General features: G+C 37.5%; 1 long non-coding RNA gene across 1 annotated transcript; it reads right to left on the bottom strand.

Moving 5' to 3' along the window:
- Positions 1–102623: 102623 nt before the first annotated feature.
- Positions 102624–196145, bottom strand: LOC104678470. Its single transcript, XR_750189.1, has 3 exons — positions 196072–196145; positions 192676–192802; positions 102624–103012 (listed from the first exon to the last, which is right to left on the bottom strand). It is a non-coding gene; the product is annotated as an uncharacterized LOC104678470 (long non-coding RNA).
- Between the last annotated feature and the right edge of the window lie 92213 nt (positions 196146–288358).

Raw genomic sequence — 288358 nt, 5'->3', positions numbered from 1 at the left:
ATTCATGTTTATTCATACCACCAACTCACCAAATTCTCCAAGGCATTCTACATTATGTGTTTAGATTTCTTGGTTCTAAAAACTCTGATACATTTGGATTCTTCTGCAAATTATTTTTATGATTGTATTAGTTGGGGTTCGCCAGATAAACAGAACCAACATGACACATGTATGTATCTATAAAGCAAGAGAGATTTATTTTAAGGAATTCATTCATGCGATTGGAGGGTCTTGGAACATCTAAAATCTGCAGAGTGGGCCAACTGGCTGGAGACCCAGAGAAGAATCGCACTTTGAGTCCAAAGACAGTATGTGGGCAGAATTGATTCTTAACTCGGGGGCGGTCAACCTTTTTCTATTAAGGTCTCCAACTGACTGGATGAGGCACACTTCTGTTATAGAAGGTCATCTGTTTCACTCAAACCCACTGATTTAAATGTTGATCTCATCCAAAAACATCCACGATCATGTTTTACCAAATATCTGGGCACAGTGGTCCAGGCAAGTTGGTACATAAAATTATCCATTAAACTGGCCTTCAAAAAAAATTTAATAATTTAAAAATATTGCTACCAATACATTCTATATAAATATAGAAAAGATCTCCCTTGTTTTTTTTTTCTTTCTAAAACAGAGGGACTAGTTATGTATTATCAAAAAATACTTTTATTCACTACCAATTTTATCTTTTCCTTAGATATAAATTGATGCATGTGTGTTTCAAGTAAGTGAAATATTATTTGACTTAAATAAAAAATAATAGATACAAAATGTTATATATTAAAGATATATAAATATATGCTTCGACACTTTCTCAGTATGACTACAAATTTATCTCTCACTAAATTTTTTATACTACTGTGGAAAGAAGTTTTAGGTGGTTAAAATTATACTCGGAAGAAAAATATATTTTCAAAAGTAAAAACTATTGAACAAAGTGAAAACTATTGTGTCATTTGCTATCCTAACACTGAATTCTGTATATAGGTATAGCAGATAAAAAGTCAGCTTGGGCATCAGACAGGCCTGGGTTGAAATCCAGACCTCACTATTTATTAGTTGTGAATTTAAAATGATATTTTAAGGAGACTTTTAGCCGTCTCAGAACAGACACATTCAAAGTTCTTTCTTTCGTCATGGGAACTTTTGGATACCACACCTTTCAAAGGGAAGCTTGATTGTGTCCCTGGATAAATGATCGATGACACCGTGTGGACCTCTACTTAGTGGCAACAAAGAACTGTAATCCAGGTATGTGTATTCATGGCCATTTTGAGCTCTTATATTTTTATTAATTTCTGAGCCAGAATTTTTTTTAGAGATTTTTCTTAAAGGGCCTTTAGCCTATGTACTGTAAAATATGATCAAATCTACCTCTTAAACAATGTGGGGAGCTGTATAACACACCCATTTTAGTGCATCCTCCCATATGACTATAGTTACTTGGTGCCTTTCAGTATTTTTGAGGGATGTTATGAAACACATCAACTCATTATGGACTCTTACATTAAGATGACATCATGTTTTAATCAACCACTGTCTTCATTCCCTTGAATAGTGGGAGAAATTTCAGTGTAGTCTTAGGGTCAAGAATACTTCTATGCTTTTCAAGAGTAATTATTGATTTTACTATATGACAGCAATTTAAAAAGTTTGAGTTACTAAATTTATCTCTTTGCACTGCCTATTTGAAAGCCCTGAGATGTCTGTGGCATCCATACATAGTAATAATAATAATAATCTTCATAACTAAAACATTAATATAATCAATATATTAAACATCTTTTATAAAACATTGTTATATACTAGGTATTATACAAAGTATATGACATGTAACTTTATTTGATTCTTCCTAAAAACCCTAGAAATAATACAGATTTAGGATGAAATTATTTTTTAGTTTTATTCCTAGCTTCTCGCGAAATCCAGGTTTTTCTTTTGTGCTATTTTTTATTTAAGTTGTTTGGTGGTAGTTTACATGGCTTTATATTATTTAAATACTTTTATGAATTTGACTCCCCATAAAATGTAAATTCCAATAAGGACAAGTACTTTGTCTGTTTTGTTACCACTGTATCCCCAATATTTAACCCAGATGCTCAAAAAATATTTACTAAATAATTAATTGAGTAAAAACGCAGATATTAATGAATATGCCTTTTCCTCCATGCACAGCTAACTGAAAGAGATTGAATTATGTAATTTATGTGACATTCAAGTAAGGACATAGAAACAGTAGAGCTATCTAGCTGTGTTTCAGGAGTTAAAGGTATAGTTGGAGGCTGACATACAGCAGGTACTCATTAAAAGATTATTACAATGTGTCAATAATTCAGATAGGCTACCTTATGTATTAACAGTACCTTCAGTACAAGCTGTTGTTCAGCAGTACACTGCCAATCAGAAAGTGGCAATCGAGGGCCTAAAATGGAATTTTTGCTAAATTATAAAAACATTGGTAGCAATATCAGGAATGCAAAAAAGTAATAAAAATACTGAAGTAGCAAACACAGAAACAGAATATGATAGGGTATGGGGAACACACTTTGTTTTCCTAAAACTTCTCAAATTTATCATTAGTAAAAAGCTTTTTAAAAAAGTGAAGAATAGTGAAGTGAGGCAGATATTATTTTTCCCGGTATCATGGTGTAGTTTTGCTTGACGTGCAATTATACCTGTAGCTCTTTGTTTTCATGTTGGCTGGTTCTAGATGTAAAAATTGCTATTTATGAATGATGTCCATACACTTGGAAACCCACTGATACTGCTTTGTTGAGAAAAACAAGTAAAACTGTTTAGAGAACTGGAGCAGCTTCCTACATTATTTTTTTCTGCAAGTAATATCCTCAAGATAATCCTGGCAAGGCAGGGTTCCTCTGCCTCTTAGGAGGAATGTATCCCCCCAAAAATGATATTGAATTAACTATGATCTTAGTCACCCAGGCATGAGACAAACACCTGACCCCCGATCTCCCCTGAGCAGCCTCATAATTTAGATGTCTTCTTAAGCAGATCACTGGCCTAAGCAACAGATATATTCAGCAAGAAGAAAATAAATCACTCAGATTGAAAGTCATGTTTCTAAAAGAAATGGAATTAAGATAGCGGAATTCAACCAGACTCGTAAAAACAAGACTTTACAACAGACAGTACATTTGAAGGATGGGAGGCGATCTCATGTTAATGTGGATTTGGTATAATCGGTTGCCAGCAGAACGAGGATTATTTAGGGAACAGTGCCCTCTGTGTGTGCAGTCTCTCATGTGACAGCATCAGGCCCTCTCAGGAAACAGAGATATGGACAAAGGGAAATTCAAACAAATTAGTTTATATTTGCTAAGCATTTTTATGAAGGAAAAATATATCTGCCAGTAAAAGACACACAGTAATTAGTCTCTCTAATGGAAACGTAGGGTCTGATTAAGAATCTTCTGCTAATGCACTGTAGAGTTAGTTATAACCAAATTACTGAAAATCTTCAAAAAGCCCTTCTATTATTACTTGACTTGCTTTGTCTCATTTGTCAAAGGGCTTCTGCAACCTTTCTTGCTGAGCAAATGTCCTTTTCGCAGCCTTGCGTTTCTGTGTGGGCCTGAATGCCTCTGCCAGTTGTGCCTGATCACCCAGCAGGCACAATTAAGGGAGTGCATTAGTACTTCAGTAGATAATAGAAGCTCTTAAAGAGCTTTCTATAAGAGTCTGCGTGGCGTATTTTTATATTTTTAAGTCGGCTGGATTCACTGTTTAATAACCTGAACAGTTTGAATAATTTAAAATCACAGAAATAAAAAAAGAGAGAGAGAAAGAAAAAGAAGTCGGGTATTTTTCTTCAGCTTCTTCTATACATTATCCTTTCTGTAGATCTAAGACAAATGGGAAGATTACATCCAAATACCAACAGTACATGCTTATTTACATAATGTGACTGTGGACTAGCTAACAATGGTTCTCTTTATAAGCACAGCTCAGTTTGATCACATTGACTAAAGTAATGAGATTGATAAGCAATAGGATGAATGAGGTGCAGCAGCAATAAATCAATACTGAAAAAAATTGTTTTTCAACGTGACGGCAAACAACATTTTAATTGCAATAAGGAGTGTAGTTTGAAAAAATGGCTTTCAGTGCATAAAACAACAGAGAATCTAATTTTTCTAACACTACGTGCTTAGAGGGTTATATTACCGGAATGTAGGCCATCACAGAAAACCTAAGATATTTCTCAGGGTTTTGTTTTTTCAATGACTGCTCTACCACAAACACTGCATTATAATCTTAGGGTGGGGTTGGGGAGATTTGTGTTTTAACAAGAACCACAGATGACAATTCCTGTCCATAATAAAATTGGGAAGTGAGAACTATTGATCAGTATGTTAGCTAATTATTTGGTTAAACATAGTTAGATGTATGGGCATGGCTTAACATGCCAAAGGGTTTGGAATTTCTAGATCACTGATACCAATCTGTTTGACAAAATGAGCAGAAACTCTAATGAATTTTTGTAGTCACAATTTACTTTTTAAAATGTACATATTTCAATATACACTTTTTGAGTTCCAGTTACTCTGAAACACTATGCAAAGCCCTGGAGATACAAAGACAAATGCCACTTGTTTTCTCCCAATAAGGAACCTGGAGTCTAGTGTCAGAAGCGAGGAGTAACAGAATATGATAATGTCCTGGCGTGGTGATAATCAGCACAGACTGCTCTGGGAAAATAGCTGATAGGCCTTCCAGAAATGCAGTGCAGATAACCCTTGAACAATATGGAGGTTAGGGGTGATGACCCCCCCATGTATAAATCCATCGATAATTTTGACTCCCCCAGAACTTAACTACTAATAGCCTACTGTTGACTGGAAATCTTACTAAACATAAATAGATTAACACATATTTTGTATGTTATATGTATTATATACCGTAATCTTAGAATAACATAAGCTAGAAAAGAAAGCATTAAGAAAATCATAAGTGAGAGAAAATGCATTACTTTTCACTAGGTGGGAGTGGATCACCATAAAGGTCCTCATCTGCATCATCCTCACTTTGAGCAACTGGGAGAGGAAGAGGAGGGGTTGGTCTTGCTGTTTCGGGGTGGTGGAGGTGGGAGAGGTGGAGCAGGTAAGAAGGAAGGCAGAAGAGGCAGGCACACTTGGTGTAACTTTCTGGAAATGCACTGTAATTTCTGCTCTTTCATTTCTCTAAAAATATTTTTATATGGTTCCAATCCTCCTTCTACCATTTGCATTAGTTTCATTGCCCATGTCATAGAAAGTTCCACGTCATAAAATAAGTTAAAAGCAGTCTTGAATAATCAGAAGCCTTCTGCCAGATTGTCTAGTGTCAATTTGTTTTCTGGCACAGCTGCTTCTACATCGTCGACTTCGTTGTCTGGCACTAGTTTGGAAACACTTACCTTCATCAAGTCATTGTTAATTCTTCTGGTGTGGTGTCCATGAGCTCTTGAATTTCTGTAAGATCCATGTCTTGAAACTCTTTTTAACCCCCCAACCTACTGCCATTTTTTTAACCACATTCACAGTCTTTGACATGATTTTCTTGATTGGCTCTGTCGTAAATCTTGTAAAATCATGCACAACATCTGAACACAGTTTTCTCCAGCAGAAATGAATTGTTGTCAGCTTGATGACTTTTATGGCTTTTTCCATAATAATGGTGGCATCTTCAGTAGTGTAATTCTCCCAGATTTCTATGGCATACTCTTTTGGGGTTCTCTTCCATAGGACTGGCAGTCCTTCCCGTAGAATACTGTTGTGTAATGAGCCTTGAAGCTCCTTATGTCCCCAATCTAGAGGCCGATTTAGAACTATTGGGGGCAAGTAGACCACTTCAGCCCTTTCCAGGCTGAACTCATAGTGCTCTGTGTGACTAGGGGCATTTTCCAATATCAAAAGAATTTTAAAATGTAGTCCTTTATGGGCAAGATACTCCTGACTTTGGGGACAAAGCACTGATGGAACTAATCCAGAAAAAGTGTTCTCATTGCTCAGGCCTTCTTGCTGCACAACCAAAGGACTGGCAGCTGGGGTTTATCTTCTTCCTTCAAGGGTTGGGGTTAGCAGGTTTATAGATAAGGGCAGTCCTGATCATTAACCTGACTGCATCTGCATAAAACAGTAGAGTTAGCCTACCTTTCCCTGCCTAAAATCCTGTGCTCACTTCTCCTCTTTACCGATAAACGTCCTTTGTGGCCTTTTTTTTGTTCTCCAGAATAGGGCACTTTCATCTGTATTAAAAACCTGTTCAGGCAGATCTCCTTTCTTGTAGGGGATTTTCTTAACGGCACGTGGAAACCTCTCTGTTGCTTGGTAGTCAGCAGAAGTTGCTTCTCCTGTTATCCTGACATTTTTAAAGCCTCTTTCTGAAAGTATCAAACCATACTTTGCCAGCATTAACATCTCTAGCTTCAGATCCTTCACCTTCCTTTTGCTTTACATTGTCATCTAATGATTTTGCTTTTTTGTCAATCATATTATAATCCGTAGGTGTGTCTTTCTTATGGCAATCCTGTACCCAGCTAAAAGCTGCATTTTCAATATGAGACAAAAAGGTATTTCACAAAAAGTGCAAGGTTTCTACGACTGCTGGTGTAGTTGCAGCTATGGCTTCCCAGGTTCCATTGCTTTATGTACCATGGTCCTTAACACCAGCTTCATTTATCTTGAGATGGTGGCAACCTAAGCTGCAGACTTCAATCTACAGTACACATCAAAGCAATTCAATGTTTTCTTGTAATGTCATGACTTGACTTCTTGGGAGCACTCCCAGCATCACTAGGGGCACTTTGTATGGGTTCCATGGGGTTACTCAAGCTTAACAATATTTCTCTAAACATGATAAAAATACAAGAGAACCATGAGAGATCACTTTTGACCCTGATCCATAATTTACTGGAGAGGGTACTGGCTGATGCAGAGATGATTAACATCTCAAGGCACGTCAAGCGAATACTTGCAACACTTGAGCTCACCGCAGCAGCAAGAGGAGATGGCTGGGAAGTGATGATGGTAGTACAGTATGGACTACAGTTAATGTTATGCAGTTATGATTTAATACTGTATCTTTGGAGTTTGTTTACATTTCCTTCAACTGCAAGGGGCACTACATATGACCTATAAGTGTTTGTGTAAGTTTTGGTAAATGTTACCTTTTTATAATATTTGTGTATATTTGATGGTAGTAAATGATAAAATAGACTAATATCTACGTACCTTTTATGCATTCATGACATACTTTTTAAAATTTTTTTCTCAATATTTCTAGGCCATGCAATTCATTAGTTTTTTCAAATGGTTGCAAGTCTCCAAAGTATATAGCAATATATTTATTGAAAAAAATTCACATATAAATGGAACTGTGCCGTTAAGAGCCATGTTGTTCAAGGGTCAACTGTATTGCTAGATTGAGGGGAAGGAGTACAGGGAGATAAAGATGTGTCCAACAGTTTAGGTGTGAGGGACATTGTAAAGAGACTGTGGATTGTACTCAATGGGCAATAACGCAACCCTGGAACTTTTAAAATATAAGAGTGACACGGATAGACCTGCATTGTAGAAAGATCGTTTGGGTTAGTGTGTGGAAATATATTAGAGGACTTGAAACTGAAAGCCATGCCTGTACATTCTCACTTGTCTGGATACTTTGCAGGTATCAGAATGAGTGAAGTGCATGATCAGAAATACCTGTCTGCAGCATACACGTTTCAAATGAAGACTATTAGAAAATCTTTAACTATACTTTGTCTAGAATTGTTTATTACGGGAATGAAGCTCAAATATTAGTTAAGATGATCTAAAGACAATAAAATGTTTGGTCCAAAATGTAATGTATTGTGTTCATATTCATAGCATTTTCCAACGAAGATCAAAGTTCTGTTCTCTGTTCTTGTTCTTTTGCTGTAACAGAGATACAGCAACACAGGGAACACATAAAATAAAACCCAAGGCACGTGCACTGTTCACGTTCCAGGTGTCTAGCTATATAATTTCTTTGCAATAAGTATGTTAATTCCATATTAAGCTCTGACAGTAAAAAGGTAAAAATTGCAAGACTATCAGGGATTTCCCTACTATAAGTGTCAATAAAAGCTGCCTACCTTTACACAGTTACTGCTGTATCTGAGGTTTAGCTACTTCAACTCTAAAAATCTCTCTTGGAAATGGTGGCATCAAAGTTATATTTAGTTCTTTAATTTTAAGAGAGTTTAGACAATTAATTGTGCCTACAGATACTACATTCGTGTATAGGATTTAGTTATCCCAAGACCAGAGATAGAAAAGTATGAGGTTGCCCACATTTTTCAATTATACCTTTCTCTCAAAATGGAGATGTCTATCAATTTGAAGTAAAATGTCAGTGATAAAAACACTCACACCATCTTTCTCGACTAGATGTCCAACACGTGGATGCATGCATGGGTCCTAAGGCAGTTTTTAAATTTATCTTTGGCATGAAGTATGGTATGGGCATTTTGAGAGCCATGTGAAGCTCCAGCTGAAAATAGAGCACAACAAATCTTCACATAATTTTTTTTTGGTAATAAAATATTCAGATCTTACCTAATAAATCCACAGTTTTTGCTAAAATCATTGCAATATTTAGATTCCTTATTAAAAGAGGAAAAGTGTACGTGGTTTGAGGAAAGTTTGTGAATGAATGTTTGAGTACTGCTCCATATCTAATGACTAATGCTCAGCAGAGACTCCGAACAAGGAAATGGCTCTGCTCTGGCATAAAATATTGCAAAATTATTAATAGCTAAAATAACCTGGAGATATTCCATTTTTTACAGTGTAATTCTGACAGTTCTCCATAAGCCCTTGATTCAAGTGATGATTAAAAATAAAAGTTAATAGCATTACTAGATTATATTGGAACACTTTTGAAAGTAGTTTAATTTCGTGGTATGACTAATCATTTTTCTAATACATCACATTTTATATATAAATAATACAGAAAGAAGATTACCAATCCTTTGATTAGTCTCCAAAATATTAACTCAATCTTTGTAGTACAATTGAAGCAACGATTTTGGGCGTTGTATTCAGGGGAAATTATAATCAACAAAAAATCTGTACACACACAAAGAATTGAACCATTCTTTAAATATTACATGTTGTGTGATTGCCACAGAAATTTGGTAAATAATTTGCAGGTGATAGATCAATTCACTCATAATCCCACTACGCAGGTATAACACTCTTCCATATATTTCTTTTGTGCTTTTTTGTTCATCAAACATATATACACGCATCCATGTTTTTAAAGCAAACATAGACCCTATACTGTGCATCATTTTAATAACCTGCCTTTGTTTATTAACCAATATATTTTCCATTCATTACACATTTTGCTACTATGACACATTAAATACCGTTGCAGATTCCCACTATGTGTATAGACTCACCATAATTAACTTAAGCAATAATCTATTATGCATTCAGTTTTATTTCTATTTTTTGCCACATTCTTCCACAAACATATGTATAGTTAGTTCCTTGCACATGGTCATAATTTCCTTAGAAGAAAATCCTAAGGAAAAAGTTTGCATCCTAAAATAGAGTGATTATTTTACTCGTTTACATCCTCATCAGCAACCAATGGACATGCACACCTGTCCCTCATGCCCTTGAGAACAATGGATACTATCTTCAACAGCCTGTCCCAAGCTATGTTTGGAGGAAACCTAGCATATAACAGATGTTATAATAATTGTTCTTAAATAAAAAAGTGAAATGATCAATAAAATTTGGGAACTACATACTGAAATCTCTTTTTTGGTGATTCACAGTGCACATTAAATTATTAAAGACTGTGAGAAGTACTGATATAAATATACCAGATTAAGTTTTGTTAGCTCGGGATTTCCTGAACCTCAGTGATCATGGAGTCCTTTATTGATGGAACACCTATTAAGGTACTTTAAGACATCAGTGTTCCTTATAATGCAGTTTGTAAAACACCAGTTGTCTATTTTGAGGCCATGTAACTGGTATTTATGGAAGAGGCTGTAAATTGACTGTGCCATATCCATTCTCCTCCTTTCTTACAAAGAGTTATTCAGCAGAACAATGTGCCCAGCTAAAATCGCTTTTTTGTAACTGCTACCACAAACAAGATACCGAATGATTCCAACGCCCAAGGAATTCTCTTGTGCTGATTGACCCTCCGTCATCAGCTCCTCCCTTCACTCTTACTTCCTCATTTTTGGAGTATTTGTCTCTTGGATTACTGTCACCATACCTTCTCTAGTCATAATTATTGGTGATTTCATATCAATCTAGACAATTTTTTAAAACTCCTGAATCTTTCAGTGCCTTAATCACATGTTAGTCACATTCATACCTTGACTTTGTTGTTATCAAAGTGAGAATTAGTCAGTTGTCTCAATTAAAATTATGCCACCCAACCGTGACTTCCTGTGGTCCAGTAATGCTTTCACTCTCGGGGAGTTCACAATCTTTAATTCTTACACCTTTCACTCTTCCTTGATCCTTTTTTTTTTTTTTTTTCTTCCTACCTGGCTTAAAGGAATCATCTCATCACTGTCATCACTCTAATGCTTGCACTATCGACTCCTTCACCCCCTACACACTTCCTGGAATCTGCGAGGCCAAATGTTAAGGTTAAGTTCAACTTGACCTATGCCTTCACCCATGCAGCCGACACAAGGCTATGCTAATTGGATTTTTCAAAAAAAAAATTCAAGATTGGCTGGGCACAGTAGCTCATGCCTGTAATCCCAGCACTTTGGGAGGCCGAGATGGGCGGATTACCTGAGGTCAGGAGTTCGAGACCAACCTGGCCAACACCGTGAAACCCCATCTCTACTAAAAATACAAAAATTAGCTGGATGTAGTGTCACAAGCCTGTAATCCCAGCTACTAGGGAGGCTGAGGTAGGAGAATTGCTTGAGCCCGGGAGATGGAGGTTGCAGTGAGCTGAAATCATGCCACTGCACTCCAGCCTGGCTGACAGAGTGAGACTCTGTCTTAAAAAAAAAAAAAAAAAAAAATTCAAGATCATTACACCAAATGGGTACGCGGTGCTCTGCCAAAATCACACTACATTTCTGTTCATGAATTTTCCACATTCTTAGATGACTATATAAGGTAACAAACCAAACTCCCTTCTTTCCAAACCTCTAGCCACCTTCTCCCTAATTTCCATTCTCAATTGAGAACATTGTGGCTTATTGAGAAATAGGATCAATTAGAAGCAGTTCTCATCACCACATTTATCCATGTACGAGCACATGGCTTAAGCCAATTATCTCTCCCACAGATTATTGCAGTAGTGTTCTAAATGGTTTCCTTGCTTCTGTTCCTGCTCAGGGATTAAACTCATTCCAGGAACACAGATGCATCACCTAGAGGGACACCACTCAAGGTGAAGCCATGAGGATCAAACCTCATACTAATAAAGACAGAGGTAGTAACAGTGGAAGCTTTAGACTGAGTGCTAGAGAGAAGTGAATTATTTTGCAATAAAGTAATTATATACTTATTCATTGAACACGAGGTTTCATATTTACAGTGTGCTTGACTGTATCTGTGAACAAAGGAGACAAAAATATATGCCTTTGGGGAGCTTCTGTTCTAGTGGGGAGAGAGATGACAAAAAATAAATAAGTAAAATAGGTGCTGTGTGAAATTGTAATAAGTGCTATTGAAAAAAATAAGCAGGAGAAGGAAGTTGGGAGTATTGGAATGAATACTGGAAGAAACTGATGGGCCTGAACCACATGGACGTCTATGGGAAGAGCTTTTCCACTAAAGGAAGTAGCAGTGATGAGAATAATGTGGTTAGGGTCAAAGATGTGATAGGGGCCAAAGTCATGTAGGGCCTGAGTGAGATGAGAAGCCTTTGGAGAATTTAAAGAAGGAGTAAAATAATCAAAGTTGCAATTTTACCAGAAATTATTCTGTTCTTACCTGGAGAATAGATAGAAGGAGTAAGGTAATTACAGCCTGGCTTTTTAATTTTGTTTAATATTTATTTATTTTGGAGACGGGGTCTTGATCTATCACCCAGGCTGGAGTGCAGTGTTAAGATCATAGCTCACTGCAGACTCGACCTCCTTGAGCTCAAGTGATCCTCCTGCCTCAGCCTCCTGAGTAGCTGAGGCTGCAAATGTGCACCACCATGCCCAGCTAGTGTTTTACAAACTTTTTAAAAGATGGCATCTCACTATGTTGCCCAGGCTGGTCTTGAACTCCTGGGCTCAAGCAATCCTCCTGCCTCAGCCTCCTGAGTAGCTGCAATTACAGGTGAGAGCCACCCCACCTAGAGATCGTGGCTTTTGTAGAATCCCACATCAAAGAGCCCTCTTCTTTCTGCTGCTACTTCAGAGATGGCTGATAAACAGAAAGCTTTACCATTCTCTATTTATACAAATATACACTAATCTGAAAATATCACTTTCACTGAGGACTTGTTTTCATCTTTTGGTTGGTTGTTTGCTTTGTCTGGCATATATGTTAAACAAGAGATTAATCTTAAACTTATCTCAGTCAATGGGAAAAGTGTTTCTGCTACCAAATCCAGAAGGCCAGGTGTAAAACTAAAACCAGGCTCACTGAGATTTGGGGACTGTTTCTGGAAAATAACACATGCATCTATTACTCTCATAGCACACAGCACAGAGTCTGATAGAGGAGACATGCTTAACAATTGACCTGTATACACTCACTATACTAATTAAGGAGAAATTAGAGGCACCTAAGCAGAAGCAACCGTCATCCTGATTTATTTAGATCAGGGTGAGGCTTGAACTCAGCCAAAGGTCCTACTTCTATAGTTCAGGGGCAATGGGGAAGAACATTGAGAAATGCTAGCTTGACTCTTCAGTGAGGGATAGGTAGACTGTGACTCCCAACAGGCTTGTGTCTACACATGCCAGGGCCACTGCCCTGGAAGATACTCAGAAAGGTTCAGATAAGAAAGAGAACATTGGGTAAATCACAATTTATCATTGGGTAAATGAATTGAAAGTTGGCTCAGGTTAAGAACTTGTTGTGGCCAGGTGCGGTGGCTCAGCTTGTAATCCCAGCACTTTGGGAGGCCGAGGTGGGCGGATCACCTGAGGTTGAGAGTTTGAGACCAGCCTGACCAACATGGAGAAACCCCGTCTTCATTAAAAATACAGAATTAACTGGGTGTGGTGGCGCATGCCTATAATCCTAGATACTGGGGAGGCTGAGGCAGGAGAATTGCTTGAACCCGGGAGGCGGAGGTTGCGGTGAGCCGAGATTGTGCCATTGCACTCCAGCCTGGGCAATGAGAACGAAACTCCATCTCAAAAACAAAAAAAAAAAAATTATTGCAAGATTCACAGGTTTCTCGGGATTATTGCTTCTCTTGGTATTTGACATGAGGCTACAATTATTAAATAAATTCACACTACTAGCAAGGCAATAACAAACTTTCTTAACAATTCATAGAAACTGGAGGCATGTGACCCCTGGATCCTAAGGCCCTAAACTGGCAGGTATTAGGTTGATGCTGCTCCGAATCATTTGTCATCCTTTGTTTTGACAGTCAACAAATCCATTAGCCTATCTCAATGTAGGTAGTAAATTGATAATTAAATTCCTTATTAGATTTCTTTGTCTAGGTTCCAACGAGAAGGACTGTAAGGGGGTTGACTGTCTTCTTCTCCCACTAAAATGCAATTTCTGGAGATTCTCTAACCCACTCCTTAGAAGAGTTCCTGGATCAAAAAAGGCATTTTGCAAATGTTTAAATTGCACATCATGATAAAATATTTTGCTGAAGTCATTCTTTAAAATCATTTGACAGGATATACTAACCAATGAATTGGTTACTATTGTCATGGTGCACCAACTGAGTCCTGAGAACAACATTGTTTTAAATAATCAGTTGATTGCTTCAGTTTCAAAAATATTCAGTCCATAGGGTGTTCATCAGTATATTCAATAAATATATAATCTCTGGGAAACTTAGTAAGGAAATGAATTAAAACATTTGAAATATTTGAAATAATAGCTTAGTATGAGGAATTATTTCTTAAATTGTGTAAGATAAAAGCATTTCTTTTCTAACAGTTTGACTGAATTTAGATAACTATGAGTAAAATGTTAGATTTATTACATCATCTTCCTTGGCAGAGAGTACATTTAGAAGAGAAACTGGCCAACCAAAGGCAACAGTTTATTCTTTTCCAAATATCCACAGGATGTGTAGATCTTGGAAGAAACATTTATTGCCAGCAGTATTAGAACTACATAGACTTGCCTTTCTTATGTAAATATCTGTAAGAATTAGTGCATGATATTTTGATTTTTTTTGTTAATTGAACAAGCTTTCATGTTTTTTTATTTTATAAATGAATACAAAGATTTTGTTTGATTTGTGTTTTGAGCAAACAATACAAAATATTCTTTTTGGAGAGTTGTAGAATGAATTCACAGCTATGTTGAAATACCACTTACCTCAACATAAATGAGACTAACAAATAACAAAAAAAATAATTTCACTGTAAAAAAGTCCTACTATATTATTTAAATAGGTATCAAGGAAATAAATTTTCCTATGGGGTTTTAAAAAGAAGCTTTTCAAAGGGTAATATAAGAGAGTATAATTCCAAAGAAATTTAATCAGAAGTCTCATTATATTTACACAGACCATAAAAAAAATTAAAGGGTAGTACGGTAGGTGCATATATTATTTACAGCAAATCCCAGGATGGTTTAGAAAAACCCTGTTCTCTATAAACCTGCCAGCTAGTCTTTTTCCCAGGTAGCAACGTTTACTGGAGAAGAACATGATTTTCTTAAAACCTTTTCGATTAATTTCTTTGTGTTAAACTACACTGTGTAATTTAAATCCTGCAGCTAATATATTGCCAACTATTTGATTCCTTGGAGGCTCTACATAAAAGGAAGGATCTAAAGTTGGTGAGATAACCCAAATCATTCCATCTGGAACTAAAAAATGTCTTAGATATGTGTTGTATGAATATATATGTGTTATGATCAAAAGGAAAGTCATAACACATATATACTCATGTAACACATATATACTCATAGCTTTAAAAATATTTGCTTCTGTTGAAATACTCTATACTTTCTATAGTCATATCAAAATATTGTATAGTAGTTAAAAGTTCATGCTCTAGAGTCAACTGACTGCATTTTAATCCAAGCTGTTCCACCAGAGTAAATTTATCAAATTTCTCTTTGCTGGTACCTGCCTTTTAAAGTTATTGAGAAAATTAAATGAATGCAGTAAAGTGCTTAAACCTATACCCGGTACATAATTAGAAATCAGTAAGTGTTGGGCAGTATTTTGAGATACAAGTGCTATGTGATGCAAGAGATACGAAGATATGTATATCATGCACTTACAGTCTAGTAGGGGCTGACTTGGATCATTGTTTTTTCACTAATTCATTTAGCAAATAGGGGGTGCCTACTTTCTACCAAGGATGGAAAGACATGATGTAATAAGACCGATAGTTGAGATGACATATGAATATGAATGATGACAATCTAATGAAATAAAGACTGAAACTGAGGTTGTGCAAGGTAGGATGGGAACATAGTGGAGAAGTAATTCTGCTATCTCAGGAAAAATATCAGAAAGGAAACACATGTGAGCTGAATCTTACAAGGGTTACTAGAAATTTTCTAGCTGGACAAGCAGAAGCTAAGTGAAGAGGGAAGAACAGATGTGAAAAAAACAAAAACAAAAAACAAAAAAGTAGCCTGAGAGAATGCATGGCTTTCAGCAATTGATCATGAGGCCTATGGAGGTCAAACAGGACAAGATCCTAGGAAAGGAGTCGTGAAGGACCAGGGGTTGAAAGTTGAGGAGCATTTACCTAACCCATTAGGCACTGTGGGGCCCATGGGAAATTCCATGTAAGCAAGTGATGTGATAAAATTTGTGTTGAGAACGATGTCTAGCTACAGTGTGAAGCCAGGATTGGACAGGACAGGAGAGTGGAGGCAGGGGCCAGTTAGGAAACCATTGTTTTACTCTAGACGAAATTTTTTAAAAACCTGTTCTAACTGAAAATAAAATATACTTGCTGATTTCTATTAAGTTCTGAACAATGTTTTATATCCCTTTCAAACACCATCTCATTTCACCCTCATCAGGATCTTATGTAGTTGATGTCATTATGTCCAGTTAGAGACAAAACTGAGGCTCAGAAAGGACAAGTATCTGCACTAAGATCCTGTGCCAGCGTAGATTGGAGCCAGATTTAATGAGAGTCAGCCCAAATCCCAATCTTTTGCTCTTTTTGCCTTATCATCTGCCTCCCTTAGTGGCAATATTAGGAATGGAGAACCAAAAATGGGTTTTAAAGGTATCAGGAGTTCTATTTTATAAGATTCAGTGATGTTCATTGTGTAATTAAATACATAGATCGGATTAAGAAAAGAGATCTGTAATATCAGCTTAAAGATAAAACTGAGAGGCTATGTAAAATTGAAAAGAAAAATAAGTTACAGAGAATTTTGAAAATATTAAATTTAAGTATGAGGAGAAAGAGAGCCAAGTAAATGAGATGGGAAGAGAAAAACAGGACAGCCATGATGTCATGGAAACTGAGAAGCAAGCATTATAAAAAGAAGAATGTGGTTAAGCCACGTTACATGTAACGAGGTTCACTATGATAAAGAACAAGAAATGCCCATCAAATATGAACAGCTAAGACATGATGGGTTCTTCCCTGAGCAACTTTGGGAGATGGCTGGAGAGGACGTCAAACCCTGGTGGCTCAGGGGGAATGAAAAGGAAAGAAGTGGAGGAGGAAAGTATAGATTCTTGTTCTATTTCAAGAACCCCGGCTGTAGAGAGATGGAAAGAAGTAATTTACTCTCCTCTAAGTTATTTCTTTTCTTTTAAAATAAGGTTTCATTTCATTTATTTTAAAATAAGGTTGAAGAGAAAATGTAAAGGAAGTACTAGAAAGACTAGTAGAGGACTTTCTCCTCTGTGATGGGAGAAAGAGAGGGATATAAAGTCCCTTAGTAGTTTGAGAGGAATGTGGTGAGAAGTTAAGAAGGTTTCTGTCCCAAAGGCCCCCATTTTCTCTGGAACACTGAAGAAACCTGGGTGACCTACTGAGACTGAGGGATTAGAGGAAAATTGAAGGGGCTTGAGAATGGAACAGTTTTAAGATAGCTTCGTAGAAAATGGTATAGTAATAGTGTTAGTAGTGGAAGCTGTAGTAGCAGCTGCTAATATGTGATGCTTTTCCTGTGCTGATGACTCTTCTAAATCTTCGTATATGTTCACTCTCACGCAGCTATATGAGATAGTTTCCAGTGTAAATCTTATTGAACAGGGCAGGATACTGAGACACGGACTTGAAGTGATCTACCTGCCAAGATCACACAGCTTATAATAAAGGAGCACATGTCTGAACCCCCTGCAGAGTCCAGATCCCGAATTCCAGTAGGAAAACTAGTGTAGGAAAATAAAATGTTAGTTAGTGTACAAGTAGCTCTGATACAAGTTAGAACAGGATAGCTAACAACATTTTTTTAAAAAAATGGTCTTGGGTTAAAAGAGTTCTGGAATCATTAGCTAATACTGTAGTCAGGGGCATAAAAGTGCTACAGGAGGCTGGGCGTGGTGGCTCACACCTGTAATCCCAGCACTTTGGGAGGCCGAGGTGAGTAGATCGCCTGAGGTCAGGAGTTCGAGACCAGACTGACCAACATTGTGAAACCCTGTCTCTACTAAAAAAAATTAAAAATTAGCTGGATGGGGTGGCAGGTGCCTGTAGTCCCAGCTACTCAGGAGACTGAGGCAGGAGAATTGCTTGAACCTGGGAGGCAGAGGTTGCAGTGAGCCGGGATTGTGCCACTACACTCCAGCCTGGGTGACAGTGAGACTCTGTCTCAAAAAAAAAAAAAAAAAAAAAAAAATTGCTACAGGAATACAATAAATAATAACCACATACATAGAAATCTCTGTGGGACTGTCCGTTACATCTAATTCTGATGAAATCCTTAGTAGACTCATTATTCTTTTGGACTTCAGAATAAAAAATAAATACAGTATATTTGGAAGAATTCACAAAAAAGTTATAAGTGAATTTAAGTGTATCAAAATCTCTTACACAGCTATGACTATCCACTAAAAATATAATAGAAAATAAATGTATGCTGAGGTACTTAAGTTTAATACAGAAGGAAATACTTTCTCAGTTTGCTGTTTGGAATATAATATACTTTTTTTTTTTTAAAAAGGAAAGGTCTAGAATTCTAGATAAAGGTCTAGAAAATTCTACGTATCTTTAGGGAGGCCATAGTCATGGTAGTTAAGAATTTCTCTTCCATTTGCTAGCTCTTTGAATGTTTCCTTCAGATGTTGTATCTCCATTTCCTCATTGGGAAATGGGGATAAGAGAGTATTTGATATTCTAGGACTAAATCAGTTAAACCATTTAATGTGCTCAGCATGGTAGTTGGCTGGCAGCTTTCCTCTCCCTTCTTTTCTTTATTATTGTCATTATATTATGAATATTTATTTTCAATAAATCTTTATGCTTATAATGAATATTTAATTAGTCTAAAGAAAATAAGTATGTCTACATTTAAGATAAGAACTTTCATCAATATGTTCTTCAGCAGTGGTGAGGACTGATGAATCGATTAGTCTCTACGTAAAGAAGATTTGAATTTGAATGTGGAGAAATATATTCACTGAAACCAAATGGACCATTTTTCAAATGCTAGAATTAACTAATTATTTGCACTTATTTTGATTGTTGTATTGTATTTTATGATTTGCATTATCATCTTATTACCATACAACCGCTGTTACGGTGGAAAAAATATATTTTATATGATTCATAAGGAACAGTTGGAGAAAATTGCCCTTCATTTGCAAATCTCCGTTGACACTTTGCAACAGTTAGCAAAGTAAAGTTGAAGCATCAAAGGGATGTATAAAGATCATGCAAGCTGTATACAGTGGGCTCTGATTTGTTGTGACTGTTAGGAAAAAAAAAAACTCACTGTAATTTAAGAATCATGATGAGAATAGGGAGCAGGGAATATACCATTCCTCAATGTTGGCACCTGTATTTATGAATAGAATGCAAATTATTTGGCATATTACACATATTTTAAAAAAAGAATTCTTCATTATTGAATAATCCAGTATTTAATAAGTCCCTGCTATGCACTTAGCATCTGCCAAACCCCACATTTTACAAAAGAACTACAGGCCATATGAGTGCAAAGTAAAGGGAACAAATGTAGTAGAAAAATTAAGATTATGGAAGCTTCCAAGGTATTGTCTGACAGATATTGGAAAATTCCCAAATCCATTAATATCAAAATAACAAGATAGCCATCTCTCTTTAAAAGATAGTAAAGTGAAACTGGAAACTTTCTGGTATTCCCTTTGGAACCTTAATGTGTTACTTATATTTAGTGATCTGAAGAAGCTTCTTAAATTTAGTTAACACATTCCAGGTGGTAGAGGCCCAATCTCAATCTTGAGATTAATGATTGTTCTTATACCCTACCCTCATAACACTAATTACATTTATGTAATATTAAAAATGATAGCGTGTTATTGATCTTCAGGGTCAGTCTCACCAATTGATGCTGGAGGAAGTCAAGATTCACACGATTTGCTCCTTTTTAATTAAAATACTAAATATGTAGTATTTATTTAACAAATGAGTTAGAGAAAAGTGTGAGCACAATAGACTGACTTTTGGGAGAGTGGCTGCAGAAAACCAGTGCCTAGCCCTAGAGCCTAAACCAGTGGCCACCTATTTCTGAATTCTGCACCTTTGGTCCATGGTTTCCCTTCCTACCTTTTAAAGCCAAATGAAGGAAATGGATCGAATTTCCCTAGTTTAAGTTGTTTTCTATACAATTTTCTTAAACCCTTGGCACTTACTCCTACTTGCCTGCGAGTGAGAGCTGGCAGATGATACAATGAATGAACAAGCAGCAAATGAATATTAACAGGAAACTCCGAAACCGCCAAGCAGCTTGTTTTCTATGTGTAGACATGTGTGCTACTGGTTGTGATTCTACACCGGATACATATAATAAAATCATATGTTCTCCTAGTTTTTACAGAATTGAATATATCAATATGCCACAGTGTTCTGCAAAGGGGATGGTGTTTTGAAAAAAAAAAAAAAAAATCATGATTGGTAGGTTCAGCATCACCTGAGGAAGCTAAGGGACAGGGCCTCTAGGCAAGAAACCGTGAGAAGAGGAGTGACATTCCAGGAGGCAGAAGCCCACCACTAATTGAGCCACTGGAGGTGGACATGCAAATGGTGTGCATGGAGAAATGGGATGCGTTTCACTGGGGAGTAATGAGACATAGGAAAACTATGATCAAGGTAAAGTATAGCATTCTACTTCTGTTATTGAATGCAGTCTTTCTCACGTACTTCTTGTTTAAAGAGGCAACATCAGGTCTATAGGATACGACTTTCAAACAATGTACAGGAGATCCATTTCTGTGTTCTGATTTTTAATGTCTCAAATTAGAAAAGATATTCCCTGTCATTCCATTTTTCAGAATTTTAATTGACATATATCCAGATGTTGAAATAAATTGATTGGATATTGTTTACTTTTGTTGTTTTTGTTCAACTCCTCTATGTCAGGAAAAATTATGTGGCTATTTAGAAGCCTAGGGTAAAAAGTTGTCACTCTGGCTCTGTGCATATTACTTTTTGCCCCTTAGGGCAACCTTAAGGCCAGATGTGACATAGTGGGTTGGTGCAATCACTTTGATGGGGGGAATTACATACAATAAATTCTGAAGAGAAGAAAGAAACATTTCCTTTGCATTGATTTTTTCCAGCTTTTTTCTTCCTGTCAGGTTGCTACATTCCTACTAAATTGTATGTTATTTATTTTGAAAGAATTTTTATTGGGGAACTTTTCTGAACCTAATGCTTTCTCTTTTATTATTAAATGTCTCTCTTATCCGTCCTCTTTTTCCTTCTCTATGCCCTCAGCCTATTCATTCTGTTTGCTTATATTTTTCTACGTGTAAGTTTTTCTGAACTGAATGGCAATTCATAAACCTTTTGTATTCAGATACCATGTTATATTTTTTGTTCTTGTTCCCCCAGTGTAAGACAGAAGACAGGAAATATGTCTTGAACAAACATATGAATCAATGAATGAATGATTCAGAATGGTACTATAAACAGGCAGCGTCACATTACTTTCTTATGAAACTTCTTCCTGGAGTCCTATTATGTATCAGAGGCACATTCAGGATTTTTTTACATTGCTGGGTAAATTAAGACCTACAGTTGACAAATAAGATAAGAAATATTTGTCAAATGGAGGTTGTAAAGTTCTTGGTTGGAATGGGTTCTGATGGTCTTATCTAGATTATTGCAATAGCCTTCTAAGTGACTCCCTCATTTCCAGATGTGATCCCTCATTCCTTAGTCCATTCTACACTTGCTAGACTGAACTTATTAAGACACCATTTTATTGCCATTCTTCTGTTCAGTAAATCTTCTATTATATTGACCATCTTATCATACTTTTATTACTTGTCTTACACTTGTCTTTCCAATACATTGTACAATTGTTGAGAGAAGAGAATGTAATCGCTTCTCTGTCTCTACTTATCAGTATACACACATAAATAAATCAGACCTCACTCAAGTAGATTCTAGTCTCTTCTTATTTCTGACAAGTGACAAGAATATTATTAATCTAAAACTATTTAGAATACACACACACAGAGAGAGAGAGAGAGAGAGAGAGAGATATTTGACACAGTATCTCACTGCATCACCCAGGCTGGAGTGCGGTGGTGCAGTCACAGCACAATGCAGCCTTGACCTCCTGGGCTTAAGTGATCCTCCTGCCTCAGCCTCTCAAGTACCTGGGACTGAAGGCATGCACTGTCACACCTGGCTAAGTTTTATACTTTTTGTAGAGGCAGGTTCTCACCATGTTTCCCAAGCACTTCTCAAACTCCTGAGCTCAAGTGATCCACCTCTCTCAGCCTCCCAACATATTGGGATTACAAGTGTGAGACACCACTGCCCAGCCATAAAAATATTCTTAATGTTTTTTATTTCTTAAAATTTCTATTCACATTAGAAATAATGCAATCTGATACTTTTGCTATCATCAGCCCATTTTGTATGTCTATATAGTTTAATTAGGAATGACCTATATATTTGAAAACTTGACTACAGTACAATAGACCACTTTTTGTTTTTCTAACAGTCCCAAAGAAATAATTTATTCAACTGCATGCTCACACTCCCTGTTTCCTCCTGACATGTTCATTTCCTCTTATTTCTTGATTTATTTGTTTATTTAATTTAATTAATTTATTTTTGAGACAGAGTCTTGTTCTGTCACCAGGCTGGAGTGCAGTGGTGCGATCTCGGCTCACTGCAACCTCCGCCTTCTGGGTTCCAGTGATTCTCCTGCCTCAGCCTCCCAAGTAGCTGGGATTATGGGCACCCTCCACCATGCCCAGCTAATTTTTATATTTTTAGTAGAGACGGGGTTTCAACGTATTGGCCAGGCTAGTCTCAAACTCCTGACCTTGTGATCTGCCCGCCTCTGCCTCATAAAGTGCTGGGATTACAGGCGTGAGACACTGATTTATTTACTGTCTTGGTAGTGAATTCAGTGTCCATCTTACTCGAAGGAGTTCTCCTTCAACCATGTTCTGAATATAATACTAACACTCCAGTACCAGCCCATGTCTACCAAGGGCCTGGTTACAGTCATTGCTTTCAAACCACCACGCCATCTTCTATGCTCATTTTTTTCTTGGAGTGGATTCTCCTGCTTCACATGACAAACTGCTGTTTGTTTTTTGGGATTCAGCTTTGTTTCCACATCTGCTGTTAAGCTTCTGGTGACTCTCCTACATGTGTTAATGTCATATACATGCCATGATTTGTCAGATTGTTTTTTTAAGTGTCTCACTAAATTTGAATTCCTTAAAGACAGAACTCTGCCTTCTCCATCTCAGCCTCTACAGATCTTTGCACAGAACTCAGCAAATTCTGTGCACTCAGTGAATGCTTATTGAATGTTTAGGTGGTTGCATATGAAACTTAATATTTAAAAATGCACTTAGGAAGATGGTGGGGAATGGATGATGAGTGAGGAGCTTCTGTGTCTAAGTTTTAGCTCTGCCACTAATTGATTGAACACTTTGGATAAATATTTTCTCTCTGAGCTTCGATTTTGTCATCTGAAAAATTGAGGTGATGGAGGAATGGAAAAAACTAGAACTTCATGCAAGCCCTGCAAGACCTACTATGGTGTTTTTCCTATTCACCTATGCTGAGTGCAGAGGCAATAATGACTTAGCCACAAGCATGAAAAATGTTATTTGAAGACAAACAAGATTAGATATGCAACAAGTCACAGAAGCTAAAAAGTTCCTCCTGAGGAACTTTTTTTTGATGGGGGGAGTTACATATAGTAAATGAGGTATTTCAGGAAGATTATATAGACCCATGGACAGCATCTGGGTCTGTGGAGGCATGTTAGATTGCTTACTCTTGAGCTTTGGACTCTAGAGAAGCACTTGGCAGAGTCTAAAGATGATGATGGGCTTTGCATTGATCAGGTATGGGTTTGAGTCCAGATTCTGGCTCTAATTATGTGACCTTGAACCTTAATCTTCCTGTGCTTTAGCTTGGTCAGCTGTAAAATTTGGGCTAAGGACTTGTCATCAGAGTTGTTTTTTAAAAAAATTATAAATTATACATACTCCATGCAGTGCTTGATGAATAGCTGACACTGAATGAATCATAGCTATTACTATTATGGAACTACAATTAATGCTGCTGAGATAATAATTCTGTCTTCATGTGTCAACTATCACTAACGGTGCAGAACAGAAAACAAAAAAGACATAATTAACCCCGTTAACCACCTGAAAAATAAAAGAATTCTATTTTCAGCCCTCTGATAAAAGGCCAATTTGCAAGTTTTGGGTGTTCAAAGATTATTTTTATTCTGTCATTGCTCTCGTTCCAGTTATGAACCCAGTTCAAAAATAGTGATTATTCACTGAATATGCCTAATGATGCCACACATGTATGAGCAGAGTTAAGGGGAGCATAGATTTACATTAAATAAGCAAATAAAAATATATCAGTCTGCCCAACTGTAGACAGGCAATATGAGTTTAACACAGCTCCCCATCCTATTAAAATACCCATGGAGTTATTGAAGATTCTAATAGATATTTACAGTGTGTCTCAGTGTGAAACATCCAGATCTGTAAAAATTATGAGATGCATTTTTCAGAATAATATTGCTAATAATTTTGGGTTGCTAAAATTAGTCACCATGAAAAGAACTTAGATATTAAGATACTTTCTGTGTAATTGAAAAAGATGATCATGGTTGGCCCTATTTTATAGTGTTCAAGCCATAAGTTATAAAGTTTACACATATTTCAAAACCACCATCAGTTAGTCCATAGGTTTTTTTTTTTCCCACCCCTCTGTGTAGTACCCATTTGAAACGCATGTTGTATAGAAAAGTATGGAAATCAAACAGAAGCAGCTCATCTCTTCTATAAAAATTTTACTTATGGCGGGGTGCGGTGGCTCACACATGTAATCCCAGCACTTTGGGAGGCCAAGGCAGGGGGATCACTTGAGGTCAGGAGTTCGAGACCAGACTGGCCAACATGGTGAAACCCTGTCTTTACTAAAAATACAAAAATTAGCCAGATGTGGTGGCATGTGCCTGTAGTCCCGGCTATTTGGGAGGCTGAGGCAGGAGAATCACTTGAACCCAGAAGGCAGAGGCTGCAGTGAGCAGAGATCACACCATTGCACTCCAGCCTGGGCAACAGAGTGAGACTCCATCTCAAAAAAAAAAAAAGTTTTATTTCTTTTTCATTATGCAAGAACCAAATGTTTTCCTGAGGAGATACTTTTTAAGACATTTGTAGACAGGTCATCTTTTTCTCTGTGTTGATAACTTTGGTTTTAAGCTTAAAATCATGAAAGAACTTTGAGAAAAATTATTGTTTTATGAATATGTTCCACAAACTGTTTCCCAAAGCCTTCTTCTATCAGGCAGGCATCTATAAAATTATTTTTAAAATGTTAATTAAAAACTTTGATTTTATCTCATGTTTTTTTCTTCTTAGTAAAACTAGATCTAATGAATATAAACATTTCAAACCACATTCTTGTTGACCGTGTCACTGCCTAAGATTTTGAATCGATGCTGCACTGTTCTCTCTTTGGAGTGCAAAGGGTGATTGTGATTGTTTCTAGTATTTGAATACCATACTTCCATGACTGCTGTCATACAGGATCTTAACTTCACTCTCTTGACTTTTTAATAGTTCCCTAATTGAGATCCCCATGTGAGTCTTTCCTTGCACCGTTTCCCCCCCTACTGTTGCTACAGTTATTGTTCTAAAATGCATCTGGCCATGTTACTTCCTGACCAAAAACTGCATGATCCACTCTTAAAAAATGCAAACTCCTATCTTGGTAGATTACCCTTCTTCCCAAGGACCCCATACTCATTTGACAACTCATCTCTTGCCTGTTTCGTGACCCTTAAACTCTATTCAGACCAAACCACTCTCCATTGAACAAATTTGCCATTGACATTAAGAGTTTCATAATTTTTCATCGGTTCTTCTCCCTCCCTGGAATCCTTCTACATCAGCGTCTTCTCCATGTGGACAGATTCTATCGACTCTTCATGAATGAACTTAAGTGTCCTCTCTGTGCAGCCCTCCTTACTCTAGTAGACTCTAGAAGACAGGGTGTGTAACTCCTTCGAGCCACTCACAACATTGATTCTCACATTTTCATAGTACTTACCATAACAAATTGTGATGCCATCACATTCTATTGTGGTTTATCTGTTTTTGTGTCTGTGTACACTAGGAGTTCTTCAGAAGGAAAGTGTTTCTTATACAAATTAGTAACTCCAGTGCTTCTGCAAATGTTTGGCATTACAGACCCTCCATGTTGAGTAACCGAGTGGACGAAAACTTGCAGTGGCTGACTCATTAACAGATATGATACCTACTTGAGGAGTACAGAATCTGTCCTATGTACTTTAAGTAAAAGTTGACTTAATTGCTGATTAAAATAAATAATTTATATAATGCTCATAGTATTTATACATATTTACTCTTATTAATTACACAATTATGATTAAACTATGAAGTACAAGCTATACATAATAATGAGGGTCTGAAGTCGGGCAGGAATGGAAGGCAGAGTCTCTCTGGCGTTCTCAGTGCTGATGTAAGCTTCAGTAGGATGCACAACTTCTCATGATCCCTTCACTTCCATTCCACTGGGCTCTCTGTTGCCAAGGCAATGTAGTTCATTCCTTATTATCCTGTTTCCACCTCAGCTTCCACTTATGGCATTATTATTGCTTTTGTGGCCACATAACTAGTGAGTATCTCTGTGTACCATTCTATGAAGTATGTAGGTACAGTGGCATCATATGTTATGCAGTCTTAACTTTCTCATGTTGCTGTAAGAAAGTACTGTGGATTGGGTGGTTTCAACAATAGAAATTTATTTTCTCACAGTTCTAGCGACTGGAAGTTCAAGATCAAGGTGCTAGGAGTGTTTGTCTGGTGAGGGCTCTCTCTTTGGAGTGCAAATGCTTGCCTTCTCAATGTGTGCTCACGTGACTTCTTTGCGCATCTGCAGAACAGGGCAGAAAAAAAAGAAATACTGTCGTGTCTCTTACATAATTCATGTCTGATCCGGGCCCCACCCTTATTAACTCACGGAACCTTAATTACTTCCTTACTCCAAATACAACCACGTTAGTTGGGTTAGGACAGAAACATATGACTCTTAGGAGGACATGTATGCTAAGTTCGTAACATGCATTATTGTAAAATGTACTTGTTAGAAGTTTTAGTGCCGTAAAAACTTCAATTGTGATGTGGAATCTAGGACTAAGACAGACATGATTCCAGCTAGCAGAATTTTCAAGGAAGCTGTGAGTATGCAGCCTTACCAAGTTTTCTGCACATAACCCTCTTTCTCCATTAAGGTGACTGTGTAATTTTTTTTCTGCTAAAATTGGAAGCAGCGCCTCCTTGCACTATTCATCTTTGTCAGAGTTCCGCAGTCTGTTCAAATGCTTTGTAGCCACTTTGATTAATTCTGGGGCTTGATGTTCAGAGTTTCACTTTGATAAAACATAGAATCATTTTGTATAAAGCATATAGACATTGCTTTTATTTAATATGGCAACAAGACTTAAAATGACCTTTTCCTGTGCCGTTCCAAATATTTATTCAAAATGGCCTTATTTGTGGTTACCTTATCCTATTGTCATTTTTGATATTATCTTATGATTACATAAAATATAAATCTCCTTTTTTTCTTGATTTCATATACCAAAACTATTCTCATTCGTCGTGAGTTGCAGGATTTTCTGATCCCGTTGCCTGAAGCCATAGAGTTAGATGGTTTCTAAAGGTGCTTGCTGAGTGCTGCTTTAAAGGTGTAGAAAGAGCAGCAGCAGTGGCCTCATGTCTCTGTGAGATATGTGAGAACCACGCTTAGTGGCTCAGCATTGTCAAAAGCACTCAGCCTGCCTGGTGGAAAAAAACATCCATATTGAATTTGGTGGTTAACTCGGATTATAATAAACATAAGAGGATATATATTACAAAAAGCAAGCTGGATAATATCTCATATTTTCTTTGAGTTAGAGTGATATAGGTCTATTTTTCCTTCGTGTTAGAATTGTGGCTTATGTAACAGATCCTGAACTTGTCAAGGTATCATCATCTGTAAACACACAAAATGCTATCTGTCAGCTGATTTTTACAAACAGTTTTAAAGCATTTGATGTGGGCCAGGGCCTTTAAACTCTGCTTTAGGAGCTGAGGAACTGTGACTGAGGTTTAATACAATGCCAGAGACTGGCTGTAATGCTGCAATTACAAGACTGACTTGCAATATTAAATATATCTGTCTTTTAAATTTTGCTAGATGTGTACCTTTAATCTGCTTTAAGTAAAACTTCCACTCCTATGATTTAAACAGAAATGGCAGAGGAGAATATGAGCTATCTGATCAAAAGAAAATCATTTTAAATGTTGAACATGGCTCATTATTACTGTTAATTGGTTACATATATTCTTAGTTTCAGAAATGTTTTTCTTCCTAGATTTTATATTGTAGCTTTCAATTTGATAAAGCCCCAGGCATAAAAAGATCGGGAGCACTTTACACATTAAGCGAAGAGAAAATGTACTTTTCATTTTGTTCTTTTTAGGAGCGAAAAGATTATTTGAATTTATAGAGATTTCACAGATTAGGTTTTCAAAAAGTTAGCCTGGCTTTAAAAGTACTGTGTATATCTAGGCTTATATATTTAAAAAGATGAGATTTTTGTAGAATTGGATGAAAAATTCTATTTAATGTTTTGAAATGATCTGACCTATTGTTGGCGTATGAATCTTTAAGGCATGTGATATTCATCATTTTCACATATTTAGGTACAAATTAAATCTTGAGTAAGCCATCAATTTAAAATAGACATATTTTTCATTAGATATAGCAGACATACAAAATTATTATAGTGGTACTTTAATATCACATGTCTTCTGAATGCTATGCACATATTTTTTAAGCTTGTCTGTGTTCTGCTAGGTAAGTTAGGAAGAAGGTATATTTGCCAGATCGGGTACCACGAATTGAAGTTCAAAACATAAGAGCATCACTTTTTTAGAATTGGTTTTTTCTTCCCCAACTCCACCCACATGAAAAAAAAACTTAAGTTTCTAAATTCATTCTCAATGTTTCTTTTTACTTTTGTGAACTAATGAGTAAGAGTAGAAGTAAATTTGAAATGGAAATATTGAGCATGCAAATAGAAATATTGAGCATGAATGCTCTTAGGTGAGGATACATGGGCAACACACATCATGGAATAATGGCGTATGCTGGGAGCCACCTGCAATGGAGTAGGCTTGGGGAAAATCTGTTGCTCTAGGAAATGTCAATGCACAGAGTTGATGCATTCCAGTCTTTGGTGTCTGAGATTGGATTATTTTCCGAGACATGCTCATAAAAAGGGCAGCTTTTTATTCACCTTTGCCATGTAATCATACTCTAAATGAGTTATGTCTTTCATAGGCCTCTGTATGCTTCTGGGACATGTTTCAGATTGTAGATCTTGTCATATGGATCTCTAGACTTCTGCCTTCTCATTGTTTTGATCCAAGGATCTACAGTTTCTTTCTGTTCTTCTTATCTGTGCTAAAGTAAAAGTCTAATAATGGATTTTGGTTATCTCCTTAGTTCAAGGGCAAAGACCTCAGCCTCAAATTACCTTCTTATTAATCAAGGCCATTTCGAGAGGACACAGAACTAACATAAATGGCATTTTACACATCAAGCTTGTGAAAGAACCAAAGGTTTGTATTTTCACATTCTAACCTTCCCATTCATCCCACTCAATCCTATACAAAATTTATTCCAGCTCTAAATGTATACTGAAATATAAATCCTGACTTACAGTTACCCAAGAGTGAAAAATTCTCTCATGTTAGAACATCTTCAGTTATGATGATCAAATACTAATTATACACACACACACACACACACACACAGAGACATTATATATAGAGAGAAATCCCCTTATATCTGTTCATGTCCTCACTTTATGAAGTACCAGTAGTTTTAGAAATGTTATAAAAATAAACTCAATGTCTAAAAAAAAGATTGAGTCCTTCAAAAACGGTAAGGCTGCGTTTGTTCTCCTCTCAGACCTGAACAGGAAATAAGTATAAGACTCAGGCACTCTCAGATCGAAAGATAAAGTACAAAGATCATGCTCCTCATCCTATTCTGCATTATGAGGCAATCTCCTTCACTATTCTGAATATTTCAGGTAAAATCAATATGTATACTGTGGAGTAGTGGTTCTCAAAGGGCTAACTAGAAAGCCTTGGGAATGAATCCCAAAGGATTCATCATGTGTCATAATAGCACTCTGATGATCAATGAAATGTGTTTGAGCATTCTATTTTCTAGAAGTTCTAAGGTGCTATATATAAATATGTACATTTTCCAAAGATTAATTTCATTTGTTCTCAGTACTTATATTGTATGCTTACTTGCTACAACCTTACTTATGTCTACCACAATGATTGGGAAACATTTTCTGTTAAAGGGCAGATGGCAAATATTTTTGGCTTTTTAGGCCATATAGTTTATCACAACTATTCAACTAAGCCATTATAGCCAGAAAGGAACCACAGACAATATGTAAACAAATGAGCGTGGCTATGCTCAAATTATCCTTTATTAATGGACACTGCAATTCGTGTCATATAGTTTGTATGTACCATGAAATATTCTTTTTTTTGATATAACCATATAAAAACATAAACACCATTCTTAGCTTGTGGGCATTTCTAGCAGGCCAGATTTGGCCACAGGCCATAGTTTTACAACCCATATCTCTAACAAAACTTTATATTTGAAACACTGAAGTTTTTCTTATAAATAAATGAAAATACAAGTAAATATACTTTGCTGTCTTAGTTTGCTATAATATTTCAACATTGTTTTTAAACACTTTTCCAAGTTAAATTTTTTCTAAAACTTATTATTACAAATTTTAATATTTTACTATCTAATAAAACACATTCAAAATAACTTATGTTTAAAAATTATAAGTACATGAACAAAAGTGATTGGTGTCTTCAGTAATTTTTAAGACTGTTAAGAGGCTGGGTCTGAATGCCAAAATGTAGAGAATCACTGCTATAGAGGATATTGCAGGGCATCCCCTCATTCCACTTACAGATGGTGGCACTCATGTCCCTAGCTGCTCTGTTGTCAAGGCTGTCTTAGACGAAATCTTCCAAGAATTGCTGCTAGACAAAATGAGCGTATTAATTTCCTGACGTTGGCTTAGCAAATGCCACAAACTAGGTGGCTTAAAACACCAGAAATGTATATTTCACATTCTGGAGGTTGGAAGTCCAAAATCAAAGTGTTGGCAGGGCCAGGCTCTTTGAGGGCTCTAGGGTAGGATGCTTCCTTGCCTCTTCCTAGCTTCTGGTGGTTGCCAGCAATCCTTGGCATCCTTTGACTTGTAGATGCATCACTCCAATCTCTGCCTCTGTCTTCGCTTGGCATTCTTCCTGTGTGTCAGTGTCCAAATGTCCCCATTTTATAAGGACATCAGTCATTGGATTAGGGCACACTCTAATCTAGTATGATCTCATCTTAACTTGATTACAACTGTAAGACCCCATTTTCAAATGAGATTAAGTTCACAAATATGGGTAGTTAGGGAATCAACATGTCTTTTGGGGAGACCTCATTTACCCATAACAGAAGCCACATCCCCGAAGGCCATGCCCCTCTGCACAGGCAGACCACACCCAAAAACTGGCATCTTTAGGAGTCTCAAGCTCCCTGTCTTACCTCAGGTTGGGACATCTCCAAAGGGCCATCCCAGGGCCAGAGCTCTCTGTCAAATCAACAGAAGCTCTCTTACTACACTATTAAGGCTCATTCCTCCCTCTGCCCAATTCTGCTCCCTTATTCCTCACAAGTGTTGCTTTCAAGAGCACTCTGCATGTAAATTTCAGTATCTCAGAGTCTGTTCCCTGGGAAACCCTACCTGTGACAAATGCAAGCAAATATATTATTAAAACTTTCTTGCTTCTTAACTTTTCTTTTATATTGAGCTTTAACCATAAAGACAGTGAAGATTTCATTTTTACAGTATTTCTTTATTATACAATTAGAGATATTAAGACAACTTAAAATGGAGTTAAGAAACAGACATACACGTGAAAGCATTTAGGATATTTTATCCTCACTTTTGCCTCACCATCTCTGTCACATGCGTCGGTGTGAAGAGACCACCAAACAGGTTTTATGTGAGCAACAAGGCTATTTCACCTGGGTGCAGGCGGGCTGAGTCTGAAAAGAGAGTCAGCAAAGGGTGGTGGGATTATCATTAGTTCTTATAGGTTTGGGGATAGGTGGTGGAGTTAGGAACAATGTTTTGCGGGCAGGGGGTGGATCTCACAAAGTATATTCTCAAGGGTGGGGAGAATTACAAAGAACCTTCTTAAGGGTGGGGGAGATTACAAAGTACATTGATCAGTTAGGGTGGGGCAGAAACCACAATGGTGGAATGTCATCAGTTAAGGCTATTTTCACTTCTTTTGTGGATCTCAATTGCTTCAGGCCATCTGGATGTATACGTGCAGGTCACAGGGGATATGATGGCTTAGTTTGGACTCAGAGGCCTGACAATCTCATATCACAATTGGTAGTTTCATCTAGTTTCTTTATTTTGAAATGTTTAATTTTGAGGGTGACTTTTATTGGAGATCAAAAAACATGGCAAAAAATAATCATAAATGTTATCTATTCAGACCTACCATTCAATGCAAGGAGGAAGTTTTCAATAATATTTTGGAGAAGATAGAATTGCCAAAATATTTCAGAGCAAACGTGACTCTTGTGAAGTGTGTTGAAGCTATGTAGTGATAGATTTCTCAGAAAATAAAAGGAAGTGTAGGAGCAAAAGATGGGGGTAGGATGTCACTTCATCATTAGAACTATAAGTAATTTTTTGAAGCCACAGAGGGGGTTTGATATTTGGTAAGAGATGAGGCTTATATTAGACCACATTCAGGGATTTAGAATTTAACTCCTGGATAATGTGGAACCACCGAAGAGTTTTTAAAAGAAGACTGACATGATCAGATTTTCTTTCAGAAGAACCATGTTGAAAGTTGTGTGTAGGGGATGCCATCAGATAAAGGAAAATCAGAGAGGAACCTAGATAATGAGCAGAACCAGGATAAGATGTCAATGTGTGAGTAGGAGGAGGAAATTGATATAATAGGTGTTCAGGTACAGAACTATCAGAAACTGGTGATTAAGGAATATGTTGGAAGTATGTCAAGGATAGCAGTGTCTTGGTGATTATGTACAAAGGCAACAATGCTATTCATTGGTGGAGGAGTCATTGAAACAGGAAAATGTTTAGAGAGGGGCATGATCAGTTTATCTTTGCACATGCTGACTTTAACATGCTAATACAACATCAACACAGACCTGCGGTAGAGACACACATGTATGGACTGGTCTGGAGCTGAAGAAGAGATAAGAGGTAGGAAACAATGGCAGTGCACTCATATATTATTCATTCAGCTATTTCAGGAGTTTTCTATCGTCCAGGTGCTATGTTAGACACTAGGGTTATTATGAGGAACAAGAGTTATGAACCCTGTCCTTACAAAGCTTACAGTGTTTTGTGGATCATCATCTACTTTCTGGTGCTACAATAAAATTGCCTTGAATTGGCTTTGGAAGACTCATTCCTCTCCCATGTTAGTCAATTTTCTCAAAACATATCACAATTGGTAGTTTCATCTAGTTTCTTTATTTTGAAATGTTTAATTTTGAGGGTGACTTTTATTGGAGATCAAAAAACATGGCAAAAAATAATCATAAATGTTATCTATTCAACATTTATCATGTTGAATAGATATTCATATCTATTCAACATGTTATCAAATGTTATCTAATGCTCAAACTGTCACTACCTAAGATGACAGGAGTAGGAATGTGACTAGTCTTTAGGTAATCAGCATGTTTCATCACCCACAGCCATAGTAATTGGTTCAAGGGCAAGCATGTAATCTAACAATTTAATCATGATTAGGGCTTTTGCTTAAGACACAAGGAAGAATAATACATTTTGGTGTTGGTCCTGGAATTATGAAGATATGGGGTGACTATATAAAGATGTGGCCATTTTAACCTGTGTGTGAATGACAGGGGAACCAGCATCAAGGAACTACTCCTAGGAACTGCGACAGACAGGATCGAGGTCCTGATTTTTCTCCTACTTCAAGTTGCACGTAAGCTAGTTCTGCCCCAGGTCTTTGCAATTACGCGAGCCAGTAAGTTTCCATTTTTGCACGAGATATGTTTGCTTGTGTTTTCAACTACTTGCACACAAAGCAGCCCTGGGCTAATACGAGGAGACTGTCCTAAACACGTAAATATGGTAACATTTTCATAAGTTGTATAAAGGAAATAAACTAGTTCTTTGGTAGGAAGCTGTGGTCTGTTGTTTAGAAGAGATCTAAGGATGTTTAGAGTTTCTACAAACATAGCCAGAATACATACATACAGGAAAGAAAGAGTCAGAGAGAAGAATCCCAGCACGGGGAAAGTAGTCAGAGGGAAGACTCCAAAGTAGAACCAAGCACACAGTAAAAGGATGAGCTCTGTCAACACTGAAAACCCCCCACTTCTGAGCCTTGAAAGAAGTATGAGATAGTGGGTATCAACGTGCTGAGTTGACTTGGCAGGTGTGAGGCCAAAAATATTAAGAGATGTTAAACTTGATGGCTTCAGTTTTTCAAATGAATTTGAAAGCTAGGATGTACATACGACAGTTTATCAATTCCCTGCTTAAAATGGGATTCCATAAGCAGAATTGAATGGTTAGAAAAATAATAGAATAATTAATTCCCTTGATCTGGATGATGTGTTTGGTTTTTCAGAGGCTGAGATAGATAGGCAAGTGATGATCCCAGCTAAAATTTAGAGTCAAAGACCTGGGAGGCTGGAGAGAGCTGGGTTAATGTCAGGAAAAAGGAAAAGTTCTCTCAAATATAGATACAAATTAGTATTTGTACTATTTATTACACAAATATCATTTTATCTTAAACTTCTGCAGTGATTTTAAAGACTCTTTCGTTGTCTAAAGTCTATGTTACTTATCCAAATGTTTAGTCTTCGCTTTTGTAATGATTTCTAAATTAATAAGGATTTTATTATATGACATTAATGTATAATCACCCTACATTAATATACAGATATATAGTGTCATGCGTGTCCATGTGAAGAGACCACTAAACAGGCTTTGTGTGAGCAACATGGCTCTTTATTTCACCTGGGTGCAGGCAGGCTGAGTCCAAAAAGAGAGTCAGCGAAGGGAGGTAAGGGTGGGGTCATTTTATAGGATTTGGGTAGGTAAAGGAAAATTACAGTCAAACGGGGGTTGTTCTCTGGTGGGCAGGAGTGGGGGTCACAAGGTGCTCAGTTGGGGAGCCTTTTGAGCCATGATGAGCCAGGAAAAGGAATTTCACAAGATAATATCATCGCTTAAGACAAGGACCGGCCATTTTCACTTCTTTTGTGGTGGAATGTCATCAGTTAAGGCAAGGCAGGGCATTTGCACTTCTTTTGTGATTCTTCAGTTACTTCAGGCCATCTGGGTGTATACGTGCAAGTCACAGGGGATGCGATGGCTTGGCTTGGGCTCAGAGGCCTGACATATAGAAACATACTGTATGTTAAGTATTAATAAGATAAAAAGGATCTTTTATATTACGTCTAGAATTTGTAACATAATGCATAACTAGTAATTATTATATCTATTTATTTAGTTAGAATATCTATTAAAACCTTAATTGTATTAACTATGAAAATAGTTTGTATTACTTATATATTTTATATATATTTGCTGAAAATCTCAAAACTTGACTTCCAAATTTTATTTTCTCTATGTTAATACTCATATTTTGTAATATAAATGTATTAGAATCTTACATGCTAGGCCTTCTCATTCTCTTCCCATGACTCATTTTATCTAATAAAACTAAAACATACTATTAAAATGTAGGCTCAAGTCTGTGATATTTAGATAGCTTTATAAAGTCTATGTCCTTTATACTGTTTTAAAACATTCATCTTAACAAACATGTTCACTCTGTAGAGTATGAAAAAACTCCTTTTCCTCTATCCATCTTGAGTTCTCTTGCTGGGGCTCTACATTACACCAACAAAAGGCAGATTAACAAGAAAAACACAAGTTTATTAGTATGTGCATCCTTCATACAGATAGGAGCACTCAGAGATGAGTAACTCAAAGAGATGGTTAGAACTTAGGCTTATAGACCATTTTAACCAAAGAACAGTAAATTTGGAGTGCAGTGCTAAGACAAACAAAAAGAACTTTGAGTTTCTAGGGCAGCAAATTGTGGAAAGGTCAATATATGGGGGAGCCAAAGGAGAAAGGGCTAGTTAGTAAAGTTCGTTACGTAGATTTCTCTGATGGCACCATCTCTTGGCTGACAAGGGTCTAGAGATGTCTGCAGTAACTTCTCTTCTTCCTGGTCAGTAGGGAGGAAGGACACCTTTACAAATTTATGTCTTGCTCTTAGGCAAATAGAAAGTTGGCAAAGGGATTTTCTTGCATCTGCTATCATCAATTACTTTCAGCTCAAAATAATCCTTATGCTAAAGTGACATGTTTTGGGGTGGTATGATCTACTACTATTCAACTGTTTATAATATGTGTGAAAAACTTAACCATAACACTATACAGCAATATTTATGATTTTTTTTAATGCCGGCCCTTTGATCCTACTGAACAAAACATTTCTCATTACAGTTTATCACTGGGCTTCATTTCCTATGGCTGCAAGCTCTCTGAATAATCAATGTATTCCCTTGAGGATGTTTGGTGAATCTCCTGGAGATGTCAGAAACTAGAAATATTTTGAACTGTAGGTTGTAAAATTTCTGATAACTAATGGCGCTTCTGTTTGTAGACTGCCTGGTTTCTTTATATGAACAATTTTGCTGCCATTTCCATTAAAGGGATCTTTGGTTCAGGTGTGAAATCTTAAGTCATACTAAACACTCTTCAGAACTGTAAGTTTAAGAATCCTCCAAGGCTGAGGCAGGAGAATCACTTGAACCCGTGAGACGGAGGTTGCAGTGAACCGAGATCGTGCCATTGCACTCCACCCTGGGCAACAAGGGTGAAAACCTGTCTCAAGAAAAAAAAAAAAAGAAAGAAAAGAATCCTCCAAAACTAAGTTAATCTTTTGTTTCTATATTCTTGCTAAAGAGGAAGAAATTAGATTTCTTTTGTTTTTCTTTTTCTTTTTCTTTTTCTTTTCTTTTCCTTTTTTTTTTAAGATGAACAGCAATGAGATTAGCCTTACCATTTTCGAAGTCAAATGTTGAGGAGACTAACACCCACTTCCTCACTTTTTCTTCCCCTATTTCTTATAAATTGTCTTCTGTGTTAAGATTTCCTTAGGTGTACTTCAAAGTCATCCTTATGGAATGGCTGCAGTTTCACTTAGCGAGATAAAGACTCGAGGACCAGTGAGGAAGGGGAATTATTTAGCTGATGTCAGAAAAGGGGGAGGATTTTTTTCATGATAATAAAATTATAAGAATTGGTTTTTGTTTTAGTCCACTTCAGCTGCCACAACAAAATACCGCAAGCCAGGTGGCTTATAAACAACAGAAATGTACTTCTCACAATTCTGGAAACTAGGATGTCCAAGATCAAGGCAAGAGCACATTCGATGTCTGGTGAGGGCCTGCTTTCTGTCTCACTGGAGGCACCTTTTTGCTATGCCCTCACCTGGTGGAGGGCGTCGGCTAGCTCTCTGGGGTATCTTTTTATAAAGACACTAATCCCATGTATGATGCTCCTCCCTCATGACCTAATCACCTCCCAAATACCCACCTCTTAATACCATCACCTGGAGGATTAGGGTTTCAGTATAGGAATTTGGGCAGGGGTGGGGTGAGTGTCACAAATATTCAGTCCATAGCAGCTATTAAGAATTTAAGAATTATATTTAAAATACTCAGGAGCACCTATTTTTGTCTCAAGGAAAAACAATATAAGAGTAACCTTGTAGAGCAAAAACACTTAAAGTATATATGAAATGCAAAGACTCTACATTTAAAGATAGGCCATTACTGGAGAGTATTCCTTGAGATCATTGAAAATTAGGACTATTTTGTAAAATCAAAGATACGCATTGCACACCTTCAATGGTTAATGCACATTAGGCACAAGATGAAGCATAAGACACGGTCCCTTCACCCAAGGCTGTCACCTACTAGTAAGGGAGGTCATACATCCAAATAATAGAAGAATCACCAACAATCCAAGATTAAGGTGCATTCTCGGATAACAATGGGAGCGCTGTTAGAAGGAAGACATCTACAAGTTTTCACAAACCGGAAGAGCTTACAAAGACAGTAAGTGTGATTAGATTTTAAAGGAAGGAGAAGCTCTGTCTTTAAAGAAAGACTCTGGATTGGGTGAGCAGGCTTTTATTAGAATGGAAAAAAGAAAATAGTGCAGAAAAGATTCAGAAGAAAGTATGAGAAATATTCAGAGCAGGCAGAGGAAACTACATTTATTGGAACAGAGGTTATTTTGTTGCCTGTATTGTTATTTTATTTTTGGTGGCCTGTAAGACATGCTAAAAAGTTTGGACATTATTCCCTAGGTCAAGATGTCACCTTTCTAAACAGAAAGTGGAAACAAGAACATGAAATGTTGTCCTAACAAACAAACAAATGACAACAACGAAAGCAATTCACAGATGCCAAAAGATTGATTATGTTGTTTACAGGGTGGAAATTTTCATGCTGCAATTTTTTGGGAAATGCTAATTAAAAAAGAAAAAATAGATGTATATACACATTCATAACATATATACTAATGAGTATATTGTATATGTATGTTATATGCAGTATATACACATAAATACATGTAATTTTACTACATGGCTTCTAGACCTTTTTAGGTCAAAAGTAAATCTTTAGGTGAACAGTAAATCTTTTTTCCCCCAACATCTCTCCATTTTTCCTTTCCAAATATATCTTTACTGAAGGAATTATTATACAAATTTTGAAAAAATTCACTACAGAATCTTCACTTTTTTTTTCAAAGCATGTATTAATACCTCCCAAAATAAGGAATTTGTTCTTTAGATATTCTCTCTAGCGTGGTAGTCATAAAAACAAATGTAGCCGTTAACATTAAACGAAAATAAATTAAGGCTTTAATGTTTCCATCACACAGGCCATTTTTCACTTGCTCAGTAGCCCCATGCACTAGTATTGAATGACAGAGATATTTCCATCCCTGCAGGAAAGTCCTATTGGACAATAGTGCTTTAGATAATGAACAATTATTATTATTAAGTAGGGAATTGAATTAAGAAACCTCAACATGTGGACATTGCACAGAAAAGATTTCAGTTTAGAGGAGGTCCTAAAGACGGAGTGTTGCAATCCAGGTAGAAACTTAAGGAACTTGAAAACACTGCATAGTTTATAAATTTGTGTAAACAGTCGGTGAAAGTATGTAAATGATATGAAATGAACATGTTACAAGCCCTGCCATCAAGACATATCTTCTAGGAAAAATGACTGCTTTGTACATAAATAATAAAACCTAAGATACACTTGTAGAAAGCCAAAAAGTGAGCATTAACAACACTTTAAACCAGTAGCAATTTTTCCCAAGGGGTTCAGGGAAGGCTTTATTGAAGAAGCGAGTGTTAGGATAGCTGGCGAGATGGAAAGTAAAGTTGACAACTAGAGATGGAAAAGGAAAGGTTAAAATAATTGTTAAGAAGTAGATGATGGCTGGGCGTGGTGACTCATGCCTGTAATCCCAGCACTTTGGGAGGCCAAGGCCTATGGATCACGAGGTCAGGAGATCGAGACCATCCTGGCTAACACAGTGAAACTCCGTCTCTACTAAAAATACAAAAATTAGCCAGGCTTGGTGGCAGACGCCTGTAGTCTCAGCTACTCTGGAGACTGAGGCAGGAGAATCGCTTGAATTTGGGCGGCAAAGGTTGCAGCAAGCAGAGATTGTGCCACTGCATTCCAGCCTGGGTGACAGAGCAAGACTCCATCTCAAAAAAAAAAAGAAAAAAAGAAATAGATGACAGTTTAATGCTCCTTTCAACTCTCTTACAAAAATTTTTCTAATTATGTCCTGTTAATATTATGACTCAGTTCATTTAATTATTAATTTTAAAGACCTTACAAATGACTCCATTTTTTTTTAAAGATTTTTATTTTTCTCAAACTCCCACTAAGCTATTTATTTTCAATTTGTGTGTGATAAATTGGAAATCGTGTGCTGAACTGTTCAACTGATGAGCAAACAATTAAATGAAGATAAGAAGCTTTAAATTTAATACTTAGAAAATATAATATTCAGATTATTAAAGGGATATTATAGTAGATTCATTTATCTAACTACAACTGTGACAGTTTATGAAGTCACCAAAACACTATTGAGGATAATATTGGGTAGATTAATCTGTCATTTTGTGAAGTAAACATTGATTTAAAAATTGTTTTCTTTATTTAATATTAAAGCTAAATTTTACATTTAAAATAGATATAGAGGAAAATTTGATTCTAAAGCTTTGGTTTGATTGATTAAATTACTATATTTCCTAGATATTAGTTAATGGATACATTTGATTTTCAAGATTTAAAAATGACAAGGTGGTCATCTTTTTAAAAAATTTTTCATGAAATACACACTGTAAAAATGCTAACTAGGTAATAAAAACCTCATTGAATGCTAAATATTCAACATCATTTTAGGTACATAATTGAAAGAGGTATTTTCTTCAGTTCTTTAGCAAAAACGCTAAATGCCTACATTTTCCCTCTGTGAGTTTTAATCTGAATCAGATATCAGAATAAATCAGAGGTGAAACTCACCACGTGTGTGTATGTATTTGTGTGCCTGTGTGTTGGGGAGTAGGATAGAGGTTTATGTGTAGTCGTAAGAGTAGATTGCAGATGTGTAGTTTGGTAAAGTATGTTCAATCTTATAACAATATCTGAAATAAAAACTAGAAACTAAATTTCCTGAGAATGTTCTTCTCAAAAGAGAGAGCAATGAATCTCAGCACAGTATGGCATGGGAGTTGGAGAGCTTAACCTTCGTTCCTAGGATGTGTCTTCCATTCTCCAGTACTGCGAGAAGTCCTTATGCTCTTCAGAAGTACATTTGCATTAGAGATGGTTGAGAAGCACTGACGTAAGTCAACTGTTATCAGTGCAGACAACTTATAAATGCAGGGGCAGGTGATAAATCACAAATATATTTACAACTTGAAGTCCATATAATGAACTAATAAAAATAAGTTGGAATAAATGATTGCCTAAATAAGAAATTAGGGTTTGTATCTCAGCTCTTACACAGACTCAACTATGTATTATTGACAAATCACTTAACTTGTTAAATTTTTCTTAATGTCCTCATTTGAGAATAGATGAGGTTGAATGAAATCTCTAAATCTTCTTCATCTTCTGAAGTTCCACAATTCTAAGTCACTAAATAAAGCTATGAATCTTGTTTCTGGGTCTAAAATAATACCACTATAAAGGTATTAGGAGAAACATTAGTATCTTTCCAAGCATAAATCTAATTAATTAGATAACTGGGGGATTTGGAGTATACAGCCAAATTGTTCTCTTAATTACTATCTAAAAGACACATTGTTTTAAGAAATGTACAAATTTCATCCACATAGAATTTAATGTGTATAACATAGTGTTTGTTTATTTCTCATTGAGTGAGGGTGGAATGAAATTGAGTAAGGGCGTGAGGGAATGGCAAACTTTCAACATTCAGATATTCCCTAGGGCTCAAACATTTTAAAATTGGCTCTGGGCCCAGGGAGCACTTAGCACAAAATGATATTGAAGGCACTATAGTGATATTATTTGACACCGGATTCGAGGCAGTTGATAGTAGCAGTAACTGAAAAATGTACTTGATAAGCTTTAGCAACAAAAGTCTATTATAATATTTGATGGTGTGGTAAACACAGAACATTGGATTCAAAACAATATTACCAAATAAATTTAAAAAATGGAATAGAACAAGGCTTTGCTATCTATCTACTTCCAGTACATGGATAAAAGGTAATACTAAAATCTTTGCTCTCTGATCTTAGTTTCTCATATTTTCAACCCAATTGTATACAATGGAAATGCAGTTAGAAATTAGGAAGAAAAATATGATATTTTCACATCACCACAATAACAGACAGGAATTTCTTTGTATTCCTCCAATAGACACTGATATCTACCAACTAACCAACATTTATACCTTACTACTGTCACTTCTAACAATGGATTCAAGGATCGTTGTCCCTTGGGCTCTGAATCCTGTCCACTCTCACTTTCTCATGAATTCACCGAACAGTTACCATATCTTTACTAAATAATTAACTTCCCCCTCTGAAACAGATCATTCCTATCTGCAATCTCTGCCCACAGTAGCCTCTGCCTCCTGGGTTCAAATGATTCTTGTGCCTCAGCCTCCAGAGTAGCTGGGATTACAGGTGTGCACCACCACACCTGGACAATTTTTATATTTTTTGTAGAGATGGGGTTTAACTGTGTTGGCCATGCTGGTCTTGAACCCCTGAGCTCAGGTGATTCACCCGCCTCAGCCTCCCAAATGTCTGGGATTATAGGCGTAAGCCACTGTGCCAGGTCTGGCGTAACATTTCAGAGGCCTTCCCTTCTCATCACTTCAGCTCCTGTCAAGGCTACTTACTTCCCATGTCTCAGAATCCATTACCTCCCCCTTAACCCATCAGTGTTTAGAAAAGTTGAGTATTTCCCCAAATTTTACTTTTTAGCTTTTATGTTCCCTGGTTTAATCAATTTTATTTTCTTCCTCCTCCTCCCCTACTCTCCTTCACCTCCAGCTTTTCTTCTTCTTTTCAGCCTCTAAATACTACAGTGCATTTGAGATGTAGTTTTAACTTTCTCCCATCTATACTCTCGTCCTAGGTGATCTTACCCAGGCTTTTGGCTGGAACTATCTCAACACAGATAAGTCCAACATTTATATCTTCAGTCTAGACCTATCGCTTAAACTCGAAACTCTAATCCAACTGTATCTCTGCAAAGATGCCTAACAGGGGTGGCAGACCTGGCTAAAAAGGACCCCCAATTCCAGCTGCTGCTTCAAACACGCTCCTCCACCAGCCTTTCCCCTGTCTGACATGGCACTAACTTTACTCATTCCCTCGAAACAGAACCTGAGGTTCATTCCGCATTCCTCAATTTTGTTCTGCCACACTTTCTTCTAATTATTAGTCCATCTCTTTTCCAAGTGCAAAACATATCCTGAATGTATCTCCACAAATACCACCCCAAACCAGCATCCTCCTCCCTTCTGGACCTCAGAGCCTCTGTACTCTTTCTGCTGCCTCAGCAACCTAAGGGATTCCCTAGATTGCAAATGCAGCTGCATGCATCCTAGTCCCCACAAAGCAGATAGTACACTGTTGTTAGGTGACTAGAATTGAATTCATATGAAGTATTTGGGCAAATGGAATAGTACAGAAAGTTACAACAAAATCCCCACATCTACCTCACAGAATTAATACATGTTACCTTTATTATAGTTACCTTATTGCTTTAATGAAAATGTAACAGTATAAAAATAGTTGAACTTTCCTATTACTTTTTGTTATTCCCATTACTCATCCTTTATCATTCCCTCTGAGTAAACAATATTTTGATCTTTTTATGAGCCATTTCTATTTTTCTTGATATAAGCTTATACATAAAAATACTTATGCAATTTGTGGTTCATCTTTTAATTGTGTATGTGTGTGTTTTCTCAAATAAGAAATTTTACTTTAGTGAAGTTGAATTCAACATTATTTCTTATAATGTTTAATTTGTTGATTTTTTTTTTTTTTTTTTTTTTTTTTTTTGAGACGGAATCTCGCTCTGTGGCCCAGGCTGGAGTGCGGTGGCGCGATCTCGGCTCACTGCAAGCTCTGCCTCCGGGGTTCATGCCATTCTCCTGCCTCAGCCTCCCGAGGCACCACGCCCGGCTAATTTCTTTTTGTATTTTTAGTAGAGATGGGGTTTCACCGTGTTAGCCAGGATGGTCTCGATCTCCTGAACTCTTGATCTGCCCGCCTCGGTCTCCCAAAGTGCTGAGATTACAGGCATGAGCCACCACGCCCGGCCAATTTGTTGATCTTATTTAATAATTTTTTGGTACCCTAAGACAGCAAAGGTATTTTTCTAGACTCCCTTCCAAAAGTTAAAAATGTTAAGTTTGCTGTTGATGTTCTTAATACATTTGGATTTCTTTTTAATATATACTTTGGTGTAGACAAGTTATTTTACCCTTCCCCCATGTAGGTAGCCAGTTGTCCTACACCATCTGCTTAACATGAAATGCTACGTGTGGCATATACCAAGTTCTCATATTTGTGTGGGCTTATATTACTAGCCTTTAAAAACATCCACTTTTGGTTTTGTCAATCTTTTACTGTGTCTTCATTTTCTATTTTACATTTTTGTTTCTATCTTGATGTTTCTTCATTTTACTTTCATTTTCTTCTCATTTTGAAAACTTCTTATAACTCGAGTCTGATGTTCTGTCCTTTGTTTTCTGACACTTAATTTCATACATGTTTTCATACATTTCATTTTATGAGTTTCTTTCTAATCTCACTTTAGTTATATTACAGTGGTGAATAATGCTTCAAAGTCATTTAATTCTGCATATTTTGTAATTTCCATGCTTTCAGTCCTCCATGAAGTTTTACAATTGTGTTTTATAATTCAAAACCCATGGGATATATCAGCTGTCTCTTTGTTTTGTCAGATGATATGGATTATGTTATTACTTCCTCTTTTGGGTCATAATTGTTTGTAAATATTTATACATTTTTAAATTGAAATTCGTATCATTTCCTTTGTGGGATAAGCTGTAGTGAATGTCTGTGGCGTCAAGGTCGTATAGGGCGTTCACGTCTCCCGTCGCCGCGCTAATGGGTTTCAGATTCATCTTTCAGTTCATGCAGGATGTTTTGGTGTCTTTGACTCTCCTGAGCTGCTGCTTCACTTTCCTTGAGCCAGTGGGTGTAAGTTTTCCAGTCTACAAGGAAGGAAATGCACTTTGAGACACTGGGCTTTAGGAGGCTCAGTTTACCTCCCTCACAGGGTCTAGTCTCCACATTTGAGAGAGCTTTCCACAGAAGTTTCAAACCTGATATGGCAAGGGCTTCTAACAATGATGAAAGCCTTGATTTCTCCCTCACCCTCTGACACTGAGGGTTTTCTCCTTTGTTTCCTTCCTGCTTGGCACTGTTTGGAAATGTTGGTGCCCATTCACATATACACTATGGAATACTATGCAGCCATAAAAAGTATGAATTCATGTTCTTTGCAGGGACATGGAGGAAGCTGGAAACCATCCTTCTCAGCAAACTAACACAGGAACAGAAAACCAAACACCACTTGTTCTCACTCATAAGTGGGAATTGAGCAGTGAGAACACATGGACACAGGGAGGGGAACATTACACACCGGGGCCTGTCTGGGAGTAGGGGAAAAGGGGAGGGATAGCATCAGGAGAAATACCTAATGTAGATGACGGGTTGATGGGTGCAGCAAACCACCATGGCACATGTATACCTGTGTAACAAACCTGCACATTCTGTACATGTATCCCAGAACTTAAAGTATAATAATAAATTTTTAAAATGTTGGTGCTTATTGTTACATTTTAGGTATCACTTCTAAGGGTTGGTACCAGGAGGGGATCCTGTGGCAGTAGTTCAGTTCTGCATTTTGCTGTATCAGGATCATCTTTTTATGACTGGTGTCCATTATGCAACTCCCCTGTCTTCAGCTTCCAATAGCTTCCCCATACAGAGAGGAGACGTCTACAAGATCTGGCCTCCACCTACCACTCTGACCTTATTTTGCACCACTTCTGTTGCTATTGGAGAGACCCTGGCCTTCATTCTGTTCTTTGAACACAATTAGCTTATTCCCACCTTCCATCATTTGTATTTATGTTTCTTTATGCCTGAAATAGGTTTCATCTCATCTTTTCATAGTTGCAATTTTTGGCATGAAGGCCTGACCTCAAATTTCGCAGTCTCAGGGCAAAGACAACTACATAATCTGTGGAGTCCAGAGCAAAATGCAAATGAATGGCCCTTGTTCAAAAGGAAGTAAAAGGGGATAATTGAAGGTACTAAAATGTAGGTCTTTCTTCTTTCTTCTGCAGTCACTCTCTCAATGTGATATGATGTTTGCTGTTTGCTATTTCATACTTTTCTAAGTAAAAAATTAAATTTTAAGTTATTAGCATAAATTATAATGCTCATCTTTATAGTATGCAATGTGAGTTTTATATGCAATATAATAGCATTTAACTCATATGCAGAATCATCAAAATTACACAGTTCATATTTTATAGCTCACATAGTAGGAAGTATTGTGTTCTTATTAGTATAATAAAAATGCTGCACAAAACTATCTCAGCTGTTCTTATTTGACTTCTTGATGTGCTAATCTACCAATACTCTGCCTTTGATTTACTGATGAGTAAGGAAGGATAGAAGGGAAATCACTTTCATTGCTAGTGGTTGACTAATACGGTGAAGTACTGTAAGAAAGGATATGGTGGGGTTCTTAGGGCATTCGCGTTTATTAGAACACCATTGCCTTTCTTCTGCATTGGAAATGGCGTTATCAGCACCCCTCTTACTCAGTCCTAGTTCTAACTTGCTTACCTGTGCCTGCTTTAAGTCTTGCTGAGCTATCACATACTGTGGGTCCACCTGAATTCCGTGCTCATGGAGCATCATGGACATTATAGATGAATGAGGCTACAAGGACCATGCATGCCGAGGCTGAGCATGCCTTTTCTGAAACAAGAGCTGTTTGGAGTGAAAAGTGTGCACTCAGTATGGCGTTGCTGTCCTCAAGGCGTCTGGCCAACATGAGGAAGGAAAGATGATACCCATTATACCCCACGACTTCCTCCTTCTCCACTGACTCCCAGTTTTCTTTCCACCTGCATCATCATTCTCTCATTTCCAGTTTTTGTTTCTTTTACGATGCTAATTAATTTAGTTCTCACTTTTCATTCGGGAACACACTGTTTCATTTCACTCCATAGCTCTTCCCAAACTTCTTGCTCTCTTCCATTCTCACAGAGGGATCTACAACCATAGCTTCACTTCCTTATCTCTACGGGTCCTCTCACTGATCATCTTTTGTCTTCTACCACTATTTTCAATTCAACCCTCAAAAATTACCTATGACATCTATGTTTCCAAGTCCTCTGGCCACCGCCAGCCTTTATTTGTTTTGCTTTCACTAGTGTTTGGGTAAGTCGTCCTGTGGCTGCTCTTTCCTCGGTCGGCCTTAACAAGGATGCCCCATCTTTCCTAGTTTTCCTTCCACTTTAATTGAAAACCATCTGTCTCCTAAACTCGATATGTTTCTTACCTATCACATGTGAACTATTTCCAGAATTGAATCCTAGACTGCCTTCGTTTCTTTTGTTATTGTCTCCTGATTGTTCTCACCTATTCCTATTGATTATTTCAAGAAAATATGTATACTGTCTCTCTTACTTCTGTCGTATATCTAACTTCCACCTTTTTCCATGTAGCCACCATCTCCTTCCAGATCCCTAGTTCTGCATTTCCACAGATTTGGTTTTTGTTTTTTTTCAAAATATCTGCTACCTCCACCCATTCCCTTCTATTATGACTCTGATTTAAACTTCCATCACCCCACATCAGACTAATCATCAGCCTCTCTAATTCGTGTCATTTGTCTGCATTTTTCATGTTTTAATCCATGGTGTGTACCATAACCAGGTTATTGCTCCTAAGACATTATTTAAGTTATGTCAATCTGCTGCTCAGAAATGTTGAGTGACTCAATAAGGTTTAAAATGTTAAAATCAAGGCCAGGCATGGTGGCTCATGCCTATAATCCCAGCACTTTGGGAGACCAAGGCAGGCAGATCCCTTGAGCCCAGAAGTTCAAGACCAGTCTGAACAGCGAGACCCTCTCTCTACAAAAAAAAAAAAAAAAAAAAAAAAGAACATAAAATAATAAAATCCTTAACATTGCATTGATAGTTCTTTATAGTCTGACCCACATTAACTTTTGTCTTTTACTTTATCTTCAACTATTCCCCTTTTCTGATAATTCTTCTCTTTCCAGAGTACTTTTGGTGCCTTACAGATCTTAGCTTACTATATTAATATCTGTAACGAATTAAATACAAATTTAATACTTTTATCAAGATATTATTAAAAGGACATTTCCTGCAAACCAGTAAGTTCATAAGGTGCAAAATAGATATCCTGCAAACTCTTGATTACATAAATCTTCTATTGTCAGGTTGTTCAACCAAAAATTTAAGGCTTTTTGTTTCTCTCTCACTTTTACAATTCTAGGTTTTCTAAAATAAGAAACAGTACACTTGTGTACAATTTTTGAGCTGTCATTTTATAAATTAACATCTGTGTACAAGGTGAGAATTTTAGGGAACATTAAGCTTTGCCTGAGAAATTGTATTTTCTCTGCTGGAATGTAGAAGAAACTACAAAGTCCTTTAGTGCCAGAAGCCACCAGAGACAAAATTATTCATAGCTATTAAAAGACAAAAGGAAATTTCTCAGGAAGCACAAGAAAAGGTTCTTTTGTAGTCTGCTTACAGAAACCAGTTAGAGGAAGTACTTAGAAAGCCTATCTCTATCATAAACAATTACTGCCCCATCAGCGTACTGATGGGAGTGTCTGTTAATATGCTGGGCTCTTTTTGTTACAATGGTTATGTTTAAATCTTTCACCTCCAATTGCTGTATGATAAAGTGAGTAGAAGAATATTAAGACTTTTATTTGTAAAATTCAATTTTGAATGACAAATTTTCCATTTGTGGATAGTGACTCGAAGTCTAAATGCGTATAGGCTTAGGAAACAGCTATACTCTCTGAAAGCAGCAGTAACTGCAAGAAAATACAAAGAGCATGTAGCTTGCATGCGAGGAAGACATTTATGAGGCAGATGAAAGTATTGTTCTGAATATCACTCAATGCAGCAATTAAATAAGGAAAAGGGAAAACGTCACAATTTAAAAAATATATACTAAGCATATCAGTATCACAACTTAACATGTTTTATAAATGTTAGAGACCTAATGAATTTGACTAAAGCAGTTTAATTAAGGTATGGTCTGCTGTGTTGCAACCCCCTTCCAGACAAAATAGCTTGGTGAACAGGTAGTACGTCCCCAGTGAACTGTGAATATCAAAGTCAGGGAAAATTCTTCATTTTAATGAGCTGCATTTTCTGAGCCCAGACCTCTCCCCTGACAGGGTGGCTGCAGGAGGCAAAAATGAAAGTAGTTGTTTTCCTTTGAGACATTCGACTGCTAAATGCTGTGAATGCCAGAAATTAAAATAGTGATGCTAAGATTTTTTATGTCTGTTCTGTCTTGCGCTTGCCCTTGGGCTGGAAACTACAGTTAAAGAAAATGTCCAACAATTGAGATTTTTTTTTTTAATATTTAGAAAACTATCACTCCTCCTCTGAGTATCAAGACATTAAAAATATCATAACCCATTTCATTCATAAAAGCTATATTCCTCATTTTAGAACCATTTTGTGTAAATACAAATATTCAAACCCCATATAGTGTTCTTTTATTAACTAATGGTTAGATTTGTAATGCAAGCACTCTTTAAAACTAGAAATCAAAAATTGCCCATTTCATTGTTTAGACAATTTACACAACATGGGCGCTTGTTATTTTCTGCATGTTTCCCATGAAATATGGTCAAAGGAGGATAATGTCTTGATATCATTTTATAGTATTTTCACTCTCTTTAAATAAGCTCAAATGTGATAATTCGAAATGAAATGTATCATTTGGGTGATTATGTAAAAAATTTTTATTTATAGTAATAATATAAAAACCAGATATTCAATCATATGATAACTGTCAATACTCAACTTCTTTGAATAGTCATCAGTTAGATGCAAATACTGGTACAAACACCACCAGTGAGTTATCCGATTGGCAAGCAAAGGAAACCTTAAATAATTATACTTGATTTCCATAAACATGTCATGAGATCCAGAAGCAAAACTAAACACAATTTCAAACAAGTACAGTCCAAAAGAAATGGTATAATTACCTCAGTTAGTTAGGGGTCATCTAGTGCTCTTGGATAAGCTCCAAGATACATGTAACTGCCCAGACCCAGGACAGCAATTCATTGGAACCATAACAGAGTCAAAAATTCTACCACGATTTATAGCTTCTAACAAAAAGAACTAAAGCTGATCGCTATTTCCTCAGAATCCTTGCCTTGAGCTGAGTTTCAACACAGAAGATTGTTTTCCTTGGAAATCTAAGTGATTTTAATTGTATTCCTCTTAAGCATAAAGTTTTCTTAATATACAATATGTATAAATCTTTGAACTTATTGTGTAAAATTAATGTGTGCAACTGTGAATTTGTACAAGGTCCCTTAACTCCTACTTCAAGTATATTCATTCTTTTTTTTCTACAATCTTCCAATAGTGTGCCCTTTCATCCCTTTCTCTTGTTTTCCAAAATCAAATGACTGGACAAATAATTGTGGTTTCATAGGTTATCATCTAATCTAGGCTACCAGAGTTTCACTGTCACAAATATCATGTTTCACGTTGTCAGAGGGTGCTGCCATATCATGTTTCACGTTGTCAGAGGGTGCTGCCATATCATGTTTCATGTTGTCAGAGGGTGCTGTCATTACCTACTCTCTACTATTGAGAATGTTTCCAAGTCACTCAGGAATCACAAGCATCTAGTTGGAATATTAACAGGGCAAACGTGGAGGTAAAAGGTGGCCACCATCTTACCACAGAAGGTCCAATAAACCCCTGTTTTGAAAAACTCATTTATCATACATGTATTTGAATTCATTCAGCCATGTATAGTTTGATTACACATGACTGTGGTTAATATGCTCTTTAAAGTTTAGACTAGCTGTATTCTGTCTATACAATCAGAATATCTATGGCTTTACAGATAATGTTTAGTCTGGTAGTGCTTTTTCTGAAAGAATGAACTTAATATTAAATCCAGATTTTATGGTAACAGCAGTGCTGAGATAACCATAATTTTTTGTAGATACCCTTATTTACGATCAAGACATGTATGTCTCTTCCTGATATGTGCTATATATTATATGATAAATCGAATAAAATGACTCATTTTATTGCTTATTAGTACTTTCAAGGAGGAAAAGTCCAGCATTAGCAGTTCCAAAGTAGCATACCGAATTAAATTAATTACTGTGATAAATAACATTAGGTCACTCTAATAATGCAGGTTTTTTTTTGCTTTGTTTTGTTTTTTGTTTAGACTGGGATGGGGAATGGTGGTTTTAGGGATTTGTACTCTATGGCATAAAACTATATCTTTTTCTTTTCATTTGTACAAAAGATGTATTTACTAAGGTATACAGGAATTTTAAAATAATCTGTTATATTTTGTATGTGACTTTCCATAAAATGAATGTTCAGAAACATACATATTTAAATAAATGCATATCTGTTTTGATTAGTGACGTAAAATATTTTATTCATTTGCACTGATACAGTTAAAATATTACTAAGTTTAATTTTTAATATAAAGTCCAAAATAAAATATTTGTAGTTTCTCATTTTATAATTATTTATTTGTACGACAGTCCTGTGAGTTACAATTATTTCTTACCTTAAGTGTTTTTCTGCTCCTATTCAAACATAATTATTTTAGATATTTGTCAATTCTTTTTTTTTTTCTCCTTTCTTCTTCTGCTTTAACTTCTCTGCATGTTTGTTTTGTACAGCAAGTATTTATCAGGTTCTCACCATCTTCAAATCTGAGCCCCTGGTGTTTCCTTAGTCAAAACAAGGTATTATCAGATGATCTTGCAAGATGTTACCCTATTCTTTTTCTGTGGCTTGATTACATCCTAATACAGATTATAGTTCCACAAATAATACAAACTGACTCAAACCAGCAAACAATAGTAATACTAATTTTAGAAGCCAAAATTCAAATGTAGAAAGTTCTTAATTTTAAGAGCATAATTTTTGCACTAAAACTGCCCACGAGAAAGAGCCACACTAAAACATCCAGGTATGTTCAGTTAAAAAAATAGTAAGCAAAAACAAAACATAAATAAATGAAAAAACATACAAAAACTTTAGGTCTTATGGAAAATATTTCTAATATCTGCTGAAACTTTGCAGTAACACATAATATATGGCTGGAATATAAAAATATCTATAATATAATATAGATTTGATAGCTAAAAGTAACAACATTCCTTCGATTTGAATTTCAGCCCTGGTAGTTATTTATTGTATAATTCTGGGCAACTTGATGCTATTTATTATTCTCAGTTTCTTCATCTGTGAAATAAAGATAATAAACTACCTAGTTCTTAGGGCCATTGTATGGATTAAGCCAATCGGGTACACAAAATGCTTAGCATATTTTCTGCTTGGCAGTTATCATTTGATTACTATTAGATATATTATAGTCACAGAATTATTTGTAGTTGAGTTCTTATATATTTAACTTTTTAATTTATATTTTATGGAAAATATTTGAAAGAGTCCCCAAAACTATATATCTTAGTTCTTGTACATATGAAAGAAAACTGGATATTAGAGTTAGTCATTATTTTATTTTGAAATAAAATTTTGATTTACTTCCTTGATAATCTGCCAGAAAGTCAGGAAAATTAAGTAGATTCATTGCACCATTCTCTTTTTTTATTTCTCCCTCAACACACACACCCCAAACTGAAAATCGTATATATAATTTAGTAATGTTTGATCAACCCTAAGATAGGAAGTAAAATTGTGTGACTCTTCAGTGGCCTTAATAAACTAGAATTGTGGTATGTATCCAGGGAAGTAGGATTTAGTCGTAGCTTTCTACTGATTTTCTTGAGGAGCTCTGTCTAGTTACTTGGTTTCTTTGTTTTCAGATTTTTCTTGTAAATTTGTTGAAGTTCTTTGTAGATTCTGGATATTAGCCCTTTGTCAGATGGATAGATTGTAAAGACTTTCTCCTATCCTATAGGTTGCCTGTTCACTCTGATGATAGTTTCTTTTGCTGAGGAGACGCTCTTTAGTTTAATTAGATCCCGTTCGTCAATTTTGGATTTTGTTGCCATCACTGTTGGTGTTTTAGTCATGAAGTGTTTGCCCATGCCTATGTCCTGAATGGTATTGCCTAGGTTTTATTCCAGGGTTTTTATGGTTTTAGGTCCTACATTTAAGTCTTTAATCCAACTTGAGTTTCAGTGTGAGTATTAGAAAGATTTTCTTGATACTTGAGTTGACGCTAGTTTGATCTGAACTTCAAGAATTAGAAAACAAACAAAAATGAAGCATCTAGTAGTGCAGTTACCCATAATTGCCTCTACATGAATGATCCTCCATTTCCTTCACTTAAGAATAGCTGGAGTGTCGTGAGAAGAACCCAGTCTGGCCACTGTGGGGTGAGAAGTGGATTTATGATAGGAAAAAACATAGCAAGTCAAGTCAATAAGTCGAGTTGTGGAAGTGTGATGTGGTGTCACATGAAGACAGAGGAACTGTCAGAGCAACAGCAGAAGAAACAAATGTGGACTTGAAAAGAACAAACCTTTTTCCTTTCTCTCATTCTGATTTGTCAATCAAAATTTTGGAGAATAGTATTAAAGAAAAAAATTTTTTAAGGTCAATATGTTAGAAAAGCAGAAAGAAAAAAACAGTGAAGACAAAATAAAAAAGGAAGCAAAGGTGGTTTATCTGTTTGATTTTATTATTAAGACTGTAAAGACAGGAGGAATGTCTACAATTTTGAAAGGAGAACTTTCTTCATGTGTGCATTGAATGGAAGAAGAAGGAAACTCAACTAGATGGTCTGTAGATAGGCATACTGCTTTAATATGCAACTAGAGTAAGAATACATCAAGAAGATGTGTAAACTTAAAAAGTGTGTGTTTGTGTGTTTCTCCTTCAGAAGGAATGAAAATAGCCTTGGAACAACATGGTCTGCGGAAGGGACTGTGATCATTAACTTGTCGAGAATTAACTAAGAAGTTATGTTGTCTTTAATTCAAATCCCATAAAAGAGGTCGCTTCAAACCAATAGATCGAGTTGAGTTTAGAAGCAATAGTTCCAAGAGAAAAAGAATACAAAGTACAAAGAGAACTGTACCATTCTATTTAGAAAATCAAAGGACTATCACAGTTATTCATTTCTTCTCTAGAAAATCAAAGGGCTATCACAGATACTCATTTCTTCTCTTCAGCAAAGCAGTGAATGTGGAAAATTTAGTGACTTTGTTTGTAATTTTTCCCCCCACTCTGTTTCTGTTAAAGAATGTAAATGGTGTCACATAAAATTCAAAGAGAGTTGGCAAAGTCAGAATGAGGTTAGTCACTTAGAGTCAATGAAGGGATTTGACTGATATAGGACTCCTCCATTTTGTACACACACACGCACGTAAGCAAACTCACAGTTGAACAAACCGTTTAACTAAAATGAATATGTGGAAAGGAACATTGTTTTAGTTAGGGAGAATAGGGGTGCAGCAGTGGTCTCTGGAAAAAGAGAATCGTATGACATCTCTGCGAGGAAAAGGGCCATACCTATGCAAATTGGTTAAGCACATGTCATCATCAATGAGAAGAGGGCACAGCTAGGATAGATTCGAGGCTCCTCCATAAAAGGGGAAGAGAAGAAAGTGGTAACACCTGCTCCGGTGAAGACAGGGAAGCCTCCGGGGAGAGGAGGGTGACACTCAGAGGGGGCTTCAGAGAGAGAAGGAGAATAAAGAGGATGGATGTCACATTATGGCAATGGACAAAAGGAAAAGAAAACCGCAACGAAGCTTGGGATGCACAGGGTGTCTGTAAGAAAACAGCGGGTAAGGCCGGGTGCGGTGGCTCAAGCCTGTAATCCCAGCACGTTGGGAGGCCGAGACGGGCGGATCACGAGGTCAGGAGATCGAGACCATCCTGGCTAACACGGTGAAACCCCGTCTCTCCTAAAAAAATACAACAACAACAAAAAAAACTAGCCGGGCGAGGTGGCGGCGCCTGTAGTCCCAGCTACTCGGGAGGCTGAGGCAGGAGAATGGCGTAAACCCGGGATGCGGAGCTTGCAGTGAGCTGAGATCCGGCCACTGCACTCCAGCCTGGGTGACAGAGCGAGACTCCGTCTCAAAAAAAAAAAAAAAAGAAGAAGAAGAAAAAAAAAAGAAAACAGCGGGTAAAAGAAAATCCTTGAAGGAAAAAAAAGTGAGAAAACACTTCCTTCAGAAGAAATCATTTTGTCTGAAATCTATAGAAGAGCTAAAAGGAGATGGAAGGGAGAATGTTGAGATTTTAATGGTGGAAATGACTACAGAAAATGAAAATAACAGGCCCGGTGTAGCTGGAACTAAAGTCTGAGAAAAAAGAATACAAGCAAGGGGAAGGAACACAGAACCTGAGATTAGGGCATGAGTTAGACCAAAAGGAATCAAAGGGACAAAGAAGAGGTATTTTTAAAATATCCTCAGAAGGATCAATAAATATGGGAAAACAGAATGGAAGGTGGTAACATAATGCCAGTAGCATGAAAAGTAGGGTGTGTGGGCTGCAGCAAGCGTTCCAATTAAAGGATGAAGAAGCAAATGATTGAACAGCCAAAAACAGTCTCTAAGAAGTACCCAGTGTGAAGGATTTTTTGAAGAAAAGATCTGACTGCTGATAGCAAAAAAAGACGTTTGAGATCTGCCTGAGGTCTGTTGTTTAAAAGGAATATGAGGGGATAGATGTTGGTCTGTGTTCACAATGGAAAAGAAAGGGTTCGCAATGACATTTTTAGAATTGGGGATACTCAGCCCTAGAGGCCACTGAGCACCTGTTGTAGGAGTTTTGTTTGGGAATCTTCTATCAAAGGATGGTAGGATGCCCTAACAACACATCCCCCTGACTGTCCAGAAAATTAAGATAAATTACAGAACTCGCTGCAGGAGGGGGCTGGCAAGGATGGTTTTCACATATGGAATGAGAATCATGTTTTAGGATGAGGCAGAAATGCAGTGTGTTGGGTAAGAGACTTGGGAAGCCATTATTTAGTCCTCTCCACTCTCAATAAGTATATGAAAAAAGGTAGCTGTGATGTCAAAGGTGACACATAAATTGCTTACTTCCTTTCACATTAAGCCCCCCTTAAATTTTGTCTCCATATCAATTAAAACATGTAAACATCAGAGCAGGGAAAGAAGAAAAAGAGTAGCCTCAAACATTAAGGTATAATTTCCATAGCAAAGCCCTTCTTCTGTATGGTCAAGGGGCCTCCTTCATAAGGGTGATATGCAAGACAAAGCCTGGAATGGCTACTGCCCAGACATCTCACCTTGGACAAGTTGTTTAGACTTTCTGCGTTTCTTGATCTGTCAAGTGGGTGTGAAAACTCGTATCACTGCCAGCTTCTTGTGAAGGTTTAGAGACCATATAGATAATACAAATTTTGTAAAACATAAGTGGTTTTGCATAAATATCATAATGCCATGCTAAAAATGTAGTTTTATTATGCATGATTAAAATACATTGCAGACTACCACATCTCAGGCTTTGAGAAAGAGAGAGAATGTACATGTATCACCATCTCCAAATATCATCACATTGGGGTTGAGAGTTTAAACATTTAAATTTTGCATGCACAGTTCAATTCATAACATCCTATCAGAGCAAACAGGGTCTGCTTTTGCTCACTGTTTTGTCTCCTAACACAGAGGAGTTGGTCAATAAATATCAACTGAATGACTAAGTGATACAGAAAGGCATGCATCATTCTCCATTAGGATGAACCAAAAGAAAGATGTTGCTCATGTATCATTGGTTGCATTGAGGAACCTATATAGGGTCTGGGGTGCCCAGAATCAGTCCATTCCTTTATATTCTAATGATTTAACTCAAAATCCAGAAATAATAAGGTCAGTCTTAAAGCTGCAGTTCTTATATGTTAAAGCATTAAGAATCCCAGGGAAAGCTTGTTAAAAATGTAGAATTCTCAAAAGATTGCTTTAGTAATTTTGAGGTAAATTCCAGGAGTCTACACTTATAAAAGAAGAGTTTTGGAGGGACTGAATTTATTTCTTTCTATGCTGCATAAATAGAAACTTAGGTTAACTGTCAAAATAGTTTCAAAGGTTGATTAATATACAAAGAACAGGATAGAAAATTTCCTTTTTGTCTCCTGTTTCAACCATACATGTGACTCCTAAGCACATACCCCTTTGCTTTTTAAAATGAATTACTAATTGGCTTATACTACTTTCCTTGACTGGAGTGTTTTGTCATTGTCTGTTTAATAATTTACTTCTGTGTAATGATCTTTAAAATTATTCTTTATCACAGGTTAGAGAATCTTCAAGGCTATGCAATAGCCTATATGTGAAACTGGATTTTGCACTACATAATGTGAGATTTTGGACATACTCTATTATCTTGAAAGAGCTTTATGGTAGTTGTGATAATATGTGATAGCTTGTGAAAACATCTTTCCATTCTATTCTTCTTCTCATGAAGTAAATGAACACGCACAACAGAAATCACAACTTGCCTTGAGTGATGAAGGCGATTGTGAGACCTCAGTTGCAGCATTCTAGGTTATATAAAAATAAAATACAGTAATATTTAGAAATATTGGCAATTTCATTGATCCAAAATGCTAGCTGTTTCTAATGAAGAAAACCTTTGGGCAGTCAATACCAATGTAGTGGTCCTTCCAGTTGATTACCTCTGTGAGTCAGGTGCTTTTCACATGCCGTGTACAATTGCATTTATTTCCTTCAACCATTCTGCCACAGCACAGGCATCTTCCCCTGCCTGCCGTGAAATTCCAGGGTAAGTGATTTGCCCACGATTAGTTCTGATACAGAGGGGTGCTGTGGGCCGGGCGCGGTGGCTCAAGCCTGTAATCCCAGCACTTTGGGAGGCCAAGACGGGCGGATCATGAGGTCAGGAGATCGAGACCATCCTGGCTAACACGGTGAAACCCCGTCTCTACTAAAAACTACAAAAAACTAGCCGGGCGTGGTGGCGGCACCTGTAGTCCCAGCTACTCGGGAGGCTGAGGCGGGAGAATGGCGGGAACCCGGGAGGCGGAGCTTGCAGTGAGCTGAGATCCGGCCACAGCACTCCAGCCTGGGCGACAGAGCGAGACTCCGTCTCAAAAAAAAAAAAAAAAAAAAGAGGGGTGCTGTGTCTGGAGATTATCTCCCTTCCCTCAACACGGTTAGAAAAATAATCAGAAGAATATATTTATAAAAGAATGAAGGGCAGCTAACAGCTCAATAGTAAATAGAAGAGTGAATGACAAAAGCCGAAAACTTCAGGCACGTGAACACAAGAAAGGAAGGAGCTCTCAGACACCTGGAGGGCAGGGCTGGCTCGGCAGTCAGCTCCACACTCTGTAGCCCATGGCTCCTGAATCCATCCTCACACCACCTTAGGATGGAAAATATGTTGCTAGATATGACAGTTCTGAGGTTCCAAAAGAAATGCAATTATGATTATTTTACTATTTAATAAAGAATATAAGTTCTGACGTTAATAAGTTTTTTTAAAAAATATTAAAATTATAATATTTTGTCATTTAAATTTGTATATTAAGTACAATCACTTTTCCTAAATTTGAAACACAGATATCACCATGACATTCAATGTATGACAGAAAGGATATTATAAATTATATAAGAAAGCTACTTTATGAATTGAAAGAAGGGAAGGTTTTGTACAAGCATATTCCCTTTATCTCTACCGATATAAAGACTGAATTATAAAAATTCTTGATAGACAGAAATCTTATGACTAGATTGAGCTCTATAATGCAATATCTTTGTATTATAACACTAACTAGAGAATCTGTACAAAAAGCATTGTCTGCTCCTGACATTTAATTATAAAATATGATCTTCATTCTGAATTCAGCTCCTATGGTAAAGCATGATCTCTAAATGAAATATTTTGTATTTCATGGACCACTAAGCAAATCCTGAATTCTAAAATATTAATTTTAGCAACTTTATTTTCTTGAGACAAATAGTGGTCACTTTCTTCTCTTTGTTTTTGAAGTGAAAATGATCAGATAATTCAAGTTATGTTTAGGATATGAAGTATGAATATGGAATAAAAATATAATGCAAATATAAATATTGACTTCCAATTGAATTGCCTTTTTTTTTTTTTTTTGAGATGGAGTCTCACTCTGTCGCCCAGGCTGGAGTGCAGTGGTGCAATCTCTGCTCATTGCAACCTCTGCCTCTTGGGTTCAAGCAATTCTCCTGCCGGAGACTCCTGAGCAGCTGGGACTACAGGCCTGTGCCACCATGACTGGCTAATTTTTTTGTATTTTTAGTAGAGACGGGGTTTCACCATGTTCATCAGACTGGTCTGGAACTCCTGATCTCAAATGACCCTCCCACCTCAGCCTTCCAAAGTGCTGGGATTACAGGGGTGAGCCACCATGCCCAGCCTGAATTTTGAGAAGAATGGTTGTCATTGTTAAGTACAGTCAATCTTGGGACCATATTGTTTACAGTAAATGTTGTTACTCTTTTCATTACTTACTTTGCCCCTGTTTACTGATACAGCCCCCTTCCTTAGTTGCCCTACTACCAGGTGGTAGATACATTTACATGCAAATACACTTTCTAAGGGGCTCCTATAAGCAAAACATCCTGCAAGATCACTTTTGATAGGAGGGTTCTAACGTTGAGGTGAACTTTAGGAATTAGAGCATGCTTCAGCATTTCTGTCTTCCTTCAACATAATGAAACCAACGAACAATGTAATGAAAACAAAACAAAAATAGTATCCAGCGAACTTCTATTCGATGCCTGACAATTTCTACATATATTTACTAGAAGCTGTCTCGTTGAATCCTCCTAGCAATACTGCAAAGTGGATATTTAAAATTTATTTGTAGACAAGTTCACTGAAATTAAATGACATAATGTTCCAGGTCTCACAACACAATTGAGTATGAATCTAAGTCTGGTTCTAAAACCTGTTTTTATTCTTTCTTGACAAATAGGAAAGTGTTCATGCTTTTTGAGTTCATTCTACCAATAGGCCCAACCTTGTCCCTAGATCGAAATGTTGGAATGATCTTTTACTTCTCGCCTTCTTCTCTCAGTCACTGTATCATGCAAATAGTTACACATTCTCTTATTTTCTACTGGCCATTGTCATGGACTGAGTGGTGTACCTGCAAGATTCACATACTGAAGTGCTAATAATCTCTAGTATCTCAGAATGTCACTATATTTGGAGAAAGAATCCTTAAAAAGACAAATTAAAATGAAGTCATTAGGGAGGGCCCTAATCCAATATTGCAGGTGTCCTTAGGAGAAGAAATTTGGACACAGATAGTATAGACCTTGTGAAGACTCAAAGATAAAACAGACATCTACAAGCCAAGGGAGACATCTCAGAAGAAACGACCCTGAAAACACCTTGATCTTAGAGTCTCAGCCTGCAGAACTGTGAGAAAGTCAGTGTCTGTTGTTCAGGCACCTCATCTGTGGTACTGTCATGGCAGAATACAATCGTCGACTCTCAAATCCATATCCTGATCATTTGCACTAGAAATTTTCATTTGTTTGTTCTTGTTTTAGAGAATACATAGCACTTGCATGCCAAGTAGAAACCTAAGCACTGTTTTGTGTTAATCATTTAATTCTTACCTAGGCCTTAGGCCTGTTATTATGAAGCTGTGATCTGAATGCAGGTGTTCCAGCCCTAGAATCTGTACTCAGCTCTGGGCTCACTTAGTGATCTCACTCTTAGCCTCCAACTCATTGTTCATCTCTAAAACGTTGCCTAGTCCTGTAGTCCTTTCTGACTCACCAATTAATCTTAGAACACTTATTTGCACTAGTCTCCCACATGAAGCCCATGTTATAACAAAAGTATCAGTAATTTTAAAAACTCATTTGTTTTTCTTCTCTGCCTTTGGCTTCATCAAGCTTCCTTTTATTACCACCTATCAGAATTCTGTTGGTTACAACCCAGCTCGTTAGCCATGTCCTCCATGACTTCCATTTTCCCAACCAGATGTTTCTTCTCTCTCCAGTGAACAGTAGTTCTCTTTACCACACATACACGCTTGCATTTTCACATTCACGTATGTCTTACGGCAAAACAAGGTTACAAATGTTTTTAGGTTATAAGTGATGTGTTATGCATATTACTTTCTCCGGTGCTCTGAGCGACTGAATTAGTTTGCTAGGCTGCCATGACAAAATACAACAGGCTGAGTGGCTTCAACAACAGACATTTATTTTCTCACACTTCTAGAGACTGGAAGTCCAACACCAAGGTGATGGCAGATTTTATGTTTCCTGCCGTCTGGTCTCTCTGCTCGACTTGCAGATGGCCAGCTTCTTACTGTGCTCTCATGTGGCCTTTCCTCTGTGCACAAACATTCTCGTCTCTTTCCTTATAAAGACATCAATCCTATTGGATTAGGGCCCTACCCTAATGGCCTCATTTAACTTTAATTATTTCCTTGAAGGCCCTGTCTCCAAATACAGTTACTTTAGGGGTTGAGACTTCAACATATGAATTTGGGGTCTGCACGCAATTCTGACCATAACAATCCCAAATGGCACTGAAGAATATTTGTTGAAGTTAATGCTGATCATTACATCAGTTGTAGAGTCTGGTGTGCTGGCCATGTTTAACAGGCATTTCTGGGTGTAGCTCTGATTTATAGTGTTTTTGATTTCCCCTGGTATAAATACATCCACCATAGTGAATTCCAGGTTATCAATATGTCAACCAGCTTTCAATTGTAACAATCAATGCCTGTGAGCCAGTATGAAGGGGCACAGCATACCGCTGACTTAGGCCAGTTCCTTTCAGGGCTAAGTAAAGAAAACGTGAATGGTATGAAGTGTGCTATGTTTTTTCTTTTTTCTTTTTTCCTTTGTTCATCCCTCAAAATGGAGCCTTAAACTCAGAAATTAAACTGTTAGAGGGGAAAAAAAGTTATATTACTTATAAATCTGTCTTTGCAGGCCAAAATTCATACTTGCTTCAGTAGTGGTTTTTTAGATAATGTTTATCTTTGTTTGAGTGCCCAGTAAGTTGATAACAGGATAAAGAAAAACTTCACAAGGTGACATTTTAACGAACAGCACATTAAATTAAATCATTAAAAATTGAATCCCCCATAGGCAGCTTAATCATTATAATTAAACCAAGTAGTTTAAGTAAAGCCTAACCCAATCAGTAATGTTGCTTTCAAATGCTTTGTGTGTTTTGATAAGTTGTTCATTAGGAAAAATGCCTATTTAGAACCAGTAAGTAGAATAAATGCATACTTCAAAGAAGCACATTCTATTATTTTCTCAACACTGTCCTCACTAGTATGAATGCATATTCAGACGTTACAGAGAGTTAGGATGTGATATGGTACATAATGTTCTGTGTAGTCATTGATCCAGAAATATGCTGTCATACCTTAGTGTGGCTTGAATGTCTTGACCAGTGTAAGAGTGGTATAAAGGTTATCAATTACTACAGGCATCACTGAAAACAGGCGTGTGGGACATAATGCTTTGTGTAGGCATCACTGACCCAGAAAGCCTCACTGCAATAGTTGGGCATCTACTGAATGGTTTAATCAATATAATCCAGAGAGTAAAGGTTATCAATTACTGCAGGCATTACTGAGCATACTTTGGTTTTCAGTGATACTCGCAAAAAACATTATATGTATATTGTCAGCCACTTCACTTTCGTTTGCAGTACTGTAGGCACTAACATGGACGTATCAGACTCCAGCTGTTTCCCTCCAGCTGAGGTGAATTCCACAGCTCTCTAGAAAGCTTTAACTTGCAAGAATCTGTTGGCATCTGCTGAAATACTGACCCCTGCAGTAGAACCTCTTCAATTACGAAAGAATAGTTCTTTTAGCTGTTCAAATGTGAGTATAAAGGTGAAAATAGTCTATTCATTTAAACCCTTCACTTGTAGTGGTTTTTGCATGTAAAACCATTCCGTAAGTAAACACTGGCATTATCTTAATTCATTGAGTATTTTCAGAGTGTATATCTTATAAATATCTATCTATATTATAATTAAGGTGTGGATTTTGAAATAAGTATTTCCATATAAAAAGCAGTTTTAAATGTCATCGCATTAATAATCATGTCCCTCTTGTACTGCCAAGACATTCTTGTCTTGACAAAATATGCAACATGATAAAATAACTTGAAAGTACGTAGACTAGAGTTAGACCAGTCCTAGATGGAAGTCAGTCAATATCCTATGGTTTGTGTGTCATTTGGCCCCAGTTTTTCCATGGTATCTGGAATTCCACCATTAGAGAATCATTACTTGGGATATAATTTTTCCTTAAAATAGAACCTTCTCTACCACCACTGTCTGAAGAGTCCAGTGTCACAGGGCAAACCCCAAATTAGGGTTCATTCCAGGAAGCCATGTGGATCCTTGGCTTTGCACAGGAAGGGACTCAAGTGTGAGTCAACAGAGTAAAGTGAAAGCAAGTTTACTCGGAAAGTAGAGATAGAGGGGTGGCAACTCCATAGGCAGAGCTGCTCCAAGGGCTGCTTGTTGGCTATATTTATGGTGACATTTTGAGCATATGCTAAACAAGGGTTGGGTTGTTCATGAGTGTTTCAGAAAGGGATGGGGATTTCCTGGAAATGAAGGCTCCTTCCCTTTCTAGACCATCTAAGGTAACTTCCTAATGTTGCCATAGCATTTGTAAACTGTCCTGGCGCTGGTGCAAATGTCTTTTACCGTGTGAATGCATTATAATTAGCATATAATGAGCTGTGAGGATGACCAGAGCTCACTTTCGTTGCCATCTTGGTTTTGGTGGGTTTGGCTGGCTTATTTAGCACATCCTGTTTTATCAGCAGGGACTTTGTGACCTGTATCTTGTGTCAACTGCCTCTTTTCTCCCTCCCCCACCCCGGTCCTTTCCTTCCCTTTCATTTCTTTGTATTTGATGGATCCTTGCTCCATCGCCCAGGCTGGAGTGCAGTGTAGTGGCATGATCTTGGCTCACTGTAACCTCTGCCTCCCTGGTTCAAGCAGTTCTCCTGTCTCAGCCTCCTAGGTAACTGGGACTACAGGCCCCTGCTCCCACGCCCGGCTAATTTTCATCCTGTGACTGAGAATGCCTAACCTCCTAGGAAAGCGGTCCAGCAGATCTCAGCCTTATTTTACCTAGGCCCTGTTCAAGATGGAGTTGCTCTGGTTCAAACCTCAGACACCAGCAGTTGCATCACTTATTTTGTATCGTCACATCTGTCAGATTGTTTCTAAGTGATGAGTGGTGATAGCTGAAGGGAGGTTTTGATTAGAGCAGGAAGATAGGGTACAGTTAATTAAAGAAAAAGTGTTGATAAGGAAATCTATGTGATGGGCTCTCAATAGCCAGAAAGTGTTACGGACTGTCACCGTAAGTCTAATATGGCCCATTTATCATGCAGTTGGCACTCTGTATTTGTGGGTTTCACATTTGCTGATATAACTAACCATGGATTAAAAATACTTAAAAAATAATAATATGAGAATAAGAAATAGGATTTAAAAACACAATATAACTAGGAAGCATTTGTATTGTATTAAATACTATTAAGTAATCTGGAGATGAGGCGGGCGGATCACAATGTCAGGAGATCAAGACCATCCTGGCTAACACGGTGAAACCCCGTCTCTGCTAAAAAATATAAAAAATAAATTAGCTGGGTGTGGCGGGTGCCTGTAGTCTCAGCTACTCGGGAGACTGAGGCAGGAGAATGGCGGGAACCCGGGAGGCGGAGCTTAGGGTGAGCCGAGATTGCACCACTGCAGTCCGGCCTGGGCGACAGAGCGATACTCCATCTCAAAAAATGAAATGAAATGAAATGAAGTAAAATAAAATACTAGAGCATTTGTATAGGGATGATATGGTTTGGCTCTGTGTCCCCACCCAAATCTTATCTTGAACTGTACTCCTGTAATTCCCATGTGTTGTGGGAGGGGTGCAATGGGAGATAATTGAATTATGGCGGCTGTTTCCCCCATACTGTGCTTGTGGTAGTGAACGAGTCTCACCAGATCTGATAGTTTGATTAAAGGACACCCGTTTAACTTGGGTTTCATTCTCTCTCTTGTCACCGCCATATGAAATGTGCCTTTTATTTTCCACCATGATTGTGAGGCCGCCCCACCCATGTGGAACTGTAAGTCCAATAAACTCTTTCTTTTGTAAATTTCCCAGTCCCAAATATGTCTCTATCAGCAGTGTGAAAACGGACTAACATGTGGGCCTCGTGCACTCATGAATTGTGGTATCCGAGGGGGAAGGGTCCTGAAATCAACCCCTGCACTGATACCAAGAGACAACTTTCCCTCTCCCATGCAACTCTGTTCATCCCTGTTTTATGTGTGCACTCACACTCATACCACTGAACAAAGCTAGAAAGCAAAATGAAATGGATATCATAGACAATGAAAGCATCCACTGTCACATTTCCAGGTTCCATTGATAAATATTTTAAATAATACTTTAAACTTCAACAAAGAAGCACTCTAGCTGTCTTCTCAAATCAATGTCATCATGGAACCATGTTTTTGGAGTTTATGATTGAATAAATGAGGATTCTGTAATATAATGAGCTGTGTAAAAAGAATATATTCATTTAGTTACCATTTTATGACTGTTTGCCCTCACTCCACACTCCCTCATACTCTGCCTTCAAATTCTATTTCTCTTCTTGCCCTGTATTTATTCAGCTTGCTGGTGTAGATTCCCTCTAATTCTCTTGCACTTTACTTCTGAAATAACTTCCACTTTTCTACTTTCCTCATATGCAATAGACCCAATGTTTGTGTCCCCTTGAAATTCATATGTTGAAATTCTCACCCACACTGCAAGATGCAATGGTAATAGGAGGTAGGGATTTGGGGGAGGTGATCAGATCATGAGGAGGAGCCCTCATGAACAGGATTAGTGCCCTTAGGAAAGAGTCCACAGAAAGGTCCCTCACCCTCTTTCCACCACATGAAGATAGAAGAAGTTGGCAGTCTGCACCTGGAAGAGGGATCAATCATGCTAGCACACTGGTTTCATACTTTCAGCCTCCAAAACTGTAAGAAGTAAATTTCTGTTGTCTATAAACCACCCAGCTTATGGTACCTCATTATATAGCAGCCTGAACTAAGTTATAATGTCTTTCATTTTCCTCAACCAGGAAACCGTTTCATGAATTAAGGCTTTAGTACTAGAATATAGAAACAGCTCATCACTCTTTAAAACGTAGAGTGTAACTGAATTCGATTTAGAAGATTCAAGCTTTAAACCAAATAAATATTCATGTTCAATACCTCGATTGTGATTCTCTTTAGGATTAACAAAGTAAATGAAAGCACAGTATATTATAATGTGTGAAGAATAGGACCATATACCATAACCATATAAACGGTAGCACTGATGGGTGCGCTAAACTGTGATGTGAGAGGTTGCTCTGAGTTTGAAACCTGGCTTTACAGCTTTATAGTAGGTGACCTCGCCTGCATGGCCTCAGTTGCCTTGTCTGTGGTGTGTGTATAATGAAAACAGTAATGGTTAAGGTGATTAATCTCTAATAACTGTTCTATTCAAAATGATCAATGGAAGCAAACCATGGCAATTCCATTGCACTTACTGGTCATTGGCTTTAATAGGGTTTATGATAGAATTCTGTAGAAAGATTAGCACTCTGTTTCTCTCACTCCTAAGAAAGAGACTCAAAGGTGATGTAGTTCTATTTCTTCATCTGTCCTTTGCTGCATTAAGGTGTCATGAGCACTACCACAGTAGTCTGGGACCAAGATGGAAGCTGTATTTGTTTCCCAGGACTGCCATAACGAAGGACCACAAACTGGATGGTTTAAAACAACACAAATGTTTCCTCTCACATTCCTGGAGCTTGTAGGTCCATGATTAAATGTTGGCAGTGCCATGCTTCTTCCAAAGCCTCTAGGCACGGATCCTTCCCGGTTTCTTCCAGTTTTGGGTAGCCCCAGGCATTCCTCCACTATGGCAGCATCACCTCAATCTCTGTCCCAGTCTTCATATAGCCATCTTCTCTCTGTGTGTCTGTTTTTTCACTTGGCATTCTCCTCTTGCCGATCTGTTTTCTCTTTTGTTAAGGACCCAACTCATATGGCATTGGGGCCCACCCAAATGATCTCATCTTAAATTGATGACATCTGCAAAGACCCTATTTTCAAATGAGGTCACATTCGCAAGCACTGCAGGTTAGGACTTAGCCATGTCTCTTTGAGGAACACAATTCAATTGTCAGAGCGGCAAACTCAAGGATAGTTCCCCTGAGGTCAGAGTCCCCCTCTTCCTCACTTCCCTAATCAGGGGATGGCAGGGAGAGAGGTGGAAAGGACCAAGTCTTTGAGGACATTATTGAGCCAACCATAAAACCACCCATTTCTGGGCTTCTTGTAAGATAATAAATAATCTTCTCTGGAAAATAGTTTGAGTTGGTACTTTGGTTCGCTGTAGGTAAAAGTTTCCCCACTCCTACAAGAGAACAGATTCATACTAGAGAACAGACACATACTGCTGTAGTCCAATTTGAATGAATGAATAAACTAATGCTGGTCTGATACTAAGAACGGTACTTGGCATGTTGGCCAATGTCAGTAGTTGGCCAAATAATAATAATAATTATTTGATGAGAAGTCAAAGTTACACATTTTCCATTTCCTTCTTTGACTTGAGGTTAAAAAAAGAAAAAAAACCTTGGTGACAGTAATATCTAAATCTCCATAATACACAGATTTTACTTTTGGCTATCTTAAAGATGAATTTCACTTTGTTAGCAATTGTTGAATTTCTATCATTAGGCAATGAGATTGAAGTTTAGCAAGAGTCAAAAAATTCAGTAAAGGCAAGTATCTACTAAAGAAAGAAATAAGATAACATCACCAACACATTCAGTTTATAAAATTCTGACTTCTTCAAGATTCAATTCACATTAAAAATTTACTCTAAATCCTATAGTGAAGCAGCAAGCAACAGTGTCATGAGGCCAGTCATCAATTTCTATGGTCAACTATAGTGTAAAGATCTTGGCTTTGTCTGATATGAGACTCTTCACATTTCCAGGTAACATTGTTTTTTGCTTTTGGACAAGAAAAACTTACTTTGAGTTTTTATTATTATATATACTAGATAGTGCCTTAAAATATTTTTGAAGTATGGAATTCCCTTGCTTTGTTATTTACATGATTCAGGTTATAATAAAAACTCTCATAAATACTTCCCTAGTAATTCTTCATAAAAATCTAATTATTAAGTTTAGAGATTTCTGTCAATGGACTATACTTGAGTATAGTTTTAGAATTTTTAACTCTTATAATATTTGTTTATTATATGAAGTAGGATTTATTCATTCAGAATCCTGTATTGGAAGATCCCATATAGTCAGTATTCAATACATAAATGCTCAACATTTATATATGTTTGTTGTTTTCTTTTCAATATACAATAGCTAAGTAAATTCAATTTGCTAACCCCTTCAGTCATATCTCTGCATTCTATGTGCACATTAAAAACCACTTTTTGATCTCTATCTTTAAACACATTTTTTTTTCTTTCTTCACTAGTCTGTATTTACAAAATCAGCACTTGTCACATATACATCCACTACATTGTAAAAAATACTTATAGCTAGGGTAAGGTAAATTGGTAGTGCCAACAAAATACTCGTTATTGTGCTATGCGAGAATCCACATCATTGGTGTAATTGAAATGAATTCTTGTCTTGTTCCATATCCCCCAGAGCTCCCACTGACATCTAAGAACATGCAACTTTCACATTGCTCTGTCTTCTGCTTCATTTTTCGTTTAGATATAGGTCAACACCATTCCACAGCTCTTAAGCAATTTAAGTGTTTTGAAGTTATTTGATTCCTGCAGTATTTCTTGTGGGATCTTTGTATATGCAGGCACTCACCAAGAAATGAAATTCTCTTTTTTTTTTCTCTGCTATGATTAAAACAGGTCCAACTAAGGGAGAAAATATTTGACTTTGGCCCTTATACGTGTACTGAGAATTAGGAGCTTTTCATTATTAGATAATGGATACTTTAAATGCAAGCTGTTTTGACCTGTTCTAGTTTCTAAGTGGTGTTGTGTCTACAGTATCCATCATAATGTCAACTACATAAAGCATCTTAATAAATATTAAGGTTAAATGACATCATGAGTGTGAAAGATGCAAGAAAAGGACTAATCTTAGCAAATTGTAACTTTTACTCTCCATTCTCAGACTCAGATCATGAATTTAGTGGAAAGCCATTCTTAAAGAGGAAATTGGACAGGTAAGCAGGTGTCTTTGTAATGAAATACTTCCATTTTTCACTAGGGTGGTAAAAAGGTAGGTATTGTCATTAATATTTTGGTCGTATTATGATTCTTAGGATATTCCAAAAGATTCATGACTACTGGAGGAGAAACATATGCATTAGTATGCCCAGAGAATATAACAAAGCTATTTGTTAAGTAAAAGATAAAAACTGATGGTCAAATATAACTTTAGGACTAGACAAACACTTAAAATGCTTTTCTCAAAAACAATTTTGTTGTCAGCATATCTGGGTTCAGATCCTAGCTATGATATTTCCCTGTTATTTAACCTTAAGCAAATTACTTAATTTTGTCTCAATTTCCTCCTCAGTGAAATAGGAATAATAAATACTCGCTTCACAAGGCTTTGTTCGGGTTCATAAAATTTAAACCTAATAGCTAGCCCAGCATAAGTAACCCAACAAATATTAACTATAAAATGTTGGGGTGAAGAGAGATAATTCCACAAATAAATAAATAAATAAATAAATAACACTTGCTCAATTATTTGAATGACATTATTACAGGAAGTAAAGTTTCACATATTCTGCCTGGTGGTTTTCTGTATCTCACAACTGATGAAATACAAGTTCAGTAAAATCTTACTTAGATTTCTTTAGCAGCATCTTAGGCAACATAACTGCATTTGTTTACTTGTCTTCTGTCTAACTGAGCGTCCTAGCCTGTTGGAAGCACTGCACTTTCAGTTAATCATGCTTTCAACCTTAAAATTTTCTTCATGGTTTTATCATTCATTCTTAGTTGCTCATAGAAATCTGATAGTTCTGATTTTATGCCCTTGCTTTATTTCCTCAGGAAGAGGAATGCAGATAAATATTTTGTTATTCCCAGTCACATGAAATGTGCTGCCTCAAAATCTCATACTCTTGGTCAGGTAACTAGACATGAGATTGACATTTCCTAATGCACTGGAGTGATGTAGTGTTTAACTAGTGAAGTCCATCAGGCTGACATGGGATTGGATAAGGGCTGGTTGTTTGAACAGCTGATAGATGACCATGATAAACTTTGCTTCAGTGATTGTACCTCTGTATCTAATGCCCTATGGGGGGGTACTGTCCATCAAGGCATTCTAGAGCTCATTTCCTCATGACCTCTGTGATTGGTTCTTTAGCCTTATTCAGATACAGCATTAGATGTGCATATTACAGTGTATGAAACATCCTTTTCAAAATAGCACTGATTTTTAATTTTTTATATAGTGATAAATATTTGAAAAGGTAAAATTCTGTCTTCATTCTTTTATTCTCCAGAGCTTTTGTTTTTCATATTATGTAATGTTTTTGATAAAGGTGTAAAAGTCTATGTATTGTGGTTGAAATCTACTTACTTTGTACATGATAATAAAGATGTTTGCATGAGCTCTTTTCTAATAGCATATTATAACTACAGAAACAATCACAAATTGAATAAGGGAGCATGACGAAGGGGAGAACTGAATAGGAGGTCCTCTAGAGTTGCTTTTATAATGAAATGACCATTAATATGTTAAAAAGTGGAAAGGGGGAAGAGAACTGTGATTGTCTGGCTCTTATGTATAATTGTGAATTTTCTCTCTTCTTAGTTATTTTCTATATCTATTTCTTAGAGAAGAAAACAGACAGAGACTATAATGATTTAGGCAAGAGATGTTCTTACCTAACCCTACATCTATCTCTGCAATGTGGAAAGCAGGGCCTCTAGAATAAAATGTGGGATACAGACATGTTTTATTACTTTTGAATTGCTAGGCATGGTAGACTGGAGTATGCCACCTTCCGTTTTCAAATTCAAAAATAGGTCTTTCATTTATTCAACAATTTTTTATTACGAATTTACTGTGTATAAGACTCCCTGGCCAGCATGATGAAACCCCATCTGTACTAGAAATACAAAATATTAGCCAGGTGTGATGGTGCACACCTGTAATACTTGGGAGGCTGAGGTAGGAGAACTGCTTGAACCTGGGAGGTGGAGGCTGCAGCGAGTTGAGATCGCACCATTGCACTCCAGCCTTGGTGACAGGGCAAGACTCCGTCTCGAAAAAAAAAGAAAGAAAAAAAAAGGGGGACTCCACTGACTATAGAGTCGGTAGCCATTGTGGAAAATAGAAGGTATTGTTTTGTTTTCAAATAATTTATACTAATCATTAGCAGCAGATGAAACACAGGAGACGATGGATGGTTCACATGGAGTTTCATGTTCATATACATAAGAGATGATACCGGAGGGAGGTATCTTGTGAGACAGCGAATAATAATATCTATGAAAACACAAAATAGGAAAGTACATGTAACAACTTTTAAATGTTAAAAATTATTCCTTATAGTTGAAATACTATAGGAATATAAAATACAAAATATAAAATAGTTTTTTAGTAGTTACACAAATACAAAATATATATTAAGCCAGTTCTGCATAATGTTCTGTGGAAGAGTCCTTGTCATAGACAATAAGGGCGATATACTAATATCCATCTTGTTATACCTGTATCCTTGTACAAACTTATTGAATTATACAAAGGAGATGTTATCCCATTTATAGTTTGAAAGTCTGGTATACCAAAAGATTGTCATCTATCTCATATTTGTGTGCTAGTATTGACGGAGTTCAGTGAACAGAGAATGATGCTGTCAGTGGGCTCTGTTGGGCTGTATGTTTGGTGATAAAACACTGTCCCTAATTCTCAGAACTAGGCATGACCATCTGCCCAATAACAAAAAAGGAATAAAAAGATTGTGGAGGAAAATATTTGGGCTTTCCACCACTGCACAAGGATAATTTATCAAAAAGGTAAAAAAACAGAATAATTACTGGGGCAATGCAAAGTGGATTTAAACTCATTGGTAGCTTGGCTTAGAAAATACTTTATTGTTGAGAGTGGAAAAATTACTAAAGACGACCTTTTGTTTTTTAATATCAATTACTCCTTATACACAAAAATTAAACTTTTTAGTGTTAAGACCAAGAATTGATGAGCAGATGGTTTATATTTATAACCTAATGAATTTTCTTCCCAGTCTCAGAATATTTCTTATTTCTCTCTTTGCCATACAAAAGTGTGTTGGGCTACCATTCTCCCTTGGATACTCTCTTCTATATCTCAAGTCCCTGTAACTCAAATCTGGATTTTTAAGGTTCTCAGAGTTTTTCCATCCTCTGAGATCTCTATCTTTTTTCATATTCAAATGAAAATGTCTGAGCAACTCATTTCACATAGAGTGAGAAGCTAGCATCTTCCTTTTTCCTCATGTCTCTTGCTTTACCCAACCTCGTACACTTCCTCTGCTTCTTTGTTCACTAATGCATGGTTTGCACGGACAGGAAACATTTATAGGAGTTTTGGTGTCATGGAAAGATTACATCAAACCAAAATACAGATAGCTACTTCAAATTAAATATGTGATGTCAGCGTTCTCTAATTTGCAGTACTCTTCCACTGATCAACCCTTTTACCCCAGTGGTCCAAGGTGCTGTTGTCTTCTTGAATCTGACTTCAAATCTTCATTTCTTCCTACCTCTTGTTAAAAGAAAAATTTAAACAAAATAAATTTAGCAGAGTTTGTTTCAGCAAAGAACACTTAATGAGTCAGGCGGCAAAATCAGAACCAGGAGAGATTCAGAGAACCCTGCCCAGCAATGTGAGCAGCAGCCGGGATAGGCTAAATGTCAAGCAAAGCAAAGGCATTGCTTGATTGGTTACCTCTAGGCATTTGCCTTATTTGAGTATAATCTGGTGGAAAGTCCCCAGTGAGAAGTTAACTGACTGTTTCGGATTGGTTACATCTAGTTTTGCTTCACTTTACATTGGGCTTTGGTTTGCTTACATAGGAACCCAAAGTGCTGGTGCCTTCTCAGCCGAATGCTTCCTATTACGTATATTTTTAATATTCTCCTTCTCCCTGAGTTCATGACCCCTCTCTCCAGAAAGTGGAAAGTCAACATTTTTCTACTTCCTTTTGCAGAACAAATGCGTTCTTTCACCCATCCAGCTTATGCTTAGGAGGGTACCTTATCTAACCCAAATGGCTCATATAGACGTATCTATTCATTTTTCTTCAAAATAAACCAGGAATATATCTGCCTTCCTTGCCCCTGCCGATACATTATTGTTTCCTTTTCACTCTACTCCAGTCAGTATCTCCATGAGTCTTTCACCTGCTAAAATGCAATACCTGTCTCTGACACAAACCCACTGCTATCTTTTCCATTTCTTCCTAACGTTGAGGCGTTGAGGCAGCTTTCTTTTTCTCTACTAGCTACTGCCACCTACTGACTGGCTGCAGAATTAGGGCGAGGCCTTACTCTAACCTTCAGAAAACTAGGAAGTTGATCCCTTCCTTTGCAAATTTCTTTTTAAAACCCTGCTGACAATAGGAAAAGAGATAGGGTAACAAATAAGAAAACATTACTGATGACAACTGCTGTCCTGTGAAAAGACCACAAAAATCTTCTGTTGTCCAAGTAAAGCCAAGTTTGTTGCCCATTGCAATAAAAGCAATCACCACTTAAAGTCTTAGTAATGTCTTGTAAGGGTCAGTATAAGGGCAGATACATATAAGAGGTCGAGATGTTGTTTAAATCAGGCCTTTTAATGCCAAAATATAATTGGGATGGAGCAATGCTTGTGATATAATAGTTTTAAGTTCGATGGCATCAGGGAGAGAGGGGGATTGAAACAAATCTTGTTGAGTAAACAGTCATTTGGTAAGCTAAAAGTTTGCTGATTTGAGTAATGTATTATCCTGAGAGACCTAGTGAAGTAATCTATCCTTTAAATAAATGCTTTTTCAGGAAGTTCCTAAAACAAACAATTTTATGTGCAGCCTTATCGTCTGGGCAAGAATTTCCTGGAATATTACGGTCATGGTGATAGACAGTCTTAGTTCTTGATCTAGTAAGCTGTGTGGTTATGTTAATGGAAAGGGGTCCAGATCCAGACCCCCAAGAGACTATCCTTGGATCCCATGCAAAAAAGAATTTAAGGTGAGGACGTAAAGTGAAAAAAGTTTATTAGGAAAGTAAAGGAATAAAAATTGGCTACTCCATAGGTAGAGCAGCTGTGAGGGCTGCTGGTTGCCCATTTTTACAGTTATTTTTTGATTAAATGCTGAGCAAGGGGTGGACTATTCATGATTCCCCTTTTTAGACCATATAAGGTAACTTCCTGAAGTTGCCATGGCATTTGTAAATTGTCATGGCTCTGGAGGGAGTATAGCAGTGACGAAGACCAAACGTCACTCTTGTCGCCATCTTGGTTTGGTGGGTTTTAGCCGGCTTTTTTTACTGCAACCTGTTTTATCAGCAAGGTCTTTATGACCTGTATCTTGTGCTGACCTCCTTTCTCATCCTGTGACTTAGAACACCTTAACCACTTGGGAATGCAGCCCAGTAGGTCTCAGCCTTATTTTACCCACCCCCGATTCAAGATGGAGTTGCTCTGGTTCAAACACCTCTGACAGTTACAAGCAAGTTTCCCTGCTAACTAGAAACTATTGGGTGTGTGTGCTCTGAACTCAAAACTCCTCATTACAGAGACCATTCAGCTCTGAATCCACAGAGCTTGGAATGTCACAGATATTCCAATAAGTGTTTGCTGTATGTAACTGAATTATTTTGGTAACTAGATTTTTTAATCCTTTTTCTAACCCTTTATTAGTGATAGTGCCTGAAAATGTCCTTATACAACTTTTTTCTTTCCTCCTTCCCGTCATCCATTTTTTAATTCTTCACGAAGGAGGCATCGAGATCTCTTACAATCTTAAATTAAATCATATTATTTTTCCAGCTTAAAAATTGATTGGAATGGTTTTTTTCTTTCCTTTTTTAAAAATTATTTTAGTTGGAGTTTCACTCTTGTTGCCCAGGCTGGAGTGGAATGGTGAAATTTTTTTTTTTTTTTTTTTTGAGACAGAGTCTTGCTCTGTTGCCCAGGCTGGAATTCAGTGGCACAATCTCAGCTCACTGCAACCTCTGCCTGTCAAGTTCAAACAATTCTCCTGCCTCAGCCTTCCGAGTAGCTGGGATTACAGACGAGTGCCACCATACCTGGCTAACTTTTGCGTTTTTAGTAGAGACAGCGTTTCACCATAAAAATTATCTGAAGGGTTTTCTAATACCTTTTAAAAAATTATGAAACTCCTCTGCATGACACACAGTCCCAGAAGATGGAGATACCATTCTCCAGCCTCATCTCACTCCAACTTCCCCATTCACTATGTTGAAATCACATCTTACTGACTCTTGGACAGACCAGCTCTTTTATTCCTAAGGTTCACCTCCTAGTTTCCCTGCTTGGAACACTCTGCCTAAAGTTTCTCTCATAGCTCTGTCCTACTTCTCATTGAGCTCTTGGCTTGAATGTCCTCTACTCAGAGAAACCATCCCTGACCTTACAGGATGCACTTGCGTCTGCTTCCTTACCTCGTCTCTGCAACAGGGACTCAATGATATGAGTGAATGAATGGATTAATTTATGAACCGACAAATAAGGCACATTATTGAATTTGTTACTTAGAGAAGACAGGCAAATTGTTTAAGTTTTCGTATAAATCAAGGTTCTTTGTAAATAGTGTCTCTCATATCGTTCTGAAGAGCCATTCACATTACTAGTCATGAAGAAAAAGGAAAGGTGCCCACATTTTAATTGCATCTTAATTTGCATCTCTGAGAAACTTCAAGCAAGCATTTCTCTGAGCACTTATAATCATTAGAATACTTCCTCTTGAGAGAATTTCCTCAGATCCCTAGTCTTTCAATCTCAACTTCACCCCACCGCAGCATAGCATACCTCAACCCATGTGTGTATTTCTCCTGAGTGGGATAGAGGTGAAGAAGGCAGGAGGGCAGGACACAAGATGAGTGCAATTGACACCTCACACCAGGAGTGGCCACACAAGGGTAAGAGAGCTGCTTTCTACATCATTATGGCAGAGGGAATCGTCCCTGGATTAAATGTAATCTTTGTGTTTTCAAGAGTTTAAGACCCACCATCTCTTCCTTTTTTTTTTTCTTTTTTTTTTTCAAATTTGCAAATGTCGGTATATTTTCTCTGTGTTACTGGATAGTTTGAGTGATTCCCATATAAAAACCTTTCATTAAAGAGCACACGTTATAAAAATTCTTTATGTCCAAGCAAATCACCATTTATATTTTAAAAAATTATTAAGTTTAAATATTTTAGGCCAGGAGTGGTGGCTCATGCTTGTAATCCCAGCACGTTGAGAGGCAGAGGCAGGAGCATTCTTTGAGCACAGGGGTTCAAAACCAACATAGGCAACATAGACCCTGTTTCTACAAAAAATTTAAAAATTAGCCAGGTGTGGTTGCACATGCCTATAGTCCCAGCTACTCGGGAGGTTAAGGCAGAAGCCAAAGTTACAGTGAGCCAACATTCCACCACTGCACTCCAGCCTGGGCAACAGAGTGAGACCCTGTCTCAAAAAAAAAAAAAAAAAAAAAATAGCAGTGAAGGCTGATGAAAAATCTGTCCACATATCTCCTTGTAGTTAGTATTCAGAGGAATTATTTATTTCTTTTCATATAGACATAGGATCTTACACGCTCAAAAAAAGGGAGTAAAGCCATGCTCAAGAGAGAGTCATGCCGTGGGGCTTGGTTTCTATCTTTATGGGTTTCTTTAACCAAGGGGTGGAATATTTAAGAAGATTCCTTAAAAATTTGGAGGTTTCTTGGAACTGTGGTGCCTCCCAACCAAATATGGTTGCTCCTGGAAGTGTTATGGCACTAGTGAGTGTGTCATTTGTATACTAATGAGCATATAATGGGATCCTGGGAGAAACCTTGGTCAAATCCAGTACCATGTTGGGTCCAGTCAGTCTTAGCCAGTTTGGCACACACACCCTGGTTTTTCAGTCTTATCAGCCCCTAGCTTCCATGGCTATTTCCACGGTTACTGTGAAACTGCTGCCTGGAATTTTCTATTCTGCAACCACTCTGTATTATTCCTGTCTCATTATGATCATGGTTTCTTCACCCAAGCTATGAAAGCAGAGGTGCAACCAGTCTCTCTTTTCACCGAGGGTAACATTGGATACATCCGTGACTTTTTGCTGTTAAAATACATATTAGGGAATGAAAGACAAAATGCAACAGGCAAGTAGGGAGACGATTTTTATTCAGGCTATTGCAATAAGAGGAACATATTAACGAGGAAGATCTCAAAGAGAGGGAGAAGACCTGGGTGGAGGTGGGTCTCATCCAAGTCCTGGAAGAAGGTGGAGGTGGGATTTATCTTGGAGTATGTGAGGCCAGGATCATCCTTTGCATTTAGCCATTTCTTGGAACACAGAGGAGTGTGATTATTTGGGAGAATAAAAAAAAGGATTTCTTCATCAAAGCTGTTTTCTTTGAGCACAGAGCTGGGGTAAAATATGACATTGTCAATGGAAATATAGGTCAAACTAATGAATGAGCACACTCTTTTTCATACCTGTTTGCTTTGTATACCAAGATGAAAGAGTACATATGAGAATAATGTTTTACCTAAGCTGTATAGTTTTACTATACTAATTTTTTATAAATTCATTATTTTTCTTCATGTATATTTCTGCACTAAAAATTAATTTGGTTTTTAAACTGTAATGTTACTGTATTCTTTAATGATAAGTAAGACTTGTATAAGAAAATATTGTTCTTTTGGTAGGTTGCCAGCCATGTAGTCCCAAACTCCTTGACTTATGTGTGCTTGGCTGTCTCAGTTTCCTTATTCCCCATTCACTTTCACTTTATTGAGGCAGTGATCTATGCATGGAATAAGTAGCATTATTTAGGGCCTAATCTAGAAAGATTTTTGTGTTTTGTTTTTGTTTTTTGCTTCCCAACAATAGAACTTAAATTATTTTGTATGTGTGTGGGTACATAGTAGGTATATATACTTACGAGGTACATGAGGTATTTTGATACAGGCATAAAATAAATAATAAACACATCCTGGAAAATTTGTATCCATCCCCTCAAGCATTTATTTTTTGTTACAAACAATCCAATTATACTCTTTTATTACTTTAAAATAGACAATTAAATTATTATTGACTATAGTCCCCCTGTTATACTATCAAATACTAGGTCTTATTCATTCTTTCTAATTATTTTTTGTACTCATTAACCATCCCTATCTCCCTCCTGGCCCTCCCACTGCCCTTTTCAGTCTCTGGTAACCATTCTTCTATTCTCTAGCTCCATGAGTTCATTTCAACAGGAAAACTTGATAATCATTAGTTTCCCAACAAGACACTTTTGCCTAATGCTAGATATCTTTGTCTTATTGCTATGTTCTCTGATGTTCATGTGCCAAGTCTTTTCACATCTTCTCCTTTCTTCTGAGAGAGGAGTACTTCCGCCTTTCTCTACACAATAAAGTTCCCAGTGTTAATAGCCACATATATTCCCTCAGTTACTAGGCTTCGGATATCTGGTCATCATGATGAAGTCTCATCATTCATAAAGGTTTTGTTCTCCAGAGAAGTAATTGACATTCTGTTGGCATTGTATTTATGAATGGTAAAAATATTCATATCGATAATGACAAATATTCTTATCATCAATGATAATTCTACTCTGTTCTCATCCATGTGCTCAATTTAAAATCTTGTTTTCTAAAAAAAAAAGGTAAATGTCTTGTATATTCTGAAAAAGTTATAAGTAAATTTTTCTATCAAACAAATATTATTAAATTATTAAATTATTAACATTTAATAAAGACCTTAACAGATAAACATTAGTTTATTGTGAGATTTTTAAATTTTCTTTACTCTGAAAAACAACATTTACTCTGCCTCAAAAGGGACATCCTTCCTTTTTTGAAAAATTTGATAATTTCCAGAAAGAATTCAGATCTCCATAAATTGGTAAGTCCATATGAACTGAAGAAAAAATTATATTCTTAAAGTGAGTAGGGATAATTATTATGGCAAAAGAGGACAGTTTATCTCATTTATGTGATGGTGATTCATTTTTAGAAAATGACAATATACTTTGCAAAGTTTACCTTCAAAACTTAGGAGAGTTCTAAATAACACTTAATTGAAATGTTTGAGGAAAGCGACAACAAGAAACAAAGAACGTCCTCCATGTCCACTAGTGAGGCCTTCGACACAGAAATGCGCGTGAAGCTTCTTGCGGGCATGGGCATGGGGAATCCCCTGTGCTTAGGAAGGAGCCTGGAGGCTGGCACTCTGTTGTCTCGGTGGAAGTCAAATAGCCGTGGAGAGTCATAGCTCATTAATACATTATAGGAGACTTTACTAGAACCACTAATCTGACTTTAGGATAGTGCGTCAGAATTTTTATATGTTGAAAACATTAGCTGACAAATGTATACATTAATACATCATCTGTATTAGCGAATATCAAAGCTATGTGTTCAAACCTTGAAAGCGTTCTAACATCCGTGGAAATGTAAGAAAGTTAAAACAAAATAATCAAAGTGACCAGAAATCAAAATTAATACATATCCTGGAAGCTGCTGGGCATTGCTTTACTCCTCTATAAAATTGTAAAGGTATCTTTTACCCATTTCTTTTGGAAAATTATTTAAATAACATATTAATTTATAAAACTAAAAACTGTAGCAATTCAGTATAGAACAATTAGATTCAGGCAAAAATGACACCTTTTCACTCATTTAGAACATTATTGTATGCACTGGAGACATTTTCAATATTATCTCTTTGTGAATGTTCTTTTAATGACATTAATAGCCATCAAACAATACAATTTTCATTAATCTGTATGTACAAAGGTAGACACTTGAAAAGAGAGATCCACACACCAGGAATATCTTTTTGATTCTTCAGATGGAGGAATTTTCCTAAGCTCTTATCAGTAATCATCAGGAAAGAAGTTTAAAACAGATTGAACAGAGGAACTGTATAAAGAACAAGGCAGCTCTAAACCAGAAGAGATGGAAGAGATGAAATGATTTCCTATATCTCCTGCCACTCTCTTGTGTTTCTTGTTGGTTGCTTTTTTGTTGTTCATAGATTCGTCTCATTCTTGAAATTCCTTCTGTGAGATTTATCTGTTGAGAACTTTCCAGATTCTTCTAGAAATTGAAAAAGCAAACATAAATTACTAACTTAATATCCTCAAGGGAAGTGGTGTGTAGGGAAGGATCTTAATCATTAAAGCTCTAAGATTTCTAGAAAAAAAAAAGGGGGTCAATTAGAAGGTTGTATTTATTTATCATAGTTTTTATCTTATCATGAATTAGTTTTCTATAAAGAAGCCAGCTCAAGATAAAATTATTTGGTAGCCAGGTGTGCTTCTAGCATCCCTGTATCCCTCTTTTCCCCTTACCCCTCCCCACACCACCCCACCCCCTGCTATCCTACCATGCTCCTTTATACCCGTTCATCCTCCTGCCTCTAGGTATAGACATCTATGCATGTCTCTATTCTGTGGGCCACCAGGTTGGATCTAAATGGTACTACCTTAATGCCTGCTAAAGGATGGGTCCCATGGAGTGATCAATGGTTTTCTAATCTCTCATTTTCTCTCTAATGAAATTCTCCACCAGTTTTTTCCAGTTAGATTTACTGAAGGCTATGGTGTCATCTTTTCTGAGTAGGCTAGTTTTTTTTTTTTTTTTTCGTTTTATTGATTGGGCTTTTTTATCCCCAACAAATGAGTTATCAACATTTGCCAGTTTAATCTCTAAACTGTTGGTTTTATGTCCCATGAATAATACCGTCGTTCGGGCTATTTTTATCACTTCCAGATTGTTGTAGTTGCTCTTTGGCTGGTTTCCTGGCACCAGTTCACACATACTCAATCTTAACCTCATATGACTGCCAGATTTCTCTTGCGGAAATATCACCTTTAGTTATTCAGATACTAAAAAAATCTTCAGTGACTCCTCATTGCCTACTGACCAAGGCCAGATCTCCTTTTCTTTAAATATCTATCTTTTACCATTTGACTACCCCCATGATCCTATATAAGGAGAATATGTTTGCATAAGTTGATTATGTAGGATATGAATGTTGACAGTCTTCCACTGATAAATCTCACCTGAAATAGCTTTCCTTCTACCATTGGTTGAAATCCTACCCAGTCTCCAAGACCAATCTCAAATTCTACGTCTTTATTAAAAGCAAACCTGTTAGCAGGAAATAATCTGACCCTGGTTTCCATTTTCACAGCCCTTTTTTTTTTTTTTTTTTTTTTTTTTTTTTTTTTTTGAGACAGAGTCTCGCTGTATCACTAGGATGGAGCACAATGGCACGATCTCGGCTCACTGCAGCCTCTGCCTCCCGGGTTCAAGCGATTCTTCTGCCTCAGCCTCTCAAGTAGCTGGGATTACATGCACGCGCCACCATGCCCAACTAATTTTTGTATTTTTAGTAGAGATAGGGTTTCACCATGTTGGCTAGGATGTTCTTGATCTCCTGACCTTGTGATCTGCCCTCCTCGCTTCCCAAAGTGCTGGGATTACAGGCATAAACCACTGCGCCTGGCCTCACAGCAATTTTTAAATCTCCAACTCTTTAACTCCCTTTTAGTTTTACAAATTTAAACACATCTGTTAAATTATAAGTGACTTGGAGGCATCATCATCATTTTTACCATAGCCAGTCTTTATGTCTGCATCTTTTTTTTTTGGGGGGGGGGGGGTTTACTTAATTTCTTACATATTTAATATCTGACTTTTATTTTTATCATAAGTTAAAGGCTTAGATTCAGTATACAAGCAGATTATTTAAACAGTGTTTCTACAACCCAGCTTATGATATAAACCATTACCCATAGATTTGAAGCCTTCTGTGTTCCTCTCTGATCTCACACTGGTGAATGTGGACTGCTATTGACCTATGGGTTTAATTTTCAAATCTTTGACTATAATTAAAGTCAGTATCGTAATATATTGGCTATTTGTGTTCATCTTCCGTAAAATTTTTATTCATTTATTTTGTCCCTATTTAATTACTTTTTGAAATATTGTTTGGAGTTTTTTGTATTCTAGATCTTAATCTTATTATATTAGTATATTTGCTCAGAATATTTTTTTACCAATGTGCAACTTGTCTTTACACTTGCTTTATGATGCCTTTTGATAAGCAATGGTCGCTAATTTTAAAGTAATACAATTTATCATTATTTGCCTCTGTGACTAATAAGTTTTGTGTTTGAAGTAATTCCTTCTTATTCTGAAATCACAAAGAGAAGCGTCTATATTTTCTTCTAAAAATGTAAAGCTTTGCCTTGTATATGTAAGTACTTCTTAAATCTGGAATGGCTTTCAGAATAAGGTGTGAGGTAAAATCAGGTTTCGTCTTCCTTCCTTTTTCAAATGGAAGTTGCCAAAGCATAATCCAACATTCCACACTTCCCACGCTATTCCTCAAAGCCCACTGTGCCATATGTCAAACAGCTGTGATGCAGTAGAACATAAGCCAGAGTCTTTGTTGGTTTGACTCAATGGCTTATACCAACCACCCACCACTAACCTTAACACAAGTAAACGTTCAATAAATGTTTGTTGAATGAATGTCTTTGGATCTGTTTCTGAATTCTCTGTTCTCTTTCACTGGTCTAATTGTTTATTCTAGCATGAATACCACATTCTTAATTGCCATCATTTTATTTGTCTGTTCTTGGGACTTTGTTTTTCACATATATTTTGTATCATCCTGGCAAGTACTACAAACAAACAAAGAAGAAAACAATCAAACCTGTTGATATGTTCATTTCAACATTGTGTAAACCATAGATGAGTTTGGGGAAAATAGACACCTTTTAGATAACTTGTTGTCTTTCAGAAAATAAGTTTCTCCATAAAATCCTGTAGCATCTTTTTAAAATTTTTCCTTCTAGATATTTTTTGTATGTACATGTGTGTTCATGTGTGTACCTGTATATGTTATTCTTGTTCCTCATATTAAAGTAAACACTTTTACTATTTTTAAATTATTTAACATATTGCTTTGGAGCTTTCTAAAATTACCTGCTGTCAGTTTTTAAAGGGCTCTTTTCATTTGTATTTTGTTTAGTGGTTTTGTTGAATTTATGGTTTGCATTTTTCTCATCTATTGACCTAATTTATTCTGCTAATATGGCAAATTAGACTAACAGGTTTTCAAATGCAGAAACTAATTGTAATTCTTGGATAAAACTATTTTGGCAATGACACAACATCTTTCAAAAAACAATCCTGATTTCATTTAGCTATTATTCTGTTAAGGATTTTATCTATAAGTGGGAACAACCTATAACGTGATATTTTTCTAATGTCCTTACCTGTATAAGTATAAGCTTTACACTAAACTTCTAAGTCTTTGGAAGGGTTTGCCCAAGATGAAAATTATCTTTTTGTTGAATATTTTCCGGAACTGGCATATAAAACTCTCCCAGCGTGAGATTTTAATGTTGTGCCTTAAATAGTGATGAAATTTCTCCAATGAGTGCAGGAGTAGTCTAGGTTTCCAAATCTTTTAGAATGTATTTTGGCAATTCATATATTTTTAGATTTTGTATTTCTAATTTGCCTGCCTTCAAACGTATTGACATGAAACTGCACAAAATATTCTTTTACCTTTTAAAAATCACTCGCTTATTGAATGAAATGTACATTTTGATTCTTAATAGTGTTTGAGTGTTTTCTTTTTAAAAATAATTAGACTTGTCTTAGGTTTGTGAATTCCTTGAAAGTTGTCAACAAACCAAGACTCTATTAAAAGGTAGAGGTTATTAATAATTAATACAATAACTATCATATTAATTAATAATTATACTGTTTAATATAATTATTAATATAATAAATTATAGCAATATTATTAATAAACCAAGACTTTATTAAGCTATTTGTTAAATTTTAATTTTCTTTTTAAATAATTCTGTTTGGATGTCATTCCTTCTACTTTCTTTTGATTATTTTTTGAATTCTTATTTTAGATAATTAATTTTCAGCTTTTCGTCTTTTCCAAGGTAATCGTTTAACATGGTAAATTTCTCTCCACACACTGCCTTAGTCCAGATCTCACAAGCCTTGATTTATTCAGAATCAGTCATGAGTGATTCTTAAATGCCTACATGATTTCCCATGAATTCTGTGTTATTTAGCAGGATGTTACTTGTTTTTGTCTTTTAAATCATTGATTTCTTATTTAATTGAATTGTGCTCATAGAATATATGTATATAAAATTTAAACTTTAAGTTTGTGGCTACCTTTTATGGCCTACAATAGTGCTTCTCAAATTATCTTATCAATGGGTCATTTTCTTTTAAATTTCCTATCATGGCTTATACTTTTGTAAATGCAATAAATTAATAAGCAAATAAATTACTATGAAAATAAAATGTTTAAAAGGCATACAAAATGCAAACCCACATTTTAGTATTCAACAAGCAGAAATTTACATTCCAGGAAATATAATCAGAACAAAATAACAATGGAAGAAAGAAAAGAATTATGAAAACTGAATTTATGGTTCACTAAAATTTCATGTAAGGTGATTAATGTAAATAATTTCTATTAAATTCATAGCTCTGTCATTCTAATATCATAACAAAACTAAAATTTATGAAGGAAATAGCAAGTTTCTATTTTAAGAACCTTGGCACCTTTTAATTAGATATCATGTATATTATATTTAAAGGGTTTAATGTAACAAATAAGCTTGTTTCTTGCTTATACATTTAGCTAATCTAGGTTGGATGTATAACCATAGTACTCTTGGGAGATAACGTATATCTAAACTATTGATATATTTTGCTCTATTAATACTCCATCGTAGAGTGTACAGTTGATTTTTGAGTAAGCAGAGAGTTGGAGTGCTGATGACCCTGCAGTCAGAAACCCCTGTGTAAGGTTTGACTCCCCAAAACCTTAACTACTGATAACCTACTCTTGACCAGAAGCCTTACTAGTAACACAGTCAATTAACATGTATTATATATAGGCATTACATGCTGTATTCTTACAATAAAGTAAGCTAGAGAAAAGACAGTGTTATTAAGATACTCATGAGGAAGAGAAAATATATTGATATTAATTAAGTGGAAGTCGATTATCACAAAGGTCTTCATCCTTATCATCTTCATGTTGAGTAGGCGGAGGAGGAGGGATGGGGGGGTTGGTCTTGTTGTCTCATGGGTGGCAGAGGTGGAGGAAAATCCATATATAAGTGGACCCACACAGTTCAAACCTCTGTTATTCAGGGGTCACCTGTGTTAGTTATCTACTGCTGAATAATACATCGCCCAAAGATGTAATATCTCAAACAATGAACTTAAAGTTTCTGTGGGTTAGGATTTTTGGAGCATCTCAGGTGGTTGGTTCTGGCTTAGGATCTCTTTCATAAAATTATAGTCAAAGTTTTGACTGGGGCTGTTGCTTCTGAAGGCTTGGGAAGGCTGAATGATCTTGTTCTAAAATGGCAGGTTCCTAAGACTGCTGGTAAGGCCCTCCCTTCCTCCTCAAGGGGGCCTCTCCATTGTGCTGCTTAAGCGTCCTCACTGTGAGGCTACTGGCTTCCCCCAGAATGCAATGCCTTTTGTGACTTAGTTTCAGAAGCCACTTACTATCCTTTCTCCCATATTCTGTTTTTTGGAAGCAGATCACTGAGGCCAATCCAAAAGTGGTGGAGTTAACCTCTGCCTCTTAAAGGGACATTTGTGAAAGAAACTATGGACATATTTTAAAATCACTCTATAGGGAAACTAGTCTCAAAACGTTATGGAAATACAGGAAGAGATTTCAGGTTCAGAATATTAATTTCATAGCTTCTGTCTGAAATGAAACAAGTGATGCTTTATTTTCAACTTTATATTTAATATGTCATCAGTGGCCAATTGCAATAATTTATATTGTAAAATTGTGGATAAATTTAAATTACCTTTTGATGAAAATGTGGATTCTGTATTCATGAATTTTATATGTATTCATGAAATTTCATTTTTTGGTAGAAAGTAATTTTGGCAGATAAAATTTTAAAATATTCTATCAAATTCAAAAATAGTTTATTGATAACTTTTCACAGATACACAATGTTGAAATCATCATCTATTTCCTTGTCATGGTTGTGAAATTATGGTACATGTCATAGGAATCTGTAGAAACTCTACCTTCCTCACTCTCTAAAGTTTGTTTCTGTCCCTTAGTAAATATCTGCCATTGATAAATATGTGGCATTCTTTCTATGCCTTCAAGTAAATACCAGAGACAATAGACAGATAATATGCCCTCTGCCCAATTCTTATGTTTAAAATGTTTGGACCGAACTGGATTGTTATTTTGCAAAAACATTGTTGATTCTGTATTGTGGATATTGTCAATTACACTCATGATATCTCTACATTTGATAACACTTTTGTATAATTTATTTCCATATTATCACACGAGGAGAATATTGTCAAAATTAATAGATGGCCTTTACATAATTCACAAATCATAATTATGAGTAATTAATTAGCGTAATGTTTGAATACATGTATACAATGTGTAATGATCAAAGTAGGGTAATTAGCATATCCACCAGCTCAGACATTTAACATTTGTTTCTGTTGGGAACATTCAAAATCCTCCTTTCTGTTTGAGAATATATAATAAGATACTGTTAACTATAATCACCCCATTGTGCTATAGAATGACCAGAATTCATTCTCCTGTCTAGCTGTAATTTTGTATCTGTTAACCAATTTCTCTTTATATTGCCCTCCCCTGAACCTTTTCACCTTTTCAGACTCTCATCACCACAATTCTACTCTCTACTTTTATGAGCTTCACTTTTATTGGCTCCCACATATGACTGAGAACATGCAATATTTGTCTTTCTGTGACTGAATTATGTGGCTTAGCGTAATGTCCTCAGGGGTTATCGTGTTGCAGAGAATGGCAGGATTTCATTCTTTCCGACGGCTGAATAGCATTCCACTGGGTCCATATACTACATTTCCTTTACCCATTTTTTCCTGCTGATGGAGGTTTAGGTTGGTTCCATATCTTGGCTATTATGAATAGTGTAGCAATAAACATAAGGGTGCAGATATCTCTTTGATATTCTAATTTCTTTTTCTTTGAATAAGTATCCAGTAGTGGTAGTTCTGTTATGTTTTTTTTTTTTTTTTTTTTTTTTGGGGGGGGGCGGATTTCTATACTGTTTTCCATGTTGGTTATATTCGTTTACATTCCCATCAACAGTGTATAAATGTTCCCATTTCTCCACATCCTTGCCAGCATTTGTTATCTTGTGTCTTTTTGACAATAGCCATCTTAACTGGGGTGAATGATGCCTCATTCTGATTTTATTTACATTTCTCTAATGACATGTAATTTTTTAACTGTAAGAATATATAGATGAGGAAAGCAATATATTAATTGACTTTTTGGCACAAATTCTTAATCTGCGTAACTGTGTGACTGTACCGTAAAGAACATAATGCATAAAGTCCAAGCCACGTTTGCACACTGTTCGTGCTCTTGAATGTCAAACAGGGTCAAAGGGTTATAAAACTTTTCTCAGTGCTTACTCTTACTTTCTGAACTTGTTTTGTCATGGATTGTTAACAGGCATTCATGAATCAGTCTTGTCTGTGGACCAAATTTGAGCAGCAGAGACTTAGGACATGACCTTTTTTCTTAAATGTTTCTGTGTGCTAGAAAAAGAATGTATGTGTTCCAGATGTTAGATCCAGAGTTCTGTATTTATCAATTTGATGAAACTTACTATAATTTAAATCTTCTGTACATTTATTGATTTCTGTTGTGCTTGATTTATAAATTTTTGAATATTAAAATCTTTCATCGTGGTGATAATTTTGTCCATTTTTCTTATACTCCTGCCAAATTTTACTTTATATATTTTGAAGCTATGTCATTTAATTTTTAAAGATAATACACTATTATGATTAAGATTTGGATTCTAGAATTAGGCTACATGGACTGGACTACCAGCTGTAGGACATTGGCCAAGTTCTTTAATGCATACCTCAGTTTCTTTACCTAAAAAATAGGAATAATAATCACATCTACCTCATCGATGAGGTGGTTGCTGAAAAGTTAACGAGATAATATATGCAAAGTACTTGAGTATGGACTTATAGTAAGCTCTTAATATTATCTAATATAATCATTGTTATCTCTAAAAGCAGCCTATGCAATATTTGCACATTAAATACTTATTGAGTAAATATTAATTAAATATTAAATGAATGTTGAGAGATAACCTAAATGAATAGGTTGTTTCATGTTACATATGGAAATATTATAGCATTGAGAGGTCAGCCATCGATTATAATCCTAGCTCTGATACTAATAGCTCTATGGTCCTTGTACCATTTTCCTGTTATCTCTAAATATTAAAATCTGTGACTTAAGATAAAGGCTAATAAATACCGTGTCTATCCAGTTCGTCATGCCTTGATAAAGCTTGAACAAACGTGGTACATATGAAGTGAAAAATACCTGTTACATACTGTGGTAGAAAAACGCTAATTTATTTTCTTTACTTTGTACCTTATTAAAAATAAGTTCCATTGTCCTTAATGGTTTCCCTCATAAGTAATTAGGACACAAATTTTAGGTTCTTGTCAAGACCAATGAAGATCATAATTTTGCAAGAGGTAGTACTAGAAATGTGGTACCTCTCATCAGATACTAATCAGATGACGGCTGTCCTCACCTATCATTCTGCCCTGAAGCTGACATGAGAACCCAATGGAAAAGCTACATGCTCCTAGAACTTTCACATAATTGTGTTCTCAGTATCCCTGAGACTTATCAACCAACATCATTTTTGGATTCTAAAGCCCCATAGGTAAAAGACTTTCAGGATGCCAATAAAATGGTAACAGGAGAATTGAGAATGAGTAGAAGTGGCCTTGGTGAATATGACACATGGAAGCAACTTAGGCATAGAGAACATTATAGTGCTTCACAGTCCTATCGCCACTTGGAGACCATCTAACCTGCAGGGCTTATGATTCAACATTCCAAACAATTAGAAAAGAAATATACTTACTTCTGATTGTATTGGATCCTTTCTTATTATGCTAAGTATGCTCTAGGGGAATGGTGCATGTAGAGAATGCTCCCTACAGAGGCCAGCAATGTTTGTAGTAGCCGCTGAAATATCAGAATACAGATAGTCCATGGCATGTCCTGCAAATTTACATCTCAAATGTCACATTCCTACAAGAACCTGGCACTTAGTATTTAATGAGTTATTGAAAAACGAATTATTTTCTTCAACTTTTACATGCTATGTTGAAAACTGTTTAGAAAGCAATAATTACATTCTTGTCTTCATTGATTTTTAAGCACATATGTCTGTATGTATATTTTTAGGCTTGTCTTTTGTAGAAATTTTTGTGGTCGTTTCTCTAGTCCCATGACAATAGCTGCTATTGCCATATACTTGTCTTAATTTATTTACTTAAAACTACTTTAACTTATATGGGGAAAAGGCATTATTTTAACAAGAAAACACACTTATAAGACAGTGTATTGACTGGAAACACAGTAGATACAGTTGATATTGTTGCAAAGATTTTGACTAAATTTTCTTAGCTCCATAAGATAACCAAATTTTTAGTTTGTACATCCCCCACAAAACACAAACTATTATAACACTTCAGTACTTAGGTATTAATGCTTTTTAAACTTCCTTTCTGATTATAAATATTTGATTGTGGCAGAGAATTTAGAAAATTACTAACTTAAAAATTAAAATTGCCTGTAACTAATCCTACTATGTATTTAAAAATTAAAATTAAAGCTAATGTTTTATATATTTCCCTCTAGTTTTTTAATAAATTTATTTTAGACCGGGTGCAGTGGCTCATGCCTGTAGTCCCAGCACTTTGGGAGGCTGAGGTGGGTGGATCACCTGAGGTCAGGAGTTCGCCAACATGGTGAAACCCTGTCTCTACTAAAAATACAAAAAATTACCCAGGTGTGATGGCAGCCACCTGTAATCTCAGCTACTTGGGAGGCTGTGGCAGGAAAATTGTTTGAACCCTAGAGGTGGATGTTGCAGTGAGACGAGATTGCACCATTGCACTCCAGCCTGGGCAATAAGAGCGAGACTCCGTCTCAAAAACAAAAACTAGTAATAATAATAATAATAATAATAATAATAATAGACTTAATGGCTTACTGTGCATGTAATTTATCTGTTTGTGTATAAAAACAAATAAATATCTAAATAAATTATCAAAACAATCCCCTAATAGTGGTGGGAGTGCACTTCATGATGCTAAAATGTAATCATTCTCTAATTCTTTGCAACCACACAATCTATTAACCATCTATATTGATTTTTAAAACAAATAAGCATGCTCATGGCCACAACTCACATTTTATTCTATAAAGTCTTCTTCCTTTTCCAGAACCATTTTCTTCTATTCCCACTAGAGACTGAGGGCAAAGTTGCTGTTCTATTGACAAGATTCTAGTTTCGGACCCTGCAATGATTCGCTGGGGTGTGGAATTATTTCCCTTGAAAAGCAACAGGGGAGTGCTAAGATGGTAAAGTAATAATTACTTCCTTCAGCAGCAATAGTTTAGGGAAAAGCTCAAAGACATATGGGCTGAATATTTAGCAGACAGTGATAACGGTGAGGTCACAGATATGACTCTGTGGGATGCTAGCAAAGCAGTATTGCAGGGAAAATTGATTGAAATCTTTGCCCAAAAGAAAAGGGAAAGGCAACTACAAATACCAGAGTTAGGGACTAAAATTAGGAGCCTCCAAAAGGAGCACATTAAGAAGGGTAAGGCTAAAACTAATTGATTTAGAAAATGCCAAGGGGAAACTTAATAGGATTCTAAATGAGAGAATGGAGTATCTAATAAAGCTCAATAAGAGCAAGTTTTCCTCCCATGGCAATAAAGCAGATACTATCTTGGCCTGCTAACATAGAGGGAGAACACAATTGAGACTAATTAGGGAAATTAAGGGACAAAAAGGGCCCCACTCTAACCCCAGTGAAAGAAGAACGAGCATTGTTCTTTATTACTCTTTCATAGACATATATAGCATTACAACTCACATGGTATTTGAAAATTTCTGGACTCAATTGATTACAATAAAATGCATCTGCTTCATTCAGGGCACCATTTATGACACAGCTGTGCGTTTATGACCTTTCAATGCCTTCTCTGTTAATATAATGTGGAGTTTGGTACACAATGTGAAAAGTAATATGATATGAAAAGGCTACTGGACTAGAAAGCAGAAGACCTTATGCCTCGTCTTAACACCATCCGCCACTTGGTAAGCGATGTGTCTAAGTTCCATATAAACAGCAAACCTGCTGACTCTACTCCATTTTAGCTTAAAAAAGCCACTGTTACCTTATCCTTCCCAAACTATCAAAAGATAGAAAATAAAGCAATACATTTTTCCAGCAAAATTGTCAATGGAGCCCTCTGTACAAAATAAAAAATTCAAAATAATAAAATAATAATGAAATGACAAAATCTAATCATGAAAGATGACTTGCTAATTGTCACACAGAAATAAGTAAGCTAAAATTAGTGGAGTGCTTATTGTAATAGACGTTTATTGTTATAAGAGAAATTCCTTCTTTCCTCAAATGGAAGATATGGAAAATATAACAATACCGAGAAACATAAGGTTTTGCCATTTGTTATCTGTGTAAATTCCAATAACATTATATATCCTCAATTTTCTCATGTAAAAATGATGACACTGAAGAGTTGCAGAACACTGCTGAAAGAAGTCATAGACTACACAAATAAATGGAAGAACATTCCATGCTCATGGACTGGAAGAATCAGTGTTGTTAAAATGGACATACTGCCCAAAGCAATGTACAGATGCCACATTATTCCTATCAAGCTACCGATGTCATTCTTCTCAGAATTAGAAAAAATAATTTAAAAATTTATATGAAACCAATATAAGAGCCAGAATAACCAAAGCAATTATAAACTAACAAGGCCAGAGGCATCATATGACCTGACTTCAAACTGTACTGTAAGGCTACAGTAACCAAAAAAGATGGCACTATATAAAAACAGGCACAGACCAATGGAATCAAATAGAGAGCTCAGAAATAAAGCTGCACAACTACAGGCATCTGATCTTTGACAAAGTTGACAAAAATAAGCAAAGGGGAAACAATTTTCTATGCAATAAATGGTACTGGAACAACAGGCTAGCCATATGCAGAAGAATAAAACTGGACCCCTACCTTTCACCATATATAAAAATCTACTCAAGATGGATTAAAGATTTAAATGCAAGTCCTCAAACTACAAGAATTCCAGAAGTAGACCTAGGAAATACCATTCTGGACATTGGCCTTGAGAAAGAATTTATGACTAAGTACTCAAAATACATTGCAACATAAACAAAAATTGACAAGTGGGACCTAATTAAACTAAAGAGCTTCTGCATAGAAAAGTAAACTATCAGAGTAAACAGACAACCTACAGAATGGGAGAGAATATTGGCAAACTATGTATCCAGCAAAAGACTAATATCCAGAATCTATAAGAAAGCTAAACAATTGAACAAGTAAAAAATAATGTCATTAAAAATGGGCAAAAGACATGAATAGACACTTCTTGAAAGAAGACATACAAGTGTGCAACAAATGTGAAAAAATGTTGCACATCATTAATCATTAGAGAAATGCAAAACAAAACCACAATGAGATACCATCTCACACCAGTCACAATGGCTTTGAAAAAGTCAAAAAACAGTAGATACTGGTGAGGCAGTAGAGAAAAGGAAACACAACATTGAAAGGAATGCAAACTAATTCAGCCTCCGTGGAAAGCAGTTTGAAGATTTCTCAAATAAAATAGAACTACCATTTGACTCAGTAATACCATTACTGGGTATATATCCAAAAGAAAATAAATCACTCTACCAAAAAAACACATGCACTCGTGTGTTCATTGCAGCGCTATCACAATAACAAAGACATGGAATTAACTTAGTTGCCTAACAATGGTGGATTGGATAAAGAAAATGTGGCACATATATGCCATGGAATATACACAGCCATAAAAAAAAAAAAAAAGAACAAAATCACTTTATTTGCAACAACATGAATGCAGCTACAGGCCATTATTTTAAATGAATTAATGCAGAAACATAAAACCAAATATTGCGTGTTGTCACTTATAAGTGGGAGCTAAACAATGGTTACTCATTGACGTAAAGGTGACAGCAACGGACTTTGGGAACTATTAGAGCAAGGTGAGAAGGAAGGGGAAAAGAGTTGAAAAACTAACTATTGGATACTATGTTCAGTACCTGAGTGATGAGGTCCGTGGCATCCAAAACCTCAGCATCACACAATATACCCAGGTAATAAACCTGCACATGTGCCTCCTGAATCTAAAAGAACAGCTTAAAGTATAAACAAAAAATAAAAAAGGTAACAATGTGCTGGATGATTATAGGAAATATATAGTAATCTTTTGTGTTAGAGTAATTGATTTTTCAAAACATTGCTTTCACTGTTTGAATGTAAATGACTCTGTGAAGCAGCCAGGTCTACAGGGAAAAATTTTTTTTTTAAAGTTTAGAATAAAGGAGACACAGAATGAAAGACAGAAAGGAGTTTTTTATATTACAATCTTACCATCACTTAGATTGACATATATATTTGTGTTTGTGTGTGCATGCATACTTCTATGAAATGTGCCTTAACACTTATCAAAGTTCATAAACAAGCCCACATTGAGAGTATAGCTATAATTAATCCAGCAAATATTTGCCCAACAACCAATATGGGCTAGATCCAAAGATTAGTTCTTGAAGGTATTCTAGTCAGGTAGAGAAGTGAAAGAAGAATGCCTCTGTAATTAATTAGGAGATGATGTGAGAAGCTTTACAGGACATATTAGCACGGCACAGATACACCAGCCAAACCTCCAAAGCTGAGGCATCTGCCAGAAAGATCTTTGCATATCTGAGACCTCCTCCTGCAAACCATAAACTGATTCATACAAACAATAACTGAACTGAACTTGGCCAATACAGCATTTGATCCAAATATACTTTTTTCCTATTTTCTGTGATGTTAACATTCTTTCTTAGATGGAGTTGAGAGTGAATCTGGCTATACACGTCATATCCTTTTCTCCCACTTTGCTCCTCTGTCCCTCACATTGCTGAAGGGTGGGGAGCTACCTATCCACTTGAACAAGAAGTTAAATCGAATAATAGATATAACATAGTTACTAAAATATCAGGCTAGCTTTACATGTGAGAAAACCAGCCAAACAGTTATGTTGTAATATGAGGGGATTGTGAAATATAAACGAACGTTGTTGTTGTTGTTGTTGTTGTTGTTGTTGTTGTTGTTTGAGATGGAGTCTCTTTCTGTCACCAGGCTGGAGTGCAGTGGCACAATCTCGGCTCACTGCAACCTCCGCCTCGCAGGTTCAAGCAATTCTCCTGCCTCAGCCTCCTGAGTAGCTGGGACTACAGGCGCCTGCCACCGTGCCTGGCTAATTTTTGTATTTTTAGTATAGATGGGGTTTCACCATGTTGGCCAGGATGGTCTCTGTCTCCTGACCTCGTGATCTGCCCGCCTCTGCCTCCCAAAGTGCTGGGATTACAGGCGTGAGCCACTGCGCCCGGCCAACTTCACATTTTTATAAATCATTTTAATTTCATCAAAGGATCCTGCTCTTCCCCAATTTGTTCTGTTGTAGTACGGCTGGCTTTTGTGCATTTATCCTGATATCTGTAATGATATGTAAAATATACGCTATTAAGTCTGAACTACATTCAAATTGCATGCCTTAACTTGATAAAGCGTTTACATTTCCACATTATTGGTATATCATTTCTAGGAAAGATGAATTTAATTTATCATGAATTGGTTGATTTTTAACTTAGGAGAAATGTATGGTCCCTACCTAAATTTTCTTAGAAAAAGAAACCTAAGCTGGGCGCGGTGGCTCAAGCCTGTAATCCCAGCACTTTGGGAGGCCGAGACGGGCGGATCACGAGGTCAGGAGATTCAGACCATCCTGGCTAACACGGTGAAACCCCGTCTCCACTAAAAATACAAAAAACTAGCCGGGCGAGGTGGCGGGCGCCTGTAGTCCCAGCTACTCGGGAGGCTGAGGCAGGAGAATGGCGGGAACCCGGGAGGCGGAGCTTGCAGTGAGCTGAGATCCGGCCACTGCACTCCAGCCTGGGCAACAGAGCGAGACTCCGTCTCAAAAAAAAAAAAAAAAGAAAAAGAAAAAGAAAAACCCAAAATGCGTATTCCTTGAGAGAACTATTAAGTATTTATTGCTATGCATCAAGAATATATTACATTTTTTATAATTTCAAATTACACTCATCACTTCAAGCCATTTGAACACTTGAAGCATTTAATTTTTTCCAATATATGAAAAACTCTTAGGCTTTAATACATTTTAGAAGTATAATCTTGCTCATTTTAACTAGTGAAAAGGAGACAGTTTACTTTTTCATTCAGTTTGGTAAGGTCAGAGAGTGAAACTGTTTGATACATAATTCATTTATCTGTAAGTTTGATTGTCTTTGCTTAAGTTAAAAAATTTATACCCAAATAGGCTTATCTTAATATTCTACTCCATTATACATTTTATATCATGTGTTCTAATCCCAGTTTTAGATCCTCACTGGCTAAAACTACAAAATTACTTTGTCAAACAGGTTATTTTAGGGATTATAAAAAGTATAAAATCAGTATCTCAAATATGAAAGAATAGTTTCCATTTATATGTGTAATCTTTAAAAAGTATAATTTTATATATCTTCAAAAAATATATCCAGCAAAATTGTTAATGATGAATACTCACTTTAGAATTTAGGAACTTGAATGAAGCCATCAACAGATGTTGTCTGTGTGCAACATTTAATGCAATTCAACAAATATTGAATACCTAACATAGGCAAGACACATTATTATAAAGTATCTAAAACCTGCAAAAGTTGTAAGTTCTTATTACAACATGTGATGAAGTTAAGAAAATCCTTCCTTGTCACATTATTCTTAGTGCTAGCCAGGACGATTGAAATGAGGCAATCTAAGTAGAATCTAAGCCATGAAACTGCCCCTTAAATGTCCCTGAGCTCATTTACTACTTTTTCACCATTAAGCTAAATAGCCTTAATTGATCCACTGATGTTTCATTTCAGAGATCCCATATCTCTTATCTTTAAGTAAGGAGGTTCACAATCTATCACACTGGGAAAGTAAGAATAAACAAAATGAATATAGAATGCATAGGGATATCCTTTTTTGTTTGTTTGTTTGTGGCCATATCATTAAAATGGGACAGGGAGAATGGGTATTTGGTTTCCTAGGACATTGTGCATTGTGCTAGGCTTTACTGGGGAAGGCATCCTTACCTGTTAGGAAGGTGTTATTTAAAACAGGAAGACCAGTAGAATCTCACGATATATATACACCTTATAGAGCAACGTTAGACTACAATATAAAAGGATGGTAAATTTAGATGTCAGTGTTTTATAGAATGAGAAAGTATGTACAGATACAAGCAGATGAATTACTAGGGCTGTAATTCTTAAGAAAGAACACACACAACACACACACACACACACACACACACACACACACATACACACACAACTGAGAACCTAATAGCTTTCCTCTGGTCAGTTTGAAAGGGCTTCATGAAAAAGATGAAAGTTTACTTCTTTAAATTATGGGAAGATACTTTTTTGTTTTTTAGTCTGGGGAGAAAGCAGTTGTATATAAAAGCACTACGTGGAAAAATAATACTTGAAAATATAAGCCTTAACATTAACTATATGAATATTCATTTAATGCAAAATGTAGAATATTCTGTAAAATGTTGATAGTAGAATCATTAGCTTGCTTTTTTTTTTTACTTGTTTCAGCGTCTGTGCTGAGTACTAAGTAGTATTGTCTCATACTACTCTTCAAAAAGTTTTAAATTAGCTTTAATTTGAAAAATTAATAATCTGTTGCTGATATAATGAAAGAAAGAAATTAGCAGAAATAATTTAAAATAATACCTTCCATATATTTGTATTCATATCAGAATATTTTATAACTGTCTTAGCAAAATCTCAAATACTTCAGCATTTTCAATGTAATATTTGTTTTTCAAAGTAAAAGTTGCATTGCATAATACTAATAATTTATTGTCATGTTTATTTTCTATCTTTTTTGCATTTTTCCTAATTGAATTTTTCCATCCAGTGATTATATTGGTTTGAAGTAAGGAATAAAACTGAGTAAGCAATTATAAGTTTTGGAATTTTTGTCTAGTTAGATTGTTGCTATATCACTCATATGATTGAAAATGACAAAATACTTTCACCAAAAAGTCACAAAAATATCAGAGAACTCTCCTGTTGGCTTTTGTCATATTAACAGACTGAATTAGAGGATTAAAAAATTAATGACATATAATATTAAATTTTGACTGCAGGAGTTTCTCTTTCTTTAATGTTTTAATGTGGGAAACATAAAATCCAATTTATATCAAACATTTAGATAATAGCATATATGTTAATACATGATTCTGACAAAGATGTCAGAGTTCTTTCTACAAAAAAGCACAATCATATATCAAAGAACTATCAACCACTAGAACAGCTCTTTGTTTTAACCTGTGTCGACAAAAGCTCACAAATTCTTTGGGCAAAAAAGCTAGTAAAGATCAAAAAACTTACAGGGGAGCTTCTAGTATATAGCAGCAATCTCTGTAGTTATCCCATTTCAATGACCCTTTGAGTACTAGCTACAAGATAGGACTTTTTTTTGGCAAAATATGCAAGGTGTAAATTGTATAGATTAAATTTTTGAGAACAAGAATTTATTTTAATTGGATAAACATCTATGTCTATTTTTCTTCAGTACTGTGTAATTTGATTTAAACAGTATTCAACCAACAATAGATTATTCTTTCATTGACTAAAGAAATATTTGTCCAACACCTATTTTTAATATTTGTTATTTTAAAATAAATTTATGTATTTATTTTAATCATTATTATTTTAATAATACATATATAAATTAATCATATATTAAGTCTTTTGGGCAAATACTTAATATTTTTAATAGTTGCTGGACACATATTTAATATTTTAATAATTTAAAAATATTTAACATGTATTATTTTTCTCACTTTGTTACCCAGACTGGAGTGCAGTGAAGTGATCATAGCTCACTGCGGCCTCCACCTCCTAGGTTCCAGTGATCTTCCTGCCTCAGCCTCCTGAGTAGCTGGGACTACAGGTGTGTGCCACCATGACTGGCTAGTTTTTTTTTTTATTTGGTAGACACTGGGTATGCTATGTTGCCCAAGCTGGTCTTGAACTCCTGGCCTCAAGTGATCCTTCCACCTCAGCCTCCTAAGTAGGAGGCTGGGACTACAGGTGTGTGCCGCCACCAAGCCTGGCTAATTTTGAAATACTTGTCCAGCACCTATTATGCATGTCCCGGCCACAGCTCTGGTCTATAGTTTCCAACTTTCAGGCTGAGATGTGAAAACCATTGGGAGTAGAACTTGCTAAGAATGCAGCTTACGACCTCTTCCCACTTTTCACTGGATTCCATCTTTAAATGAAGTGAAGGCTTGAAGATGAAATCAAACTAAAATGATAAGAGTTTCCAGGTTTCAAGTTGAAAGTTACTTTCTCTAAGGAACTGGGTCTCTCTTGCTTATTTCTTCAAGGAGAGAGACTAAGAATATATGTCTAACAATAGCAGAAGTAGCAAGCAACTTGAAGAACATGGGTATTTTGGCAGGATAATGGGAAGCTCTCTGTCTGAAAGAATTTTAAGGAAAAGACAGGCAAACTCAGAAGTGATAAAGAGATACTGTTTGAGTTTGAACAAGCATCTTCCCCACCCCACCCCCATCCTTTTCTTCCCTCTGGCTTATCTGAATCAGGGAAAGGTGCTACTTACTATTCATTCACGTAAGTGCCCTGGGCAGAGCCCTGGGAGGCACCCTCACCCACCTAACACTACATATTCAGAAAGTCATGCCGAGACAATTTATCTCCCTTGAATTCATCCAATTTTCTCTTACCCCTTTCCACCATTTCAGAACGGGATGTCATCATCTGCTCCCTTGCTTTGACTCCAGCCTGGCCAGCCCTGATCCATTCTCCCTTGCACTCTCTTAGGTGTGGCCACATGAAACTCTTGGAAATCCACAAACATATATGTTCTCTCTCATCTGAGCCTTCCAGGGTCTAGACAAGCTTTCTTCCACATCACTACATATTGCCAAAGGAGGGAATATCTTGCTAAATCTACCCTGTTACTCAAATCATCATTTAGCTGTTACTTCTCACAAATTTTCAAAGCAAAACAAAGTTAATTGCCCCTGCCCCAACCCGCCACGTAGGCTCTTCCTCACCACCATGCTTGCCTGTCTTGTAGCAGGACTTAAATTAGGATGTTCTTTTTGGTCTCTGTCTGTCTGTCTGTCTCTGTCTCTGTGCCTCTGTGCCTGTGTCTCCTTGTAAGTTATTTGGAGGAATAACCATGTCTTGAGCAAACAGTCTTCAAGATGCTGAAACCACGTGGTAAGGTAAAGTTTGGTAGAAACTTGTAGGGAAGGAGGGCAATGGGGAAAAGTAAGGAAAGTCAGATAAGAAAATAACGGTAACAGTACAGGAGAAAAAAAAGATGAGGCCCTTGAGTAACCTTGATCGACATAGACCAGAGCATATATGAACCACGTAGAAAAATGTTGGTATGACTTGGTAAATCATGTAATTAAAGATGCTACTTGAAGGGCAAGTCATATGCAACTCAAAGTTTCCTTTCTTAGAACATTATGGCTATTTAGTCCAGCATAATGGAAATTTTCAAAAAGCAAGAAGGTTATATATAACTTACAAAATAAACTACACAATTCTCAAACAAGTACGGTATATTAACAATTAACATTGTTTAATTGTTTAAAGGTGAGGTTGATATGTGAGATGGTTTTAATGTGTAGGAATCTGAATGTTTGATTGAGCCTTGAAAACAAATATCCACATTTCTTCCTCATGTACTTTTAAAAGAAAAATCAGTGAACAAGTTTTGATTTCTGTTGTAACATGGGAGCATACAGAGAAGCCGGAAAAGCAAGCAGGAGTGTGTTTGTCACTTAAGGTCCTCTGTTTCCTGACCCCTTTAAGGCCAGTTTCCATCGTAATATTCGAATCACCAAAAATGTGCATGTTTCACTTATCTGGTTTTTGTGACCAAAGAATAAGCAAGTCCAGCAGTCCTGTCGTTTGTCTGACATATCTTGAATAGATTCATCGAGGACCTGCCTATAGGTAATGATGGTGTGGTTTATACTGTCCATTTAAAACAGGAATATTCAAGAAAGCTTCCATCCCCAAGGCAAGCACACTTCTCTGTCAGCTAACAAGGTGACTTTCTTTCATGCTTTGGTTCCTTTTGAAGCCTGTTCCTCACTATGCCCTATCCTCTCTCTACCTCTGAATTAAGAAGAAATTGACTCTGATTTTTAAGTTCTGTCCACACCTCCCAGGGAATTTTCTTTAAACAGAAGGCGATTGCCAGGGACTTAGGCTTTTTTTTTTTTTTTAAATAATGAAACTATATAATGAAAAAGATGCTTGTTATAAGCATGGAAAGACATGCTTAAAATAAGATTCAAATAATCTCTAAATTTTTCTATTTTTTTAGATTCAATGTAATGCTGATCTTACAAGTTTATCCTCTCCTCCAAGAAAAATGTACTTATGTTATATTCACATTTTAGATGGCAACCTTTTTTTTCCTTAAGATTTGAGTAATGCAATATGTGGTGTAATCCCACATTATATACTTAATATCTAAAACAACATTGGGTGCAATACAGTTTGATCTTTAAATTCATGGAGCATGATACTTCTCCTTTAAATATTATTTTCTCAAAGCTTTTTCATTTTGAACTCACTGCCAGAAATAAACCAAATGGCTATGTCCATGATGACATTTAAATTAAAATAGATTAAATTAAAGTAACTTAAATTTCATAAATTCATCAAAACTCTTAAAAGTCTTTATATCCTGGTCTCTGTAAACATGAGGGCAGAAGATTACCAGAGACTAAGTGAGTATATTTATAATAATTTAGAACAAAAATTGATTTACATTTTTGATACTATAATAATCTTATGTAAAAGCTACATTTATCAGTTGCTTCACTATGGATAGCAGCATGCAAGTTTTGAACAACAACAAAAAAGAGAGATCTTGATCTTAATGAAAGAATCACACAGATAATAGAAAACCATTTTATATACGGAATGTGTGAAGTTACAGAAGGAAAAAGAAACTAGGAAGCAAAGTAAAATAGCTTTCAGGTATCCATAAGCTACAAATAAAAGGCATACATTTCTTTTTATTTTGTAGGGATTTATTTGTACTTTGCATCATTAAGAGTAATTCTATTTATGCCCTGCATTCTAACTGGAGCATTTTGGCACTTACGTTTGCCTACCAAGATTCTAAACTAAATAAGATGTTGAGACCACTACAGACATTTTTCAGAATATTTTGATGTTTTAAAATGGATGGTCAATAATTTCAGGGAAACACTGAGCTTCCCATTCTTTTGAATTGGTCCTCAGGAGTTTGGATTGAAACAAAACTTTGGTTCTGTTACAAATTAGACTTTTTTTTTCAGATGATAACAAATTAGAGCCACATATTATGATTTGTAATTCGTAGTTCAGACTTGGCATGTATATACACATTTATAAGGACTTTTTGGAGAAATATTCCAACTGTAACTTTAAAGAACATTCTTAGGTCTGTACCGAGCATTCTGTGTAAATGGACTGTGCTAATGTGTTTGACTAAGAGTTATGGTTGGAATCATTCTCAGATCCGTTCTGCTACTGTGCAAATAGATAAAGCCTTAGGTACCTTTATGCTCCACTAAATATTACTAGTAAAATTCCTTGTGTTATTAACATATCATAAAATAATATTTGCTTTCAGGCCCAGTATATTCAGAAAACATAAAAACTGCACTACTTCAGATTTAATTGACCACAGGGTTAGTCCACATTGATAAAATCTGAATTATGGAATAATTTAAAAGAAATGCTGGTTGTTCGCTCTAGTGAAGGCGCCTAATAGATTATTAAATGCAATGAATATGACTGATTTGTTAAGAACCTTGCTGCAGTAATGTCCTTGAGTTCATGCCATGGAACTACTTTAAAAGTAAGGTCATTGCAGAATAGATTGTTTTGGCGACTTAGCAATTAACTGCTGTAAATAGTGTCTAAGACTAATGTACCTCATTTTCTATCTCTAGTTAATAAAATGACATTAAGTTTCCCACATATTTGACATCTGAAATTTCTCTTTCTTTTAAACAATTCTTGTAATCTATTCAGTTTTCCCATGTAGATAAAAACATTTATTTCAACCAAGAGCTTATAAAATAATCACACGTACTAAAATTTGTGTTGTCTAGATTAATGTTATGCTGTACCCCATTTTAATGCATTAACCTTAACAAAAGAACATTTCAGACTCCTTTAAAAGCAATAAACTTTTAATATCAACTGATGTTTACGAAGATTCTTATTCTCAGTGAAATTTTATTTTCATTAACATCCAAGTATACTCTAATTCCTTTTGTATTTTTAAAATATTTATAATACCATTCATGCGTCACTCCACTGCATCATCATACATTAACTTTGCTTTTTAAAACAATGTCAGTAAATTCCCTCATGTGTGTTGCTTGATTTGAGCAACAAACCTCAAAACAAAACCAACAATAGAGTCAGCATCCCACCTCACAAAGAAAAGTGTGAGGCTCAGAATCTCCGCCAGCTCCCAGGCCAGCCTTGGCTCTGGTTCAGAGCCATTTTCTGATGTAAACCTCAGAACTCATTCTGTGCCATCCAGTTGCTGCTTTTTCTGAAGAAGAGAATATTGAGCATGAAGGATGAGATGTATCTTTTAACCACCCTCTCCTACCTTAACGCTCCATCTTACATACTGAAAAATCCTCGCTATTGTGGAATTACTGTACCTTTCCTGGTATGATTTACGACAAAACACACCTTTGCTCTGCTAAAGCATTCAAATCACCCACTTCAAACTGACTGTGCCCCACTCTTTCCGGGTTCAAACACATAGTCAAAAAACAAAACAAAACAAACAAAAAAAACAGGGCATGTCAGTCTCCTATATAACAAATTTTCCAAGAGTGAGTGAGGGACAGTCTCTCTTTCCCTGTTGCCCAAAACAAGTTGGGCAGAAATTTTGCTTTAGTTTGTGCAGCTCCAGTATGGTGTTATTTTAAACAGAACTTATCACATACTCCTGTGAGGGAGCAAAGATGCGATAAGATAAAAGAAATGAAGCTTCAAGTTATCTTTCTAATCCTCCTACCTGGGATTACTTTCAAAGAGTGTGTTTGCTCTTATCTCAGGGGAAATTCCCCTTCCTCTGGACTACAACATTCAGATAAAGTATTTTAGAAAACATGGTATACTGTTTGTGACGGTAACAAAAATATCTATCTTTTGAGAGTCTCTTACATAGAATACTATATCAAATATATTTATTCTTTTAGCTTATTTCTGGACCCTTACTCCTTTTCCAAAGACAAAGTGTCAATGGAGAACAAATAAATTTTTCTTCTATATGCTCAAAAGATTGTCTGAGGTGGGCTTTTCATCACAGCTTTCAGATTCTAGTTTAAGCTTTAATTTTGTGTGTGAATAAGTGATTGCCAATACAAATGCAGTTCTGCCATAAAATGACCAACAGCTGATCAGTTATCCCATTAAGCACATTTTTAAGCTTATCTTGCCTTGAAGTAAGAGTATTTTATAGAAAGAAATGAACACACAGGTTATCTGCAAACTATATATCTCAGACAAAAACCTATTTTTCCATGCAAGAAAGTGGTATCCAAAGGATTAAAATTATATATTAGTTTTCTAATCTTAAAAGGAGAAAGATTTAATGCAAATATCACACTCTTCTAAATAGCAAGGAAGAAAAAAGGCAACAGTTTTAAAAATGCCAAAAACTTCCTATTTCCTCAACAACATGCAATCAGAGACAGAGTTTCATGGACAAAAAGCATGTGTGTGTGCGTGCATTTCAACTCTAAAAAGAATAAAAGAAACTTCTCACAGCTGGAGCACAGTAGTGTTCTACTCAACAGAAGGACATGCAAGGAGTTGAAGTAGATTTTCATTTCTGAGTACACACGTTTGTATTATTTTCAAGAGGTATTTAATTTAATTTCATGTATATATGTAGAAGCCAGGATTCTTGCAAACATTTTTTAAGGTTTCAATGTATACCAACTTACATCACAATTTCTAGATTTAACTGAAAGCTTTAAAGGAATTGAGTGAGAATCAAACATCTAAATAAAGATTTCCCTTGATCTTCCATGTTTTCATAGAAACAGCAAAGAAAAAAGTTGCTGGTTTCTGTTAGAAGCAATTAGTGAGCCATCTCATCTCTTTGAGGGTGAGATTTATTACTTGGGAGTTAAGTGTCCCTTTCTTATTCATAATAACAGCCACCTGAAATATCTTTATCTAGTAACTTAACACATACTTTGAGTATAACCCTGAATTTGACTTGCCACATCACAACCAAACAATCGATTCCGTTAAATATAATTTGGAGATATTGATGTGTTTGCTGGTGTTTTGTTTAGACTTCATTTTAGTACATTATTTACTGCTGATTTCACATTCACAGGCATTTCATTTTACCCCTGGTTCTGGGATTTCAAAAATCATGCTTTAGATTATATGCAAATATTGAAACAAGAATGTAAAATAGTTCTAAACTCTAAATGTTTTCCCTTACCAAAGTTCCAGAAAAGTGCATCACTCAAATTGTATAGAGTAAAAAATATAGAGAGAAAGTTGCTCTATTTTCTTTTTCAAATTAAGATTAACCAAATTATCTTAGAAATGACTGATACAAAAGTGGGGGGAACCAAATAGAAATCATGAACGTATGTGTTTTCTAAAATATGTTACTTTCCATTCAGTAAATGTTAGGTACTTCTTCCTTAGAAGTACCTATCATGCTATGGATAGAAAGGAAAAGAATGAGTTGACTCCAACTCTAAGAAGTTAGTAGAACAGCTTCAATTGATAAGGGAAAGACACACACACAGAGAGAAAGAGAGAGAGAGAGAGAGAGATAAAGGTTACTAACAATAAAAGAAACTGTTTTTCAAAATTAATTGGAAGGTAGGAAGTGCTTGTAAAGGGTAGACTAGAATAGGTCAGACTCGGGCCATGTTGGTCAAGTGAGACCTGGAAAATGTGATTTGGCTGTGAACTGATGGATGATGCAGGCAGAAGAGAAGGTACAGAAGACCATTTGTTGTCAGTTGGGTTCTCTGGAAGCAGAGGCTTAGATGGATTTTGGGGCTCAGGATGTTTATTTGGAATACACACTTAAGCAGGATTGGACAGTGGGAGGAGTCAAACCATGGTGTGAGCCTGACAAAGCCTCAGCCAATCCAGCAGGATTTCAGGAACCTGCATGTCCCATCACAGCATCTTGCATTAGGCCAAAATGGATCTTTAGACTCTTCCTGGGTTGATCACCAGGAGTGTAAAGGACTTGACCTTGGTCTAGGTGGCCTTCTGCACTGAGGCTGTCCATGAAGTTTTTGAGACTGTTGCTGACCACACCACGGATAGACAGCAAGTCCTTACTTGAAGGAAGACATGGGTGGCCCAGCCTCACATCTGCCATACTAATGCATGAGGAAGAGCACACATCAGACGTTGGAGGAAGGCATAAGCAAGGTGTATTTTGGGTGGACAGTCACTAGTGAGGAAATCCTGGAGTTGAGGGTCATAGCAGATCACGATCTCAAGAAAACAGAGCACCGTGCTGGGAAGGTACTTAAATGCTGGTGTGAGGATTTTGCTCTTTATAGGGGAAGAAGTGTAAATTAAATGAGAATGTGGCAAAGCAGCACTTGGGAAAGATTTTGTATGTGCTTTTGAAGGCCGTGTATCTATTAGGAAAATAGGGAGAGGTTAGGAAAGCAGGATGATAACACTTGTTAAAAATGACTTCTGCTGCCGAGCATGGTGGCTCACACCTATAATCCTAGCACTTTGGAAGTCCGAGACAGGCAGACCACTTGAGGTCAGGAGTTTGAGACCAGCCTGGCTAACATGGTGAAACCCTGTCTCTACTAAAAATATAAAAATTGGCCAGGTGTGGTGGTGTGCAACTGTAATTCCAGCTACTTGGGAGGCTAAGGCAGTAGACTCATTTGAACCCAGGAGGCGGAGTCTTCAGTGAGTCATGACTGACACACTCCACTCCAGCCTGGGCGACAGAGCAAGACTCCGTCTAAAAAAAGAAAATTACTCCTGCACGAAGATATGACAGATAGTATGTTAGAGCAAACACATCTTAAACTATCAAAGTATTTCCTGAAAATATGCTGTTTAAACAAGTAACTTTGGGCAAAAAGAGACTTTCGACCAAACAGGTTATTCAAAACTTTTTTTTTTTTTAAATTCATGTCTGCTCTGTGACCAGAAGTTGGCACATATTTGACTCATTCCAATCAATCAACTGGCCCCTCATTTACCAAATGTTTACTGAGTACCTACTAAGTGAATTAATTTTGTTCCCTGTTATGAGCAGCTCACAATGTAATGAGGGAAATAAAATGAATAGATAATTTGTAATACAGCATTATCACGATAGGAACACAGGAAATGGGCAGTGAGGGTGGTAATAATTTCACCTGGAAGTGACTCTCCAGCTAAAACTTTGTGGTCTAAGATAAAATGATAAACATTAAAGGAAGTAATAAGACTACATCCATATTTTAGAAAGGTGACCTGAGATAGTTAGAAGATGGAAAACCAAGTTGGAAAGCTATTGCAAGAGCTCAGATAGTAGAGAAGAGATGGCAATTAAGATTTATTGAGCACCTATTATGTGCCCCTCTCTGTTCTAATTATATATATATATATATATACACACACACACACATATATAATTTAATCTTCACAATAATGAAGTTTAAAATGAGTGATAATGTTTGAATTTTTCTTATAATTATATCAACTATGTTGGCTTCTAACATTGCAAACTCAGGTGATTAAGAATTGTGGTTGATGTCATCAATAACAATTTTAAAAAAGCAAAGATAAACTTTGGGAAAAAAATTAAGAGGACCATTGTGAAAGATAAGCATCATTGTTTAAGAGAAAGAAAATGACATTAATAGAACAGAAAATATTGTTTAGGAAGTAAAAGTTAATTCTCTTGTGCAACATTCAACTAATTTATGAAAATCACAAACTACACACCTTCACATACACACATGAAGATATTGAGGGAGGAATATCCGTAAGCATGGAAAGGAGGATATAAAACCACAGTATGCTTTTAAACTCAATATACTTGAGCAACAATAAATAGAATGGCAAAATATTTACAGAGGAACAAAATTAGCCTAAGGAAAATACTATTAAAATACAGTGCAACCCACTGAAATAGTCACAGTCAGCATCCAGCTTGTGGGTGTGCATGTGATCTCAATTATGAGCCTTGGAAGAGAGAAATGAAAAGGAAAGGATAAAGGAACACCACAGTATTAATATTTGTAGAGAATTTAAACATAGCATGTAACACCTGTGCATACTCTCATCACTGACTTCTTCAATACATTCATCTCTAACATTATAAATATGCAAATTGTGTGTGTATATATATACATGCAGTATATATGTGTGTGTGTGCATGTGTGTATCTATATATGTGTATATCTGTATATGTGTGTGCATGTGTGTATGTATCTACATGTACGTATATACATATATACGTACATATAGATACATGTACGCACACATATATACTGCATGTATATATACACATACATAACATATATACGTATATATTTGTATATATATGTGTGTGTGTATATATAGATACATACATACACATACACACATGCAGTCCCTCTTCTCCACATCATAAGTTCCATGAGGCTGGATTTTGCCGTGTTCAAAACTGTGTCCTCTTAGCACCAAAAATTGTGTCTTGGCACATTCTAGATATTAGTATTCATTGAATGCTAAATGAATGAGATGTAAATATTATTTCTTTTTATTTTATAATTAAGAAATCACATAGTATTTCTTAAAATTTAAGAAATACTGAATAAACTGATGTTCATTTGCTCAAGATCTCCAAAGTGTGGAGACACCTTTTGAACCCAAGTTCAATGGATCTAACGTCCATATCTTTTGCTGTGTAAGCACTGCCTTTTGAGATGTTAAAGAACCATCTCCCATAAGACTTTTCTTTAATTTACCTGATTGGATTTTGTGTGATATATAAAACATGAAGAAGGATGATGGTGAATTATATAGGCGTGGTGGTGACGCCCACCTTTAGTGCCAGCTACTTGGAAGGCTGAGGCGGGAGGTTGACTTGAGCCTAGGAGATTGTAGTGAGCTATGATGGTGCCACTGCACTCCAGCTTGGGAAACAGAGCTAGACTCTGTCTCTATAACAAATGATAAATAAAATTTTAAAAATGAAAAGGAGGTATGATGGTGTATTTCTTAGTCCATTTGTGACTGCTATAACAAAATACCATAAACTGTGTGGTTTATAAATAAGCATAAATTTATTTCTCACAGTTCTGGAAATCCAACTTCAGTGTCTAGTACTGGGTCTGCTTCCCAGTTCACAGACAGTGCCTTTTAGCTGTGTCCTCAGTAGAAGGGGTGATAGAGCTTCTTGAGGTTCTTTTATGAAAGCAGTAATCTCATTTACAAGGGGTCCTAAAGACCTAATCACCTCCCAAATGCCCCACCTCTTAACACAATCACCTTGAGAGTTCGGATTTCAACACCTGAAATCTGGGAGGTTCCAGGGAGGGGGCAAACATTGAGACTGTAGCAGATTGCCACTGAAACATCTTTAAAGATTAAGTTCATGTTTCACAGCAGCTTTATAAAAGAAAAACGGATTCTTGAAAATTGACAATATGCATCTTTTCACTTTGTGACAAACGATGATATAAATAATACTCTATTTTAAAGTTGTAATATAATATGTCTATTTGAACCAAACATTTTGTTATACTTTAATGGTTGTAGAAAACAATTAGTGAATTTTGAATTCCCATGAAGCCAACCTTATTTATTATCATTTTCATGATAAAACATAATCAAGTGGTAAGAAGCAGAGATCTGAGGACTTTTTATGGTCATTGTTTTTAACATACCGGGCAAATCAGTTTATTAATTATCTCTTTTTCATGAGTAACACCAAAGTAAAAGAACTTAGCTGGCTCCGCTTGGATGTTAGAGAATGAACACAGCTCCTGTGGACTTAACACAGGCTGATGAATACCATTAAGTTATGAGCTCTTTTGATAATCACAAAAAGGGATGCCCAGTTGCATCTATATATAATCATCTTATTTTTGCCAGACTCCTGATTGGTAGTAATTACTTTAGCAGAATGAATGTTGAGATCACTGTTGTGTATATTAAGACAGCTCCGAGGAATCAATACAATGAATCATAGTTAATGTATTTTGCACATAAGACGTGAACTGAGCTTCTAACACCTTTCTTTTCCTGTTTACTTATATTTGCCACTGAAATTTTGGGGATCATTCTAATTTAGTAGTGATCATATAAATATATTTATAATTTTCACAATTTAAAAAATCAATTTCACAGTTAATGTGGCTGCTGTTTTATTAAAATGAAGCAGAAGAGGTAAAACAGAGAGGTGAATGTATGCACTCAAAACATTTCTTGTACACTTCCTCATTTCTCTAATAAAAGTTATATTTTCATTTGTTGTCTATGTCTAATGTCTCACAAATACTTTTTTTTTTTTTTTTTTTTTTTTTGAGATGGAGTCTCGCTCTGTCACCCAGGCTAGAGCGTAGTTGCGCAATCTCGGCTAACTGCAACCTCCCCCTCAAGTGATTCTCCTGCCTCAGTCTCCCAAGTCGGTGGGACTACAGGCACCCGCCACCATGCCTGGCTAATTTTTTGTATTTCTAGTAGCGATGAGGTTTCACTGTGTTAGCCAGGATGGTCTTGATCTCCTGACCTTGTGATCTGCCCACCTCGGCCTCCAAAGTGCTAGGATTACAGGTGTGAGCCACCACTCCCAGCCCTCACGAATACTTTTATATAGCCACTAAAGAATACTTTAGTCCTTTAGTTCATGTTATGCAGCTGTCTTTCTACAGATTAGCTTTTATTACCACCCATTAATTCTGGTAGAGTTGTTCTGCCCTTTTTGGAGGATTAGTTTTGCTTTATCTCTAAAAGCACCCTGGTGACACAGGCACGTGTGTGTGCATATGCAGAGCATAACTGCCATGTTTTCTCTTTCTTCTCCTCTGCTTGTTTCTCTTTCTCCCTTGCTCATTATTAGTTGCTGATTGCATTTAGTATTTCTCCCTGGGATATTTTGCTAACATATGAAGTGGTACTGGTATGTGCAGTGCTTGGCCCTGTAATTGGTTAACATTAATAACCTGAGCTTTGTTGTATTTGTAAACATGTTTGTTACCCATCTACATTATGAACCTATTACAAAATACTTGCTGCTTTTTGACATCATTTTTTAAATATTCTGATAAATATAATTTTTATTTAAGAAATTATTTGTTTTTTTTTTTATGGCACTTGCATGTTGAATCCAGTGTTGCTAATTGTAATGCTTATTACATTCTTTACCTAATTTCTGCTTACATTTTCCAAAAGTGATACCTGCCTTTTCCCTCCCCCCCCCCATGTTTAAGAATATTTAAATCCCAGTGAGTCTTTCTGTTGTTGCTGTTGTTTTATTTTAACTTGATGCATAATCTGGTGATAGTGTTCTGCCATTTGAAATTTCACAAAAAGTTTGTACAATGTACATTTCTTCAAAGCCACTTGCAAGTATTCCACTTCATTGAGATCAAGATTTTTCATCTTTAAAAAGCAGACACTGTAATATTGCCTATCTCAAAGGGTTGTTATGAGAATTTGATAAAAGTCATATGTGGAAAATACCTAATAAAGTGCCTAGCCTGTAGCAAACATTAGTTTATACTATTTTTCTGTATGATTGTTAGGATCTATAATTTTTCAAATACATAAGTAATTTTCAACAAAAAGCCATAGTCTAACACTTAAGACCATTGGCATTTGTCAAAATTCAGATCTTTCTGCTTGATTGAAACAGTGAATAGTAATATATTTTTTCCTGGAATATTTTTGAGTAATTTTAGATATGTGAGTTTTTATTTCAAGAAACTATGATGTTAAACATTTGTATTTTCAATGCCTTACCAATCTCTTTCCTCATGTCAAAAAAAAAAAAAAATGATAACCTCTGAAATTGGTTGTTTTCTCTGGTCTAATTAATTCCTTCTATTAAACCAGAGTAATTATTAGAGTAATTAGGTGTTGGGAGGCCGAGGCGGGCAGATCACAAGGTCAGGAGATCGAGACCATCCTAGCTAACATGGTGAAACCCCGTCTGTACTAAAAACACAAAATATTAGCTGGGCGTGTAGGCGGGCGCCTGTAGTCCCAGCTACTTGGGAGGCTGAGGCAGGAGAATGGTGGGAACCCGGGAGGCGGAGCTTGCAGTGAGCTCCATTGCACTCCAGCCTGGGCAACAGAGCGAGACTCCGTCTCAAAAAAAAAAGAAAAAAGAAAAAAGAAAGAGTAATTAGGTGGTAGAGGGAACAGCAAGAAAAGATGACTCTGTATTTCTAATTTACCTAAGAAAGAGAAATAAAAGGGGTCAGCAGGGGAAACACACCATAGTAAGTTTAACTTTCTCTTGAGCCCTGAAACAGCTCAGTCAGTGTAGATCAGGTACAATAGTACCTCCTTTATCCCCATCTCTCTTTTTTTTGTTTCCCAAAAGCAACAAAAATGTATGCTTAGCTCCAGGGGAGAACTGCTTTCCTCAAGCCGGAAGCCTGTACAACTGTCATCTTCAATACACTTCTACACCTATGTTACAGAGAAAATTCTTGCATTTCTTGGGTATGTGAATGGTTAGTTTCAAAGTTCCTTTTAAGACAGCTTTACAAGCCCTTTAACTCTGCATAAACCCACAGAGAGTTTCCTTCTCCAAGTTTACAAAAGCTGGTCCCTGAGCTATGGGATAAGAAATAACTCACCATATCTTATGTGTGTATGTGTGTGTGTGTGTGTTACTTTGAACCTATTACATTGGTACTAAAAGTCAGAAGCAAAACCATTGAAAAAAAAATCAAGTTTTCTTTGATTTTGAGTATTAGTTACTTCCCTATGATAACTTATAGTGACATTATAACATTAAGTTGTTGTGTTTTATTTATTGTATTCGTATGAATTCTAAAAGTAACAGAAATTGACATAGTAATTTCCAATGTAGTGCATGTTTCCATTAAAATAACCACTTAAAAATGACATGTATTACCTGCACCCTGTTTGAAGACTGAAAGCAATAACAGGGTAATAATTTCAGTGAACATTCTGGATTAGATTGGTTCTGTACTGGATTACATGGATACACGATCCTAGGATCCATGAATATGTAAGATGTAATAGTGATAGGGACAGTAGACTGGGAAATTCTGGGCCCCAACCACAAGCCTGGGACCACAGCCCAAAGTGAGAACATACATTTCTGTTTTCCACTTGAATGTTGCCTTTTTCAAAACCACGCATGGCCCAGCCTATTCCCCATCCTGTGTCCATAAAAACCCCAGGCTCTGCTGGCAGAGAGAGAAGAGGAGAAGCAGTTGGATGTCAGAGACTACAGTTGGATGTTGGAGAGAAGTAGCTTGCCTTCAGAGGGACAGCTTGACAGCATGACTTCAGATAAGAGTCTGGCTGGAAACCGCTAAATTCAGAGGAAGATCACCTTCCCACTCCATCTCCTTTCCAGCTCCCCTTCCTGCTGAGAGCCACTTTCATCAGCAATAAAATCCTCTGCATTCACCACCCTTCAATGCATTTGTGCAACCTGAGTTTTTCTGGACACCAAACAAGAGCTCGAGTACCACGGGTGCGGATGCAAAAGGCTGTCACACGGACCCTCTGCCCTTGCTGGCAGAAAGTAGCCGCCTCACACAAAAAGGCAGAGGGCTCGCTGAGCTGTTAACACTTTAGCTGTCCACGGACATGGCAGAGCTAAAAGAGCACTATAACATGTGCATTCTGGGGCTTCAGGGGTCATGGACACCCCCCTGGATGCTGCCACGAGGCCACTATGGAGTTCATTTCTGCCAGCATCCAAAAGCACTCTCCCGGCTCCTGTACCTGCTCACCTGCATACTCCCTCCTGCTAGGGGTTGAGCACAGAGGGCTCAAGTGAATGGAGTTTGCCTCTGCCAGTGCCAAAGCAGCTGGTAGCTCCAGCGCTCACACTCCAGTTCCTGCCCGCGAAGGAGTCAGAGGAAGTTTCCTGTTTCAGTAGATACGTAATATCCATGAATATGTAATAAGTAATAGATTAATTTACAGATGAACATTGCCACACTGTTAAGTGCAAAGATAAATATAGCAATTGTGGGAGAAAAAGTCAGCTTAGATTTGATAGACATCTAATCCTATGGCTGTGCGACCACTTCCCCTAAAAATTTTATGCCTGAAACCAAGAATCACCTTGCACCTTATATAAGCTGCCGACAGTTTTTCTGCCTCGTTTTATTCATGTAGCCACAATAACCTTCACTCCGCTTCAAGGCTGCCCTGAGGCGCCCTGTATCCAGCTCATGTCAGGATGTCTTGATGCAGCTTCTAAGCTTCCAGCCTCCTGGAAGCTTCCAGCCTCCTGGAAGCTCTGCAAAGACAGCCGCAGGTGATTAGATGAAACAGACAGCAATACCTATAGTAAGTGCTTGAATTCCATGCCTTCTCCAAAATAGGTGCCCTAGGCAAGAACCCAATTTACTCACCCTGGGGCCAACTTTGAACAATCCCTTTCCTCTGTGTTTGGGTAGAAATGTTGGCACCACAGAATCTGCAGTAATGTCGCATCTTTTGGAAGATAATTTGAACTCATTAAAAATGACTATAATTCATAACTACTGTAAATCAGTCAATTTCTCCCTTAAATAAAATCATCACATTATATTGAGGCCGAATTCAAAGTTTCCGTTGCCCACGTTTTAATGAGTGGTAAGTTACGTGAAGGAGATGAAAGATTTTGTGCATTTAGACTTAATTCTTTATTTTTAACTGGCATAGTTATGTTGGAAATATGTAAGCAGCAAGGTTCCAGAATTATCTGCAACTCAAGATGTGATATAAAATGTATTCTATTTAATGAGCTCTGCATTCCACTGACTGTTGAACTATACATCAATTGCATGCCCCTTCCTTTCAACATTCAAACTGTTTAGCTCCCACTAATAGGTACATTAAACAGAATCTTGCTACAAATATGAAAGTAGACATCATAGCTATATGCATTTCTGCCTAGGCTCACACTTTTTTAAAAGCTCCTAAGAGAAATCTTCACAAAGATAAACTGTAACCCTTTTTGTGCAGTGTTTGCTAATGGAGAAAGATATGATGTGCGTTTTTTTCTGTACACAGCTGAACTAGTGTACAATGATATCAACTAGGAAAAAATGAGAAAGTTTGAATAATCACTGTATCATTATGGACATAGGCAATTGATGAATTGTTTAGTTCTCTTTATGTCTTTGAGTGCCTTTGGTGAAAAAGTGTGAAAATAACACTATTTAAAATTGTACATTGAATCACAATGCTATAATAGTACTTTGAAAACAATGATGGATGTTGTTAAATAGCGGGCTAAATGGGGTCTGAAATATTACAAAGGTAATCTATACTCATAAGTAAACAGTTAATAATCTCAAAAGAGAGATTTAGAAGGAACATTATTCATTCGCTAGTGTTTCAAATGACTTTTGACTAATTACCTATTAAGAAAGAGAAAATTATCTGAACTCCAGAATAAAATTCACGTAAATGCTGTCTGCTAAAAAATAGAAAAAATGAAAGAAAATCATTCATTAAAAAGACACTTAAGAAAAAAAGCTTACTACTTGTGTTTCTAACAGAGAATATGAAAATAGTCTTGCTTTTACTTTTTTTTTAACATATTTGTGAAAATATCACTTTGTAAATCAGCTTAAATAGTAGGTTTAATCATGAGCATCTTTAAGAAGTCAGTATGAATTGTATGGTATTATCGTCTTGGCTGTGGATCTTTAGAAAAAATATTTAGGTGAATGTTAATACTCATAGCTAGTCACAGAAGAAAATATTTTATTCTTGCTTTGTTTCTCTGTCTCTCTCTCACACACACATACATATATAGTTTCTCTTAACCGGAGAGTTTATTGGTTTAGATAAAAATTTCACACAAATAACAAAATATGATTTTAAAGATTCTTAGTGGCATGAAACTATTTCATTTCATTTCCATAAAATCATAAAAGCACCTCCATAATGGGAGCAAAATATGAATGAAATCAAACTCTATATGCTTACTAAAGCATTGATTTTTTTTCTTCTATATTATTGCACATTGGTGTTGTATGCTGTGGAATACTGTATTTTGGACTTTGGACTTTTTTGGTAGAGAGTCAAATAGTTGCTATAGACATTGTATTTTGAAATTTGTGGAAATATTACAGTGTGGAAAAATAACATGTCAGAAAAAATATAAGTGTTTATAAATCTGCCAGTAACACATACCTTAAATGAGATTATTCTGCAAATGATAGAATGTGAGTTCTAGAATTTAAAATAAGTACAGATTTAGTCATTAACATTAAATTCCATTGTAAGCATATGTAGAAATACAGTCATAGTGTTATTTTCACAAAACATGGAGAGTGGTTACACAAATACCTCGTGAAACATATAAGCTAATCATTTTCCTTCATTTTGCATAAATTGGCCATGCAATTTTGCTACATAAATGTAACCTTCAATGTAAGTTGATACCCTTTCAAATGGTTTCTGCAGTCAAAAAAATCCTGAATTATATCATGTATGTTACTAATACTGGCTTCTCTGCAAGGTTGAGTAAACAGAAAATAAAATGAAAACATCTGCGGAAAGTGATCCCAGTATGAACTATTACCATAACATTTTGTTCCAATCAGAATCGCTGTTTACTTTCAATATTAAGACCAGCAGTAGGTAAGACCACTGGCTGAAAATTAAAAGCTAATCTATGGAAAATTGTGGCCAAGGGATGTGTAGTCTACATTTGAACATTTGTTAAATAAATAATGAAACATAAGAAAGAGACCAAACCCTTTCAGAATCCTTGGATTTTATTTATACCCTGATGTCCACACCCGCAGGCTGCAATTCTCACAGTGGAGCCGTTTTGACCATCGGGGGCCTGGAGTGAGCCACAGCTCGTCAGACAATGTCCTTCTCATTTGCTTAGTCAATTGTTTTTAAAGAGCTTTGAGATTTCTTTGGCAGGAAAGTTGATTTTCTTTTTTTGGAACGTACTACTTATTCTGATTTTTTGAACTTCTTCTTTCCAATAAAACTGCTATAAAACCTCTTCCAATTCACACTGCAATTTGATGAATTACTTTCTCAGGATTTCATTATAAATGTGTTTTAAAGTGCTACTGCAGAGAATGAGGTGTTTGGAAATAACAAATAGGTACAGGGCAAATGAAAAGCTGTACAAGGAAATGCTATGAGTTCTGAGTATACCAGTAAGCAGTTCATTTAATTCCTTAGAGCATCTGTGTATTACATTATTATTATTAGGCAGGGTTATTTCATTATTAATGTAAAATAGAATGCATCGGTGCTGGAGAAGAATCCCACATCAGGTGTATGACAGACCTGACCTCTGAGCAAACCACAGATCCAATGGAGTCTGGTTTGTGATTAAGGGCAATGATACATGACATCTTCTAGCCATGCAGTGAAGTGAGGTGACCTTACTGAGCTATGTAACTTCATGATTTTGTAATCATTTCTTTTAAGGGTTTAAAAGTTCATTACACATTGCAAAGCCATTGAAGAATAAATGTACAGCAAATCTGTGTGAGATAAGTTTATTCTCTGTCTTAAAACCAGACTTGTCAAGATTCCTAATTCCTCCCCACCCAATTTATTGGCTATTCCTGGTGTACTCATGTTAATGAAATCTGAAGTATTAGAATTATCCAATCGCTCATCTGCAGGACATCAGAGGGTTTAACCTGACCAAAGAGAACAAGTCTGTCATCCCATACCAAACAATCGGAGCCTTTAAGGCTGATTGTTTACTACTTCAGCATTAATTACATCAATTTTTTTTTTTAATTTTAGTAAAACAACGTTTCATTTCAACCTGAAAGTCTTCTAAACGTTTACCATTTTGTGATGGTATTTTAATATTTTTGGAGTTCCGGCCAATTATTAAAATCAGATTGGCTGTAGAAAATGAAACAAGGGAACATCAGTTTTAATTTGAATGACTTATTGATAGGGTCGGCGACTGCAAACCCTGACTTACCTGTGTCACAGTTAAACCACTTGTTTCACAAGTCTGCATAGAACATACTTCATCCCTGAAACCAGAACGTGTGGTGCAGTACATGCGGCTCTCACCTGCCTTCCCTCAAGTAAGGTGACAATGGTAGCAATATCTAGTGGAATGACATGTTCCTTAGGATTTGGAGTAACATGAATACAACAGGTGCAGAGGAGTCAGTGTCTAGCCCTTTCCCCTACTTTTGATTTAGAAGAGATATAAAACCAGGGCCCAGGGTAAGGTAGGCCTTCTAAATTCTTGCTGAACCAATAAAGCAATGAATTAACTAATAGCTTTATTTCTGAAAAGGGCCTCTGAATAATTCATTAGGTAAAACTTTAGTTAATTTACTAGAGTTTAAGAAGCAGAAGTACATTAATAATTATTTGCTGTATTTTTTGTTTCTTTCTTTTCTAAAAATGGGTAAAGATACTAAAGGTTAGACAAGTTTAGTGATCTGTCCAAGATCACAGGGCCACAGAAAGTACAAACTAGAATGCAGGATCCTCTACTCACAGTTCAAAGTACTTTCCACTGTATCCTTTTTTTTTTTTTGAGATGGAGTCTCGCTCTGTTGCCCAGGCTGGAGTGCAGTGGCACGATCTCGGCCCACAGCAACCTGCACTTCCTGAGTTCAAGTGATTCTCATGCCACAGCCTCCCAAGTAGCTAGGATTACAGGCGCATGCCACCATGCCTAGCTAATTTTGTGTTTTTTAGCAGAGATGGGGCTTCACCGTGTTTGCCAGGCTGGTCTCAAACTCTTAACCTCAAGTGAGCTGCCTGCGTTGGCCCCTAAGTTCAAAATTATTTTAATCTTGATGATTATTGTGAAAAAGGCAGAAGTTAAAATGTCCAGTCTTGGAATTACTGAAGATTAACAATTTAAAACAAATGTTTGTGTTTCGAATGTAACAGTCTATCTGGTATACATTGATTCGTTCATTCATTTTATAACGACTTGTTGAAAAGGCTGATAGACAGTGAGAAACCCAAGACATACAGACCTGCACTCACTGTGACAGACACCAGAATCATGGTTAGAAGGATAAGTCACAGGAAAGATCATAAACAAATGAAGATATTCAGTATTATTTAGATTGCTAGAAGATGTAAATGTCTATTTACTTTTATTATGACCCATTATCTTTACCAAATGGCTGTTATTATAAAGAGCCCATGTAAAACATAGATTTATTGGAAAGTAAATTACAAAATGTACCAGCAGAACAAAATGTTAGGTAGAAAATTACCAAACTCCATCATTTTCAGTTATGATATAGACCTAATTGATCTCTGGTTCTACACATTGTCCAAGTGAACACAGAATATGTCTCTCCAGCTGGAAAGATGAAACTTAGTTTGATTCAGACATTTATCAGTTTCTGTTGTGACTTTTCCTATTTTAGCAGACTTAGATATTTTTTATTTTATCCCCAGTGGGTTAATGAGGTGTATTAAGTGGGAGAGCTCCATTAGTAAGTTATACTGCATTTCATTTGTTCTTTTATGGTTATTCAAATAATTCAGGATGGCATAATTTAAAGACATAAAACTCATCAACATTACATGCCTATATGTCTGTTTCACAAATCACTACAACATATATAAATAATAATAACTCTTTTAGCACCAACAAACGCAATATTCATCTATTGTTTTTCTTTTCAACTAGATCTTCCTGTTTAAGGTAACTTTCAGATACCTATAAATATATACAATGGGGCCGGGCACGGTGGCTCAAGCCTGTAATCCCAGCACTTTGGGAGGCCGAGACGGGCAGATCACGAGGTCAGGAGATCGAGACCGTCCTGGCTAACACAGTGAAACCTCGTCTCTAGTAAAAAATACAAAAAACTATCCGGGCGAGGTGGCGGCGCCCGTTAGTCCCAGCTACTCGGGAGGCTGAGGCAGGAGAATGGCAGGAACACGGGAGGCGGAGCTTGCAGTGAGCGAAGATCCGGCCACTGCACTCCAGCCTGGGCGACAGAGCGAGACTCCGTCTCAAAAAAAATAAATTAAATAAATAAATAAATACAGTGATCGCTTTTAAGCACAATATTATAAAATGCATTATACTAGAATATTCTCTGTCTCTATATAGAGAAAATATATAAATATGAATATAAATGTATAAAATATATAAACATATATATACACACACATATATATAGATATGCATTGCCCTACCATAATTAGCTGGGCATGGTGGATATATATACACAGAGAGAAAGAATAGATAGATATAGATACAGACATATGTGTGTGTGTGTGTATACACACACATATATAGAGAGAGATCCTAAATACAGAGAGATAGAATATATATATTCTAGTATTTTGGTATACATTGGTTCATTCATTCATTTGATAATGACTTGTTGAAAACACTGATAGTAAGGAAGCCAAGAAATACAGACCTGTACTCATTGTGGCAGACAGTAGAATCATAGAAGGATAAGTGACTGGAGAGATGATGAAAAATAAATAAATATATTCCTATATATCTAACTATGACATATAACTGTATATAATATATAACCTATAGAATATATAATATATAACCTATAGAATAACTGAAAAGGATTGAGTTTGGTAATTTTCTATCTGACATTTTACATTATATATATAATATACATGACATTTTATATAATATATAACCTATACAATAACTGAAAATGAGGGAGTTTGGTAATTTTCTATCTGACATTTTATTCTGCTCATACTTTTGTAATTTACTTTCCAGTAAATCTGTGCTTTACATGGGGTCTTCATAATAAAAAGCCATTTGATAATGGATCATAATGAAAGTAAATAAACGTTTACTTCTAGCACAGGGCTTTCCCTAATAGTGATTGCATTTTAAATTTCTACAGTTAGGTGGCGCAAGGCCCTTATACAAATGTAATTTATTTTTAAGGGTTTGTTTTTGAAAGAATGACTCACACAGCATTGAGACTGGGTGGTCCATCAGACCTCATTCCAGCTAGCACAGGGCTTTCCCTAATAGCGACCTGTTTCAGGACATAGATATTTGTTCGCTTGTGACAGCTGCCTTTGGGGTTTTCTAAATACAGAGAGAGAGATCTTTGGTTTCTCTCTCTCTCTCTATCTATAGATAGATAGATGTGTGTGGATATAGACATATATATATAGAGAGAGACATATATATTTATAGACATGTATATCTGTCTATATATAGACATGTATCTTTCTCTCTCTCTATATATATATATGTATGTATACATATATATACATATATATATAGAGAGAGAGAGAGAGAATCACTATGTTGCCCAGGCTGATCTCGAACTCCTGGCCTTAAGCAATTCTCCCACCTCAGCCTCCCAAAATGTGAGATAAGAAGTGTGAGCCCTGCTCCCAGCCTAGAATATTTTTTATCTTCCAATAAAAAGTAATACATAAGCTCTGTAGTTAAACAAAAGTAGTTGAAAATATAAGTTTATTATTAAGGAAAATTCTTTTGTAAGTTTTATTACATTCTGTGCTGAAAGATTCTATTTCTGAAACAGGTTTTACCTTATGTAGCCCCATAGAAGAGCAATACTGGCATGAAACAAGAAGCCTAAATAGGTTTTATAAACTTTAAATATAGATTAAGGAACATATTGGCCATTCAGAATATCTAGCGAGGGGCCAATTGTAAACGATGTAGTGACGTATACACAATGCACACCAACTCACAACAGTCTTCTCCATTCATGGACCTGTCATGGCCACAGCTCCACCAAGGCCAAGGTCTAGAGATCTAAAGCAGCAACTTACTTTTGTATTCCAGTTTCTATCTTATAATATGACTATAAACCGAGTCACTGGCAATCACACAAAGCCTTGTTTACAGAATATCTGTACATCAATAGTATTACTACATACAGGTCCTCTCCACAAACATTAAGAATGGTATGGAAATGAAATAAATGAAATAATACTATGTAATATTATTGTTTTGCATTTCCGGATTATTTTGATCATTCTATGGAGACAGAAAATGTAAAACACTGAGAGAAGAATAGCTCCCTAAAAAAACTTTTCAGAAAAGTAAATTCAAATGGGCATATACAAATATAGATGTATGTAGGTCAAACGAAATTAGCTACTTAGTGAAATGAATTTTTTATTGTTTGCTCTAGCAAGCATCCAAAGATGGCCAACAACCAACCACCCAGAGATTTTTTTTGTTGAGCATCCAAATTTATCTATTTCATTTTAATTTGCCATACACAATAAAGTAATTAAGGCAATTACTGTTTTATTGTTTGCCTATTTCAGGAATTTAAGGGAAGTTAAATGAGGCACAAGGGCCCACCTGCTAAAACATCTCCAACTTACGTTGCATTTCAGAGCATTTGTTCCAAAGCTCTGGCATGCTTGGCTTAGATATTAAACACCCCATGTGTTGTATGTCTTAGTACCTGAAGATAACTTCCAATAAATTTAAAGTATAAAACAATCCAGTTTGGTATAAAAGGTAATAACATCCTTTACTATGAAGCCTGCATGCTGTCTCTAAATACCTATGGTTCATGCACATTTCACCCACTATTTCAAAAACAGTCAGTGAAAATCTGGCCAGACATCAGTATTTAATTTTCCCCATGCTAAGTTTCAGACTCCACGTTGAGGTTCAGCTGCTGGGAACTGGAAATGAATATGAGGTTTTTTTATTGTCTTGTTCTGGAGAATGGAGACCACAGGATTCTATGATGTGAGCTTGTTGAACCCTCATCTCGCTAAAGGTGCACAGCCCTCCCTCATGGCTAAAACGCACTGTCTGTTGTGTATGGCTTTGTTTTAGCCTCAGTTTTAATAGAATCAGAAGCAAATGTAACGATATTTTAAGGTGCGTTTGCCTGGTAACTACTGTAAATGTTTTAGAGGTGTTTATAAGACAACATTTTTGTATGCAAATTTTTATACAATCCACATGGCAAATAAGTGCATTTCCACATGAAGTCTGTGATAACACAGCATTTTGATGCTCTCTATGAGTAAGAATGTCGTAGTTCACCATTGATAGGAGTGTGTGTTTTTAATTTTCTTGTCTAGCCAACTATTTGCTTTCCGTGGTGTTAAGTTTTTTCCTTAACTTTTTATTTAGTTGTGTTGTTTTAATTCTTCCCCACAGAGTTTTAGTATTCTATGAACCTTCACATTTTGACCTGTAAATCATCAATCTTACAAACTTTAATTTGGGAAAAAATTACAAAGAGTTGAAAACTGACTTTCTGAACCAAAATTGCTTTCTTAACATATATTTTTAAAGAGGGGAATTACTATGACAGGTTGATTGCAATTTAAAACATCATCTTCTGTGGATTACAAGTATTTTAAGGTTCATAATTTCCATAATCATTTTTTCTGCCTGTAAAAATGCTTCAAATTTAATTTAAAATAACATTTGTATTAATTTTTATCATTTAGGATGAAAGTTGATTGTTTCTAGAGCTTGTAATTCTCTGAAGTGTTGCCTATCAAACTGTGTTCTCTACAGAATTTAAATCATCAAATAAAACGTGCATATTTTCCCTGCAGGAATTCTATTTGAATCAAGCCCATCTTTAATTCTTGTCGGAAGACACCATTAATAATTTATTAACATTTATTGTAGTTCATACACCTTAATACACCTTAAGCTGTTTTAAATACGTATAAATTACAATTTGAATATTACTTTATACAGCTTCTTCAGTGCTTGATTCATCTGTTACAAATCTAAATAATCTCCTCATTGTACTGGGCATTTGGGGATACTACTTGCAGGAACAGGGTTTAAGCAGGAGAAACTGAAGTGAAACTGTTAAGTGCCTGATTGCAGGAGGATGTGCCACTCTGATTTTATGTCTCTTCATTTGCTTTAATTAAAAAATACCAGTCTTTAAAATATTTTGGGGCTGCTAGAATGAGTATGTGGGAATAAATTTTTGAGCTATTACAGTTAAAAATCCAGAGATAGTATAAAACGTAATGAATTCATTACAAACAGTATTAACAATAGCTTTTGCAAGAAAAGGATCTTGGGGTAAAAGTTAATTTCAAAAGGTTCAAGTGTTTTCATTCTATAAAATTGGGAAATGGAAGTGTATATTAAATAATTAATTGGGAAGTGAAAATGTGTATTAAGTGTATGACATTGTCTTCTCCTAAAATGGCAAATGAGTAGCTATAGAAAGAATGCAAATAAGACCTCCTTTCTCTTTTGATGTGATACACCCAAAATATCAGAGCACCATCCAAACGGGAACATTAAATTTAAAAAATTATTTTTGCAATCTATTCCTACATTACAGAGCATACTGCTCTATTTAATATATTTCAAACCTGAAGAATTTGTTATACAGAAAACAGTCTAGAACAAATATGTGTATGTAAGTGTGTATGTGTATTTATTGCACTTATTTGCGTATATATTACATAGGAACATTTATATATATACGTATCTTTTTCTACACTATTTTCTGCATGCACACACACATTCATACACACACACGTATATATGCTGTATAGGAAATATTCTGAATTCCTTTTGAATGCTTGCTGCATGTTACTTACATAATTAGGGCCATCTGCTCTGTTATTACAAACTTCTGAGAATTGTGACATTCTGTGATATGACTGCAAATCATTAAGCACCCTGTTAGAAGAATAAGTGTGCACCATTCTAAGAGATCCTCAGAAATCTTGCACAGATATAATATATGATCCTGAAGAAGTAATGATTAGTGAATGATAATTTCAAAACATTCTTTTATTGGTGAATGTTGTTTAGCATTTTATGTATAAATAATGCTTATTTTCCAAGAGTAAAGAAAAATTTAGAGGAAGCTGAAAAGATAACCTCCCTGTCCTAAGAAGTATATATTTAAAGAATAATATCAACATCATGACAGCATAGTTAAAAATATCCCAAAATGAAATTGTCTCTATTTATTGTTATTGTTAAGGAACAGGAGCACCACTCACCCAACAAGATTGTAGAATTACATACTATGTTAGAAACCAAATAAATTCCTTTGTTGCCTTCTACAATAATTGGTTATTACAGATTTAGCTGGTCATATAAATAACTGAATTCTGAATTTTAAAATGGATGGGGTTGAGGCCAGGCACGGTGGCTCATGCCTGTAATCCCAACAGTTTAGAAGGCTGCGGTGGGCAGATCACTTGAGGTCAGGAGTTCAAGACCAGCCTGGCCAACATTGTGAAACCCTGTCTCTATGAAAAATATAAAAATTAGGTGGGTGCAAATGGCGGATGCCTGTAATCCCAGCTGCGGCAGGAGAATCGCTTGAATCCAGGAGGTGGATGATGCAGTGAGCCGAGATCATGCCACTGCACTCCAGCCTGGGCAACACAGTAAGACTCCATCTAGAAAATAAATAAACAAACAAATAATAAAATGGATAAGTTTGAAATATGGTTACCAGGTTATTTTTTAAATAGCTCAAGAAGCAATAACAAATTTATCTTTGGTTTAACTTGTTTTTTGGTTTTTAACTTATTCCAGACCTCAATACTCTTGTGTACTCACATGCAATGTAGGTTTTCCATAATCAACTTCACACATTTCCTTGTAATTTATAGAAAAGTTGTTGTATTTACATTATTTTAAGTGTTCCCTGTTCTTCATATTGATACCATTACATGCAATTTTAAGATGTGTTGTAAGTTACTCTTTCCTGGTTCTAATGTCTTCTCCTCATTGAGGGTACCTTCCTTGGTCATTCTCTTAAGCGCATTGTCGTTATCTTCTCCTTCTATAAGATGATCTAAAAGAAACAATTACCATTCTCATTTTAAGGATTTCAGTCTGTAAGTTTAAAGAACCAGATACATGTGTAGTGAGAAAGATTGCTAGTGTCTGAGACATTGCAACGACATTCTGAACCAGTTTGCTGTGCAATTCCTGTCTGGCCGACTGCACTCAGACCCTGGCCAGGCATCTTGAAAGTGTAGGACTCTAGACTCCAGCAGGCAAAGTGTAAATGGATCGAAAACTGTTTCATCGCATTCACTATACCATCTCCATATTATTACTATGATTTTATAGAAGAACAAAAATAAATGTTTTATTTTTAAAAGTCTGTCTAGTAATAACCTTGATCAAGAATAACAGGATTTCTTCATAACTTCAGCTCAAAACATATGTTGAACTTTACCAACAAAGTTCCCAAAAAGTCAAACTTAGATGCTGTGGATAAATACTTTTCCCTTCTTCTGAAATGTTATTTGTCTAGGATATAGGCAAAAACTTTTACTATGGTTTGGGTGTTTTTTTAAATTACTTACAGTGCAGTAATTTTTGGAAGACAGTCCCTAGGGATGAAATCCATTGTCTGTCTATGAATCCACAAGCGTGATAAGAAATGATTAAGGATTGAACAAGCACCTTTTAGATGTCGTTTAGTTTACAGAGATCTACTTTATATTTCTACTTTGAATGTTAAATGTTAAAAGCAAATGATCAAAAATAAGAAAAATGGTGCTGGATTCATAATAATAATGAAAAGAGATATATAGTACAAATTATTAGGGATTGGCTGGGCGCCATGGCTCACACCTGTAATCCCAGCACTTTGGGAGGCTGAGGTGGACGGATCACCTGAGGTCAGGAGTTCAAGACCAGCCTGACCAACATGGTGAAAGCCCCATCGCTACTAAAAATACAGAAATTAAGCAGGCATGGTGGCACACCCAGTTACTAGGGAGGCTGAGGCAGGAGAATTGCTTGAACTCAACAGTTGGAGGTTGCAGTGAGCCGAGATCACACTACTGTACTCTAGCCTGGATGACAGAGCAAGACTCTGTCTCAAAAAAAAAAAAAAAAAAAAAAAGGGATTAATTTTGTTGGGGTGGGAGCAGTGATTCATTATCAAAATATGTTGCCAACTAAATATATTTTTTCAATGTAACAAGACAATCATATAACATTTACTGTAGAAGAGGAGTGCAGCCTATATTGAATTGTAAAAAACATACTTCTTTAACCCTGGCTATATTTTCATAAAGGCAGGAACATGTACTTGGCCAATTTTTGAATGTTATAGGAAGGAATTTATTCTTACATTGGTGGCGGGGGGTAGTTTGGCTGTTTCCAAGTTGTAATTAAATAGAATCTCTCCTTTAAGCATTGTACCATCTTCTTGAAGAACACTTTTTGTCTATTAATATTTCATTAGACATACTTTTTAAATAAAGATTATTTTTGGTCTGATTTGGCAGGAGTTGAAATCGTTTGGGATAAAAATTTGTGTTGACTTTAGTGCAGTAGTGTTCTATTCTTGACTGCGTGCTGTTTTAAGTGTATTTGCACTTGATTTATGTTTCTATGCCTGTCTCTGTACTATACTTGGAATATGTGCATGGTGTATTAGTTCTATATTGCTACATTTAGAAAAAGGATGCCAAAACTTGGTTTCCATGAGTCAGGAATCTGGGTGCAGCTTAGTTCTGTGTTTCTGGCTCAAAATTATTGTGAGGCTGCAATCACAGTGTTGGCCAGGGCTGCAGTCATCTCATGGTTTGAGCAGGAGAGGATCCTCTTCCATGCCCACCCCATGCCTATTGGTCATCTTCAGGTTCACACTCACTAATGGGTGTATGGGATGGGAATCATTCCTTGCTACGTGAGTCTTTCCATTGGGCTAGTCACAACATGACATCAGGCTTCCTGCAGAGCGAGGGCTGAGACAGAGGGAGGGAGGGAGGGAGGGAGGGAGCGGGGGGAGGGAGGGAGGGAGAGAGAGAGAGAGAGAGAGAGAGAGAGAGAGAGAGAGAGAGAGAGAGAGAATGCATACCTAAAATGGGAGCCATGGTTCTTTATCAATATAATATTGGAAATGACATTCTAGCACTTCTACCATATTTTATTATTAGAAATGAGTAAATAAACCCAGTTCACACTCAGGGGGAGATCACATAAAGGCATGAATAGCAAGAGATGGGGGATCACTGGGAGCCATTTAGAGGCTGCTTGTCTCACATGATCAAAACTTGCTGGAGATGAATTAAATTTCCTGAAACACATTAATAATAGTAATATAATTCAGTGAAGATAAATCAATCATTGAGAGTGAGGGTTTAATATTGTTCCTTCTGCTAATTAAATATTTGACAGTATGAAAATAGTTTCACTTTTTGGGGCCTCAGCTAAATACAGACATACTTGGGAGCTATTGGTGGTTTGGTTTCAGACCACTACAATAAAGTGAATATGGAAATAAAGCGAGTAACATGAATTTTTTTGGTTTACCAGTGCACATAATAGTTACGTTTACACTATACTGCAGTCTATTAAGTATGTAATAGCATTACTTCTAAATATAATAGTATACATTGTATACCTTAATCAAAAACGCTTTATTGCTAAAAAATGCTAACAATCACCTAAGCCTTCAGCAAGTGGTAATCTTTTGGCAGAAGGTCTCGCCTTCATGTTGATGGCTGCTGACTGGTCACAGTGATGTTGCTCGAGGTTGGGGTGGCTGTGGCAATGTCTTACAATAAGACAACAATGAGGTTTGTCACATCAGTTGACTCTTCCTTTCATGGAATATTTCTCTGTACCATGAGATGCTGTTTGATAGCATTTTACCCACAGTAGAACTTCTTTCAAAATTGGAATCGATCCTTTCACACGCTGCCTCCGCTTTAACAACTTAAGTTTACGTAATGTTCTAAATCCTTGCTGTCATTTCAACAATGTAACCATCTTCACAAGGAATAGATTCCATCTCAAGAAACCACTTTCTTTGCTCATCCACAAGAAGCAACTTCTCGCCTGTTCAAGTTTGATCATGAGATTGCAGCAATTCAGGCATATCTTCAGGCTCCACTTCTAATTTTAGTTCTCTGGCTTTTTCCATCATATCTGCAGTAACTTCCTCCGCTGAAGTCTTGAACCCCTCAAAGGCATCCAGGAGGGTAGGAAACAACTTCTTCCAAACACCTGTTAATGTTCATATTTTGACTTCCTCCCATGATTCATGAATGTTTTTAATGGCAGTCTACAATGGTCAGTCCTTTCCAGGTTTCAATTTACTTTGCCAACATCTATCAGAGGAATCACTATTTGTGGAAGCTATAGCCTTAAGAAATGTATTTCTTACATTGGAAGACTTGAAAGTCAAAATTATTCTTTGGTCCACGGGCTGCAGATGGATGTTGTATTAGCAGGCATGAAAATAACATTAATGTCCTTGTATATCTCCATCAGAGATCTTGACCAGGTGCATTGTCAACGAGCAGTAATGTTGGGAAAGGATTGTATTTTTCTGAGTAGAAGGTTTCAACAATGGGCTTAAAAGATTCAGTAAACTATGCTGTAAATAGACATGCTATTATCCAGGCTTTGTTGCTCCATTTATAGAGCACAGACAGAGTAGAGTTAGCATAATTATTAAAGGCTCTGGGATTTTAGAATGATCTGAGCATTAGCTTCATTTTAAAGTCACCAACTGACTTGGCACGGTGGCTCACGCCTGTAATCCCAACACTTTGGGAGGCCGAGGCAGGTGGATCACCTGAGATCAGGAGTTCGAGACCAGCCTGGCCAACACGACGAAACCCCGTCTCTACTAAAAATACAAAAATTAGCCAGGTGTGGTGGCAGGTGCCTGTAATGCCAGCTACTAGGGAGTTTGAAGCAGGAGAATTGCTTGAACCTGGGAGGCAGAGGTTGCAGTGAGCTGAGATCGGGCCACTGCACTACAGTCTGAGTGACAGAGTGAGACTCTATCTCTAAATAAATCAACGAATAAATAAATAAATAAATAAATAAATAAATAAATATAAAATAAATAAATAAAGTCACCAACTGTGTTAGCCCCTAGCAAGAGAGTCGGCCTGTCTTTTGAAGTTTTAAATCAGGTGTTGACTTCTCCTCTCTAGCTACGGAAGTCCTGGATGGCATCTTCTTCAATATAAGCCTTTTTCATCTACATTGAGAATCTGTTGTTTAGTGTCATCACCTTCATCAATACTCTTAGCTAGATTTTTCTAGATAAAATGCTACAGTTTCTAATAGCAACTGTTGCTTCACCTTGCACTGTTATGTTAAGGAGAAGGCTCTTTTTCTTAAGTCTCATGAACTAACTTCTGCTACTTTCCGACTTTCCTTCCTTTGCTTCTTCACCTCTCTCAGACTACACAGAATTAAGAGAGGACCTTGCTCTGGATTAGTCCTCGGCTTTAGGGAATGTTGAGGTTGGTTTGATCTTCTATCCTGACCAGTAAAACTTTCTCATCAGCAATAAAGGTGTTTCACTATATTATTCATATTTTCACTGGAGTAGTACTTTTATTTCAAATGTTTTTTTATTTACATTCACAACTTGGCTAACTGGCACAAGAAGCCTACCTTGCAAATTATCTGGCTTTTGACATGCCTTCCTTACTAAGCTTAATCATTTCAAGCTCTTGATTCAAAGTGAGACACATGCAACTTTTTCTTGTACTTAAACACTTAGAAGTCATTGTAGAGTTATTAAGTGGTTAATTTCTATGTATATAGATATAGATATATAGAAATATAGATATAGAAATATATATATATTTAGAGTCTCATTCTGTCACCGGGCTGGAGTGCAGTGGCATGATCTCGGCTCACCACAACCTCCACCTCCCGGGTTCAAGTGATTCTCCTGCCTCAGCCTCCTGAGTAGCTGGGACTACAGGTGCCCACCACCACACCTGGCTAATTATTGTATTTTTAGTAGAGATGGGGTTTCATCATGTTGGCCAGGATGGTCTTGGTCTCTTGACCTCGTGATCCATCTGCCTCGGCCTCCCAAAGTGCTGGGATTACAGGCTTGAGCCACTGTGTCTGGCCAATTTCAATATTATTGTGTCTCAGGAAATAGGAGTAGAGGGAGATGGCGGATTGGCCAGTCAGTAGGGCAGTCACAACACACACATTTGTTGATGAAGTTTGCTGTGTTATTTGGAAGCAGTTCATGATGCCTCATAACAATTACAATAGGAACATCAAAGATCACTGATCACAAACCACCGTAACAGACATAATAATAATGAAAACACTTGAAATAGTGCAAGAATTACCGAAATATAACAGAGATGCGGAGTGAGCACATGTTGTTGGAAAAGTGGCCCTGACTTACTGGATGCAAGATTGCCACAAAACTTCAATTTGTAAAAAACAGCGTATCTGCAAAGTGCAATAAAACAAGGTATGCCTGTGTTCATTTGTTTATGTAATAAGATGGCAATGATCACATATAGCCTGCTCTGTGATAATATGTTGTTTAGGTCATAAGTTTTTAATTGTACATTTTCAGTTTTAATATTCAATATTTATATTTAATATTAATAAATAGTAATAAAGTTTATTAATAAATATTAATACTTAATATTAAATAAATAATATATAAAATAAATAATATTACATAATCAATTGTCTGTTTACCTACACAACTTATTTCATGGTTTATGAATGTCCTAGTAGCTTGGGTATGAAGAGTGCCCACGCAAAGTAATAAGACTGGATTGTCTTGACAGCTCTGGCAAGTACTGACTGCGTGCAAGTGACTTAGCATTTTGCTTCAATGTTTTCACCTGTAAAATGCAGATGATATTCTTAACTTCATAATATTCTTGTGAGGATTGAAGGTCCTTCTACCTGTAAACATTTTGAAAAGTACTCATCGATTAAGTTCTCAAGCAATATTTTTCTGTATTTTGTGGAAATTTTAGAAGTAGTAGTTGTAGTAACAGTAACAGTATTAGTAACAACACTTTGGGCAATGTTTTGAAATATTAGAAACTGTCAGTGTTGAGCTGGTAAATGGACCATTGGCGTTTAAGAAGTAAGACAAAGACTCTCATATACCTGACATGTTATTAATGAGTTCCTTGAAATAATTTTGACCTTTTCTCCCAGAAAATAAGTTTATATGGTTCAAAAGAAACTACTGCCTAAAATATTAATTTTATGACAATTAATCGTCAAGCAAAACAAAAGCCAGCGTGGTGACCAAATTCAGCTCTGAGGTTTCATATAGAAGAAAGCAAACCTCAAACTGAAATGCTCTGCACAGGAAGCCCATCCTGTAGAAAACCTGTGATAGGGAGATCAGAAAATTCCTCTCCACAGAGCTGAGTCTGTAACAGCTACCGTAGCACAGTGATACCTTAGAGGAAAGGAAGTTTTATTTTTAGCTTTGGCAACACTTAATGAGAAGTTGGTGTTATTTTATATCAGATCAAACAGCATTTAATTGATTACTTTTACTCTGCAACATGAGCAGTGTCCGCAGTGGCTGGAGTGTTGGTAAGCAACACCTTCACACTTTGACTTGGATATTGCTCATTAAAAACTCTGTTGATGGCATTTCAGATGACAAAGGGACACCATCATGTAAGAAATTATCTTTGAAACCCCGCAGTTTAAATATTGTATTACTAGAATAGTCATCATCATTTTCCAAATTCTACATCGTGTCATTTTTTGGTAATTTCTTTCATATGTATTCATGAAACCTCTGAGAGCATCCTTGGGTTGTCTCAATGGGCTATTCAGCTGAGTGTCTATCGTGTGTAAAACTGTAATAATCTACAATTAAAGGAACTTCTTCAGTGTCACGGCTTTACCATGGTGTAACATAAAATTTTAAGCCTGGCAATACAGTGTTCACTAGCATACCTTAATGATCCAGCCTCTCCACGGTACACTCCATCAACAATTTATTCCCTATCCACATTTTATCTAGGCCAGGTGTGAAACTATTTTTGGAGTAAATCTAACACTTCCTACCTGCTTTTTCTTTTCTTCTCAAATCTAAGTAAATATACAAAGAATATTAACTTGGGTTGATGAAGTGACTCTGTGCATTATTGTCTAATAAACCAACGTTCTGAGAATTCAAATTAATGTTGTCATTAAAGCCAAGGTTGAAGGCAAAGGAATTTGTCCCCTTTCACTGAGAGATAATTGTAAGAGAGCCTGAAAAAGTTACTTTGCAGACAAATGGGTGCAGTATTCACCTGAATCAGAATGGGATCCAGTTCAGCCTTACTCCATCGACCACCTCCGTTAATTTCTAGGACTTTATTGCTGTTGAATTGCTTGTCTCTGTGGGTGTGTTTTATAGATTTTATGGTTAAATAAGCACATAGTCATTACTGAGATATACAGAGTTGTAAATTGGTTCATTTCATAGTTAGAAATAACTTTAGAACTGATGGTTAACAAAAATATTACTTCTCATCGGTTGCCTTGAGAGTTTAATGGATATAAATGTCTCCTAGATGAAAGAGGCCCTGTGAGTGTTTTCTGTCTGTATCAATATCCTCACCTTCACACACCACATAAGCATAATGTATCTTGCACCCAGCTCTCCATAGTTAAGTGTGATTATTTCTCACTTGGGCTCTTTAACAGCTTTGTTATTTAAAAAAAAAAAAAAAATCCACTTTCCATCTGGCTACAGATCAAGACTAAGAAAAATGTACAATTCAGCCTTAGTATGAAGAGTTTATCATTTCATTACATCTAAAATTATCTTCCAAAGTTAGTCTAGATTGACTAAGGAAAAGGAGCTACCTTTATTAAATACTCTCCTGTCATGTCTAGACGCTTGAATAATTTGTGGTATTCTAAGTGACACATCCAAGTGTGATCATTTCTGTCTAGGGGCCGTGTCTCTCTTGTGGGCCTAGGGATACTCCCAGCCCTCTCCAAGGACCCTTGTCCAAGTGCTGACAATACAGTAAAATACCACAAAGATCATGTCTCAAGAACTGTGCCACAAAGTATGGGTTTGGAAATGTTACCTAGAATGTTTCAATTGTATCCTTTGGTTATATTGTGTCATTTTAAAATATTTAGAAAAATTGCATGTCAGAATATAAAATATATAATACAATGATTTTTTCCTAACACGTGAAGTCTATCATATTAAAAATTATATTATATATTCATATTAATTTAATTATTTTATATGTATTTCAATTGACTAAATTATCATTAGTATATCACCAGTGACAACACATTTCATCAATTACCTGAACCATAATGATAATCATAATGATAATAATACTAATAGTAAATGTCCCTATTGTTTGGTAGAGTTTACTAGAGTCTGTGTGGGAATTACATTCTTTATCATGATGATCAGAGAGTATATTTAGACTACATCATTCTCTTTCACATTTGGAAACTTATTAATTTTTTTCAAAATCTATATGACATTTCTCATGTGACTGAGAAAATAACAATGTATTAGTATTTATTTCATTTGCAAACTCCCTGTAATTACAGTGAAAACATGCCAAATACATAAATAAGCTATAGTAAATGAAAAGAAATGCTTTTTTGTAGCACTCTTGATTTTATGAAAGCATACTAATTCCATCATATTTTAACCTTTATAAACAGCTCTTTCAGCAGGTGAAGGGAAGCAATTATCAGGCTGTAGAAAATGAAGCTGAGGCCTAGGAAAGTCAGTGCCTCAGATAACGTGCTGAACACCCCTGAGTCTAGACACAAACCCAGCATATGTCCAGTGCCACCATTAGCACTCTAAAGCAGGAGATACTATGGTAGTTTCCATATGTCCATCAAATATAAACACAGGTTCATGAAATGAACTAATAATTTCATCAATATCCAGGAAACTGAAGAAAGCACTCACAGCTAGAATAAATGAAATATACTACTCTTTCTCATTCAGACCTTCCTCAAATAAAATTAACATTATATCATGTGCAGAACAGTATTATCTATCTACCCATCTGTCCATCCATCCATCCATCCATCCATCCATCCATCCATCTACAAAAGCTTACATTTTTATCTCAATATGTGATTTGTAAGCTATTCTGAGTTCTTAATTAGGGCACATCGGTCAGACACTTTTGAAGGTAAAGTCATAGAGACAATCATTGAACATTTGGATAAAGTTCCAATCACACTCATACACTAAAATGAATGTCCTCTATGCATACCATTTAACACAAAGCAAGGCAAATTTATAAGAATTTTATTTATATGGTGGGCTAGATCTAGACCTAAATCTAGAAAATGTCCCTTCGGGTAAATGGAATTAGTTATACAGTGTTGATTACTACAAATACAAAACATAGATTAAATGACATGGATTTACTCAATGTATTATTTTTTACCATACTAACCATAAAGTACCTATTTATAGCATTTTCCAATGACTCACTCAATCTTTGAATCTCAACACTATTTTTTCTATTTTAACATAATGTTTCATACTTGTTTTGAATTTACTTCTCCTTTGGGTTTCATGCTTAAATTATTCTCTTAGAGAAATTGGATACTTTGAATACTATATGAACTTTTTCCTGCTTACTGTGGGGTCAGGTCAAAAGCCAGACATTTTCCTCCCTTTCTATTGACACAATGGGCCTACACAAAACCACCTCACAGTATTAGGCTTTATGATCAGAACCAGAAAAGAAAAATGGGAGGCTAAGTAAAAAGGAACATTGGCAAGAAAGAGAGAAATAAGAAAGAGAGAAGAAAAGAGAGAAAAAGAGAAAGCAGAATGAAATTGAGTAGATAACTGCACATAATGGTGAGCCAGGGGGTGCTATTAAAAAGTCTCCCTGATCTTCCTTCTTACCCCTTTCTGAATAGGTCATGTGTTCTTTTTGACACTAAATGGATCTTTATGGCTTCAGTGTGATCATAACCCACAACCCAGGATCACAAGAATGTAGAATTTTCAGGAAGAAAGAAGGAAAGAAACAGGGGAGGGAGGGAGGAAAGAGTGTGTAAGCAGTGCTTGTTCCACACATTTTGGGGGGCCTTTAGTCAGTTGAGGTCACCTGTGTCAATAGTGGCAAAAATAACAGGGGAAAGCTAGGAGAAGCCTGCCTTTGTAAGGTGGGGACCCCTCACACATCCTCAACAGGGCAGGTTTTGAGGGCCTGTATTCACAGGACATTGTAGCAGACTGTCTCCATCTCTGGGTGAAGGCCATTCCTCTGGTCCAGCTGGTTTTAAAAGTTGGAAAAAAGTGTCCATGTTTGGGATCTTAAGGGAATCGCTGGTGCCCTCTCTACCTAGAGGGGCCAGGTGTGGTACTGCATCCGAAATCCTAATGAAGGTCATCCATGCCTTTATCTTTATCTGAAATTAGGCTCATCTGCAGTCTTTTCAACAGAACATTTCAGGAACTTATAAACAGAGAACAAGAAAGCTTGAAGGACTCAACTTGTGGTTATACAAGTTGTCCTGGGGTTGTTGAATTGAGGGGGGCCACTCTTCTCTTCCCCAACTGTAAGGCCCTGCCCTGAGTATATATTTATAGGACACATGACTGTTAGGGCCACTGTGCTGACCGCAAGGCATTCCCCTTTTCCCTGAAATTAACATTCAAATGTATTTATTTCTAATAGTTCCTTTTCTCACACCACCAAAGATATTTGTGACTTTTTAATTAATTTTTCCAGTTTATTTTGTATTTTACATATTACCGTGTTATTGTTAGATGAAATATAAATGGATTTTTAACCCTGAAAAAGTGCTTTTATTGAATATATTTTTAAATCTTACTAATTGCATTATTTTGATTAACTGGAAGACAAGGACAATTTTAGTGTAGACAAACATATAATTCAAAATATTTCTAGAGCAAAATGGGTAGTCACTTAAATGAAATAGCCATATTATAAATGCAAATGATTCATTTTGCACTTATCAACTAAAAGCAACATTTGAACCTCACAATATGTATGAGGATTGTGTTTCCTGTGATTGAATTCAATGGCAAGAATAAAGTTGGAGAAAAAATACAGGGGAAAGAATTTCTAGAAATAAAACACGGCCTTTTGGAAATAATACACGTCGTAACCAATAGCATCTCAGCAAGTGTGTCATCTTTACTGACAAAATACAAAGTAATTTTAAATATTTAAGCAAATAGGCAAAAATGATTGATGAAAGCACATTTGCTAAATTGAAATAATGGCCATTACCAGTGACTGTGAAACAATGAATCTTTGCCTAAAGCAGTGAGAGCAATAAGGCTTTTCATAACTTTTTGTATGCATAGTAAAGACTAAATTTGTTGCAGCATCCACAGAGATTTAAATTAATTTCAGAAAGAAAATTATTACATTAATTTGTTTTCATCAAATATAATTTAGAATTAGTTATTCAGTAAGGGTTTTCCCAGTAGCCTTTAATAAAATGATAGAGATGGGCTTAGGGGGAGAGAATCTTAATTGTTCAGCATTCCATTTCAGTTTGACTCATTTTGGAACTTAGTTATTAGTATGCAGCAGCTTCAGTAAACTGGTGTTTGTAAACTAGTGTCTCTGATTCCCAATCCTGCTCTCGTATTGTTATTATTGTTATTACCTTTAAAGAAACACACACATGCAGATATTCTTTTAGTCTGCATTGTTTAAGGAACATTCTCCTTGTTCTCCAAAGTATAGTATAACCAGAAGAATGGATTTCTAATACCATCTCAGTCTGTTGAAATTTATAACTCACAACCCATAGGCACATCCTGTGGGTTCCCAAGCATCTCTACAAATGCACAGTGGACACCCGGGGAATGTCCATTAAGTCTTTACATTGCCTGACTTCTGTTCAGTAAGATATGACTTCCATAGACTAGATAAATGGTAGCCTTGAGCTTGATGGATTTCACACCAACAATGTGGGTCTGCATAAAACTGTTCAAAGGAAACTGACACTAGATGGAGAGTCTAATTATAGCAGGGTTGTATTTTAGGTTCTTCATTAGACTCTCCTCTCTTTTACTAGACTCTCCTTAAGTTCTTCACTGGAAGATTGGATCAAGCATATACCCTTGTTCCTTCTGATTTGTTGATGTAAATAAAATTTTTATTAAATAATACATGTAAAATCATTTGAAGAACATTAGGTTGTTATAGAATGACAGCACAGGTTGCAACAGATTTGCATCTGAATTCCAGTTTCTTATCTAAATTAGCTGGAAAGTTTGAGTCTCGTTTGGTCAACAATTAATGATGACTGTTAGCAGACAATTAGAGAATTGTGATCCACACTCTGTGCACAGGCTGAAGGCTGCTACTGCATCTCTCTCTCATATCTTTCTTTAGTAACTGTTGCCCTCATCCCTTCAAAACACTTACCTGCTTGCTACCACTTCTCCTTCCTCTCCTCTGCAACAGCAGGGTATGCCATACATTTCAGCAAGATTAACAGAAGACTAGAGCTTGAACACTAGCTGTGCCATTAAACTAAAGTGTGCTGACCCCTGGCAAAAGAAAATAGACGACAAATATTGGGTTTAACTCTCTCAAGGAATAAGTGATTGAATAAATAAATGAATAGTATAAGCAGCAGTCCACATTTATTAGGTGTCTGCTGTATATATGGTATCGTGTTTGAAGCCGTCCTCCCTTAAAAAAAATTAATGTTTCTGGTCTCAAAGAAGAGATGTGATTGGCAGAAGAAAGACATACAAATAAAGAGCTAGCAATAGTCAACATATATTCATGGATGATTGAGAGAAACAGTTAAGAGTAGTGATAAAGTGTGTAAGGACTAGTAGAATAAAGAGGAAGGAGAGAGCACCCCAAGCTTATATAATTAGTGAGGCTTCCTTAAATAGAGCTTGAGGAAAAGACACAGACCTGGTGAAACAGATGGGAACAAACCACCCATGCCAGGAAACATGGTGGGATTAGCAAAGGTGCAGAAGCTTGAAGAAGGCATAGGGTGTGGTCTCGGTTTACCAGAGCAGGGCTTTAGTGTGGGAGCCAGTGAATTAAAATACTAAGAACTGACTGGTTTGCCGATGTCTAGAGTTCCAGATTTGCAAATTTGTATTTGCTCCTACATGTGTGAAAGTCTTTGAAAATGAAGGAGCTGTATAAAGTAGCACTTTATATACATGAAGCTAGATGCGTACATGTTTGGTGACTTCAAGGGCTGCAGCATTGAAACAGATGTAGGAAAGGGTATTTCCGTGAACCACGTGTCACATGCTCAGGGTATGGATTCTGGGTGGCATCAAAGAAAGCAAAGACAAATAAGCCTTTTTCATGAGATAGGAAATGTCAGCAAGCCTTACAAACGGATTGTAGAGTTTTCAAAAATTATTTGTGAATTGTATTGCCTCAAATATTGAACTGTTAGCTGACAGATACTATATCTAGTCAAAAATTTGGGAATTGTGGTAAAACATATAATGTGAGCAGATTTTATGGGGGTTATTTATTTTCTTGTTTTGTTTGTTTTGTTTTAGGGATTTGTTTTGTTTTTATTGGCGGATTTCTCAGGACTCATGTTTTTGCCCTTATGAATCTACAAAAGAGGACTTAAATGACATCCTTTCTCTTAACACCACTGGACACTAACACATTTGATTACAAAAGAAATAAATTGTAAAGAATTAGTGTTTCGGCTGGACGCGGTGGCTCATGCCTGTAATCCCAGCACTTTGGGAGGCCGAGACAGGCGGATCACAAGGTCAGGAGATCGAGACCATCCTGGCTAACACGGTGAAACCCCGTCTCTACTAAAAATACAAAAAAATAACCGGGCGAGGTGGCGGCGCCTGTAGTCCCAGCTACTCGTGAGGCTGAGGCAGGAGAATGGCCTGAACCCGGGAGGCGGAGCTTGTAGTGAGTCCAGATCGTGCCACTGCACTCCAGCCTGGGCGACAGAGCGAGACTCCGTCTCAAAAAAAAAAAAAAAAAGAATTAGTGTTTCTTGGTAAACATAATAGTGGGATGCCCCCTGCTTGTTTCAGAAGAGCAGGTGTAGCCTAGGTGTTAGGAGGCACCAACAAAGCTTAATCAATCTTTATATTTACCTTGAAAATCTTCATTTATGTTTTGAGATATTATCTTTACATTTTAGGGTGATACTTAGCTTATAACCATTATGCCCAGTTAAAAATTTGAACCAATTCCACAAAACTGTTTAAAAGTAAATGGCAGCTATTTTAAAATGATAGAACTTCATTGGAAGCTGGTTTCATATTGGTTTGAATCCAATACTCACCTGGCAAACAAATACTGCATTTATGGTAAGGTTAGTCTTTGAGTTAGTATTTAGTCTGTGCTTTTTTCAGTTTTTTTTTTTTTTTTAAATACCGTAAGTGCTATATACACCTACCAAGATTTCTCTTGAAAAGGAGGCATTTTATATTGCAGAGAAAAACATTTAATTGTCCAGTTAAACATGTCAACTTAATCACAGGAAATTGTCAGGGTTTAAAAAATTAAGCTATTTGAAAATTACTGAATCAGAATAATTTGGTGTATCAGTGTACAGCCCCTATTCTTAAAAAGTCTTGTTGCTTCTCATTACTTAACCTGAAATTTAAAATCAATTTGGTGCTACTAAAAATAAATATGGAATCCCTTTCATTATTTATGTTGAAATTCTCTTTCATCAGCAGTTATACATATTTATACTAAATACTAAGAGATTACCTTGCAGCTACAAAGTTTTGAAGTGTTCTTTGATTTAAAAAATACTATGTCAATGTAGTTTGTGATAAAAATATTCTAATTTTAATGTTTAGTATGTTTATTTTATAGGTGGCACTATCCATTTACAGGATCCTTATCCATGTTTATCCATATCAATTCAGTTTTATGAATATTCATTAATTGTTCACAAAAAGTATTAAAGACGGCATGTAGCATTAGGCAGTATTAATAATGCATGCAGTATTAGAGTACCTATTAATATTTTTGAGACTAACTCAAACTCAGCTATTTCAAATGATTTTAGATACAGGCAGTGTTACAACTGACATAAAACTGGAATTCTCCCAATAAAAGAGAGACTGCAAATCTACTTAGCTAATTAAAGAAGCGTATGTTAAGCAGCAGGTTCAATTCAAAAGACTGAGGATCACACCAACATTTTAAAAATCATAATGGATAATTTAGAGGTCTACGTTATGTTTCCACACAAAATTTTCAGTCTCTAAATTGCTTTAGTTAGAATATTGCCACTTTAGACTTTGAGGTTATTAACTTTGTCATGCAAGGAAAAATTAGTAAAACTTTCAAAGTTACATATAATTGGATACTTTATCTACGTTCTGTTTCTTATATGTTTGAATTAAGTCTTTTCTTTTTTAACTATTCATCAAAGATCACCATGTCTCTATCTGTACTGTGATTACCATGAATTAGTTCAGAACCTTTAGCCAAATAGGGACTGGGGCTAACATAAGAAGGGCAGTAAATCACATGAGGGTGGTGCTTCAGTGTCTTTATTTAGGAGACTTCAAGAAAAGACAGAGAATAATTTCACCTTCCTAGGTACTTTGTAACAAGGTACAGATTTTCATGTCTGTCACATGTATATATTAATTTCTACCAAAGGATATGACACATACGCAAATTATCTATCATATTCACATATGTTTAAATCTCACGTTCGTATTTGCTGAAATAATTATGCTTACTTTTAGAATTTCAACCAGAGCTATTTACTTTGTAAACTGAGATAATTGAAAATCATGACAAAAATAACCTCAAATATTTTTATTACGTAAGCTAATTAAACCAGATATAAACTTAATTTGTTAAAAAATAAAGCAAACAAAAATATGCTTGCCTTTTACATCAAGTTATTCTCTCACTTGCTAATCTGGAAAATGTGAGCATCCACAAAAGGGCATTTTCCTCGTTATCACAGATCCACCAGGTGTACCACACAGGCCAGAGCACTTGGCTGGCACAGGATGGCCAAGCCTCTAAAGAGTCTTTTCCTGTTTTTCTGGTAGTGACGTAGGAAGGTTAATGGGTTTTCGTCAGAAGTACTTAAAGCAATTAAAAAATTACATTTCAAATGTCCCACTTGACCTATTAGTTGTCCTATTAGACCTGAAGTGATGAGAATAAAACCTGGAAGTCATAACCCAACTCCCAGCAGTTGCCAGGTGTGATGCTGTTCTAGAAAGAAATCTTTAAAAGCCTCCAGCATGAGACAATAATACCCCCTGCCTAGAAACTCTTAATGATGTAGAAACTGAAGCAGAAAAACAAGAGCGAAATTACAAAGGCATTTATTCCTGGTTCCATTGTTAAAAAGATAGTCTGTGGCTGATTTGGTGTGAGAACCCTTGTTAAATCTTCAATATCAACCCTGCTTTAAGTCTACGTTACAAACACATTAATGCGATGATGGGGAATCTATTCAGTTTCAAGAAGTAGACATTTTGTAATTGCATGCTCTAATTATGTTGAATTGTGTCTTTTAAAAGCTTGAGCCTTTTTATTAAAAACCATTTTTCTCATTACCTTCTTTGCAAGCTTTATTTGCAAAGTTAAGTCATCATTACCTGACTTAAAAAGCAACAGCAAGATGTAGCCTTTAAGTAATTAAGAGTCAATCGATCAGTTAAAACTAATAAATAACCCTAGATTCATGGCCCTGGACCAGAAGTGAGATAATCAATGGAAAGTGGGAAATGTATCAGGATAATTTATTTGTTGTCAAATCATATGTTTACATGTGTATATACCAATAGGAAATCATGGTGTCAAGTAAGTTCTCCAATGTAGACAAATCTACATCAAAATTTGTAGAAGGAATCTGTTTATAAGGCTGATGGCCATTTTATAATATTTTTCTATGTGACAATTTCTACATGGTATTAAATATGCAAGGTTCAGAAGTGATTTTATTACTTTTCAGTTCTGAAGAAAATACATGAGTAGTGTTCTAATACTCTCTTTTGGAAAACTCATTATTTTGATAAAAAAAGAGAAAGTAGAACAGTGTACTGTTGTGTCATGGCAACAGAAACATAACACAGAGTCACTAGAACATGCCCTTCCAACAAACACAATGAGGTCCATCCCCTTTGCAGTTGTAATGCTCCATGCTCTGTCACCAAGAGAGAGAAACGGTCACTATGTGGGACATGACTGTATACACATATGCTCACGCAAACATGTACTGATCTAATTTTTAATATGCTGTACAATGTATACTCTAATTGGCTTTTTTTCACTTTCCAATATATTGTGTATAGTGTTTCATCTAATTTGATCTTCCTTACTTCTGACATTCTTTTCAGTTACATATTTTACATGACTGTATTTTATTCAATGGTTCTTGTGGATATTTTACTATTTTAAAGTGTTCTTTAGTGGAAATCTGAGTATACATATCTTTATATATTTAGAATAATGATTAGATTTCTACAAGTGGAATTACCTGGTCAAAGAATATACACATTTTCAAGGTGATGTGGATGAGTAGTGTCAGATTGTTCTCCGAGTAGTTGTGACTCTTCTCATTGAAGTTCACACTTACAGTGGATGTGAGTGCTACTTTCCCCATATCTTTGACAGCACTCGATATTCAAAGATATTTTATATGTATAACAGATCTGGGCTATAGGACACTTGGCCCACTGTTGTTACTATCTGAATCATAGGCTTTGAAATTTTCTTGTTTCTGTTTATGTACATAGAATTGTTGCTCAATGCATTTTAATTAAAAAATAATACTTGAACATAATTGTATTTCTGCGAATATATTATTAATGACATATTCAGATATAAGGTGGAAGTTTCCCAAACACCAAAGAAATTTCTATATATTAAATAAATAGAATGGACACGGAGAAAATTTAAATATCTGGGAACAGTATAGCTTGTAAAGTCCAAACATAGAATGATGCAAAGACTCCAAAAGAGAGTGTAGGAGTGCTAAGTGGAGTCGGTGAAAGGAAAACACACAGGAAAGCTTTTTCAGAGAGACATATTCCATGTATTCTAAATAGTGTTTCCCTGTAGGAAATCACATTAAAATTTATGTGACTTTGAAAAGCAGAAAATGGGATTAGCTCTCGCTCTCTCCCTTTTGTAGATCCTGGATGCTGGGACCACAGAGATAATTAAATTAGCTCTCCTTGGTTTATTTATTTTTAATGCAAAAATATACACATGAAACATACATTAATTACCTTGAATTTGTACTGCGATCTTTTTTTCTACAAACTTAGACAACCTATAGATACTCATGTTTATTTCCCAGCAATTCACATGGCATAATTATCAGTGGAATATATGTTAGAAAGGTGTTGCCCCCTGTAAGGTGCCCACACAGAACCAAACCCTGGCCTCCTGAGAGACAGTTCTCTCTTCACTGGACTCCATTGAACTCCACTCTGCAAAATATTCTACCAGAAAAGCAGTGGTAGTGTGGAAAAATCGAAAAATTGATGAAGAGTGGATGTTGGTGTCAAACAGACTTGCTTTATGTTGTCTATTAAAAAATGTTCAGAAAGAAGTTCTTAACTGCCTGTGTGTGATATGTGTGTTCTAATCACCACATGACCCTGAGCAAGCCTCAGTTTCTTACGTGTAAAATGGGGAGAAAAACAGGCACAGTTCAAAGGTTTGCATAATGAAGAGGGTTGATTAATCCGCTTCACACAGCATCTTGCACATGGCAGTTTCTCACCTACTAATACATGTCTTAGTCCATTTAAGCTGCTATCACAAAATTGTCATTGACAGTGGCTTATATTTCTTATAGTTCTTGAATCTGCGCAGTCCAAGACCAAGGTGATAGCAGATTTGGTGTCTAGCGAAGGCCCATCTCCTGGTTCTCAGAGGTCCCTCTTCTGGCTGTGTTTTCACATGTCAGAAGGAACAAGAGAGCTCTCTGGGATCTCCTTTCTAAAGGCACTAATCCCATTCAGGAAGGCTATGCCCTTGCCAAAGGCCCTGCCTCCAAATACTTTCACATTGGGGATTAGGTTTCAACATATGAATCGCAGGGGACACAAACATTGAACACAAATTTTAAGTGCTTTTTCCAACTCTGACCTTTCTATAAACTTCAACTTTGTATTGCCACCTCACCATCTCAAAATCGGGACATAAATTTTCAGCTTTACCAGAAATCAGCTTACTTTGGTTTGCTGTTTATCTGGTACTTTCATTTTTTGCCATTTGACTAAAAGCAATTTAATTTTGCCCCCTTATCATTTTCCTCACATTGAGTTAATACACAAATGCTTTGGAGACTTTGATCGTTAGATATCCTTTTCTTGTTTTCATATTTATGTAGTTATAACTTCAATTTATTTTTGTAATTCATAAATTTCTATCAAATCTCATTCACTGACCCATCCATTAATTCTGCAAACATTTGTTAAACATATACTGTGCGTCAGATTGGTCCTTCTTCTTCATAAGTTGGTGCTATCATTTTGAGTGTAGGTGATAACTCTCAAATTTAAGGCCCGAATGAATACCTGTAGTTACCCCCAGTCTCCTTCAAATAAATTGCTACTTGCAAATGCACATAGGGAAAAGGGAGCTGTTTCATTGCGGAGAACTGTTCTTTTACTTCTATGAAAGTGTGGTTACCAGATGCAGTGAGATTGCACTTAGAATTTTGCTCATCACCCTGCACAAGAAAAGGAAAATTTCAGAAAAATAGAAAAGAAACATCAGTGGAATAACTTGATATGTTTTTGATTACACAATAATAAAACCTGGGCAAGGGAGAGAGGTAGAATTACAGGCAATATTCTCAGCAAGCGGCTCTGTGGCTCCGTCCTTCTTTAGATGATGGGGAATTTCACGCCATGACAGACAATGCCATTTGGTTTCAAGAGGCAGCTATCGTTCGAATTTCCATGTTTTAATCTTTTTGATGAAATAAGTGTGTGAAATTCAGTGTTTGATGCTGTATTCCCAAAATTTTAAGATAACTCTTGAGTTGGTTTTTACAAGATTTTTATTTTTACTATAATTCCACAAGTTCACTTTCTGTTTTTCTACAAGGGCTGGAATATAGAAAAATGTGATTTATGTAGAAATCTCCTTTGCATTGGCAGTATAATCCTCTCTTGAATTAATACATCAATCCTACTTTGTTTCTAGTGATTTATTACAGGGTCATTTTATCTGTCCAGTGGCATAGTCTAAATCAGTGGCTCCCAAATGTTGGTATGAAGCATCTCTTGGAAAAGTTGTTATAAAGATGGACTGATAGGCCCCTTTCCAAACTCTGTGAACATGACTTCACAGGCATGTACACTGATATTTTTAACTGGTGCTCTTAATGAACTCCAATTTTGAAAATGCTATGAAAGATTCATCAAGATCATTTTCCCAACAGAACAACCTACTTTGCTGATTGGTGTTTGCTGATATGGTGTTTACAGACTTGTTAAAAATGTCTAGGTCATTTCTAGGAAAGAAGGATATTTGAGTTATAATTTTTGAAAACTCTTAAAATATAAAAGCATAGTAATTTATGAGTTAATAAAATGGTTGATCTTGTTTCAGAATCTGTTCTTTATATTTCGCTTATTTAAATAGCTTTAAATGTTTGTGTAAGTAGAATCACCAGTCAAGTAAATAAACTTTTTTTTTTTTTTTTTTTTGAGATGGAGTCTTCCTCTGTTGCCCAGGCTGGAGTGCAGTGGCGTGATCTCAGCTCACTGCAACCTCCGCCTCCCGGGTTCAAGTGATTCTCCTGCCTCAGCCTCCCAAGTAGCTGGGACTACAGGCGTGTGCCACCATGTCCGGCTAATTTTTTGTATTTTTTTGTTTTAGTAGAGACAGGGTTTCACCTTTTAGCCAGGGTGGTCTCGATCTCCTGACATCGTGTTCTACCTGCCTTGGCCTATCAGAGTGCTGGGATTATAGGCATGAGCCACTGCGCCCGGCCGTAAATAAACTTTTTAAGTAAATACAGTTTATTAGGATTTCAGACAAATTACCAACCCCAAGGAACTGACTCATTCTTTCAGGAAAAAATCTGGAATATATTAAATACTTTTCAGGAAAAATGTCTGGGATATATTAAATATTACTGATTGGCTAGGAAACAAAAATTAGTCAATAAAAGACTTAGGGCGCTTGGCATATAAGCATATGAGAAATTTGAAATAAATATTGAAGACTGTTGCTAACATGCTTTTTCCTAGAGTGAGAAGAGAGGTGTCAGGTGCAGAATGTGAAACCAATCCCACTGTTTAAGTGATTTTAGCAGAAGACATCAAATGCATTTTATTGGGGGAAGTCTAACGTAATTACTCAATCAAGAATATGAAAATGAGGGACTATATGCTAACAGAGTAGCCATTCAATACATCCACCAAGAAAGTAAATGGCAAAAAAATATTTTGTGTGAATTATTGAACACTTGATGTCAGGGCTAGTCTCAGTAAAACAGATGAATAAAGGAAATGCAATTGAAAGAAAGTTAGAAATGTAATTGGTATTGAAAGAAGGGTTTTTTAAACTTAGTACCCAATTGACTAGAGCTCTTTCTGTTATCATTAAACAATAGAATTTAAAGAGTCTATTGGGGGCTAACAGCAAAAGTATTTCTGAAATCGATTATTAGTTATTCAAAAATGACTGTAACAGGACTTGCTTTAGATTTAGGCTGATTTAATGGCCACCCTATTGAGAATTGCATGGTCAGTAAAGAGAGAAAGAACTAGAAGGTGTAGTATGGAAGGCAAGGAACCTTGGAAAGCAGGAATAGAGAGAGTCAATGTATTCAAAGAGAACATTGCCTGGACTGACCTCTTGGAAGAGAATCAGGAAGAAGCTTCACCACAGACATAGCAACGCAAAAAAGTTTGATTATGGTCTCATAGGAAAAGTTCAGAAAGAAGTTGTCATTAGCATTGTTAACAATGGCTTACTGCTGATTCTAGAAGAATGGTAGAGTAAGGATCATAATAAATGTGTAGCCTATTTCTAATTAAAAAGTGTTTATATTGGACTAAAATTGTATGAGGAGTAGACGATGGCATATTCTTAGAAAATAGTTTAAGCCATTCTTGAGCTCACTTTCATGAGAACTTCTAATGTGATGTCCAGTCAATTCCATTTCCAAATTATTTGGTCCCAAATCCATCATTTTTTTTTTTTTTCTTCTCCATATCTACTGCCATGACCGCAAGCTAACCCACCACCCTCTCTTCCATGAACTATTGTGATTTTCTAATTCGGCTTCTCACTTCAGTTCTAGCCTCCCTCCAACCCGTTGTCCAACCCACTATGGAAGGATCTCTTTTAGCCAATCATGTTCCTGATTAAAATCTTTTCTTGACTTTTGATTGCACTTATAAGTTATAACCTGGTTGCAAGGCCTTCATAGGGGACCCCTGCTGACCTACCCTGTCATCCAGCCATACTTCCTTCCTTTTATACCTCACTCTTCCCAAACTCTTTCCAAGAGCCACTCTGCCTCTGTACCTTCACACACGCCCTAGTGCGTCGTTTGCTTGGACCAATCTGTCTTCCTTTTTGTTAATAGTTGGATATTTGTCAGGCATCCTCTAAATATCTAATATATAATAAATCACCATTATCCCTTTTCATAGTATTTTGTCTTTTTCCATTACTGAATATACCAATATGCACTTGGATACATGTATCTGATGATATAATATACTATATACCCCATGAAGAAAACATTCCTATTCTGTTCTTCTCTTCTCTTCTTCTATTCTACTCTATCCTATCCTATCCCATCCTATCCTATCCTATCCTATCCTATCCTATCCTATCCTATCCTATCCTATCCTGTTCTTTTCTTCTATACTATTCTATTCTATACTTTCTCTCTAGCATTTAGAATGGAGCTAGGCATAGAGCAGATACTCAATAAACATTGAATGGATTAAGAAATAAATAAATTAAAAGTAGAAGAGATTGGGTCAATAATTAACTATAGCAATAAGCTATCACTAAGTACACTGACTTACTCCAGGTATCTCTTTTGCAGAGAGAAAAGTGACTTACTATTTCACAGAGGAAAGTGTTAACCTCAAGTTTTGGGTTTGCCATAGACCTCTGTGCTATGGAAAACACATGTTCATTAGCAGAAAGGCACTACGAGTTTTAATGTGAAATTCATAATTCTTCACATCAACCAATTACATTGCTATAATATTTGCAGTGGCTGCAGGTTATGCCACTGCGTGGATTTTGTATGGGTCAGATGTTTTTTCACTTACTGATGCTGGCCTGTATTTAACATAACTGATTGCAGCAACACTGTGTATGAATATCTGACTTTTATTCTTGAAAAAATACCACATCAGTAGCAAAATGAAAAACTCATCCTCTAAACTGCAAACACATTTGATTTGTGCGTTCATTTGATAATTCGCACGTTTTACCTTTTCCTGTAGTTATTGTGCACTTATGTTATTCTAACTACTGGCTTAGCAGAAAAGAAACTGCTAAATCCCAATTAGGGATTGGGGACTACCTCTTATACATCTTTTTTTTTTTTCTTTAAAGAGATTTTGTTAAATTTATACATTAATTTTGGGAGAATCAACATGTTAACATATTACATTTTTTATCACATGACAAGGGATGTCTTCTCATTTACTAATAGCTTTTAAAATTTTACCCTGTATGTCTTCATAATTTTTATTAAATAAGCTATGTATATTTCTTATTAAATGTACTCTATTTAATTTTTTTATTCCTAAATAAAATATGTCTTTATTATATTGTCTCACTATCACATGGACACAGGGAGGGGAACATCACACACTGGGGCCTGTCGGGGGGCTGGGAACAAGGAAAGGGAGAGCATTAGGACAAATACCTAATGCATGCGGGACTTAAAACCTAGGTAACCGGTTCATAGGTTCAACAAATCACCATGGCACATGTATACCTATGTAATAAACCTGCACGTTCTGTGCATATATCCCAGAACTCAAAATATAAATAAATAATATGTAAGGAGTTTTCCTCTAGACCAGTAATAACTCTTATACATGTTTAAATATGGAACATGATTTAGTATTTGTTGAATTAAATGTATATTACCTATAATTTTGGTAAGATTCTGCTCTTTAAAAGCCAGGCAACCATCAGCTCTTATTGAATTTGATAGATTTCTGGATTGTTGAGCTTTTGACTTCTGCATGTCCCCTACCTTGTATTTGTTTGGGTGGTTGTCCTCATCCCAAGAAATATCCAAGATAAGAAAAAAGGATGTAATTCAAATGAATGATTCTTTTACTTGAAAATCTTTTGAGAAATGGTCAGGAGGTTTGAAGACACTTAAAACATTGACTTTAAGTGTCACTTGGGAACCATTGTTTAATTCCATTTAGTCAAGCTTCTTTGTTAGTACAGGTGACCAACTTTTGTTCCAAATAATTATAATCCCTACGATTTTTCATAAGTAGGAAGATTGAGGGAGAAAAATACCTTGTATGATTGCTTGAATCCTAAGTATATAAACTAATCTCTCAGCTTGGACACTCCTAAAGTTGCGGAAGAAATGGGAAGACATTTAACAAGCTATAATGAAATGAGTAGAAAAGGTATAAGCTTAGGATTTAAATATATCTAGGTGTGAATGCTTCCTCTGCCATTTACTAGCTATGTGACCTTGTGGAAATTATTTTACCCCTCTAAATTTCAGTAGACCTACCTGAAAAAATGAGAAATTTTTATTTTCGTCTGTAGATTGTAAGCCCTTGCTATGAATTGCCTGCTCATATCCTTTGCCAATATTTCTATGTCATGATTGGTTTTCCTGCTGATTTATATACTATCTTTTTTTCTGTGCTTATCATTTCTTAGTTACGTGTGTAGAAAATATCTTGTGTTTAGATTTTTTTACCTTTGTAATTTTTATATATATTTTCAATTATACTTATTTAATTTACAAATTTGACTAAGTTTATAAGTATTTCCTTTTATATCTAGTTAACAATTCCCTTCATATCTAGTTAACAAACTCATTCCCATCTACAATACTACATTTTGTCTTATTTCTTCAGAAAGTATTGTAACTCTTTAATCCACCTGTTTTAGGTTGGATTCTCCTAAAAGCAATGCCTGAGGTGATGATTAGATTAAAATAAGTTTATATGGGAGCTGAAGCCAGAAAACACTGATAGAGAACTGAGAATGCTAAACAAGGAAAGGAAAGAAACCAGCGGAAGAGGCATTATCAAGCCAGTTATCGCTGTGGGCCACTGAGGTTCAATCTCTCTGGGAAATCCTGGAAGAAAGTGTAGAATCAGAGTTATCTTTCCTGAGGGGCAGAAAATGGAATGCCTCGTGTCCATCTGTCGTTGACTGAGGGCTGCTCTCAGGGGTATTAACTTCCAGGCACTTCTGGTCTGGCCCAGTTAGGTGAACAAAAGCCCACAGGCAGAGACCAGGTGCTTGAATAGGATGCATTGGCATGGATTGAAATCTGATGCCAAGGGAATATGGATGGGGCACCCATGGCATCTGCTAAGATATTTGAAATTCATTTTTATGTATTTTGTGAAATGGGGATCAAATTTTACCGTTTTTATATGGATAAGTCAGGTTTTAGAGTTACTTACTGAATAGTTTTTCTTCTTCCCTGGCCATGCAGTTCCATTTCTGAAATAAACAAACTTTCCATACACATATATGGATATGTTTCTAAGCCCTTGGATCTGTTCTTTTGGTCTATTTTTTCTAATGTTTTACCAATTCCACAGATTTTAGTTAATATATTCTTACAATTGAAAGTTTAAATAATGAAACAATTCAAGCACAGAAAAAATCAGAAAATATATGTAAAGCTGACCACTGCTTTTCCTCCCTCTTTTACGGTATTTTCCTGATTATATTTTCCAAGGATGAATTTTAGGATCAGCTTGACCAGTCACATCTGTACACACATACACATTTAAATTTTTTATTCCACTTATGTTAATTATAAACAGTAAGGGCCCTCTCATCCAATATAAAAGTTTCCTTTTTTTATGTTTTTCATAATCATGTTTTGCTTTGTAACTATTGTTTACTTCTTATTTTAAAATTGATTCCTGCTTATTTTAGAAGGCTTTCCACTCTTGCTAATGAGATTTTCATAGTAAATTATCTATTGGGTTTTTCTTGGTCTAAAGGAGTGGTTTTATGCCTGACAACGGTACTAAACTCTATTATTAGTAGAGAGTGTAGATTTTCTTGGACTTTCATTAAAGATAATCATATGAACGGTAATTAATAAATGTTTTTCTTGCATTTTATCCTCATAGTATATATTTTCTTGGCTTACTATAAATATATATTATTTCTAACCCAATATTAAACAGAGAGTTAATAGTAGATATTTTAAAATCATCTCCATTTATTATGGTTTTCATATTGACCTTTGCTGGACTCCCTGTAACAAATTTTCAAAGCTTATTTATTTTCCTTGTTTACTAATAGTTACTATGGAAATCATTAATATTATAAACATTTTTATCTCCATTTCTTTAGATGATTGCATGTTTTTCTCCTTTTATCTGTTAATGTGTTTACATGCATTAATGTATTTTTGAATGTCAAAGAGTTCTTGACTTCCTGGGAAAATCTTTACTTTGTTGTAGCATAAGTTTAACATCTTTTTTATTTCGCTTGCTAATCAGAATTTTTAAAGCCATGACTAATAATTTTCCTTTGCTCGAATGTTCTTGGCTGATATATAACATTATTTTGGATTCAAAAACAGTTGAGTAATTCTGCCTTTTTATTTTCTGGAATAATGTGCAAAAGATGATGTATATCATTTGGTTTTTGAAATTTTTAAAATTATGTAAATATGCTTTTGGTTTCAAAATATTCAGAAATGGTTCAACTAAAGTAATAGTTGTAGTTCTTGAATATTATAGTTATTTTTAAAATTCATTAAACACAACATCTTTTTCTAAAACATTCTTTATTTTCTCTAAGTTTTAATTATTGGGATAAAATTATTTATACTATTTATTCAGTGTTTATTCATTTCTACCAAATCAATAATTTTGACCTCTTGGCATTTCCTAAGAAGACTGATTTTGTCTTATTTCTGTTTAGTTTCCATAAATATGTCAGAATGTTTCTCTAATAAAACAGTATTTTTATATCTGCAGTTTTTCCTTTTGCTTATTTACTGTCTATTTTTGTGTGCTTTCCCAAATTAAAAAAAAAGTAATTTATGATCTTATTGGTTGGTTTTCTCCTGTACTTTCCTGAGTTTATTTTGATGATCTACCTTCCTCTACACGTGAATTTGTGGCTTGGTCATTTTCAATCTATCATACTTTTATTGGGTGAATTATGAGCTATAAATTTTCTTTAGCTGCATTTATGTGATTTTTGATATGCAGCAATTCATTATTTTCATTTCTATATATTCTTTAATTTTCATGATAGTTGCTTCTTTGAACCATGAATTATATAGTAGGGATTTTTAAATTTCCATATAAATGATTATTTGGGTATTACTTTTTGGTATTGATTTCAAGTACCATCATATTGTAGCCCAGTAGTGTGATCTCTTTGTGGTTATTTGGTAAATATAGAGATTCTTTAAAATATATATATATATATAAATATATATATGTAGTATGTGAATGGTCTTTTGACAAATCTGTGAATAATCTAAATGTTGCTTGCAAGACTCTATGTATATTCAGTAGTTCAATTTGCCAACTTTTTTCAAACCTTCCATAGCTTCATGAGTTTCGCTTTTACTATGCTGTACTTATCGGCTGGAAATTCCTAAATTTTTATGTTTGTGGTTTAATCAATTTCTCTGTGTCAATTTCTTTGTGACAAATTTGGCTCTACAGACTTTGAGATGCTGCTTTTAAGATCTAGGTTGTTATATTTTCCCTGTGAACTGTTTTTTTAAATGATCAATAAAGACTTTCTCTAGTCTAAAAATGTATTTTTTCATAAGTCAGTTTGCCTTTTATTAATATCGTCACACCTTTTTCTTTTAGTTGGTGTTTCTCTCACATATTTTTGTGTATGTCTTTAGATTCATTTTGCCTGTGTCATTATTTTGCAGTTTGTTTCTTATAGGTAACATATATTTTAACTTTATCCTTGATGCTTTTTAAAAAATTCAACCTCAAAATACATGTTTCTTAAATAAGTGACATAATCTTCTTTCACTTGTTTCTATTACCGATTTTACCATTTTGTTACAGATTTTTATTTACTGAACTTTTTGTCTTTTCTGTTATGTATCAGTTATTTCATTGATTTAATTATTCAGTTCTCTTTTTCTAATTCTGGAAGTTATCAGTATTATCATTAATCTTTAGTGGTTTCTCTTAAAATTGTAGCATTCTCCCTTGACTTGAGTAAAGTGTTAACCATTATTTCTATTATTTTCCTCAACAAGGCAAAGGTCTTAAGATGCTTTGATTTTGATCCTATCCTTCTGTTTTATGGAGTTTTAAAAATATCTCAGTCTTTTGGAGATTGAATATCTTTGTCTTCTGGTCTCTGTAGTTGTTGTTGATAGGTCTACTGTCAGTTAATTTTTTATTCCTTTGTGTGTAGCCTCTTTAAACTTCGGTTGCTTTAAACATTTTCTCTTCATTTTAAACGATGTACAATTTTGTTAAAAAGGTCTAAGAATTAAGTTTAATCTAGATCAGTACCTAGAATCCAGTTTTCCCTTAGTTATAAGAAATTCTCAGTGAATATATCCTAGGATATTACTTCTCTGTAGACTGATAATAGTCTGTGTCTGGAACGCTTATTAGATACACATTGGACTCTTCCTTTCACTTACATGGCTCTAGCTCGTATTTTCCATTTCCTTATCAAAATGGGCTCCATTCTAAGGACTCTTATCAGAGCTGTCTTCGAATTCATTACTTTCTCCAAAGTTCTATTTTATGTCTTTAAAACTTATTCATTGAGTTGTGAATTTAAATATTTTTCCTATTTATAAATTTTCTTTTTCACATTTGCCTATTTAAATTTATAATTGTCATTATTGAATCTGTTCTATATATGCAGTCATTTTAAGCACAAATATTGTGCAAGTCTTAAAGAATTATGCTGCCATCTCAGGTTCACGTAGGGTTGAATTCGTTTGACTGTCTGTTGGTATACTGTACCCCACAGTGATTTGTTTACTTGTATGGTTAAATGGTTTTTGTGACCTAATCTTTAGTGAGGTTTTCTTCCCCCGTCTTGTGGAAGTCCCATACTTTTTCAGTTGTAAAAGTACATACAGAGAAATTCTGCACTTGTTGCTCTCAAGATCCCAGTGATTTCACCAATCTGGGACAAGTTTTATATGTTAATTTGTCAATTTAGCATCTATTACTCCATAGTTCCTATAAAGCAGATTTTTTTTTTTTTTTTTTGAGGCGGAGTCTCGCTAAAGCAGATTTTAATCTGTGCACAGCTGAGGTTTCAGTTTCCAGCCAGAGGCAGGGCAGATGAAAGTCCTCCCTGTTGCCTCCCAGAGTCTGATGGAGGAGAGCTTCTATTTCCCCCTTAAAAAGAGACCTCTAAGGATTTCAGGTCTGTACAGGGGTCTTTCTTCCAGCTCCCTGTCTGGTGCAGAGCGAGACCAGTTTTATCTCTGTGTGGACATTAACACCTAGCTCTCAGCTAGTAGGGGCCATATTGGAGTCTATATCATTTGTAGCCTTACCCCTGAAGCATCAGTTGATATGTTTACAGCTCTGCCTTAGAGTTTATTCCTTCATTTTCAGCACCTAGACATTTTTCATTCTTTCTTTGATTATATCTATGTATAGAAAATAAGCGTTTATTGTATTTTTTCTAACACGTCTATGTATTGTGAGTGAGTCGGCCTCAGCTCAGTCTGCCATGTTTCTGTAAGTTCTAAAACAATTTTTTAGGGCTGTCTGCCACATATCTGGAGGCCCTGCTGTGAAGAGAAAGGCAGAGGTTTTATTTTTTCTGGTAACTCAGGTAACAGAAGTTATGCTAGAATTTTCAGAATTTCTTTTCTCTCTTTACGGAGTTTTAAAAAGAGAGTGAGAATGGAAGCATCTTGTGTTTTTGCGATTCTGAAAAATCCTTAATTTCAGGGGCCAAATATGAGACACCAGCACCCTGGGTGAAAGAAATGAACCCAGGTCACAGACGCTGCATCCCTTTCTCTTGCTTCAACAAAAGAGCAATGTGGAAAATAAGCACACTCATCATATCTAATATAATATGTCCTAAAAGAAAATCTTCCTATTTTTCCCTGTGCTAATTAGCCTACATCTTTCAAATGGGGGAAACCTTTTCCTCTAAATGTGAGAAACAGTGATAAACATGTCCTGATCTACTGCTAAGCGGTGCAGGATGAATCCTCACTAGTTTAGAAGATTACTACGTATGGCTTATTCAATTGTTGGCTTTGGGGCATTTTTTACCTAGTCCCAGATTTTCCTCCCTCCAAAAAAGACTCCTCTAGTCTCTTCAAACTCACAGTAGCCTACATTCACGTACACACATGTAGACTTGGACATACAAGCAAGCACACACACAGTGAGAGAAGGAAAGAGCATTTCTATATTGTTGAAATGGGGGGAGTAATTTTGTTTTCATCTGAATTCTGGTATAAAATTGAGATTATAGGAGATGGGGGAGCATGAAGATAGGGAATGAAAGAGAGAAAGGGACAGACATAATTCTGGGTTGGACTCACAGTGTCTCATAGGGGGAAGCTCCTGGTAGAAAAGAATAGACCTGATGATGCATTGGGAAAAATACAGAAAATAAGTGATGTGCAATAAACTGACCCAGCTTTCGTTTTTCAAAGCATTTTGATAGGCTGTGCCACACACATGTCATGACCAAGGTCCACTATAATGTAGTGAACCCCTGAGTGTCCCCAGCATGTCATTACATACTGATTTTAGAAAAGTAAGGTAGCATATTGACAGAAGCTGTTTTTTTGTTTTTTTAATTCCTGAAGTGCATTTCCAGTGAACATGGCTTTGAGATACTGTCCAGTTAAAGATACAATTTTTTGTTTTTAATTTTTTGAGAGTCTCACTCTGTCACCTAGGCTGGAGTGCAATGGCACAATCTCAGTTCACCGCAACCTCTGCCTCCTGGGTTCAAGTGATTCTCCTACTCAGCCTCCCAAGTAGCTGGGATTACAGGTGCCAGCCACCACACCTGGCTAATTTTTTTCTTTTTTTGTAGAGATGGAGTTTTGCCATTTTGGCCAGGATGGTCTCGATCTCTTGACCTCTGTTGATCCACCTGCCTCAGCCTCCCAAAATGCAGGGATTACAGGTGTGAGCCACCACAGCCTGCCAAAGATAACATCTAACACAGGGTGATTGCATTATAAATGAAAATGCATAGTACAGAAAATGAAGAAACATTAATATACCCTCTAATTGTGACTGATGTGTAATTATTCACAAAGGGAAAAGGAAAATTGCATTTAATGTACAACTATTACGTGTAAGGCGTCACCCTAGGTCATTTATAGCAAGACAGGTCATTTATAACAAACTACCTTCTAAGTAGTACTTAGAAAGATAGAGTCTCCCCTGACAATCTGGCCTCAATGATCTGAAAAACGCTATGTTTTGGAGATTCCTGTCATCTTCTGTTGAAATACCCACTGGGTAAAAGTAAATCAAAGACATCTGATTATAGTAGATTTTGCACCCTTTTGCTTATTCACGTGTTTATTCATATGTGTCTAGCATATTATGTGCAGTAATTACACTTAAAATATTTGAAAAGAATGTCATAATTCCATCACACTAACACTACTATGAAAGAAGTTTGGTTTATCTACATGAGATATATCTTTCTAATATTAAAGACATGAACATATTTTAGTAGAACATGTATCAGATAGTCGGTTTTTTTTTTTAAGTCCACCTTTGTCTCTTGCTTTGATGTATGTGTGAAATCGACCAGTACAGCAGTCGTTTACAAGGTTCACATGTGGTTCTTGGAAAATCTAGGTCATCTCTCAATTTCAGGATGCTAAATTGCTTATAAAGCAGGTCAGCTATCCTGCACTGCTGATTTATAGCACCATGACAGCCTGCTATTTGCCTTTTAAGAGTTAAATTGTATCTGCTAATCCTAGCTTTTAAGCAGCTAAAACTGACATTGCTTAATTTACTTGTAACCCCTTATAACAGACTTTTAGCAGAGGGTATTGGTCTTTGTACTGGATTGAAAACTGGAAGTCCCATAGGAAATTGACTAAAACTATTATCATAGTTAAGGTTGCCTATCATTCTAATTATAATTCACATCCAATAATGAACACCTTGTTCAATAATATTTAATTCAAATCATGATGCCGAGTATAAAATTACATATCGAGAGAATTCATTAGAAGTTTCAAAAGTAAGCTGAGTAAATGTGCCTCGGAGAATGTATTTGATGAATTTGTAAAAGTATTTAAATTAGATCTGTAAAGTATTATGAAAAATCCACAAGGGATGCACAATTAGGCGAATAAGCTCTTCAAGGCCAGGAGCTGCTGGGCATTCACTGTAAAATGCTTTCTGATCTATTGTTTATGCAAAGCAGAGATATGGGAGGGGGAGCCATCATATACAGCGAAGCAGATACACAGCAGAGATGATACCAAAAGGAATTGAATAAAAAATAAAGAATTCCTTCATAATTAGTTCTTTACCCTTTGCCTACATATTATTCATATGTCACTAAAGTACTTTTAATATGGAACAAATGGTTATAATTTATGCATGCTTTATGAAGTCCATAATGTATGAGCTTCATGAAAAGCTCATTCATAACAAGGTCTCTTTCAAGCTGTAGTGTGTAGGTTACACAATGCTGAATGTACAATTATGTAATTTATAACACTTAAACTGCTTATATCTGTAGTGATTGTGTATTAATATTCTGACGATGGATGAAAATGTGATCCGCTTTATGTTGTGCTCATTACCATATAGCTAGGGTAATTTCCAAATTTAATAAATGTACCTATTGGTTCACTCATTCATTATTTTGCATATGTATTTACTTTGTTCATCGTTTGTCGAACGGTAACTAGATTCCAGATGTTGCGCTTGATTGGCGGTGAAGAACCAGTAAAGATCAAGAAGACACATGGTTCATCGTAGAGTGGAGCTTACATCCCAACAGGGGAGAGAGTCATTTCATAAATAGCCTCACACAGAGTGCAACATTGAAAAATAAATAATTATCTAAGCAGGAGACAACACATGTTTTCTGTAATGAGCCAGATAATAAATATTTTAGGTGATATCAGTCATACAATCTCTGCTGTGTCTATTCATCTCTGCAGTGGTAGGGCAAAAGCAGTCATAGACAACACATAAATGAACGAGTATGGCTGTGTTCTCATACAATTTTGTTTACCAAAAACGGGTGACAGTCTAGACTTGGTCCATAGGTTGTAGTTTGCCAGTCCCTGCTCTAAATAGGAGATAGAGAGTCCCAGGAAAGTATAAACAAATTTTCCTCTAGAATAAGCAAGGGGGTAGCTAGTGAAATTTTTACTGATGAGTGACATGTAGGGCAAGATTAGTGGAAAATATCTAGATGATAAGTGGGAAGTAGTTGGGGTAGAGGACAATTTTTAAGAAGATCTCGATAGCCCTATTGCCAGAAGTGAATGCCTAACCCTTGAGGTAATTAATGCTCAAGGAAACCAAGTGACTTACCCAGTGGTTCAGTTCAGATTCCAGTCAATGCAACTCTAATTCCAAAACCTTATCTCCTTTCAATCTTACCACACTGCCTCACTGTGAAACACAGAGACATATGGAAACATAATCTCTTTTCTCTTAGGAGTTTGCAATCCATCATAAACTCTTTTGGACTTACGTTTATAAGGTCAAATAAAAATTTAAACCTATCTTTGGCAAACCTTTATAATTTCTTGATGTAACAAAGACCAGGAATGGATTCATGAGGGAATGTTCACAGGAAACTTTCTAAAACACATTTGTTATATCCCAAACCACCAGCTTCTATACACGTAATATATCACAAAGCAAACTTCATGGAGGGACAGAATCCCGTTGGTTATTTTAGAATGGACCTTGAGCCCTAATGTCTGGGATGTGATTTATGGATTGCTATAAGGCAGAGCAATGAGCGATTTACAGGCTTGAGGTAAAAAGAGAAAAATAAGTATCTTATGGCTTGCAGCAGAGTTAATATACTAGAAAAAATATACTTTTTTCCCTCCATGAATAATTAAGTGTGTTTTATAAGCATAAAGATATGCAGGTGTAAGTGTGCTTGTTTCTGTTTAATTTTACTTTCTTTTAACTCTGAATCTAAAAGACGCCTTTATGTGCACTGATTGGTCCTACCCCTGAGAGACTAAATGCCTTTTTATAGCATCCAAATTCTCTGTGATCTCTTTTCCAACTGCTAGGTAAGATTTTATTTCAAAATATACGTAAATGAAATACAAAGCCTAAAAAATGCAATAAAGAACCAAGTGATTTGTAAATATTTATTTTCTGTAAGAGTTAGATGGTGTTTTAATATACTGTCTTCAGCTGACACACTGAAAAGGAAGCACTATTTCTTGACAGAATCAAGAAAAATCTGATTTCCATAATTAAAGAAATGGAAAAGAAGACAAGAAAATGCCTTTTTCCTTGTATAATGTACAAGCTGGCCTGAATACATGCCTTGAGTGAGTAAGATTGACTTTAAAGCACACGCTTTTATTCAATTTGATCAGAAATAACTTTGATGAGTTTGGATACAAACTAAGAAAAGAGCCATAAATTCTAAGAATTATCATTTTCCAGTTAATTCTATTCTGAAATGAGATTTTTCTTAGCTGTTAGGACAGAAAAGGGCTATTAACTAGGCATTAACAAGCAGTTTCCAGTTCAATTTTGCAGATAAAAATGTTTGATTAAAGATAGTGTCTGTAGATATTTAGAGGTGTTACTAAAACCAAATGTGAGACTTAAAGGGAATTTCCTGTTAGCAGTTTTTCCCTTGTCCTCCATACTTTATTATTTCACAATATAGTTAGAGCTTCTTTTAGACAGGTAATGAAGAAGAGAAACGAATTGGTAAAGTAATGAGTGTTGATTAATAAAAAGAAGTTGAAATCTACATTTCCATGATAAGTATTTTCCTTTCAGTTAAGAAGAGAATGTTCTCAAAGATCATATATGTGTAAAGTACAAACATATAATGAAATATCAACGCCACATTTGTTTCTATGACAGAAATGTATCTTATTCAATTTTTCACATATTTGCCACTTTAGATCAAATATTTGATTCAGACTGTTAACAAAGACACTTGTTTCAAACATAGTGTTTTCTTTACAAAGATTGTTTTATTAACCTATTGACTGTCCAGTAACCACCTTGAGATGTTTCTAGTTGTGACAATAGAATGCTAATAATTCTCTAAATGTCTCTACATTGTCCAGAAATTCTGACACACTCAAGAAGCCAAATTGGCTTTGGGAAAAAAAACAAAAAAAAACAAAAAAAACAAAAAACCAGAAAGTTACAAGTGGCATTTTTGGTCTTTAAGCATTTCCCCAGCAACTTGCAAGTTCCATAAAAATTGTGAGAAATAGAGCTAAATACCCATGATGAAATCTTTTATGACTTGAAATATATAAAGCATTTATCTAGCTGTTTTTAAAAAACCTCTCAATAGGTTTTATCTCCTCTATATTTTCATTCTTCATGCTTCTCTGATAGGTTTATTTAATTGTATAAGGTTGGATTCGAGACAAGTGTCAAAGAAGAATTAAAAGAGACAGTTCCTTGGAAAATGAGCCCATGACCTGCTCATCTGCAAGTAGGGCTCCGTGTCTCACACAAATGTGAGACTTGTTTCTCACTGTGCCGGGCACAAAACTAACATCAAACCACTTGCCACAGAGTGAATGAATGAAAGAACAACAGATAAGCATCCTTCGGCCGGGCGCGGTGGCTCAAGCCTGTAATCCCAGCACTTTGGGACGCCGAGACGGGCGGATCACGAGGTCAGGAGATCGAGACCATCCTGGCTAATACGGTGAAACCCCGTCTCTACTAAAAATACAAAAAACTAGCCGGGCGACGAGGCGGGCGCCTGTAGTCCCAGCTACTCGGGAGGCTGAGGCAGGAGAATGGCGTAAACCCGGGAGGCGGAGCTTGCAGTGAGCTGAGATCCGGCCACTGCACCCCAGCCTGGGCGTCAGAGCAAGACTCCGTCTCAAAAAAAAAAAAAAAAAAAACAGATAAGCATCCTTCGTGATATGTTGAGGCATTTAATTTTTTCTCAAGGAGGCTGAAACCCGAACTCGATTCCAGGAGAACTGCAGGGTTGTGTGTTTGCTTGTTTGTTTCTTTTTCTTTTTATTTTCTTTTTCTTTCTTTTTTCTTTTTTTTTTTCTTTTTTTTTTTGAGATGGAGTTTCACTTTTGTCACCCAGGCTGCAGTGCAGTGGCATGATCTTGGCTCACCAGGTTCAGGCTCAGACAGAACCTCTGTCTCCCGGGTTCAAGCGATTCTCCTGCCTCAGCCTCCCGAGTAGCTGGGATTACAGGCATGCACCACCAAGCCTGGCTAATGTTTTTTATATTTTTAGTAGAAACAGAGTTTCACCACATTGACCAGGCTGGTCTGGAACTCCTGATCTCAGGTGATCCGCCAGCCTCGGCCTCCCAAAGTCCTGGGATTACAGGCCTGAGCCACCGCCCCCAGCCGGTTTATTTTCCTTCTTATTGCACTGGTTGCTCTTGCTAACTGGCATGATAATAATAATGATGAAGACACCAATACCAATAATAATAATAATAATAATAATAATAATAATGATAATGATAATAATAATAATAATGATAATAATAATAATAATGATAATAATAATAATAATGATAATGATAATAATAATAATGATAATGGCATACCTTGTGTTTCCTAGAAATGGACACTGATCATCCCTCAATATTATGGTGAAGATTTTAATAGGTATAGTTGAAAATGTTTAAGAGACTATCTTTAATCAAACATTTTAGTCTTTGTTTAAATTGTAGTTGAAAACAGTCTAATAAACTTTCCTTTGGAAATGTGACCATTTGCTAATTATGTGGACAATGTCAATATCTCTAACTTTATAGATTTTGTAGAAACGTTGGTAAACAAAACAATAAAGTGACACATTTCTTCCCTTGAAATCAAATCTTTATTCCCTAAGATCAAAACACATGCTGTGATTATTGGATTTCCTTATCTTTTCTCTCCTGTATGGAAGCGATAATAAGTCCATAAATCAATTTCAAATTTGTTCCTATTACTTTCTGTATTGTCAGGCTAGGTAACCCTTCCAAACCCTTAAATAACAGCTAATTCCATTAGGGTGAACTGCAAGAATCAGGTACGTTGGTGACTCCAATGAGCCACACTTCTACATATCCACATCCTTGTATAGTCTCTACAACATGCCTTCACCAACTGAATAAGCCAGACATGACAGTGTACCACTTCTGATGCTAGCCTTAAAAAGTTCTGGTAGCTTCTGCTTTTGCCCTCTTGGGCTCCCTAAACTGGCATATCAAACGTCCTACTGTCTTGCTGGAGAGACCGCTTGGAGAAACCATGTGGAAGTAGCACATGGAAAGGCATAGGATAGAAAGGAAAAGGTTTCACATGCCAGCGGACTCATTAGCTAAATATGGACCCATGAGCTGTCACCTGCACGTTCAGCAGAAGAATCACCTGGCTGAGTTCAGCACAGATTAATGATTTGTAATGAAATAAATTGAATTTTGTTTTAAGCCACTAAGTTTTGGCATGGTTTGTTATGCATCAATAGATACTCCTAACGAGTCTTAAGAAAGACTTGACGGATGAGGAGATAGCTAAGGGGTTGTGGGAATTAAAGACAAGGACATTCCACTTTATTCAAAGGAAACAATTTATCCATCATTCCTGGGTAAGAAAAGATATCTGTGTGCTTCAATAAATGAGAAAGGAAGGGAGGGAGGGAGAGGGGGGAAGAATAAGGGAATGAGGGGAGAGAGAGAAGAAGGAAAAAGATAGAACACACCACAAGAACAAGCAAATTGTAGTGAGAAGCAGAGTGGCTCAAGATCAAGCTGGGGAAACAGGGGCTAGATCATGAAGGGTTCTGTAGACCGTGTGATGGATTTTGAATTCACGAGCAACTGAAGGGTCTTAAGCACAGGAAGGAATGTAATGCATTTTGCATTTTAAAGATATGACTTTAGTTCTTACTGTGTGGAGAATGGATGGAAGGGGGCCAAGGGTAAAAATAGACAAGTAAAAAGGATATTGCAGTATTTCAGGTGGGAGATGACAGTGCCTTGGCATAGGGTTAGAGCTGTTCAGGTGGAGTGAAGTAGACAGATGCGAAACAGATGTTTTGCAGAAGTAATCAAGTATGTGTTTTTCAAAAATAAATTGAATACAGGTGATGAGAGCAAGCGAGAAGTGTCAATGATGACTCCCTAATTTCTCATGTGAGCAAATAGTTGCCTAAAGGTAGCACTTATTGAAAGGCAAGGCCCTGAAATAGAATAGATTTGGGATAAGTTTTGTCAGGAGGATGATTCTGGGTTGAGCTGTAGACTTGCTACATTTATTTGAGATGTCGGTCAGATACCAAGTGGAGACGTCAAAAAGGCAGTAGGATGGATTTTTCTGTGGCTCAGGGAAGAGGTCTGGTGAAAATGGTATTTAAAGCTCCTGGAGCTGAAGTAATGCCCTAGTGGAGTGTGTAGAGTACAAATCAAAGAGAATTCAAGCTCAAGACCTGTAGAGCTCCATTTACTGTTGATTAAGTTGAGGAGGAGGAAGAAAAAAATAAGTGAACCCAGAAGTAATGATCTGAGAGGGCGAGAAGAACTAGAAGAGGATGATTTAGTGAAAGCCAAGGAAAAAATTTTCAGAAATATAGGAGTTGCTTCTGATGGGTCAAGTAAATTGAAAGCAGGCGTGTCCACCATATTTAGGAATATGAAGTTCATGGGAAACTTTTGAAAGAGCAGCTTTAGTAGGGTAATGGAGAAATTCTGACACATTCAATCATGTTTCAAGAAGCTAAACTGAATTTGGTAGAGAATGGAGTAGGTGAGAGACTGATGGTTGGGGAAGAAGCAGCAGCTTGAGAAGATACATCTTTGAGAAACCTAGCTATGAAAGAAGTAGAAGAGTTATGTCAGAAACTGGAAAAGGGAATAGGGTTGAAGGATAAACATTAGAACATTCAATATACTAGTTTTAACATCAATGGAAAGAATCCAGTTGAGAGGAAGAGGTTGAAGATGCCATATGGGGAAGGGAGAAAATGGAAATAAATAATGCAGAACACTTGCAGAGAGACTGACTTTAATCTGGTTGTTACCTGACTCAGGAAACTTCTATGACTTCCAAAGGCCGCATATGATCTTGCCTCAGACTTGTGTACTGATCATGTCTGTGACCTGGCAGGCTTTTCTCTCACAGACACCTGCAGGGCTAATTCTTTCCTCACCTTCCAATCCTTATCCAAACTTTTTCTTCTCAGGAAAGTCACCTTATGTAAAATTCCCAGCTGCTCTCCTCAAGATTTCCAGGCTCTCACCTTGATCGGTTTTTTAATCTTCTTTCTCATTGTATTTATGACAATCTGTGATATAATTAACTAGATATAATTCATAATAGTTATACTGTTTGATGCTTATGTAATATCTGCTCAACTAGAATCTAACCTCTACCAGTACAGGGAAGTTTGTCTGTTTTCTTCACCAATATGATCCTTTCAGTTTCTGACTTCTTCCTCTATTCCTTCCATGGCTTAGGAGACCCTTCTGCTGGGCATTCAGGTGTGTGTTTGTCTGGTGTGAGTTGAGGGAGGTAGTGACATGTTTACACATCACATGCTATTTAATGTGACTTGTTCAAACCCTTGCTCACTGTTCTCCACACAGCCCATGTTCCATTTCAGTTCTTTGACCTGATGCCTGTGATCCCTACCGAGCCCACACACCACACAGCTGGAGCAGCCTCCTTTATTCCCTCCACCCATCCTAATCCATCTCCACAGCCTGCCAAGGGTAACATAACCCACCTTACAGGTATCTTCTGTGGACCATTTTGCATAGAAATTGGAACCACAGTGTATTAGTCTGTTTTCACACTGCTATAAAAAATACTACCCAAGACTAGGTAATTTATGAACCAAGGAGATTTAATTGTCTCACAGTTTCCCATGGCTGGGGAGGATAGTCATGGTGGAAGGAGAAGAAGGCACTTTCTTCACAAGGCGGCAGGAAAGACAGCGGGAGCAAAGGGGGAAGAGCCCCTTATAAAACCATCACATCTCATGAGAACTCACAATCATGAGAACAGCATGGGGGAATGTTGGGGTGATCAGACCCAACACCAGGTCATGGGGGTGATGAAGTCCAGTGGAATCAAAGGAATGAGAAAAGACAGTTTGAGAGAGAAAGTGGGACCAGGGGGCCATCGCTAAATATGGAGGCATGAGCTCTGGAAGCCCAGACTATTTATTGGTGATCTAGCAAACAAACAAACAGGTGGTGAGAATGTGGGGGTCGAAGGGGAGCATTACATTAAGCACATAATTTACAGCTGTGACGGTTTAGCCTGTATATGGCCCATTCTAAGACACAATCAGTCTAGGAGTCTGGAAGGGCTAGAAGTAAGGAGCCAGCAAGTCTAGACACATTCCAGAGCCACGAGCCCTGGATTCCATCCAAGCCACGAGGGGTTTATGCCCTGCACTTAGATTATGGTGCGTCAGGGTGGCTTCCACCCTTTAGCGCAGAGCTTGGTGTTCCTAAGGCCATGAGGGGTTTTAGACCCTGGATCCCAGACATGTTCCAAGACTCTTTTACATTATGTCAGACATGCAAGCCCTGCCTCAGCTTCTCCCAACACTCAGCTTTTCCCAACAGGGGAAACTGTCCCTATGATCCAATCACCTCCCACTAGGTCTTTCCCTTAACATGTGGGGATTACAATTCGAGATGAGATTTGTGTGGGGACACAAAGCCAAACCATATCCCATCCGATGTATTGCCCCATTAGTCTCATGGGGCCTTGACATACTGTCCACATCTCATCTGCTACATCACTTGCTAGGGTGCCTTCATTTGGAGCAGAATCTTAAAATACAGGTCTTACCTATTATTCAGTACCTCAATAAAATGGTGTTAATTTGTTTAAAAGGCCCTTCTATTACAACCATAATAAGTGTTTATTAAGAGAGAGAGTGTGTGTCTGTGTGTGTGTGCATTTTAGAAAAACTGATTGTCCTGTTAACCAAGTTTTTAGTAGAATTCTGAGAAGCACCGAAAAGTATCATGAGACTCTCAAAAGCCACAGAAGTAATCATTTGTCTTCACTCACCTGAGAAAGAGACAGTTCCAAAAACCTCTCTCTCGACTCTGTTGATTTCCATAGGCCTTAAGTCTCTTGCTTATTTCTCTAATATATGCATTAGTTTATCTCCAAAATAACAAAAACTGAGGACATAATAATATTGGATCTTGGATCACATCACTTTCCTCATCTTGACTGACCTTGTTTTTTCTGACAGCGTAGGTTGGAAAGACAATAAGCAACCACTATTTCAGAGTTGCCCTAAAACTTGTGTGTGTGGCCAGAGGGAGGCAGAGAGAGACTAATTATTATAAAGACTCTCTCACAGTGCATGTAGCACAATCTAAAAGCAGATGATGTCTTTCCAGACAGTGGTCAAGAGAAGAACCAATGGACAGAAAGTCACAGCTGCTCCTATTAATTTTTTTAATGTTTAATTTTTTGGGTACATAGTAGGTATGTCTTGCTCTTGACCTAATGCTGTGGGGAATACACAGCAAGAACCTGGCCTCCCTTTGCCTGAGCCAAGCTGATAAACTGGAACAGGCATGCCTGCATTCATTTAAGCAAATTTGTTCAGAATTAAAGGAGTATAAGTAGGAATAATTTATTTTGAGCCTTTCTTCTGGGGAAAAAAAAGGCAAACTGTAATAAAAAGAAGGAAAGGGAAATGAACGGGGGTGGGGACAAACTTCTAGGGAATCATTTATAAAAATAAAAATGGAAATTAGAAAATATGTGTAAAGTGTGAAACTCTGTGGAGAGCTCCACAACCTAAAAGCAGAAGCTGGGGAGAGGCAAACCTAAAAGCGTCCTCACAGGCATGTGCGAGACGCTGAATGCACCCGTTTCCAAGGAGGGGCCGAAGAGTCATGGAGAAGGACAGCCTCTCTCTTCTGACTTGAGTAGATCTGTGGTCTAACGAAACCTTTTCGGCACCTTGTTAAGGAATACATTTTCTCTCAGTTGAGAATTTAACTTTTTTTTTTTTTTTTAAAAAGCACAATAACACAACATGGAAGCCTTTAGGGTGAATATGCTTTTTGCAGGAAGTGCTCCAATGGCAACCAGGGGCCATGGTGTTCTGTATCCCCAAGTGGGGTCTGGCTCTGTGTTGAGGGTTCAATGAAGGCATCTTCTGAAGGGCCAGAGGAAAGGGCTATTGATATTCTTTTGGCAATGGTGAAGTGCCATTTGGGAAGAGCATTCCTGGGAGAGGGGACTTGTGGTCCTCACATTAAGTAGAGCTAATGAAAAATAGACTCCACCCCAAAGAGAGTTCTGGGAGTGAGCTTTCAATAAATCCAGAGTGGCTAAGAGAGGGCCTCCTTGCCTGAGCGCTGGGGTAGGGAGAATTCAAAAGAAGATAAGGAGTGTCTGTTCCTTTCCTTTGACAGTCTTTGTTCTGTTGGTGAAATAAAATGATCAAATAATCCGTGAACATCTGTGCCTATTTTACTGGAAGAGCCAGACTTGGTAGGGTACAAAGCAGGAAATCCCTGAATTATACTCATCACTGACCCTGTAAACCCACTCTATTGACTCATTCTTCCTCATCCCTGGACAGAACCTGAGCCAAGTCTTTTGGTTCTTCTGGTCATATTTGGGTTATAAACAAACAGTGTTGTGCCCGATCTAAAGCAAAGTTTAACTTCTCCTTCAGTTTAAAATTTCTCCCATCCCCAGCTCTGGCCCAACTGAGGCTCTCAGGGATGTGTAGTGGACACAGGTACCACAGTGGAGTTTTCTCCATCACGTTCTTCAACCCTTTCTCCTCCTTCCTCTGCCTGGGACACTTTCTGGGCTGGAGGTGGGAGAGGAAAGAAGCAGTGGTGCCCTTCCACTGCGCTGTCCCCTGGTTTGGACAATGCCCACTCTGGCGGGCTGGCTGTGGCCCCTTCCTCAGTCTTTTGGCACGTGGCTCACCCCGTGTCAGCTCTTACCATTGGAGTCTCCAACTTCTGGAGGAGGGGGAGTCTTTTTGAACAGCTTCCTCTCAGGGCAGAACAAATCCAGCCTCCTCCCTTGGTATCCACTTGACCTTGACATATTTGGGGAACGTGAGCTGCTGCCACTCCGGTACTGTTTTCATTGTGCTAAGGTAGGGAACACCAGCACGCCCTTTGCCCATGCAAGCTTTTCTAGGAAGCACCAGCCCCTGGGCCCTGTAGACTTCTGGAAAAACAGGCCAGCATCTCCAATTGCTCTCTCCTGAGCTCTGAGTGGGGCTTTTTGAAGTGGGAAAGCAGAAAACGCATCCAGGGCAGCAAGGGTCCTGCAGGGGGAAGGAGCAACTTCCTCTTCTGACAAGTGCTCCTAGTCTCGAAGTCCCTCTCATTTGATGGGAGGTGAAGCCAGATATATAACATATTTCCCCAACCCCATCTTCTCTCCGTGTGTGAAGGGCAGTGATGCACACTCTAGCAACTCTCTGCAGAGAAGTCCCCTCCTCCTGCCATCTCCAGTCCCTCTACTGCTTTAGCCTGAAGTGAGAGGTGGACTGGGTCGCAGATCATTTCATACCCAGCTTTGGATCTTTAGCCAAAATTCCCGAGAACGAAAAGGCTGCCTCGACGTATTTTTCTGCTCTGTTGTCAAACACATATGGCGTGCACAGAAGGGAAAGATGAGCACAGCTCACAGCCTCCGAGGGCTTCGTGGAAGGGGCGAAACTTAAACTTACAAGTCGAATCATGGTACGTGGAGATGTGAAGGGAGGGTGTGTGGTGCGTGGGATCTAGCTTGAGAAATGGCACAGATACATGAATGGGCTGAGAAGATTGAATAGATGTAGTGAGGACAGAAGAAAGATAATTCTGGAAGGCCAAGACAGCATGGCTAGTGTCAAGGGAAGGGCTGCTGCACTTTGTTTGGCAGGAAAGTAACACAAGAGCAACAGTGGCTTAGGAAGATGATGGAAAGCTATGCAAGGGAAGATAGAGACTGATGTTTCTCACCCGGCACCTTATCACAATCACTTGTGCAATGTTTAAAAGCAGATATAAGGCCAGGCGTGGTGGCTCACGCCTGTAATCCCAGCACTTTGGGAGGTCGAGGCGGGTGGATCACAAGGTCAGGAGTTCGAGACCAGCCTGGCCAACATGGTGAAACCCCATCTCTACTAAAAGTACAAAAGTTAGCTGGGCATGGTGACATGTGCCTGAGCGACTGTAATCCCAACTACTTGTGAGGCTGAGGCAGGAGCATTGTTTGAACACAGGAGGCAGGGGTTGCAATGAGCCAAGATTGTGCCACAGCATTCCAGCAGACTCTTAAAAAAAAGCAGATATGAAAGAGGCTCCAAGTGAAAGAGCTTCAGGTGACTGCTGTGAGGTGCCCCCTTGATGAGAGGCATGGTATGGGACCAAGAGAGCCTTGAAGTGGGGACTTTGTCTGTCTTGTTTGCAGACGTCTCCCAGGGACCTTGAACCATGTATAGAAAATAATAGATATTCAATGAATATTGATTGTATTAAAGTGAATGGATTTCAGATCTGGAGGCTGGAGGCATGAACATTAATTAAAAGGCTATGACAGGATTCAAGGGGCAAGTGTTGAAGCTCTCAAAGCAAGATTGGAGGAATATTGGAGAAGCAATTGAAGCATAGAAATAGTTTCATTCTTCAAATACTTATGCTATTCAAAGAAAGTTGGGAAGGAAGATTAATGTAAGAGTTTATGACAGAAATAGAAATAGCACAGACAATATTGAAGCAGGTATGTTTTATAGGTAGAAACGTGATTAGATTATAAATGAGATAATTCAGGCTTAAATACGAAGACCGAGGAGACATGAATACAGAAGTCCTTGAAATCAGGATTTAAAAAAAATGTTATTAAAGATTGAGCCTAAAGAAAAAAGAACAAAAAGCTAAGAAAAAAGTCAGCTTTTATTTGTCTAGCTGTGTCCATCGAACATTCGCTGTGCATCAGTGTGTAATGCTCTTTAAATACACTGGCTAATTTTACCCTCATAATAAATGTGTAGTAATGATGAATATTATCCCCCGTGTTCAAATAAGGCAGTAGTTTTTCCAAGGTCATATGACTAGTAATGTTGGGCCCCAGCCGGTTTGACTGAACTTGGCCACACTTGGCAGGTGGAAGAAGTAAGGAAGAGGTGGAGAAGGCCCAGTCACAGCAGAAGGAAAACATGGAATAATTCAAATCATGTTCACTGGGAGTTGAAAGGAATAAATGATGAGAGGATTCAAGTCGCATGTTCAAAGAAGCTTAGAGAAAACGAGTAACAAGAAAAAGACCTGCTGTGTCAGGAAGGTCAGTCAGAAGAACCACGTCAGCAATTCTGGGAGAGAGGGTGGGATTTTTGAGACTGTGCCCTGTTCATCCTTGAAGAGAAGTAGGGAGATTGGAAGGTTCTGTCCAAAAGGCATGGCAGAATGAAGGGGGAATTTTTAGATTTGTGAAATAAAATATGTTTGAAATTTCCAGAAATGGGGTCTACAGGGAAGAAAAGATTCAAAATGCTAAAGGCGAAAAAAGTAGTTGAAGGGACGGGTCTTTGAAGGGACCCGTGGTCCCTATCTTGGTCTTATTAGTAGTAACACTGACATTTTAATGCCCAAATGGGACTTTTAATCCCAAAAGTCCCCAGAGGGACCTTTGAAGGGTGTGGTAGAATCCTAAGCATTGATGGACATTGGAAGAAACTGTGTAAAAACTCTTAGGATACATTAAAAACAAGTTCAATTGGTTCACACAAGGGTAACCTTAAGAAAAAAGCTATATCAAAAGCAAGTTCTCATGGAAAGAAAACCAAACTGGAACCACTGACTTCCACGTAAACAATACCCAGATATGAATAGCCTAGTCTGCCTGAGAGCCTCAGATGGAAGGTGCTGGATCTCAGGTAGCCCTGGATTTTACTATGCCAGCCAGTAATGCATCCATGTAAGTCCAGCAGAAACTCTCCTACGCAACCTCCACTTAAGCTCATTAAGTGAACAAGCACTGTCTATTTCCTCTGAAAATGCACAGTGACTGATGCTCATTCTTCTTGAATGTTCCGGGCTCGTAGGCGACCTTCAAGTACACCCTCTCACTGGAACTTCCACATGTTGGATGAAATATTTAGCAACAGTGAGTTATGAATTTCTCAAATCTGTCTCTATCAGACGTTCTCTACTGCAACTGTGTCATTTAGTTAACTATTATGTAACATACTAAGTATGCATGTGAAAACAATTGTTTCCAATAAAGTCAATTTGGAGGACTTGATAAAGATTATTGGAGTTGTGGATTCTTGACTTCCCAAATTAGGACACAGGAGTTAGGCAGATGGGGATTAAAATGTCAGTGTTACTACTAGTAAGACCGAGATAGGCGTATGGAATCCAGTGGTGACACCATTGGGTTCCATACACCTGTCTTGGTTTTATTTGTCATAACAGTGGTACTTCATTCCAGAATTTCAGAGGCATGCTTGTGGAATAATAGATAGCTCTGGGCAACTGGTCGCCTTCACCACAGAGTTGGAAAATGTATGCCTGTGAAGAGACAGGAGATGTGTCTATCCTGTGGACAGGTTGGGTTCACAAGAAAGAAAGAAATTATCTTGTCTGAGTCAGTTCAGCTGCTTCTCCCCAGTTCAGCCATGCCTTTCCTTCTGCTGCCTAGTGGTTAAAGTCATCAGTAGGGTTAACTATAACTTATTTCACATGGGAACATGGCCATGGAAATTGAGACCCTGCTGGTAAATCTAAGTCACATGCACAGACATATATAAACTCTAACATTAGGTATAGGCGAGAAAACTACCAAATACTTAGGGAAAACTATTGAAATCTGGATGGAATTGAGACTCAGACTGAAGTTCCAATTCAACTTTAAAGGAATCACAACCACAAATTACAGGCAACTTATGAGGAGTGTGTTTAATGCAGGAAAAGAAGAACACTGGAAGCCAATTCAGTGAACTCCACTCGGAGGAAAGCTCTTGACTCTATGAAACGTTGACAAATAGATGCATATGAATATGTTTTGAGTGGTAATAAAATATTAAGATGTGAATCACTTTTATGATTTATCCTTTTTAACTGACTTTCTAAAGTTAAACAGCCTCACTACTGGTTCCAATCACATTGGACAAGACAGCTTCTCAGTGATCAAAAAGTTCATCGCTTCTCAAGTTGTTTGCTGCATTCATAAAAAATTAGCATGGTTAATATATCACTTTGAACTACAAAGGGAAAACATTGTCACGTGATCAACACTAGGCTCATTTATTATTTTTGTCATTCTTCCAAAACCACGGGGCTATCTTGTTTTGCCAGGTACTGGGATAAAAAGGAGAATTAATAAGACAACTTTAATATCGAGTCGTCCAAAATTTTGTATTTATATAGGGAGTATTTATTTGATAAACCATACTATGCCAGTATAGTGGCACATGTCTTCTGAGAAGTAGATGCCAATATGCAGTGATATGTGCAAGGACTTTATTGGGGGAATACATGTGATTGAAAATGTGGAAGGAGCAGAGAGGTTGGGAGAGTTTCAGACTGTGGTATTTTGGTCTAACTCAAAGTGAAGAAGGGAGAGGAGACGGCATCTTGCAGTGTAAAGAAGGTACAGCGAGCCAGACATTGTGGCTCACGCCTGTAATCACAGCACTTTGGAAGGCTGAGGCAAGTGGATCACCTGAGGTCCGGAGTTCGAGACCAGCCTGACCAACATGGAGAAACCCCATCTCTACTAAAAATACAAAATTACTGGGTGTGGTAGCACATGCCTGTAATCCCAGCTACTCGGGAGACTGAGGCAGGAGAATTGTTTTACTTGGTAGGCAGAGGTTGCAGTGAACCAAGATCGTGCCATTGCACTCCAGCCTGGGCAACAAGAGCAAAAGCAGTCTCAAAAAAAAAAAAAAAAAAAAAAAAAAAAAAAAAAGCAGAGAGACTGCTGGGAGTTATGGTTCTCCAAGAGGGGAAGCTAGGGCTCCCAGGAACTGACTTGTCTCTGTATGCTGCCATGCTCAGTCATTGACTGGGAGTCACCAGTGGGAAGCCTGGCCTTGGAGCTGAGGCTGTGATGAATTTCAGAGCTCAGCAGCTGGAGCCCTTTGTCAATTACGTTGTAGTTGATCTAAGAGGTGCATTCTCACCGCCACTGCAACCAGGTCCTGAACATTAAAATTTAAAAAGTCTAGATAATGGATGCTCATTGTGGGAAATCAGAAACATACAAGTAAACAATATGTTTCCTTCATTTCTTCCTTCCCTCTCATCTATTCACCTCCGAATTATCTTTGTAGAATGCAAAGCTAATCATTTTTCAGATACCAACTGTCTTCAAGAAAAACTCCTGGATTGCTGCTTTCTCTCCTGCCTTTGGCTCTTCCCTTTGCCAGAAGTTGCCGTATCCAGTTCCTTTACTCTCCTATTTCCTGTATCAATGGGTTTCTCATCCTTGAAATGTCAAACGGTTTAAACAGCTGACACCTCCTTTAAGAAGGCTTCTGTTCTTCTCTGCAACCCCCACCTCCATTCTTCTCATTCTTCTTTTAATCAGGTTCTTTTCTATGCATTTCTGCATCACCCTGTAATTACTTCCCAGATGTGTCTGTTGGCTTAGCTGGTGTTCCCTCACCTAAGACTGTGAGCTACTTGACAGTAAAGATAGGTTGTATTTACCAGGATTTCCAGCACCCAGCAGTGTTTGAAACATGGTAGGCACTAAATTACTGGATGACGACTAAACGTAGGAATGAACATGTACATGCACACTCCTCTGCAGTTTGAGAAGACAAGACATTGTTGCAGGGAACGTAGGGAAAATATATCATTTAGTGATGGTGATGATTCCGATTTTGTCTGTGAAATAAGTTATTCTGGCTATTAATAGCTTATAGTAAGAGTGGTTCTTTCTTAAAAACAATGTGGATATACTATGCAGCACTTTATTTCTATAAAATGCTTTGCTGTAACATTCCATCCAAATCCTCCCAGCGTCCCTTTGATGACTTACACCTCTTCCAGCTGAGACCCTGTGAGTCCAAGCTCCCCTGTCATGATGAGTGGTGTCCTACTGTGCTGGGGAGGACACTGAGGCAGACGGCAGTTAGGTGACTTTCTGCATAAGCACCATCGTTGCAAACGGCAGAGTCAGTGGTGGAGTTCATGACCCCCAGTAGTCCTCCCTACTCTACCTGCTGGGTCATAATTTTCCTACAAGCCCTGGATGTTAGGCAATGAGAACTAATGATATGAATGTTTCCTACTGACCAGAATATTCCTGGTCCTCATACATCACCATCAGGTAAGAAAAAGATTGGGGGCGGGGGAGGTCAGACAGATCGAAGCACAGTTCTGTTAATGTGATTCTCACAGAAAGTCGGCTATATTTATGGAGGTTTGTATTTAGGACCTTTCAAGGAATTTTTAGTTACTTAATAAATAGAGCTGGTGGCTCACGCCTGTAATCCCAGAACTTTGGGAGGCTGAGGCGGGCAGACCACAAGGTGATGAGATCGAGACCATCCTGGCTAACATGGTGAAACCCCGTCTCTACTAAAAATAAAAAACATTAGCCGGGCATGGTGGCGGGCACCTGTGGTCCCAGCTACTCGGGAGGCTGAGGCAGGAGAATGGTGTGAACCTGGGAGGCAGAGCTTGCAGTGAGCCGCGATCCCACCACTGCACTGCAGACTGGGCGACAGAGTGAGACTCCATCTCAAAAAAAAAAAAAAAAAAAAGAGCACCTTATTTATTTATTTTAAATCTATTTGGCAAGTATTAATGGCTCTATTTGATTGCCTGAGTCCCCCACCCTGCTCCACCCCACCCTATTCCAAAATAGAGTATAGCCAATCATATCTCTGTGTTAAAAAAAGTACCTCCTTGATTCTTTAAAATATTGACTGCACGGGTAATTGTGGTATAAATGTATTCAATAGGCAAAGAATTTTCTTTAGGAGGGAAATTAATGATACAACATTGCGGTATGTTGTGTGAGTTTAATTTATTCATTCTATTACTTTCCTTCTTAACAGGGATAATTTAAAGTCAATAGTAGTTTCATTTTAAAACCTGTGAATTCTCAAATCTTCTAATTTAATTATGAAATTGAAAGAGATGTCAAATCATTTTGAGTTTACATTTGTATAAAGTAAATAATGTGCACATGACTTGGCTGATAAATGACATATCTCTCAAGTATTTCTAATTAAATTCATTCACACATTTTAATTCTTTATTCTCAAATTGTGCAATCATTAATATCATATTTCCAGGATAATAGTATCTGTGAGCTTACGTATATTTTCTCCACCTCTGCTCCTAAAGCCAGAAGAGCCAGGCTGTTCTGTTGTAAACTTTTATTGGCAGGGGTTCATAATTCAGCTGTAAAATTTCATGCTGGGCTGCAATTCACTGCACAAACCCTATGCCCTGAAGAGCTTATGTTACTGCAAAAACAATTGTAAAAATCCATTTTTTGTCTTTTTAGGTAGGCCAGAAAAATGGTACAGTAAGAAACATTATTCTTAAAAATAAAAAAGACACTTTCTAAAAATAAAAGTTGGTGAATGAAATGGTCTGTTTAGTACTGAGCTATCATCACCCCTCACCCGTCAAAATAACTTTTATATTGAAACAATGGAAAATTTACACTTAAACAGGTACAACTTGCTCCATGGTGCTCAGGGTGCATGAAAAGTCACCTTTTTCTTATTTTTCTAAGTCAGATTAAATCCAGCGTGAGGTCACTGTCATCAAGGTTGACAAGAAGTCCAATAACAGTCAATTTGGAGTGCCCTCTCTTGCCCTTGGGCTGTGGTAGCACGCTAGGGCTTATGCAGTCCAGAAAAAGAGTAAAGGGCGCAGAGCTAGGTGCATGCTTGCCTTTGATCCTTGCCCAGGCAGCTTGTTTTATTGGCAATATCACTGCCACCTTTGCCATCCGTGCCAAGCTTGGTAATGGGCTCTTTGAGAAGGCTCCATAGTTCACAATGCTTACAATGCCAACCACGTTGGAGGTCCCTGACCCTCAAGGATCCCAAAACACTAGCACGCACCCACACATCCATACACACCTCTTTCACATCCAAAACATCTCTCTTACCCCCTGCCCCTAATTTCCTCTTTACCCAGTTTCCAGTCTGCAAGAAACGAGCAATACTTTGATAGATGGTGAGTTTTGGAGTATATGAGTTTATTCCCCTCTGACTCTGAACCACAAAACCATTCTTCCCTCCCCCACCCCCACTGTTATTAAATGTGTTGAGAAGAAAGAGGTAGGAGATTATTTCAATCTTCCTATTTTTTTCTACTTCAGGAAAAAAACAAAAAACACCAATACATGTTTTGTATTAATAGAATCACCCTTGTACATAATTAAGTCCTATTTTACTTTAATATTCTCAGCACTGGGTGAGGACTCATGCTATGTGGCTTATGGTTTTAAATTTGCAACTACTTAGCCCCTGTCTTTGACTGTGTGATTGAATTCCTGATCTAATGTTCTTCATTTATAAAGTGCAAGGCATGAATGATCTAATTCTATAAAAATAGAATGATGTGTATTCTACAAAATTTCTTCCCACCTAAAAATCTCAAATTATGAAACACTTATAATATAGCCTAATAATTTCTGAGTTACTTCCCATGTTCAGTTTTGTTTTCATATATAGAGAGTTTTAATTATCACACAAAAATTTGAATGTGGCATAATCAATATTATTTGTTATTTTGATGGTAATCATGAATATTTGGTTTTCTTCTTAACAAAACCAAATCAGCAAGTAACAGATGAATAAAGGAATTTCATAAGACCTTTTGGAAAACTTAAAGATCTAGGGATAATGAATAGGATATGTGGTCTCTTCAAAGAAAGACCGTAATTAGGATAAAATTTCATTGTTCAGGTTACTGCACTGTATGTCAAAAATCGTGAGCTGCTCCAAGACATATGTGAAAGTCAACACAGACTTTCTCAAATGCTTTGAAGTGGCCCTTTCCTTCCACTTGGGCAAATTCCTGCAGATCCGTGTCAGCATATCTATGAAGACTGCATGTTAGTTTTGCAAATTCCCCTCACTTTGGGACTGATCTACCAACCTGCGTATGAAACCTCCCCCAAAGACCAGGCTGCTCATTGCTGTTTTGAACTTAAAGTTGTTGCTATGTTTCCCCTACTTAAATAGACAGTGAGTGCACGTTTCAAAGATATCCCAATTTCAAGAGACGGAGAGATGCAAGAGAGAGTGAGTTAGAGAGAAAGAATGTACTCAGTAAAGTCTGAGATGCCCTTCAAAAAAAAAAAAAAAAAAAAAAAAAAAAAGATGGGACATGAACATGGCAGATATTCATTAACATTAATTTATTATATTGAATCCTCAAGTTTCTGGTCCATGATAAGTGATAAATGACAATAGGTGCCTACTAGCAGAACCCGAAGCATAGATGCTGTTAACATACCCTTAGCACACCTTTAACCTAGACAAATGCTGAGGTAGAGCAGCACTGAATGAAGGTAGTAGAGGTAGCTAAGAATCGGTAGATAGCGATCTGAAAGGCAAGATAAGTCATAAATCTTGGAAAATTGTGATTTGTTCCATCATTTAGTCTTTTAATATAACGGTTTATCTCCCTATTTAATCTTTCAATCTTCTATCTATAAATGCATTATCATCCATGGATGCCCATGATGATGGGGGGAGGGGTTCAGGCTGGGGACAGTGGTGGATGCCTTCTGTTAGCCCACCCACACCTCCTGTCGATGCCTTTCTCTCCATGGCCCACGCCTCCATGGGCGAAGGGGACTGGCTTCCCTTGATCTCAGGTTTGCTGTTGGGATTGGCCAGTGAGGAATATCCACAGGAGATGGGAAGACCTGGACCCTCTACAGAGGTCACCTGCCTGTCAGACCACCCACTCCCCACAGCCCACTGTCCCTTTGCGCCTTCAGAACTAGGTAGTAGGGGCACTGGTTACTACTCTTGGAATTATTCAATATCATTTGTGGGTTCCTTCTATACTGCCCATACTTCTGTCAGTGCTTTTTAGAATTAAACTCTTGTCCAATAATCCAGTTTTAGTGTGCTATCTGTTTCTCTTGGGATCTTGAATGACACAAGACCAGGAAGGCTTTCTGAAGGAACTACACGAAGAGTTACATCTTGAAGGGGTTAGGAGTGTATGGGAGAATCCGCTGGAATAAGATGCAAAGGAAAAATGAGATTTCAGTCAGAAACAGCAAGGTGTGAAAAAAAGGGAAACGGCTGGATTTAGGTAACAATAAAAGGGAAGAATGTACTATTTACTGTTTTTAAGGTGTATTACAGGCTCCTGACTTATGGCAATTATTTCAAGACATGTTTGCCTATTAGGAAGTTCTTTGCGTGGTGAAAAAAAAAAATCCAACTCCCATCCTTCACTTTTATGTGATATTACATTGCGCAACCTACAAAGCTACCACCAGGTGGCGCTCACGCAGTAACTTTGGAGCTACAACAACCAGTGAATGTTAAAGACGCTAAATTGGAAATATTACTGTCGAAAGATGTTCTTGTCTTTGATGCTGTATCTAAGTTAAGGTAGGAATGATGAGGTCAAAAAGGCTAATAAATTTATTATGTGGTGGAAAAGTTATTTCTCCTTGCCCGTGAGACAGAAAAGCCATTATTTTTAAAGCATAATGCTAGCTGAGCTTTGTTCACTGTGACACAAAATTCTCCTAATCCTCCTTATACTTTTATTATTCTTTGTGTGATATGTGTCTTTGGTTTTGAGTAAAGAAGAAGAGATTATAGTAGTTGCTGTAAGCTGACTGCTTAAGAATTCAGTAAATTTAAATAAATCTGTTGCAGAAAAAAATATGCCTTGGACACTGATCATCCAACGGTGAAAAAGAAAAATGTAGACAGAGCATTTATGCAAAGAGGCAAATGATGTGCAAGAATGGCACTGCCTGTAAATAAAGCAGACAGTTTGACAAAAGTGTTTCCCCCCACTTTGATCAAATAGACTAGAGCATCTTTGCATCCAGCTTGTCAAAGTGCGGAATCTGTTTTCCATCTCTCTTTATTTCTACCTTCACCCAACCCCTACCATTCTTTCATCCAGGTCTCCTCCCTGCAATGAAATAGGCTGTTAGTAGACTGCAGTTGATAGCACCCAACTGCAGATAATGAGCAATGAGACAGAAATGTCTTAGGCCCTTGTTCTTTCTCCCACCTTCTTCCTCAGCGACAAGGTCTGCAGACGTTCATGGGTAAATTCTGTTATAGGGAGAGCGAGGAGGCCAGATAATTGTCCAAGCTGCCTCTTCCATAGATTGATATTAGGGACCTTGTCCTCAGTATTGCACACCTGGAGACCTGCTAACTTAGTATCAGAAGGAGGATTTATGCACACAACTATGAGCGTGGGGCATTCCCAGGAAGTGAATCGTTTACACCAGAAGATTCACACACAGGACATCAGCAAATATTACCCCAATTACTTTTGCACCAACCTAAAACTAATCAACCTCAGAGATGAAGTTTAGCATCCCCATTTTACAGATGACAAAAATGAAAGGACAGAGAGTTCAAGGGATTTACACAAGATGTACAGCTACAAGGAGGCAGAGACCAAATGTGCATGCGAATTAAAATCTCAAATGACTAATGTAGAAATTGAAAGAAGATTGAATAAAATTGAGCTCTTCTTTTCCAACAATCACCCTTCTGGTAAAAAGGTACCAGAGTTTGTGACCCATATGGATCTTATTTCAGAAAAGATTTATTGGGAAGAAGGATATTTTGTCCAGGTTTCCGATTAGGCCAGTGATCTAAATGAAGGTAGTAGAGGTAGCTAAGAATGGGTAGATAGCAGTCTGAGAGGCAAGATAAGTTATAAATCTTGGAAAATTGTGATTTGTTCCATCATTTAGTCTTTCAATATAATGGTTTATCTCTATATTTAATCTTTCAATCTTCTATCTATAAATGCATTATCAAGACAAGGGCTGACAAGAAGTAGTGACAATAATCACATCTGCTGGACAGAGCATCTCTAAGGGCATGAAACCTGGGCAGTTGCTGGACTTACAGGGGCCCTGTGCTTGGCTTAATGCTGTGCTGTCACTGTCTTGAAATTCTTAATAATTTTTAAACAAGAGACCCTATATTTTCTTATTGTACAGGGTGCTGCGAATTATGTAGCTGGTTCTGCTGAGGGTATTTTTCTCTTTTGACCATTGCTGGATAAACATAGATACTTCCTGTTCCTCCTTGACTCACTCTGGAACCTTTCAGACAGCCCCCAGAAAATTCTGTTAGCAAGTTATTTCCTCAGACAGATCGGCTGGAAGGCAACAATTAGGTTGTAGCTTACATTGCTGTTTTTGAAATAGCTGCTCCCTTTTTGCAACTGACAAATCCACACTGAGCACCCACTATGTGCCAGGCACTTGCCAAGTCGAAGGTGGTTTTCCAGTTGTTACTAGCACTGCTTTATTCATCCTTCTGTAATGGAAGAGAAGCTCTCATAGCTTACTACTCTAAGCCATGCTATGCTCCTACTAGATTTCCCTCTCAGAGAATGACCTTTCCTGATCTTGTTCCTCAGCGCTGAAGACATCCTATTAATTCCCCTTTGCACTGCCTACAATTACTACCAACGGCAGCTACTGCACAGCCATCTGAGAAATGAACCCCCATGGAAACTGCCATCCTTGCCCAAGGCTAACAGAGTTCTCTGGCAGGTCCTGGTGGACTTGTGAAATATTAAATATGTTCCATATTCTTTGTACATTAAAAAGTCAAATCTGAGAAATCTCCTTATGCATTAAGTATCTGTGTCTACATGATATTACACTCAGCACTGTAAGAAGAGATTTAGTTATAGTCTTATTTCTGTAGAATCATCAAAAGTAGACCATGCACCTAAACAAATCTGAATGTAAAGACAGTGTTTATAAGGGCAAAAGATGCAGACAACTGAGTCATGCAAAACATTGGTCAATGTAACTTGGTGTCCATTTCAAGAACAAGTGCATTAGCAGAGCAGTGAGGAGTGAGAGAGCCTTAAGTGGCTAATGCTCACACCGGATGGTGCAGAGGGAAGCTATAAGACCTTTTCCAAATAGTTCTGGAAGACTGTGTACAGGAGCTGGGATTTCATGAGCTATTTGGATGATAGAAGAGAGATAGCTTGGCAGACAGAAAGAGAGAGCATTCCAAGAATATGGCACAGTTTGGAAAAGGCTTGTGTGGAATGACTAGGTGATGGAAATATTAAGCCAATTGGCTTGAACTGAGTGGGGGCTCTTTCCAAGGAAGGATTTCAAATTTGATTCAAAACAAAATAATGGCTTTCTGTAGCATTATTATGACAACTAACAATATATTTTTGAATCCAGTGTGTGCTACACAAATCCAGACTCAGGTCATGGAGTTCTTAGAGAAAGAAGTCTCCCGAGTAATGATGGGGGAATAAGACATGGCAATTAACAGCATCTGCTACCCTCAGGCGTAAGCATGGCTGCCCCCAGTTCACATACTCCACTCCTTAGAGAACAAGAAGCAAAACAAGACAGCTACTATAGAAGGAGAAAAGTTTGTCCTCATCCCATTGCTGGGAGGAAAAAGAAACAGGGCCCCGGTCTTGGCATCCTTGCTGCTGTCTTTGGTGTTGTGTTCATGAGCGCTGAAGTTCTGAACACAGGGCTCAGGGACCCTGGGCCTTGGGAGGAAGGCCACGGTCTATACCTGCCTTGTGATTCACTTCAAAACCTAAGTAAGAACGTATTCATCGACTGCCATGCTTTTGAAAATTCTAAGAATATTCGTCACTTTGAAGAAGCTTATAAGCTAAATGAAGGGAGAACTCGTGTCCATTTGAGAAGTTACAGAAGGAAAATAAAATTAAGAACTGTCACAAAGAGACACTCTTGCCTGTCAAATGATGGGATCTGACAAGGGTGGAGGAAGGTGGTATTACTGTAGGTTGGAAAGACCACTAGGCAGAGTTAGGAGACGGGTGTGTCTTCAAGAATGAGTCAAATTTAAATAACCAGGTAGGGCAGAGCATTGTGGGAAGGGCAGAGCATTGTGGGAAGGCACAAAACCTCGGAGGAAAAACATGGTGGCCAGAAAGGCGGGTCAAGATGGAAGGGCACCAACGTGTTGTCCAAAGCAGAAGGGCCTAGAGAACGTCAGAGGGAGAGGAGGCAGGAGACGAGGTGAGGGCGTCATCGATGACAGGAAATTGCGCTCATTTCCTCTGTTGTTGCAAGGAATGAACTAATCAGAGATCAGCACGTTTTGCCCAAGTTCCGGGAAAAAAAGTTTATATTTTGAAAACTTTCAATAAGTTATTTTTTCCCTTTCCTAATACAATGTTGAATTGCCAGTGCATAGCGGAGGTAAATCATCTACCCTATACGATGATTTTGCTAGCACCATCTGAAGAGCTACCAGATAATTTGTCTTTGTGAAGGGCCGTAAGCATATTCTTGAGCTCCGCTACTGCTCCCAGAACAAGCACCTTGCGGAAGGGCTCTGGAGTGCAGCATTTGGCACGTCCCGCTGCTCCGGCCATCTGCTGCACCTTACAACGTGGTCTGGCAATTCAGGAGATGGCACGGGCAGCCGGCAATATATCCATATGTTATTCTCCTCCTCCTTGCTTGAGAAACAGAACAGCCATCTTGAAGACACCACCAGGAACTGCAAGTCACGTGACTTCCTTTGTCTCCTGCAGACCAAAGATACCAACATTTATTTTAAAAGGGCAAAAATACACAGCCAGTCAGTCTGAACAAAAACCCTGTGAAGGTGTTATTACCTTACTAGTTAGCCTCAGAGTATGGGAGAGGGAATTCCCGTTCTCCTCACCCCCCGCAAAAAATGCCAACTAATGTTGAGCACCCTTGGGTGACTTGGGAGGAGTGGTTCCCGGGTATAGTAAGGGTTTCTGTGAAGTTATGATCAGCATCAGTACTTTTTGTAGTTGTGTACAAGTGTGTACAAGATTGCGTCGCCTAAAGCCTTGAGACTCAACACTGGTCCATGGACCAGAAGATTCTGCGTCGCCTGGGAGCTTGTTAAAAATTCAGAATCTAAGACCCACTGAGATTCTCTGAATCGGAAGCCGTATTTTCACAATGCCCCCGAGTGATTCGCAGACACATTACAGCTTGTAATATACTGATCTGGAAGAGGATACTCAGAAAAACTTCTGCCCATGTCGTTTTGAAGATTCTGGGAAAAATGATCTTGATGTAATGAATGAAGTAGGATTACTATGCCATCTAGGAATTTGTATAGAATGCTTACAGAGACTTTTTTTACTCATAAACTTATTCCCCCAAAAAAGTTGTTTGTTGTTGTTGTTGTTAATAATAATAATAATGATAAGTGAGTCCACAGTATTTATCCTAGGAATCCATACCCGCAGGAGTAAAAGGACACCCCTGGGTTATGTTATCAGCCCCCCTCCCTCCTCAGGAAACACTGATTGGAACTTCTCCAGAGCCTTGCTTCAGTCTGAGATCTGCACTGAGCTGACCACTTCTTGATCCAGGACCCTGAAACCTCTTCATATGGGTTTATTTAGAGGAGAGGCTGCAAGCGCTGAAGATTTACTTGTTAACCTTATCAGCAGCTGCTGTGTGCTGTGGCCCAGTCCTCTAATCTGGATGTCAGGCCTGGGCACAGCGTCCTCCACGCTGGTGGCTGCCTTTTCTTCTCCTGCTGGCCCAGTCTGCTGTGGACTCTATTAATGAGGGGTTTGAAACCCCCTTTGACAGGGAAGAGTCTCTTCCTGCTTGCAGTTTGAATTGAAAATGAATTCCCTATTTGCACAGTACCATGACACTTCGCATAATATCATTTACTGTCCCCCAGGCAGGAGTATTTCTGGACAGTACTTCTTAAACACTTTATGCCCAATATCATGTGAGTTGCAGTCACTCATATGGAAAAGAAAAGGACAGTTTAAAGCTTGAACAAGAAGAACAAAAATGCCTCCTAGGCGTCCAAAATGTCCACCTAAGATTTAGCTTTTAAGGCAGAAAAATGACTAACAGAGACCATATTTTGAAATCATTAAAAATGGATGTGTTTAGCCAAGAAAATGAAAGAAGACGTAGGAAAAATTAATTCCATCTCTTATGGAGCGATTAAAAATAGAGATAACAAATTGTCAGTTAATGAAGCATACAGACTGGAGAGGTGATGTAGATAATAAAATGTGGATTATTCAGCATACTATTTTTAATTGAAATATATATAGGAAGAATGTTAGCATAAGTCATTTTCTACTAATATTGTTGCTAAAATGAAAAAACTAAGTGATTTGCTTTCTTTGAGTTGATCACACATGAGAGTCCTGAAGTATAACCCAAGGAGTACAACCCAAGGAGTAAATCCCTCTGGATTCAAACTTTGCACTTGATGGTCTACAGGTAGAAGCACGAACACTGACTTTTTTTTTTTATACCATCTAATCATCTATATATACGATTACCATCTAATCATAGATACATAATATATATGTATATATATATATATATTATGCCATCTAGGAATTTGTATAGAAGGCTTACAGAGATTTTTTACTCATAAACTTATTCCCCAAATAAAGTTTTTTTGGTTGTTGTTAATAATAAGTGAGTCCATAGCATTTATCCTAGGAATCCATACCCGCAGGAGTAAAAGGACACCCCGGGGTTATGTTATCAGCCCCCCTCCTTCCTCAGGAAGCACTGATTGGAACTTCTCTAGAGCCTTGCTTCAGTCTGAGATCTGCACTGAGCTGACCACTTCTTGATCCAGGACACTGAAACCTCTGCATTTGGGTTTATTTAGAGGAGAGGCTGCAAGCACTGAAGATTTACTTGTTAACCTTATCAGCAGCTGCTGTGTGCTGTGGCCCAGTCCTCTAATCTGGATGTCAGGCCTCGACATGGCATCCTCCATGCTGGTGGCTGGATATATATATATATATATATTATATATATAATATGATACTATGTTATACATAATATATAATATATAGTATATGATATGTCATATAATGTATAATGTGTATAATATAACATATATACAATATGTGTTATATTGTATATATAATTATATACTTTATATTTGTATATTTATATATAATATTTATTATATATAATGTGTATATAATATATATTTATATATAAACTGTATATATAAAATATATAGAACAATATTAGTACAAAATGACTTATGCTAACATTCTTCCTATATATATTTCAATTAAAAATAGTATGCTGGGCCGGGCGCGGTGGCTCAAGCCTGTAATCCCAGCACTTTGGGAGGCCGAGACGGGCGGATCACGAGACCAGGAGATCGAGACCATCCTGGCTAACACGGTGAAACCCCGTCTCTACTAAAAAATACAAAAAACTAGCCGGGCGAGGTGGCGGGCGCCTGTAGTCCCAGCTACTCGGGAGGCTGAGGCAGGAGAATGGCGTGAACCCGGGAGGCGGAGTTTGCAGTGAGCGGAGAGCCACTGCACTCCAGCCCGGGCGACAGAGCGAGACTCCGTCTCAAAAAAAAAAAAAAAAAATAGTATGCTGAATAATCCACGTTTTATTATCTACATCACCTCTCTAGTCTGTATGCTTCATTAACTGACAATTTGTTGTCTCTATTTTTATAGATATATATATTTGTATATATATACACAAATATATTGTATATAATATGTGTTACAATATATACAATATTATATATATTATATACAATATTATAGATATAACATATATATTTTAAGACAGGATCTTTCTCTGTCACCTAGGCTGTAGTGCAGTGGCGTGATCTCGGCTGACTACACCCTCCGCCTCCTGGGGTCAGGGGATCTTCTCACCTCAGCCTCCCAAGGAGCTGGGGCTACAGGCGCCTGCCACCATGCCCAGCTAATTTTTGTATTTTTTTTGTAGAGATGGGGTTTCACCTTATTGCCCAGGCTGTTCTCGAACTCCTGGGTTCAAGCCATCCACTTGCCTTGGCCTCCCAAAGTGCTCGGATTACAGGCGTTAGCCTCCATGCCCAGCCCATTCATAATCTTTTTAAGCATTCGGTTTTCATAGCCTCCATAAAACAAGAAAATTATAGGTATATTTTTTGCTTATTTATTCAAATGACAAGTATTTATTGGGCACACACCCACCTCAGGCACTGTTTTGGTGCTATGAATTTGTAATCACTGAACAAAAACACATTCCCTACCCTCGCAGAGCGTACCTTTTTAGTAAAATATACATACAAATAAATAACCAGAAATATAATTGCCTTACAATTCTGACAGAGATAATTGGCAAAAGAAAAATTAGCTGCACACAAAAATATGTTAACATCTGGAGAATAATGAAATTATGAGCAACAAGCATCAATGAAATCATGCCAAAATCAAATGATGGCAGTTCTTGGTAGGCTTCCAGAATTAACTATTAAAAGAAGATATTAGCCTTAAACCCAGTGTGTCTTCTGTGATGGCTGTGTGTGTGTGTGTGTGTGGGGCGGGGGGGTTGTGTCAGGCTGCATTCATGGAGGATGGACAGATGCCAGGATATTTCACAGGAACCTAATTGTTCTTCCCTGCCAGGAAATCGCTGTAGCGTGACAAGATCCCAAGGATCAAAGTGCCTGAAGACAAGAAGTCCTGGAGCAAGCTTGTATTGCTTTCAGGTGATGCTGTAGATCACCCAAATGCCCTGCAGTGGCCAGCGCCCCTGAACGAGGACTGGACCCCGCATTTACATGGCTTGATTCTGTGACTCGAGCAAATTACTAATGTCTTTGAACCTCAGTTTTCTCATTTGAAAACTGAAAATCATAATACCTCAACATAAGATTAGTGAAAAGAATAAATGATATCACATACATATATATACACACACACGTATAGTCAATATGTACAATGCTTGCTGCACAGTTAAGTGTGCAACAAATGTTTGTACCCTGCTCCAATCTTATAACTTCTCAGCAATAAGGTTTATAAAGGCCACACATATTTGACAAGACAATCCAAACTTTCACACTTCACCTTTCGAACACTTTTGCCCATTAGACCTTACAATTCTAAGCTGCATTTCTTGTGCATATTTGGGATTCGGTTCCTGAAATGATTAACAATCATTCCAAATACCACTTGCTTGTTCTTGCCAGCCACCAGTTCCATTTCATCAACACACCCATACTTAGCTATACAGCGGTTCCTGTTTGTAAAATTACTTGAAGATTGAGTTAGATTTTTGTCCTTATTTAAGAAGTAGGAGTGGAAAGCTGAAATAAGAAAGCAGAGACTAGCAACAGGAATGTCTGTTTTTATAAGCACAACACAATAAACAGAAATGTGTAGGTGTGTTTCTAGCAGGAAACTCTGAGTCAGCCTCTCATTGGACTAATGAGGGCTCAATGTGAATTACAGGTTGGGTGGAACTACATTGGAGAGAATATACAAGATACTAGATCAATATTGGAGTTAGATTTAAAAGTGAGATCAAATTAGGAAATAAGTGTGTGTGTGTGTGTGTTTCCATATTGGAATTAGATTTAAAGGAGAGATTGAATTGGGAAATAAATCTACTTGTGTGTGTGTGTGTGTGTGTGTTTAACTTTACTGAAAAAGAACTCCCTTTCTAGACTGTGAATCTATTGATCTATTGTTTATCTTTCATGTGTGTATTCTAGAAAGCATTATGTGGAAGTGTGGACTTGCCTCTATCTAGTTGCCTTTTTTATTTGTTTATTTCCAGCCTCCTGCAAAAAGGAGGTGATGAAGTAGCAATTTCTCTAATCTCAGTATTCTCCTCTAAGCAATCTGACCAGGAGACTACAAATATTTGTTGGTCACCTACTATGTTCCAGGCATCATGTCCCCAAGGGTATGTCCCCTGCTAGAGTTAGCAGAAAGATCTGGCATGGATTCAAACAGATTGAAAAATGAGTAAGACAGGAGATCACTGGATCTGCAAATCTGATGAGAAAGCTTCCTTTTTAAGCGCTTCAGCCTAATTCTCTCTTGAAATATGTATGGGCTTAGGCTTTCATAGCAGCATACGTAAAGGAACCAAGGCTCTGCTGCTCAAGGTAAAGCCGTGCAACTCTGTGTACACTGGCAGGGACTGCGAACCTTGGAAGGGAAGCGTACCCCAGTGCCACTGGAGACTCAGGCTCTTTCTAGTTGCCAGAGATAAACCCCTTTCCAGCTCCGGAAAGCCGACGCTGTGACAGGCTTCTCCTCTACAGCTGGGACCTAAATTAGATCCTTCTATACTCCAGCTACTTGATCCTCAAATCTTTAAGTCTTGGCCACCCTTAGACGTTCTCCTTCAGCCCTTTTCTATATGTCCTTTGAATATTTGCATACTGATTTCTTTTTTTTTAAAAAGTGCAAAGAGAAAAAAACTTTATTTGTAAAATGTTTTTCTACTTTTATTTTAGGTTCAATGGGTACATACGCAGGTTTGTTGCATGGTGTATTGGTCTGTTTTCACGCTGCTATAAAGAACTACCTGAGACTGGGTAATTTATAAAGGAAAGAGGTTTAATTGACTCACAGTTCTGCATGGCTGGGGAAGCCTCAGGAAACTTACAATCATGGTGGAAGGTGAAGAAGCAGCAAGCACTTTCCTCACAAGGTGGCAGGAGTGAGAGAGCCTGAAAGGGAAAGAACCCCTTATGAAACCATCACATCTCATGAGAACTCACTCACTATCATGAGAACAGCATGGGGGAAACTGCTATGATCCAATCACCTCCCACCAGCTCCCACCCTTGGCACTTGAGGATTACAATTGGAGATGAGATTTGGGTGGGGACAAAGCCAAACCATATCACATGGTACATCGCATGCTGCTGAGGCTTGGTGTACTAGGTAGTGAGCGTAGTGCCCAATGGGTAGCCTTCCAACCCTCTCCTTCCTCCCCTCTCAAGCAGTCCCCAGGATCTATTGTTCCCATCTTTGTGTCTAGGAGTACGCAGTGCTTAGCTCCCACTTATAAGTGAGAACCTGTGCTAATTGGTTTTCTGTTCCTGCATTAGTTTGCTCAGTATAATGGTTTCCAGCTGCATCCATGTTGCTACAAATGACATTTCATTCTTTTTTATGGCTATGCAGTATTTGATGATGTTTATGTACCATTTCTTAATGATACTTCAAACTTGGTAGGCTAAGACTAAAATTTTATTGTTAGAGCTGAAATCATGGGTTACTGCAGCTAAATGGGTCTCAGACTCTAATTCTTCGTTCTTTTGTGTGTGAATAAACTGAAGTCAAGAGTGAGGGTCAGAGAGAAGAGATAATGAATAAATGGCACAAACCTCCTTAGCAGCACAGGTCTGGCTATAACGTTCTGACCCCAAATTCATTGTTCATTGGGTCCTCTTTGCTGCATCGGTTAACGACATCACCAAAATCTCCACTCACCTTGGTTGCAAATGTCTTCCCATTTCCTACTGTATATCCAAGAAGTTAACAAATCCTCTCAAACCTCCAAAATACTTTGTTCCATCTTTGCTTTTTATGATTTATGTCAACAGCCAAGGCCTTAGTTCATCCTTTCTTTATCTCTCCCCTGAGCTGTTATGACAGCAACTCAGCTGGCTTCTCTGCAGTCATCCTCTCTTCTGAAACTCCAGCCAGTGAACTGGAACTAGAGATATCTTCCTGAGATCAGATGGTGTCACTATCCTGTTCTAAACTGTCCATACCATACCTCCACGTGCAGGAAAAACACCCAGACTCCATAGTGTGGCCTCCTCTCTCCCCCAGTGTTTCCACTCCTCCAAGGACACCTCTCCTTTTGTCATCTAACACCATTGCTCTAGGTGCTGTCCTTCATGCTAGCATATCTTGACCTTTCAACCAGTAATTTTTTTTTCTCAAAAAAATTCAATTCACTGGAAACACTGCTCCTTCTAGGACATCTACCTGTCAAAGTTCTGTTCAAAGCTTAGGACCAGTTTGGTCTCATCTCCTCTAAGAAGCCTTCCTTAGCCATCCTAGTAGGATGGCTAGGAGTATCAGAAGTAATATCAGAAGACATTTATCCCATCTCTGTCTCCAACTCCTATGCTTCCTTTTTCTATAGAACACAGGAAACACCAGATGTTGCTCCCACCCCTCCCCAGGCCTTTCTAAGCCAAGTCTCTAATAGCCATTTCTTTGCAAAATGGATTGTGCAACCCACAGTTCTCGCCTTACTCACTTTATGAGCAACTTTCGACACAGGTGATCAATTTCTCCTTCTCTCAGTATTTTCTGCACTTGGCATTTTGAGTGCCACTCATTCATGATTTTCCCCCTCTTACCTCATAGCCTCTTCTTCCCAGTCTACTTTGCTGTTTCTTCCTCATCTCCCTGATGTCTACACTGTAGATTGTCCCAGAGCTCAATCCATGGATTCCTTCTCTGTATTGCATGACTTTCCAGGTGACAGTGTCCAGTTTCATGGCTAAATTACATTTAAATTTGATGAGAACCAACATTACAGCTGTAGTCTGAAAGTCTTTCCTGAACTCCAGATTCTTATATCCAGTGGCCTATCTGACATATCCGATTGGAAGGCCAGTCGGCATCTCTTTGGCTGTTCTCACTCACATCCCAAATCCTTGTCACCAGCCAGTTCTGTTGCCCCTCCCTTCAAAATGAATCTAACGGCCGGGCGCTGGTGGCTCAAGCCTGTAATCCCAGCACTTTGGGAGGCCGAGACGGGCGGATCACAAGGTCAGGAGATCGAGACCATCCTGCCTAACATGGTGAAACCCTGTCTCTACTAAAAAATACAAAAATCTAGCCGGGCGAGGTGGCGGGCGCCTGTAGTCCCAGCTACTCGGGAGGCTGAGGCAGGAGAATGGCATAAACCCGGGAGGCGTAGTTTGCAGTGAGCTGAGATCTGGCCACTGCACTCCAGCCTGGGCGACACAGCGAGACTCCGTCTCAAAAAAAAAAAAAAAAAAATGAATCTAATACGCTACTACTGCTAAACATTGCCATCACTACCTCGCTGCCCCAAGCTACCATCAACTTTTGCCTGAATTGCAATAGCATTTTAATTAGATGTTGTCCTTCTTTGTTTGCATTTCTACAGTCTATCTCACCGTAGCCAGAGGGATACCTTTAAAATGTAGGTGTTATGGTTTGCATCTCTCCCCAGAAGCCCATGTGTTGCATGACTCGCTTACTTTTTCCTCCGTCATCTTCTTGGAGAGTCCCTACCACTGAAGCCTTTTCTGAGCACCCACAAAAAATAGCAACCCCACTCCTTAAGCTCCCTAATTCCCTGCCTGGCTTTATTTTTCTCCATAGAGTTGTCAAGTTACCACCATTTGACATTTTTAATCTCTCTATCATCTATCTCTATCTCTTATCTATCATCCATCTCTTCTCATCTCTGTTTCATCTAATTATCTATTATCTATCATCCATCTCTCTCTTATCTTTCATTATTTATTTTCTACCTATATACCTATTATCTATAAATCATCCATCTCTCACATCTATGTATATATGTATATATGTATGTATGTATGTATGTATCTCTCTCTTTCTCTGTTAGCTTGTGTACTGTCTGTCTCTCCCTGTGAAAATGTCAAATCCATGAAGACAGTGTTCTTGTCCATTGCTATATGCCTGATATTTAGAACAGTGTCTGGTAAACAATAGGTGATCAATAAATATTTATTGAAAGAATGATTAAATGGATACTTGAAATCAAAATCTGGTTACCAGCCTTGCCACAGACACCGTCCTGTGACAGGTCCCCCCCGCCCCCACCAAGTCTTGCAGTGGGGAGTCCAGTTGTGAAGCATACATGACAAAGAACCCTCCGAGGAAAATCTGTGGGGCTCTAATGGCACACAGTGTGGCCTGGCCTGTTTCTTGTAGTAATAAACATTGAAAGCCCTTGAGAACGCGAGGCTATCAGATGATGTGGTATAAAAGAAAGAACAATGCACCAGCAAGCAGAAGATACGTATTTGGATTCTGAGTCTTATTACCTGTGGAGTCCTGAGCAAGTTGCTAATCCTATTTGGCCTCCATTTCTTATCTGTACAGTAACAGTGATGGATTCACTTGTCTGAGATCCTTTCCACACCTTCGATTTCTGTTAATTTCTGTGGGTGTCTGAGGAAAGATGGAGATAGGGAGGGAGGTAAAAGGGAGGAAGACAGTCTTTTGATTATTCATATACCTGCTAAGAGATAGAAAGAAGGAGATAACTTGCAGTATAAAGAACATTGCATGGAAGAGATCATTTTGGCATGACTGCACTACATAGAACTTAGTTTTGTGATTGGGCATCTAAGCATTCCAAAAGAATACTCGATTTACACTAAGTTCCACATTTTCTGTGTTTTGGGCCCTGATGCTTGCTTACATCTTTAGTCCAGACCTGGAGCTCTGTTTTCTGTACATCATAGTTGGAGCTTGGGGTCTTTACAGGCCATATTGAATGTAATTATTCATTTGTAGGTAATTACTAAAATAAAAACTGATCTGAGTTTTCTTAAAATGACACAATACCTTTCTCCTCTAAACATTTTAATGTATTATTTGAACAAGATTTATTCATTTTTGTATAGCACTTATGGAGATTTTAATTTAGTGATTAGTAAAATTATTTAAGAAACACAAACTCATGCTCAGCAATATTTTCCAATATGTTGAAATATTTCAACATACTGGAGATGGTGGGTTTCTTTTGTATTATGTCTTTGAAATTTAATATAAAGATATGATGTTCCATGCCAAGTGTGTGTTGCATTTTAGTTTATTTTAAATGAGTTCTCATGAAAGGTCGCACTCTTTATGACCATAGAAAGTTCATCATTATACTTAACTAGCCATTCTGTGCACAGTGTTTTATCAGGCAAAAACAAACAAAAGAAACATTTGATGTTTTACTAAGGCAGAATATGAATTGCTAACTTTAACTAAATGGAACATGACATTGTGTTTCTTTATTCTTATTTTTATTTTTTTGAGATGGAGTCTCGCTCTGTCACCCAGGCTGGAGTGCAGTGACGTGATCTTGGCTTACTGCAAGCTCCGCCTCCCGGGTTCACACCTTTCTTCTGCCTCAGCCTCCTGAGTAGCTGGGACTACAGGCACCCGCCACCATGCCTGGCTAATTTTTTTGTATTTTTAGTAGAGACAGGGTTTCACCATGTTAGCCAGGATGGTCTCGATCTCCTGACCTCTTGATCTGCCCGCCTCGGCCTCCCAAAGTGCTGGGATTACAGGCATGAGCCACCATGCCTGGCTGACATTGTTTCTTAAAAGCACAACCCCTTACGGGGTCAAGCCAGCAGCTCAAAACTATGTTCCAATTAATTGAGGACACTGCCAAGGAGGTCAAAGATCCCATAAAAAGTTAGTAAAGACATTAGATTTTAGACAATCAAAATAATCTGGAGAAATGATCTGTGGTCATAATGATTACCTCCAGGGCTGAAGAGAGCACTCAAGAGGATAATTACTGGGCACAGTGGCTCATGCCTGTAATCCCAACACTATGGGAGGCCGAGGCGGGTGGATCACCTGAGGTCAGGAGTTCGAGATCAGCCTGGCCAACATGGAGAAACCCTGTTTCTACTAAAAATACAAAACTTAGCTGGGCATGGTGACGCATGCCTGTAGTTGCAGCTACTCAGGAGGCAGAGATTGCGATGAACCAAGATCATGCCACTGCATTCCCACCTGGGTGATACAATGACACTCTTTCAAAAAAAAACAAAACAAAAAACAAAAAACGAAAAGGAAGGAATAAGCCAAAGTTTAAATTGTCGTGTATAAAGCATCTCACCCAGTCTAGTTACAAAGAAGAATTTAGACTTGTAAAATCTACCACAACATTTTGTTCTTTATCTGTAGGAAATATTTCTTTTTTCAGAAGCCAGGTAAATGGGAGTTTCAGATGGCGTGTTTCTGTTGGTTATCTTCTGAAATTGGAAAACAGAGATTGTAGTTCTTTTTTCAGTTGCTTTAAAGTGAACCCACATGCAACTACAGCCATTCCGTTTAAATGAAAGCTGAACCATTCAATACACCATAGTAAAGGTAATACCTAAAGTACATTCAGCAAAAAGGTTGTGGATGGAATATGAGACACATGGCTGAAACTACTATTAATACCTTGAGGTTAAAAATTGCTGAATGGATAAGCTGCATTGCTGTGGTTCACTAAAGGACAGAGACCTGTATTTGAACTGAGGGCTCATTTCTCTTGACCTAAATGTGTCATGGCAACAAACAACTTGCAGGGAAGTGGTAAATCATAGTCATTAAACAAACAAATCATTGCGGACTGTCACTTCCTACTTTGAAGAACTGAAGCCATCTTCAGTATTATATAGCCAAAAAGCATCCATCCCTTTGAAAAACTGCACAGGCTCCCCGCTTCCAAGTCATCTATTTCTCAGAGGCTTTACTTTTATAAGTGATTTTAAAATTTTTTGTAAAATTTATGTTTTTATTCTGTGCTACTCTGCCTCTCTTTTCTAACACCTAATTCTTAGATTATAATCAGTTTCAAAAGTACACTAAAAACATCATCACAGATTTTCACTCCATCTTCAGGAATCTGATGTGGCCCCCCATTTTCCCAGGGGCAATGTCATGCAAAACGCCTCTACTTCAGTTTGTTCCTCTATTTCTGTTCCGAGTGACCTGCAGCAAGAATTGCACTGCCCTCGCTATGGAAAGTGGCAGTCCCCCACTGCTTATGATTATTGAGGTTCTTTGAGGCAGGGCTCACAATCTCAGATAAACTGTGCCCCTCAATTATAAGGGCTAGCTGAAAATGATTCTTGCCTTACAAGTACCTTATTTTCCAATAAGCAGTGTCTACATTCAATTATCAGACATTATTGGAAACACAAAGGTCACTACTTACATCTCAAAAGCTCTTAAAGCAAACATGTTATTGCCTCCTGTACATTTGGGCTTTAAAACCTCAGAATTCACTTCAGGAGGCTATTACCCTCATCTCTGTTCTTTTTGAACATCGTAGCATGATGGAAAATGTCCTGGTCCAAACACCGAATCAGCCAACAAAGCAATTCAAAAGGAAAAATGCCAAGCTTTAAAAAATGTGATACAAAATGATTGCTTTCGTTCTCCGTCGCCTTTGTCCCCACCCTTCACTCCAATGTCAAAGCGAAAGCATCCCTTTGCTAGCATGACAATTTGAGCTAAGAATAAGAAGCCAGTCATTATTTTATCATTTAATATTAATTATAATAGTATTAGTCATGATGAACTCCTGTTGCATTATGTAGCTTTCAAATATATTCCCAAAGGACTTTGATTATAATTTGCCATTTTATTCATGTTCAATTATTTTAAAGTGTTGCTGAATTAACAAGATCCACTTAGCCTTAATCACTACTTACCTCATCAGTTTATAGCACTGACATGTCTGGCTTATAAAGACGATCTGTGACAGAAAGAGACGGAGCCATCATGGCCACGGCTGACACCCAGGCTCAGTTCTGAGGGGTGATGGTTCTGTGGGACAGGCACTACTTCAGCCTTGGTAGCTAGATGAAAGCCTGCAGACAGAAGGAGGAGGGCATGGGAGGTTGTAGCTACTGAAAACTCTTGGTTGCTTCATTAAATACCTTGTCAATCTCTGGAATTATAAATGGAGTGTTCTGTATGTTTTCCTTCTGATGCACACGAATAGTCCTGACTCTACCTGCCTTATGTCTTGAAAACATAGCTGCATTGAGATTGTGATATTGGTGGTGATGTTTTAAATGGAATACAACTCTGCCTGACTGCTAATTGGCTCTGGTTCATTTTTCATGACATTATTACATACTATTTCCATGAGTTCCTTTGTTCATTTTTCCCAAGTTTTGTTTTCTTTCCACATTCTCTTTGGGCTGTCTTTTAGATTCTACCAATATACTTCATTTCTCCACTTGAGATTTACAAGATCTCTTACAATTCACATTAAGTTTTCTCATCTCGTTTTGTTGTGTCTTATATAATTATGGCAAATCATCTACCAGGTAATGAAAAATTACCAAGATTCCTGGAGTGGCTATTTACCTTGCCATGGCACGGGTTAGTACTATGTAAGTATTATGCCCCTACTCATGTGTCCAGCACCAATATCAGATACTACAGTAGATCCAGAAAATTAATATCAACAGCTTCTGACAATTCACTGAACAGGGCTATATAAGGTCACTAGGAAAGTAGTTATGTTCAAAATAAAATAGATGCTAGCCATCAGAAACCCCTAGATTTTATCAAACACCACCTCAGCACATGAAATGACTTTAATCAGAGTTCTAGGAACCAGTCTGGGGGAGCATTGATAAAGATTTCTACAGTTTCAGGTGGGAATTCTATATGTGAGCCTTTTAACTCATTGACATTATAACTGAGAATTTCCCAACCATTCCATCTTCTACTCTCTGACTCAAGGATTTAATTCAAAGGAAAAAGTGAATTAAGATGGCCTGTGGCAATGTTCTCCCTTTTATCTAGCCTATCCACATTGTGCTATTTAAATTTACTATTCTCATACCTAGAACTTGCTTAGCGACTGGGACTGTGGCCTTTAATATTGTTCTGAAAACTGATAATGAGCAACTTGAACAGGGGTTTTTAGATTTTTTGTAATTAAAAGAAAAGTATGATACATTCAATCATGACATGAAAATACACGTGCAAGCCCCAATCAAAGCATGGCATTTTTAAAAAAGCTGTCAGAATAAGAGTTTTATACATTATCAATGTACATTTTATTGCTATGCTGTATGCATGTACACACAACATATATATACACACGTGCTAACTTTCTTCATTGTTGCTGCTAATAGGAATAAATATCAGAGTTGATGCTGAATCGTGGTTTGAATGACAAAGTTATTAATGACTAATAGATGATATTAAGTGTTACTATGAGCTGAGTGCAACTCCAAGGGTTTTGTTGGTATTAACTTCTTTAATTCTCATAATGACTAAATAATGCAGAATACTATCCTCATTTTACAACTGAACAACTGAAGCAGTGAGTAATTTAAGTGGCTTCAAGCCACCAACTAGAAATCGATGGGGCCAAAATTTACCTCCAACTTTAGGGTGGTCCATGCTCTGAACTTTGACACTCTGCTGCCTGGTTCTGCCTCAAAAATTATAAGCTGAATTGGCCTTGATGTAGCCAAAACCATGTCCTGCGTTTTGTTTTCTTTTCTCCTTTAATCAGAAGTTTCTTAAAAAATATTTTTTACAAATTATTTTTTGAGAAACACTGAAAGAAAAAGATATCCCCATGATCTTTTTTTTCATAGTTCTAAAGCTGAGGGAGGTGTTCCTTTGAAATATTCTGTTCATGAATTTGTAACACATTCAATCTGTGGGTTAAACTTCCTGCCAAGGCTCATGATAAAATTTGCGTCCATCCAGAAGGAATTTGGAAATACTCTATAAATAAAAAGAAACCACGAAATTTCCAGGCTCCGGTGGCACACCCCATGTTGCTTCCACTTTAGTGAATTCTTCCTTGTAAGAATTGTTGAATGGCAGTTGGATACGGATCTTACCTGCTCCCTGGCTTCCCCTTCCATCATCTCGCTCCAGGATGTGGCTGCTGCGATGATTTTCTGTTCTTGCTTTCCTAATGCTGCCTTTCCACCTCCTTGAATCTCTTCATTGCTTGTCCTTTTTGATATGACCTTCTTGTACCTTGAAACATCTCCTCTGGTTCAAAAACCTCCGTTAATTCTATTTTCCCTTGCTCTGTCCAGGCTGCCAGTCGGATTCTCCCTTTCCTTATCTTCATCGTGAGGGCATCTCTCTCACCGGCCCTGCGGCTTGAACAGCATGTCTCTTAGCAAATATGAAGCTCTTCATTTCATTAAAAAACAAAAGCCAGAGATGCGTTTTCAGGAGTGTTCTTGAGTTGCTGTGATGAAGTAGCATAAATAGGATCCTCGTTAATTTTAACTCTAAATGCGGCAGCCCTCTCAATAGTGTTCAAATTGATCCCACATCTTCTACCCCACTTATCACAGCTTAACCTTGGAAAAACTGCACTGAACAGAAATATTTTGAACGAGGCTTTGACTGGTGTTATAATTACAGTCTTACAAAGAGCAAATGCCACTGGTAATAAGATTACGCATGTTTGTACTACAGGAGGGAGAATAACACATTAAGGAGAGTCACCATTAGTCATTGAAAGGCTCCAGGAAGTAACGTCAACACCAAGTCTTGTGCAGACATGAGTGGTCTATGTTATGGATGAAAGTCAGCACAGTTAGAGAACATAGTCTTTTAAATGGGCCCATACACTATCAAATTAATGCATAAGCATTATTCACAAAAGTGGATTGTTTTCAAAATATCAAATCCCTGAGGTTTCACAGGGTACAACTGAAAAATTATTACTTACACCGATCACAATTGTTCCTTTGATTTAATGTATTTAGTTTGTTTTCAATTACTGGAAACTTAACTGACATTCTTTGATGGCTAGGATGCAGAAGCAATATTACATTTTAAAATAAACTTTAAGGACCATATTTATGAATTGAACATCTCCAACATAGTTCTTACGCTATTTGCATGCTCATCTATGCAATGATACAGTTTTCTCTGTATCATTGCAATGGTAGGTATACCTGCCTCACTTTCTGTATCAATCAACCTCTGATGGGGCCAATTTTTAAAGTCAAGTATTAAAAGCATCCTTTACCAATTGCGTATGTGATAGAAGTTTTTCAAGGTGCAATTATGTCATTAGCAAATGACCCATTTAACAAGCTGACTCGTCAAGATAATAAGGAGGAAGACTCAATGCTGATTCTTTTTAGGGAAAGAAGCTAGTATTAGATGAAAGATATTTTCATAATTTAAGTGAACCTTATAAACATATCCTTTGCAACTATAGTCATATAATTTTGTATTTCTAATCATTTAACATAAATGAAAAAAATGAGAAGCAGTAGAATTAATGTTCATCGTGATCAAAACGTTTCCAACAGAAGTGGAGATTATATTAAAGAAAGTCCACATGGTATAGTGATGCAAGCCTTCCAGATTATTAGCATTTTTCGTGAAAGTAATGTCACCGTCATGCTGTTCGTATTAACTGTGGTAGCATTCAGGGCAATACGCTTCCCCGAGCTTCCTCTGCAGCCTCTAGTCCCTGGCCATCTGGAATCTCTTAGCAAGGGCTGACTTGGTGCTATGTTAAGCTGTGCTGACCTTTCAGATATGGTAAGCGATTGTTTTATTTTGTTCTGGTATAAACACAAATAATAATTATTAACTTGAAGGGACTTTGGCTCAACATAAAGATTCCTGGACTCTGTTTTGCCCTGTCGAAAAACAAAGTTAGTTTCCACACATCCCAAAGTGTAAAGTGCAGACTCCAGGGTAAAAAGAATCATATGCCAGCCTTTTCCCAATTTGTATCTTAAAATTACAAAAGAGCATATTCAAGTAAGAATTAGAAGTAAAACTTAACTTTAAGTCCATCTTCCTTCTAATTTAGCAATTAGTCTTGTGAGTTTTATTGTCTTTGCTGATGTCTCCAAATTAAAGTCTTAATGAATGACTATAAAATGCCTTAAACCATGCAAAAGCATGCTGTAACTATTTACTATGGTTATCCTTTTTGGTCATAGGTGAAAGAAATATGTACACATACACACACACACACATAAACATACACACATTTACAGACTCCTGTGTTAAGTTGTCATAGTAATATGCACAGGGATCTGGGCTCCAGGGCATCGGAAAAAAATGACCTCTCATCCTGGAAATGCTCATAAACCTGGTTTATAGGAGAATTCACTGAGCCTCAGTTATCTCATCTATGAAATGGGGTGCCCTGTCTTCCTCCTTACCTCAAAAGACTTTGCCAAGATTAAATACACTAATGCCCAAGAATGCACTTTGTAAACTGAAAAGTAGTATAGCAGTATACAGTATTATTCCTAGGTTTATTATGTTAGTCAGCTGAGAAAGTTTTACAGGTAAAGCATTAACACAAAAGTACTTGTGAGTCAAGTTCAGGCTAACGTATTTGGTCTTGAAATTAATTTTTGCATAGAATTAATATAAAGATATTGATGATTTCGGGTCTTGCTTATTTCTTATCAACACAGACCAAATTATAAAAATTATCATAAAAGTTATGATGCCGGGCACAGTGGCTCACACCTGTAATCCCAGCACTTTGGGAGGCCGAGGTGGGCAGATCACCTGAGGTCAGGAGTTCGAGACCAGCTTGGCCAACATGGTGAAACCCTGTCCCTACTAAAAATACAAAATTAGCCAGGCGTGATGGTGCGCTCCTGTAATCCCAGCTACTCAGGAGGCTAAGGCAGGAGAATCACTTGAACCCAGGAGGTAGAGGTTGCAGTGAGCCAAGATCTAGCCATTGCACTCCAGCCTGGGCAACAAGAGTGAAACTCCATTAAAAAAAAGACAAAAAAGAAAAACTTAAGGCCAAACCAAGCAGATTTAAGGAAAGCTGTAATCACACTGAATAATTAAAGTGATAATAATATTGATCCACACTGCATCTAATAATAACATCATCAAACATTTTGTAAAAATTAATTAAGTCTCACATGTTCCTTATTTGAAAATAAATTAATAATTTATGGCATAATGAGACCTGAACAATCAGCACCATTAACTGGTTCTTAGGATGAGTTTAATCCCTTAGTCATTTAAATTAATCACTAAAAGTACTTTCATCTTTTATTGACTTGTATTTCAACTGTCCCTGTTTCAATTTTTAGAAATACATCTTGCTTAGTCTTTAACAGTTGATAATATAAACTTTAAAAATAATCTGACTTCTATGAGTCTCTGAAATTAAAAGGGAGAGGATTAGATTAGTGTCTTTCCACAAGAAATCACATAAACAAGGAATTTTATTTGGTTTATTTTGAAGTAGGTAGAATTATTTCTAAAAAGTTGAGATTTAAAAAAACCTTTTAGGTGACATAAAATCAGAATCTAAAATATTTCATTACTTTCATGAAAGCTTTCAGGTATCACCTCTTATTATGTAAAACTCTAACTAGGTTCACCTTTTTTGGAAGATATGAAATGGACCTATGAAAGGAAACCTTTTTTTCCGAGGTAGAATGGTACAAAGTTTTCCAGAAAGTTAGCAGATTATTTTTGACTTAGTTATCAATGTAGATGAAAAATGAAAAGATGGTGAAAATGTTACTTGTTTGCAAATATCTCTATTTCTTTAAAAATAATATACTTTTGCCAGGTTAATTAGCAATGATTACTTTTAATAAATAACCAGGACTGGGCACAGTGGCTCACATCTGTCATCCCAGCACTTTGCGAGTTTGAGACCAGGCTGGGCAACATAGCAAGACCCTATCTCTACAAATAATGAAATGTTTGAAGAATATGTCAGGCCTGATGGTCTGTACCTGTAGTCCTAGCTATTCAGGAGGCTGAGTCAGGAGGCTTGACTCAGGAGGCTTGAGCCCAGAAGTTTGAGGCTACAGGGAACTAGGATTGTGCCACTGCACTCCAGCCTGGGAAACAGAGTGAGACCCTGTCTCAGAAATCTCTCTCTCTATATATCCATATATATGCACATATATAATCCAAATATATACACATATATATCATATATATGTTTTGTGTGTGTGTGTGTGTGTGAGTGTGTATATATAGCCAGTTCCTCAACTCCTTGTATTACTTCTGAACCTTCAAAAACGATAATACTCAAATAAACAATTTTTCTCAATGGACAAAGCAGAAAGCTGCCCGCCTCTTGTGATATTAGGGATGTCTTGTGGTATCAGGAAAGTACTCTGCCCTAAAACATCTGTTCCCCTAACCTCAAAGTATAGCACAATCACTACCACAATTGTAAGAGCAACAATAACACGATAATACATATAGCCTCATTTATGAGTACTTACTGTGTGCCAGGCACTCTACTAAGCATTCAAAACAGACAGAATTGTCCATTTGATTTCAATTCTTGTATCAACACTGTCATCTAGGTATTGTTATCTCTGTTGCAAAGATGAGAATGCTGAGGTAGAGAGTGGTTGAGAAGCTTGTCCAAAGTCACACAGCTAGTAAGTGGTAGGACTGGTTTTTAAAACAAAGTCTGCTTAAATTCAAATCTTTTGAAATTCATTTCTGAGGATTTTTGAAGACTTATTATTCCCTATAAGAATGCAAATATCCTATCACTATGACCTCACTGCTGGAAAAAAGGAAGCAGTGAATTTCTTAGTAATTTTCCTGTCCAATACTTATAATTGGGAGACAATTGGGAGACTGTGGTGTTCTTTGGAGAGTGGATTTTAGGATAGGTTTGTTTTACTATACTTTGCTTTTGGGTGGAGGGTGAAGAGATAAGTACAGAGGATGAAGTCTTGTCAATACAGACAGTGCTTTAATAATACCCTACCTTGAGAGAGTACCTGATAACAAACGGGTAGGCAATGGAAGACAGAGACAGAAGAATGATATGGGTACATCCAAAAAAGCTTTACCCACTTTACAAATTTGCTCAGAGGGAACCTTGGCAGAAAGCCAATTCTCTGCTTGTTTTCTGGATCCAGTCTCATTACATTAAATGTATACACATCCTTCTGCTCATAGTCCATTGGTCAAAGCAAGCCATGTGGACACATCCATTTCCAAAGAGCTCTCCTCTCATGGGTCCAGAGAGAAGAGAACGAGAGGAGTGATGAACAATCGTAGTAACTACCGTCATAGTAACTACCATAGTTACACATCTGGAAAAATGAAATAAGCCTAGCTCCTTTTTTCAAATATAAAAGTTATATTTTTGATGAATTAAAGATACAAATATGAAAAATCAAATTTTAATATATTTAGAAAATATAGCAGAATGTCTTATGACATTGAGGTAAGTGATAATTTCCTTAAAAATGAAGAATACAGGCTCATAACAAACAATATTAGTAACTATCATTGCATTGAAATAAAATACCTTTTGCAAGACAACGGTATGTTTTTAAAAAGGAAAAAATATAAGCCACACACAGAGACAAAAGCAACCCATATGGGCAACAATAAATTAATTTCCAGAGCACATAAAACATCTGAAAATCAATATGAAAAAGCTAACTTAATATACAAATAGACAATAAATACAAACAGATAAGCCATGAGAGAGAAATGAGGAGAGACCATCATTACACAGTGAATGTTCAACCTCACCTATAATCAACAAAATGCAAATGCCACTGAAGTACCATCACAGAGCCATCCGGAGGAAAAGGTTCAGAGGTTTGACAAGACCCCTGTTGGGGGAGTGTGGATAGGTGGGAGCTCCCTTATATCCCAAGTGGGTGTGTAAATTTAGCTTACTCACTTTGTATTATGAGTTGTCCTCACCGACAAACTCGGTATCCCACTTCTTTTATTTCCCCTCTTAAATAATACACAAGTAATTATGTTTAAGGTTGTTTATGGTAGCGCTGTTTGTAATGATAAAAACTTGAAAGCATCTACAGAAGAACAGATGCATCCATTGAAATCTACTCCCTGAGAAGTAAGCTTTCCAATAGCAGCCATTTTGTCTGTTTTACTGGCTATTATGTCTTCATCACCTAGAAGAATGCCTGGAATGTAGTAGTTGCTCAATAAATATTTAATTAACTGAAGAAACAAATGATGAGATGATTGAAATACTATAAAGAATCTAAAATGAATAAACCAGAGTTACATGTATCAATATTGATATATTGATAATCCCCAAATTAATGTTGAGTGAGAAAAGCAAGTTGAAGGATGTGTAACGAAGAAATCATTTCTATAAATTATAAAACACATAAAATACTCTCTGTTGCTTATAGAGAAGATAAAAATATATACAAATATCAAACCCTGACAAGAAGGACAAATTCAGGAAAGCAGTTACCCCTGGGGTCAAGCGGAGGGTTTATGAGATCAGAGAACCTAAAGGCAACCATAATCTTATCCATATTTCTTTTTTCTACTAAAGCTGATACGACAAATGTTAGTGTTTTTTAAACCTGCATATTGCAAAGTATCTCAAGTTTTTAAAATATGGTTTCTGTACCTCTTTTTGCATAAAATGTGCAATGACAACTTTATTTACTGAGAGTACTCAACATACCCATATTAAATTCATGAAGCAACTGAGTAGGCAAATTTGTTTCTTAACAAAGTATGATAATTTATTACACTTTGATTTTCAGTAGCGGATAACTTACTTTAATAATTTACTAATTTTGACTATTCTGTTCAAATTTTACCAATTTAAAATATCAGCATAATTTTGTGGCTAGAGAGCACTGAACTATGTCACAGAAGTGCATTCCTGTCTTCTAAATCTCATACAGACTGTTACATTTATATCTAACAGTAATTCATTAATAAGTGCCCATGAGTAAATTACAGTATTCTGGCTAGAGTACAAAATTCTTCGAGTCCTGTCCCTGCCTTTTAGAAGCTTACCATTGAAAAAGTCTGTAAATGTAGAAAAGGCTTTGTAATACACGAAAGAAAGCTACATTAGTTCAAGATATTATTTCTCATCATTTCTGTGGCTTGATATTTGGTCTTTGTTCTTCTGCATTTATAGCTCAATTCTTCTGGGCAAAGATGGAACCCTCTTAAATATTTTCTGCATTCCCAAGCATACTGTTCACACTTCATAAATAATAAAAAATAATCACGATATCTAACCTTGCATTACAGTTGCTCTTAGCTATTTCATTCGTCTCTTTATGATTTGCCTCTGATTTATCTTAATGTCTTTAATGACCATTTTAATTAAATGAAACAATTCTGCATGGCTATAGTTATGGATTATGCTAAGAGGAATATACATGTATAGCAAAATTACATATTTTTGTGACCTTACGATAATCAAGGCTGTTTAATCCTTATCAGTGACACCAGTGTGGACCCAATTAGCACAGTTTGCAGCCACTTCATAATTCAAAAGAATGTGATCATTCAGCTGGAAGCACATTTGACAGAAACTCCATAGTCATGAAGGGAAAAGCTTGCAAGATCACCCACTAGGATGGAGAAGCTGTCATTCTTTCATCAGTGCTGTTGAATACTAATGTCAAGGTCAGAATGGTGTAATTTTAGGCTGCCAAAATATTGCTGGAATTGATATACCAGAAGATGTTTAAGAAAGTAAAGAAACAGAACTGTGGAAAACTTTCCCAAGGTAGAGTTTGATACGACTCCTTGCTGCCTGGAGACAATTCTCCATTTTATCATTGTTTTCCAAGAAAATCTTCTGCTAGTCCTCCTGCATAATGATTCCAATATTCTTCCCTTCCTTTGTCCCTTATATTATTAAATTTATATCTTGGCTAAGAATTGTAACTATTGTAAAAATCTATTCCTTTGAGATTCTAATTTTAAAAGAAAGCCTGCTTTTGTTAAGCTTACCGTTCACCCCTCCACCCTCCTTCTACCCCAAGTGGAGTGAGAATATAAGATACATTAAATTCAAGTAGGATTTTCCAAAAAATGTCGTTTCAAATAAGTGTTTCTCTTCTCTTCAGAGTGTAGAAAATAAGAAATATAATACATTGAAAAAAAAAGTTCAAGTTACATGGAATTTCCAAGACAATAGCTTGTTCTAATTAAATAACAATAATTGTTTTACATTGTTAACCTTAACACGGTTTATCTATGGAACTCTTGTGATGGTGGTTGTAGTGTTTTCCAATGCTTTTATATATGTTATGTGTGTTATAGGATCCTCATGACTGTTCTGAGAAGCAGAGAACTGTGTTTCTTGCCATCATTTTAGAAGAGACATGTGAGGGAGGGTCTAATAGCTGTTGACTTTCTGAAATTCACAGCATGTAGGATGAAAGTCTGGTCCTGGAACCAGCTTCTGGGGTATGCCTCAGTATCCTTATATTGTTACACTTTGGCCATTTATTACAGTATCTTTGGATCCCTAAATTATTCTCTGATTTTCTCACTTTTTCTGTCTTTTTTTTTTTTTTTTTTAATTTTAAGGGCAAAATAATAGGCAAAATGCATCACACATTTCTTTTATTTTTACCTTTACTGAAATTTTCCAGACTCTGTTCTCTCAAACAAGAAAAAAACAAAAGCCCAGAAACTCATAGTTGCCCTGATGTGATTGATTTTGCAAACATAAATATGTCAATGAGCTATGCCAAACAATAGCTCGGTGGGACTGTTTTCCATATTGCAGATACATTTTGAAAGATGTCTAAAATGACATGTTTGCAGTAAAATATACATGGCCGGGTGAACTTTCCTACTCTTATCTTGCGCCTCAGTAACTCTAAAGAGAAAGCGAAATCTTCTCTTCTGCATCAGACATGTTTTTAAGATATTTAAATATTGCTTTCAAATATCCCTTACCCTTCATAAACATACTGCATACTTTTAACAAATTCTAATTTTAACCTACCACTCAGGGCTGCTACTTAGGGCTTAGGGGCAGAAAGCCATCACCTTTTTAAGTGTTTCCTGGTGGATGTTTTAACTGAATTGATTCAGTTGACATTAGACCATGCTTATGCTTAGCTTTAAACACAATTTATCAGCTTCCTCTGGTGCCTTAAATCTTCTGAGATGATTATGGAGACAGCACTGCAAGCCTTCTCAATGTTAAGCAATCTTTTATGATGTGGGTATAAAATAAAAATGGATGCCCTATTTTAAGTGACTAACAACTTGGCCTTGGAAATCACGGAACAAATGCCAATGAGCCCAGCTAGCCCCTGAAATACACAATGCCATGGCGTCAAAGACAGATCTTACTCAAAGGTCACCCTCTTACAGTTGGAGTTTGAAGAATAGGAAGCAGCATGTGGAAGGTTGAAGAAAGGTTGTGAAAAGCTCAGCTGGCCGGGCCCAGTGGTTCACACCTGTAATCCCAGCACTTTGGGAGGCTGAGGTGGGCAGATCACTTGAGGTCAGGAGTTCAAGACCAGCATGGCCAACTTGGTGAAACTCTGTCTTTACTAAAAATAAAAAAACTCAGCCGGGCTTGGTGGCACATGCCTGTAATCCCAGCTACTTGGCAGGCTGAGGTGGGAGAATCCCTTGAACCCAGGGGGCAGAGGTTGCAGTGAGCCAAGATCATACTGCTTCACTCTAGCCTGGGCGACAGAGCAAGATTCCATCACACACACACACACACAAAAGTTCAGCCCAAGGCATTCACTGAAATATATGCAGAAACAGCAGCGTATATATATATTTTTCTAGCCCATCTCATCTCTTAGTCTGGTGGCTATCCTCTGTCTTTTCATATACAGCATTTGTGTTCAACCTGAATGGTGTTAATAATCCAACAAATATTTATACAGGGTCAACAAGTTCTGTGAACAGTCCTGGGGATTCATTAATAAATAAAGGAAGTCCCTTCTCTCAAGAAGCTCAAAGTCCAGAGGCAACGCAGTTTTTTCTTTAAGGAAAATAGAGGCATTGTCAATGCTAAGATGGGTACTACAATGACCGCGTGAGAAAAACACAGCAAACAGAGGCAAAGGAAGGGGAGAGGACATGTGCCTGAGAGTCCACATGGTATTGGCCCTCTCTAATGTGTGGGTGGGATGAAGGAGCTGAGTGCCAAAGCTTTGTAAAACCAGTGGGCTGGCTCCTGTGGAGTGAGCTGCCATAGGTCGTGTCTATGGCTGTCCTCTCCTGGGCATGCCATACCCCAGCAGGCAAAAGTGCTTTCAACATTTAAACGTCCATCCTCTTCCTGTTGCTCCTCTCCAGCATAGGGTCTTATGACATCAGCTACACTTCCTGTCTTCGAGGAAAGTCCTTGGCTCAGCCTATTCCCACCAGTGCCAGGCAATGGCAATGAGGGTCTGCCAGGCCTGTGAACTCAGGGAGTTGCACATAGGATGCTATTGTTTGACAATTCACTTGCAGGTCATAGAGACTTGGTGGAATTATGTAACCTTAGCATGCTTCTAAACACACCACCCTTAAAGGTTACAATGAGAATTAAGAGAAATGAAGCCTGGGTCTTCCCTCCTAGAAGGCAGTTGATAAAGCAGTTTATCTTTCTTCTTTCTTCCCTCCTTCCCTCTTCTTTCTTTTATTTCTTCTTCATCTTGTTCTTAGCCATCTTGTTTGCAAATTGCATCTCAGTACGAACCAGACCTCCATGATGTGGAGAAGTATATACAAGGGACCGTGTTCTCCCAAAAAATCACAAAGAACTAAAATCATCTGTGATTACAAGACCAGAGGGTTGGAGTGAAGATTAAATGAGATAATGCAAGGAATGCATTTAGCACATAGTAAATGCTCAATATATATCAGCTGCTGATAGCCGTAATATAGCCTAGTTTCACTGTGGCAATGGAGTGGAATTGCTAATTGTGCAAGAGTTGGATGAAATAATCCAAGCAAGCACTTAGCATATAGTAAGCACTCAATAACTATTAGCTACTATTAGCTGCTACTAGCTGAGTTTTTACTGCATGAGTGGGAGTGGAATTTACAAAATTATCCTAGGATGAGGCTTCTGCTGTTATTCTACACCCTGCAGATAGCCTTTGATGGTAGCTGAGGAAATTGCTTTATTTTGTACCTGCTATGAAGCAAGCTACTGGTGTTATCATAATACTGGCAGAGAAACGGGAGCTGGTAGAGAAAAGAGAAGATGAACTCCTTTTTTTTTTCCTCTTAGCCCAACAGAGCGATTATCCTAGTCCCCAGAACCAGAAAGAGAAAACAAGACAAAACAGTACTTAAATTCTATCCTATATTCAAGTCTTAATGAGAATGATTTTCTCTCGAAGTCTCTTCTAATCCACTGGTTTGACCAGAGTTTCAAAGAGTTGCATGATTGAACATTAAAATATTACAGTTAATATTTTAAAACTTCATAATGCCTTCCAAAATATTGTTGCATGTATCACCTTCTACATTACGTAAACATTTATTTGGGACATTATGTATGTAACATTATAGCTTTCAAAAATTGTATACGAAATTGCAAGGAAAATGTCAAATATGATGGGAGAAAAAGTCTGATTTTAAATGTTTGCTTCTAGGGCTTTGACTTAAAAATATTAACCTTAAATTTGAAAGACCAAGGTTCATACCAAGTTTTCCAGAAACACATTAAAATCGTCACTGTGAATATCAATAAACTAAACATCACTTTGAGTTTCGGCTTTCATCTTCGACTCAAACCTTAAGCACACATTTCAAGGTTGCTTATGTATGTGAAAATATTCCATAGAAAAGTGTGCAAAAAGCCTGTGTGTGAGCCTAAAAGTCCTGGTTATCGTCTTAACAAAGACCTTCAGTTGAACAGCTCAGCACAAAAGCAAGCCTTTCCAAGGCAACAAAAAAGGACTGCTAAGTCCAAAAACAGGAAAAAAGGCTCTAATACTACATAATTTGATTTGGGATCCAAATAATAAGAACAAGGCCCTCTTTCATTAAAGCGGTGACCCATTTTATGGCGGTGGATTGCGGCTTGTTCACCTCTTTATTCGAATGTGACTTATGCTAACTAATGGAATTCAGACCCCACCATTTCTAATGGGGGCACAATTGTGGCAGTTGGAAGATGGAGCTGGTTTTTTTCCATTCAAGCCTGATGTTTCCTCCTTGTATCACAAAACTTGAGAAATACATGTTGACGTTCTGTATTTGCACTGTGGGCATTGGCTGGGCATCACCGTAATTGTCAGTGACAGACATTCTTTTACAAAGATAAGTTCTCACCTAATTTGTGTGAAGCAGTCCCCAAAGAAAGTCACAGTAACAGCCAGCACATGTGCAATATTGCTTTCAAATAACAGGCATGTGCCAAATGCCAAAATGAAAATTTGTGGAAATGACATCTGCAATTGCAGAAAAAAAACTGTCTCAAAGAAATCATGGGAGATTTTGTGTTTCTGGAAGTTGCTTTGGTCAGTGCTCCTTTAATAAAAAATGACTGCTTTCTCACTCTTCTTGTGAGCTTCCTTCCCTGGGAACTTTCTCTGCAAGGGGCAGGAAAAGGGTTGGGTCATTCAAGGGGCATCGCCAAAGCAGCAAGTTCAGAGTCATAACTACAGTACAGTGTAAAGGATGGGTACGAAAACTTGTGGTTTCTCAAAAATTCCCATGTCTAATGTCTAATTTGATTTATTTATATATGTCAAGCAAGGTTTAGCAAATCCAATGACAAGGCTTCTTTTAAGAAATAATAGCAATAGCTACATTTTATGTGATGCTTGCTGTGTGCCAGGCACCCTTCTAAGCTCTTTATTTATATTAACTCATTAAATTCTCAACAGCCCCATGAGGTCTGTATAGTCGCTATTCCAATTTTACAGATGAAGAGGTTGAGGCATAAAGATTAAGGAAGAGGCTGGATGATGGCTTATGCCTGTAATCCCAACACATTTGGAGGCTGAGGCCGGTGGATGACTTGAGGACAGGAGTTTGAGATCAGCTTGGGGAACACAGCAAGACCCTGTTTCTACAAAAAAATAAAATAGCCAAGTGGGGTGGTGCATGCCTGTAGTCTCAGTTACTCAGGAGGTTGAGGTAGGAGGATCTCTTGAGCCCAGAAGTTAAAGGCTGCAGTGAGCTATGATTAAGTAAAGGTTAAAGTTGGAAAGTAAACACTGCCTGGTTCCAGGCTCTGTGCATTTAACTACTAGATTATACAAGAAAGGAATGCTTATTTAATTAAATAATGAAGTTAAATCACTTGACATAGTGCACATTCAAGCAGTATAATCTATTATTTTTATGATCATTCTCATTATATTTGCACTGTAGACTCTCTAGCCAATACTCTCGTAAAGCCATTGTCTGGATAATTTGATCAGTATACATAGCAGCTCTGGTCTTCAGAGCACCCAAACAGAAATCATTCTCCATTTCAAGGCATTCAGAGATAAATTGTATGAACAATTTCTTTAGAAACCAACTTACTTTTTCCCATGCCCATTATTATTTGGTAAAAATGTTTGTGGTTATACAATTATATTAATGACACAGATAGTTGTTTATTTGTAACCTTCATCTCAAAAACATTGCTTCCCTTCCCCTACTAGGCTTAATTCATTTTGACAGCTTTACTGAAAATGTAAAACTCACAAATGCCCCCTTTTCCGACTTTGCCTCTCAGGGAGTAGGAGGTGTGGAAACTCCCCTTGACCGTATCAGCATCTGTGCAGCTGATGAAAATTCATGAACTGCCTCTTTCCTTGAAAGTGAGCAGGATCTTCCAACTCCTTTATGAGAGTAACAGTGAGAAGAAACCTTCCCTGGAGTCTGGGGTAGAGGACACAGCCACCTGTGTAAGGCAGGAGAGCAGTGATGCTCTGCTCACAGGAGAGGCAGCACCTGATCTCCAGCGGCCCTGGGCAGGCCCCGTTCTGGGTGCTGGTTACATTGTCTGCACCATAGGATCTCCAAAAGAGCCACTGAAATGCTTATGAGGTCTCCCGAGTTCAGCTACCTCTCGTTAATCATACCCAAAATGATTTTCTTTTCAGTCTCATACTTTAAAAAATTTAATATTTTCATTAAGAAAATCTAGAACCCCACTTTGAAATGAACTGATAATTGTAACTGTGATATAAATATAGTCAAGAAACAGAATAACATAAAGGAATAATGGTAGAATTGCTCTGATGTGGATGAAAAAAAGTTTTTTCTTCAAAAACTATTGATTGAAACTCTAAGATAATCCAAGGCATAGGTTATCTTTTAAAAAAATAATTTATTGAGATGAAATCCACATGATATAACATTAACCACTTTGAAGTGAACAACTGAGGGCCATTTTGCATATTCACAACGTGCAAGACCAACTTCTATTTAGTTCCAAAACGTGCCCATCACACCAAAGTGAAACCCATTACTTATTGAACAGTTTCTCCCCATTTCCCCCAGCCCCTAGATACCACCAATTGGCATTATTTTCCTTTGGATGCATCTATTCTGAGTCTGTCACATAAATGAAATAATATAATGGGTGACCTTTGATGTTGGGCATATTTCACTCAGCATAATGTTTTTAAGATTCATTCACATGGTAACATTTGTCAGCACTTTATTCCTTTTCATGGCTAAATATTATTCCCTTGTATATGTATGGAATATACCACATGGAACTACCATGGTTTGTTTCTCCATTGCTCCATGGATGGGCATTTGAGTTGTTTCCACCTTTCGGCTCTTGTGACTGAGGTGGCGCTGAAAACACATGTGCATGGGTTTATTTGAATATCTCTTTTCAATGTTTGAGGGTATATACACAAAGGTAGACTTGTGGAGTCATTAGATTATCTGTTTACTTAATTATTCAGGTTCTAGGTCATCCTTGCATCAACTGGTATAAACCTTGCTGGTCCACATCCCATGCATGAGTAATTTTTATGGTTATCTTTCCATCTCCCTTCCTACCCATTCTTTCAAATTCAGCTTCTCACTTCATAAGCCTCAGAATGTTCTGGGTATGCTCTGCACTCTCATAGTCTCTTATGATGCCATTCTGCAGAACAAAGAGAGACAAGATGCTTCCAATGAGAAATGTTGCATTAAAAAGTCTGACATTAACTCAGTCATTCAGCAAACATTTCTAAGTCCCTGTGACCTGGACTTCCTGTTACATGCTGGTAATATAGATGGAATAAACATGGGCCCTGACCTCACAGAGTTTTCCATTTTAAAAGCAAACAAAGGGTGTGAGTGTCTATTAATACGATTTAGATCACAATTGGATGTCCAAAAGCTATAAATGATATGGCAGCATTTTTCGAAGAAGAAATGTTTGTTTCCAATTTTGAATCATTAGCACATCTTTTCTTGCTCTATCTTGCTCATTCTCTGATTAGTTCCAATGTCCGGTCATGGCCTCGTAGTAGACAGAACATCCCTTTGAGATGATTCGTGGTTTCATACCTGTCCTATGACACACTGGCAGACTGAATGTCAAAAATGCCCTCCTGAAAAGCTAAATTTCAGTCACACAATGAATCCGTGTGTGTACTTCTGGCATCTCCATATTTCCCCAAAACTTTAGCAAGAGTGCATTTCAGTTTTAAAAACGATAGAGCATTCATTAGCATGTGAAGGGCATAAGACTGTAAAAAAATATAACAAATTTAACAATTCATGTAAATGCTTCAAAATTAATTTATTTTTTATTTTATTTATTTATTTATTTTTGTGACAGAGTCTTACTCTGTTGCCCAGGCTGGAGTGCAGTGGTGTGATCTCGGTTCACTGCAACCTCCACCTCCCAGGTTCAAGCGATTCTCCTGCCTCAGCTTCCCAAGTAGCTGGGACTACAGGCATGCTCCACCATGCCAGGTTAATTTTTGTATTTTTTAGTAGAGATGGCGTTTCACTATACGTTGGCCAGGCTGGTCTTGAACTCCTGAACTCGTGTGATCCACCCATCTCAGCCTTCCTAAGTTCTGGGATTACCGGCATGAGCCACCATGCCCGGCCATCAAAATTCATTCCTAATCAAAGTGATAATTTCATAAATTATAAAATAAAGAGTGGGATTTTTGAAGTCAGGAACATCTGAGAGAGCTAGATGTAGATACAGAGGGATATATTAGAATATAGACTAAATGGATCCCCAAATTGAGTGGATTTAAAAAGTAGAAATTTATCAGTCTCTCATGTAACAGCCATGTGCTACAAGGAAAAAGAGGCTTTCACCTCTAGGTTCAAGATGGCAGCAGCGGCTCCAGACATGACATCTGCATCCCAGCCAGTGGGAAGGAGCCAGTGCAGGACAGCCGGTTCGTGTTAGGAGTGCACCCTGTGAGTAGCACACACATCATTTCCGCTCGGATAGTCCTAGTCATCACTTTGTCATATGGTCACATTTCCAAGGGAGGTTTAGAAAGGTAATCATATAGTTTAAAACTTTGTTGCTCTAATATAAAGGAGAAAAGAAAAGAATGTGTCTGAAGAGATCCAAAAAGCTTTGCCAGATAGTGAATTCTCTAATGTGAAGAATGTTCCATTTGATTCAAGTAGAGTCCAAGCTAATAAAGATGTAATCTAGCTGAGATTCTAGGTTCTAGAATGAATTCTTAACTATTTTTCAGTAATAAAGTCAGTGGGATTTAGAGTAGCCATCTAGAAATAAGAACCTTGTAACCATGGTTTTAGTCAGTACTTATATCTCTATTGATTTTGATATGATTTCAACAATATAAAAAATATAGCAAAGTTTGGTGAAAACTCAACATTACTTCAGTAACAAAGCTCTTCTCATTTTTACTGTATGGCCTGTTGTAGGTAGAAAACACCAAATACATATGGACATCTATTCTCCATTGATGGGTCACCTCGTAATTTTGCTTAACAAATGATACATCGACACATTTGTGTGTGTGTTGTAAATTATTTAAAAATCTGATTCAATAAACAAATCTAAATTAATATGAAAGGACAGAATCTGTTTCTATGAGAAATCTGCCAGAAAGACACATTTTACACTTGAAGTTAAACTTTTCAATAATTTATTCTCTCTCTAGGCTGCCTGAAATTCTAAATTGCTCAAATTACTGCTTGGGTGCATGGATGACCTAGTACCACGGTACACCTGATGGCAATTGTTTATATATAGAACACAATCCTGATCAATCTCTGACACTTACCACTGACTTCCTGCTGCTCAAAAATGTGTACTCTAATAGCATTTGTATGTTTTCTTTTCCCTCAAGGTTTCAGATTCCTCTCTACAAGAACATGGAAAATTAGAATGAACACTACAGACACCATAATAGAAGTAGTCCAAGCAATTTCACCGTATTCTAAGATACCATATGGTACTTGCTAAATAAAAATATAGTATCTATGTATGAAGATATATCTATATAGATATACGTGTGTACAAAGACTGATTTAAACATTTATCTTTTGCAGATTTCAAACTTAAGAATTTCAAGCATCATTAACCCCTAATATGCAACATCTCTAATATTTCAACTTAGAATAACTTTTAAAAAGAGATAAATGAGTAACTAAAAACAAATTTCTAAAAATTGTCAGAATTATAAGTTTAAAACTATAACCCTTTTAAAAATGACTTCTCCAGACAGTTGGTATTCCCATAAAATAACTCTAATACTACTAAGGTGTTCACATCATTATATTAATCAGCAATTCAATGTATGCTAAACTGTTAATTGATTTTTTTTTAAAGAAAATAGATTGTAAAGTTTTTATCAGTTTTAACACGAATCTGTTTAAACAAACAGCTTTTAAAAGGATTTGTGTGGTGGAGATTGAGATGAGTTTGTGTTTTTCTTTTTTAATTTTTTCAAGGCTGATAGGAGTCCCTTCTGCCCCTGAGGTGACAGGAAGCAAAATGTCCTATGATCCCTGGTGGTTTCACTGCTATGGCACAGAGGAGTTAAATGTAGAGAGACTCCTGAGAACATAGACAAGTGTGGAAAAAAAATTTTTTTTTGAGGCCTGAAAAAAAAAGAAAGAGAGAGAGATCAGCAAGACGATAAGGAGATTGGTAGGAAATCTAACTTGAAGATGAGAGGATCTCTGTGCACCCCCAAATGGCTGACTTCCTGCCGCTCAGGTGACTCAGGTGTGGGACATGCCTTTCCTAACCACCTGATTGGAAGTGGTGTCTTGCTGCTCCACCTCTCGGCACTCTCTGAAATCATCCTGTCCTATTTGCTTATTGCCTGTCCACCAGGATATAAACATAGATTTATATTATATTGCTTATTGCCTGTCCACCAGAATATAAATATAAATATAAATTCCATTATATCTGGCTTCAGCTGTGTCCTCAGCGCCTTGGCCACATTTAGTTGACTAATAATTGGTACTCACTAAATATTTGTTGAAAGGGTCGAGGAATCACTGAACATCCTAATTATAATTATTTACATGTTTTGACAAATATTAGTAAATATTTAAATATGTAGTAGGCGTTTACACTTTCTATTTTATCTTCTAAGTCTCTTTCAAATCTGTCCATCTCTCTTCAACTTCACTGCCATCCCCGACTTCAAGCTACCCTCTCCAGCTGATTGAACAAGTGCCCTAGACTCCTGTCCTACCATCCACTGAAGTCCCAACCCCCAGTCCGCAGCCTTTCATGGGGCAGAGTAATTTTTATTTTGAAATGGGAACCCTTTCATAGTAAACTCCTACTTAACCCACTTCAAATTGTCTCATCTCTGTTAGATCTCTGTCTTTGACTTGTTCTCCACAGTATTGCAAGGCCTGGCCACTGCCTCTTTGGTCTAGAGCCACTACAACTGTATTTCCCTTATTCTCTGCAGTTCAGCCACCAGGACCACTTTGCAAGGTCTCTTTCTCCGAGAATCCTTTTTATTCTGCTGTTTTGACTACCTGGCATGCCCCACCCATTCCTTCCACTTTAGCTAGTTATTAACCATCTGGCTACAAATTGAGGGTTTACATCATTGGCATTCAGCTTCCCATTAGCACAGAAAGAGGTTACAGGTGCTAAGTTAAGTAATGTGAAGGTTGTAATTCCTTTGCAGTACCCTCCTCATTACTCCTCAAAAAGGAAAAAAAGTGAGCTTTTGTTAGAGGACCTCTACCTCCACACCAATGATGGTCACCACAGCAGAGGGACTCAAGCTAAAAATCCCTGGAAGTAGCGTGCAATCAGCCACAACAAGATTTCCCTCTTCTGACACCTAAACACCCACACTTTGAGATGTGAGAGATTGCAGACGTCTTCAAACGCATATTCATTCACTCATTCAAAGACACTTATTAGAGTTAATCATGTGCCAGGGACTGAGCCTTGAACTTTCTTGAACCCTTGTTCATGCTGATCCTTCTACTTGTGATATACTTTCCCTCTTTCCCTTCCATCCTTTCAATGTCCTTAAGTCCCTGGTGAAGTCCCCCTCTTCTTTCACGGCCCAGTTGAAATGTGACCTCTTATCTGAAGCTTCCCTGAATGACTTCAGGCTGAATTAATTGCTCCTCTATCTCTTTCCCAAAGGAGTTAGTTCATACATTTGTAAAAGCACTTATCACATTGCATTATAACTATTTGCATATCTGTGTCCTTTCTGGACTTTCTTCTTTGTAGCAAGCAAGGACCACATCTTACTCGTCCTTAAGTCTCTCATCTTATACTCAGATCTCACACTTATATCCCTGGCTCTCATCACAGGGCTTGGCAGGTGACAGGCACTATTTAAATATTAGTTTTTGCTTAAATGCTGAGGGTTCTGCAGACATTCTTGGACACTGCCATGAATGTTGAGATGCAAATAGTCATAGGATATATTTTGCAATCTTTCTGGATGATTTGTTAAATAAATTCTCTCGGCATTGTTGCTTTTCGAGGGAAACTTTTATGATAGCCCAAATTCCCAATGCATAGAAAAGACTAAGACAATAGAAAAATACAAACTTTGCAAAAATCAGGGCAATAAGAATTCTGAAAAGCAAGTGGGAATGCAACTATCCTTGGAAATGAGGCTAGGTCACTGAGGAAAGGATCCAAAGAAATAGCACAAGAGTGTAGGGACATATTCAGAGGGACAAAACACAAAAGAAACAGAAATATGTTATTATAGAAAGGCAACATAAAAATATTCCTAAATAATATCTATCAAGTAGACTTTTTTCCGCAATGAAAAAACACAGGAATATGTGTAAAATAACATTGAAGAGGGAGGATTTGGAAACCATCCCCAACCACATTGTGTTACTGTACCTCCCTTGATGTTAGTCACATTACCTTTGAGGTTTAGTTAAATTTGTGGCTTGCTCGTACCTGAGGGATAGTTAAGAATAGACAGGTTTAAGTCTACTACCAAATATCAGCTCTCTCAGGGGAACATTGTAATTATCTAGCTTGATCTGAGAACCTTAAATGGTGAGAAACCTCTTTGTCACTCTCAGATTTAGACATCCTGCTGCCTACACCTGGAAAAATGGATCCAACCTAACTTGGAACCATCAGATAGCTTGAATCAGCTATGGCCTGGAGCGGGATGACTAGTTTTGAGTTGTGCAATGGAGGCAGCTTTGATTACACTCTCCAGGCCCCCTGACATTTCTGTTTCAGGATAGTCCTTGGCATAAATCCATGCTGTGGGTGTACGGAGTTGGCTATGAATGTTCCCAAACCTGGACTCTGTAAAGGGAGTCTGATGAAGCAGGCTGGAGGCAGCAGTTTATTGACAGTCTGAATGGATAATCATGGGCTTAAGTCTTGCTCCTCATTCTCCCTATTCTGCTTTTGATTCACCTTCACATACTCCTCACCCAGACTGGAGAATATTGTCCCTTCATATGAAAAGCAAACAAAAATGGATTGCATTCAGTCAACCCCTTCCTTGATGGTGGCCTGATGGGAGGTTTAGAACTCAAAGTAGGCCACTGAAGGAGATGAATACTTTGAAAATAGCCTATGCACATCAATAGGATTAGAGGATGGAAACCTTTGTTGACTTAAGGAGGAGGCTGATTGTATTTCAAGACTATTTCTAGTTATTACATTATTCAGCCCTTGTGAATAATGAAAAGATTGTTTGAACTCTAAACAAGAAAAATTACTGTATTCGGCTTTAAAGAGAGAGAAAACAATGAAACCTTTGAATAGATCAGCTGGTTTAACCTTAGTATGTGGCTAGGTATGGAAATGTGATATTAATCTGTGAAAACCTCCAGGAGAGTGGCAGATGTGAGAAAGAGCACTACAACTAGGAATGTCAGACCAGTTTGCTTATTTGGCAGATTGTATATTTAACAAGGAAGCAATGGATGAAAAACTTTGACTCTATTTTGTGTAAGCCTCACTCTACCTGGAAGCCATCCTTTCTCCCTTCCCTAACACATACGCAATCTGTGTGGAAATCTCCTTATCATACAAGATACCACCAACATCATCTCATGTGAAGTCTTCTTGGGCCACCTTAAGTTCCTCTGGTTCTGTGGTAGAAAGAGTAGTGTCCCCTTCCCCAAGATGTCCCCATCCTAAATCCCGGAACCCATGAATATACCACCTTGCACTGCAAAAGGAAGACACTTTGCAGGTGTGAATAAAGATCTTGACATGGGAAGGTTTTCTGGGATTCGCTTCTTGGACCCAAGTACTCAAAAGGGTCCTCATGAGTGAAAAAGGAGGCAGGAGGCTCCAATTCAGAGCAATGTGGAATAAAAAAGACTCAATTTGTCATTGCTGGCTTTGAAGACAGAGGAGGTCTATGAGGCAAGGGAGGCAGGCACCCTCTGGAAGCTGGAAAAGTCATTGAAACCGATCCTTACCCAGAGTCTCTGGCAGGAACACAGCTCTGCCAACATATTGGTTTTAGCCCGGGAAGACCCGTTCCTGACCCCTCACCCAGAACTGTAAATGTGTGTTCTTTTCGGCTTCTAAGTTTGTTACAGTAGCAATAGGAAGTTGGCACAGATGTCTTGGCACAATTTTCCACTCCTTTCCTCCGCATCCGTGTCATTTTTCACACATCAAGGAGTGCCTTCCTCAGTGTGTCCCCGCTACTTGTTTGTGGGTTGTCTTCCCACATGTTTCTTCCTCAAACACTAAACTGAAACCAGTGTCTTATTCATCCTTGTTTCCCTTGTGGCCAGTAGTTGGAGTCTTTAAATGGATCAGGTGCTCCACCAACCTACTCAAGAAACGTGGAAAAGATTCACCGCAGGTTCATTTGTATCAAGGATTTGCTCAGACATCCTTCTATGCGCAAGCCAATCTTAATTTTTCAGCCTCTTGGTTCCTGACTCGTTCTCTGAATTCCAGCATGTTATTCTAATGAAACATGGGACACAAGTCTCTGGCTCTGACATTGACACCGTCTCATCCTTCCCAGCCCAAGCCACTCCCTTGACATCCCTATTAGCAAGGACAGCTCTCCTGGCTCTACCAGTCACTGCCCTAATTCTCCATTTCCTGGCAGTAAACCCAGCACAACAAATGCTAAATGAATCCTCATTAAATACATAGGCAAATGCAAAATAGTACACAAATGACTTATTTTACCAGGTGGGAGGGAAAATAGCCACAGGGATCAAGGTAGGAGGCTAACAACATACAAGGGGCAGCTCCAGGATTGTCTCTGGTTTCCTACTCCTAATGATTTTGTCAATGACATGGATGGGACTTGGTGGTAAGCAAGTTTGTAAATCAAGTATCTTTACTAAAACTTGTAAGGAATTATGCATAGTGATCATAATACTATATTCTTTGTGGTTTTCAGTAAATGTTAATAGAGAATATCTATTTTCTTTTTGGCCACTTTCAGATATATGAGAGACATGGCTTTGTCTTTCACAGGAAAATGGCTTTATTTATCAGAAAGCACATCACATCAACACTGGCACAAGGAATCAATATTTATTTGGTGGAAATTTAGTATCAATAAATTACCCAATGATAAATATTTATCATATGCATATATGCGTTGCATTTATTTGAACTGTTACCATAAGTGAGGGAGGCTATAATAGAAGAAAAATTAAGTAATGATTCAAAAAGTGTTTATGGTATTTTCAGTTGCTATTAACTTTGAGAATATCATTTAGTTCCTTTAAGCCTCAGTTTTCTCATCTCAACATGAAATATTTAGAATTTACTTCCAATTCTAACACTCTTTGTTCTTTAATAACCTTCAAGACAGCCTGGGCATGGTGGCTTATGCCTGTAATCCCAGCATTTTGGGAAGCTGAGGCAAGCGGATCACTTCAGCCTTGTCATTTGAGACCAGCCTGTGTAACACAGTGAAACCAAATGTCTACCAAAAAAATACAAAAACATTAGCCCAGCACAGTAGCACATGCTTGTGGTCTCACCTATTCAGAAGGCTGAGGTGGGAGGGTCACTTGAGCACAGAAGGTCAAGGGTGCAGTGAGCTGCGATTGTGCAACTGCCCTCTAGCCTGGGTGGGCAGTTTTTATGCTACTGATAAAGACATACTGGAGACTGGGCAATTTACAAAAGAAAGAGGTTTACTGGACTCACAGTTCCACGTGGGTGGGGAGGCCTCACAATCATGGCAGAAGGTGAAAGGCACATCTCACCATGGCAGCAGACAAAAGAAGAGAATGAGGAAGAAGTGAAAGTGGAAACCCCTTAAAAAACCATCTGATCTCGAGAGACTTATTTACTACCATGAAAACAGTATGGGGAGAACCACCCCCTGTGATTTGATTATCTCCCACCAGGTCCCTTCCACAACACATGGGAATTATGGGAACTACAAGATGAGATTTGGATGGGGACATAGAACTAAACCACGTCATTCCACCCCTGCTCCCCTGACAAATTTCATGTCCTCACATTTCAAAACCAATCATGCCTTTCAAACATGTTTAATTCATTCCAACATTAACTCAAAAGTCCATAGTCCAACATCTCATCTGAGAGAAAACAATTCCCTTCTGCCTATGAGCCTGTAAAATCAAAAGCAAGTTAGTTAGTTCCTAGATACATTGGCAGTACAGGCATTGGATAAATACATCTATTCCAAATGGGAGGAACTGGCCAAAACAAAGGAGCTACAGGCCCCATGCAAGTCTGAAATCCAGCAGGGCAGTCAAATCTTAAAGCTCCAAAATGATCTTCTTTTACCTCATGTCTTGCATGTGGGTCATGTTGAAGCAAGAGATGGGTTCCCACAGAGCTCCATGACTCTGTGGCTATGCAGGTTATAGCCTCCCTCCTGGCTGCTTTCACAGGCTGGTGTTGGTTTCTCCAGTGTGGCTTTTCCAGGCACATGGATCTACCTGGATCTACCATTCTGGGGTCTGGAGGACGGTGGCCCTCTTCTCACAGCACCAACTAAGCGATGCCCCAATAGGGACTCTGTGTGGTGGCTCTCACCCCATATTTCCTTTCCTCACTGCCCTAGCAGAGGTTCTCCATGAGAGCCCACCCCTGCAGCAAACTTCTGTCTGGACTTCCAGGCATTACCATACATCCTATGAAATCTAGGCAAAGGTTTCCAAATCTCAGTTCTTGACATCTGTGCACCCACAGGCTGCTAGAAATGCTAGACCATATGGAAGCTGCCAAGGCTTGGGGCTTGTATCCTCTGAAGCCATGGCCAAGCTGTACCTTGGCCCCTTTTAGTCATGGCTAGAGTGGCTGGGACAGAGGGCACCAAGTCCCTAGACTGCACACAGCAGAAGGACCCTGGGCTTGGTCCACAAGACGATTTTTCCCTCCTAGGCCTCCAGGCCTGTGTTGGGAAGCCCAGCCATGAAGACCTCTGACATGCCCTGGAGACATTTACCCCATTGTCTTGGGGATGAGCATTCAGCTCTTCATTACTTATACAAATTTCTGCAGCCAGCTTGAATTTCCCCTCAGAAAATGGGATTTTCTTTTCTATTGCATTGTCAGGCTGCAAATTTTCTGAACGTTCATGCTCTGCTTCCCTTATAAAACTGAATGCATTTGACAGCACCCAAGTCACCTCTTGAATGCTTTGCTGCTTAGAAATTTCTTCTACCAGATACCCTAAGTCATCTCTCTCAAGTTCAAAGTCCCACAAATCTCCATGGCAGGGGCAAAATGCCACCAGTTTCTTTGCTGAAACTTAACAAGAGCCACCTTTCTTCCAGTTCCCAACAAGTTCCTCATCTCCATCTGAGACCACCTCAGCCTGGACTTTACTGTGCATATCACTATCAACATTTTGGGCAAAGCTATTCAACAAGTCTCTAGGAAGTTCCAAACTTTCTCACATTTTCCTATCTTCTTCTGAGCTCTCCAGACTGTTCCCAACCTCTGCCTGTTACCCAGTTCCAAAGTTACTTCCACATATTTGGGTATAATTTCAGCAGGACCGCACTCTACTGGAACCAGTTTACTGTATGTTTTCATGTTGCTGATAAAGGCATACCTGAGACTGGAAAGAAAAACAGGTTTAATGGGCTTACAGTTCCACGTGGCTGGGTAGGCCTTACAATCATGGCAGAAGGCAAGGAGGAGCAATTCATGTTTTACAGGGATGGCAGCAGGCAAAGAGAGAGAGCCAAGTGAAAGGAGTTTCTCCTTATAAAATCATCACGTCTTGTGAGATGTATTTACTACCACAAGAACAGTATGGGGAGAACTGCCCCGATGATTCAATTATCTTCCCTGAGTCCCTTCAATAACATGTGGGAATTATGGGAGCTGCAATGAGATTTGGGTGGGGACACAGAGCTAAACCATATCACTGGGCTGCAGAATGAGATCCTGTCTCAAACAAAACACATGCAGAATATAGCATGCCATAATTAGGAAAAGTCTTCCCACTATTCTTCAAATTCGTCTCAGGGTTGCATTTATGTATGTTCATGCTCAAAACTGATTGGAAACCGTTGAAAGAGTCCAGAAAACAAATAGAGTGAAAAACCGAATGATTGGAAAATAAACTGTATGCAGGAGACTGAAGAAATCAGTGTTACTTTGTTATTAAAATATATTCAGAGTAGACAATAACCACCTCCAACTCCATAAGAACTCAACAGAGAAGATGAAAGGAAGAGTCTCAGAAACCTGAAGAAGCAAGAGGACTGTTTGGAATCCACTAGGTTTTGAAGCTCTAATCTTGAGTGTGGGTCATTGTGACTCGTCTTCTCCTCTAAGTATCTACTGCAAGTCTGGGCAAACCTACATGGCAAATGATATGATCTATTTTTATTATTCATATGCTTATTTGAAAGGCAAGGTGTGGATCTGCACACGTGTGTGTGAGAAATCTGTCAATGGGATACATTTCTTTCTGAAACCTAGAAATTATCCTTGTGGAGTCAAATATTCCTTCTCTATGTGAGTTAGAACAAAAGATCCTAATGTGTATTTTAGCTGGGTGCCTTGCCTTTCCCAAATACCTGAATCCATATATACACATAGATTTCAATTACTTTTTACCCTTTAGATTATCAGAAACAAATACTGGTTGCATGTGAGTAAAATCTTGCACTAGATGTGTGTATTGTACTTCTAGAAAACTGGAGGTGTATCTCTCTATTTTGGAAAGTTAAATATAATAACAATGTTGAATGTCTACACTGACCTGCAACAGGATTTTGGGAGAGACTGCAATCCTTACACATGGAAATATGGAATAAGATAAACATCCCTTCTGTATTATCTTAAGAAATTTTTCTCACAAATAAAGACTTTGATTGCTCCATAACTAGTAATTAAAATTAAAAACTGAAACTATATTAAAGTGTGGGTTAAACGAGAGCCCATGCAGAAGGCTAGGGCACACATTTGCTCATTTCTGGAGGTTTTGATGGTGTTACTTTCACATTTGAGCACAAGGTAGATCTGTTTTCTATTCTAATAGGCCTGTTGCTATGTTTTACTAATTTTCAGCTGTAATAAGCTTTTGAATATCTGAAGGTTTGTGTTTTCTCATCCAATTTGTTTTAGACCAAGGGCACTCTGATGGGAAAAGGTATAAAACAGTTCACAGGAGACTTTCAATATTGGTTTCCTCACACCTGCAGTTTTTGAAAAATATTTTTTTTCTAAAAATAAAAGTGAAAAGTTTATAAGGACCTAAGGAACTGATTTTTTTTCCCACCTCAACCAATTTACAGGATTGAACTGAGCACTCTGGAAGCAGGTGGTAAAGCAAAAACTTGCTTTAGGAGATTTAACAAGCATTTGCCAATGAAAACATATTTTTGTACATTTTTCCCCTCTTCAATGGTTTATTGAAAAGCCCATTGGGTTGAATATATAAATGCTTATAGTAAATGTTTTTCTTTGCTACTCCGATCATATCCCTCAAAGTTTAAGAATTAGATTTAACCCTTTATCTGGTTCTATGCTTGCTTTGGATTTAGTTCTGTACTGTTTTCTTCGTATCATCTTAATTGGTGAATGGGGACACAACTGACCAAGGACATGCCACATGGCCTTGACTTACCCTCTGTTATATAGAATTTAGATCTTCTTTAATCTTACAATCTAGAGTCTGGATATGTTCCTGAGCATCATCAGCCTGGGACTTTGGTACCCATCCTACAGTTCTGTGATTCCTTGAAAAATCCGCCATGGTGCCCCGGAAATTCTGAGGATCCAAAGGACCAAACAAGGCCCAGTTCCCCAAAGCTGTATGTGTGCATATAGTTCAATATTCTTATTAGGATTATTGGCATGCCCTTGAATGTCAAAGAAAGGCTCTTAGGACTACAAGGTGAAGTTAATATATGTGTTCATACATCATCTGTCTGAAAATCTCGGCATTTACTTTATCCTACCATGATGCAGGAACAAAATACTTTATTCCTGACTACCTATCTGCAATCCTTTAAAAAGAATGAGTGTGCTGTTTTTCTGTACGTATTTCTAATTGGCTGAGAAATAATATTGACATGAAATCCTTAGTGTAATGAGAAAGCATGAAGTGGATAGTTTCATGTGTGGTGCTCAGTGCATAGATACTGTGCAAGTTAGGACAGAAAAGTACATTAATCAGTTCCTCAAAAACTCACAGTCTAATTAGGGAGATTTAAAAAATGCATATGCCCCAAAGCAGGAAATGGCATCTTTTAGCTTTCTACTCTCTTGATTTGAGCCAGTCCTTTATTATATCATTGAAATTGTTTAAATTTACCTTAATGTAGGGGAGCAAAAGCCCCACATTCTTCACTACCTACATATTAGATCTCAAGCATTCATTCTCATGATATCTGTAGGAAATGTGCCATGTATTTGCCATTAGAACAAAATGATTCAGAGACATTTTACACTATTTGGGTGAGGGCTTAAAAATTTTCTAAAGTAGCAAAGTAATGAGGTACTGGGAAGCATATATTTTATTTGATTTGTAACAAAAGAAAAGAAAAGCATGTGTTATAAAACTCGAAACTAAATCAGTAATTATGACCAATTAGTGATGCATAGTAGCAAGATAAATTGCAATAGCCAAACAGAGCAGGTAGATAAATATTATTTTCATCTTCTTGAGATTGTAGTACAGAATTTGTAATATGGATTTTATGTCAATGACTGAAAGAAAAACAGGAAGAAAAAAGAGGAAAAGTGTGCAAATGATTTCCGGAAAGCAAAGGATGGGAGAGAAGTACAAAGTCCCCATGGCTTGAAACCTGTTAGGGTGAGAAATTGTTATCTGTGGAGGGTTGAGTCGTTTGGAATCTGCTATCCTAATACTGAGCCTTTCATAGTTAGAATTTTTCCACTGGTAAATGAGCCATTTCATTTAAAGTTGGTTTGCCCTACTTTATTAAACTGTTTTCCACGGACATAAAGTTATTGTCATAAAAGTCTTTGAGCTCCTCTCTTTTGGCATTTCTAGCAGGACTGTTTTCTAAGTTTGGGGCCCACGGGAGGCAAATTCAGCAGAGATGTCCAAATACAATTTTCCGTACAAGGCACAGCTACCAGATTCCTCCTGGATTTGCCTATTGTTACAGAGAAAGACTTTGTAATTACCAAGGGATTATCGCAGACTATGAAAGGGCCTGAAAGCAGCTTTCTTGCAAATCAAGTATGTATTCAGCACAAACTTAGGAAGAGCCGGCTGAGAAGTGAGGCAGAAGTGTCTGAAAATGTTAAGGGTTCAAGCAGAAGGGCCTGCCTGAAACTCCTCATTAAAAAAGTAAAAACGACTTTTAAAGAATGTCAACGTCTGTCATTTGTATTCTCCACCAAGAAAAGGGTCTTCTGAGGATTGTAAATGAGGTGATGGCGCTGCCCAAATACCCTGGGTTCGTCCTTCTTTTATACTCCCAAAGCAGTGAAAATGGAGCTTAATGGTACATAAATAAAAATAATTAAATAGAAGATAGTGGTACTGGTGCATTACCTGAATTAATATACAAGATTAAGAGGCCGATAACCCAGAAACAACTTCGTTATTTTGGTGTTGCCTATAAATTAGATGACTCTCTCAGAGTAGAATGAAATATAGCTTTCACTCTACCATTTTGATTCCAAATTTAAAAACAAAACATTCCTTATGGGTGATGTTTCTGGTGTTCTCTTTGACATATGGTTTCAGCACATGTTCATATTGAAATAAGCCAGATTATCAGTTACACCTCTTCTGAGTATGTCTTTTTAAATTTAAGTTTACAAATTGAGCTATTTTTCTTATTGATTCCATAACCAAGACTAGAATCAGTGATTAATTAGCACGTGTTAATTTTTGTGTCCTTAGGTTATCTCTTTACTTGTAGAAATTTTGACAAATGCTTGGAGCAATGAGCCATATCACATTGAGAGCCCATAACGACTTGCAAAACTGTTTCAGATAGGGTGATTTTGTGGGGGGAAATAAAAAAAAAAAAAAAACTGGATAAATTGAATTTGAAAGAGAGAACCAGGCAGAGAGTACTCCACTTGTGGCTAACAAATGTGATTTCTTTTAAAGAATAAAAGGCATGTGCCACAGGGCCTCCTAAAATGTTGCATATTTTACTTGCCACCATTTGATTAATAGGGATTTAGAGAGAAAAGTAGAAAAAAAAAAAAAAAAAAAAAAAAAAAAAACCTCTCATTCCCTCTCATTCCTTATTAGTAATTGGCCTTCCTGTGATCATTGGGGAGCCAGGGTTCTAATCGTCCTATTGCTATTTGTTCTTCTTTTCCTTTCCTTGGCTGGGCACTGACACTGGTCATATCACCTCCCTTTACTGATCTCATTCAATGCTCACTTGCAACCCTTAACATCTGACTTTCCCCAAGTGCTGCAAACCACAGTGGTCTCCCCCTTGTTAGAGCTTATTCAGAAATGCTGTTTTCTTTTGCCAATCACTTGTCACTTAAGCAGATACAACCTGCCCCCAGTCACTGTTTCACATACATAAACCTTTTCTGTCCTCTATTGAGGACAAAACCATGTCTTGTCTCTGATATTCTCTAGAGCACTATTGCCCTGTAGAAATATACTATAAGTTGCATGTGTAATTTTAAATTTCCTAGTAGCCACATTTTAACAAGTAAAGAAAAAACAAGTGAAATTAATTTTAATATATATACTTAATACCTCTAAAATATTATTTTAAAGTGTAATCAACATAAAAATTGTTAATGAGATAGCTTACATTGTTTTGTATGATGTCTTCAAAAGCTAGTATGTATTTTTTTTTTTTTTTTAGACGGAGTCTTGGTCTGTCGCCCAGGCTGGAGTGCAGTGGCGTAATCTCAGCTCACTGCAAGCTCCACCTTCCAGGTTCATGACACCCTCCCGCCTCAGCCTCCCAAGCAGCTGTGACTACAGGCAACCACCACCACACACAGCTAATTTTTTGTATTTTTAGTAGAGACAGGGTTTCACCGTGTTAGCCAGGATGGTCTCGATCTCCTGACCTTGTGATCCGCCTGCCTCAGCCTCTAAAAGTGCTGGGATTACAGGCGTGAGCCACGGCACCCAGTCAAAAGCTGGTATGTATTTTATGTTCACAAAACACCACAATTCAGACCAGCCAAATTTCAAGTGCTCAAAAACCATATGTGGGACAGGGCACAGTGGCTCATGCCTACAATCCCAGCACTTTGGGAAACCAAGGTGGGCAGATCATTTGAGGCCAGGAGTTCAAGACCAGCCTGGCCAATATGGAGAAACACTGTCTCTACTAAAAATAGAAAATTAGCTGGCCATGGTGGTGCATGCCTGTAATCCCAGCTACTCGGGAGGCTGAGGCAGGAGAATCACTTGAACCCAGGAGGCAGAGGTTGCAGTGAGTCGAGCTCATGCCATTGTACTCCAGCCTGGGCAACAAGAGTGAAACTGCATCTCAAAATAAATAAATAAATAAATAAAAAGAAAAATAAATTTAAAAAATGCTAAGAGAAACAGACACAGAGTCACAGCGAACACTGGGAAGAAGGTGGCCCAGAACAGTGAGGAGATTCGTCAGATGACTTGCAGTTCAGCCCTGTCCTTACCACTAATTTAATATTTGTGGCCTAAGTATTTAAAGTCTCTGAGCCTTGGTCTCCTTTGCAAATGGAGGAAAAGAATTCCCAAGGCTGTTGTGATTATTAACATGCAGAAGTAACATAAACTGAAAGCATAAGACAAGGGGATACTATTATTACTGTATATATTTGTTATTATTTTTATATAGAGATGAGGTTTCACTGTGTTGCCCGGGCTGGTCTTGAACCACTGGCCTCAAAGGATCCTCCTGCCTCTGTCTCCCAATTTGCTGGGATTACAGGCATGAGCCACTGTGCCCAGCCCTATTTCTGCATTTAGATAATAACACAGCCAAACATGATGAAGAGATCATTGGGTCATGGATGGTAACAGAGCCTTCTGCCCATTTTTGAAGGATACATTTTTTACCTTTTCCAAGATTAAAGGAAAAGTGATTCTATTTCAATGCACTGTTACATTCACATGTAAATATCACCACATCACCATGTGTATGAATCCTCATTGACGTATAGGGTAGTAAAAATAATAATATAGGAAAGCTATAGACATTGTGTATAATTAGCAAATTATGATGTACTTGTGGAAATTTTAAAATATAACTTCACCTGGGCTGTTAAAACTGTGTTTGTAAAGTTCTTTTGAAAGCTTTGTTAAGATGTTAGCAAGAGCATTTCTGATTTTTCAGAAAACAAACTTGTCCAAACGTGTTTGGCAGGTTTACAGCATTATTAATAACTTTACTGTTTGGCAGGGAGGCATCCTAATTAAAAATAATTTCTGAATGGTATAAGACTCCATGATTCCCATCCAATAATTGGTCCTAACTTAGAAAGTGACACTGGGCTTAGTACAACTTCATGCTGTTGTTTGGGTTAAGTGACTTGCTCTCCCTTGGAAGATATCCAGAAGCTATAGCTGGGGCAGAATGTGGGGTCGTTTGGCTACTGTGGATGGAGCTGCAGGGAGCACATTCCATCAGTACTGTGCATTCAGTACCGCCTGCCTATTTGCTTCTGAGTGCAATAGTCTACGGTCTATAAAGCACTAAATGGTTGGGCCTTCACCACTGAGAGATCAGTCTTCCTCCCTGGGCAACTCAGGGCAATTGAGATCAGTTGGAGGTCTGCTGCTCCTAGCTCCCAGCTTCCATCTACAGGGAACCAGAGGCAGAGACTCTTCCAAGGAAGGCCCTCACTTAGGAAACGGCTTGCCTTCCATTAGCCAACAAAGAACTAATCTGGGAATATTTAGAGCATGGCAGGAAGCCCATCTTTTAAGCAGAGTTGAAAAGCAGAAATTTCTGCTCTTTCAAAAGAACAATGCATTCAATGAGAACGCTCTCAAATTCATTAAAGCCTCATATTCAAATAATACAAACAGTATATTTTCTCCTTTCTTCCCTTCAAATCTTGAGTACTTGCTGGCTTACTCCTCTAGTTCCTTTTTTGGCCATTTTCTCACTGCTTTCCTCCCTTGTAGAAGCTAAAAGATCGAACGAGAAAAAGATTTTAATGCTTGATACTGTTTTTGAAGTTTTCAACTTTACATTTGACCTAATATGAACACACTTATCCATATTCATTTATTTATATATTCACCCCACAAATATGAATCAAAGCCTGCTATATGCCAGCACATAGACAGATGTTTCAGATATAGCAGAAAACAAAGAAACAAAAGCCTGGCCTTTGTAGAGGTTATGGCTTATTTACAAAGAGAGAAAATAAACAAATACACATGTGTAACATCAAAAGTATGTAAGTGCTATGGAGAAAAATAAAGCAGAAGAAGGAATGAGAGATTTTACTTTTAGATAACATGATCTGGGATGACCTCCCTGGAGAGGTGATATTAGACCAGAGAGCTAAATGACGTCAGAGGAGTGAGTAATACAAGTATATGGGCGGTCACAAGTGCAAAGGTGCTAAGGCTGACTCATGCTTCGTATGCTATAGCGAAAAGAAGTGGGATTGGCGAGGAATGCAGCCAGGGTTGGGTGTCTGAAGACCTTGGAGGCAGTAGGAACCACATTTTAATTTACTCTAAATGTGATTGGAGATGTTACATGATTTCCAGTAGGAATGCTGCTCGGATCTGTAATGAAAATGATCTCGGAAGAATAGTCTCTACAGGTGAGGCCCATCAGGGTCAACAAGATGAGAGGGAATGGTCCTGTTGGTCTTGGATGCTGAGTAGTGAGATTCAGGATGTATTTTAAAGGAATACTCAACTGGATTTGCTGATGGATATAGGAGGCAAGATTTGAGGGAAAGGAAGGAGTAAAGGATGACTCCAAATGTTTTGTCAGAAAGTTAATTAATAGATATTCTTTGCAGAACTATTAGGCACTTTCATACAGATGTACTAGGAACTAAGTAATTTCAACCTATAACAATACTTACAAAAGAGAAGTTAGGGGTTACCATTATCCAATTTGCAATAGGAATGACCATACAGTTTCTTTTAATAGCAAGATCCTTTAGTGCAGTTAAAGTGTGATTCAATTATTATAAAATCCATATAGAAAGAATTATTTGGGGACATAAGTAAAATCCACCTGCATGTAGTGTTGGGAGAGAATAGACAAAGACATGGCCTCCCCTGCCATCTAAGGGCACATCATTAAGGTGAGTATGCAAAAATGTTGGCCGAAGGACAGATGTCTACTGCCTTGGCACAAGTGACACTCACACTTCTTTGCATTCTTAAAAGTGTCTTAGTTTGGACAGTAAATTACATGCTCAACCCTACAACATAATCTAAATATGGGAAATCAACTCAGCAGCTTAAATTATTTACCATGCAAAAAGTTAGAAAACCTGGAGACATTCATCTAAGAAGGAATTGGAGGCAAACCACCCCTCCCTGCAGAACCTGATGCCACCAATGAAGACAGCAGGATGACAAAGAATGGCATCTCATGTCTACATGTGTTTACAGCTGCCTATAAATTCTACCCTATACTACGTGCTGGATATTCACAGCTGAGTCTACAGTACATGGTTTATATTCTTGATGACTTCAGAATCGTCCTCCGAAGCACCCCAGTTACCTCAGAATATATTCTTCTGTTTTCCACTGGCTACCACTGGATCTCAAACAAATGAGGCATTTCTATTCAATAAGAACAATATGGTTGTATTAACAAGGGCAGAACATTTAAGCCTCTTGGAGATTTTACCTAAAGGGCAAGACCCACCAAGATAGGCCTAAAGAGCTCTTAAGTTGTTAAAAATAATTAACAAACAAGCAAACAAATCAATAAAATCCCTGGCCCTGGTCTGTGAGGAGCAGTAACCTGTACCCACGTACTCCGTGGCTTTTCAAGCCCTAGTCTTATTACCTGCATTCCTGCTTCAGACTCTGGCTTCTCTGAATGTAGCCAAGTCTAATGCTACCCCTTCTTGGTGCTGAACTGTGCTTGGAGCTCTGTTAATAAACCATGAATGACATCCCCTTGCTCAATAATTCCCAGAAAAGGGAGTGGTGTATGCCAAGGCATGAACAATTATATTATTAGTATTATTACTACTACTACTACTGTTATACTGCTATTACAACTACTGCTTACAGGATGATGATGATGGTAGAATTATTGTAGCTATGACTACTACAATAGTCATAGCTACAATAATCCTACCATGATCAACAACAACTTTGATAGCTATATACACTGGAAGAAATAAAAAGTGAGTGATTCAGTTTTTGGCCCTAAAAAGCTTATGACGTGCAAATAGTCACTGCTCATTATGTTTGATTGATTCCCATTCTTTAGTGTAAGGGAATTAAAAATTATAATTAAGGTTTACAAAGGTCTCGTTTTTAGACAAGTAATATTACATGACATTTTGCCTTTCAGCTTGGGATTTCGGGAAGTTTATAAATATTACCCTGAGAAACTTCACAAAAACCCTCTCAGGTTATATGCATAAAACTAATTTACTGATAGTTAATGAAGAAAAAAAGCATACATCAAGATCAAATGATCTGCCCCAAGTCAAAAATGGCTTTTCTACTCTGTCTTTCCACTGAGTATACTGGAAAAATTCACCACCACACGCAAGATTCTGTGAAGTTTTTCATAAGCATGATACTCTTTATCTCAACATAAAAGAGTAAAGCAAGCACAATATGTTCTAGTAACCCCAGCTTTCAGGTTAAAATAGTTAGGCTTACAAAATTCAAAGCACTTTCCTATAGTCTTCCAACTATTTTATCACCAAACACAGTGTTCTTTCTACTGTTGGAGGGAGAGCAGTCCATGGAGTATACAAGAGAAGTAATTCAACACAACTGTTTTAACATAAAGAAGTTTTTCTACGACTCTCAGGCTAACAAGAAACTAATCATCTATTGTAACTTATTTTCAGTAGTGAAGATTATCTGGAAGGCAGTACATGCATTTTATTTTTGGCCATTGAATTTTATTCTGAGGTAGTGTTGGGAAATTCCATAAGTAAAAGCACCCTGAGGTTAATCCATTTTCTATAACGTGGAAGACTTTTAATAAGGCAAACACTGGTTCCCCACTTTATCAGCTTCAATAGTGGGATTTTATGTATTCAATTGTCCACAAAACAGAGTACACTTGTCCACCTGTACATTATTTATTTTAATACTATTTCAACTCATTCAAAATAAATCCCTTCCATAGTGTATATTACCCGCTGCACAGGTAGCAGAAGATAAAATGACCATATTGCAATTGACTATAGACTGATTTTCCCTTTCCATGTGGCACTCCTTCTAGGCCTGTTCATACTACAGATGATCTGATCCCCTTCCCTGCTACCAAACCCCAGGCCTCATCTGCCTCCTTTGGAAGCAATGGGGTAAAACATTCCTTCTAATTTATTGATATCCTGCGGATGCTCAGAGGGTGACCCCTTCTCAAGATAGTTGGGGTTTCATGACACGTTCCTAAAAGCCTAAAGTTAACTCAGATGCCTTGGTCTCCAGTTGGCCTCATGTTCTATGTGAGCTTCAATGAGCATCTAGGTTTCTAGAGCATCCTAGACATTTCACCTGTAATAGTAAAGGGTACCCCTCAGCAGGGATGCAACTTGTGTCAGATACTGCTCTAACCATTTTACATAGATCACCTCGTTTATAGTCACAATTCAGATGTAGTAGTATTACTATTTTATCAATGAGAATTAGATAAGTAATTTGCCCAAAGCCACCCAGGTAGTGATTGGTGAAGCTGAGATTTAAAACCTAGTTTATCTGGCTGGATGTGGTGACTCACGCCTGTAATCCCAGCACTTTGGGAGGCTGATGCAGGTGAATCACGAGGTCAGGAGTTCAAGACCAGCCTGACCAACATGGTGAAACCCCCATCACTACTAAAAATACAAAAATTAGCCAGGCGTGGTGGCGCGCACCTTACTACTAGCTACTCGGGAGGCTGAGGCAGAAGAATCACTTGAACCTGGAAGGCAGAGATTGCAGTGAGCCGAGATCATGCCACTGCACCTCAGCCTTGGTGACAGAGCAAAATTTCATAAAAAAAAAAAAAAAAAGAAAGAAAAAGAAAAAAACCTAGTTTACCTGACTTCATGCTTTTAAACACTGGCTGGTCCATAATTTTTATCCACTATATTATATTCTGTCACAGAAAATAATTTCCTACTTTACTTCTTAAAAGTTATTTTAAAAGTAATTATAAGAAAAGTTGGAAACCACTAGGTTTTACCAAGGAAAGTGAACATTTTATTTCTGATTATTGTCCTGTAACAATAATAATAGTGCTACAAGTTTGAATGGTGCTTTGCAGTATATACAGCTCTTCCATGTTTACTACCTTGTTCAACTGTTACAGCCACATGAAGTAAGTTATATTGAATCCAATTTGCAGATGAGAAATTGAGGCTAGGAGAGATGGATTGACTTCAGTAAGGACCCCCAATCTGTGTTCTGTAGAATCAGAATCCGAACTCTCAACCTCTAAAATGTAACCAGTATGAATTCCAATACGCTACAATTGAATTCCATTAAGCCACCTAAAAATATTGGAATTACAAAATAGGGGATTTATACTCTGCAAATCTTTCCAAAATGGAAACATGATACTTTTTAAAGATTGCTTAACAGACAGGGAAATTTCCAATTTGACACCAACTCATGACTAATTTCCATAAATGATAGCCTTCATTTGCTACTTACCAAGTATTAGCAAGTATACAAGTGTTGACAAACAGAGTCAAATGCTTTGCTATTTTAACATTATAATTTGTGCTACAATGTAATAGATATAGGAGACAGGAATCGTAGATGCATTCTGGACAACTGCTTTTCCATGTCCTGCCTACAGAGTTAGGTAACAAACAGCAGCTTTTCCTAGGGATGCTGACTTGTATGAAAAGCTGATGCCTCCCATTAGAATGAAGCATCTCTGGCATTTATGAGGCACGGGATCCACATGTCTGAGGACCGCCTTATCCACCAACCCAGTTTTTTGTGGCCTCTCCTCCTTCCTCCGTACCCGAGTCTGGACCACCTGCTGCACTTTCAGGCAGAGTTGCTGCAGAGGAGACTGATGTCATTCCTGCCCACTGATATCGTTTCATTCCTAACCCCTTCCTAATCGTCCGCCTCCCTGAGAGGCAAGCCTCGGGCTTCGGCACTGCTTCTGACATGTTCACGGGGGCGGGAGGTGTGGCAGTGCCTGCTCCCAGATTCACCCCACTCTGAAGCATAACCCCAGTCCCTGGCCTGTCCTCCTGCAGATTGATAACATCCTTCCTAGGAAAGAATCCTCCCTCTGCAGTGTTTTATACCAGTGTAAAATGAGAAGGCACAGAAGCAATTCAGAAACGCTGAAATACCAAGAGGGGTTCCTATCCATGGGAATTTCGCAAATGAAGTGGAATGAGTAGAGAGAAAGTTCAGTCCACATAAAATAATGCGCAGTTCCCATCCTGAAAGGTGTCCTTCTAATGACTTTAGAGAAATAAGGGAACACAATTGAATAAATGGGAGAGGTGAGAAAATGGGTTGAATGAAGCAAGGAGGAGAGAAGAGATCAAATGTGTGCAGTGTATGATTATTGCCATGTTTGCTATGTGCAGACAGTGTTCTAGGTTTATATATAAATATATGTATATTGTCATGTAACTGTCATCTTCCATGAGGATAGTTACTACTGTTCAGCGCATTTTGAAGACAAGGAAATCAAAACATAGAGAACTTTAAAACTTTTAGGAAGGGGCAGAGTCTGGGTCAAACCTGGCAGTCTGGCACCCAGCTGTGGTCACACCACTCAAGCTTCTCCAGGAAGAGTCTGAGAAAAAGCAAAGGACGGTGAGAAACTTTGTCATGTTGGGGGCCACAGAGAGATGGAACAGACTGGGACAGATGGTGATGTAGCAGAGGAGGCTTTAAAGCCAAAACAAGGCCATGCCACGAGGTGCTTCAAAGCCAAACAGATGAGGGAACTAGATTTTAAAAGCTGCTGGGAACTCACTTTAAGTGTATAGTGTAGTGATCTCATCCAAGGAATCTTTGGGGAGATTTACTGTTCATAGATTGAAATAGAAGCTGGAGGGTATAATCCTGATTTTAGATATTTTTAAGCATAAGGAGTTAACTGGGCTTTTGTATTTCTATATCACAAAGCAATGTATGTAGATGCCAGTGATCTTAAGATTGTTAAAACCTGCTGAAGTTCATTCCTTCTTCTTCCCTTCTCTCTTTTTTTTTCCTTTAAGAATCCACTGGCAGCCTGAAAAGATAATTCTGTGTCTCTTACCATAACTAATTTCTGAAGTAGTTCCGAATAATTTTCTTCTCCCACCGGGGCACATATGGAATTCTGTCACTCTGATATCCCCCATCTCCTGCCCCGTCGATCTCAGTGCTTGTCACATAACTTGTCGGGCTACCCCAAGCTTCTTAGAAACTGAATCCTCCTCCTTACTGACTCTTCTCCCAATTGCACAGATGCAAAGCTGTAAGTCATCTATGATACATATGATATCCAAACATGAAATCATTTCCACATTTCTCCTACAATATATAGCTCCTTTTCCTTCTGCTTGTCTCAGGACACCTGTATTACTCTGTTTGAATTGTTGTGTTATCTTTCCATCAGATCTCCCTATCTCTACTGTCTTCCTCCCTTTCATTCTGCACATTAGACCAGAATATTCTTTATTAAACAGATTTTGCTCATAGTTATCTTATTTGGAATTCCTGTGGCCAAAAGTGACACAATTCTAACTCAAGCTTGCTTAAGCAAAATAAAAATGTGAGAAGGCAGTATGGTTTCACTTCGGGCTTAAAAACTGAGAATTACTGGTAGAGATTTGGCTTACCATGTGTCTGAATGCAGGTGTTCAAGTGATGTCATGAAAATTTTGACTTCCTCCTTCTCTAGGTTCCTTGAGCTTGAGTCTCAGGTCAGCTATCTTCCAGGTGATAGCCAGATAACTACCAAAATCCCAGGTTTAATTTCTACTAGTTCATCAACTTCTGCGAAAAGAGAAATTCCATTTTCAATAATTTCTGTAAAATCCCAGATTGCTTCTTATTATCCTTGTTTGATTCATGTGGACATTCCTGGTACAATTGTATCAAGAGAAATAAAAATGCAGGATGATCAATATGGGTCACATACATGCTGTCCTCTAGATGTGATGGGTGCCTTTATTATACTACATTAACTGAGTAGCAGAGGAGTGGTTACCCAATGGGAAATGAGGGTGCTTTCATCAGAATGTGAGGGAATGGGTGCTAGAATTATTGGTTTTCTTTCCAGACAAAACCTAACACGTATCAATTATAATATGCACACCAGACAACTCAAAAACCTACAAGAATTTTTATTGCCATAGAGTAAATTAAGTAATATCATAAAATTGCAAAGCTAAAAAAGACTTTGAAGTTCATCTTATCCAGCCAGCTTCACAGAAACATACTGAAAATAAGTAACAGAGCCAAGCCTGAAACACAGATATTTTACTACCTAAAGCATTCTTTCAACAGTTTCCTGAGCGGATATTCAAGCTGGTTTTCAAGTACTCTTCATAAACACATACATTTTACCTACCTTCCTTACCATTCATTGGTCCCCAAGAATTCTAGGCCAGGTGAACTTACCTTCTCAATATCCCTGTATGTGCTTTGCTTATTTTTACATTTGTGCCTTTGCTTCTGTTTTCCTGTCATTGTGAAGTCATGTCTTTTTCATTTAGCCCAACCCAAGGCATATCCAAGACCCAACTCAAGTTTTATTTTTTCCATTAGCTATCACTGGGCTTGTTTTACATTGCACTGAGAAAACTGAAGGAATCAGATGGGAATTTACACATGCTCCAATCACATCACCTTGTCACCTACTTACATCTGCTCCCTCATGTGCCATATTCTTTCCTGTTTCTACAGATCCAAGCTCCCAGTTGAAGCCAAGCCCTCCACTCATACACAGAATTCCATCCTTTCATCTACTCAAAGACATATCTTAGCAATTCTCCTTTATCATTAGTATTTCTCTTTCTAGTGGATTACCACCACCCTTATCAAAATTATCGTTATTTCTTCAATCTTATAATACCTATTTGACCTCATTTTCTTCTTCTCCGAGTCTGTAAGAAAAACTCAACCTGACCATTGTCTGTCTACACTGGCTACCTCTAGTTCATCTTCTCCCATTCTAACTTTGCCAGTCCCAATAAGCTTTTTGCTTCCACCATGCCAGCAAAAATGGTCTTATCAAGGTTGCAATATAAGGTAGAATAACCTTGGCTGCAGTGAAAAACAAACCTGAATATGTTAGTTCATGTTTTTACTTTTGTTATTACAAGTCCAGTTTGAGTGGGGGAACAGGTTGCCGAGGTATTTTCTCTTCTCTTGATCATTCAAGGACCCAAGCAGCTGAAGACTGTGTCATCTGACATGTTTTCCAAGGTCACCGGTGGCATTTTACCACTATCATCTGGATGTAGGAAAGACAGGGGAGATACAACTGGGTGGTTTGTATGGGTGAGGCCTGGAGTGAGTACACAGTACATCCATTCATTTCATTGTTCAAAGCCCAAGCTGACGGCCACACTGAAGTCCCAGGGAAGGCTGAGGACTATAGTCTAGCTCTGTATCCAGGAAAAAGAGGAAGTGCACTTGGTTGACTACATTTGCTTTGTTAAATGGAAGAGACTGCTTTCGTTGTCCATGTTCCTTGAACTGTCAGTAGCATTTGACACTTTAGAGCAGGCTTACTTCTTTAAATCTCTTTCTGCTCTTGGCTTCCAGGACATCGTACCTGCACAGCGTGCCTCCTGCCTCTCCAAATGCTCTTTCCAAGTCCCTTTGCTTATTCCTCCACCTTTCTCTCTTTCAGACATTGGATTCTTCACTATGCTCAATGTTGGATCTCTATTCTTTTCAATCTATTTTCCCATTCCCGTTGGTTTTATACAGTGACATGGGTTCTAAATGCTGACAACTGCCAGCTGATTGATAAGATTAGTTGTATTGCAATCCTAGGCCTCTTCTAGTCCAGACTTGTATGTCCAGCTACCTACTCAACATGTCCACTTGAACATCTAGCTGACAACCTTAGCAGAGGCAAAACTGAAATCTGAAAACCCTCACCCCTGCCACATCCAACCTGCTCCTTCCCCAGGATTCCCTAATTGGTTAAAGACATCTTGATTTATCTAGTTTTCTAGTTGCCTGGATCAAAAATCTTGGCTTCATCCTTGACACTTCTTTTTCTCTCATCCTACATGCAGTTAGTCAGCAAAATATTATGGTTCTACCTTCCAAAATACATTCAGAATCCGAAAACTTCTCATCATTTCGCAGCTACCACCCTACTCCAAACCACCATCATCAGTTCCCTGGCGTAACAGCATAACTTCTTGGTTGGTCTTCCTGGACTGTGTTTTCTTGACCCCAATGTCATTCCCAGCACACCACCCAGAGTAATCCTGCCAAAGTAGGAGTTACACCATGTCACTTTTCTGCTTGAATCTCTCCAAAGACATCTGGTTTTAAGTAAAAGCCAACATTTGTACTAGAACCTGCAGGCTTCTCTATGAGAAGCACCAATATTTTCTGCCCTCATCTTCAAATAGTCTCTCCCTTGTTCACTCACGGCCATTTTAGTTTGCTTTTTATTTTCTTTTGTTTTTTAGCACTCCAGAGAAGCCCCCATCTCGAGGCTTCTGTGTGTGCTCTGAGCCTCATCTATTCATGTGGCTCACTCTGTCACTTCGTGTAGGTCTTCTGTCAAATAGTGCCTTCTCAGGGGGAACTTTCCTAGCCATCCGTCTAAAATTCAAAATTTCTTCCTATTTTTATTACCCTTGCCTGCATTATATTTTTTTCTTGGCAAGTATTGCTAGCAAACATTACATATGTGTGTGTGTGTGTGTGTGTCTGTGTGTGTGTGTGTGTGTGTGTGTGTATACATATATATATGTGTATATACATATATATGTGTGTGTGTGTGTGTGTATATATATATATATATATATATATATATATATATATATCCCTCCAAATGAAAACTATATATGGCTTGGTATTTTTTTTAACTTCAGTATTTCCAGCATCTAGACAAGTGCCAGATACAATTTACATTTGTGCTGAATGAATGAGTGAATGAACTACTCTAAATCACAGTGATTCCTACTTCCTCTGAACTTCTGTAGCGCCGTATCATTCATTTGGAATTTACTCGTAGTCTGCCTTTTTTTTTAACTTTTCATGAGAAAATATCCCGGATTCACGATTTGATCATCAACTCATTATATGGAGAAAGTATGGATATGACTTTTTTCAGACCCTCATGCCTAATTCAGAGGTGAATGAAAAGGAAGGAATGAATTATAGGAAGTTCACCAGATGGGTATACAGTACGATTGGTGAATGATGGACTGTGGAGGCCAAGGCATAATGGAGGCTGAAATCTAAGAAGGATAACTTAAAATTGCAGATTCAGGCAAAGGTGTTAGAGGCACCCAATAAGGGGAGGCAAGCTGAGAAGTGCCATATGCCATTGGAATGAAATGTAGCTGGCCCTGACAAAATCAGTACTGAATCTACATGCCAACTTCTCTCAATCGAGTCTTCCTGCTTGTCAGAACTATATTTGGCAGATGCCATTCTGTTAATTTAAACAAATGGAAACAATCTACGCACTTGAGACAAATAGCAGACCCCAGATAGATCGTGCTCTTTTCTCTATGACACAAAGGTTCCCACTGAATCAATTCTTACATGTCGAAGGGTTAGGCGATGTGATTCTGAAACAAAATATAAACTTAGATTGGCTAATTTCCAAGTGCCCCACACTAGAAAAATAAAAGTGAAAGTGCAATCCTGGAATATTTTACACTCAAGAAATTATATTATTGGATGTTGTGTGTATGTAGATATGTACATATATATGCAAATACATATACGTATTGGATGTTGTGTGTACGTATATACACATGCATATATATATTACTGGGTGTTATGTGTATATAGTATACATGTGTTTATAGTATACATATGTACTATATATGTATTATATATACATATGTATTGTATACATATATACAAGACTGCAAAAAATATATTGCAGTATTGACTGAGATTGATTTATTTGTGTTGAGTCCCATACCCAGGCTAGCTCATCTTTTTCCTCCTATATGGTTTAGCAAACCATCCAGGGGAGAAGAGATGTATGCATATATGGGTGTGAGTTGGAAGGGGTGGGTTAGAGGGTCTGTGTCAGTGAGTACATGGAAGAATGGACAAAATCAAGCAACAGTGTTTATCCTGTTAGCATATGCCAAAGCATGGGTTACACTGAGAAGAGACGGTTTGTTCTGATGAAGCTGCACAGCACCCTGGTGTAGACAGGCTGGTGGAAACGTCTCCAGAAGGCATGGAAAGAGGAAGCCAGGAAAGGGAGAGGGGTGGAGAGGTGGTGTGATGAGAAATCAGAAGTACGCTTTGTGAGAATAGGAAGCTCAGGGACGCATTACAGGAGGGCTGATGATGTGCTCTAGCATGCTGAGCTGTGAGTGCTGCGGCTGTTCACTCCCACCATGTCTCCCACAGGGTGAACATCCTCAGTGTGTACAGTACTGCTCCAGTTATCTGCCTCCTATGCTGGGCTGCTATTGAAGATCACTGCTAGGTTTGACTGTGAAAGCAAAGAATTCTAACATCAAAAGAGAGTCCAAAAGGGAGACTTCCTAACTTCCTACTTGATGTGTGTTAAAACATATGCTGTCACTAAATCAGCACCGCTTTTAGGTTCTCTAATTTATCTTCTCCCCATTCTCAGGGACTTCTTCATGGATGGCTTTGCAAAGTGTCAAACTACATCAAGCTGCCTTGCACCCAGATAGGCTATCACATCATCATCACATTCTAACATTGCTGCTGACCCTGGGTTGCTTTCAGTGTTCTCCTGAAATTCCATCACTTTCATGTACCCCTCAGACTTCCCAATTCACCTCTTGCCTTCATTTTCATACTTAACATGCCTTCTGAAGCTATGTCATGTAGACTGTTGTCATTAGGGGTAAGGAGTAGCTCTATTTCTGAGGAAATTATGGTGTGCGTCACTCTCAGAGTTATTGGCTCCACCTTCAGATCAGCATTTCCAAGAATCAGGCTCATTATTGAATGCACTATTCAACATCATGATTATGCCCCTATTCTTTCCAAATCAATTTCTCTTCAGCTTCTGTTAACTTTAGAGGGTTCTTATGTCTCTCTACTCAGATGACTCTCCTCCTCCTCACAGTTCTCATCTGAAAACATGAATTTTCTATCTTTTCTTTGCCTCTTACTGCCTCTCCCTTCTGTTATTTAACTTTACAATTGTATTACTTAACTCTGTCAAGTATCTTGACATACAGCTTGCACAAAAGCTGCTATCCATTTAAAAGCTCGTCTTATTGTTGGAAGACTCCTCCTAGATGAAAGATCTGTGGTTCTGCTTTGTGTATCAGCAGGTTCATAATAATTTCCATGGATAAAGGAGACAATAAATTTAACAAAACCCAGTGTTAGATGTTTTGTTAAGGCATGTAGGTCAACTCAAGGATGTTTACATATTATATGTGTATAAGCACAGACACCTTTAAATGCATGACAGACAACACTCGGATAGAAGAGTGTCTGATATGAAAATACAGATCCTTCCATAAAATGTATGTCATCTATTATAAAATTGTTGTATACTGAGTCATTATGATATAGATAAGAAAAGATAATGAGAGAGAAGCACACCTGAATTCACTTATGTTCCATTTGGCCCTTAGCCTAGATGAGTGTCCAATCAAGACCACCATGCTGTTTTCACACCATTTGTAGGATTGTAAGTCAGTGCAGGTGACACTGGTTTACTGCCACTCCAACCCTGCCTTAATCATAGCTCTTTTTACCCATGCTTTGAGGCATTCAGACTCAGCTCTGACTCACTGAAGCAAAATTGGAGCATCTGGGTAGAGTGTCAAAACAGCAGAGCTTACATCAATGAGACACCTCAGTGGCTTAGTGAAGCCCAAACTACAAATGCTACATCAGTGGCTGTTGAGAAGCTTCAGATTCTCTCGTATTAGGACCCAGACACAAGAACTCGTGAAAACTAGTTGGAAACCCACAATGACTTAGTATATCATTTTCCCTGTGATCTTAACTGAGTTTCTAAATATACGTTGATGCTAGTTATGAATACAATTCCACTCCTTAAAAATTCTCAATTATTGTATTAATCTTCTAGTTGTTTTCCTCAGCATGCATGCAATCATACTGACAGCTTGAACTGCTTAGTAGTATGTGGAATAGTACTTTTCAAAAAAACAAAGAAAAATGGTAGATTTATGATATGCTCCAGTTTCATCTTTGGAAATAAGAATTAATGTTATTATTCTTATTTATCATTCATCAATGCTGAAAATGTATATTATTCAATCATAAATTATATAATCATGTTTTTTCTGTTTGTTCAATTAAGTGGCCTAAGTGAAATCATATAACCTTAGGTTTTGTTGTTGTTATTCATTTGCAGGCTGGTGATGGAATTTCATTCTTTTGACTTCTAGATTGCCTGTAAGTAAATATTTGACCTTTTCTTAAAATTGAGAACTGATAAAATGCTCCATGTTTATTTTCACTTTTTTACATACAGCGCAAAAATGATTCTAAGAGAAATATTTTTCCTTAAATATTCTGTATTTTTGCTGAAACGTTCTTGTTCATTTTATAAATTTGCTTTGTAGAAATATTCCTGAACATCAGTGTCAAGAAAGTAACCCTCTAAATGCTTTGTGACAAACTCCTGAAAATCTTATAATAAGTAATATAATTTATTATGAATACTATTACTATAAATTAAATACGAAATGAATTCAGGTCTGAAAATCTAAAATAATAGGTAACATGTTTTCTTCTTTTATCTGCATGCCAATTCACTTACTATTCACTGAAATTCTACTAATCAAGAATTTCTCTCAGATTTATGTGGACAATATATGACCTCTTAGAATCATTATTTTATTTTGTTTTATTTTTATTTTTATTTCCTTATATTAAGATGGCATCTCGCTCTGTCGCCCAGGCTGGAGTGCAGTGGTGTGATCTCAGCTCACAGCAACCTCCGCCTCCCGGGTTCAAGCAATTCTCCTGCCTTAACCTCCAGAGTAGCTGGGATTACAGGCGCATGCCACCATGCCCAGCGAATTTTTAGGAGAGGTGGGATTTCACCATGTTGGCCAGGCTGATCTTGAACTCCTGACCTCAAGTGATCCACCTGCCTTGGCTTCCCAAAATGCTGGAATTACAGGCATGAGGTACCATGCCAGGATCACTATTTTAATATGATAATCATTAATGGACATACTAAATTAGCTATTTGGAATCCAACTAGATCAATACAGTTTTAAAGACAAAAACTACGTGATGTTCAAGTGAATCATTGAGGTTCCTCTTCATTCAATGCCTCCACCCCCAATTCCTGAAATGCTGTACAAATTGCTTTAAGGTTGAACGTTGATGGCGTGTGTTATGTGATGTGGGTATAATCAATTGGGTATGTAAGTTGTACTAATTGCTCATGTGTCTGCTGCTCGGTGCTGTCCTTTAACTAGTGACCTCTCTTAGGAAACCTTTCCAGAGATGGGAAGAGAAGTAAATCATGAGCCTTTATGGTTTTCCCCTTTCCTTTGGCCATGTTTTGCCTCCCATTGGTGATCCTGGAAGATGGTAAAAATGAGGTCTTACGTTCTAGAAACATTAGGATTCTATTAAAGGACTGTTGGTATTTTTTCTCAACTTTATGGAGAAAACTAAATGGAATTGACTACCTGTATTTATATTAGGCTTTTGTTATTTTTAGCATTGAGGATACTCTCCCCTGCTCTGCTCTAGATTGGCCTTGTTTCATTATTTGTGTGCCGGAGCAACTTGAACCTGTATCTCATGGGGTATATTTGTTACTTCAAATTCAATTGAATGAGTGCTGGGGAGATCGAGCTCTTCCGAAAGGTGTGGGTGGCTGTGGAGGAAGATCAGAGGGCCTTCGCAGTAGAGATAGATTGTCTGTGGTCATAACATTTCATTATTTCACTGCTGAATGTGCGTTCTAATTTTCTACAATGAATGTCCATGGGAATAACAACTTTATTTAGTATATTAATAAAGTACGATTTTTTTCCCGGCATCACAGCTCACATTGGAGCATAAATGTGTAGGTTTTCATACACATTTTCTAGAAAAGCCTTGAGCTTGGGTAAATTAACACATTACAATTGAACCAGACTCTGTATCAGGTTCCTAAAACATGCTGGTGCATCCCTATCATGGAAGAGTCTACAATGACATCTACAAGCATATTTTGGCAATAAAGGAGAGGACAAAATAAGTTGGAAATAAGTCAGCATGCGCCCAAGTGGACACAATTACTGCAACTGAGGGTGGGCAGAAATTCAACACTCTTTAAAACAAGTAGGTTCTTTTTAGAAGGAGGTAAAACAGGTCAAGAAACATACAATTTGACATGCTGTTATTGTGAATTAATTTCCTAGTCATTGTAGGTGTACCGTAACAGTTCTGGTGGTGATGAGTTTGGTTGGAATCTATGTGGTTCAAACATTTATTTTTAGAAGTGTTTGTCACTTTAAACTAATTAAGCAATTTCCTGATTTTAATGATTTTTCTGCTTGGAATCACTGACTGTAAATTTGCGAGACCAACTGGATGAGACTGGCCCATAGAAGGTGATGTTAACTATCCCCGTGAGCATTTCATGTTATGAGTCTGTGTTTTTGATGCCTGGCTGCCTTCAGTCAGTGGGGTATTATTTTGAATGCTTTGCTTAAATATCAAGGCTTGTTCTATCTTCGGTGAAATTGTCTCTGGTCAACTTGTGCTTTAAGGAACAACCCAAAAATGTCACCACTGTTTTTCTGCTAGCGAGTCTACTTTTCTCCCCCACATTTGGGGAGAGTTATTTCAGGTTATGTTCAGTGAATTTTCTTCCGATGGTTGCTCCAAAGTGAATCATATGCAAAGATGCTCCAGGTGTGCTAACTACTATTTCATACCTGGACCAGGGTTGAAGTTCCTGATAGAAACACCTCCCTGTCACTTTCACTCTCATTTGGGCCTATTCCCAGCAAGTCTGATCTCCTACCTTATCAGACCACTAGTGAGGTTTGAGCTTGATAAACAGTGCTATCCTAATATACCCATAATATGCTGCTTCCTCTTTCTGGAACATTGTTTCTCTGCCTTTTCATCTGTTCAAATCACAGTCGTCTTTCAAGTCTTCAGCAAATACTAGGTTTCTCCCATGAAGCTTGACCTCATGCCTCTCATCAGTATTAACATAGGCCTCCATTCTCTCTCCAAGTATAAAAGGTTCTGAGGCCATTTAGTATATAACTGACAGTTCACCTTTTCCTGGGATTTGTTTATTCCTTTTTTGTTCATCGAATTATATTTTCAGTACTGTGAAAAAAATCTAACAGGTTGCCCTTCAAACAGTAGATGCTTAATAAATATTTACATTAGTATTTCAGTTGTTGCCCTAACAGTAGTTTTAAAACCTCTCGTGCTTTAAATACTGAAAGATTTAGAGAGGTCTTATCTGTTTATTCTAAATACTCATAGGCGATTTCTACATTCTCATTTGATAGTTGTTTGTTTAGGTTGATGTTCCTTGATACTTTTCTACTCCCGGTGCATCAGAAAAATGTAATACTTAATTTGGACCATGATCAAATGGCCTACATGAAAGGTTTCACTCACTGATTCATTCATTCATTATGGGAACACTGAGATGCATTTGATCTAGAACTTACATTCTTTTCAAGGAGTCCTTGGATGTGGTGTATTCTAAGATAAAAATGTGAAATCATGAACTTTAAGTCCCCAGATAAAGGAGCAGTTACTCTTTTAGAGGGAAGTGCAGTATCTCGATGCAGATGTTGCATATTTTATTTCTTATTAAAAGAGATGTAGCAGTTTTTCAGACAAAGAATGAGTTTAATATTTTCTTGATCAGTTACTAAAATGCCAGACATGGTTGTAAGCACTTTACCTATATTAACTAATTTGATAGCTATTGTTACCATTTCGTAGTTGTTATTCATGTTTTATTCTATCAAAGGGGACAGACACAGAATAGCTACATATTTACCCTAGACTATGGATCAATAGCAAGACAGTCATAGTGTCGGGATTCAAATTTAGGCAATCTGGTTCAAAAGCCCAAGCTCCTGATTGCTTTTAAGAATGACGACTCTAATGACTCTGTAGAGGATGGGTTACGGAGGGGAGTAGGGCTGGCAAGGAGAGCAGGGAAAGGAAGCTCTTGCAATTTTCTAGTAGGATGGTTAGGGAGTACATTGAGGACATAATATAGGGATGCAGAAGAGGAGGACAGTTTGACAGAGCTTTGTGGGAATGGGGAAGCAGGTGCTGGTAGGGTCTGGTGATTAACTGGCTGTGTGTGGAGGAGAAAAAGAAATCGAGAATGTATGTTTCTAATCTTCCAGCTTAGGTGAAAAAGGATGTTATATCATTCGCCAGATCCAGAATAAAGGAATAGGCACTCAGGAACAAAATACCTACTGGATTTAATTGTAGACATAAAGTCTTGTCACAGTGGAAATATCCAGGGAGCAGTTGAAAGGATGAGCCTGAAGCCTGATGCTTTGGAGAGACAATGGGCTGGAGAAACACACAGAAACACACAGACAATGCGCTGGAGAAACACAGGGATAGGGGTTATTAGGGAGTGTGGCCCAGGAGCTCTGGGGGGAATTGGAGAGCACAGGGAGAGATGCCTCATGTAATAGGAGAGGAGGACCTCAGAGGCCTCGATTATAGCAAGGCAAGCAGAAGAGGAGGAAGTTGCTGAGGACTGAGAGAAGGCAGAGGAATAGCGAAAAAGCTTGAGTTTTGGGAATGTATGGGAGAAAAATAATTTAATAACTAAGTGCGGCTGGATACGGTGGCTCATGTCTGTAATCCCAGCACTTTGGGAGGCTAAGGCAGGAAGATTGCTTGAGATCAAGAGTTCAAGACCAGCCTGGGCAACACAGCAAGGCCCCCATCTCAACAAAACAATTTTTAAAAATTATCTGTGTGAGGTGGTGTCCACCTGTAGTCCCAGCTACTTGGGAGGCTGAGGTGGGAGGATTGCTTGAGCCCAGGAGTTCAAGGCTGCAATGAGCTCCACTGGGCTACAGAGCTATGATGGTGCCACCGGGCTACAGAGCAAGACCCTGTCTTAAAAAAAAATTAAAAAAAAAAAGAATTAAAGTGAATAATGGAGTCAAATACAGGCTTTACTAGGACTGAAAGTGGCTACTGGACTGTGCAGTTGACAGCTCTTTGAATACAATTGTGAGGCAGAAACCAACAATGAGTAAAACAGGGGGCAAATGAAGCAAATGAAGACTGAATATAGACCATCTCTCAAAACTTTTGCAGAGTGGTATCTTGTGTCAAATGAAGAATTTGTTGTTTGTATTATTTTGTTGTTTTAGGGTAAAAAAGCATTGAATGTTTAGAGGACGTAGAAGAAAGATGCTGTAGAAAGGAAAGATGAAAGATATTAGGAAAGAGAGGGCTTGGACAAGAGAGAACAATATATGAATCAATGTAGAAAGTAAGTCCGCAATTTTATTTGGAAGGGATAATTCTTGTTGTGTAATTAGAGATCAGGCATTTAGACTAGAGGTACCCGCAGGTAGGTTTGAAGGTAGACAACATCCCTGCAATGGATTCCATTCTCTTTAGAGATCAAGTTCCTCTGTAAAGAATCGTAAGGACAGGGTTGAAGCTTGAAGTTAGAAGCTATGCTAAGAGAATGTAAAAGGTTAATTAACAAGAACAACAACAACAAAAATTCCAGGTTATCACAAAAGCTCTACTGAGGTTGGAAACCAGATATTGGTAATGGAATCACTTTACCTGTTTATATGATTTTCTTTGGTAATTATTAATTAGGCTTTTTTAGGAAAGAGAGACATGCTTGGCTTACCTTGAGTAACCGGGATTTATTGTAAATAAACGAATGTGAGGTTTTAATCCCTAGATGATGAGCCTTCCTGAAGTCCAGAATGTAACTGCAAGTCATTCAGAATTATCCAGTATAACACAAATATCTAGTAATGTTTTGTCACCGCCTAGCACCAAGCACCAATCATTCGTATTCAAATCTGTTTTAATTATTCTTTTCTCTTCAGCTGCAGATGTATAAATGAATAGTCTTTCCAATATACGTATAATTTCTTATAATAGCTCTGTGTCAGGGTCCTCAAGACCACCTCTGAATTCAGTGTTTTACTAGGAAAACTCATACGACTCAGCCCATAGTCCTGCAGCTACTATTTATTTATTTATTTATTTATTTATTATTTATTTAACAGACCTGGTCTCACTCTGTTGCCCAGCCTGGACCGCAGTGGTACAACCACAGCTCACTGCAGCCTTGAACTCCTGGGCTTAAGCAATACTCCCACCTCAGCCTCCCAAATAGCTAAGATCACAGGTGCATGTCACCGTGCCTGGATAATTAAAACAAACAAACAAACAAAAACACTTTTTTAGAGATGGGGTCTGGCTATCTTGCTATGTTGCCCAGGCTCATCTCGAACTCCTGGCCCCAAGCAATCCTCCCCACTTGGCCTCCCAAAGCATTGAGATTACAGGTATGAGTCAATGTGCTTGGCCTACGACTACAATTTATTAAAAGGATTCAAAGCAAAATTAACAAAAGAAAAGATGTATGGGGTAAACTCCGGAGGAAGCCAGGTATAAGCTCCCAAGGGTTCTCTCCTAGAGAAGTCACACAGGATGCCCTTCATTCCCCCTGGAGTTGCAACAACAGGTGTGAAATGTTGTCTGCCAGGGAAGTTTGTGGGAGACTCAGTACCCAGGATGTTGACTGGAGAATGCTCACATGGCAGCCTCTGCCTGAGACACACCAAATTCCAGAGTCCCAGAAGGAAAGCAGATGTTCAGCATCCCTGTGTTGTTTGCACAGTCTTGGCACAGTGACCCACTATTAGGAGTCTGGGTGGAGGGAACCTTCTCAAAATCCAAGCTGCCAGATGTCAGCAAAGGGCCAAACTTCTGTGTAAGACTTTCACAGAATTGCTTGCGGTCAGGCCTAGCACATCAAGTCTTCTCTGCAAAGTCTGCTCGTGATGTTTCTCCTACTTCCCCCTTTTCCTCCTGTATACTTCATGATTTCTGTTTATTTAGATCTTCTGCCATTTTCTGCATTCTACTGACTTCTGTGCCCTCTGCCACCCTTTATCTGTAAGTCTCCTCTTGAAACCACTTGAAGAGAGTTTCTAAATGGTCCCTCGGTGCCCCTGGCCCCTGTGAGACAGAGCTCCAGCTAGTAACACCTCAGAGGCCTCTGACAAGCCTGGGAGCTGTCCATGCTTGGTCCAACCAGCTGCAATTAGGAATATAGAATCAAGTGTTGAATTTTGCTCAAAATATTTGTTGAGCATATCAAGCTCTCGGGTAATAATAGGCTCCTTTCCAAATAACAACATGCTTTATGCAGGGACCAAGAATAGAGAGAGGTGACAGTTAAATTTACCCAGAATTGGGAGATGATTGGCATGTGACAAAATGTCACTGAATTATTGAAAGTTAACAATCCCAGAGCACGGGGCTTGAGAAGAACAGAAATGTCATAATCACCAGGCCAATTTGTTTTTTTAAAACTTTTCTTAGAACATATGCTTTATTAGTTTTTAGTTACCTACTAAATATAATCCAAATGTGTTGCTTTTTCTTTATCCATCTCTGTATTGTCATGCCCCTAATTTCTGGTCTTTTCTTTTCTAACACAACTTTATCCAAAAGTCAAATAGAATTATTCATTATTCCCCGGAGAACATTTGGAGCTCTTGAGTCTGGGGAATTCTATCTGAGCAGAATGCCATTTGCTGGATTACTACTCACCTCTCATCATCTAGTTCAAATGGCACCTCTTCCAAGAAGCCTTCTGCAGTCATCCCCAAACTGAGGTTACTTTTCCCTCCTTTGTGGACAAATGTGTGGTATGAAACAGGACATCAAGCATGTGCTCCTCCAAATGCTTCTAGCTCCTTCAACTCAAACAAAAGCTCTTTTTGAGTGTGAATAAAGCTTTATTCCTTGTTTTATTTTTCTTAGATAAAACATATTAAAACATTTTAACATACTATTTTGCATAGTCAGTCAATTTGTTTAAATGAATAAATGATTCTGTCAGTATGCCATGAACCAGCATTATTTGGCTGTTAAACCTTTCTTTCAAATGTAATAACTGCATTGGATCAATTATATCGTGTTTTTTTAAAATTTACTTATTGAAACTGGATGTCAGATAACTTTTGCAAGTTAAACACTAGTAAGAGGGAAACATTTGCAGTGAAAATGTTAACTCCTCCTTCTGTCCTCACAGCACCTACTACATATTCAAGTTTCATGGCCAGCCTGGGTATTTTGACAGCAGCTCCCATTACTTTTACAAGTACCATCAAAACGTGTTATTCTTGATGCAGTTCTGTCATGTGAAGGTCACGTTATCAGATGGATGAGAAATGCCTAACACAGAACTGCTGGAGACCCTGGCAAACATTTGTGCTTCTGCTTGATTTGCAAACCGGGAAAATGTCTTTCTGCCCCATAGGTTTTGTTTTAGTAGATGATCATATTTCAGAGATAGAATATGAAACAAAAATCAAGGCATTTGGCTGTAAAAAGCCCGATTTGATTGTGCTTTACTCTCAGAGTGGCATGTGCAAATTATAAAGCCCTATAGGATGGAACTTATTGCTCATACTACTAAAATATTTGTGTGCCACCATATTTAGAAAACCTTTCAACATTATCCCCATAGAGGTGGTGTGGTCTTGTCTGAGTTAATTACTTGAATGATTGGTGTGTATATATGTGTGTACAGGAGAAACGGGGGATGGAAAGTATCTGGATATCAATGCAGTGAAAATAATAAAATATGACATGTGCTTTGATAGATCAGAATGCTTTGATCTCATGCTTCTTCTTGTAATATTGAACTGAATGAGTATAATAGGACAAATTTTAAGTTTTTAATAGACGTGCAGTACTTCCTTCTATAAAGAAAATGAAACCTATTGTCTATGAATGAAGTGTATGTCTAAAAATTGTCATTAGGGCAGCAACTACTTTTTCAATTCTTAGGACTAATCTTATTAGTCCCTGGTGCAGCGCGTGCTCCTTAGTGTTCTCCTGATTAGACCTCTGTCTCTCATCTCACCGAGGTTATAGGCATGGATGATTACAAATAAGATTTTCTGTTGAAAATTGACACTTGAAAACCGTACATAATACGAGACTTCTCTCTCCACCCCAATACCCTGTGCCTGGTCCGGAGTTTAGCATCCCTGGATTTCACCCATTGGGTGATTACAGTACAGCTAAACATTGCACCCCAAAATTGCATTTTAACACATTTTCAGAAGGCCCCAGGGGCATCACTGGACCCCAGGGGCATTACTGCTTCTGTTGAGAATCTCTGTCAAATTCAATACCTTTTTTTTATGGATGAAGAAGCCGGCGCTGGAACCAGCTGAACAGTCTACCCTCCCTTAGCAGGAAATTTTTCCCACCCAGGAACCTCTGTACACTTAACTATCTTTTCGCTTCACCTAGCAGGCATTTCCTCTATTCTAGGGGCTATCAACTTTATTACCACTATTATCAACATAAAACACCCTGCCATATCCCAATACGAAACCCCCCTATTTGTCTGATCCGTCCTAATTACAGCAGTCCTACTCCTCCTCTCTCTACCAGTCCTAGCCGCTAGCATCACCATGCTATTAACAGACCACAACCTCAACACCACTTTCTTTGACCCAGCTGGAGGGGGCGATCCCGTCTTATATCAATTCTCCTGAAGCCTGGAGAATTTAAGTAACTTACCTAAAGTCACACAACCAGTACAAAATGTGGTTGAACTAAGTTCTAAAACTCAGGTTCTCAAACTCAGGTTTTGGACTGAACCAAATCTGATCTCATGCCAACACAGAAGCTCTGATAGAGGTAGCGTCAAGTGGAAAAGCGCCCCTGGGAACAATGACTGCAACCTAGCCAAGAGGACCGTGTGCATGTGTTAAAGTAGCCCAGACCGACATCTCCAAGGATCAATTTTTTTCTTGAATGTATATAAACCAATTCCACACTCTCTGTTTCCACTAATCCCATCCGCCATCTTGTTGTCTGCTTATTCAATCTTCCTTCCCACTCTTGAAAATCAATGTCTTCCAAGCTTTTCCAAGTGCTTGAAATAAATCCCCCCTTCTATCTGACAGATGCTTCATTTCCTCCCTGGCTTCTAAGCCTCTTCTTCATTACTTGTTCTATTAATGTCTTTCATTTCTCCTTGTGCTCACAGAATTTCATGTCCACCCCGCCTCATGACAGCCCTCTGTATGTACTAGCTTTGCCTATGTGTCTGTAAGGATTTTGCTTTCACTGGTTTTTATCTATCTTGTTAGTTGATAAATCCTGAAGGAGTAACTCTTAATTTCAAACATCTAATGCCACGTAAAATGCCCTGTGGCCACTCCACAAATAGTTGACTGATTTATATCAAACTAAGAATTAGAATAGCCATAATTTGACTACTAGCTTAACATATGCTTGAAAGGATGATTAGACTATATAAAATGTAAACATTTCTAGATTCTTCAAGCACTAGTGATAACTAACCAGCTCTTCTTTGGGTTGTATTTCATGACACTTGAATATTGACATTCCTGAATGTGTGACTATTCTGTCCTTGTTGCTATGGGCCATCTCCAGGGAGATAATTCCTGTAGTACTCTTCACAGTGTAAACTGATAAGTAGAGGGAGTCATCCAATTAGTTGTCATGACTCCAGGCAGAACTAGACCTAAACTGTCATCAGTTCCTAACAATCTTCAGAGAAAGAGATCCTACAGCACCCAACAATACCCAGACGAGTGTCTAACAGTCCCTTATGTCCAGAATTCATCCTACCTCTCTCCTACTCAAAATTAGACTTTTAATTTAAAATTATCTGTTTTTCTTTCAACATGATTGGAGAATAGCAAACTTGAATCAAGATTATTCATATAAAACAACTAATGAGTTCGAAGATGTTTACACACCCCTAGTTGTTCAATTTCATTGCATTAAAGAGATGAGGAGTAACTTTTCCCCCTCTAGTCTCACTCCCACTTCTACAAATTAAGCCAATGTGCCTTGAGTTATTGTGGCTTTTTAATCTGTGCAACTGCCTTCTGTTCTACCTATTACTGTTTATTGAACAGACACTTACTGAGCATTCCCCATGAAATAAACCCAGTGCTAAGTTCTGGGAAGTTAGTGTTACTAAAAATACACTCAACTTTCAAGGGCCAGGTCTAGAGGCAAATGACAAATATGCTTAAAAATGTGTTATCAAATTAAATCAAAAAGTACTCCGTCACATTTATCCAAAGTACTCAGTAATATTAATGTACACATTAAATAGAACTCAGCATCTATGATAGCAGTCAACAACACTCCATCCCTCCCAATTCATCCATTCATTCATTCATCTAACAGATACTTATTTCTGTATTTTGTTTCAGGCCTGGGTCCTGGAATCCCAATAGTGAACAAGATATTTACAATTTCTCTCACAGAGTTTACATTTTAACAAATTAGAAAAATATTAATAAAAGTGTCAAATACACATATTGCTACATACTAAACAGTGTCATAAAATAATCCAGGATATCTGACCTAGTTTGGAAAGTGAAGTAGGAGTGTGAGGAAGGTTTTAAATGGTAATATTATACCTAAACTTAGTAGGAGTTAATTAGGGGAATGTAGGAGAAGGGAAATAATCCAGATGAGGAAATCATATATGCAAAGTTCAGGAAACTACAAAGAGAATGAACAATTGGAGAATGGAAAGGTAAATTTTCTGGCATAAGGAAAGCAAGAAGGAAAGGATTCTATCTGAGGTTGAAATGGGAGTCAGTGGCCAGGCCATTTATTGCTGCATGGGCCATATTAAAATACAGTTCTCTAAACTAAGGAATAATGGCAGCCAGTGAAAACCAACTTGTGTTTTGTAAGTATCTGTTCATCTGCATTGTGGAGGGCAAATTTGAAAATACAGAACAAATGCAGGTTACAAAGAAGATGAACCCAAAACTCCAGTTTAAAAGGAATTAGAGAGAGAGAAAGAAAAGTCAACAGTGTTAAGGTGCCAAGATTCTCAATAAGATGAAGATGGAGACATTTAGAAATAGGAGACACTTACATATTAATTACTTATAGACAATGTGATATAGTGGTGATAACAGAAGGGAAATTGAGGCTGACTGAACATTAAGTGGAAGGTGAGAAAATTGAAGTAATAAATATAAACAAATGTCAAGGCAAGTATTTCTATGTATGGACAGAAAAAAGATAAGGTAATAGGGTTGGAAGAGATAGGTTCAGGGACAGATGAGCATTTTTGTATGTTGATGGGAAGATCCCTGTATAAAAAAGGGTGAAGGCTGGGTGCAGTGGCTCACACCTGTAATCCTAGCACTTTGGGAGGTCAAGGCAGATGGGTCACCTGAGGTCGGGAGTTCAAGACCAGCCTGAGCAACATGGAGAAACCCATCTCTACTAACCATACAAAATTAGCCAGGTATAGTGGTGCATGCCTGTAATCCCAGCTACTCCAGAGGCTGAGGGAGGAGAATCACTTGAACCTGGGAGGTGGAGGTTGTGGGGAGCCAAGATCCTGCCATTGCATTGCACTCCAGCCTGTGCAATGACAACAACAAAAAGGTGAAGACACAGGGATGAAGCAGATAATAAAAAATGGATTCCTGAGAAGGTGAGGTGGGATGGAATCAGAATGCAGTTGACTTCAACCTGCAAGATGGATACCTCCTCTATTGCTGTATGAAACAAACAAACAAAAAAGAGTGAAAACTGATTGCAAATGCAAGTATATTTTTGATACTGAAACGTTTTTGTATGTTCCCATCTGATGGCTTCTATTTTCTCTAAGAATTTAGTGGCCAGTATATCTGCTGAGACTGATGAGAAAAGAAGCCAAACTAATAAGAGCTTTAAGAGAGTCAAAAAGATCTGAAGTATGAGTTGAACAGGGAAACATAATAGGATTTTTGTTTTTTTTTCGAGATAGGGTATAGTTCTGTCGCTCAGGCTGAAGGGCAGTGGTGCAATCATGGCTCACTGCAGCCTCAACCTCCTGGGCTTAAGCAGCCCTCCCACCTCAGCCTCCTAAGTAGCTGGGACTACAAGCACACACCACCATGCCTGGCTAATTTTTGTATTTTTTTTCTTTGTAGCTATGGGGTTTTGCCATGTTTTCCAGGCTGGTCTCAGATTCCTTGGCTCAAGCAATCTGCCTGCTTTGGCCTCCCAAAGTGCCAGGATTACAGGCAGGAGCCACTGCACCCAGCCTATAATAGGATTTTTTTTTTTTTTTGAGACGGAGTCTCACCCTATCGCCCAGGCTGGATTGCAGTGGCACAATCTTGATTCACTGCAAGCTCCGCCTCCCGGGTTCATGCCATTCTCCTACCTCAGCCTCCCGAAAAGCTGGGACTACAGGCACCCGCCACCACGCCCTTCATTTTTTGTGTTTTTAATAGAGACAGGGTTTCACCATGTTAGCCAGGATGGTCTTGAACTCCTGACCTCATGATCCGCCCACCTCAGCCTCCCAAAGTGCTGGGCTTACAGGCGTGAGCCACCGCACCCGGCCTATAATAGGATTTTTTAAAGTAATAATGAGTGTCTAGCTGAGGTTAGTTATACTGACTTCATTTGAGTATCAGTCCAGGTGAGCTTAGCTTAGTTATTCTGAATAAGTTTTCATTAATAATGCATTTTGTTTTATTTCCTCCAATTGAACTCAGCTGCCTAGAGGCAGGCAGGGAGGAAGAGGGTATTTGGGTTCAGGTGAGTCTGAGCAATTACTAAAGGTAAGAGAAGCAAGGAAGTTGAGATCTTTGGCAAAGGATTTATTGAATGGATCATGGAATGTAACCTGAACAGAAATGATGGAAATAAAGAGGGCGACCAATACATGGAGAGAAGATAGAAATATTTGTGGACTGGGGTCTTTAGAAAGTTGAAGAATGGTCATGGTGGGAGTAGCTGAATAATCAAACTGTAAAGCCAAGAAAATTGTGATCAGAAAATGGAACGCTTGAGTCAGTGATTTTATTAATAGAGCAATTTCAGTAAAGACAAAATTCTGGCTGTATCCATGCAAGAATATAATGGAGGAGAGAAAGTCATTGAATATGTACTTTAACTGACTGCTGAATTATAAAATAATTGAGAATTATTTTGAATTGTAAAATAATTGAGAATAAGAATAATACGATGCTCTTTGACACATGGAATAGATTGAATAATATGTACACATTGAATCGATTTGTATTAACTTTAACAAATCGACTGATTTTATAAAAATTGTCAATTGTTATGGCATTAGCGTTTTGGTATATAGGTTCTTTCTGATTATCACAATGCTCTAACACTGTTCAAAATGTAGACATTTACCATTTTCTACATTGTAAAAAAATAGAGAAAAATCTCTTATGACTTTTAACTCTTTAACCTGAGGAAATTATTTCATGTGCTTAGTTTGTATATAGAATAACAAAAATGATGACAGAAATGGCCATGAAACAACCAAACTTATTTTCCTAGTTATACATTTATAATAGCTAAAAATAAAGAACTTTTTTATAGAAGAGAAGTAGGTTCTATGTGTGACTTAGAGTAACTGCAATTAGGCAGTAGTGGCATTATTGAGAAATCGTTATACCTATTGCTATAATACAGTGTGGGAAAGAATGACTTGTATTATGGACTGTCTGTCAGAATTACTACTATTATTCCCTTATTGGCAGAGAAAAAAAGTCCTAGGTCCCATCAAAAATTCTTTGTGTTCTATAACTTCCAGTTTCACACACATACACACACAATATATGAACCAGACTATGCATTGATTTACTGCAGGTAAAACAGTCACTGCCTAGAACATTTTTGCTAGAAAAATAGACTCTTTCCTTGATTTTCCAGTCAAGAAATGTTTAGTATGTAATAATTTTTAAGAGTGAAAAATTATAAATATGTGCTCATTTAATTTTCATAGTAATTGTTCACTTAGAGGCTAGCTTATTTAAGACATTCATATTTGACCAATATTTTTTAAAGTTTTAGTTGAAAATTATGTCAAGATAAGAAATGTATAACAAACTTAGTGGACACATATCAGAGGAGTCAAAATAAAAATCTCTCCTATGACTGCCTGTAGTTGTGTCATTTTGGTGGCCAAAAACTTGTCCTTGTTTCTCATAAATTGAATTTCAGATGCATCAGGGATACTAGCAGTTGTTGTTGATGGTTAAAATTAGGTTAATTGCTTGGTTTGAGCTGTGATTATCAACATGGGTTTTCTCAATTTCCTTCCAAAACATTAATAATTTTTCATGATTTGTATTCAGAGCATTATTGATCACATTTATCCATGATCCCCCTAGTTCCACCCATATGCCTCCTACAAAATAAAAACTCAAAAATCCTGGAAAGAATTGCTTACCAGCTATAGAACATGTATGCCAACTCTCCAACTCAGAATTTGAAAATTATTATGAAGACTCGCTTGCCTTTGACAGAGTTGGAAATATTTGAGATAGCTTAATGAAACAGTTTTAATGTATGCCATTGAATTATATGAATATGAGACTAATATTTTGTGCAGGAAGCTGAAATACTTTTCTTTGCACTGTCAACTAACATGGTGTTTAATCACAAAATAATAAATCCAAATAGATCTGTTTCGGGTAAATAAAAATAATCTGTTTTCACAGCATTTCTCGTTAAGCCTTTCAAAGTTTATGTGAAAATTTTAATAATCTCCTTTCTATGTTACAAATATGAAAAATAGAAGCACAGGTTGAATAAACCATACAACAGCTTATAGTTTCAATCAAGATGGTGTAGTTACCCGTCAAAATGTGTGTATACACACACACACACACACACACACACACACATCATGTAAATAGGATTACTTTCTCTTAATTTTTTTAGTCCAGATATTCAATTCTATTCCTCATATTATACAACACAGTAATGGAAGAAGGTCATCAACTATGTGGGAAGAAATGTTGAGAAAAAAAATTCCTCTGTCCGCACGAAAGAACCATTCCACTAACACTGTTTAAGTTATCTTTAAATATGCTGTGGGGCCCAATAACGTCCATTTAAGCCTGCAAAATATGTAGGCAAAGTCGGATTCGGTTCAGCAAGCAGAATGTGGATGGACGTCCCTCTCAGCCACTGCAGGGGATTCCAAATCATCGCCATAGGGACTTCGGCTATTGTTACTGCTTTTTTAAAGCAAAACAAAACTGGTGATTAAATGTACAAAAGATCCTTCCTAAAGAGCTTCCTTTCAAAAAGATACCTGGCAGGGCATGTATCAGGCCTAAGCCATTGTTGAAAACCTCCTGGAAATGGTATTTATGGTAAAATAAACAGTATCAGCCTTACCCCAGTCATACTAGTGAGGAAAGCTCTAGCAAAAAGCATGTGACAGACAAGGTTTTAAGTAAAGACATTTTAATTTTTGTGATATGATGACAGCCTAACCCTTCTGACATCCTAATATTCTGATCATGTTTCCTGTCTAGAATATCATTATCACTGGGCAGGCAAGGGGTTATGAACTGCACAAATTAGAAAGTTATTTCATTCACTCGGCACAGAAATATGGTCTCCATCTTACTGTGTGAAGTGTGCATTTTTAAACACTCAATAAAAAGCCATCTGTCCATCAGGTTTAAATTAAGAACGCTGTAGATAATGTGTAGCATTTTTAATTTTTTAAGTAATCAGGTAAATCTTTTAAAATGTGTTTCTGCCTCCACTCAATTAGCCAAAGTTGTCCATTCCGGGTTGGAGGGAATTAAGAGGCACAATAAGTGTGTGCTGATCAACTGATAAATATCATTGAGGCCGAAAAACAGGCACCTCAATAGAACCGGAGAAAGACAAGCACGGTTGGGACATTGCCTCTTTCTCTGGGCTTGATGCAGATCCCTGAGAAGTTTTTTAAACTTTATAATCATTTTTAAAAGTGCTTAGATTGTCTTTACAAATATTTAAAATTTTCAAGAGAGTTTGGATCTTTTCAGCTCTCCTATTTTTACATTACTGCTAACACTGCTGAAATCACTATCCCAATAGCTACTTTTTCATATACTAGTACATATCACAATTAATATTTTTAAGATATATATGAGAAAGCCACAGACATGCGTCGCTAGTAATGTTCTAGAATTTATGTGTTTTTAAATATATGCTGCCCCAGGAATGTATAATTGTTTTGAAACCTTTGATGAATTCATTCCCTTTCAGTTCCTTGGGAAACAACTGAAAACAACTTAGAATATTGCTCTCTTTAAATGATTTTGTACTCAAATGTTCTTTAAAATTATAAATAACTTCATAACAATGGATGACTCCACAGATTCTAAAATATAGGGCTATTAAAATACCATAGCCTTTTTTTTTTTTTGATTCATAGATTTATCAGATAATAACTGGAGGGCTGGTGCCACTAATGTGCCTTTACTAAAAACACTAATATCAAAGATTATGGACAAAAAAAGCCATTAATGCAATTATGCTTCTATCTCCAATTTTTGTGATTAAGTGCATGAACCAAAAAATAACTATCTGCCTTATCATTAATATCCCTGCCTAATGAAGTGCATTTAAAGTATTATTTTATTTTTAGTCCTCTAGCTTATTTAATTTAGGGACTAAAACATACAATATGCATACATAAAAGCATTTCTAGTTACAGTACTTCATCACTGACATCCTGGGTACCGATTCTGTATCCTATTTAGCATTTGATATTAACCTGGTTGCTTTTTAATACAAGAGCTGGGCAGCCCACGTACAACTGCCAGTGTGTCAACCTCACTATTTTGGAAAGTAAGAGAGAGAGAATGAAAGAAAACCAAGAAGACTAGTGTGTATTTTAGACTAGTAATCTTTTAGCATGGTCTACATGAGGCAGAGGGCATAATATGTGTCCTGACCCTCCTGAACAAAGTACACATTAGTCTTCATTCTAAAATTCTTCTTTCATTTTGCTATGTGGCACCCCCCAAATGATCTTTCTCAAAAATCTTTTCATGTGATGATGTTAATATAACATAAAACTCATATGTTACTTTGTCACTGGTATGCTTCTGTGTGCCCCAGTCCCTACAGAATTTAGTCTAAACCCCTTTGTAAGATGTGCATGAATTGGCCCTATTTATGTCTCCAGCCCCGGTCCTAACACTGGCTGTGTCCCAAACCGCACTTTAATGGCAGCGAGGCACATAGCATTCTTTCATACCCTCTCTGAGCCTGTGTACTTGCTGTTTAGTCTATTGGCAAGACCATTGCATACCTAGTCTGAAAGGTTTGGCTCAAGCATAAGCCCCCAGGACCCAGCTGTAGCTCTCCAGTGGGTTCAGCATCAACCTATGCAGGCTCCATCATGTCAGTTTCCATTTACCAAAATGGCCTGTGAAAGTATTTGCCTCCTCCAGTAGAATGTAAGGTGCTCAGTGTCAAGACTGTCTTATTCATCTTTTGATCCTAGAGGCCTTGGTTAGCATAGAGGTTAGATCAGAGCCTGGTGGCCAGTATGTACTCAATTAATGTTTGCTGGATTCAACCACTACCCACTCTCAAGGAGAGATACATTTATATTTCACTTAGGCTAGCTATAACTACCCTATTTCTCCAATTCTTTAATGCTTTGAATTGTTCCTTTAGCGTCATATGTATTATCTTACGTGATTTGTTCAGTGCTTCTGTGTATTAACCGGGCCACCATTACTACAGATCGGGGAAGGAGAAAAAGAAAAAAGATAGTTTGCTACTGGAAATGACAAGTCAGAACAAAGCTATATTGAGCTCTTAAGCCTGTCTCTCTCTTTTGCTTCTCTTCTTTCCCCTGCTGTCTTCTCTTTTCCTTCATGTTGTTTTCCTTCCCTCCCTCCCTTCTTTTCTCACTCCCCACACCATAAAGGGATAATGCTGATGCCCAGATCTGTCTAGAACCCTGATAACTATTTCTTGAAGGATGGCAGAGGCTCCAGCCCAGATGTTTACCCACCCTCTTCCCCACCCGAGTGGACTCACACTGCTCCTAACATGCCAAGTATTACATTCGGTGGCAGTTGCAGTTTGGAAACTACGCCTACCTAGAAACATTTTGAAATGCCAAGTTGTTTTAAACTTGTATGATTAATTCAAATAATAACCTTTCACTAATACCATCAGCTCTTGATTGTTCACAAGCCATTATGGAAGGTGTGAGCGCCCTGCTCGTCATCCCTTCCCCCAGCCTCCTCTAGGCACTGTGGCTGCTCTGCCAGAGGGAGGGCCTAGGAAAACAAAGAACTGCGACTTAAAATCAATCCATTGTTCCACATGTTATCAGTCCTGAAAAAGGCTTTGCAGAGAAAAATGTTGCAACTCTAGTTTAAAATATGGTTTGGGAATTAGAGTGGAATTTATCTATATGCTCCCAATTGCTGATTCCTGCACGCAATCAGGAGGTAAACACAAAGGTGGTGATAGAAAAAGAAAAAGAAAGAAGGCTCTGTCAATAGCCAGTCACAGATCTTTAATTATCCTAACATTTGATCTATTTTTAGTTCTAAGCAATCTGTAGAAATCTCTTTTAAAATTATTTTGAAATTTGACATTCTTAAAAGGACATAAATGTGGCTTTGAATCCTCTGATTTAAAAACAAAAATAAAAGCAAAACAACAGCAACAAAAAAACTTTCACTGAATTTGGTTGAGGGTTTCTTGAATTATTGAGTCCTGACCTAGGAAAATAATCGAGTATTAAAACAAAAGAAGACCTCAGATCTTATCTGGACTTTTCCTCTCTCTTTAAAATAAAGAAACAGTCCAGAGAGGTGAATGAGACCTGCCCCTGGTCAGAGGGTCAGACACTCTCTCCTTGCTGTTAAGTCCTGCTCTGGTCAGGGTCAGCTCCTGGAAGAGCTGGAATGGGAGCTACGGTGTCCACTTACTTCTGAACTGTTTGGATATTGCAAAATCAGCTGTATTTTAGTATTCTTACCAATACATTAAATTTAAGCAACATCATGTTATCCATAATTGTCTCTTTCTTATCAACATCTTTGAAAAACATTATATTTCCTTGGGAAAATGTTGCATATTTATTCAGGTCTGTTACACAGCATAGATTGTGCAGGTGCAGCTTGGCCAATTATTGTAACTGTTTTCTTCAGAGTCTTTTCTGCTTTACTCATCACGCTCACTAGGAAACAGTCATTCCTTTTTCACTGTTTCTTTTATACCCAGGCTTCCATATATTATCTTGGAATCCTAAATATGTTCGAAGACTCCCCACATGTCCAGCTGATCAGGTGTTAGAGCAAATGTTAATGTTAGTATCCTTGTTCTTTTGGAGAAATGATGATGTGCCAAAATGCTAGCAAGTTGAAAGTGCTTAGATATGCAGAACTAAATATTTTTTTGCAAGGATAGCTCTCTCTTTAAATCTTACCCATAGCACTTTTATTTCCTATATCCATCCGGCGGTAATTTTCCAGAAGAAATATAAATCCTGCAATGAATTAATTTGTTAGATTGGTTGTTCTAAAACAAAAATCAGTGCCTGATAGAAACAGAAATGATATGAAAAGTTCTGTTTCACTTTATGAAGGAATCTTAGCCCAAATCATTATTAGCATGGAACTATTATTAGCATGGAATTCTCCAGTGATGGGTAGTAGCAGTAATTATCCTTTTTTTTTTTTTTTTTACTTTTATATGATTTCTTCATATAATTCAGTGTGTAAAATATAAATTTAGCTTTCATTTTCTTCTCTTAGAGACTTTGAAAGATAGTAAAATGATTCTTAAATTTAAGTATTTTATCATTGGAATTATTCTCAATTTCAGTGACAAAACTCTCCCAAACTAAGCTAATTGTAACTATCATAGGGACTTTTTCCTCTAACATGGACCAAATTCCTTTCCACCAAGGTCAACAAAGGTAAGGTGCTATTCCTCCTGCTGTCAATATTATGTTTAATCCTGGGTCTGCCACTATGCCAAGTACAGTATAAATGAGGACTTTGGGATATTTTGCCGGCAGGATTTTCCCAAGTGATTGAATATTGCTAGAGAAATATCAAGAAATGCAGTTGTTTGGTTCTCAGCTGTAAAGAAATCATGGCAAATCTGAGTGTCCAAACCTTTTTATTAATTCAATATTTATGGCAATGCATCTAGAAAGAAGTTCCTCTGCAAAAGATTGATTTGGGAAAGAGTGGAAATGCTGACACCAGGAGAGTTGATTGCCACAATTTTAAGCTTTTTACTTTTAAGTGATTACATTGATAGTTTATGAACAAAACCTAAAGTTCTATTTTTTTTTTATTTTTTTTTTGAGATAGCGTTTCACTTTGTCGCCCAGGCTGGAGTGCAGTGGCTGGATCTCGGCTCACTGCAACCACTGCCCCCCTGGGTTCAAGCAATTCGCCTACCTCAGCCTCTTGAGTAGCTGAGATTACAGGCATGTGCCACCACACCAGCTAATTTTTTTTTTTTTTAATAGAGATGGGGTCTCACCATGTTGACCAAGCTGGTTTCAAACTCCTGACCTCAAAAGATACCCCCGCCTCAGCCTCTCAAAATTCTGGGATTACAGACGTGAGCCACCGTGCCTGGCCAAGTTCTATTTTCAAAACATGTAATCTAATATAACAAATGAGGGTAGTAATTTTTTATCTGCTAAAACTTATATTTATATATCACATACTTGTTGCAACAATTTCAGTGTCTACATAAATGGTGGCTAAAAAATGAATTGTCCTTTCTGGGGTCTTGCTATCTTGCCCAGGCTGGCCTCAGCTTCCTGAGTACCTGGGAGTATAGAAGCACGTCACCATGCCCAGCTCAAGAGAAATAATTGTACGCTTTGTGTTTGAATAGTACAGGAATATTCAAGACAAGCATTTCAAGCAACAATGTCTTGCTGGCCCCTGTTGGTTTCTTTTTCTAAATGGGGCAAGAGGACTCTTGAAGACTGGGCAAGAATACTAGTAGCCCACGGAGAGCCAATCAGAAGGCTTTGACTGGAGAACTCCAGTAAGCATCCCAAGCTGCATGGTAGGCTAGCGGATGTCGTAAAATCACTTTTACTTCCCAATCTCATCTTTCAGCAAGATGATAGAAAGCAGAAGTAGAGAAAAAAAATCTAACTGTGATCCTACTTGATGGAACTTCAGGGAAATAGCTTCCCCCATCCATTTCTGAGGATGAATACAGCAGAACCATTAGTGTGATGGGCTTAGCAAAAACCACAGTACTCACTTCTAAATACAGTCTAGAGCTAAGACTTCTTTATACGAATTTTCAAAGAATGAACAAAATGCATTCTTTTTAATGTTTCCCTACTGCTCCTGAAAATAAATGACTCTGCCAAGATTTGCAATGGTGCTATCCATACCCCAGTGATAGGTGCTTTGTTGAACTGCCTCACTCGCTGGCATAATTTCCAGAAGTTAGGCTTCAAAGCATAAAATATTCTATGTTTGTCCTGAATATTTTGCAGTGTGAGACAAGTTGGGTACAATTTATGCTGCAGTGTGTCCTACAGCAACTGAGATGTCATGTTGCACAACGCTGAAGGTAAATCTGCAGTATTTTATTGTACACCTTTACTGTAGGTTACTTTTACCTTTAGTGTTGTTAAATGGTTCTTTCGCCTCTGAGGAATTATTTGCATATAGTTAACAGAATGCAGATCTGGTCACATTTGTTTCTAATGTCTAATTAGATGTGAAGGAACCTTGACTTTAATATTATGCTTTAAATTTAACTCCAGTGAACTATGACTGAAAATGATACTACAGTCTATTAGGTATGATCTGGAAAAATAAGCATGTAATTTGTAGTATTATTATTACAACCCCTTTTACTGCATATGTTTCAAACACTATTATAAGATGAATGTCACTACCATTACAATTTTGACATTTTAAATGAAACTGGATGAGGAGTCATAAAATTTAAATAAAAGAATATTCCATACTATTAAAGTTAAGGCCTATTCATTTCCCCGTAAACTTGAAAGTCGGTATTTAATCTGTTTAGCTAGTTAACTAATCGGTTTTTGTTACTGCTGTGGCAGATAATTTTGCATCGTATATGAAGCGCTTCTTATTTCGTGAAGATGAACCATTAAACGTTAATTGGCATTCACAATGTAACAGTAATCTCCTGCACAACAGACTCGCATTTGCAACTTTTAAGTGTTAAAATATGAAAATATCATATTTTAAAGAACCCCAAAACATTTTTTAGGTAACAATTATACCAGAAAGAATGATACTATTTTCACCTTCATTTTTATCTTTCCAAGTAAAGTTCTCAAATGAGTTTCTAGAATATTTCTACAAACTCATTTGAGACCTTTACTATGAAAGATAAAAAGGGGCCAGGTGCTGTGGCTCACACCTGTAATTCCAGCACTTTGGGAGGCCAAGGCAGGTAGATCATTTGAGGTTGGGAGTTTGAGATCAGCCTGGCCAAAAAGGTGAAACCCTGTCTCTACTAAAAATACAAAAAGTTAGCCGAGCATGGGGGCACACACCTGTAATCCCAACTACTCGGGAGGCTGAAACAGGAGAATCACTCGAACCTGGGAGGCAGAGGTTGCAGTGAGCCGAGATCGTGCCATTGTTCTCCAGCCTGGGTGACAGAGCTTGACTTTGTCTCAAAAAAAAAAAAAAAAAAAAAAAAAAAAAAAAGAAAAGAAAAGAAAGGAAGAAAAGAAAGATAAAAAGATTGGTGGCAATCAAAATTTTGTACAGGAAATGCAGAAAGGATAGCCTAAAAGGGACTTCAAGTAGCCAGCAAGATACCACCAATGACTCAGGCATTTGCAGAAACAGCATTCATCCTCATTCCTGAGTTTCCATGATAACTGATACTGTTGGATTTAGAAAAGAAGAAGATGGGGTAAAGGAGGCCAGAAGATTTCAGGGTACATTAATAAACTCATTCAAGAGATGTTTTTTGAGCACCTACAATACTCTGGGAATACAAAAGCTGCTCAAAAATGTCTCATTTTGACATGAATGTTGGTTAAAACAACATGAACGTTAATATTTTTATTTACAATGATGGGTAATATGAGGCTGAAACAATGAAGATACACCTCAGAAATTTTGGAATGTCACTCTATAAAATTTTCTAATACTTGAAGACTATTTCCTCAATTTTTCATGCTACTCAAAATGTAACAGCTAAAGACTTAACACAGGTTTAAGTATAATCTACATTATTGATATTTTCTCCATATTTTCATGAGGTCTAGACAATCTACAAAACAGTACATCAAGTCCTAATTTGTAGCATTTACTAATTTCTATGGTGTTAATACCCCACCGGGTCAATTTTAAGCTATCAATGAGATAGCACTCAATAAGCACTTGGGAAGAGTGTCACAATAGTGAACCATTATATATTATTTACACCATGCAGAGAGAGTAGATGTAAATAATCTTAAGAGCTTAGATAATAGTAAAAATATACTACTCCTCTAAAGAAGTGATGCGTTCTAAGCAATTACTTTTGTTTTTAATATAACTTATTTGTAAGTGTATACAATTTAATTTTTAAAAAATTGCTGTATGTAACAACTGGCTCACAAAATCCTGGAAAATTTAACCATCTATACTCATAAACTGGGATAAGTCAACTGTCCCTCCTTTTGCTATGTAGAGAATGGCTTTTAAGAGTCAAAAGTAGAAACAGAAGGCTTTGATAATAGACTGGGTGACAGATGATGGTGGTTTGAACTATGGTGGAGGTAGTGGAGGTAATAGGAGTAGTTGGGTATGGGATCTGTTTTGGAGAAAAAACTGGGAGAACTTACGATGAGTTTTATGCCTCAACTTCCTCATGTTTGTTTGAATTTAGAGTATTTCTGGACTTTTTTTTTTTTTTTTTTTTTTTTTGCCTACCTCTGTAATGTTGTTTCTGTTACTTTTAAGCAATGCAAACAAATGTCAAACAGGTGAGCTTATTTAACAATATTAATCTTATAACACAATTAATGCAACATTATTAAAACCAACGATGAATAAGCCTAATTAAAGCAGCATTTGGGGATTTGTATACATGTAGATACTTGCATTCTGCTCTTAAACCAATTCAAAATCCAGATGTTCTTTTCTTTGCTCTTCTTTAAGTACAGGCTGATCTTAGTAGATTAATAGTTGGGTATATTTAAAAGAAACATGCACATAATCAATTATTTGGAATGGTGTAGCAGTTTTATTTGGTAAAGATACACCTCTATATGAATAATGGAAATGCTTACAAAGATGATACATTTTTGAGAACTCTGATTTCTCTTTACATGGTCCGATCCTTCTTATTTTCAACTGTAATGCATATTTTAGCATATGGATCCACTATTTCTGTCAGAAGTGATTGAATATTTACTACTTATCAACATAAATAAGCCATCACATCAAGATAGAAAAGTTCACAAAATCCACATTTATTTTAAGAGAGTAATTTAATCACAGATCTGTTTTTCAGCTTACATCCTGATACAGTGTTAGGAATAGAGCCCATGTCTTTTCAGTAATTAAAGGCATTATGAACATCCACTGATGCTCTTCGAGCATGCCCCACTGTCTCTCGGTGGGTGTTAGAAAACTTCAATAAGTGGTGATGAGATTAGCCCTTACATTACAATTTGAATTAGAAATATTATGAATAATCGTGTTGATTATTGCTCTTGAGATGAGTCAGCGTATTTCCTCCCCCTCATTTGTGACTAATTATAAGCTTAGGATTGATTCCTCCTGTTTGGTGAACATTTTTTTTAAGAAACTAAGATTGAAATTGACTCCCTGGTTTAACTAAATAATGTTTTCACATTATCAGTGCCTTACTGAATGTCTAAAACTTAAGAAAGTCACAGACAGCAGATCAATGCCTCTTTCCTTTACGTTCTGAATGGAGATGTAAATTTGAAAAGATAAACTGATTGCTTCTCGGGGTAAAAGCTTACCGTTCCCTAGTAGTGCACTTTGCTTTATGAAATGCATTGGGTTTTCTCCTTAATAAGGCCAGTTGACAATAAGTAACCTGTATCCCACTTTGCATCAATAGTAAAATAGCAGGAACCCTGTGCTGCTGGGCCAGGAGACCCAGATTTCAGTCTTGGACTTTGAACTAACTGTATGCAGAACGTTTAGTAGGCCCCTATTCCAAATTTTCTGATCAGTAAGAGAAGAAACTCGAGTTCTAAGATCTCTTAGATTTATAAGATAATCCTCAATTTTTTCATTTATTGTGGTTTTCACATATATGAGTCTGAAAAATAGCAAGATGTTATATTTCTATTGAGTGCATCAGAATGTGCTTTCCTTACCTGTACACATGTATTATTTGAAGAAAGTTTGGCCTTGATTGTATTGTCAGTTTCAACAACAAAGGTGCAATATGAGGCAGATGGAGACAAAACCCAGCACGTGTGTCTGAGTTCTGTTTTATTTAATTAAGGAAATTAAGGAAATGCACTTAGGAAATTTTCCAGTACAGGGCTTTTGTTGTTGTTGTTGTTTGATTTTGTTTGCTCACTGGGTATCAATATTAACTGGGAGATTAATTTACTCTCTGTCTATAGAGTCCTAATTCATTGATATGACATGGATTATTTGAAAGCATTCATAATTTTCATTTAACTTTTACTACTATAAAATGTATCATTATTCTTTATTAGAGCTCTCTACTGAATGTACTAAAAAGAAAATATTTATAAAACCCTGCAAGAATGTTTTTGAAAGTTGGTTTAGATTAGGGGGAAAAAAGAAGTAAAGGGATAAAAAGAAACTATAGGTAATTCAGAAGACAAAGCAAGTAGGATAATGGAAATATAAAAGTAAGACACAGTTTTTAGCTCTCTGGCCCCATCCTGAACTCAGCTTCCCACTGAATTTCCACTCCAGAGAGAGGTGATTGAACTTCCACATCTGTTTTTTTAGGAGACCCAGATCAGTCTCAACTGCAATCACCAGGCAACATCAGGAGGTGGGAGTACCCACAGAGCTGGTCTCACATTTCTGGATCATTTCTGCATTCCCCTCAACAGAGCCATCTCTGTTGCTGTCTTTCTCGCTGTGCGCCCCTCAGAAAATTGCAGTTTCATTTGTACCCTCTCTATTGGTGCCCCGTTCATTAAAGAGACCCCTGAAATCCTCCCATTCTGTAGACATTCAGGTCTTCACTGACCCAGAGCTCCCTACTGACTGCAGAAAACTGAAGACAGTCCAGACTCAGAGGGAACATAACCCAACACCCTAAAAGACAAAGCCTTCCTGTCCTCCCATAAACCTGCTCTCCTGACTCTTTTTCCGTGTCCCCTCCACAACTTACTCATTTCTTTTTTAGTGATCGTTTTCCCTATATAATTTCTTGTTTCTGCCCCTATTCAATCACCATATTTAAATTATTTTAATATCTTTCTTTCAGAAATAGTATTTGGATATACATATACTTTTTTATATTCCATAATCGTGACATCTCATAATAAAGTAATGCTCAATTTGGTTTTAATCAGATAGTTGTACACATTTAACAAGAGACATGTATGTTTGTAAAAAAAATCCTGTGTTCAACTTGATCTTGTACTTGTGGATGCTTTTACTGCTTCAGATGCCGGCAGGCTGGCCTCTCTCTGTTGATTTGCCCCCCACACACCCTCTCCAGCACAAGCAGATGGAGGAAATGTTGTCTGTGACCCACTGCTGTATTCTGCTTTATTACTTGATATGAACTTATCAACAGTTCATATCAGTTTCATGGGTAAGAGGAATAGAGAGACAGGTGAACTTAGAACTTCTCACCATTCATAGTCATGCTATTTCCGGAATCCAGTGTTTGGTTCTTCTTCTCCGATCACAACTTTCTGTCCTTGCCCCTCTCTGACTTCTTTACCTGCAAACTTGTTCTTCATCCTCATCTGGATCGCTACTTATTCAGGCCTCCATTTGTTCCTCATCCATCATTTTGTCCTGCTTCCCCTCACCCCTTCCTCAGGATGTGACCCATGGACAGGCATCATCCTGACAGTGCATTAAACACCATCCTAATGCTTGGCACCGTTGGCACACCCAGCGTGCCAGTCCTGGCTCTGGAGACCCCGACTACCAATTTTCTGTTTTCCTTCCAAGTGGTCACAGGTTATTAATGAAAGCCAAGAAAATATCTGTTAAAGAATTACGCTATCTAATGTTGGCGGGGCCCTCTCTGCAGCTTGCAATCCTTCTATCTGGATTTATTGATTAAACATCAAAATTGTGAAAAATCCATTCGGGCAGTCACAAAAGTTAAAAAGTTGGCATGTGCAAGCTCATGGAGTCAGGGAATGGACAAAGGGAAGCCCTGGTACAGGCTGGTCTGGGACAGGAGTGACAGGCAGGTCCCGAGAGAGTTAGGTTAGAGGAGAGCCCAGCACAACCTGCTTGGCAGGACCGGTGCTGCTATTTGCACATGCTCCAAAGTCTGTGCTCAAAGCTGACAAAGATAAATTCCAATGTGGTTGAGCAAATAGGCTTTCCTCATCCTCAGCCAATAAATATCCCATATCCTGCACAGGCTCCCAGTTGACTTCTTGGTACAATTTGAGTTGATGGTCTGCACAGATGTGTAGAAATGAGGGCTTGGGTTACATCACAGACAACCTCTCTGACTATAATTGCCCCATTACAGGAGTGATCAACTGAGACGTCATTGCCAAAAGTCCCTCATTGTGAACTCCCCGAGACCGGATACAGACTGTTTTTGATGGAAGGCCAATTGCTCAGGGATTTACTGCCGTTAGCGATTGTACAGAAGGCAACGAGGCTTGCTTTCAGGGCACAACGAAGAAACCATCTGTTTGCTCAGACCTTTGCCTGAGTGCAAGCCTCGTAGTCCCCAAGGGCTTTGTTGATGTTATTGTTATTCTTCATTATTTATTGATCGTCCCAAATACATAATGTACTGAGGGATGATAATGTTCATGGGAAATATAGTTTATGTGTATGAAAAATGCTCTAATCTAATATGCTATACATGATGTTTGGAAGAATAGTGCTTCTTATCTGGTAACTGATAGAGTTGACTATTTAGAGGTAGTAGGTTTTTCTGTTTTTGTTTGCTTTGCTATTTTAGGTAGGAATGAGTGTTTTAAAAAAATCAACCAAACTACTGGAATCCTTGTCAAAATAATTTAATGTATGATTAACTTATAGCACTTGTTGTTTGATCTAGATCAGTTTGGATTGTCCACATAGTCTCTCTTTTTTCCCTTCTTTTCCCTTCCCTTTTCTTCCCTTCCCTTTTATTTCCTTCATTCATTTATTCAAGACATATTTATGAGCATGTATTATCCATCAGACATTATGGAATCAAAAATTAATGAACTACTGTCATTATCTCAAAAGCTTATCTTTTTAAAAAGAAGTCAAAGCAATTTACCATATCACCTTCCCTTCTTGATAGAAATATATAAATGTTGCCCTTAAGATTAATAACCTCATAATTAGTATTGTGGTTAAGGTCCTTAATAGCACAATTACAAGAATATTTATTATTTATTATATGAATGACATTAAAGGGAATTTTTAAAAAATTTGCTCATCATCAAATTTGTGATATTCTAAATCTAACTTTAGGGATAGCGATTGTGGTAGAAATTTTTTTTACTTTAGTGGTATTGGTTTTTCTTGCCGAATGATATAATTTTTTTCAAGTTTTTTTGTCTAGGTCTAACCTCTTCCTATGACAATATCTTTGTGTACATTTCTCACAACGAAATTTCCTAAAGTTCAAGGATATGTGAATATTTGCAAATTAATCATCAAATAAAATAAAACTAAACATGTTTTAGAATATTAAACTTCTATAAAATAAAATGAGCAGTAATTTCATCTGTTTTCCATAATCAAGATAATTATAATATGCTATGTTGTAAATGTGGACAAATATTTCAAAAGTTATTTGTGTAGAAAGACTTTCTAATTCTGCATCTGTGGTAGCAGTACTTTTCAATAGTTGGAACAATGTATTGATGATTGTTTTCTGTGACCCCTGTAAGCATCAATGTTTTTACAGAGGTTCAATATTTTCTTTTGAATACTGTGAGTTCAATGGAAAAATACCAAAGAAAGACACAATCCATCTTTATACACATGCTCATATGTACAGTTTTCTAGCTGATTCTTTCTTTCTCAGCCATAATCATAGTTACTTATCAAGCAGCTTATTTATTGCCACAGAGTTAATCCAAATGGCTAGAATTGACCATCTATGTATCATTCATGGGATAGGCTAAATACATTCATAGAAGCTGTTTTGAATTAAGAAAATAATTTTGATCTGAGTCTTGAATAAGCATCTAGATTAGTAGAGGTTGTTCAATTATTAGAAGTTTTCATTTGGAAATGAAAGCTTCTGAGGTCATGAAGATTATTAGTATTACTGCTATCAGGGAGATAAATGACCCCATAGGTGATATAGTATTTCATGTAGTGTACATTTCGGGGTAGTCCGAGTAACGTCGAGGCATACCAGATAGACCGAGGAAATGAATAGACCAAGGCAAGAACATCTCTGAAAATCTGTCACATTATTGTGGAATTTTCTTCTTTAATATTATAATTTTAATGATTTAAAATTATAGTCTAGCAATTACAGTCAATGTTTATGAACAGAATATCCATTAATTGTTCTAGATATATAAATTCCAAGGAGAATCCTTAAAAATTTTAGAAACACACTGTACATTTTGATCTGAGAGCTATGAATCAGTACTTGATGTTTGCAACAATTTTTGAGCCCATTTCTTGTAATTCCTCACAAGTAAGACATTTGGTCACAAACTAGCCATTTAAAATATATAAGCTATATGTGTCATTCAAGCACTCATGTATCTTTAATCAGTAAATACTTATTGAGTTAATACCAAGTGCAATTCATAGTACAATGTATTGGACATACAGAACTAAATAATTGCCCTAAAACTTTTGTCTCATTACCCAGAGTTTAGTGGGAATGTCACTATTTAGGCTATTTCTAGCTTGTACAGTGTCTTTATGAGTTTAAGACTCAAGAGTTTAAGCTATATTTGAGCCCCCCTTAAACTCTTCACTGGGTGTTATGCAAGACGCAGTCTCCCCAGTCATGTACAGCATCTCTGGGCATGTTTGTGTATCCCAACAAGGCTGAAGATGTGATTCAGTCTGCTCCAGAACAGAGAGATCATCAGAGAAACACACACAATGAGGGAGCCAGCTTCCAAGATGGCGCCCAGCAGTGATCTGCACCCTCTGGTATTCTTTTTTTTTTTTTTTCTTTTTTTTCTTAAAGAGATGGAGCCTCACTTTGTCACCCAGGCTGGAGTGTAGTGGCACGATCTTGGCTCACTGCAACCTCTGCCCCCCTGGGTTCAAGTGATTCTCTTGCCTCAGTCTCCTGAGTGACTGAGATTATAGGCGCCTGCCACCGCACCTGGCTACTTTTTGTATTTTTAGTAGAGATGGAATTTCAGCATCTTGGCCAGGCTGGTCTTGAACTCCTGACCTCGTGATCCACCCACCTTGGCCTCCCAAAGTGCTGGGATTACAGGCATGAGCCACTGCGCCCGGTTCCTCTGGTATTCTTGCCTAGTAGAAATCCCTTTCCTCTCCTTCAGTGTCAGCTAAACCTAGTTACTTCCTTCTAACAAATAGAATATTACAGAAGTAATAGAATGGTACTTTTGAGACTAGGTTTTAAAAATCTGGTTGCTGCATTAGGCTTCTCTCTTTCTCTCTCTCTCTCTCTCTCTCTCTCTCTCTCTCTCTCTCTCTCTCTCTCTCTCTCTGATTGCTTGCCCTTAGGGAAATGAGCTACCATGTCATGAGGCAGGCCTGTAGAGAGGCCCGTGTGGCAGAGGTCCAATACATGCCAAGAGCCATGTGAGGTGCCATGGAAACATCTCCTTCAACCAAGTTGAGTTTTCAGCTAAGTCCACAGCCCTAGCCTATCACTGGACTGCAATTTCATGAGATTCCTTGAGCCAGACACTCAGCTTTGTCATGCCTGAATTGCTGACCCACAGAAACTGAGAGTAAATGTTTATTGTTTTAAGCCACTATGTTTTGGGGTATAAAGTCATGCTGTCTTTCTTGTCCCAATAATTTTTTTGTTTTACTCATACAACAGTCCAAAATGGGTATTCCTGAAAGAGCATCTCTCCTGGGCAGCTTTCCTCAGTGTGATGACTTCAGGTCCCAGGCTCCTTCTCTGTGATCATGGTGCCCTCTTTTAAACCCTGGGAGTACTTTACATTCAGCCAGTGAATCGAGAGAGATCATAAATAGGTGGGAATTGGTGGGAAGAAGAAGTAGGCCAGGGGCAGAGTAGACCTGAAAATAATGCATATCACTTCTTTCCATATTCTATCGGCCAGAACTTAGTGACAAGGCACCACTTAATTGGAGGAAGTCTGAGACATGTAACCTAGCTGTATGCCCAGAAAGAGAAAGGAAATGGTTTGGCAAACAACTTGTCAGTCTCTGCCACACGGGGCATAGTGTGATTGGGCAAGGATGGAATTAGGTGAAAGAAAGAGAGGAATGAAAAGCTTCCAGGCAAAGGAGACAGCTCCCTGGGAATTTTGAAGTATGTGGCATAAAGAGTGTTGCCAAAAGCCTGAGAGACCACAACTAGAAAACCCAGCCCTTTATTTTCTCTATAAAGTGAGTAAAGCAGCAAATTTGAAAAACAACAGGAAGCTAATTATGAAGAAATGAAATAGGCATCTTTTAGAAATGTGACAATGCCAAACACTAGCAAATTTTGAAATCCAAAAGTCTTTATGTCATTTACTCAGGTCTAATTCTAACAGAATATCAGGAATATCTCAAGTGCTAGAATATTCACACAAGAAAGCAAGTCAAGCAGGCTTCACAAATACTCCTTGGTTATATTTAAGTGAAAAACTGGCTCCTCCAACCCAAATGCCCATCAATAATAGACTGGATAAAGAAAAGGTGGCACATATACTCCATGGAATACTATGCAGACGCAAAAAAGAATGAGTTAATGTCCTCTGCAGGTACACGGATGAAACTGGAAGCCATCATTCCCAGCAAACTAACACAGGAACAGAAAACCAAATACTTCATGTTCTCACTCATAAGTCAGAGTTGAACAATGAGAACACATGGACACAGGGAGGGGAACATCACACACCAGGGCCTGCTGGGGATGGGGGACAAGGGGAGAGAGAGCATTAGGACAAGTACCTGATGCATGGGGGCCTTAAAACCTAGATTACAGATTGATGGGTGCAGCAAGCCACCATGGCACATGTATACCTGTGTAATAAACCTGCACGTTCTGCATATGAATCCTAGAACTTAAATAAAATAAAATAAAAAACTTTGTTCCGTAAGATAACACTGCAGCACTCTTCCAAAGGAGAGTGTGAGAACCAAAGTGCTTATCTCCAACAACAAAAATGTTCACAAACAAATAATTTGCCTGTCAACACATTCCTAATATTGTACTTTTTAGTAATATTTTGATTGGCCAACCTCTTAGCCTTTTTGGGATCTGTTTTCAGTTTTCTTTTCTGCTTTCAGCCTAAGGAATTTTAATGTGTCATCACACAGAAGGTGAATCTCACGTGAAACCTTATAAGAGAGTAGGGAGATTTGCATGAAATAAAGGGAGGATTTGCATTGCCTATGACACTGCCTGTCTGATGATAAGGATCTCCTTGTTTTCTTAGTTCTGCTGGTGGGAAATGAAAGAAACTAAATCCGGAACATTCCTTGCTGACATAATGACAAAATTACTCCCATAAATTTAATAAAGAAATTTTATTCCCATGGTTCATTCTTATTTGTAAAACCGTAGTGTTTGAATTAAATAGATCACAAAATGGAAGACAAAATATTATGCTAGACCATCTATGCCATTTAGAAATATCTTTAAGTAATTAAAAGATAAATTAAACAAATATTTCCAATAGATCTAAAATCTCTTTCATAATAACAATAAATAGTGATTAGTCCAAGACTTACTATTATTTTGAAAGCTGCCCTTTAAATCCAAGGAGTGGAATTTAGGGGTTTAATGGAATCTGTTTTATATCAAATAAGCATTGGAAAAAAAAACACCAGTAAATCTTTTGAATCTAAAAAATGAATAGATGTTTCTTAATGAATGTGGATTCTGCTGTTTCCGTTTTTATTTGGATATTAAAACTTTGGAAGAAAATCATAGTCGTGATGGGTTTTGGCCTACCTTATTTTAAAGGATGTTTTACCATCAGAATAAAAGGCCATACTTTATATCAATGATTGAAATGACATTAATTTCGAAGTAATTTGGTTGAAGAAAAAATTTTGAGTTGTCACTACAACAATTGAACTAGCACATCCCCATGAAGGGCAATGGAAAGCACTTGTCTTGGAGCTCTGTCCCGGCATATCCTACTGATAGTCATGTAATTTGGGATTAGGTATTTGTCATCTCTAGTGGGCCTTTTCTAGCCTACGAGTTGTGTGACTTTGAAAAAACTCTCCTCCATTGGGCATCCTTGAGCAGGAACATCCTGCCCAACGGCACGGGCTGATCCCGCCCCAGTCCTATTTATCTCACACTGCTGTCAGGACCAAAGGAAACTCAAGCCCTTTGTAAATTACACAGTGTTGTTCGAATATGAAGTTCTATCATCTAGATCAGGAGTTGCCTATCACCTGGATCAGGAGTTGCAAACTGTTTTTTGTGAAGGGCAAGACAGTAAGCATTTTAGGCTTTGCTGGCCACGCTGTCTCTGCTGCAACCATGCAATGCTGTTGTGATGCAAAGCAGCTACACACAACATGTAAACAGGTGAGAGTGGCTGTGCTCCAATCAAACTTCATTTATGGACACTAAAACTGGAAGTGCATGTAATTATCACGTGTCTCCAAATATTATTTTTCTCTCTATTTTCTTCCAAACATTAAAAAAAGTAAAAATTATTCTTATCTCATGGGCCGTATAAAATGGACAATGGGCTGGATTGTGGTCCACAGACGATACTTGGCTGACTCCGATCTAAACCACTTATCTAATTACCTGAGTAATCTTGAATCTTGCTACTCAGAGCCTGGGCCTCAACCCAAATTGATAGAACTTGAATCTGCTTTTTTTTTTTTTTAGCAGGTTCCCTGGGCAATTCTAGTTCTTCTTTAAGTTTGAGAAGCCTTGATATGGAACAGAGTTGAGAATCAGAAAGAGCAGAGAAAATAACAGCCTTTCTGAATATGCTAAAGTGTATACCACAAAAGTACATGCTAAGGGCTGTACAATTATTAATACAAGAGCCATTTAGCCCTTCACTCAAAGCCAAATTATATATATACATATATACACATGCATGTTTGTATGTACATATATAGTGCTTATATGTGTATGTATATATTGTATATGCATAAGTGTGTATATGCATATACATATATGTATTTGTATAATATGGAAACATGTATATTATATATATATACATACACACATACATATATATATATAAGCTGATGATATGACTTATCAGTCCACAGCAAAAGGCAAGTGGGGGACGTTGCTGTGAGTGGGGTCCTTCCAATAGTGGCCATAAATAATATCTAAAAGCCTGAAGTGTTTTTTAAAAATACATAATCAAATTAAAATGCTAGAAGATCAGAACTCTGAACTCACTTTGTGTCAAGTGGGACAGTCATATGTGCACTCAGTCGTCCCCGAGGGCATCATCACATTACAGCAAAGTGCAGTAGGTAATGTTCATTGTGATAACTCCAGGGCAGCAAGGAAAGGTTACATTGTGTTCTGTGTCCTCTGTTTAAGAAGATTCGGGCATGTGCTTGCACCTTAAGAGGATTTTCATCACAAGTGATTAAAATGAAAAGAATGGTTGTGCTTAAAGAAGCTTACTTTCAATTATTTAGAAAGCATTTTTATTTAGAATTGCATTCTCCACTGATGCTAGAAAACCATGACTTTGTGTTTTTAAATTTTTTTCTGTTAAATTTTATTCACCATTTATTCTTGAGGATAGATGCCTCAAATATTTGATTTCACACCCCCAGTTCATTTCAGAAGAGGCAAGATCATCTTTGTTTTATTTTTCTTTTCACTTCTAACTAGTGGAGACATGAAAGCTGCTTTTACAGCTAAGAAGGAATCTTAAGTAAAGATATTTGTATTTCCTTCTTTTTAATCATTCTCTTACCCCCTGCAACACAATTCTCATCCGTTGCTTTACTATCCACTCCTCCCTCTCTCTCTCTCATTTTAAAATTGTTCTTATATGTTAAAAATGTATTATGTTGGCCGGGTGCAGTGGCTCATGCCTGTAAGCCCAGCACTTTGGGAGGCTGCGGGGGACAGATCACGAGGTCAGGAGATCGAGACCATCCTGGCTAACATGGTGAAACCCCGTCTCTACTAAAAATACAAAAAAATTAAGCACGGTGGCAGGCGCCTGTAGTCCCAGCTACTTAGGAGGCTGAGGCAGGAGAATGGTGTGAACCCAGGATGCAGAGCTTGCAGTGAGCAGAGATCGTGTCACTGCACTCCAGCCTGGGCGACAGAGCGAGACTCGGTCTCAAAAAAAAAAAAAAAAAAAAAGTATGATGTTATCCTGTGACACTGTTCCCCAGCATGGCATCCAACATAACATAGAGAATAAAGATACTAGAAAGGTATCTAGAGAGCTAAATAAATACAGCTAAGAAATAAAATAGATGGTGATCACTACTATACCCAAGCTAAGTACTTCTGACCATTGAAGGATTATGATCATTTTATTTCTCTCTTAGAATGATAGTGTCTCAGACAGCCGAAATCTGAAAGAATATGGATTAGGGAACTGTAATGATGACAGTTTCAAAGTTGGTTTCACATCCCTTTTTCTCCTTGTTGGATGGTAAGGTGAGAAGGGACAGAGGGTTAGGGAAGGTAGAAAAATATATAATATGTAGAAAAACACCAGTAGAGAGAACAGGGGAGACTGGCTGTGATAGGACCAATTCTGATTTCTTCCATGAAATTCTAATTGAGAACTCAAGGCATGGCAGCCTACACAGGATTCGACTTCTTTGAGCTGTGGTCCGGCCTGTCATGATATGATATCCAGTCCCAGGCAATTCTCCCCTGTATGCTATATTTAAAATTAAATGGCAAATGATCTGCATTAATGAGGGCCCAAAGCACTGTCAGTACACTGGTAGGAAAGTCATACTTATGGTAATTCAGTTTCAATAGGTTGGTCCTGTAAAGAGAATGGCTGACAGCAGGTTATCAAAGCAATTTCCAGGTGGGCAACTGGAGATGGGCATTCTGACTGAATAGGGACAAAAGAAATGCTTCAAGGACGTAGTGAACATACTTTGTAATAACGTGAAAAAGTCAGCATTAGCTCAAAAGCCAAGCAGCATGGAGCAGCCAGCAGAGAGCAAAGGAGGACTGAGGAATAGAACATGGCACAAGGTAGGAAGCAACCTGCAATAGGACCTCCAGTTGACAACCATCATCATAAGTCATGGATCAAAATGCAGGCGCATCCATTCCAAAATGAGCTTCACACTACAAATTAGCTTTCACAGGAATACTCACGCATTAAAAAAAAGTCCCACATGCAAAAGACAGTAACTATTTGAAGCTTAGTTTATACTTTTTTCAAAATAGATAAAAACTGATTTTTCTCTCCATTATCTTTTTTCAAAATATGCACGATGTCTCTGGAACTACGCGTCTAATGCTGGGCACTGGGGAAACTCAGATCTTGCCCTTGCGGCACTTACATTTGAATTCTTGAATAATTCAATAGACCATCTCATGTAAACATATGTTACTATTGTTATTCTGTCCAGGCAAATACTTTTCATCATTTTGCAGCATTTTCTTTTAGAGAGTTTTAATTATGGATTCTGTCCACACATTGCCATTTGTGTTCATTTATGAGCCCACGTTTCCCACTTCCGTGTTTTAAAAAGCCAAGCTCTAACAGAAGTCAGGGGTCTTGTACAGGAAAAACATCAGTCCCCTTTCCTCATGCCAAGAAGACTAGAACACCTTAAGTTGTCAATAACTTTCAGGGTTTTGTGTGCAATATGAATGTCCCATTGGTATCTCTCAAATGAGAATTCACTTTGGGAGGTACCCAAGCTACCTTGTGACAAGCTGTTCAAGGGTAAAAAGATTTTGTCTCCAAATCATCCCCTTATAAATTTTGCACCAAGAAAAACAGAAGACTGACCCAGTATCTCAAGTGCCATCAGAGTACGTAATGAACAGAAGTGCGTCTCTCTCTATTTGAAGGGTTACATGTGATCTGAGGACATGCATTGGCATTTCACACAGACAAAAGAACGTTTTTCATTCATTTCATGCACATGAGAACTCAGTGTATTTGTAAATACTCAGAAAGGATTGGTCAGAAAGGATATTTTCCCCATGAAATCTTTCTAGTGGAGATTCTATTGCCAATAAAATTGGCTTCTGATACAGTCTGAGAATCTAACAGGGTGCTGGGGGCAGAGCTGGACGCCTGCCTGGAATTTTGTCCTTAAAATAACTCCACTGAGAGTCTCCTCTAGTCTGTCCTGTTAAAACTGATGCTGTCCAGAAAACAACTGTTTGGATGATTTTAATGTAGTTTCATCCAATTACTACAGGAACATTGTCTGCCACAAGGTTGGTATAGCATTCTGGCGCTTGACTCTGAATTTATTTAATCTGTTTCACAGAATATAAAGGCCAATATCTTTCTTTCATTCCTTTTTTTTTTTTTTTTTTTTTTGCTTGATTTGTCTTTTTTTCTCATTGGAGGAGCAATTCCTCCTACATACAAAGAAGTTAATTTTGAAAGTGTGCTCCTGAAATGATATGAAAAGTAGTTAAATAGAAGGGAGATGGTTGTTCAGTCAGGTTGAAAGAAGCCTGCATTCTTGCATTTGCATAAAGCACTGTGTATGGGGCTATTTGTTAAAGTAAGTTGAATAGATAGTATTTAAATTACATATAAATATGTGTTGTTTTGAACTGTTTATGTCAGTAAAGTAAATCTAATGACACAAACATAATAATACCTTAACTGCTTTTATAACCAGTTTACAATATTTATCGTTTGTTGAGCACAGCTAGTGTTATCTGCAATTCAACAGTAATTTTCAATCACAACCTCAAAATAGTTAACGTTAAAAGGAATCAATATGTACTACATTTTATTACATACCCATGGGCAATAGCTCCCTGTTAATGATCACAACTGCCAACTTCTATCTATCACAGCAATTTTTCTCTTCATAAATTAAATGGAGAGAAGTGTGAAATAAACTCTAAGATCATGCTATGATATTTTAGTATCTCTGTCTCTCTCGCTCACTCTCCTCTTTACAATTTTTTTTTTTACTTTGGTTATGCATTCCATTATTTAGAATTACTACCACCATGTGCTTGGGTTTTGCTATCAATATCACTAGCAGAAGGAATACTAAGAAGGCTGATCCTAGTGCTTTTTACTTTATCCTTGTCATGTCACTGAGTAAAAAAAGAAAAACCCCTAGCTTTTTAAAATCAGTTCCTAGCATGTTACCTGAAAAGATCAGCCTTATGCCAAATGTGTGTCAGTGTAGAAATAAATGTAGTTTGATTTGCTTTTTACAGTGTTTAAAATGACACATTCTTGGATCGCTGGTATGTGTTGTCTGTGAGAGGTGACATAACAGCCGAGAGAAGGCCGGTGTGGATTCTGCCTCGAACATGCCTCATCCAGTGGTGCTTTCAACCAATATGCATTAAATGTCACCACATCACTTCTGGGCCAGACACTGTGCTAGTTGTTGGGATTACAGAACAAGGAAGAAGAGGAAAGAAGACTAAGATAAGGGCTGGTGATTGAGACGCAGAATTTGAAGTGAGGCCACCCTGGATTGGCATCCACACTCCCTTACAAGTTGTGGGAATGTTGACAAGCTACTTAACCTTATTACAAGCCTTTGTTTCCTTAAGGGGAAAATGGAACAAGTTTAGTACCCATAATGTTGCATAGGGAATGAAATGAGATGACTGGAAAGATTCTTTTGAATATTGTGAATGACATCAAGTCGTAGGTTCTGTTCTCACCATGCTCACAGTCTAGTGACAGTGAAGGATATTGAGCAAGCAAATGTAATTGTGCTACAGTGTCACTGCTCTAGTGAAAGCTTGTTCCAGGTGCCATGGGAACATAGATGAGTGCTTCGGGAACTAGCCAGGTTGGTTTAGAGGTGCTTGGAAGGCACAGGCCAAAGGATCCTCAAGATTCCTATGTGAATTGCCTGGTTGCTTTAAGAATTCTATTCTGACCTTGGCAATTATAGGATCTTACAGAACTAGACATGGAAACTGTGTTTTGATTGTCATCAGGATGGCACATTTCACCACCATTCAGTTCAGGCCCTCCTATGTGTAAAGCACCATGCTAGACACTAGAGAATTAAAAGATGAATGAAATTAAACATCTGTTCTCACGTTGCCCGTCGTCCATCATTGGCTCTATCAGAGTGTATGCTGCACCTTTCTGAACTCAAAGTAGGTTCATTGCAATTGTGTTATTTCTTGTGACTTCTGCTTTAGAAATAATAACTTTCCTGGTAGTGAATTCATATGAAAAACTACTTCAAGTCCCTACTGCCAAATCCACACTCTGATGCTTCTACATCTACCATTTTTTCCTCCCTCCTATTATAGAGGAGGTAGCTTTGCTCCTAAAGTCAGTCATTCCCCTGTTCTTTGACTGCACACCCAACTGGCTCAAGAACTTTGCACTGGCAGTCATCTATTCTGCATCATCAGCTTTTCCCTTCCTAGTTACTTCTTCCCATCAGCCTTAAAATGTGACCCTCCTGTCTGTTAGAAGGTTTTCACTCGACTCCATGTCTCCCTCCAAATGCAGCCCTATTTCTCACTGCCTTTTTACCATCTTCCTCCCAAAGAGCTGAGAGCATTCCTTGTCCTTCCCATGTACTCTGTCCTTATTCTACCCCAACTGGTCTCTGCTCCTACCATTCCATGAAATGTTCTAGTTAACTAAGATAAGGAATGGCTTCACGTTGCTGATTTGCTCATTTTTTGTTATCTTATTTGACCTCTTAGAAATATCTCACCCTTGACCCACTCCCTCCTCTACCCCTTAATTTCTATGTGATCTCATTTTCCTTTCTCCCATGCTGGAGCTTGGACCTAAGTCTCCTTATCTAACCTGGCTTTACTCCACTATTAAGCCCAGGACTTCCTTAACCCTTGTCCTAGTCATCTTTTTCTCTCACTCTTGACTCTCCACTTGGAGTATTTATTTGATTTCCATGGCTTTCCAAATGTACATCTACAACTTGCTAGATACCACGTTGGTGTTCCGGTCATAAAGAGAATATGTGGAATCACTATCTCCCATTAGGAGTAAACAGCCTTATTGGCAATCCATTCAGGTATCTAAGACCAAACTCATGGATCTTATCACAGACTTGTTCCTTACCCAACACTTCCAGTATTGGCAAATAGCACAGTCAACAGCTAAAATGCAAAACCATGGAAGAATTCCCTCTCCTATCTCACTAAATCACTCACCAAACTCTGTTAATTCTATCTCCTATGTATATTCCAGACGAGTTGTCTCTATCCTGCTTTTCACAAACTCTCTGACATGAATCACTGAATATTTGAATTATTATTGCCCGTACTCCAATTCTTTTGCCACATTGCGTCCAAAATGATTTTTCATAAGTCAGCTCTCAGCATAGCTATACCTCCCCCAGAAAACTTCAGTGACTTAGTACAGCTGATTCCCAAGTATTTAATGTGCCCTAGAGGTACTGTGATTCTATAATCTGTCATTCTATCTGAAATACTTTTGAGAACAAATGGAGCCAGTTTATCAATGACACTGGGGCAAGTATAAACTGGGACTGTGCTGGGAATCTGAGACATGGATCTCATTGTATCCTCAACTTCCAGCACAGGGTCTCAGGGTCTGGTTCATAGAATAGAGGATGCTCCATAAATGTTTATTGAATACATGACTGAGTGGAAGGATATGTCTTTATATGACATCTTGCTGAAGAGAAAGGGACTCAGCTCAAATGGGTGGTTGGCCCAGGTGACTGTCTGTTGTGGTTCTTTGTCCCCAAAGATACTACAGATCTGCATTTCAAAGTGTTCTAGGTCTGTTCTTTCCATGTTATAATGGAAAAGCAGATGAATCTATTTTCAAATGAAATATTAAGGGTAATGCCAACACATAAAACAGTTAAAAGTGAAAGCTGCTCTAAGTGAGATTGGGGATTGCCTGACCTTACCATGTCAGCCTCCCTCTCACCTTCCCTGCCTATATCTACCTGGGAGAAGTCCTGGGGCCAAGAGAAATATAAATTACAAATTGTTATTCTAGAGCATTGATATATTTTCTCAAGCAAACTTAAAATACCTGAAAGTTAAATCGGAGATGCTCTAAATGTGTCATTTGCCAGTGAGTTCATGATCTCCCCTTTGGTGACATCCAGACACCATAACTGCTTTGCCGTTACTACTACTGTACCATCATCTACTTGTTTCAACTCTTCGTATGACAATTTGATAGGCACCCCCATCTAACTCCAATGCAATTAAACACATTAGATCTCCCACCCACTCGTTCAATTATGAACGTATATTGAGTATCCAGTATTCTAGAATCTGGGTTCTCAAATGTTATTTCTTACTATTTTTCATGCTGTGCTCAATGTAAGCCAAGTCAATTTGTTCTGCCTTTAGTAATAGCTAGCTTCCATTTACTGAAACTACAATTCCTGATGAGATTCTAAGGGCTTTATATGCATCGCTGAATCCTTAACAACAACCTTATGAGTTAGGTATGACCTCACCTGTAAAAGGGATTTTCATATTACAGAGGAGGAAACTGAAACTTGGAAAGGTTAACTAATTGGCTTAAATTTAAATAGCTAATTAAGAGAAAACCTGGGTCATAAAGAATAACGTCTCCCAGGAGTACACCTTTTGTATTGTCTCAGTTTCTTCAGGTCACTATAACAAAATACCATAAACTGGGTAGCTTATAAGTAGTAGGAATTTATTTTTCACAGTCTGGAAGGTGGAAAGTCTGAGAGCAAGGTGCTGGCAGATTTGGTGTCTTCTCGCTATGTCCTCACATGGTGGAAGGACAAATGGGCGCTCTAAGACACAACCCCATTCACGAGGGCTTCACCCACGTGACCTAATCATCCCCCGAAACCGTGCCTGCTCATACCATCACCTTGGTGATTAGGGTTTCAACAATGGATGTTGAGGAGACAGAAACATTCAATTCATTGTACATATCATCTGTCTTTTATATGTGACCTTCTACTTTCTTGGTTGCGGCTTTTGAGATTTGACTCTAAAATTTACTTCCTCCAGTAAGTCTTCCATATAATCTAACCTGATGTTGAGTGTTCCTTTCCTTATGACATGGCATACGTCCTGTTGAAAGTGTTAGTATTTTACTTTGTGATGATTGTCACTTCTCATATAACATTTCCATCTAAAATAATAAAGCAATTGTCTCCAAGGGTCTTTTTCTATTTATGTGAATGTACATGTGTATGTTTTCTTTGTAGCACTCACTTTTAGTGGTTACGTACACGTTATGCACTCAGATACCATTGCCTGATTTCGTCATATAACACCTATCAACACGTTTTAAAATGTGGCTGAAAGTTTAGACCCTGTGCCCAACCTTTACTAGTTACTTAACCTTTTTGTGCCTCAGTTTCCTCATGTGTAGAATGGGGGGTAAGAATAGTGTTTACCTCATAGATTTATTGAGAAGATTACATAATTATATATTGTAATTATATATATGTGTATATATATATTGGAATAACACCTGGCGTGTATTAAGTGCTATGTAAGCCAAAGCTATTGGTGTTGCGCTTGTCGTGGCGGGAGGAACAAGTCCTTTATTCTTATTACTTAACAAAGTTTAGTGGTGACTCTGGATTTCCTAGGTCTCAAAGACCTCAAAACTTCCAGCTTCCTTCACCCTCCCATCTGCCCAGCTTCCTGCTGCCTGCCCTTTTCCTGTGGTCTCTATGCTCCCTGTTGCTTATCTTTTGTTACTCTGATTTCCCTTAGCTTT

Source organism: Rhinopithecus roxellana, chromosome 2, assembly GCF_007565055.1.
Source record: "Rhinopithecus roxellana isolate Shanxi Qingling chromosome 2, ASM756505v1, whole genome shotgun sequence".
NCBI lineage: Eukaryota > Metazoa > Chordata > Mammalia > Primates > Cercopithecidae > Rhinopithecus > Rhinopithecus roxellana.
This window is presented reverse-complemented; position numbering and strand designations above follow the sequence as displayed.